Genomic DNA, 268,516 nt, shown 5'->3' with positions numbered 1-268,516 from the left:
TGATAATCCGCTGAAGCCCACGGTCATCTCTTTTGCTGGTGCATCTTCTCCTGCCACATTTTGCCCTTCCTCTAGACTTTCCATTGATATGCTTGGACACAGCACTCTGTGAACAACCAGCCTCCTTAGCTATGAACTTTTGTGGCTTACTCATCCTATGTAGGGTATCAATGATGGTCTTCTGGCCAGTTGTCATGTCTGCAGTCTTCCCCATATTGAACCGAACTGAGACAATTGAACCAAACTGAAGCAATTTAATGACACCTGGGGAAGCCTGTGCAGGTGATTTGAGTTTAGTAGATTATTAGTGTGTGACACTCAGTTTAAAACATTCATGCCCTGCAAAATTTGGGCTGATTTCTTCACAGTATTCTAATTTTTTGAATTCCTGTTTTCGTGGGTTTAATGAGCTGGAAGCCCAAATTATGTAAAAATAAACAAATACTTGAAATCGTTTAAATTGTGGGCTCTGAATCTACACTGCGTTCCAAATTATTATGCAAATTGTATTTAAGTATCATAAAGATTAAATCCTGTGTTTTTCCGTTAAACTCATGGATGGTATTGTGTCTCAGGGCTCTGTGGATCACTGAAATCAATCACATACTTCTGTGATAAGTAGTTGGCCAGGTGAGCCCAATTAAAGGAAAAACTACTTAAGAAGAATGTTCCACATTATTAAGCAGACCACCATTTTCAAGCAATATGGGAAAGAAAAAGGACCTCTCTGCTGCTGAAAAGCGTGAAATAGTTGAATGCCTTGGACAAGGTATGAAAACCTTAGATATTTCACGAAAACTTAAGCGTGATCATCGTACCATTAAGAGATTTGTGGCTGATTCAGAGTACACACGGGTTCATGCAGATAAAGGCAAAATAAGGAAGGTTTCTGCTAGACAAACACGCCGGATTATGAGAGCAGCTGCTAAAATGCCATTACATAGCAGCAAACAGGTATTTGAAGCTGCTGGTGTCGCTGAAGTCCCACGAACATCAAGGTGTCGGATCCTCCAGAGGGTTGCAGTTCTGCATAAACCTTTTATTCGACCACCCCTAAACAATGCTCACAAGCAGAAACGGCTGCAGTGGGCCCAGAAATACATGAAGACCAATTTTCAAACAGTCTTGTTCACTGATGAGCGCCGTGCAACCCTGGATGGTCCAGATGGATGGAGTAGTGGATGGTTGGTGCATGGCCACCATGTCCCAACAAGGCTGCGACGTCAGCAAGGAGGTGGTGGAGTCCTGTTTTGGGCTGGAATCATAGGGAAAGATCTGGTCGGCCCCTTTAGGGTCCCTGAAGGTGTGAAAATGACTTCTGCAAAGTATGTTGAGCTTCTGACTGACCACTTTCTTCCATGGTACAAAAGGAAGAATCGTGCTTTCCGTAACAAAATCATCTTCATGCACGACAATGCACCATCTCATGCTGCAAGGAATACCTCTGCTTCATTGGCTGCTATGGACATAAAAGGGGAGAAACTCATGGTGTGGCCCCCCTCCTCCCCTGACCTCAATCCTATTGAGAATCTCATCCTCAAGCATGAGCATCCTCAAGCAAAAGATCTATGAGGGTGGAAGGCAGTTCACTTCCAAACAGCAACTCTGGGAGGCTGTTCTGACATCCTGCAAAGACATTCAAGCAGAAACTCTCCATAAACTCACAAGTTCTATGGATGCAAGAATTGTGAAGCTGCTATCAAACAAGGGGTCCTATGTTAACATGTAACTTGACCTGTTAAGATGTATTGGATTGGAATAGCTTTTTATTTTAGTAAACATGACCTTATATTGCTGTAAATTCAACAAATTACTATTTTCAGTTCTTTACAAACTAGAAAACGTCTTTAAACTACGTTGTGCATAATAATTTGGAACAGTGCGTTTTAAGTTTTTTATTTTTTTTTAAAATACTGTTTTCATGAGGAGTTTTGTTCAATAACATTTTAAATAAAATTTGACAGCTAATTACTTGAAAATTATGCTGATCATCATTTGCATCACGTACTTTGGAAAATCAAACAAAAACATCATTTGCATAATAATTTGGAACGCAGTGTATAATCTATGAAAGTTTAACTTTTTGAATGGAATTATGGAAATTAAACAACTTTTCCATGACATTCTAATTTTTTGGAAAGTGTCTGTATTACAATTTTTTTCAATTCAACTTTTGACAAGCTTTCGGCGACCTAACTTTGGGTCCCGACCAACTAGTTGAGAATCACTGATTTAGAGATATCATGATGATGATGATGACAGGTGGCGGAACGTGCGCTCTACTACTGGAACAACGAGTACATCATGAGCTTGATCAGTGACAACACCGCCAACATTCTTCCAATCATGTTTCCCGCCCTCTACAAGAACTCCAAGAGCCACTGGAACAAGTAACACACACACACACACACACACACACACACGCAGGACCGTGCATCGACTCAGAAGAAATGAGGGAAACTTCCCTTAATTTATTTTCCCACTTTTTTGTTCTTTCTATCTGTTGGTCTTCAACAAGTGCATGGAGTGAAGCTGAACATGTGAGGTGGAAATGCCCGTGACTTACTGTTTTTAGCTAAGCCAATAAGTCATGCAGTCCATTTCTTAAAAGTAATCTGCATCAGTATTTTTTTCAGCATTCAACAGTTGGACATGTGCATCGAAAAGTTTAGACAAGGTCAAATGATCGTCACCAGCACAGGTTATACAGTCGTCCCTCGCAATATCGCGGTTCGATTATCGCTTCCTCACTACATCACGTTTTTCAGAAATTAATGAATAAATGATGGCTGTTTGGTGGTAGACTATGGCTTGGTGGCGGAAATTCATTTATCACAGTCGGGTCTGGAAACCAATCCCCCCCCCCCCCCCCCCCCCCCCCCCCCCCCCGGACAGTAAGTCATTTGTGTGTGTGTCAGAACCATCCACGGCCTCATCTACAACGCTCTCAAACTTTTCATGGAGATGAACCAAAAGCTGTTTGACGACTGCACTCAGCAGTACAAGACCGACAAACACAAGTGAGACTCCACAGCACAGCACAGCTCAGCTCCTCTTCTCCGCTGATGTGACTTTGTCAATGTTTTGTGTGCAGGGAAAAACACAAGATGAGGGAGAGAGAAGAAGTCTGGCTGAAACTGGAAGGCCTGGCAAGACACAATCCTCAGGTACACTCACCCGTTTGTTTGGCATTCTGTTTTTTTTGTATCATAGTTCTGCATGAGGGCTGCATTTTGGCCTCACAGTCAGGAGATCAAGGTTTCAAATCTCTGTTTTGGGCATTTTTGTGTGGAGTTTGCACACTGTCTTGTTGTGTGGGTTTACCAGGGTGTACCCCCATCTCTCACCCAAAGCGTGACCCTAATTACTGCATGGTCAAGCAAGTTCAAGTTGTATCAGGTAACTTATAGGAAAACTGCACTTTTTTCAAAGTTTGCCCATCATCCACAATCCTTATGTGAGACACGAACACGTCTTTCTCTTTTCTGTGCATGCTAAATATATAAGAACAGCTAAAAAGAGACTACTATTTGCATGCATAACGCACCTATTCCGCCTCTAAAAATTGCCAACGTTCGTTTACGCAATGTGACCTGCATACGTGCATTAATTACCTGCCTTTGTTGATGTTTTTATTTAGAAAGCACGGAAAAGAGAATGTGTGTTTGTCTCACATAAGGATTGTGGATGATAGCAAAATTCCAAAGAAAGTACACATTCCATTTTAACCCTTTAAGCAGCAAAGTCGCAAAATTGCGACAAGCAACATTGCAAGCCATTTCTGCAAATATGGAGCCTCATGTAGTTTACATCAGGAGATGGCGGGCATCTGTAACTTCAATCTGAGAAACATTTGTGGGCGTTCGTGTGTAAAGTTTAGAAGTAAAAGACTTTGAAGCCCCTTGTGTGTGCGGCAGCCAGTTGGCTCTCCATGACAGTCCACACGCAGCATAATTGAGCCGATGCTTTGCTAAACTGTGTTCAGCGTGGCGGGGACGTGGTGGGTTGTCAAAACACCACGAATGGTGAGGGGGGGTAGCGGGAATGTAAAAAAATGCAGCAATAGCAGCATACACGGTACGATCCGCGGGAGACTCCTCAGCAAAGAATACACTGCTGATAGATATGACCTAAGAATACAATGATGAGTGAGAATATTCACAGGCATGATCGATAGATAGATACTATCTACAGTATGTAATAATAGCCATTGAGGCAGCAGTGGTGTAGAAGATCCTGCTGTAAATGATGATGGCTGGGTTTACTTGAGAGATGAGGAAGAGTATCACAAGTGGATGAGACATTTTGGTGAGCCTATTGATGAGCTGGTATCATGGCAACAGGGATCTGACAAATTCTGAGCCTGGCTATGTCATAATATGCACATTAGATGAGTAAATTTACTCACACCCACAAACTGTGGGTCATATTGATGCTTTTTCTAATTTACAGTATGCCTTTATCTCTAACCATTTTCAAGCAACACCCTTTTGAAATAGTAATGTCAAAACTGAAAAAAACTCAAAATGTGACACAACAAATGATAAATGAACTGCTTTTGTCTCATTTTGTGGGTTGGCTTTTTCTCACAGAGCAATAAACTCCTCCCTCTCCGCCCTGGACTCCACCCACAGGAAGCGGTCAGTGCTTTTATTTTTAGTCATTGGCTGTGTTTCAAATGGAATACTTCCATCAGTACACTTCAATGAGTATACTGTGTACACTGTGCACTTTGTTTCTGACAGTGTGGTGCTGTCCCATATCTATTACTGTCAGTGTACACTTAACGAGAAATAAGTCACAATATTTGCCACCACCTTCTTATGTTCACTATTTTCCATTGCTATGTGTTGCTCCATAGCTACCATTATTTGAAGTTAGTCCCTCCCTTCTTCTACATGGCCAAGATGGCAACTATTGAGGGTGGTCAGTGACCATCACAGTACACTCACTATTTTGAGTACAACATCCAAGTACTGTCAGTGCACTGCATTTTGCAGCACTTTTCAGAGTGAAAGCATTTACGCACTTTGAGACCAAGTACACAAGTGCGCCAACTGAGACACAGCTGTTGGTTAATGTTCTGTTGTTGTAGTTCCTATGCTGAGTTGTGTGTGTGTGTGTGTGTGTAGCTGGCGTCCTGCTCAGCAAGCGTGGACGCAGATGTCCTGACACTGGAGGACATTCAGCTGCTGAAGAAGACGGTGGCAAGCCAAGCAGCGCTGGTAAATAGATTTGTCTCAACGTTGGGAGGAGCCAACGTAACAGCAGTTTGTTTGTGGTCAGGCCGTGAAGGACGCCAAGAAGGACAAGGTGGTGATGAGGAGGAAGTCGGAACTCCCGCAGGACGTTTACACAATCAAAGCTCTGGAGGCGCACAAGAGGGCTGAGGAGTACCTAACAGCCAATCAGGAGGCTCTCTGACTGAGGGAGGCGGTCCACGATGCCGCCCCCGCCCCCCTCCTGGCTTTGAGGCCGTCATGGAGGAAGTTGACCAGAGCGCCATCAGGGCGGAGCTAGTTGCAAGCAGCTGCTAAGCTCCGCCTCCTGGTGGCAGAGCCACTCGGCCTGCAACTGCTTGGCAAGCGCATGGTAGGCCACGCCCACTTGAAGCCGTCTCTACCTGGAGTCGACTTCAGGTGCTCGTGAGGCGTCAAGTATGGTCACATGATACCAACGAGTCAAATTAGCTGCGTTGGTCTTTGGATTCTTGCATCACGTGTTTTGAGATCTGGATCACTTGTGATTACTTCACCGTCACTCCACCAGGGGGCGGAGCCAGCAAACCAGCCGTCAATGCTGCTGCCCCTTGTGGTTGTGGTGTGTAACTACTACTGGCTGCGATTCATCCAATAGATGTCACATGACCTCCTTTCAACATTGTGATTGGTCTGTACATCAGTTCCATGAAACACAAAACAGCAGAGATCCTGGTTGTGGTTTGTAGACTTGTCGATGTCCACATGGAACACAGCAGCTCTAATAAACACATCCTCAATATTGTACATGCTCATGTTTGTCCCGGACATGTACTACACCAGTGGTCACCAACCTTTTTGAGACCAAGATCCCTGGTCTCAGCCGTGAACATGCGCAAGATCTACCCCCCCCCCTCCCCCCCCACTCCGTGTGTGTGTCTCTACATAAGTGGTTGGATAGCTCAGTTCGTAACGCATCCATGGGGGCTTGGGTTCGATTCCAGCAGGGGTACAATGAGGATTGTACAATAAGGCATAACATCTTCCAGTTGGGTCCTTAGGCAAGACACTACTAACTACCTCATGATGAGTGATACAGAACAGAGAGACATACCGGCTCAGACGTCGCCCGGGTCAACAAGGGGGGGGGGGATCGGTGTCCTAGTGTACCTCCGGCCGGGTTTTGGGGACTGGGCTCCTTGCTGGGGCTTGCGGGTTGCCTGGATAGTGGCGAGGCGTACGAAGTGTTCAGTGGACAAATGCGTGCCTGTTGGTCGCTCTCCGGGAGATGAGCACACGGATGTGAATACAGTCAAACCTGTCTTAGCGGCCACCTGTATAGAATGGCCACTGAAAAATCCCCCGCAGAAAATTTGCGTGTTATGGACCCTGTGTATAGCAGTTACCTGTCTAACGCGGCCACCCATTTTGTATCCCTTGGTGAATATCTGACCGCATATAGCGGCCAAAATGCCGACTCAAGCAGAAGCTTCATGCACGAAAAAGTTTCGTTTAAGCAATGAAGCCGTCGTGTGTAGACTTTAATTACTGAGTCGTAGCTCAGTCACAATCATTCACAAGATCCACACAAACTGTCAGTTGTTCCACATAAAAAAAGCCGTCTTCTTTAGAGCTTGTTGCAGACAGTGACATCGTTTATTTCTTGGTGAGACAATGTGCACTGGTCAATACTGTAATTGCCCTTGTTGTGGGGAACTCATGTCGCCGATGCACTTTAATCGCTTTATTAACAGTGGTTTATTAACCTAGTAGTTCTTTACAACTTTTATTTTAATATGTGCGCACACAAATTCAAAATGGCTGCCAACCTGCCTATAACGGCCACCTTTGCCGTTTCCCTTTAGTGGCCGCTATAGACAGGTTTGACTGTACTTTTTTTTTTTTTATTATTATGTCCTCGCCATCGACCGGCAAACTCCCAAAGATTGACTAGTAGCTCACGATCGACGGGTTGGCGACCCCTGGACTAGACAGAACATTCAATAACGCCTACAACTGCAAAACCAGTCTCTTAGAATATTGTTTATTCTTCATTTTAATAGTTAATCCTGATCACCACCCAATGTAGGACTCTTACCGGCCGTGCTCATCACACACATACACAAAAAGATAAAAATACATGTCAGACTGTCAAAAGAAGAAGAAAACTGAATTTTAGGAATGACTTGACATTTCTTGTCAGAAATCCATCACGACAAATTTGCTTCCGCGCTCTGGTACGCTGCCTTCCTGATGCAGACGTCGTGACTCACCACAGGCATACTGGTTGTGGCACTCAGGTGTTATTGCAGCGCGTACGCTGCATGGTGGCGACGCCGTGGCGGCTCTGCAGGGTGCGCTGCACGACGTCCCGCCACTGGTCGTCTGAGATCTCCCGGGCCCACGGCGGAACACCCAATGACGGCAACGCCACCGTCGCCATGGTCCTTTTCACCAGCTCCACATGAGCTAGAGGAGCACACAGGAAGTGATGTCACACATTAGCTTGGCAAGCAGTCAAACGTTGAAGCATCCCATTTGACTTTTTGAAGACAAACTCCTTACTTGTCTTAGCTAATTAGCAAAAACAAACAGACATCAATGTGACGCTTCATTAGGGTTTAATCATTAAAAACAAAACTTACCAGCATCCATGGGGATAGAGGCGTGGCTTCTCTCTGCTGCCGCCCCTTCTGGGTCCTCCTCCTCATCGCTGTCGGGGGGCGGGGCTTCAGGGAGGTGCAGACCCATCACCTGCAGGTAAAAAAAAAAAAAAAAGCCGTCATCCTTTGCAAATACCTGACCTTAATAGCACGAATGGTTAAATGGTATAAAAACATGGTCTCGCCTCCATCCTGTGCTGCAGACTCCCGCCGTGAGAAGGCGCCTCCCCCCCGTCGTCCCCGTCCTGGCTGAGAGGCTGGTACGAGTACCCACCTGCGTTGTTGGCTTCATCCTCCTCCAAATCCACCTGTCCCCCTCCCTCTTCCTCCTCGCCACCGCTCCACACTGCCCCCGCCGCCAGGCCTCCGTCGCATGGACTCTTGTCCTCGTCCTCAGCAGTTGGAAAGACTCGCTCAGGTCCCATGGCGGGGACCAGCACTGCAGACATCAGACATCGGCTGTCATACACTATTCTATGTAAGGTGAAAAGGCCAGTCATGGGCGATAATGCGCATGCGCAACTACTTCTTCGAAACAGGACAGGTAAGGAAATGTTTTCATCAACAAATAAGAACACAAGACTGGAAAAAGCAGATTCTAGTCCCTCTGGCTTCCCGCAGCCTTCCTCATCTTTGCTAACTGTTCGTGTCTTTCATCTGCTACGACGTCCACCAACTGTGATCAAGTCTTCAGAAACCCAACGCGTCGTTTGCTGACATGATTCAGAGTTATGTACTTTTAAGTTCGTGCGCCTCACCTGTCTGGAAGTCACCTGTTTGTGCGTGACGAGCTGCTGCACCAGGCTAGCATGGACGCTATAGCATCAAGTCTAGCTGGGTGGGCGGCGCGTATGGTGACGTCACTGAGCGCGTCAGCATTGACCAGCCGAAAGTCAAATCCTTTGAAGCAGAAAACGGGATCATGATGACGAAGGACAAACCGACATTATTACTATTATTGTTGTTAAATCCACGAAATATTTTAATCCAATTACAACAATCACAACAATCCGATGACCAACAAAGAAGCTGTGACACAGCAACTCTAAAGATTGTGTATTTAGCAGGATGACTTACGCCAGGACGACCTCCATATTTTGGTCTAAATCAATATAAACGATATCAATATGTGCATTTCCACTAAGAGTTATGAGAGCGTTATACACGTATATGGGTCACACAGGAAATATTGCTGGGCTTCAAGTGACGTCACATCCGTTTATCAATTCTGCCTCAAAGAGATGGGGGGCGGCAAACAAGCGTATTCTTAATTGTAAGTCATGTGAAATCAGAGCAAGAAATACCGCATAGATACACCGCCATCGCATGTGGAAATGAATCAAATGCATTTCGGAAAACGCTATTACTAAGAGTCAATCAGAACGGGGGAAAAACTTCAGGAGACGCTGAGAAGCCACCTTTTTCGGCTTTTGCTAACCAGCTGTCGCTCTAGTCGAGTGGAGCCGAGTAAACAGGCTCCAGTTTACAGTGAGCAACAAGTACAATTTATACTAAAATCACAGTTAAAATATTGTTGAGTATTCATGCACACTGACCGCAATTTGTTACAAGCATTATTTTCATTATGTCTGACACTGAAACAAGCTTTCATTGCTTTTCAGCTGTTTTCACTATTTTATGCATCGCATCATGTACACACACAATTGAAGCAAATAATTTCAACGACATGCACCGTTATTCGCTTTCATTTCCAAACTATTGCACAAACAATAGTGTGTGTGTAAGTGGCCATCGCTTATGCTTGGACCCCCACCCCCGTCTGCTCACCGGAACTGCCTCTGGGTCACGTGGTTGAAACAGCCTTAAAAACACAGTCTTAATTTTAATCCAGTTAATTAGTGTAGTGTAAACTACTACAGTTTGTGTTTGACAATCTGGTGAGTCATCTGGATGCTGGTGGTCGCTCTAGTGTCCAGTAGAACTCTGAAGGTTCAGGATCTGGTGGGAAGCGGACTCAACAAGGTCAAGAAGGATGATTTTGTATGTTTGAGCCGCTTGAGTTCTATGGCTCTGTGTCTATGGCAGACAACTTCCCGACCAGCCTGCGGCTTCTGGTTCTGACCGAGAACCACATCAACCCCAAACTGCAGCAGAGGATGGCCAACCTGCTGACTGAAGGTGACGAGAAAGACAACAGACGGGGCCCGCCTCTCCAACTACACCCCGTCTCCAGCAGCACGCCTACGCCTATCAGAGACAAGAAACCTCCCCTCCCCAAATAGAACTTTTCTGATGCTGGATCAAGTCTGGTTAGCTTCGTTCTGTCCACTTCTTTAAACTGTACAGACTTCGCCCCCCTGATGTCAGGTCTAGGCGAGAGCTCATTGGCCGAGACTGACATGTGACCTACCCTCCAACAGACAAACTTTCTGATTGTGAGACCAGCCAATCAAAAAATAAACAAATAAACAGGAAGTGTTTGATTTTTTTTTTTTTTTAAATACAAATATTTCTAATACAATCACTGATCTCTGAGCTGTGGATTGAAGGCGCAAGGAAGACGTGTGGAATGTTGCTACGTTTGAATGGCTTAAGTCCAAAATGGGGGCGGGGTGTGTCAAGCTCTTATTTTGATTACATCAGCGTTCATTAACATAACATGAAGGTCCTGTGTGGGCGGGGTCACAGTTCAACTTCCTGTCAGCTGCGTGCAGGAAGTTGATGCGAGAGTCGGCATAGTTCTGCTGCGCTCGCCGTCGCCTCCAGGGGGCGTGGCCACAGGCTCTGCAATGAGCGTGCAGCACGAAGGTGGCGGTCAACGCGACCGCGCCTGATGTCACCCCCACCAGCACCAGCAGTGAAATTATCTCCGCTCTTGACAGGCCAACGCTGCGCTCGCTGAGTGTCACCCTGAAGAGCACGTCGATGGCATCCGTGCTGTTGCTGCTTCCGCCCTTGGTCAGCTGGTGTCCTCGCCACTCACGCCCGTTGCTGGTCTGCAGCGCCACATCGCAGGTGAGACCGGCAAAGCCCGGCCGGCACACGCAGCGAAAGCTTCCGGCGAGGTCAAGGCAGCGGGCGGCATTGAGACAGGGCCGACTGGCGCAGTCATCCATGTTGACCGTGCAGAACCGTCCGGTGAAGCCGGTGGGGCAAACACACAGGAAGCGGTTGATGGCGTCCAGGCAAGTGGCACCGTTGGCACAAGGCGCCATGGCGCAGTCGTCCACGTCGGTCTCGCAACGTGGCCCGCTGAATCCGGCCAAGCAGCGACAAGTCAGCTGGGCCGCAAAGCCGTGGTCATCTTCGCACTGGCCGCCATTTTGACATGCCGACCTGCAAGAACGTGACATGACTGCTACTAAAGATGGCTGCTGGTCACATGACCAGGCAAAGTTACCTGTTCTGCAGGCATGGCCCCGCCTTCAGCTGACAGTTTGGACCGTAGAAGTCTGGTGGACACACACAGGTGAATTCGCCGCCGTCGTCCATCACACACGTGGCTCCGTTGTGACATGGCTGCCGCGAGCACGCATCAAGGTCTGCAGGAGGATGTGACTTGAGGACATGCATGCGCCAGAATGCAAATATGCAAATGAGGGCCCACCTTTGTCACAAAAACGCCCCCCCCAGCCAGGCAGGCACTCGCATTGCCAAGGCCGCCGGCAGCTTCCGTGGACGCAGCCCGGTGTCGGCACGCAGCGTTGGCAGTGCTCGCCTTCCCAGCCAGGGTCGCACCTGAAGACGGGAAAGAGGTGGGGTCAGGTCACAGGGAGAGGCAGAGCCATGCATGCGGCTGATTGGACAACCACTTTGTGACTCGCCTGCACGCTCCTGAGTCGTCACAGCGACTGTTGGACGTGTCACAGCTGCACTCGTCTCCTGAAGACAGGCCTTCAAAATGTCAACAAAGAACTTCATGAATGTGAACTAAGAACTTGAAATCAAGAAGGAAGGAAAAAGTCAAAGGATCACCTTCACCGTCACACTTGGCTGGCAGGACAAGCAGCAGCAGAATGCATGACAACATGGTGGCCTGTAACACAGAACATCAGAACCTCTAATAATCACCAGAACCTCTGAAATAATCACCAGAACATATGAAATAATCACTAGAACTTCTTCAACAATCACGAGCACCTCTGCAATCATCATTAGAATTTCTGCAACGATCATTGGAACCTCTGCAATAATCATTACAACCCCTGCAGTGATCACTAGAACATCTGCAATAATTGCAAGAACCTGTGCAACCATCATTACAACTTCTGCAACAATTACTAGAACCTCTGTAACGATCATTAAAACCTCTGCAATGATCATTAGAACCTCTAAAATGATCATTAGCACCTCTGCAGTAAACATTAGAACTCTTGCAATGATCACTAGAACATTGACAATAATCACAAGAACCTCTGCAACCATTATTACAATCTCTGCAACCATCATTAGGACATCCTCAATGATTACTAGAACCTCTGCAACCATCATTAGAACTCCTGCAAGGAAGACTAGAACCTCTGTAATGATCATTAGCACCTCTGCAGTAACCATTAGAACCCCTGCAATGATCACTAGCACATCTAATAATCACAAGAACCTCTGCAACCATCACTAGAACTTCTGCAATGATTGCTAGAACTTTTGCAGTGATCATTAGTACTTCTGCAATATTCACTGGAACCCCTGCAATGATTTATTACTAGAACCTCAGCAATGATAACTAGAATCTCTGCAATGATCATTAGCACCACTGCAGTAATCATTAGAAAATCTGCAGTGATCACAAAAAGCTCTTCAACCATCAATAGAACTTCTGCAACGATCATTAGAACCTCTGCAATAATCACGACAACCTTGCAATGATCACCAGATCCACTTCTGAAGTGATCACTAGAAACAATGTACGGTAGTCATCATCAGAACCTCTGCAATGACCACCAGAACCTCTTTAGTAAACACTAGAACCGCTGTATTTAGAGCACCTCTGCAGTTACCACTACTGTACTACCTTTGCAGCAGTAGATCAGCAGAACCTCTGAGGTGACTATTAGAACATCTGCAGCATCCACTAGAACCTCTACCTTGATTAATGGAACTTCTGAAGCTATGTAGTCATCATTAGAACCTGTGCAACTGAGAATGTTTAGTGCAACAAAGAACATTTACAACATATACACTACCAAGTTTTAGAACAATCCAATTTCTCTGGAAGAAAAGTCTACATTTTTAAGTGTAAAGATGGTCTGTCTCTCTTCCATTGTTAATTCCCTTTTTTCTTGCCATTGTTGGAGCAACAAATGACTTTCTCCAGTACAATGCTGTTCATCTGATGTTCACGAGGGTATAGTACCACAGTGTGTTCCGAACACTGTTTTTATGCAGACAAAGGAGGTAGTAAGTACTCCAGGACTTGGAACACCTGTAGAAATTAGTTGCACCGACTGCCAAGGCTTGATCAACCATGATTACTTTAAATCGTTGACCCATTTTGTGGTCACTGAAACAGACCTTTTTGCATAATTCTGAAATACACATTTTTCAGTTTTGGGTAATCTTACCTTGTTTTTAACCCCTGGCACTTAACCACTTAACTTTGTTGCATATCAAGCTATTCATTGGACTTGAACGACTTGAATTTCAATAAATAACTGGAAAATTTGGGGTGCTCTAAAACTTTTGACCGGTAGTGTATATACTGTAAGTTGTAGTGTGTGTTCGGGTGTAAAAACCCACCTGTGTGGAGCTTGTGGTCGTCAGAGGTTCTTTATGGTTTTGTGTGTTGAGGTTCTAACCTGCCAAAAGAAGCGTAGTCAGGGCAGCTGGGATGTTCCTCGTCGTCTCTGAAGTGAGCATCAACACAACACACAAACCACCTGGCAAAGCACAATGGGAGGTTCGGGGGCTGATGATCCCACCCTCAGAATGGCAGCTGAGAGCCCCCCCCCACACACATACACATTTTAACATTTAAGTGGAGGCAAACACGTCCTTCTTGGTGTCTTGGTGTAAAATTCGTAAATAATAACTAGAACCTCTGCAGTCATTATTAAAACCTCTATGGCAGTAGATCACTAGCATCCCTGCAGTCATTATTAGAACCTCTTTAGCAGTAGAACACTAGAACCTCTACAGTCATTATTCAAACTCGTTAGCACCAGAACCTCTATAGCAGTAGAACAGCAAAACGTCTGCAATGACTACCAGAACCTCGACAGTCAGTATTACATTTTAAAAGATGTATAGTATCATAATTGTAATAATAGTACATATAATATCATAATAGTACGCATAATATGAAAGTATATCATCACAATAATGCCATGGCATAATATAACAATAGCTAACGTATAGCATAATAATAGCTTGTATGATACAATAGTACATATAGTATGTATAATATAATAGTATGTAACTATAATATCATAAAAATAATCATGTGTATTGTGTGTAGTCTTCCTTCGAGTTGTCCATGTTTGGAAAAGTTCTTTAACGTCTCAGCTGACGGATGGACACTGGCTGTGACCTCTGACCCTGGCATGCTGCCATTCTAGTCTGATGACACATACTAACGTGCACGCTTAATGCTTACACACACACACACCAGTACATCTGATCAATGCATGCGTGTGCTGTGTGTGAGGAGTCCTGAAGAAAGAGTTACGTGTGCTGATTGGAAAGATTGCGTCCAAGGGAGCAGCTGCTGCCACTTGAACGAGCCAACCACCACCCCGGCCTTCAACATTCCTGCCAACGTTCCCATTCCTCGCAGGAGTGTGGCATCCGATCTGGATTGTTGTGGAGCAGCTGGGCATTGTCCTCGTCTTTCTTTTGCACGCCCATAATCTTCTCAGCAGCTGCTGTGTGTGTGTTTGTGTGTGTGCGTGTGGACATGTTTTGTCCAAAGAGAATTCCAAAGTAAAGCAACAGGAGCGAACAGACGATGAAGTGGAGGATCTTCATGACATGTTTCTTTCCATACATCTGCAGTGCACTCCTCAGCCACACAGGAAAGCTCTTTTCAAAAGATGTACTGTATTTCGTCTTGTTGAGGCATTAAATGACTTGTCAATGGCGGACCGAGACACTGCAAGGTGTCTCTCCAATCAGTTTCTCCAGTAGGAGCTTTAATTGATGAGTTCCTTCCCTCAAATTTAAGAAGGTGGTGATCACCTGCTTTAGTGACCGGCTGGAAAGAAAACCTGCAGTGTCTTGGCCCTCCATGGCACAAGTTTGACACCCCTGCATTAAATGATGACCAGGATGCTTCATAATGACTTAATGAAGTGCTCAAAAAGTAGTGCTAATAAACCAAAATATGAATAATTCTCCTACTACAACAGTTTGACTAGTTGTCTTTTTTCGTAAAAGCTTATTATTGACACGTCGTCAATTTTGAATGGGAAGCAGCAGAAGAAAAAGCAGGTTTGTAAACAAAACGTAAAATAAATAAAAACTCGACGTGTCTCAAACACTGATCTGTATTATATATCTGGATAGCTCATACAAGCCGCTGAAGCCAAAGAGACGTCATCTTACCACTCACATCCCGACTACATTGGCACAGCGTACATAGTGTACAAAGCAGAGGCTCGCAGAACATCTACTGTATATTTTACATTAAAAGCGGGGAGATTCTCCCATTCCTTCAAGTAACGCAACCATCGTCCCTTAAAAACGATTTGATACGTTATTCTCTATCTTTTGGCTATATTAAATGTACTTTTCCCCCTTCCAATTCTCATTGCCTTTGGGACAAAATTCTCCTCTGCCCCCTGGCTCAGCACTCCCCTATAGCAATGCATACTTTTACTCCTCTAGAAAGAGATTTTAATTTGAACTGCATATCCCATCCCTTTTTCCACTAAAATCCATGGTCATGATCCTTTACTTTTATTCCTACTTTCATACAATTCACTATGCTCTCGTCTGTACAAAATATGAATCATAAAAGAGAGTGACTTTGGACAAGTTTTAAAATCATTTAACATTTTTCTGATTTTTTTTGTTTGTGTTATGAAATACAAATAACATCTTTTTCTGATATAGAAATATATTTTAACAAAAAACACAGGAATAATATGTAATAACCATAATGTGTAATAACCATAAACACATACATGGCTTGCTAACTGCACTGTATACAATGCCTGGTAAGCATCATGGAAGCACTGAGATTCTCCCATTCCTTCAAGTAACGCAACCTTCGTCTCTTAAAAAAAATACATATATCATGATATAACAAAAAAGTACGTAAATTTCCTCTTAGCTATTATAGAGCTATATAAACGTATCAATTCTGGACATACATTTAATCAGAGGAATTTTACACGATCGAAAATATCTGAGAGATTAACAGTACAAAACCCTTAAATTATCAATCATAAATCTAAATTTCAATCATACTTACAGGTGAAATTTTCGTCTGCAGCCTTTGAACTGGCGATTTGTGCAGTTAATAGCTTCACATGCAGGCATCTTTAGTCAAAATTTGTGTCCAATCCGAATTAATAAAAGAAGTTCACCACAAAAGTTTGTCGAGAAGTGTTTCTTGCGAGTGGCAATATGGCGGCCGTGTGGCTTCACAAGTCATAACCCAATGAGCTATCCAGATATATAATACAGATCAGTGGTCTCAAACAAATCAAGTCTAGCGATCATGTGATCACGTGCACCGTTAGGTCCTGACGTCACGGCGAGAGGAACGTCACTACGCACAGGACGCACGGGGAGGGGAGCACGGGATTCCAGAGGAGGATTACCCATCATGCCCCGCGGGCGAAGATGGCGACAGTTAAGGCGAAGAGCACATCAACTTTCTCCGAGTGATTTTCGTCGCTTGTTCGACGTCCCTCCAGCGACTACTGGTCCTCTCGCCGCGCAACTCCGCCAGCATCTCGACGGCGGAGGATCGCTGCTCGCTTCCGGCGTCGGATCGCTGGGGAGCCCGCCGGGCCGGAGAGCGCAGCTTCGGCTAAAGTTTCCGCTGGTCCCGAGGAGCCGTAGGCGGACGACCGGGCCCAACACCGAGGTGAGCCGGTTCGGGTGTGGGCGTGGCTTTGTCTGATTGCTACTTTGCCCCAGGTGCGGCTCGGTCAGGCTTGTTGGACTTTGGTCACCGGCCTCTCGGCCTCGCCTGCTTTGGCTTGGTATCAGTTCGGCTTTAAGAAAGTGTGTGTGTGTGTGTGTGTGTGTGTGTGTGTGTGTGTGCGCGCGTGTGCGTGTGTGCGCGCGCGTGTGTATGGGGTCAGATGGAGAAGGACTGAAGGTGGTGCTGTTGCCCTTTAACCACCGAGGGAAAGCAGCCTGATGTTGGCGGGCTTGTGTTGCCATGGCAACACATTTAACCCAAACACAATAATTGTCTTTTCTTGTCACTGAAACAACCATTTTCAAGTAAAAGATGGTGTGTAGAGTGAGTGTGAAGAAAAACAGAAAACAGTGGAATCAGTTCAAAAATGGAAGCAAGGCATGCTGGGTAATTGATGTCCATAATGATTGTACATCGTGCAAAATAATTCCCACTTATTTTTTATTCTTACTATTCTAAAAGGAGGAAGCTCCTTCCAAACAGACAAGACTAGTCACTGGACACACGTGTTCTTGTAGGACACACGTGTGGTACGCTAAATCTTTTTTTTCTGTCAAATGTTGAAGCTCTCATGTTGAAGGTTAAAAGTCAGTGTGCTCTAAAGCTAATGTTAGCCACACTGAGATCAATGCAGCTGCACTTCCTGTTCTGGAAACAAGCTGAGATCAATGTGTAGCCTGAGGCACACACTCAACCACACACACATAAACACGTTTGACGCTGATAAGTTGTGACAGGCTTGGACCTGGTTAGAGTGTGTGTGTGTGTGTGTGTGTGTGTGTGTGTGTGTGTGTGTGTGTGTGTGTGTGTGAGCAAGCGAGAGCGGCGGTCCCGTCACTTGCTGCTGAGGCAGGCTGGGGCTGCGTGTGTCTGCTTGGCATCTTCTGACTCGTCTTCTCTGACAGGACTGACAGGAAGGAAGTAAGGACGGAGGCCCAGGATGACGAGTGCAGCGCCGGCCAGAAAGCCCTATCGTAAAGCTCCTCCGCAGCATCGTGAGACGCGTCAAGCCCTCCCCGCCACGCCGCCCCCTCAGATGCAGCCTCTTGATGACAGTCAGGTAAAGCAACAAACTGCAAACATGCCTTCAACTTCCCTTCCGACACTTCCTACTGCGTGTAAACTGCAGCGAAGCATCGGGTCTCCACAAGGCGTCCCTGACGCATCGCCTTCGCCGTCTGACAGTGAGCTGGACATCTCCAGCCTGTCCAGCTTGGAATTTTGTATTCCGCCCCCGCGGCGCTTCAGCTTCCACAGCCACCATGCACCGATCAGCAACCGCTTGACAAGCGGCTCCACGAGAGAGCGTTTGCACGCACAGCAAAGTGCCAGGAAACGCTGTGCGGACCAACAAAACACGAGTAGAGCGGCCGTTCCCCCAAAGAGCATCCTGAAGAAGCACAATCCGCTGGGGGTACAGCACGCGTATGATGTCATCAGGAAGTCCAAGTCAGTGGAACTGTTGGACGGCAGCACGGGGCAGGAGACCTGCTGTCTCCCAACTTGCTCTTTAGGCCGGGGGCCGTCCTCCAACGTGCGGCGCTCATCCAGCGTGCGGCGCTCGTGCAGCCCGCCTTCTCCCCGCAGCAGCAAACACTTGAAATGCAAGATGCAGTTCCTGGAAGAGAAGGTTCGCTTCTCCAGCTTTCTGGATGAAATCACCTGCCGCGTCCTGAGCCCCGCCCACCTCACAATGCTTGGCAAGGAGGCCTCCGGAGTGTGCGGAAGCCCCATGCCTCGCCACCAAGGCGATCCCCAGAAGAAGCAGCCGGCAGGGGCCAAGTCAGTGGACCGCCGGCAGCGTTGGGATGGGTGGGTGGCGGCGCTGCAGCAGTCGCAGCGTTTCAAACCCCTGGAGGACAGTGCTCTGAGGAGGGAGACCCCGGAACACCGGGAAGCTATCACAAAGGGGGCGGTGCATGTAGAGCAAGTGTTGAAGGTAAATGGAGGAGAAAAGTTGGATTGTCGACAGATAGATGATCACAAACATGGACTTCCTGTTACTAAACAGGATGTAGTGTCACGTACCAAGGTAGGTTAGGACATCGTCTTCCTCCTCCTTCCTTCCTTCCTTATTTCCTACGTTTCCCACAATGCAACTTTGTCTTCTTTTGCTGCTGCAATGTCCAATGTCCTCAGTTTCCTGACCTCTGCCTCTTTTGTTTTGTTTTTCAGGATGTTTTATCCAATTCCAACCGCATCAGGTGAGTCGTCCTTCACTTTCTACCGCCTTTTAGTACATGAAAAATAATAAATAATATATTTTATTTCTACGTGTACTCTGGCACAACTGGCACATTTGCATACTTACGCAAGTCCATATGTGTAAAGTAACTGTTGCACTTGCATACTTAAATGAGTGCATACGTCTAATGTAATTGCCGCACTTGCATATGTACACGAGTGCATACGGGTAATGTAAGTGGCACGCTTGCGTACTTACACGAGTGCATACGGGTAATGTAAGTGGCGCGCTTGCGTACTTACACGAGTGCATACGTGTAATGTAATTGGCGCACTTGCGTACTTACACAAGTGCATGTTTTCTTTCTAGGCGTACAACAGTAGAAAGAAAATTCACCTGATGTTTTAGCAATGCTGACAAGACAGAAGAAATGATAAATAAGCAAATGAGGCCATTGAGTGTTTCCCTAGCATTTTATTAGGTGTGTACTTTCTAATCCTATTAAAGTAATTACCCCCACCCAAGTGGCATTTTGTTAGGCGTGCCTTGAAGACATTATAGTCTAAATTGCATAGTTGGCCATGACACAACAAGGGTTTGTGTGTGGACGGGTGAAACGCTTTTGGGTTCGTGTCATAAGAAATGTGACACCGTCTCATGTTTTTCAAGTTTATTTAACAACAGAACATGAACTTATTGATTTACGGTTGTTGGTTGCAGTTTGTGTAGCGGTAAATGCACTTGCGTGCACCTTATACATGCATGGACGATTTATTAAAAAAAAAAAAAGTTTCCTGGGCTGTATGTAAGTGTGCTAATTTTGTGCTCATATCTCACTACTGAGTAATCCCTTGTTTATCGCAGTTAATTTGTTCCAGACCAGATCGTGATATGTGAATTTCCGCAAAGTAGGGTTCAATATTAATAAGTGGAATATTTTCATAATTATGGCATACAAAACCTGTTTACAGTTTTCTAAATAAGGTTGTTAGAGTCCTCAAGACATGAAATAACACCCCTATAACCACATTTACATTTTTATTACCCAATATAGTAGACATATTAGAAATAAATAAGATAACATGGACTCACACATTAGCAGTTCCTTGTTGTTTTTTTCTGGTCATACTTCCAGCATACTTCCTTGCAGCTTTAAATGGCTTTACACTTATAGTAACCGATATAGTAGACAGAATAAGAGTAAATAAGCCATGTAAGACATAAATAAAACTCCTGCTTGAGCAGTGTCACAGTAAATGTGTCCCCAAGGGAACCTCAGTGAGGAGTCTAGTGCCTCTCTCACTTAACACTGACACCTGGTGGCCAATGTAGAATACTACATGCACAATTAGAATGCTTTATCTGCCTTGTATTTATATTTTAGTTAATTTAGTTAGATAATTTAGCCATTTTTATGCTTGAAAATGCTTAATTTAGGCCAAGAATAAATACAGTATTCTTAAATATGCATATTTTGTTACTAACAATAGGCCGTATTCAACCACGAAAAAGTTATCATTTATGAAGTTTTGAAAAACCTTGATGTAGCAAGGGAGCAATATTCGAACCGCGATTTTGTGAGGAATTACTGTATATCGCTGAACTGATGCGTTATAATGCATGTAAGGTGACGTTTGTTAGGAAGAAGATGATGTATGATGCCATCTGCTGTACGGAGGGGGAATGACATGCTATGCAGACAGTCCCATTATAATGTGTTTGTGAGTGAACATCAAATCTATCTGTGGCGGCCCAAATGTATGAGTGGCACACATAAATGAACACTGGCAATATTTTTATGGTGAGTATTTTTATGATGAAAGTTTGTGAAATGTAACCATGGAGGAGCGATTGCAACTCGGCTGGCCATGCTGCGTGCATGTGTTTGTATTGCTGTATGGATTTTAATATTGTTATGTAATGTTCTGTATGCTATCTTGGACATGAATGTATCGGTGATTGATCGCGTCACTCCTTACAGAATCCTTCAGCAGCAGAATGAGGATCTGCGCCGACGCCTTTCTCTCTCCACTCACAAGATGGAGGCCATGGAGGCGGAGTTTGATGGTGGCCGCCATTACATGGAGGCGGAGCTAAGTCGCACCAGAGACGACCTCGACAAGATGAGGGACAAGTTTCGCCGGTGAGACTTGGATACTGGTGTCATATGATCTACTTATCATATACAGCAGGGGCAGCCAACCTGTCAATCGTGAGCTACTGATCGATCTTTGGGACTTTACCAGTCGATCACAAGAATGCTTTGAAAAAAATGTATCATCATATCGGTGCCCTCACCTCCCTGAGAGCGACCCACAGGCACGCATTTTGTCCACTGAACACGCCCGCATGCCTCGCCACTATCCAGGCAGCAATCCGTGACCCCAGCAAGGAGCCCAGTCCCCAAAACCTGGCCGGAGGAACACTAGTACACCGGCTCGCCTCCTAAACCAGTCGCCCCCTCGCGCAAGCAAAAAGGTTGAGAGAGGGAGGGAGTGACAGCGCTGCAGCGATATACCTGCACACACAACAATAGGCCTTAGGCAACCGCGAAACAGCGATCATCCACGTTTGTTCTAGAGTGAGAGCATAGCAACACTTTTCTTGAAAGTACTTAAGTTTTTGCATGTTTGTACTCGGTGCACCTCACATTTTCCCACAGGACTGCTGTCTTTGTGGCTGTGAGTTGTCAGAGGCTCACTTGCATATTCGGCCATGACGCCGTGAGTATTGAAAAATACAAATGAACTTTCTTCTGACGCTTTTTTTTTAGTTTGTATTATGTCACAAGCAAGACGGAGCCATGTGAGTGCTTCCAGGTGCCCCCAGCACCCGCTCCTCATTGAGAGCTGCAGCATGTGCTTTCATGTTAGTCTTCAGAAGTGTCCAATATTATTTAATTAGTTGCTTTTTTTGGGAAAAGACAATCTAGAGGGGGTCTGAATGGTCGCTAAATATAGTGACAAAGTCCTGCTGTGTCTTCTTGTTCTCTGGCAGACCAGGCGCATATGAGGTGGGTTAAGAAGCAGAGCTATGATGCCATCGAGCTACATTCACACACATAGTCCCGTTCTAATAAGTGAGGGCCAGCAGGTAGAGCCAAATGGAAGTGAAGACTGCAGCTTGTTCTAACAAGAGTGTTCTTTCCCTCCACAGACTCCAGAACAGCTACACGGCGTCTCAGAGGGCCAATCAGGACTTGGAGGAGAAGCTTCATGCTCTGGTAACTCCCTGACTTTGAAGACTTGCAACGGGAGAAGAGGGCATGACAGCCCATCAGCAAGCCACTATTTAGGAACATGTATTCCTGTTTTGGTGTTTAGCTCCTTTTTTTTTTTTCTTTCATACCTTTCCTTCATTTGGATGAAAGCAGTAACTATGGCAACCTCAGACCGTCTCCATAACAACAGCATTTGTGGCCAGCTCCTGATTGGTAGACAGCTGCAGAAAGGAGGAGAGGGCGGGGCTATTTATATACACACACACACACACACACACACACACACACACACTGGCGTACGTGGCACGTAACAGAGTGTGATTGATGAGTGTGCCAATAAGCGATCGATGAGTGAATGCAATCATTGATTACTAATGGTGGCAGAGGAAGTGGCCGGTTGCCAGGGGCGACAGGGTGCAGGGAGAAGAGGCTTGGTTGCCATGGTTACGAAAGCATTCTGAGCCATGCAAAGTTGCCTCAACTGTTAATCAATCAAGCAATAGAGTTGATCACTTTTGTTTTTCCACTTCCATCTTCTTTCACGCTGCTCTGTGATGGAATCATCATCATCCTCATCATCAGGCTGCCGTCAGTCAAACCTGGGTCCATGCAGTTGGGTGTACCTTCATCTTCCTCATGCCAGCCTCTTCCTCATTTCACTTTCATCTTCTCAACTTAGCCCGTTAGCGTGTTAGCGTTGTAGTTCACGTGTGTATGCTAGTTAGCTTAGCATTTAACGCATCTTGAGTTTAAGTCACTGATCTGTATAACATATCTGGATAGCTCATACGTCGCACCCGCCCGTGCAAGCCGCTGAAGCCAAAGAGACGCCATCTTACCACTCACATCTCGAATACATTGGCACAGCGTATATAGTGTACAAAGCAGATGAAGAGGCTCGCAGAACATCTACTGTATATTTTACATTAAAAAGCGGGGAGATTCTCCCATTCCTTAAAGTAACGCAACCATCGTCCCTTAAAAACGATTTGATATTCTCTATCTTTTGGCTATATTAAATGTACTTTTCCCCCTTCCAATTCTCATTGCCTTTGGGACAAAATTGTACTCTGCCCCCTGGCTCAGCACTCCCCTATAGCAATGCATACTTTTACTCCTCTAGAAAGGGATTTTAATTTGAACTGCATATCCCATCTCTTTTTCCACTAAAATCCATGGTCATGATCCTTTACTTTTATTCTTTCTTTCATACAATTCACTATGCTCTCGTCTGTACAAAATATGAGTCATAAAAGAGAGTGACTTTGGACAAGTTTTAAAATCATTTAACATTTTTCTGATTTTTTTTCTGATTTTTTTTGTTTGTGTTATGAAATACAAATAACCTCTTTTCTGATATCGAAATATATTTGAACAAAAACCACAGGAATAATATGTAATAACCATAATGTGTAATAACCATAAACACATACATTCACACACACACACAGAAAAAAACAACACTGAAACAAAACCATATGCTTTAAGTAAGACAATACGTTGTTTGCAATGTCAAACATACCGGTATGCATGTTCAGTAATATTATTTTCCAGAACATACCATATGAATGAATCCTTTTACGTCAGTCATTCAGCAGCAAAAAAAATTTGTTGTTTATCCAAATGAAGGGTCATGCCGGGTCAATTGTATGCAAACTGGCTTGCTAACTGCACTGTATACAATGCCTGGTAAGCATCACGGAAGCACTGAGATTCTCCCATTCCTTCAAGTAACGCAACCTTTGTCCCTTAAAAAAATACATATATCATGATATAACAAAAAAGTACGTAAATTTCCTCTTAGCTATTATAGAGCTATATAAACGTATCAATTCTGGACATACATTTAATCAGAGGAATTTTACACCATCGAAAATATCTGAGAGATCGACAGTGCAAAACCCTTAAATTATCAATCATAAATCGACATTTCAATCATACTTACAGGTGAAATGTTCGTCTACAGCCTTTGAACTGGCGATTTGTGCAGTTAATAGCTGCACATGCAGGCATCTTAAGGCAAAATGTGTGTACAATCCGAATTAATAAAAGAAGTTCACCACGAATGCAAAAGCTTGTCGAGAAGTGTTTTTGCGAGTGGCAATATGGCGGCCGTGTGGCTCACAGGTCAATGAGCTATCCAGATGTATAATACAAATCAGTGGTTTAAGTGTTGAAGTAGCTGTCACTTAGTTGAACCACGGACATTCGTTTGAAAGCCCGGCTCCCGATTGGCCGTCTAATCGCTAATGTACTGCCGTGACTCCTCCCACAGCTACGCAAGGTGGAGAGGGACAAAAAGACGATGGACCAGGAGATCGTGGAGCTCACCAACAAATTGCTGGAGGCCAAGAACACCATCGACCGCCTGGAGGAGTTGAATGTGAGGACACACCGCCTCTATGCTAACGTTAGCATAAGCATTTGAAGAGCTAATCCTGAAATTCTGGGGCTGCGTCTCAATTGGTGCACTTGAGTACTTATACTTAGTGTTTTGAGTACATAAGTGCACACTTATGTTTATCGTGTTTCGAGTGCACACTTGTCACTTACACTTAGTGTTTTAAGTACATAAATGCACACTTGTGTACTTACACTTATTCTTTTGAATGCACAAGTGCACTCTTGTTTACTTACACTTAATCATTTTTGTTCATCAGTGCACGCTGGTGTACTTACACTTAGTCTTTTGAATGCATACTGTAAGTGCACACTTTTCTACTTTACTGGTGTATTTACACTTAGTCTTTTGAATGCATAAGTGCACACTTGTCTATTTACACGTAGTATTTTGAGTTCATCAGTGCACGCTGGTGTACTTATAGGTAGTTATTTGAGTGCATAAGTGCACACTGGTGTACTCACAGTTAGTCTTTTGAATGCACAAGTGCACACTTGTCTACTTACATGTAGTATTATGAGTTCATCAGTGCACACTGGGGTACTTACACTTAGTCTTTTGAATGCATAAGTGCACAATGATGTACTTTCAGTTACTTTATTCAGTGAGTGTGTTCATGGGAGTACATTGTCAGTACCAGATGTTGTACTCAAAACACTCATGTGCGCAGTGATGGACAGTTACTACTCTCAATAGTCGCCATCTTGGCTTCGTAGAGGAAAAGGAAGCATTAACATGAGTGGTTGCAATTCAGCATTAAAAAGGAGAGAAGAAGGTGAGTGTACAATGACAGTAATGGGTTTGGGACTGTGCTACGCAGTAACAATTCAAACACTCATGAAATAATTTCACAGTACATGGTGTACTCACATAAGTATTCCAATTGAGACAGATAACACAAAGCTGAAGCTTAAATGCTGCCCCCTTTAGCTTAGCATTAGACGCTACGAGCTTCCAGAAGCTTCTGGCTAAGCTTGTGATTGTTGTGTCCTCCAGGAACGTTACCGGCAGGACTGCAACCTCGCCGTGCAGCTGCTGAAGTGCAACAAGTCACATTTCAGGAACCACAAGTTTGCAGATGTAAGTAGCGTGTGTGTGAAGGGGTGGAGTCAGGGCTTGTCAGCGAGGGTCCTCACTGTGCGTTGTTGTCATCCAGCTGCCGTCGGAGCTGCAGGACATGTTGAACAAACACATGAAGAGCAGCCTACCTGAGCGAAGCCCTGCCCCCTCCGGCCAGGACCCGGACACACTCAGTTTGACGCCGTCAGACGTGGTCCCCACCTCCGTCATCGCTCGCGTCCTGGAGAAACCCGAGCCGCTTCTTCTCAACTCGGCCCAGTCCAGCAGCTGCGGCTGGCCCGTGGCCGAAGATGTCTTTGTGCACGTGGACATGACGGGCCCGCAGGCGGTGCCCGCAGAGGGGAGAGGTCGTGACGAGGGCGGCGCCGAGGAGACGGCCACGCTCAACGGCTCGTGTCAGAGCCAAAGCAGTCTGGACGCGGGCGAGGAGGTGGGCAGCACGCCGTCCTTCGACAAGCTCAACCCCTACCCGCCGCCACCGCCACCCAACCCGCTGTACCCGGGTCGCAAGGTCATCGAATTTTCCTCCGACGACAAAGTGAAGATCCCCAAGAACAGCCCTCTGCCCAACTGCACGTACGCCACCCGCCAAGCCATCTCGCTCAGCCTGGTGCAGAATGACGACCCGCCTCCTGGCAGCCCCACCCTCTCACGTGGCGGCGGAGGGATCCAGCCCTCGCGGCAGGACGCTGGCGTGGAGCCGCCGTCCAACCAGTCTAGCCCCTTCAGCAGCCCCCCCCAGGTCAGTAAAGCCCCAGCCACTGGATGCAGGAAGTCAAGCTAATCAATAATTCATGTTGTCATTGATCATCGAATGTTTTATTGGATTGTGTAGCATTAAATGTAGCATTGATCAATGATGGTGATCAGCTGACTTAAACTCTGCCCACAGGCGCCCAGCGTTCTCACCAGCTCCGGCAGCTCGGAGGAGGATCTTCTGGCCAATTGGCAGCGTGTGTTTGTGGACAAGATGGCCGCTCATCCACAGCAGCCGCAGCAGGCGGCGGGCGGGGCGTCCTCGTCCGAGCGCCACCGAGCGGCGTACTCCGACGGCGAGGAGGGGTCCTCCGCACACAGTTGGACTCCAAGCCGTGGCTCAAGCCTGGACACGGACACGGACACGGAGCCACGCCCCTACGGGAGGGGCCAGTATGGAGGCAGCGGTGACTCGGTGGATGGTGGCGAGCGTCTGCTGATGAAGCTGGACGAAGATGGCGTTAGTGGGGACACGGCGGTCGCAATAACGACGCACCACGCCGACGCACGCCAGGAAGAGGAGGAGGAAGAGGAGCGGGAAGTCCCGCCGCGCCTCATGGACTTTGACTCCGCTTTTGCTGCGGCGGCGCTGCCCCGACCTCACAGGAGCCCCAAGAGGATGGGCGTGCACCACCTGCACCGCAAGGACGGCCTGAGCCACGCCCACCAGCACCTGATGGACTGAAGCCCCACCCAGCCAGGTTAGACGTCACACCCACCAAGGATACAGCCATACGTGCACACGTGTCGAAGTGAACGCGCATGCTCTCCGTGCCTAACATCTGCGCTACAACGTCAGGTCAAAGGTCAGATAGAGTCATCATCCACTGTAGGGGCGGGGCTACTGGTTTTCATCAATCACAAACAAGAAAATGGTCATTTTTATTACTTTTATTTGTGTTGTGCATTAGCATTAACATGCTAGCATGTTAGTACGCTTGTCTTCTCGTTTTCTTTGCTTGATTGAACTTTTTCTTCCTCACCAACGACACAACGTGAATGACATTGATTGATTGATTGACAGGATGTCTGTCTCCATGGGCCGCTATTGATCACCGCTGACGTTTTACGGATGCGTGAGGCGCGGTCAAATTTCAAAATAAAAGTTATTTTCTGGTTCGATGATGAGGTCACAGACTGAGCCACTGTTGCTTTGTGGGACATGTATGTGTGTGTGTGTGTGTTGAGCTAGGCTAACATTGCAGTACTACTGTTTTCCGAAATGTTCATTGCAAAACTGTTGAAAAGGGCTGCTAACAAAATAAAAGCCTCATCGGCTGCTGTAAGAGCTCCCAAAGGCAGTGGAGTCTTCCTCATCGCCATTTCAATATTTCAGAGGAAACAGTCAGAGTAAAAATAGATTTTACCTTCTACAACTTTAATGAGTCATCGCTTCTGATTGTCGTCTTGGGTTTTTATTCTTTCTCTCAAGGCACCCCCTCCTCTCCTCGGTTGTCACGGAGACGCCTTCATCTTTTAAATGTCCACATGGCCACTTGCCATCGTTTTTTTTTTAATCCCATTTTGTCATCAATATTTCTGAAAGGACAGTAAATGATATTGGCAACTTTTATTTTGAAGTGGCCTTCCATGTCCCACGATGCATCAGGACGGCTGCACACAGGAAGTGCTTGTCACACGAGAACGGCATTGTCAGTATTTTATTTATTAGTCAACATGGTTTTCAGACTCTGTGTTAGCTTCTTGTGTTTACTTAGCAAACCTGTGCTAGCACGCGTGACAACACAACATGGCCACCAGGGGAGCTCAGCAAAGTGACGGACAGGAACTTTAATGTAACTCCGCCTCCTCGCCAACAGGTGCTCTCACGGTCGCTGACCTTTACACTGCAAGCGTCCCCGGCTGAACTGTTCCCGTAATTTCATGTCCTTGTCTTTTGTTTGACGAAAGTGCTTCAAATGATGAATGAATGATTTTATTTTCTCAATTTGTAAGCTGATGTATATTTTCAAATTAAAAATGTAAAGACTTGTGGCGTCTTGCTAGCCTAACATGGTCACATGACCACGTTTGACGCTTCATTTCCAACTCCAACGTCCGTTGAATCAAGTGCATTTATTGTGAACGTGGCCAGGAAGTCACAGGTCCTCTTACATTAGAGTTGACCTTCAAAATAAAAGACTTAAGCAAGAAGTACAATTCAGAGAGGTTCGTCTGGCTTTGTTTTGAAGAACTGGTCCAGAACCTGGTCCAGGTGCTCCTCGCTGTAGTCTCTCACCACCATCAGCTCGCCATCGGCCGCCCCTCGGATCATGGCCGACAACGCTGTGAGCGGATGTCACATGATGTCATGTGATGACAAAAAGACAAGTTAGTTGCTTGTAGAGACATGTTACACTTTTTTTTGTCACGTAGCATTTTTTGTAATGTTCCACTCTTTTTGACATTACACACTTTTTGGTCATGTTACACTTTTTTGTCATTTTACATTTTTTTGGTCATGTTACACTTTTGTCATGTAGCATTTTTTGTAATGTTACACAGTTTTGCTCATGTTACACTTTTTTCTCATGTTTGTTTTTGTCATTTACACCTTTTTGTCATGTAGGATTTTTGTCATGTAGCATTTTTTGTTATTTACGCGTTTTTGTCATTAGCATTTTTTGACAAACGTTACACACTGTTACATGTTACACACTTTGTCATGTAGCATTTTGGTCATGTTACACACTTTTTTATGTAGCATTTTGGTCATGTTATGTTTTTGTCATGTAGCATTTTTGTCATGTTACACAATTTTTTACGTTTTGGTCATGTTACACTTTTTTGTCATGTTTGTTTTTTGTCATTTACACCTTTTTGTCATGTAGCATTTTTTGTTATTTACGCTTTTTTGTCTTGTAGCATTTTTGTCATGTTACACACTTTGTCGTGTAGCATTTTTGTCATGTTACTTTTTTGTCATGTAACAATTTTTGACATGTTACACTTTTTGGTCATGTTACACTTTTTGTCATGTAGCAATTTTTGTTATTTACGCTTTTTAGTCATGTTACACTTTTTTGTCATGTAACATTTTTTGTTATTTACGCTTTTTTGTCATGTAGCATTTTTGTCATGTTACACTTTTTTGTCATGTTTGTTTTTGTCATGTAGCATTTTTGTCATGGAGCATTTTTTGTCATGGAGCATTTCTTTCATTTACATTTTTGTATCGTGGAGCATTTTTTGTCATGTTGCACACGTTGTCATGTAGCACTTTTTGTCATGTGGCATTTTTTTGTCGTGACACTTTCTTTTACTATGTAGCATTTTTTTTGTTTGTCGTTACACGTTTTTATGATGAAGCATTTGTTCTTACGTTACATATTTTTTGGTCATGTTAATTTTTTTTCATGTTACACATTTTTTACTCATGGAACTCTTTTTAATGTTACACGTCGTTTATGTCTGCTACGCCAAGCCCTTACTGCGTCCTGATGAAGGTCTGAAGAGACACAGGATCCTCTTCCTCAGCACGAAGGCGTGGCCTAGCTCGTAGCCCACGCCCAGTGACGGCTGCGTCACCTCGGCAACGACCGCTGCGGACGAACAGTTAGTTAGCATCCAGCGTTTAAGGTTGCTTCGGCGTTAATGTGGAAGGAGTGTTACCGTCAGCTTGTCTCAGCCAGTCTAAGTCACGGTCATGAATGACTCGGTCTCCTGACGACCCCTCTCCTGTCCAATCACAGAGCGGCGACATCATACACAACAAACGTTGATTCTGTCTATACTAGGTCTAGCTGTCACAGCTCTGTATGGGTGAAAGAAAGGCGTGACCTCTGACCTTTGTCCGTGAGTGTGTCGCTGCTGACGTGTTCGGCCAGGACGGTTCCGAATTTTTGAAGTTTTTGCACCACTTTCTGGTAAAGTCGCACGTCGTCTCTCCCGCCACGGATACTTCCACAAAAGTAAATCTTCATGTTTCTTGTTTTTTTTTAATTCACGAAAGCTTTCCCGGTGGACAAGCGTGCTCAAATTCCCGCGTCACGTACGTCACATCCGGTGTGCTGCGCCGGAAACAGACTTGCCAATCACAGAGCAGGTCCCGCCCATCCTGTCCGAATTATTGCATGACTTGTCTTAAGAGTAGCTTTTGAAAACGCTGTTAACATGTTCATTATATCGTGTTTAACTTTTTAAAGATCTGATTAACCTATCTGGATTATGCGACTAGAAAGTATGTTCTATCGGAGCGGAGCCAGCCGTCTGCGCAGGACACAAACTTCTTTACGGTGGTAATGAAGGAACAATTATTGATTAGGAACTAGTCTTTATTCCGCACAACTTGCAAGATTGTACAGAAAATAGCAACCTTGAAGCGGTATCGGGGCACGAACAGTCTTTTCCTCCGGGCTCTCACCCACCAAGGCTAGTTCCAATCTGTAACAATATTCACCATATACACATACTGTACATGTATTGGGCTCTGTTCATGTCTGCCCTGTTTGTATGTGACGTAACAGGTCAACCGGAAAAGCCAAATATTTACCTGTGTTGACTATTTTTGGTTTGACTTATGTTAGCTTGTCATCCTGCTAGATTGTATTGTTCGTGTTTATTATGCTCTGTAAATTTCAATTAAGGTAAAGATAAAAGAAAACACCGTACAGAAAGGAGCACAACCGCCCTCTAGCGTTTGGTCGCCACACAGCGCATGACCAGTAATCGAATTAGCGTGAAACTGGTACATTATGGAATCACAGGAGTGCCAAAATTGTGCACTCTTGTGATTCCATAGCACGTCGCACTGGAATGTGAAAAATTGGGAAATTCATTTCAGTAATGCAACTGATTCACTGCATGGAAACATACGATGGTGTTTTTTGGTTAGAATCTCATTTGGGGCAGGATCAAGATGGAAGGGGATATACTTGTGGGACATCGAAAGATGAGATGGAAATGAATCGACTGTAGCACATGTCAGTGGAGGGCCGAGACACTCAGTGTACATTTTCTCTTCAACCAGTTTCTCCAGCAGGTGATTTAATTGATGAACTCCTAGCCTAAAAATCAATTTAAATAAACATATAATGTATTTTCTACATTAGTATTTTACACAATACACATAATTTGGTGATTTAAAACAAAAACATCTAAGGAGCCACTCTTTTAGTGAACTGAACCAAAAGAACCGTCTCTCTAAAAAGAGTTGAAATTTCCATCACTATCCACAGGGTCTTAAAAAACACATAACTTCTCTAGTTAGCTAACACTAGCTAACTATTACTGAATGTAGCGTTGGTTTTGCCTTGTAATAGGAAACACAGTACATGTATGATACAGGAACAAAGTTGTTCTTTAATGTCCTCATACACAACCACAGAAAAAGAAATGGAAATGTATTTGTTACAACACAAAATGACAACTTTTCATGCCTCTCACTGAGCGGGGACACCTACTGGCGGGGAGGCCAAATTAAAAAGGTGCTGTCTGTCATGGTAAGTTACTGCAATGGAGCCGCTGGCGTTCCAACACGCTACATTCCGCCCTCTTCCTGGGAGCGGTGAGTGACAGCCATTAACACCATGTCCGCTTATTGGGCAGAATGACAAATCACCTGCTAATTGTGAGGAATATAGAGTATTTTTTGCGCAATCAGTGTTGCTAACATAAGCTGGTGTTGTTCTTAACTGAAGCCAAGGAGGGATAAATATCCCCTTTCCACTTTTTAAACACCATGACAACTGGGTCGAGATGTGCTAAAGAATACAAACTGTGGCCGACGGTTCGATTCCCAGAAACCAGAAGCAGACTTTCCAACTTCAGACATCATCATAACAAAAGTTTAAAATAGACATATGTAGATGGCTGCATGGGGTCAAATGGCAAACGCCGCCACATTCGTCACGGTGGAGTTGAGCCTCACTTGGGGTACGTCTCTGGCCACCCTCTGCATGGCAGCTAAGTTGGGTCCTTCTAGGGAGTCCAGAATCCCTGTAAGCACAAGAACAAGATGTCTCACTCTGACAGAAAGTGCAAGGTTCAAATGTGACGGAGGAAGCACCTTCAACAATTTTGTGGTAGGCGAAGTGAAGGTAGAGCAGGAAGAGCATGTGGAGGAGCGACACGGTCCCGCACAGGAGGAGGCGAGGAGTCCGACCGACCGTACGAGACAGCAGTGCTGCCACCTGAAAAGATGACGCGCAGGAAACGTGTTACGGTTACAGATGGGCGAGTGACAGGTGGCTGATGGGAAAGGTCGCAGGCACCATGCGCAGCGTGGACAGTCCTCCCAGCAGCAGCCAGAGGGCGTAGAACAGGAAGTGGAAGTGCACGTTGTAGCTCACCAGGAGGACTACACAGTGGCCAAACAAGCCGTAGCCCTGAGCAGACCACAACGTGATGATGTCAGCGACAACAGCGTCTTGCTTGTGGGGGTATGGTTGCACTCTAGTCACTCACCAGCAGGGACAGCATTTGCAACATGGTGATCTGAGCGTTGACCACATATGCCAGGAAGTAGATGAAAGACGACACTCCCACCCAGTAGCCAAAACATGTTCCGATGGCGGTCCCCATCAGAGTGCCTTCTCTCTGGAACATCATGGAACACCATTTGCTTTAACACTGATGTGGAGATTTTGTGTGTGCCTGTGTGTTCGTTCTCACAATGACAGTCCCAGACGTCTTCATGCCGTGCAGCAAGATGGCCACCAGTGTGAAGACCAGCATGAGAGGTCCATACAGCTCGCCTGCAATCTTCTACGCACACAGACACACACAGACACAGAAGGTGAGGCAACAGGGAGGTTGGCATGAGAGTTTTTGACAGGAAGTGGGTGTACCTGAGGGAAGTTGATCATGCGGACGGGGATCAGTGACTCAATTAACCTGCGATCACACAACAATCAGCGTGCAGCTGACAGGAAACCAGACAGGAAGTGGCTGCGGCTCCTACCTGCTGCGCACCTGAATGGGTTCCACGTCAAAATATGGCCTCAGGATGTCGATGTTGCCGTACAGGTTGAAGGCTCGGGAAGCCTGGCGCTTCCCCGCCTGCCACACCTGAAGACAACACATGGGCATCTTTAATTAAAAGGGGTTCTATCCTGCTCATTTCAGGGCCCTTCCCAAATGATACTGGATCCCAATGCGGCACTGTAGTAAGTTTCTTTTATTAAAATACCCAAAAGGTGGTCAGTGTTTGCCATACATTCATTTATTTATTTGTAGCGGCCCCACAAATAGATTTGGTGCTACCTGTTGGCCCTCGCCCATAAACACATTATAATGGGACTGTCTCTGTGAGTGTAGCTTGTCATTCCAACTCCGCATCGTAACTCCGCTTCTTAGGGCACCTGTTCTCCCAGATAATAGGGAACATATGGCCTAAAACCCATATAGAGATATACTGTACATTGCAGTTAGGGATAATTTTCAGCCTATCAATCTGTTAACCGATAATAAAAAAAATGCTCCAATGAGCCGTATCGCGCTGTAGGTTGTGTTAGCGTGAGGAAATCAAGCGCTACTTTTCTGTGACGTGCTACAAACGGCCTGTCGTGACTTCCCCAGGGCTCACTTGTAAACAAACATGGCGTCGATCGCGTGGGTCTTCTCACTGTTTCAGAGTAAGACATTTCGCCAAATGCTCTGCGATCACCATGGAAACGATGGAGTTGGACAACCGGCCCGTCACCATCGTTTAAGACACCGGCTTTTTTTGGATAGTAAACCCTTGGGTCCACAGGTTGTGCTTCTGAGCTACAGCTATTTTTTAAAAAGTGCTTTGTTAATAGCAGTAGTGAGGTCTCGATATTTGGTTAGGACAAATCTACAGGTGAAGTTTGTCAAATCCAACTTTGGGTCGTTCTTGCCTCCAGGCGGACACAAACTACAGTTAAATCGACAAAAATAGATATTTGAAACTCTTGTCAAATATGTGCATTTCTCCCTCGCTGGTGTTAAAAAAACATCTGGGGGCTCTGCGAAGGGAGCCACAAAGGACGAACCGGCTGATATGCCGGGGAATTTCCATCCAGGGGTGCCGGGTCAGCTTATTATAAGTGACTTTGGGCTTGTTCTGCAAATTCCCAAGTTCCCTGTTGCTTTGGCCTTGTTTTCGGAGAGCTAGTTTCTCTCTTGCAGCGTCTCACAACATGGCAAGGGAGCCTGACGAGCTAGACGACCCACCCCCCAAACCTAAAAGTCTCCCGCTTGGGAACACGCTCAGTCCAACCTCCAACATCTGTGGCATTGTGCTCTGATTAAAAACTGCACAATTTGGAGTGGCCTTATACTGTATTGTGGCCAGCCTCAGTTGACACCCGTGCAACAATCACGCTGTCTAATCCGCATCTTGATATGCCCCAACCATGAGGTGGATTCATTATCTCACCAAAAGGAGAGGCGCTTGCTAGCACACATTTAGACTCATTTGTCGACAATGTTTGAGAGAAATACGCATTTTGTGCACATGGAAAAAGATTCACATCTTTTAAGTTCAGCTCATGAAAGATGGGAGTGAAAGTGTTGCATTTATATTTTTGCTTAGTGTACGAGGACTTCCTAAAGCGGTGACGTGCGAAGTTCAAAAGATCTGCGCAAAGTCTCAAGAATGTTGTCGTCCCCGGATGTTTACAAAATGTATGAGTGGCATAAAAATGAAAGCAGGGAGAAGTTTAAAACACACCACAAGCTCATGACATGGCACTTCCGCAACATGTAGAACACGGGTGTCAAACTCAAGACCAGGAGGCTGGACTCGGCCCGCTGTCTCATTTTATGTGACCCGCGAAAGCCTGGAAATGCACGTCAAAGACACTTATTTTATTTTATTTAAATATTTTTAAACATGTGTATATATACAGTAGTGTGAAAAAGTGTTTGCCCCCGTCCTGAAATTTTGTTTGCATGTTTGTCACACTTCAATGTTTCATATCATCAAACAAATTTAAATATTAGTCAGTGACAACAGAACCTAACTCAGAATGCAGTTTTTAAATTAAACTTTATTATTATTAAGGGAGGGGAAAAAAGTGACTAACCTAACAGTGTTTTATCACACATGAGTTCACATGGAAAAGGTTATAAAGCCATTTCTAAAGCTTTGGGACTCCAGCGAACCACAGTGAGAGCCATTATCCAATAGGTGGCCCTCTGAGGGTAACCATAGCTGCAAACAAGTTTGACGCCCTTGATGTATAAAAACACTTGAAGCAAAACGTCTGAAAAATTGCAAATGTAGGTTTGGGGCCCTTGAACAAAGATCTTTCCCAAAGAAAGTGTGGATGAAGACAAAAAGGGAGACTCACTTCGTCCGCCACCTGTCGTCCCAGCTGACCCTTTAAGCCCTTCATGCCCAAGAACTCGCCATCATCATCGTCGGCGTCCGCCGCCTCCGCCGCCACTTCCTCCTCTTCCTTCATTCTCTGATGCATCTCTCCCATGTCCTCAAAGCTGGAGCCTGATGTGTCGTCCATGTTCTCCATGTCGATGACTGCAGAGCCTCCGCCCTGAGCACAAAGACGGTCGCTGATCTGACACATGTACTACAAGTCCCAGAATGCACTGCAATAGCTGCTGTCTTGTCATGTTTCAGTCCAGATCACAGTACTGTCACTCACCTAGCTGGATTTAAGTGGCAGTTTTACGACACAATTTGCATGTTTTTGTATGACTGATATTGTGACAGGAGCTGAGCACCCCTAAATATAGATCAGGGGTGTCCAAACGTTTTCCACCTAGCACCACATTGCGAAAAATGAAAAGGATACACAGGCCACTTTGATATTTTGAAACACACTAAGAAGTTATATATATTTCAAGGAAAAGGGTGAAGCGTATTTTTAGTATCAACTTCGCTCTTTGTTCTTTTTTTTTATTTTCAAAATACAGTCAAACTTGTCTATAGCGGCCACTAGAGGGAGTCTGCAAAAGTGGCCGCTATAGACAGGTGGCCTCTATAGACAGGTTGGCGTCCAGTTTGAATGTTGACCAGTAGAGGAAAAAAAAAGGGCCAAAAATAATAATAATGTTGACCAGTAGAGGGCACTGCGGACTGCGGATAAAAGTTGTACAGCACTACTAGGCTTGTTATTATCATGGTTCATGGTTTTAATCCTGAACATGCATGAGTCAAACAGTAGCACATCACATAGTACAATTCACAATTTTGCATGTCCAAAAAGGAGTAGGAAGAAGCAAAGCTTATTTAATCCTACCCCTCATCAGTTTCACATCAGTTGCAATACATTTATTCACCTCTTCTTCTTCCAAGTGTACTTTGTAGGTCTACATGACAATATAGTGCAATCATAGCCAAGGTTTTTACTTACTAAAAGGAAGCTAGAGGCTTAATAATAACGGATAGAATATATCCATGACCCACAGAACAAAGCTGTGCTAGTAATGTCTTACGCTTGTTTTGAATATTTTACTTTTTATACGGCAGAGTGTCATTACAGCTTTAGTTCATCAGGAAGTGACGGGAAGTGACGGTGGGCGTCCCGAGCAGGAGAGCTAGGCTCAGTGCTAGCTGTGAGTTTCGAGAGAGTTGGGAAATGTGTTTATGTTGGCATGGATGTAAAGTCCTGCAGTGTTCTCCGCTGTTAATAAAGCCATTAAAGTGCATCGGCGACGTGAGTCTCTCCTTCCCCACAACAAGCGGCATTACAGTATTGACCATTGCACATTGTCGCACACCAGGAAATAAACGGTGTCACTTGTTACAGGCATTGCCTGGACAGCTATGTAGTGGGGCTTGTTTAACCTTTGCCTTGTGGGCAAGCAAGAAGGAGAGACGATGCTGAGAGATGTGTGTGTGTTCTGAGCTGCTGTCTGGTGGCCGCGTTCAATAAATAAAGTTGGCAGAAGTAACAGGAGAAGTTTCCTTCTTTGCTTCGGAGCTGAATAACACTGACAAGTTAACAGACTAGTCGCGAACGGAAAAAAAGACGGCTTTTTTTGTGTCGAATACAGAAGATGAGGACTCTGATGGATTTGTGGATGAGGATTGATGAAAAATAACGTGAGTACATTCTAATATACTTCAATTAAGTACAACCAAACTCAGTTTTGCTCCCGCTGCCGCATGCATGCTAGTGTATGTTTTTTTTTTTTTTTAAATTGTAGCGTCGCTGGGAGCACGTCCTGTTCCCAGTCTACTTTGCGGTAATGTTTTGGTGCAAATGCTCGTAAAGTTACATGTTTGACCAGGAAATAGCAAGCTCAAAAGAAGATGGCTTTTTTATGTGGAACAACTGACAGTTTGTGTGGATCTTGTGAATGATTGTGACTGAGCTAGGACTCAGTAATTAAAGTCTACACACGACGGCTTCATTGATTGAAAAACAAAACTTTTTAGTGCATGAAGCTTCTACTTGAGTTGGTAATTTGGCCGCTATATGCGGTCAGATATTGACCAAGGGAGACAAAATGGGTGGCCGCGTTGGACAGGTGACTGCTATACACGGGGTCTATAACATGTACATTTGCTGCGGGGGATTTTTCAGTGGCTGCTATAGGCAGGTGGCCGTTCTGTAAAGGTGGCCGCTAAGACAGGTTTGACTGTATGTCAACTTTCCTCTTAAATAATCTTTGAAAATATTCTTTTCGTAACATTCTGACTTGGTTCTTATAACATTTTGACTATATTCCCATAATATAACTTTTTCCTCCAACCTAATTTTCCAAAAATTATTTTATTTTGTTTGTTTCTCATAATATTGCAAATTTTAAGGAAAACATTTTTTCTTAATATTTCAACACTGGGCTACTAAAATGACATTACAAGTTTATTCTTGTAAAATTCTGACTATTTTTCTCGTTAGAATATGAGTTTTTTCTTAATGTTTTGACTATATTCTCGTAAAACTAGTTTTTTTGGGGTGTTTTATATTTTACTCCCTTCTTGTAAATTTTCCTCCTGTAATTATGCCTATATTCCCATGATATTTGGAGTTTATACTCGTAATATTTTAACCTTTTCTGCAACCTAACTTTATCCGTTGTTTTTGTTTCTCATAACGTTATGACTTTTAAAAATGTCTTTTTTCTTCGATATTTCAGCTTTATACTACTAAAATGACGTTATTGTTTCTCATGGTATTATGACTCATAAATTCTCATAAAATTACAACTTTAGAACTTTTTTCTCTGAATATTTGAAAGGTTCCTGTTGATTTTTCCATTTTTGCTGTTGTTTAGTTCTCTTGTTAAATTCTATTTTTAGAATGTGCCGAGGGCGACAAATGGCCCCGGGGCCGCACTTTGGACGCCAATGATTAGCTTTAAAAGGTGCTATACCTTCTGGCTCCAAATTACACATTTTTACCCACGCAAAAAAAAAGAACACCACCTTTGTTCAACCCAACATTATTTGCCCTTCCTTTGTAATTTCCATAGACAGACAGATGGCACACAGCTCGATAGATAGATCCATAGGAGTGTAAAGATTATTTTCTAATGAAGTTAGCATGTTAGCTTACCTGGACGAGGTGATCGTCGAAGCTTCCCCATGGTTCCGTGTTCGTGTGCCCGGAGTCCGCAGACATTTTGTACGCGTATCAGATTCTTCAATCACTTTACTCCGTCTTGGTGGCGTTGTTGTAATAAAACCTCCCTGTGATGTTTTACGTACCGATAACCGTTCAAGTCTGATGGTTTGTATCTGTAAAAACAGACGACATTTTCCACAGAGCGGAAACAACTGCTTGACTCCGCCCACGGCGGGGCGTTACCGTGTGACGTCTGAGAGCTATAATACGTCATGACGAGGGAAAGGCTTCTTGAGACGTCATCTGAACTTCTGTGAAGAAGGTGTCGGACGTTTCGCTCCTCATCGAAGAGCTTCGTCAGCGAACTAATAAGTGCTGGTAGCCTAGGCCTTAAATACAGTAAGAGTAAGTACAGTAAGAGCTCTGTGGGTTTCCCACAGCTCTTAGTCTTGCAAATGAGGTAGAGCCAGGGTCGAGCCAGAACAATAGATGCTAACGAGCCAGTATCAGAGTCGTTCATACCCAACTCAGGGAGCACACTTCCCTTTTATCGGAGGTGCTAATGGCGGGAGAGGATTAGACCTACTCCGCCCAGGCTTAGTGTAAGGAACCAATAGAAGGAGGGTGTTGGCACACCAATTCCGCCCACTTTTACTGTATTTAAGGCCGAGGCTACCAGCACTTATTAGTTCGCTGACGAAGCTCTTCGGATGAGGAGCGAAACGTCCGACACCTTCTTCACAGAAGTACAGATGATGTCTCAAAAAGCCTTTCCCTAGATGGACAACTCCTGTACGACTGAGAGCCTACACAGACGCAATACGTCATGACGTAACTTGCAAAGGAAAACGTCTTCCCCCCCCCCCCCCCCCCCCCATCCCCTTTTCTTAATCAAATATAGGTTTTATTTGTGTCAGACCTTTCCGACATTGCAGCTGTACCCTGTAAGAAGCCACACAGGCACATGGATAAAAAAATACAGCCACACGGAAAGGTCGGAAACCTAAAGTCAACCCATATTCATATTTTAACGTACATTGGAGTGGTTATAGCCTGTTTAATAAAATATATACACAATAAAAGTGGCCCCCGCATCATTTTAATGTTTCTGCATGTGACACACGGTAGAAAATGCTTGGACACCCTACGCAATGCTGTGGGCATGACACTTCCTTGTTGTGTTGTCAGCTGACAAATGGCAGCACGAAGAAGAAGAGGAAGGCCCGCCCCTCTTCTTACGCTTCCCTGAACGCGACCGAGCTGTTCAGAGTGTTGAAAAAAAACAAGACATTCTGACCCGCTTGCCTCGTCAAGGAGCAGTCAAACCAATCTGGATTGTTTCCGACGTTGACGTCAAGCTTCCTCAACAGAATCATCGGGTGAGTTTAATCGTCGGTCTTTAGGTGTGACAAGACCGGCGTCGACGAGTTTAGCGGCGCTAAGGCTAATGCTAATTTCAAAATGGTGTCTTGGTGTCCCCTACGCTTCCGTCAGTCTGCTTTAACCAACACCATTGATTAGAACTTCAATGCGGAGTACTGAGTGGAACACTTCTTATGTTTGCTGCGCATCGGAACACATGTTTGTAGGTCCTGTTGACAATTGATGATTGCAGTGACGTCACCGTGCGGACGTGCAAGATGACAGTCGGCGATGGCGGACACGTTGACAAAGCACAAGTTTCATTTCCACGACTAAGCACTTTCTTTTCCTGCAACAGTTGATCGTTTGTTTATATTTTTTCTCCACACGACAAGAGATCCATTTTGACTACTAATGTTAATTCCTTCGTTGTGTTGCTGAATGTTATGGACGATGTGTGGTAGTGTTATTGATCATTGACGTCTGTACATTGATTAAACCGACTGTGCATTAATAGTCTTGTCTGGAGGGCTTTACATTGTAAGATAGTACATAGTGATATCTATTAAAGTCAGCAAAACGATGAAAGTGATATTTTCCCGTGCATTGTGACGTTAAACACGTCTAAGGTCAGGCGTGTTTTTAGTGAGTGTGAATGTTATCAGCTGTGTATGTTTACAGCTGATAAGACCACGCCTTTTGCCCTGCAGGACATGCCCGCCCCTCCATGAGTGGCGATGACAACTGTACCATTGCACTTGCAAACAAATTTACAATGTCAGCAAAACACAAAACACTCCACGTGAGACGGCCTTCTGATCCAAGTCAGAGGGGTCAAGAGGCGGAACAAGATGTCAAGCATGCCTTTGGAGAAGTCCGCTCCACTTATGTGCCATTTAGTCAAAGTGATGTACAGTAAACTTTACTGTCTCAAGTGTTTTGTCTATATTTGTAATCTGGGTGTGTGCTGCAAGTCGTTTTGGACCTGACTTCAACCAGCATGTAAGATGAAATAACTTTTGTTTAGGTGTGTCTCTTCCCACCCAAACTACGAAAATTTAGGCTGTTGTCTCATTTTCTTCTCGTGGGAGGTCACGTGAGCATGTGCTGTCGCAGTGAGAATATTTCTGAGCGTGCCGTGTCATGTCTCGTTTTTCCCGTTTTCCACTTCCAGGATGCCGACAACGGGCAGCAAGCTGAAGCAGTGCCTGCTGGCTCAGGATCAGCTCGAGAGCGCCATCAATGCCGTGATGAAGACTGAGCAGCAGCTCCGGGAGAACGCCAGAGAGGTGAGCATCTTCACTACCTGTCCGTTGTCCAACGTGAGGCACATGTGCATGAGGATATTGTATGGTAATGGTACTCAAAAGTGTAATTCATCAACTTGACTCAAGTGTATTTTTAATTGATGGGAAAATCCAGAAGCTGTGTGCTTTAAGTAGTCCAAAGAGCTTTCTAGAGCAATTACAGCGTGGGTTTAAAAAAAAAAAAAAAGCTGGCATTTTACTTTTAAGTTTTTGATCAAATAAAAGCAGAAGTTGTTTGAATTTAACCAATTTGTATAGTAAAAAATGGGGCAAAATCCTCAAATTTAATTATTTGTGAAAAAGTATGAGGTTTTACTTTTAAGCCATATCATCCAGCCCTACTTGTCAATCCTGCTCACACTGCGGTAAGAGCCTAACAAGTCAAAGTCCAAAGGTTAACCACATTGATGTTTTGGTCATGTGGTGAAAGCGCCTTGTTTTTGAGTGGCCTGTGTGAATCAGTCATGTTTAGTCCAGAGCTTTCATGGTGTCTTGTACCACACATTTAAAAAAAAAACAAACAAAAAAACAAATAACTACATCAAATTTTGTACAAATGAATTTCCATTTTGGAAATATGGGCCATTATTTTATTAAAAAAAACAATATACAATCAGATATCCCAAAGTTTTTGTATGTTTTTTTGCGAGCTGCAACTCATCCCACTTGGTTCAATGGTCCTAGAACACACCACTGTGCATGTGCTAACTTTCTCTGAAACTACTATCTTGTATTTTTCTTTAATCTCATATTTGGTCCTGATACTCTGTAGGAATGGCTATAGGTAAGGTTTGATGACGTTATGGAGTGCCAATGTGCATATTTGTTTTGTTCACAACCTCAGGTTAATTCGTGCTAGCACACTGCCTGTTACCACACACATCAAACAGTAATGTATAATATAGGGGTGCAGCAATACATGTATCCTTATGGAAAAGTACAATATGCATGCTTACTGAACTGTGACCCCTGTATCGAACAATACAGAGTTTTATATTTATTTTATCAACCTCTGACGGCGCTCTGTGCTGAAAGCTCCGTGTATCTGCAATCGTCTACTCTGGTTTAGGTTGCATTGTCAAGCACAGAGCCACGAGCGCCGCCTTCCACATTCATACAATGCTGAAAATGTTTTTTTAGTATCATCTCCACTCTGAAAAACAGGCTCCTACAGGTGGATGGTGAGTCTGTATTAGTGATGTGCAGCTCGATATTGACATGTCGATACTTCCCATACCAGCTCCTCAGACTCTCAGATTCCCAAATCAAAAATATCGATCCTTCAGTCATTTGAGGTAATGTTTATCTGTAGAAACGATAACTGATTGTAAACACAGCCATGTGTGACTTGTGAATGAAGTTTTCTTTCTTATAGTCGTTCTTAAAAAGAAATAATTTATACTTCAGGGTTTAAAGGGGACCTATTATACTCCCTTTCGGGCCTTTGTATTAAGTTCTGGACTCCTACAGAGCAGCTCCACACGATAAACCGCACAGAAAGCGTTCTAGTTCTTCCAGACTCTGCACCTGTTCCTGCAGTGTTTTCTGCCTCCCACCCAAATGGCCTGTATAATTTACTCCACTCCCGACCCTCCTCCACGTACGCGTCCCGTTTGTTATTGTTACTTACAGCTTGCTCTTGTGACTCTTGAACGCGACCAAGTAACGTTGGAAATGTGTCAGACTTCAGCAACAGTTTGGCGGGCAGTCCAGCTTCGTATTGGCCCATGTTCACAAAACAGTCCCGTGTGAAGTGCCGTTGACAGATGAGCATATTTTTTCTTGCTGGCCGGGAATCAGCAACTCCAACCACTTCTGCCTGATGCTTGCCTCTTTATGCACACCCGAACAAACGTTTCCTGTGAGCCATACGTGCTAACACGGTGAACAGAGCAGAGTGAAGCAGAGAGGGGGGAGGGCAGACCGACAGCTTTTCCCTGGGTATGCCCAAAGTCAGTGGAACTCGGTGTTAAACAAAACAAAAAAAACCTCTGTAAAACACAGCATGCAGAGCCATCCAAAAATGCTTTCAGGTCTCACTTCCAAATGCGTAAACCTCATTATCTGATGCATGGACATCCTTTTAACACGAGAATACAAGAATACAACATTGTAACAACATTTATAGATCAGAAAAGAGGAAAAGCATAATAGGTCTCCTTTTTAAAATGAATAAATTAGTTTACTTATTCATTTATTTAACAAATTAATTAAATGTTTTGTATTATTTATGCTATAATTTGAAATAGACTACATTCTAAAATTTACAAAACACATTAGGTGAATTATTTAATTGATAAATTAATAAAATGCTTTGTATTATTTATGCTGTGATATGAAATATATTACATTTAAAAATTTACCAGACATTATAAGATAAATTAGACCGCTATAATGTAAAAGGTTGGGGACTACTGGTGTATAGGGCCTTTTTAATGAGTGTTTCCTGCTTGTGCTCTCCAAAACTTCGACTTTTGTGTTTGTATCAGGTGCGCTGGCAGCTGCAGAGCTGCGTGAGTCGCCAGCAGGAGGCGCTGCGCTGCAGGGAGGTGTGGCTTCTAGGTCAGATCGACCTTCTGGAGCATGTCAAGGCTGAAACGCTGCAGCAGCAGTTGCATCGTCTTCATCGGGTGATTATCTCTCTTTTGCAAACACTTCATCGCCCCTCTTCTACAATCTAGCGCTGTTCAAAGTCAAGTCTGTAGTCCTTATTCCTTAATAACTCTCAGAACTAAATTCCTGCTTCTGTTTATGTCCAAAAGGTCCGTCAAGAAACAAATACATTTTACCCTTAAGAAATAATGCAAATCCAAGGAAGAAAGGGCCAAAATTCCACTGGAGACATGCAGGAAGCTTGTGGCCATGTACAAGAATTGTCTAGAAGCAGTCATAAACAACAAAGGCATGCTATTGACTATTAAAGAATACACTGGACGCAGTAAACCTAGGATATGAATAAGTTTGAACATGACATTTAAAAAAAATTCCATGAATAAAATACCCCTGAAATTAAGAATTTCTTAAATTGTGTATTGTTATTCTTTCACTTGTTGGTCACATATTAATTATAAATTAACTTGACAAAATGCATTCATTTAATAAAAAAAAATAAAAAATCTCAAGTATTAACAAGTGTATGAATAATTTTGAGGACAACTATACAACTAATATTTATGGTGTAAATCACAATATGGGGGGGAACTATGGCGCTGGGCGGAGGTCTGCACTCTCGGAGTGCTTTTCTAGTTTGCTAGGTGTTAGGTTACCAGTGTACATTCAAAGGTTAAGTCTTTATTCTCAATTGAGACTTTACACTTGAGTTTTTATTGAGTTAGTCGTTTTGGTCTTGTTGCAGCTGCACGGTCAGCTAGATGTGATCTCACAGCAGCTGCAGAACGCCAACAGCAGCAGCGACCTGAACAACCAGTTGACCAGCTGCATGGACAAGTAAGAATTGTGTTTGCTTTTTAGCTTCATGTTCTTTTTGTATGTGGCCAGAGTATACTAGTGTTGTGTAATAATGTTGCGCAACAATTCCTGGAATGCTACAATGTTACAATTTGTGAAGCTGACTGGCGTCCAAAACTGCACTAAGCCCCAACTAGACTTACCCAGATGCTCTTAGAAGATTCCTGTCTCACAATTGCAGATGGATGGCCTCTGTCATACATTCTTCTCACTGTTTGTGTTGTCATCAGGTTGTCATCTCTGAGTCTGATGCCAGAGGAAACACCTGAGATGAGCTTTGATGCCGACTCGCGCTCCCTAAGAGACGCAATCACCTCATTTGGCAGCATCACTGCCCAGGTAACACACGCTATCACTAGTAATTGGGGTGCACAATAATTATCAGATTGGTAATTATCGGGCCGTTATGAGGGGAATTATGACATCATACCAATAAATCTGACAGCGTTTCGGACATATGCATGTTCGAAATTAATTAAACCAAACCAAACTGATAACCAATAATTAATGCTCTAATGAGGCGAGATTACCCGTACTATGCGGGTGAGCAAATCAAGCGCTCCTTTTTTTCTCCTGCCTGTGACGTTACAGTCTGTCGTAACTTCCCGAGCTCACTTATAAACAAATATTCACTTTCCGAGGAAGACATTTTGTGTGCTAGTTGCACAAAATTCTGATGAGAGGAAAAAAAACCCAAATCTTTGTCAGCCACCTAAACGCCAATGCCGCGGTGTTTGAAAAGTGCAAAAGGTTTGCCAGAGACCTCCATGGTGTCACACGGGCTGCTCGGAGCGTGTGCCCAAATATAGTGCACCTTGCTGGGACTCCAGCTCTATACTCTCTTCTGATAGTAGTGATGTGGCAGTAGTAATGCCATGATATTTGATTAGGACAAATCAACAGGTACAGTTGGTCAAATCCTAATTTGTCCGAGTCCTTCTTACGTCCAGGTGAGCACAAACTACTGTTAAATCTAAATAAAAAAAAAAAAGTAGATATAAAAAAGTAATCAGCTATCTGTACAATATCGGTCTTGAGAAACGCACAGTTATGGGTATCTGGGGGGAAGGAAAAAAAAGTTATTGTGCATCTTTTACGAGCAATCAAACAACTACACACACCAGGAAATAAGCACACGGTGTATGCGTTGGAGAGAGACACACCCCTTTGATGTACACTGATGATAAGATGAAGAATATACTTCAGTCATTACTGTTGCATTGACAGCAAAATACGATTGGAGTGATTTAACGGCCAACAGATGCTTAAGAAACCCTAACTTCTGCAATGATGACTGTTTGTGCAGAAAGTGGAGGACGGAGCTTTGGGCAACTGGCTGCTGGAAAGTCATCCTATTGGACATCAGGCCAGCAAAGATTCCCAGGATTGGCTGTCACAGAAGGATAAAGTAAGGGAGGCGGAGTCACATACACGGCATATAGTAACAACTGATGTTTTGTACCACTCATTGAAGATGAAGGTGAAATTTGCTGACTCACCGTTGTCCATGTGCAGACCCCCTGTCCTGTCCTGGAATCTGTGGATTTCCTCAAGGCCTGGGGTCAGCTGCGAGACCTGGAAACATGGCTGCTCCAGGACCAGAAGCCTGTCGACCGGCAGCACAGCGTCAGCAGCTGTAGTTCCTCCTTCTCCATCGAGAAGATTGACGAGTCTGACTTGTGTGACGGCCTTCAGGACGACGACCTGAGTGAGTGGCTGGTTACCCCTCCCGCCGACCCCATGGAGTCGGATGCTGAGCGCTGGCGCCAGCTTTTGAAGCCTTTTTCCGAGCGCTGGTCATGCAGCGACTGGCTGACTGGGTCGAGCCGTCCAATGGCCGACTGCTCATCCTGCTGCCAAACCACCAAAGCCTTGGAGATAGAGAACCTGGGAGAGCTCAAGTGCCTGAAGACCCCATCTACCACCAGCCCGTCCTCACCCACAGCCGCCATTACGACCCTGCAGGCGTGGCTGCAGCAGGCAGGGCCGGTCCAGCAGACGTGTCGGGCCAACGAGCTGTGCTCGAGCTACTCTGAGTGCGTCTGCGATGAAAACTGCGGCAAAGCAGCTCTGAACGCGTGGCTGCTGCAGCACGGCACACTGGATAAGAACGGCGTCCTCGTCACCACTGCTGCCCCGCCCACTACCGCCAAGAACACGGTGACCAAGACCTCGAATGCCCCGCCCACTAGCAAGAATGTGCCGCCCACTCTGCAGCATAGACAGCAGGAAGAGAAGGTAGAGTTGCACATGATGATGATGATGATGATGATGATGATGATGATGATACTGGAAAGTGGATTCGCTGCATCTTGCTGACAGAGCAAGGTGGTGTCTTCACAGGTTCAGGCCATCCTGGAGGTGTGGCTTCACCCCTCCAACTCCTCCTGTAGAGGTTCTTCCCTCCTCACCCCCACTTTGTTTCAAAGGCCTCTGGATCCAGAGCGTTGGGTGCTTCCAAAGAACTCATCCAGTCCTGAAGTGACTTCAGCATCGGAGCAGGACAACAAATGGCTGCTAAAGAAGAAATCTCAGGTAGCAGATTGAAAGACTTGCAGTGATGTGCCAATGAGACTCGTCTGACTGCTTCACTTCTCCCACAGGAGAATGTGGCTCTGCCGTCCGTCTGTGACTTGTTCTCCTGTATGAAAGTGGGCGGCAACAAAGAAAAATGGCTTCACAGGGCTCCCGTTCAGGTGAGAGACAACAAGGACAAGGTGATGAGACTTGTTAGCAACCATGCTAAGCTAGCTGTCGCTTTCTCGTCTTCCAGATGTGATGACGAAGATGAGGAAGAGGAGGTTTCTTCTGGCCTGTGTCACTTTATTGCTGTTTAGCTCACACGATTTATTCAATCCTGCAGCCTTCTTCCTGTGGTATCAGCATTTGCTTCCTGCAAAGGTTCTTCAACTTCTGTGAAGTGCCTGAGTCAAACAGGAAGTCAACTCTTTAATGTGCGCTGTGATCACTCCGTCAACAATTGATAGTTGTGAATCTCCTGATTGGCTGATTTTAGTTTTTCCACCATGAACAACATGGACTATAATCAGGGTGAGTGGTGCTAGCGGGGCAAAGTTCAACTTATTTTAACTCAAATATTTCTATGAAGCATATATTTTTTGCATTTGCATCGAACATTTATTCTGCCTAATTGAGGGTAATACTTCTCATGTTTCCTTTACTCTGCTGCAGAGATGTACATCCTTCTGGATGACTTTTAGCCCAATTATTTTATTTTAAAATCAACTTTTGTGTCTTGATATTAAATTTGCTCTCTTCCAAGTCCAGGATGAAAGCTCCACCAATGATTTAGAATGCACAGTGATGTCATCAGTGCTCTTTTGTTGTGATTCTCCACACTAATAAAACATTTTGACATCAGCTGTGTGAGTGACGTCACTATTCACATGACGACTTTGTATTTCAAGTGGAGTGGGCGGCACTGTCGCTGCGAGAAGACTACATTGCGTGTGTGTGTAAATATATTATTTACTAATTACAAGTACATTATGTGATTAACTTCATCGTTTTGTTGAACTGTAGGACGTGGATCTGAAATACCTTCCTTCACTGGCTCACCGAGGAGGATTTGTCCCTTTGCCTTTTCCGTCAGAACAAAGCTTCGCGATAGTTCGTGTCAGTCACCAGCCAATCAAAGGCGATGTTCGAGCAGGCTGCGCAGCAGCTGGACCAATCAGAGGCGGCGTAGCACTCCGCACGCGCCGAAGCATCTGTCCCGCCCCCGCGGTGGTGCTGCAGCGGTGACTGGATCCTTCGCTCCGGTTGATGTGGTCCAGCTTCGGCAGTCCAGCGACTTCAGTCGTTCCCGACCAGGACCGAAGCAGGAGACGCTGTACCGTTCCGGATTAAACTGTAAGGTTCCAAATAAATTCCGTCATTTGGCCAATGGCGGCGGTGGAAGTTCTGACCGCGAACATAAAGACGAGCGTAGCATTAGTTGTTCATCCAAAGAAGTTGCTGCATTAACAAAATGTAGCCTTTGTCTTCCTTCCTTCTCCTCGATGGAGGCATCCAAGGAGTTCTGTGATTGGCTGGAGATAAGCTTTATGATCTTCACGTTGACACAGTATTATATGTGTCAGGTTTATGACGCAAACATGTACAGTACATATTTCTTCTTCCTGCCCCGTCTACTTACCTTCACTTTGAGGCGGGACATCCCCAGCCAATCATAGAGCGTATAACATGGCATGCTAATTTGCATAGTTTTACCATATCCAAACTGTCACCAGGAGGCGGAAAAAATGTTTACTAATCAATAGAAGTCATCCATTGTAACTAAAACAATCGTATTCCTTCATACTATATGCCATCTATTGATATTATAATATTATTGCATTTATGTAGGCTGTTTGGTGAGAACGAACTATTTTGTGTATGTGTTCCTCGTTTTACTTTGAAGGAGCACCCTGGGCACTTCCGCTGCTCCTAACCATTTAATCCTTTCCCACAATGCTTTGTGTCCACGTCCTCTTCTTCCTGTTTATTGTGACCGTCTCCGCCGGCAACATTTAACGTTCATATTTGACGTTTTCCAGCTCGGTGAGTTCCCAAAACGCCAAAGCTTTTATCAGCACATTCGCTGTCTGCTCTTGGCGGCATTTTTGTCCACTTTACGAGCAATGAGGGGGGGGAAATGCCCCCGCTGCTTCCTCGTCACTGCCGCCGAGCCCAGCAGCCGAGCCCCGGAACTTCATTCAGAAAACGATGTTTTAACGCCCCTAGCTCTAAGAACGACTCCCGACACGTTCCAGGCACATTTTAGTATGCTTTATGAATGTGGACGCTTAGCTGCAATATTCGGCGGCGTTGTACACCTTTTACGGGTTATCAATGAGACATCTTTAATCATGGATGCACTGCTAGGCGCCTGTCGTTTTTAATCGTGACATCACCGCAGCCATTACGTTAAATGCTATGATTCCGATTGATGCTTGATTCACACCGTCATTTTTTATTTAGTCTGACCCACTGCAGTTTAAAAAGAGTGATCTAAATGACATGCTGTGTGAGGTACGCTACAGAAGGGTTCTCAGAGACTGGTAGTGCTTAAAATGATCATCATTTGATTGGAGTCCGTTTCAAGTGTTGGCTGCGGCGCCAATCCGCATAGTTGTTTATGATTGGATTCAAATTGTTTCTTCGTGTCAATACGATATTGTATTACATAATAATTATTATTACAACGCAAATGATGCATCTGCTAAGAAAACCATTAACGTCCCATTTGTTGCAATGCAAGTGCAAATATTACAATATTAGTAATCACTGATCATTGATTGACTTCTTACATCCGCCCCCCCGCTCCCGCAGCTTCAGGATGGAGGACTCCGAGGCGGAGCTGACGGTGTCAGAGGCGGATGCCCTGGGAGCGGACTTCATCACGGTGGAGTTAGACACGCAACCCATCGAGTACGTGGTCAAGTGGGCGGACGTGGGCTCCAAGTTCACCATCTCGTGCGTCAAGAAGGACTCAGATGACCCGGAGCTGAGCGGCGAGCAACTGAAGATCGAAACGGACGAGGCCTTCTTTGCGCCGTACGAGGAGGTGTACCCCTGCGAGGTGATGGAGCAGAGCGTGGAGATAAAGATGGACTCTGACGAGGAGGACCACGAGGTTCTGGTGGAAGCGGGGAGCAGCCAGCTGGACGGTGAGGCCGACTCGGACCAGGCCCCGTTTGAGCCGGACGAGCGGCAGTACCGCTGCAGCTACTGTGGGAAGTGCTATAGCCACGCCTCCAGCCTCTATCGCCACCAGCAGACACACGTCGCCAAGACGGCTAACCTGGTGCCGTCTGCTAAGCGAGCCCTGGAACCCGCTCACCAGGATGCTCGATACACCTGCCAACACTGCGGCATGAGCTTCAAGGGCAGCAGGTGCGTCGGTTGTACCAGCTAAACCTTAGCATGTGTACGCTCACCAGGGGGTGGAGTCTGATCATCTCTGACATCAGAGACAGGAAGTAAATGTCTGTGTTTGTGTGTGTGTGTGTGTGTGTGTGTGTGTGTGAATGTGCGTGTTACAGGATGTTGGGGAGTCACTTGCGGCTGCACGGAAAGAGGCGGATCCACCCGTGCAACATCTGCGGCAAAGAGTTCAACCACAGCTCCAGCCTCTCTCGCCACCGTCTCATCCACAAGAAGGGGAAGGTCCTTCCCAAGGATGCCGGCCTCGCTCACGACACGCCCTCTGTGCACCGCTCGCTAAAGGTGGGCGCAAAGAACAAGAAAGTCAAGAGGCAAAGGCAGCCGTCGGCCATGGTGCAGGTGGCGGGCAGCGGCAGCGACAAGTTCTACGCCTGCCCTCAGTGCGAGATGAGTTTCCGGACGTCCACGCAGCTGTCCAAGCATCAGGTGACACACGTGAAGGAGCTGCTGGACAATTACACGCCCGGCAAGGAGAACCTGGCCGAGACCTCGTCTGACCTCAAGATCCGCCTCAAGCTCTGCTCCCGCGACAAGCCCAACTTTTACACGCTCTGCAAGAAGAACCGGCGCCGCCGTGGAGGGCGGGTCGGCAAGCGGGGTTCCGCCCCCTCGGAGGAGGACGCGGGCGCGGCCGAGCGCCACAGCTGTAGCCAGTGTGGGAAGCACTTCAGCCACGCCTCCGGCCTGGCGCGACATCTGCAGAGCCACCGGGCGGCGGATGGCGTAGAGCGGGGGAAGGCCCGTCTTCCCGGCACCAAGACCAAGACCTTCACCTGCACCACCTGCAACAAGACCTTCATGCACTCGTCCAGCTTCTCCCGCCACAAGAAGGCGCACCTGGACGCTGCCATCGCCGCCGCCATTGCCGAGAGGGGTGTCTTAGACGAGACTGCGCCGCTCGAGACCGACTCTGAGTGATGTCACATGACTGGTGGTGGTGCTGGGGGCAGGGGGGCAGGGCCTGCTCGGGGACAAGGTGCTTCGCGATCTGGTGTAAATTGCAGCAGGATGTCCAAATACGGTCAGAAGTGACAGCGCCCCGCCTCCCTCAGCCGCACTTCATTTTCCATCAGCCAACAGGAAGTGGAACATTCCCCAGCTGCGTGGCGTTGACTTGTTTCTCCAGCCGTTAAAAGTTGCGCTAAAAGCACTTAACGTCGAAACTTTTTTCTCCAAATGTTTGATGTCTCCGCCCACTTCCTTCCCAAGTGATTTGATTGGCTGTTTCTGTTTGCATGACGGTTTCCAACCTGCAGCGGCCATCTTTGTATTTTCTGACCACGGGGGACTTTTGGGATAATGTTGTCATGTTCAAAATATACAAACGATATTTAAAACGTCACCGGCGAGGAAGGAGCCCCCTTGTTACCGTAGCAACACGTTTATTCCAAGTTCATCAGTTCCACTCATTGGTGGCGTTAAAACTGCTGGTTGGAGCGTGGCGTGTTGATGCTCGACTTTAACAATCCCACAAAGACGTTAAGTGTATATAAAAAAAAAAAAGCTTGTGTCGTTCCCCTTTAGCCTCCATGTTGTATTGCATCAGTGTCGTGTTTACTCATTAGCGCAAAGCAGTTTGATGTGTACTTTTTGTAATAAATCGTGAAAATAAGGCCTCGCTACTTTTTTTTTTGGGAACAAAAAGTGCATTGAAATGTTTTCAATTGAGTTTGTTTTTTCTTTTTGTATTACATTTGGACTGAAATTCTGTTTAAAAATGCACAAAGTAGTAAGTTAAAAAGCACACATTTTATGGTAATTATGAATGCTGCCATGTTAATATATACATTCAATATTAATGAGCTGTTTGATGTTTCATATGGATGAGGAACACGGAGGTATGACGGCTACCCTCTAGTGGTCACACTGCTCTGGTACATGAGCTGCTTTGGAGTCGGGGGGCGGGGCCTATCCGAGTTGACTAATTAGGGCGGGAGGTGGCCTCTCAATCAAAGGACCTTCACAGTGTCATGTATTTGTTGTCTCTTTATTAGGAACATTTTTCCTGAACAGACAATAAAATATATTTGCATTACTGCTAACATTTACGACAGATCTACATAATCATTTTACACTTCAGTCATCAATTCTCCTTTGGTGGCTCAGAGGTCATACCCCCAGGGAGGTGTTGGGACCAGGAGGAGACGCCCCAATACACACACATACACACACACACTGTACACGCAACACTTTTTTTAAACTAAAAGCTCTGAGTGACAATGATATTCCTAACAATAACATATCTACAGGTAAATACAATCGCCCCTTTTCCACTGCAGGAACTTTCCTATTTATCGTGGTGGACCTATTACCCCTAGCCACCCACCCTCCACCCCACACCACCCCGTTTCCCTGTTTCCACCAAAACAAAAACGACCTGTGTAAAGAGGTTTCCCTATTTCAACAGTTTCGTTGAACATGCTTCAATGTTTCTACTCAGCCGCCATGTTTTGTGTTATGTTTACCAGGAAAAGTTCCTGGACTTTTCATGGAAAAGGGACTTTACTGTGTGTGTGTGTGTGTGTGTGTTTGTGTGTGTGCACGTGTGTTCACTCCTTTGGCTTAAAAGTAAAAAAAAAAAGTTAGCTTATTGTGAGAGAAGAATGTTGATGTGTTTATTTACAGAGTGTGTGTGTGTGTGCGTGTAAGCAGCACTCTGCTAGTGGGCGGGGCTCTCAGGTGGCCGCCTCCTCGCCTTCCCCCACGTTGTTGGACTTGCCCAAAGTCTTGACCTTCGCCAGAAGATCCGTCAACGTCTCCTTGACGCTTTTCTCCAGCAGCCAGCCTTCACTCTCGCACTCGGGGTTGTCTGGGTCTGCCATGGTCTCCAGAGCCGTACTCAGGTACTTCAAGCCCGCCATGTCCAACGACTGCAGCACACACACACACACACACACATGCACACAAGGGAAGTTCAGATTTGTTTCCATCACGTGACCAAAGTGCGGCCCGCTGCACATTGTAATATTATAATTTAACAAGACCACTTCAAAGAACAGCAGAATCAGCAGTATTTTTTTTTTAAGTCAAACAATTAGGAGAAAAAAAACGTAATTTTATGAGACTAATCTTGTAATATTATGAAGAAAAAATATATTTTTTAACAGCATAAAGTTGAAATATTAAAGAAAAGTTATTTTTTACAGCTGTAACATTAGGAGAAACAAACAAAACAATGAAATTGTAATTTTTTGAAAATTGAAAATTTGAAATAAATTTTAAAAAGTAGTTGGAAAAAGTAAAAATATTATGGGAATAAATAAAGCCATAATTATGAGAAAATAATTTTTAAAAAAGTAGTTGGAAAATGTAAAAAAAACAACAACAAAACCCAGCAAAAATGGAAAAATCAGCAATAATTTTACAAGAATGAAGTCAAAATATTAAAAGAAAAAAGTTGTAATATAATGAGAAAAATTCATAATTTTTTTGTGTAATATTGTAATATGAGGAAAAATTACGTAATTTTATCAGCATAAAGTTGAAAAATTTAAGAAAAAAAGACATGAAATTTTTTAACATTTGTAATATTATGAGAAACAAACAAAATAATGAATACAGTTGTAATTTTTTGAAAATTAGGTTGCAAAAACAATATTACAATATTACGAGAAAAAAAGTAATAATTACGAGAAGAAAATTTACTACAAGAAAATTGAAATCGTTGGAAAATGTACAAAAAATACTCATCAGAAATGGAAAAAGAGCTGCTACAAGCTACAAGAATAAAGTCGTAATGTAATGAGGAAAAAGTCGTAATTTTACGATAAAAAAAACGATAAAAATTTTACGAGGAAAAACTGCATAATTTTAGTAGCGTAAAGTTGAAACAGTCCAGAAAAACCATGTTATTTTTGGGGGAAAAGTCATAATTATTAATTGAAGAAAATGTACTCACAGAAAGTTGGAATAGTTGGAAAAATCATCAGCAGATAGGGAAAAAACAGCCGTAATTTTATGAGAATAACGTCAAAATATTCAGATAAAGCAGTCGCAATTTCACAAGAGTAAACTTGTAATATTATGAGGAAAACTAATGTAAGTTTAGTAGCAGAGTTGAAATATTGAATATTGAAATATTAAAAAATATTAATTTTTAAAGTTTTAATATTATAAGAAACAAACAAAATCAAGTTGTAATGTTTGGACAATTGGGTTGGGGAAAAAGTTACATTCTGGAAATAAAGTCATAATATTTGAAGATGAAAATTTCTGGAGGTTATTTAAGAATAAAGTTGATATATTTGGAGAAAAAAAAGGGGGGGAGAACAAAGACGCAAGTTGATACTAATAATAGGCTCTAGATCAGGGGTCACCAATGTTTTTTCTTGCGAGAGCTACTTTTAGAAAATGAAAATGGCCACGAGCTACTCATTTTTGTAGAAATGATTTTCATACCTTATTTCAACCCAAACAGATCAAATATGCTTGTTTTACCAAAACATTCACAAAATGCTGGTATCCACAACTCACATTTTAAGTTTCACAATACTTTTCTTTCTAGTGTTCTCACATTATTAACTGAAAACCTGAATGAAAAGCAGGCTTGCGGGCACCTCATGTGGTCGTGGGGGGCTACCTGGTGCCCGCGGGCACCACGTTGGTGACCCCTGCTCTAGAGTATATGACAAAGATGTCACTGGTGCAGTATATATATAGAAATAAAAACTGCATTTTAACATTTATTTATATGACATTTATACAGTAACTTCTTAGCACTGCTTTACAAAATATCAAAGTTGCGTCCTTTCATTTTTCACTATGTGGCCCTCACAGGAAACCCCTGTCCTAAAGGACACTTCCTGGACTAACCCGCAGGAGGCCATCTTGCAACTTCAGGAGGAACGTGAGCCAAGGTACTGACTGCAACGGTCTTATTATCAGATCAAAGTTTCTTTCAAAAAGGGCGTAGAAAAATGAAGGAAAGAAATTTGGCCAATCAGAGCCTAGTATAACAGCAGGGGGCGGAGCTTGCGCTCGTCAAACAGATGTGAGCCGATTGAGTTCAGGATGTGACGCTCAAATCCGCCGCTGACATGGCTTGTTGTTTTGACCCACATTGGCGCCAACACAGCAACGATGATCTTCCCAGAATGCAACTCGGTGCGGGAAGTCGGATTAACCCTTCTAGAATAGTCTCTGATCCTCAGTGAGCTTCCTTAGGAGCGTCTCTTTTCAGCTGCTTCGATGTTTTCCCTGTCCGAACTCAGGAACCCTTTCTAAAATCAGAACGATGACTTTCTTTTTTGCCGAGTTGCAAGCAATGATAAAAATGTTTTTGTAAATAAACAAATTGCATTTGGCGATTCTGTCATCGGAAACATAAAGACTTTTATGTGACTCTGACGCCACATGGGACTCACGCGATCACGTCGCTCGTGCTCGTGGCTTCCATTAGCCACTGATTTCGTTTCCGATTCGATACTGAGTAAAAGCCAGGCCGGCATTGGCGATACATGCAAATTCACCTAATGTGTCTAGTAAATTGTAAAAAGTAGTGTATTTGATATCATAGCCTAAAGAATACATGACACTTAATTAATATATTAATTAAGCAAATTATTATTTCAAGTAAATTCCATCCATCCATCCATCTTCTATATCGCTTCTCCTCTTTAGGTCGCGGGGGCATGCTGGAGCCAATCCCATCTGACTTCGGGCGACAGGCGGGGTACACCCTGGACTGGTCGCCAGCCAATGGCAGGGCACATATAGACAAACATCATTCACACTCACATTCATACCTTTGGACAATTTAGAGTCACCTATTAACCTAACATGCATGTTTTTGGATGTGAATACAAATACAAACTTTTCAACAGACAAACGTTTCAGATAAACATGACCTCAAATGACTGAAGTATCGAAAGTATCGCTATTTTGATTTGAGAATAGATTTTAAGACATGAAGAGCTGGTATCGGAAGTATCAATCCGCACATCACTAACCCACGCTATTATCATACATCAAAAATGCCGATAGCATTACATGACGATATTACATGACGCATGCCAGCATGTGAGTCGCGTATGCATAAAACGCCTGTCCATGCTTGATGCTGATTGGCCGAGGCCTCCTACCTCCAGGACGATGGTGGCAATGACGAGCACGCCGATGGAGGTCATCAGGCCGCTGAAGTAGGAGAAGAGGGCCTCGCGGCAGCCCCTCGTCCAGATGTTGAGCTCCTCGGTGCGGTGGTCGTAGTCGTAGTGGGCGGAGTTATTGGTCAGGTGATGCTGTATGCAGGGCCGAGGCGACCCAGGATTACAGCAGCTGAACGGGACGCTGTCCATGAGGAACTTCCCTTCCACGTTGCTGAGGACACGACTGCCAGGCGAGAAGACAACGAGGACGTCAACCAGCGTTCAAATCTGACACCACGCCATCTTGTTATGACTCAAAAGACAATTCTGCATCATCATAATATCTTATCCTCACATGAGACCCGGCATGAGACTCCATGGTGCAGTTAAAATGAGACTTTACATGAGAATGCGTGAAGTGATACATGAAGCAGAGACATGAAGTGAGAATTCAATAGTTCAAGTGAGGCTGATTGAGACTTGACATGACACTCAAAGTGAGAGGTGAATGAGACTGAGAGCTGACATGAGACTCGAAGTGAGAGCTAAATGACATTGAGACAACATGAGACCTGCAATGAGAGCTTAATAAGATTGAGACTTGACATGAGACTCAAAGTGAGATCAGAATGAGATTGTGATGACATGAGACTCAAAGTGAGAGCTGAATGAGATTGAAACTTGACATGAGGCTTCAAATGAGATCTGAATGAGATTGAAACTTGACATGAGGCTCGAAATGAGAGTTAAAATGAGATCGAGACTTGACATGAGACTCGGAGTGAGAGCTGAATGAGATTGAGATGACATGAGACTCGAACTAAGAGTTGAAATGAGATCAAGACGTGACATGAGACTCTAAGTGAGAGTTGTAATGAGATTGGGATGACGTGAGACTCAAAGTGAGAGCTGAATGAGATTGAAACTTGACATGAGGCTCCAAATGATATCTGAATGAGATTGAAACTTGACATGAGACTCGAAATGAAAGTTGAAATGAGATCAAGACTTGACATGAGTCGAAATGAGAGCTGAATAAGATTGAGACGACATGAGACTCAAACTAAGAGTTGAAATGAAATCAAGACTTGACATGAGACTCAAAGTGAGAGTTGTAATGAGGCTGAGACTTGACATGAGACTTGAAGTGAGAGCCGAATGAGATTGAGACATGAGACTCACTCAAAATGGGGGCTGAATGAGATAGACTTGACATGACGCTCGACGTGAGAGTTTAAATGAGACTGGGACTTAACATGAAGCTTATAGTGAGACTTGAAATGAGACTGAGATTTGACATGAGACTCGAAGTGAGAGTTGACATGAGACTGAGAGCTGACATGAGACATGAAGTGAGAAGACATGAGCCTTAACTTGAGACTTGAGGTGGGCGTTGAAATGAGACTCAAAGCGAGACTTATCATGAGGTTTAAGATGAGAGCTGAGGTGCGTGAGGGTGAGTTCAGACGTCATTGACCTTGTCATGTCAGGAAAGATCACATCGTGTGAGATTAGAGACTTAGGAGAACTTTCACCCTCCTAATTCCTTCCTCATCCTCTGCTGACCTCATTCTCATTAGCTCTCTTGTGTATTCTCGCGTGCTCAAAGCTCAAGCAAGATGAGAAATAGTCATGAGCTAGTTTGTATTGTGCACGGGCGCATGTCCATGGTAACGTGAGCAGACCTCTCGCATGACAATACATCACATTTCTCTCCTCTAGCTTCTCAAAGTCTACGAGGATGATGATTTCTCAACTCTAGCGTCTCAAAATCTATGAGGATGATGAGACTCACTCTTTGATCTCGTCGTTGCTCATGTCCAGGTAGCGGTTGCTGATCCACTGGACCTCAAACCAATCCCTATAGTTGTTGTTCCCGCAGCAGCGAAATTCAATCTGTGTCAAGTCCAGAGTCCTTTTCATGAAGCAGCGCCCCGGCGTGTCGGTGTCCTTGTAGAAGCGGATGCTGTTCTTCAGACCTTCGGACAGCGTCAGGTAGACGGCGAACTGCATGAGGAAGCATAGCAGCGCCGCCAGCAGCAGCAGGACGTTGAAGCCGCAGCAAAGCAGCAGAAAGTTTCTCAGCATGGGCTTCCACTTGGAGTACTTGAGCGGGTCCAGGGAGTCGTGGCACACTTTGCCCCCGAAGGCGTTGAGACCGCAGGCCAGCAGCCCCACCAGGATGAGCAGGTTGGGCACCAGGTGGCTCTCGCTCTCGTCCATCAACTCGCTTCTCTTGCGCAGCTCCACCTTGAAGAAGAGGCCGAGGCTGAAGATGAGGATGCCCACGATGACTGAGAACCAGTAGAGCATCCACAGACCCTGGGCCAGCTTCACCCGCTTTTGCAGGTTGAACTTTACCGGCATAAACGGCATTTTCACAGCAGCACGATCCAAACGTTAGAACACAGAAGGCTTCCTCGACAACGTCGGCGACGTAACAAGAGCTTCACAATGTCATCCAGGTGGACGCGGCTAAAGCAACTCCAGCTTTTAGATCCATGGCGCCACACTGCATGTCAGGACAGTCCATGCCGGCCGGGGCCTTGCTGGGCTCCCATCGCATCCGCAGCTCCCAAACTTTCTGGAAAGTCTTCCGACTCCTGTCAGCGCGCTGGATGGAATTCCAATGGGAGCCCAAACTTGTCATCACAAGCTGATAAGCCTGATCCAATTAACACAGATCAGCTGAGCACCGCTAATCAGACTTAGCTCTAATTGGCTTCCCTGAGGGGAGGGGGTAGAGGGAGGGAGAGGGACGGGGGGTCCTTTCATGCCCTGGCATGACATTAAAATAAGGAAGTGTAACATTCTCATACTGTATGAGACATATCTATCTACCAGTGACGCGCAGTCAGGAGAAGGCTCTCATGGTGAAAAATGAATATGAATACTTGTCCTTCCAGCTGTATTGAGCTGTATTCTAAATGCATTTCCAAGGGATCCATGACTCTTAAAGTAAAAATCGCTGCCTCTTCTCAGCTTAGTGCACAAGCCCTGCACTTACCGCCTTGAGTGCACTTAGCGAGTGCGCTGAGTTGGATCGTGGCGCCTGTCAATTTCTGCTTGTCAGCGTGTCGCCAATAATACAATGACTTGGCATCCTTGACTTCCTAAAGAATGTGTAACGCCTTTAATTTAAGCGTGACGTCATTATTCTTCATAATCACACAATAAAATACGGAGAACTGTCATACGCTGATGCGTAAACGTATTAAAGATAGTTTTATGCTCTGCTGATGGAGGATTACATACTTACATACTGTATACACCTGAACTCACCAGGAGGTGGTCAGACTTTTACAACAAAGTGTCACAGAGTTTCCTGGAGAAGGATAGGATACATGTACTTCATATCTAGCTAGAAGGTAAGAACACAAATGTGTTTCAGTTAATACAATCAATAAATAAATGGGACTCAGAAGTATTTGAAACAATTTGATAACATCTTTTAACCAAAGTGAATTATTCTCTTCTTTTTCTTGTTATCCTCTTGATGAGCAACCTGTATTAACATTTCAAAAAAAACCTCTGCAGTTTGGAGTCAATGGTCCACCTATGGAAGGCCGTTTCCGCCACAGGAAGAAAAAAAAAATACCCCCATGGTAAATTGGAATTATGAGATAAAAAGTTAAAATTATGAGATAAAAAGTCCAAATTATGAGATACAAACTGTGCGGGTGCTGAGTGCCATGTGATGAAGGCTCCAGCGAAGAAGGCGACACATTTGCAGTTTGTACCTCAGAATTGTGACTTTTTATCTCATAATTATGACTTTTTATCTGTTAAAGTTGACTTTTTATCTCACAATTAGGGCTTTCCTATCTCATAATTATGACTTTTTATCTCATCTCCTAATTATGACTTTTTATCTCACGAGTTTGACTTTTTATCTCACTCTTTTCCTATCTCATAATTATGACTTTCAACTCTAATGATTATAACTTTTATCTCAGAATTATGACTTTTTTCTGTAATGATTGTGACTTTTTATCTCATAATTTTGACTTTTTATCTCATAAGTTAGACCTTTTTATCCCATAATTATGGACAAGTGGCATAAAAAAATGAATGGATGATCTCATAATTATGACTTTCTGTCTCGTAATTTTGACTTTTTATCTCATAATTATGGCTTTCCCATCTCATAATTATTACTTTACCTATTAATTTCATTTTTTAAAATCTCATAATTATGACTTTCTTCTCTCATAGTTATGACTTTTTATCTCATAATTTCGAGTTTTTTTCTCATAATTATGACTTTCTGTCTTGTAATTTCGACTTTTATCCCATAATTATGGTTTTCATATCTCATAATTGTGACTTTCTTCTCTCATAATTTCGACTTTTTATCTCATAATTATGACTTTTTTCTCTAATGATTAGGACTTTTTCTCTCGTAATTTCAACTTTTTATGTCATAATTATGACTTCTTTAACTACATAATTACAGACAAGTGGCATAGAAAATGGATAGATGGATCTCATAATTATGCCTTTCTATATTGTAATTTTGACTTTTTTTACATGATATTTATGGCTTTCCTGTCTCATAATTAGGACTTCTTATTTTGTCATTTAGACTTTTTATCCCATAATTATGGCTTTCCTATCTCATGATTATGACTTTTTATATCATAATTTTGAGCCATGAACCTCACCGCACGCCACTGAATGATAGAGGCTGACTGTGTCTAATTTAAGGGTCTGCAGCCCACAAGGCCAGCATCCTACCCAGTCAACAAAGGCCAGATGTTCGGAGGCTCCTCCTCAAGCTGCGAACCGGCCTTGTGAATTCAGACGGTCCAGCCTTCCTCACACTTCCTGGCTGTGTCACGTGTTCTCATGTTTACCCTGACATCATGACAGATACATGATATCGGCCGATTGTTCAATCACTAAAGGAGAGAAGAAAACCTAACTAAAGTGAAGGAGAACAAACAAAATGTGACATTATAGAAGCAAAGTTATTAGTTTTTTAAATGTATGTTTTATATTAATAGCTACTTATTTGTTACTCTTTGGATACTTTGTTCATTTGTACAGCACTCTGATCAGCAACAACACATTATTTATGAAATGTGTTTATATATAGATGCCAGCACTTAAGGATCATTTCAATACCTCCACCAACTTGCATGGTATTTATAAGTTTTAATGTATGTATTATTAGATCACATATATGACTTGATGTAATAAAACAATGTAGCATTCTGCACAGTTTCAAGCTGGAGGGCAGGTGAAATAATGATGAGGTGCAGGCAGCCAAAGGAGGAGAAGGTTTGGAGACCATCAGTGATGTGGACGTCTAATGTGTTGACATAAAGAGAAAAAAGTGTTTTCTTTGAAAAGGGTTGGTGACATGTGAGTGTAGCTACATCATCCTTGCACACCCACTTGATGATCAGACATCTTTGTTGATGGAACACTTATGACGTCATACTCGCATCATATTTATTTGAAATACATGTTTAATAAGTCACTGTATTTTCATTCATGTCTAAAATATAACACTTGCTGCCATTTGCTAAGCCTTTTATAAATGTCGAATATGCCTTTAAAGCATGTCGTTATGCAGCCCACAAATGCGGACTAGTAGGATGCAGACCCCGGATTTAGCTACAGCCAGAGTACATGTATATGTTTATCCATCCATCTATTTTCAGTCAAAAAAGAGAAACGTGGCTCACACGCCTATCCGTAGGGTGGCGGTATTGTGCACTAACCTCTCTTAGTGCGCAGCAAGCAGCAAGCGAGGGAAAAAAGTAGCGTTTCATATCAACAACTTTCTTCTTTGTCTATTTATTTTTTGTTTTTACATTTACACATTTGTATTACTTGGACGGGGTTATTCTCGCTTTTGCGATGATATAATAGTGTTTTTGAGCCATAGTCCTACTTCCGGTAAAGCTTTAAACATTTCCCGGGCTATTTTTTGAGACTTTTCTTAAACTTTTCGATGGTACGGACATCAAAAAGACGCCATCCGCCATCTCGTCCCAACAAGGAAAATCACATCTTATTTGAGTTCCAAACATATTTTTTATGAACCGGAGGTGAGGAAGATATATTTTTATATTCGAACTTTGATGTGACGTTTTTGACGTGATGCTTTAATGCTTTATTCGCTCATTCATTGACGTTTGGTAGCTATCTTGGCTCATATTTGCTGTTTCCGGTGAGACGTGAACAAAGTCAGCTTTCTGATTGAGCATACTTTGTAACGCTCATTAACGTCTCAAAAATACCAATCTGCAATCCGACATCTTCATCCAACAAGGAAAACAACAGATCTGCTTTACTTTTAAACCTAATTTTTATGAACCGGAGGTGAGGAAGATTGTTTGAAATTGTTTTATTCGTTAATTTGTTGACCTTTGGTAGCTAGTTGGCTCATCTTCTGTGTTTTCGGTGAGAGGTGAACAAAGTAAGCTTGATAAGTGAACATACTTTTTAACACGTAATAAGTTCTAATACATACAGATCTGCAATCCGACATCTTGATCCAACAAGGAATACAACACATTTACTTTGAAACTTAATTTGTATGAACCGGAGGTTTGACGCATTTGTTAACGTTTGGCATGTAGGTTGGTTCATGTTGGCTGTTTGCGGTGAGATGCGAATAACGTTAGCTTGATGATTGAACACATTTGTAACACCGAATGACTTCTCATACATACAATCTATTGTTGCAGATGTATTATTACCGCTATGGCAACGCTGAAGTCAACTGCTGCTACAAGTACATCATGTTCACTTACAACATCATCTTCTGGGTGAGTTTGTACTTTTCGAAGAGTGTTGCCAAACATGGAGTGTTGCCACAGACATCCTATATGGTTTAGGAGGCAGGAACTGAGACAAATGAGAGCTTACATTACTGCTTGTAAGGGCTGTGACGGTACGCCATTATCACGGTTCGGTACAGATGGTGCTTTTAAGGTCTCGGTTGGGTTCATTGTGGGTTCAGCAAGGTGAAAACATTTCATATAAAAACAGGAAGAAGCACACAGAAAATTAGACGTAAGTCATAAAAATGAAATGGGGGGAGGGGGGAACTTTGATACATTTTGAACACGCAAGTCAAAACAAAGTATTCAGCCTGTTGGTCTTTTTATATTCGGCAAGGCACGTTTATTTCTAGAGCACAATTCGTACACAAGGTAAATCAAAGTGCTTTACATGAAAAAAGGTAAAATCACTTAATAAAATCATTATATAAAAACAATTCTAAAACCATTACTTAAAACTCCATCAATAATTCCATAAAACAAAAAAATGAAGAGTGCAGATAAAATACTTTGAGTTGTCATATGCGTAGTTGAATAAGTGTTTTCCGGCCTGGATTTGAACATTGCCAAAGTTGAGGATTGTCGCACATCTTTTGGAAGACTGTTCTGTTGCAGATTTTGTCAGCATAAAACTGACACGCAGCATCACCGTGCTTATTACAATATTCGCTGGCGTTAATCAGCTTTAATACGACTTGATTTTGAATAAAAGGAAATAGTTGTCATAAAGAGAAGTCGCCACAACATCAACACTGCCACCGAGTGGTCATCACAAGGTACAGCATGTCTCGAGCACACGTCAGTCGATCTCGTAATTGTCACAGATATTGAGTATAATTCACTTCGATATGGCCATGAATAAACGGATCAGTGTTTTACGTGTGTTTTACGTATAGGGCTATGTGATGTCACTAGATGTCAAAAAGTATTGTCATTGTACACATAGTAGATTTGCATGTTCATCCCGACACAGTAAAAAAAAACATTTATAGTCTGCACACACTCAGCATTGCTTTCAATAAAACACAGAGATTAATTCTATTAGCTAAATCTGAAAACAATATAGACATCATTTAAAAATGAAAACTATTCTAAAACAGGCCACAAATTACACAATTAAGGCAAAAAACACAAACAGGTGGGTTGGGTGGCCTTGCCAGCAAGGTATCCCGTATTTTTGCACAGGTTGGCAACCCTACCAGATAATTTCCCAATTTTATTTTATTATTGAATATTTTTTGTTTCTGACAAACATCTGCTCCTCACTTCAGACCATTAGTTGACAGTAACGCGCAAATGAGATAGTTAGCCAACCCACACTAACTCCTAAGGATGTCTGAAGCTGTGGTGGTGGGCGGCATGGAAGTGTGGACTACCGCCGCTGCGTTGTGCCACTGCTGCGTCTGCAATTTTTTATTATGACAACAATTTTTGACTTACTAACTTATTTAACGTTTTTCAACAACCAGCAGAACATGAACCGAGAACATTGCATAACTGTTAATTTCATGGCAAAGTTGCTGAGAGCACTTGCGTCTAAAATGCAGAGCCTCCTTTTGTTACCTGACCTATTTAGTCAAATGGTATTATGTGACGAGTACAAAAGTACTAAATGTTGCACTATTTGAACACAAAACTAAATTTAATTTGATGCCTGTTTTAGAGTAATACTAATACATGGGAAATGAATTGTTCAATTATATATTTTTTAGCTCAAAATAACACAATTAACAAATAAAATAAATTATTTTTGTTGTAGAATTCTGTCCTGTATAAACAGTATAAATTCACAGTCCACGGTTATGATAGCACAGGTGTATCCAACTTGCATCACTACTAAAGCTACTTTGGCAAAAAGAATTAAGCTATTTGTTTTATGTGACTGCCAACTTTACATTGTACTTTATTTCCGAGCACATCTCCACGCAGTGTGCTCATTTGTAATTAAATACAGGCGTCATGTTTGAATACCACACTTGTTTAAATAGTAAGCGGTGGCGCAAATATTCTTTGGTGAACTACTCAACATCAGCTGGTGAGCTACTGCTAGCTTACGAGCTACCTGTTGGAGACCCCTGTGATAGCATCACTGTCAAAAGCTGGACACCCTACGTGTTTGTGTTTGTGAGACAACTAGTGTTTTCAAGACAAGCCGTAAGTATTATAATGATAACAAGAACGCAAGATTCTTAAGTGACTTTTTAAAAATGTAAGTTGGCATGAAGATGATAGCCACTTGTAGCTCGCCCGTGGCACGCTGGCTTACCCTGTGACAAGCTGACGTCAATTGACTACACATTTTACGGACTATTTTTCAATAGATAACAAGAAACAAAGTGAAGTGGTCACCACGCAGGCAAGTCCGGTGCATGTTAATCAAAATAAAGCACATTGAAACATTTTTTTGATATTTGAAATTGTTTTCAAATTAATTGTGGTCAATATGTGCATAAATAAGCTATTTATGTATCCGTATAGCACATACAGTGGTCCTAATTTCAAATTTTTTGCATGTTTGTCACACTTAGATGTTTCAGATCATTAAACAAATTTAAATATTAGTCAATGACAACACTACTGAAGACAAAATGCAGTTTTTAAATGGAACTTTTTATTATTGAGGGAGAAAAAAATCCAAACCTACATGGCTCTGTGTGAAAATGTGATTGCCCTCCCTATTGAAACATAAAAGAGATTGAGATCTGTCAGTGTGGAAAAGGTTATGAAACCATTTCTAAAGCTTTGGGACTCCAGTGAACCACAGTGAGAGCCATTATCCACAAATGGCGAAAACAGTGGTGAACCTTCCCAGGATGACCGGACAACCAAAATGATCCCAAGAGCACAGCTATGACTGTGACACAAAAGACCCCACAACAACATCCAAAGAACTGAAGGGCGCACTTGCCTCAGTTAAGGTCAGTGTTCATGACTCCACCATATGAAAGACATTGGGCAAAAAACGGCCTGCATGTCAGAGTTCCAATACGAAAACCACTGCTGAACAAAAAGAATAAGGTTTGTCTCAGTTTTGCCAGAAAACATCTTTGTGATCCCCTTGATGATCCCCAAGACCTTTGAGAAAATACTGTGGTCTGCCAAGTCAAAAGTTGAACTTTTTGGAAGGTGTATGTCCCATCACATCTAGTGTAGAAGTAACGCCGCATTTCAGAAAAAAAACTGATACCACCAGTATAATATGGTGGTGGTAGTGTGATGGTCTGGGGCTGTTTTGCTGCTTCAGGACATGGAAGACTTGCTGTGACAAATGGATCCATGAATTCTGCTGTTTACCAAAAAAATCCAGAAGGAGAATGTCCGGACAATTCTGCAAAGAGGAGTGGGCCAAAATTGCTCCACAGCGCTGTAAGACTCATTGCAAGTTATTGCAAACGCTTGATGGCAGTTGTTGCTGCTAAGGGTGGCCCAACCAGTTAATAGGTTTAGGGAGCAATCACTTTACACAGGCCCATGTAGGTTTGGATTTTTTTTTTTAAAGGTTTCATTTAAAAACTGCAATTTGTGTTGTGTTGTCATTGACTTTTAAATTTGCTTGGTGATCTGAAACATTTAAGTGATAAGAATGCAAAAAACATAAGAAATCATCAAACATAAGCAAAAAGGGGCCAAACGCTTTTTCACACCACTGTACAGTATATCCAGTCATACAAAATATTAACATTGTTTTCACCCAAGACGAAATCTTGTGATATTTGCATTGTGAGCCGACAGCATTTGTTTATAAGACTTGTAGAGGGATACACGACGTACACGACCGCACAAAAGTGAAATGCGATGAACCGTACCGAGACAGGGTTGCAAGATCTCCGAATTTTACAGACCGTCGTCATTTCAGAAGTTTGTTAAAGTGACGGGAGTGGCTCTGTCATCGGCTGCGTACACACACATCTACTCCGGTTCCCGCATAAGAGTCTTATCAACCACGCGGCGCATCAAGGGTGACGCTCTGTGTTTCTGCCCGCCTCATTTCACATCCATAACACTCATTTCTGGTGACAACAACAACATATAAGCGTTTGAACTTAATGTAGCATGTTCTCGGCAGCTGGAGTCCAACATAAAACACGTCACCAGGTATCCTTGCTTGCACACTTCCGTGACGTCACTGCCAACAGAGGTTTTTTTTTTTTTCCATTTTCTTTATTAAATGGTAAGGTACATGATTATTGGGTCCATCATCTGTGCCGCTTATCCTCAGTAGTCGCGGGGGTACCCTGGAGCTTATCCCAGCTGTCTTTGGGCGAGAGGCGGGGTACACCCTGGATTGGTCGTTAGCCAATCGCAGGGCACAAGCATTCAGTCACATTCATACCTATGGACAATTTAGAGTTGCCAATTAACCTAACATGCATGTTTTTGGAACGTGGGAGGAAGCTGCGGTACCTGGGGAAAACCCACACACACACGGGGAGAACATGCAAACTCCACACATGAGATGCCCAACGACGATTCGGTTAGTTTTATATATTTTCCATTTTTGCAAATTGTGAGTGCAGCAGAATGTGTTATTTTGTTAATATATATATATATTTTACAACAAAACTAGGTAAAAGTGATGTTAAATGTTCAGTTGTCCAGTCGTCGTCATTTGTAATTTTTACATCATTTTCTGGATTTAAAACAATAATTATTGTCTATTAAATGTGTTTTGTATTAACATTTTTAGCAGTCCAGAGCGGATTAATTGAATTTACATTATTTTCTGTGGCAAAATTGGCTTTGGTTCCTTTCGATTTGAGTCGGACAGTCTAGAACCGATTAATGACGTTAACCAAGGCACCACTGTTAATTATTTAAAAAAAGGGACATAGTGAGGGAGCGATATTCGAACCGCGATATACGTAGCCAGGAACGACTGCAGTCCAATTCTCCGTCTCTACTGACTGCTTTCATCTTATGTGTCTCTTGACGTATTTCCCAAAGAGGAGACATTAACCAAGGGTTAACCATGGGTTTTGAAGCTCTGGCTTCTCCTTGGAGCTATTGCTAGCCATGACTCCCGCTATCCAAAGACTGAACTGCACAGTTTGTTTACCGAGTAGACGTGTGAGACCATAAATGCTTCCTGTTCCTTACTTGAAATGTGTACCGTGTTGGAACTCTGTACACCTCTGTACCGTATTGAAAAATGTGCTTGCAAATAAATGTACCGTTACACCCCCACTGCTGTGCAGGTGGATATACGTTATTAATCTCCACCAACAAAGTCTCTGACCATCTTCATAGTAAACTAAATTGTGTGTGTGTGTGTGTGTTGCAGCTCGCTGGAGTGCTCCTCATCGCAGCCAGCTTTTGGGCGTGGAGTGAGAAGGTGAAGCAGTCATGAATCACATCACATTCGTAATCATTACAGCAAGTTACTCTTTCATAGGGAGTCTTTCAGGATCTGAGTCTGGTGACCCAGCGGCGCGGTTTTGACCCGGTCTGGTTGGTGCTGCTGGTGGGCGGAGTTACTTTTACCCTGGGCTTTGCAGGCTGCGTGGGAGCTCTGAGGGAAAACATCTGCTTGCTGAAGTTTGTGCGTATGAAAACCTCAAGTCTGCTTCCATGTCGTCCTGCTCGTGCCAAATTTGTGTTGCTGTGTCAGTTTTCCAGCTTGATTGCCTTCATACTCTTGGTGGAGCTGGGGGTCGCCGTGCTGGCGGTGCTTTTTCAGAGTCAGATGCGAGAATGGCTCAGCGAGTTCTTCCTGACAAACATCAAAGCGTATGAGGAGGACGACGACCTGAGGAACCTGATTGATACGCTGCAGCAGATGGTAAAACGTGGGCAGCATATCGTGAAATATTGCCTTTTCACGGGCTCACGGAATACACGGTCGTGCTTGTTTGTGTGACAGAGATACTGCTGTGGTGCTAAAGGACCCAAAGACTGGGACCAGAATCCTTACTATGGCTGTGACAAACCTTCTCTCAAATGTGGCGTGCCGTTCTCCTGCTGCATCGTTGACCCTGCGGTGAGTTGATCCCAAATGCCACACATTATACAGAGGTGATAAATGATACATTTGTAAACGTGACCATGTAGAGAGAAATGACGTGCTGTCTTGTTAATGAAATCAATTATTTAAGCACGAGTGGCCAATGTTTTTCCGGCGAGGACCACATTTTGTGCGTTAAAAGATGCTAATACTGGGAAGGATAAAACTAGGGATGACAATCGATTAAAATATTTCACGATTAATCACATTTTGTTCATAGTTCTCATAATTGCAGATAGAAGTAAGTTTTTAGGTATAATTAGTTGGGATGCAAATGTCTTTGTGGTAAACGATTCGATACGCAACTACAATAACTACATACAATTTTATGTAAAGGGATATCAATTTTGGAAATATGGGCCATTATTTTATTTAAAAAATACTCCACAGAAATCCCACAATTTATGAATGTTTAATGCTAGCGGTGATTTGTCCCACTTTGTTTCTTGAACGCACCTTCTAACTTTCTCCGACGCTGGGCAGATGGACTACTATATTGTACTATACGACTAGACTATACTGTATTTTTCCCCTTTTTCTTTAACCTCATATTTGGTCCCAAATGCTGATACAACATGTGAATGCATAAAAGTAAAGTTTGATGACCTTATTGAGTGCTGATGTGCTCTCTGAAAAGCAAAGTCCAGGCACGCATTTGTGGATGGTGGGTCTGTATTCATTTTGTGCTTTTAATTTGATGTTGTTCCTGTCATAGTTTACACAATACAGTCATGGAAAAAAAAAAATTACACCACCCTGGTTTCTTCAGTTTCTTGGTTCATTTTAATGCCTGATACAACTAAAGGTATCTTTGTTTGGACAAATATAACAATGACAACAAAAATAGCTCATAAGAGTTACATTTTTTGGCAGTACAATGCTATTTCGTGTAAGAGCTTAAGTGATTTTGGTTATTAAGAAAACCATGGGAGTTGCTAGAATCAGCTCTTAAATCAGACACTTATGAGCTATTTTTGTATTATATTTGTCCAAACAAATGTACCTTTACTTGTACCAGGCATTAAAACGGATCAATGACCTGAAGAAACAAAGGTGGTCTAATAAGTTTTTACTGGTTCCGTTTCACAACACACCTCTTACATAGAAGAGATCTGTGTTGACAATGTAGTGCTAAACGAGTAAAGGTGTGCATGTAAGTGTTTCATGCGTCATGCATTTATTCAGTAATTAAATCGCAGCCGTCAACAAAGGGGGAGAATGCGCTGAGCAGGCGAGCGGGAGTGAGCTCCACCTCTGTAACGCCGTCCAGCGCACTTCTGAAAGCTGTAAAAATCCCTCCACAATGCCAAGCCACTGCTAACCTGCTGCTGGCACTCAGCTAACACTCAACTCTAGCTAGCTGACGTCTTACATGTCAGCACCCATTAATATGTACAATTTGCTTAGTGTGATGTAGCGGGTGCTGCTGCGGTACCTCCCATCTAAAAGCACTCACAGGCAGCTCCGTCTTGCTTGTGACATAATAAAAACCCCAAAAAGAAGCAACAAACGAAAGTTAATTTGTATTTCTAAACATTATATATTGTATTTTCCCCGTGTTCGTAAGAATTGCACGCACATGCGTCATGGCCAGTAATGCAGAGTTAGCCACAGACAGATTGCAGCCCTATGGGAAACACTGGTGTAGACTTGTTCTATATGAACGGTGTCCGTAAGTTACTTCTGTTGTGATATGGTGCTAAATTGGGGGTGTCCAAACTTGTTCTAGCGAGGGCCACATTGAAAAATGAAAGAATGCCACATTGCCACTTTGATATTTTGTAAAGCAACACATGTAGTTAGACCAAGAATATACTTCAAGAAAAAACAGCATCTCAGCTTTGTCATATAGGTGAAAAGCCTATTCTTAGTATCAACTTCACTCTTGGCTTGTATTTTTTCGCTTCTTTTTTTCCAAATATTTACATTTTCTTGTTAATCTTCATTAATGTTCTTGAAATATTATAATGTATTCCCATATTTTGACTTTATTCTCATATTACATATATAACATTTTCCCCCAACCTAATTTTACAAAAATTACAACTTGATTTTGTTTGGTTTCTCATAATGTTACAACTTTAAAAAAAAAAAATGTAATATTTCAATTTTATGCTACTAAAATTACGTTATTTTCCCTCATATTACAACATTATTCCCATAAAATTGGGGCTTTTATCAAATATCATTTCCACGTTTCTAAAATTTACAGGAATGGGCAATTTTTCAAATTGACAATTCCTATATTTTTCTACCGATTTCAAACCATTCCACTGTGAAACCATTCCACTCATTCAACAATTTCAAAGTGACCATTTTTCCCATTCCAAAATTGAACATTTTTTATAAAATTTCCACTTTTTGATCACACTTTCCAAGATTTCTTTAAACGAGTGGTCGATTCAATCGATTCAAGCCATTCCAACATCAAACTCTTGAATACATTCAGGACATTCAGGTTACCTATATTTACACTGAACAAAAATTTAAAATTTTACCAATTACTTGCACATTTCTCAACCAATTCAAGCCATTCCAACATCAAACTGTTGAACATGTTCAGGAAGTTCAGGCTACATCTATATATACTGAAAAAACAATGAACATTTTCCAAAAAATTCACAATTTTCTGTAAAACTGCCACTACCTTACTACTTGGACATTTTTCAACCGATTCACCTCATTCCAACATCAACTCATTCAACAAAGGACAATTTTCCCCCCAGAAGTCAAAAAGCCTTTGATCTAAACAAATTCTAATGACTTCCACATTTCTCACCCGATTCAAAGCGTCAAAACATCAAACCATACAACTAATTCATGCACAAATAGTTGTACACTCTTTCTACTTTAGGAAAATTGAAAACTTACCCAAAAATCCCACTTTTCCCTAAAACTCAAGTTCTAACATCAAACCTTTCTACTAATTCAGGACATTCATGCAAAAAATATTTCTACACCTACTGGACAAAAATTTAAAACTTAATTACCTGGTACTACCACATTTCTCAACCGATTCAGCTCATTCCGACATCAACTCATTAAGCAAAGTCACGGCATTCATGAAAAAATGCTACATTCATACGCTCAACAACATTTCAGTCCAGTTTCAGCTCGTCTTCTAACCTATTCCTACTTTCATTCTACATTTGAACATTCAAACATTTCTGCAGCATTTCAGTTCAGCATTCACATGCATTTTTGACAATTGAGTTGAAACTCATCCTCTAGTTATGAATCCAATTGATAATGGCATGTTTTCATGGTCAAAGAATCAAAATATGTTGATAAAATAAATGTAGGAGTAATATTTAAGTGTAAATCACAATACAGGGAAAACTATGGCGCTTGGTGGAGGTCTGCGCTCTCCGAGTGCTTGTCTAGTTTTTCCTCATTTTACCATCATATTTCCTCATATCATATTATAAGTTTTATTCTCGTGAAATTGCAACTTTTGTCTTTCAGTGCTTTGAGGTTATTCTTGTAAAGGTACAGCTGTTTTTTTTCCATTTGTTTTTTTAAAAATTTTATTTCTCTGTTATTTCAACTTTTAGTAAATTTTCTTCTCATGATTATGACTTTATTCCAGAATATTTGGACTTTATTCTTGTAATTTTTAAAACTTCTACTGCAACCTAATTTAAAAAAAATACAACTTTATTCATTGTTAGTAAGACTTTTTTTCTTTAGTATTCAACTTTATGCTACTAAAATGACATTGCTTTCCCTCTTATTATATTCTTTTTCTTTTTAGATTACAACTTTTTTCTCTGAATATTTTTACTCTATTCGTTTAAAAAAATGTTGTCAATTTTTGCTGTTTTTTTTTCTATTTTCCAAATATTTCAACTTTCTTCTAAAATAACCTTTATAAATTGTCTCAGAATATTGTTTTTATAATATTACGCCTTTTAAAAAAATCTTTGATATTTCAACGTTATGCTGTAATAATCTAGTTTTTCCTCAATATTATGACGTTATTCTCGTAAAATTACTTTTTCTAATTGGAATACTTTTTTTTCTCTTCATATATTGACTTTATTCTTGTAAAATGACTGCTGAGTTTTCCAGTTTTGTTGCTGCTGTTTTTTTGGTTAAATTTTTCTTGTGAAATTGTATTTTTAAAAGTGCCACGAGCAAAAAAAAAAAAAAAAAAAAAAAAAAAAAACAGCCAGGGGTGGCACTTTGGACACCCCTGTGCTAAAAAAACTGCTGATGCACTTGGGTAACCTTTCATTTGGACTGCACTAATACCATTTTGTGTGTGTATGAATGTGTACACGCTCTAGGAATCTGTGGTGAACACCCAATGTGGCTACGGCGTGAGAAAACTAGAGGTGATGTCACTTCCTGTTTCCCTTAGCCTGTGTTGCCAACAGAGCAAGGGCTAAATAAAGTGTTGTTTTTTAAGACCCAGTGGGAGGAGGTCATTTACACGAAAGGTTGCATCGAAGCGCTGGAGGACTGGTTACCTGGAAATCTTTACACTGTTGCCGGTGTCTTCCTCATCATCTCTCTGCTGCAGGTGCAAACACTGTTCTCCGGTTCTTTTCCCGCCCCAGTAGTGTTTGGTCTGTATGTGACTTCCTGTGTCTCTCATCAGATGGTGGGCATCTACCTGGCCAAGGCGCTCATCTCTGACATTGAGAAGGTCACACTGACCCATTGAGCCTGGCGGGGTGCGAAGGAATCAGCTGTCTTGTTCTTGGGAGTCACCCTAGGATTCTCTCCGCTTTGTGTTGATACGATCGCTATGGTGATGAGGAGCATGGCGTTCACCACACTGGGGTTGCCTTAGCTCTGTAGCGCCTCCTTAACTGCTGACGTTTGAAGCCTTTTTGATATTTTTTGTAATATCCCTTCTTTGTCCAAAAATGTTGCTGTCACAGTCTAACTTGTGTGACCACGTGATGTCACTTAGCTTTTAAATAAAGACAGCCAGGGAGTGGAGGGGGGTCATTTGACCCATCCTTTAGTTGTTCTTACACTGGATTCCTTAAGTCGTCAGTGAGCGTTGAATAAAGTGACAGTATGTATTAAATTAAAGCAAACTTTTTTTTTTTTTATATTCACAATGTATTCTGGTTGCTTATTAAAGTCTTTTTGAAACAACTTTGTTACACCCAATCCTTTGCTTTTACACAAATAATAGTTTCAAGTTTTATTTGTCATATGAAGGTTAATACATGTGGAGTGTGATCTCTTGCCAGTCTCGGGTTGGCTGTCCACCGGCCTGCCGGGGCCCTGTTTCTGGTTGGGATTGCCGGGGGGGGGGGGGGGGGGGGGGGGGGGGGGGGGGGGGGGGGGGCTTGTGGGCTGGCTCTTGGGGGCTCGTCTTTCAGCATTCTGGGACAATTACGCGCTCACATATTTTTTAATACATGAAACTTGCACACATACCTGTACAAACATACATATGCACACCCACAGTACATATGTACTTCCCCACATTACTAAGTTAACCGGGGTGTTATGTAGGGTTTATTACAGTGATGTCGGCAATATGAATTTTACAATTGTGTGCATTATTGTCATTCTGATCACTATCAGTTATTTATTACTATACTATTACTATACTATGACTGTTTCAATGCAGTATTATTGTGGTTATTTTGTCCTTTCTGAGAGTCTTGATAGCCGAGACATTTGGTGATGTAGTCCTGTTTGTTTTGTTGTCACACTTGATGTTGTCCTTGTCTCTTTTTTGTCCCCACACTCCCCTTTGTTTTCTTTTCTCTTCTCTATCCCCTCCTGCTCTGGTCCTGCCGCTCCAAATTTGCATAACAAAGTCAAATCTGTATAACGGGGGAAGTTCTCTTACCTTTCCCTGGCAGAGCAAATCTGTGGCGCACGTAAGGGCATTTAGATCAATACTATCTGCCCTAATGGCTGGACAGGACAAAAAAAGTAAGATAAAAAATAGGTCAAGTGTAAATAAGGGAAAAAAGATTTTTTTTAAATAGGTCAAATGTAAACATTAAATATTAAGGGGAAAAGTAGAGTAAGAACTACTTCCTTGCGTAGTGACACTGCCACATCACACCTACTAACCGGCTCGCGACTAACCACCACACACTAGCTCACAAAGCCTCGAGCCACTATCGAAAGGTAACAACATATTGGAGATGCCACTTGCTCCTGAGTGTTTTTGAGTTTGGAAAAGTTAGCTGAATGAAGTTCCTTTCTTTGTTGCCCAGGAAGGAAGTTCTGGTAATGGTTAAAATGACCAAGATACTAAGTGATTACATGCTATATCATGAATGTGCCTGTTAAGACATGGTCCCAGCATGTACTACATAAAACCATAAAACCTTGTTGGAGGTGGTTTATAGGTGCGCCCCATCACGTGAATTCTTAGCTGCCTCTTTTTAGTTTTTATATCTTTTGAACGCGCAGAAAAGAGAAAGACGTGTGTTCATGTCTCACATGGATTATGTATGACGGGCAAAATCCAAACAAAGTGCAGTTTTTCACTTTCAGACGTTTTGTCGACCAAGTGTGTTGTCATTCAATAACCGCAGGGGGCGCTGCTGAACTGCACCGCCGGTCAAACCGGAAACCCCTCCCCCCTGTGCCCAGGAGAGCGCGCGCTGCCAGCGGGCGGAGTCGGAAGCAGAAGTGAGCGTCGGTCCGTCCGGTCTGTTCTTCCGCGGCTTCTTCTCCGCGTCCGTCGTCGGATCCTCCTGGAGCGACTTTTGGTCCACGTCACGGCAGAGCAGCGAGCTTTGGGAAGGACGCCACTGAAGGCGGGAAGGGATCCTGCCAGCCAGCCTGCTCGTCCGCCCGGCGAGGCTTCACAATCCGCACGGAGGCCCGCCGAGTGTCGCAGCCTGCCGCAGGCCTCCGGCGCAGAGTGGTGGAAATGGACGCCTTCAGCGGAAGTTTGGGTGAGTGGAAGCTGCTGCCTGCAAAGGTCAGCGGGTCACCTGCTGGAAAACACGCGCTTTCGGCGGCGTTACACGTGTCACTGCGCTCCTTTTTTTATTAATACTGTGCACCGCCCACCTCCCGTCGGCTGCATAACCACGAAACGAGCGCAACCCTTGGAAAGCCCTGCAGCAAAAACAGCAACTCACGTTAAAACATTCGTTGTCATAATTAACTCTTGGAATTCATCAGTGAAGACGGTTTTTTAACCAGTTAATTCAATAACGTAGCCGATCCTTCATCTAGTGCTTCCTAAACCAACTTTAAAATCTCTGGTACTCCTAAACACACCCATGCATTCACTATCTCTCATTGTGTTTTCACGCCATTACTACGTGGTGTACGTTTATTGTTGTAAAAGTTTGAAGTTATTGCACCTGACGGGGAAAACGCCAAAATGATCCAAAAACATACGCCAAACAAACGCCATGAAACACATGCAACAGGGAAATGCTGCAAATTAAAAATTCGGCAACCACATAAACGCTGCAGTATAAGAAAAACAGGAAAACTATAAAAAAAAAAACCCCAGCAGCAATAGAAATGGAAAAATCAGCAGTCATTTTACAAGAATAAAGTCAAAATATTAAGAGGAAAAAAAGTTGTAATCCAATAAGAAAAAAAATTCATTTAAAAAGAATAATGTACTGTAATATTTTGAGGAAAGATTAAATCATTTTAGTAGCATATAGTTGGAAACATTAAAGAAAAAATGTTATTTTTTTAATTTGACAAATATGAGAAACAAAACAACAAAGCTGTCTTTTTGAGAATTAGATTGCGGAAAAAATATTTACAAGAATGTCGTATATAACATTTTAGTGGCAAAGTTGAAATATTATGAAATTGTAATATTCTAAAATTGTTATGAAACTAAACAACCATTAAAGTGTATAATTGGGAAAAAAAATAGGTAGAGGAAAAAGTTATATTAAAGTCAATATTAAGAGAAAAAAAGTAGTATTTTAACGAGAAAATTTGACAAGCATAAACTATTAATATGAGGAAAAATAATGGCATTTTAGGAGAACAGAGCTGAAATATATATATTTTTTCATTTACAAAGATTTGTTTCCAGCCTGAGTAGCACACGCAGCCGCACTAGCATGCTCTGCTAAACTAAGCTAGCCCAGCTAGTTGCCATTCACGCTCCTCTTTGGAGTTTGCAAGTTTGTTTTCCTCCGTTTTGACGTGTTTAGTTTGGGAGGGGGCGGGATAGCGTTTGTGATGTGATGAGATTCCTTCATGATTGAGCGGTCCGCCGGGGAAAATACTTCCCCACACGAACGTTCCTTCTCGTCACCATGTTTAACAGTAACATGACAATTTATCGAGGCTGGCAAAATGATCAACTTCGCTTTTGTTTATTGTGCGATTAATTTATGTATTTATTATCGTGAAAGCCCTACATAAATCCAACATTTACGTCATGGAAAGGCATGGTTTATTGTGCAAGACTTGTATAAAGGTACTCACCGAAAGTTCTTTTTCTCATCTAAAAATTGTTTTTAAAGAGGTGTTAGTGTAGCAGCGCTTGTCAATGTCTCGCCACTCCTGCCTCAGACATCCGCCCACACGCTTCTTGGAAGAGACGTGGCAGCAAGTTGTCTGCTAACTGCCATAGCCAAAATTCTTGCCCTCTTTCTTCATCTCCTACACGGAATCATTTGGTTGAGAAAATATTGACCCCCTTTGCACAAAATCCTTGAAATTGCCACCAACGCGTTAAGGAGAGCATGCTAGTGATGTGTGGCTCGATGCTGAAATACCGATACTTCCGATACCTGCTCTTCATGCTCTAAAGTTGATTCTCAAATCAAAATATTGATACTTTTGATACTTAAGCTATATGATTTAGTCCGTTTGTTTTTTTCTGATGTTGTACATTAGCTTGGCCATATTGTAAATCACTCCACTACTTCAGTGTGCTTCAGGATTTAAAATAAAGCAATAAATTACGATGATGCTATGACTTGAAATACTCTACACTACTTTTTCAAATTTACCAGACACATTAGGTGTATTTGCACGTGGTATCGGATTGGTATCGCTGATAACAGCCAAAATTTTACCCAGTATTGGATTGGAAATGAAATCAGTGATATCGCACATCACTAGAGCACACACTGCAGCAATCTTTACTTCTGTGCTTTTGCGCATGCCCGTCATTTTCTGGACGCTTTGCGTTCACATTGGCAAGGCGCATTTTTTATGATAATGTGAACCACCGCAAAATTGGATATAAATGAAAAAATCCGAATTGGGCATCATACCCTGCAGTGTGAATGTAGCCTAAGTTGTGTAAGCGCCTGTTCTTGAGAAGCCGTTGAATTTGCATCGCTTCTAAATCCACCACTGATTGTCATATTTATTTCTTATGATGCTTTTTCTGCATATTGTTTCAAGCCCAAGCTGTTGAAAGCTGAATGCTTATTAGATGTAAGCGGATGTGTATTTGTGTAACGACGGAGGGTGTGTCCCAAAAGACCGCCTTATGTCAAGTGTGTGCTCGGTTATTAGGCGGCTTCTTCTCACATCAAATGGAAAAAGGAAAAAAAAATAGAAATTTGACTGACTGTAAAAAGTCACACACTTGATGAACGGTGTACATAATGAAAGTCACATAAAATTAAGGTTATTTTCTTATATCATAGACATTCCAATCTCTTTAGGTCTGAATACTTGGCATATTTTGGAGCCAGAACACTGTAGTTGTTCATTCAATAATAAAGCTACGTATTGACAACTAATGGTGCGCTCAGTGTATTGTAACCTTGTGACTTGTCATGCAGATGACAGCATGTCGGGAGTGAGCGTTTCAGATGTCAACGATCGATTGTGCGCTCTGGAGCTTCGTGTCCAGCAGCAAGAAGACGAGCTGACTGTGATGAAAGCTGCTCTCGCTGATGTTCTTCGTCGTTTGGCAGCTTCTGAAGAATCTGCTGCCTCCGCTAAGAAGCATCAGACAGGGAAAGGTGCTTTCTTATTTCCTTCAAAATATGAACATGTTATGTGCACGTGTCTTTATATATGATGATGATGATGATGATGTTATGAATATGAACACGGCGTGTCTGCTTTTTGCATGAAGCTTTCTCCAACTCGTGCATCACAAATGGAGGAACGTCTGGACGAAAGAGAGACTCCACCTCCGTCACCAGGAAGGAAACTCTGTCGTCCGCCGCCAAGAGGTAACTTTTTAAAAGCATACTTGTTGTTTTTGATCTGATTTTATACACTTGACTTTTTTTTTTACATTGTTAGTCATGAATGATTCGTGTCATTGATTTGATGAATGACTTTGTATCATCATTATTATTAATAGTATGATTATTAATGTTATTGTTTTATTGATTTCATCGGTTATTCAAGCCAGCTTTGATGTGTGCTGTGCTGAATTGAATGGAGGTCACTGAAAGTCCAATAGAACCATTATATGTTCTGTGCAAGCATTACAAGTCCATTACAGCTAGTCATGTTTCCCCTAGAGTGAGCAGAAGTCCAGTAGAACCTGTTATGCGTTCTGGGCAGGCATTAGAACCACCGCTTATGTTCTGTAGCAGTCCGGTAGAACTAGCATGTCCTTTGTGGAGTCAGTAGATGTCCAGTAAAAGCAGATATATGTTGTGATATATGTTCTGCAGAACCTGTATATGTTCTGCAGAAGTCCAGTAAAATCAGTTTTGTATTCCATAGAGTCGGTAGAATAGAAGTACCACCTGTTTTATATGGCCATAAGAAGTCCAGTACAGTTATGTTCCATAGAAGTCAAATAGAACCCTTATACCTGTTTGTTCAGTACAGTGAAGTAGAACCAGTAATATGTTCTCTCGGAATCCAGTTGAACTATTATATCCTGTAAAGTTAGTAGAAGTCCCGTAGAACCTGTTATGTGTTCTGTGCTGTCATTAGAAGTCCAGTAGGACCAATGTATGTTTTGTAGAAGACCAGTAAAACCCGTATATGATCTGTAGAAGACCAGTGGAACCACTATATGTTCTGTGGAGTTCAGTAGAGCCACTGCATGTTCCTCTGGAGTCTAGTAGAACGAGTCTTTGTAGACGACCAGTAGAACCAATATATGTTCTGTGGAGTCCAGTAGAATCATTATGTTCTGTAGAAGACCAGTGGAACCAGTATATGTTCTGTGGAGCCCAACATAACCAGTGTAATCCAGTAGAACCACTTTGTGTTCTGTGAGTCCAGTAGACCCAGTATATGTTCTGTAGGAGACCAGTAGAATCAGTGTATGTTCTGTGGAGTCCAGTAGAACCACTAAGTGTTCTGTAGAAGACCAGTGGAACCAGCATGTGTTCTGTGGAGTCCAGTAAAGCCAGTATATGTTCTGTAGAAGACCAGTGGAACCAACCTGTGTTGTGTGGAGTCCAGTAGACCCAGTGTATGTTGCGTAGGAGCAGCAGACATGAGGTTGACCCAGTAGATGTTTGTGTCCACAGTGACATGAAGAAGGAGGCCAGCAGCCAGAGGTCTCAGATGGAGGAGATTCATGAGCAGGAGGAAGCTCCGCACCCAAAGGACCAGTCCCCCTCCCCCGCCCCCCCACCCTCCCTCAACAGCACAAACTCCCCAGAGACCAACGCAGCAAACGGTGGACAGTAGTAAAGGCCAAGCTCCCCCTAAAAGGTTGCACCTTGTGTGCGTTTGTTTGACTTCCTGTTGCTTGCTGCTCTAACGCCGTGTGGTGCCGCAGTGCACTGTGGGTCCAAGGATGGTCCGCTCACCAAACAACCCAAACATTGACAAGAGTGGTCCCATTTGGACCGAAGGTGGCGACCTCCTTGGCACTCCATCCATCCTGGAGGTCCTCCTCTTCTACGTTGGCGTGTGTTTCCACTAACCTACTTCCTCTCGTTCCACTCCTCCAGCAGATCCTTCTTCTACGCTAATGCTTCCACCCAGCTTCTTCGCTTCTCTAACACCTTCTCCTCCTCCTCTTTGGCGTCTGAGATGAAGCACAAAAGAGCTGTACTCTTCTTCCTAATTGACACGTGTGTGCGTGTGTGTGTGTGTGTGTGTGTGTGTGTGTGTGTGTGTGTGTGTGTGTGTGTGTCAGGGGTCCCAGCGTGAAGCGCTCTTCAGGCATCGAACGTTCACAAAGTAGCACCTGGGACACGTCTGATGAGCACAGAAGCAAACTGGTGAAAGCTGCATCTACGTCCAAACTGCTGGCCAAGGTGGTGAAGAATGCTGACAGGTACAAACGTACACACAATTGTTACTATTATTATTATTTTTTTTTAAGTATCTGAGAATGCACAATAAAGGTTGTGCATGGCTGTGCACAGTTTGTTGCATTCAGGGACATTGTTGTTAGCTCGGGAAACAGGAAGTTCAAGTGAGTGTATGCTGTGTTTCCTCCAGCTGCCTAGAGGGCGCCAACATCCTGCTAGCATTAGTATATTGTGCCTCTTTACTGGTCAAAAGTTGAATGAGGCGGTGACTCCAAACTTTTGTTTTGTGTGTTTGTTTTTTGCCAATATCTTTGTGATGCATGAGAAATGAGACAACGTGTTTGTATGAATGGATTTTTTAAAACAGCGTTTCCTCTACCGTTACATCTGGTAAAGGTGGTCCTAGTGTTATGTACCTCTAGCAAGTCTCGTGTTTAACCACCAAAAGTAAGTTTTTAATTAATGGGAGAACATACAAATGGCAAAACCTGGAACGCTGTAACCCGAGTACCACCTGCATATAATTGGCCCCCCACCCCAGAAGGTCAGGTTAATTTCATTTAATTTTCATGTTTTTTTTTATATAGCAGCGGATGACAACAGAAGTAATTGAAGGATACTTTCATATTGAACATGTATGTACATTCCTTTGTTAAGCTAAATATTATTACCTTGTGTGTTATTGACATGACAACATGTCGTTTTTGTCTCATTTATATCGCGTCGTGTGGAGGAGTGATGCCATTCATGAAATGACACGTCTGTATTTTGACTTTGTGGATTATTTTGGAGTCTTTCCATTGCATTCTATTATGAAAGTTTGTCAAATGTAACCTGCCAGCCATAGCTGAAAAGCTATGAGAACACGCGTGAGTACACACGTTTGTTGATGATCCCCTCGCCACACTAAAGCTGCAAACACTGAACACACACACACGCACACACACACTGTGCATGTGAGCTCCCCAAATGTAACTGTGGAGGAGCGATTGCAATAGAGTTGGCGACACTGTACACGTTTGTTGTTGATGCCACCCCAAAGATGAAAACTTACGGGAAACACTGAGCACACACATGTGCACGTGTGCACTCCAGTTATAACTGTAGAGGCGTGATCACATTACTGTGCACGTTTGTGTAGTTTGTGTAGAATATCGGCCAAGATTGATTCGATATCAGCACAGATCATACATACTTTTATTACTTGTTTAGTATGGAGTATTAGAAAATGCTAGATCAAGTGACATTCCTCAAACAGACAATAATAGTCAGCAACAGCAGGTATGAGGAAAAAGTGACCCATTTACTTCTTGGTACATCTGGTATATAATTTTAAGCCTAATGTAGCGAGGCTTGACATGCTCATTGAAGCGTTTAGACCCGACATTCCTCACCACCGGCAGGGGCCGCTCTTTTGTTACAGTCAATGACCTTTTCCTGTCCCGTGGAATTTTCTCACGCTTTGCAAACGTGTCAAAGAGCGGTGGATGTTGCGAAAATTCTCGTTCAAATGCGGGATTAGATTGTCGTATTCAACTTCCCCGGTTCTGTGCCACCATCGGAAACTTGTGCATGACAAGTCTTGCACTGGGCTGCAACCTCTTTTTTGGACTTTGACGAAAAACACTCATACTCCTTGCTACGCACGCTAACACACGCTGCTGGTGTGATCACGTGGGTTCTGCACGCTGGACAGAAGTGCTGGCACAGAGTCGTGAATGGACTGCTTGTATCAGAGTGCCAATACAGTCGTCCTTGGTTTATCGCGGTTAATTTGTTCCAGACGCGACCGTGTTAAATTAATTTCCGTGATATATGATTCAATGTTAATAAATGGAATTTTAGAGCATAGGTAGAGCATAGAAAACCTGTTTTTGACTGTTTTTAACATTAGAGCCCTGTAGACTTGAAATAACATCCCTATAGTCACCTTTACACCCCTACAACACATGGCGCAACTTTTATGCTGCAGGGACTCAAGATGGTCATTAGCAAGCGAGCTAGTGAACTAACCAGTTAGCCTTGAATTTATTTCTTCTAAACTTAAGAAGCCAAAAACATACCACTTCCACACGGAATGGGAGAAGAACTTGTCATGACTTCATGCAGTGTTAAGGTAACGAAATATCAGCTTATGTCTCAATGTTTTGTGCCATTACTGCTGCCTAGTGACCAGAATACTGCATATCACTTGTATTTCCATATGTTTTGACTAATAATAGACCATAGTTTACCACCAAACAGCCATAATTTATTCATTAATTCCTGAAAAAACGTGATATAGCGAGGGAGCAATACTCGAACCGCGATATTGCGAGAGACAACTGTATGTTTTAGAGACAGGCCTATAGAATCCGATATTGTTTTGCTGATATTTGACGGGGACATCCCTACACACATGCACACACTGTGCATTTGAGATGGCAAAGTGTAACTGGGGGGGGAACCCTCACCTGCCACCCCAAAGCTGTAATGCCAGGGCAAGGGGTCGGCAACCTTTAGCATTAAAAGAGCCATTTGGGCCCATTTCCACCGAATTAAAATCCACTTGGAGCCACAAAACCTATTTAATTAAAGGTAACCCTACATATATAGTATCCTTAAGTGTATTGTCATACATTGTATCCCTGTTCTTTCTGGTGGAGGCCGTCGTGGTGAGTAAGTTGTCCATCATCCACAATCATTATGAGACATGAACACACGTCTTTCTCTTTTCTGTGCATTTTAAAGATATGAAAACAGATAAAAAGAGGCAGCTAAGAATGCATATAATGGGACACACCTATTCCGCCTATAAAGCCTTCTGAAAAAAACTCCAAAATGCTCCAACAACTCCCCATTTACATAATGTGAGCTGCATATTAACCAAGCCACAGTGACATTATCATTATTAACATTGTTACGCCTGAGAACTACATTACTGGCGTAGTGACACCTCGCCACACCACACCGGCTAACTACTAGCCGGCCAGCGACTACATTCACCACACACTCGCTCACAATGCCTCAGGCCACTAGTGAAAGGTAACGCTACATATTGGAGCTGCCACCACTGCTGATGTGTTTTTGTTTTTAAGTTTGGAAAAGATAATGCTAGGTGTAGCGTTCCTTTCTATGTTGATATGTGAAATCAATGCACCCAGAAAAGAAATTCCACTAATGCTTAAAATGACCAAAATAGGGCAAAATACTGTAAGCATTAGATGTTATCATGAATGTACCTGTTACTACATGCTCACAGCATGGATATAAAACTATAAAACCTTTATTGGATGTTTTTGGAGGTGTTGTAATAGTGGGCTTTCTAGGCGGAATAGGTGCATCCCATTATGTGCATTAATTAGCTGCCTCTTTTTTTTGCTGTTTTTATATCTTTAAAAGGCACAGAAAGGAGAAAGACGTGTTTATGTCTCACATAAGGACTGTGGATGATGGGCAAAATTCCCTCCAAAAAAGTGCTCTTTTCCTTTAAGCCTTCTCCACCAGTTTTCGATCGACAATTGCAATAAAAGCATTGAAACACATTGATAAGTTCCAGTACCACTCTCCGTGTCGCTTTAGTTGCCATTGTTTATTGGCGACAAAGGAAGCTAACAAGCTAAATAGTCGACCAGCGCCATGGTTTCTCGCCAAGTTGGCTGACCAGAAAACAATGCGTCTTGCGCTTCGGCGGCAAATTGCACGGCACACTTTAACCTCTGTGACGCAGAACTTTGAAAGGCTCATTAGGGCGTCGGACGATACGGCGTAGTGACGACACAAAAGCAGCTGACGCCATAGCAGAAGGAAGAAAATAATTGTGGGTTGCAGACCCCTGAGCTTGGGGACACTGGGCCTTTTAAGGGCATGTGTTGCACAATTTTGATTTTTTTTTTTTTTTTTTTTTGTCTGCTTTCAGGCACAAAGAGCTGGTGGTGAGTCAAGGTAAACACTTTCTCTTCTCTGGGCTCCCAAAACAAGTCAATAGAAGGCAGGAGCTATCATCATCATCATCGTCATCATGGCCACAGTCGACATGTTCATAGACAATTCATTTTCACTCGCTAACTCTCAGAGGCAGGTTGTTGTTCTTTTTTGTTTCTGTCATTTTGTTTTTGTTCAGTGATGATGTTGTTGTCTCAAACCAGCCAAAATGTCAACCCGAGAGAAAAACAGCCAAGCCGGTAAGTGCCGACGACTCACTAGAGTGAGGTAGCGGGCTAACGAGCTAACCTTCTAGCATGCTAACAGTTTCTGAGGTGGGCCAATGGCGTTTCTCTTCTCTCTCTGCTCCCACAATCAGCTTCTGTCGGCCGCCTGCTCTCTGTGATGTCACACCTGTTTGTGGCTCCGCCTCCTGCCCTCATTTGCCGACATTTTTGCTCGACCAGGTGCCCGCCCAAATGCCAGTCTGATCGATTGATCGATCCGTACACGAACTGGTTCAGCAGGTGTATCTGTCACTCGGTCCTCCACCTGCCTCACCACTTCTGTCCTTTTCGTCTGTGTGTGTGCTGGTGTGTGGCGTGAGCTTGTTTCACATGGCTCCAAACACTGACTGCTTTATTCATTTCTCACAATGATCTCAAGTCTTTGGCTGGAGCTCCAACAATCAAGCTACTAATACATATTTCACCAGCGATCCAAACAATTCTTTCACTCATTGTGTTTTTTTTTTGTCGTTTTGTTTGGACAGAGGGCAACCATATCAAGATGTTCATGCGTGGTCGTCCCATCACCATGTTCCTTCCCTCAAATGTGGAAAACTACGAGGAAGTTCGCACTGAGCTTCCCTCTGAGAAACTGAAGCTGGAATGGGTGTATCCTTGACTTGCTCCCCAACCTTTTTGCTCCCACGGTACATTAGTGCATTAGTACATTATAGCCATCTCATGCTATTTATTTTAGAGAGACACCATATCTTTTTTTTTTCCATACTTGATAACTTAATGCTTCTCAAGACTGATATGGTACCGATAACAATAACTTTTTTTTTATATCTACTTTTTAAAAATTCAGATTAAACGGTAGTTCGTGCACACCTGGAGGTAAGAAGGAAATTTGTATTTGACTCTCTGTATCTGTTGATTTGTTCTAATCAAATGTCATGACATTACTACTACCACATCACTGCTATCAGGAGAACGAGAGTATAGAGCAGAGGGAGCCACGTGGTGTGGCCCAGCAAGGTGCACTGTATTTGGGCACATGCGCCGAGGAGCTCGTTTGGCACCACGGAGGTCTCTGGCAAACCCTTTGCACTTTTCAACCGCTGCTGTGCTGGCGTTTTTTGTGTGCTTTTTTTAATGTTATCAGATTTATCTTTGACGTCATAATTCCCTCACATCGGCCCAATAATTATCAGTTGTGCATCACTAATTTATTTATTATGTATTGTGTGTAAAGACAGGAACAGCATCAAAAGAAAAAATGATAATGTGGCTGTTTGACGTGCGTGGTAACAGGCAGTGTGCTAGCACGAATTAACTTGAGGTTGTGCACCGAACAAATATGCACATCAGTACCCAATTGTAGGGGTGTCAGGAGACGAGATGCTAACATTACTTTTAAGAAAAGTACAATGAAAAAACTTTTTTAAAATGATATATTGCAATCTACTAATTTAATTTCTACTACATTACACTCTTCTGCAGTCTGTGTGTAGGGTAGCGGCCCTGCCTCCACCCACCCAGACGACTAGGCTGTATGACTGACAAAAGGGCTCACTCATGCCATTGTTCTATGGAACAAATGCGCCAAGGTGATGAAACCAATGCACAGAGCGAATCCTCATCCTGCCTCTTTGGAGGCGGGAGATGAGTAAAACAGACACTCATTCACACGGCACTATACTGAGGCCGGCAAAATGATGCAGTTCATTTTCATTTGTTGTGTAGTTAATTTATCTATTTATTATCGTCTCAGGCCAAGTGCCCACAAGAAGTTTTCTTCGGAACGAGAAATCTTGTCACATTCTAATCTCGTGTGATCTTGTGGCACGAGATCTTGCGACACCCTTACTCAGTAGTGATCTGTAGAACAATACTGAAATATCGATACTTTAGACACCAGCTCTTCATGCTCTTAAAATCTACACTCGAATCAAAATATCGATACTTTTGATACTTCAGTCATTTGGGAAAATGTTTGTCTGTTGAAACAATGACCGATCGTGCGCCATATGTGAATTGTGAGTAAAGTTTTCATATATGTTTAAAATACAATTTTCATATATTTTATCCTTTGTTTTTCTTTTGTTGCATATTAGCTTGGCTATATTGTAAATCACCCTGCTACCTCAATATACTTTTGGTTTAAAAATAATTTACTTACAATGATTATTAAATGTAAGTTTAATGTGGGTTTAATGTGTTTATAAGTGTATTATTTTATTAAAATAATAATTGAATAAAATAGTAATAACATGAATAATAATAAAATACAATATTTCCAAAATTTATAGGCATTTACATAAAATTGGATGTTATTTACTTTTTTTTTTATTGCACCTGAAATTTTTCCAGAACCTGTGTGTGGGCGGGGCCTGGTGGTTGGGGACCCCTTGTTTGACTTAATTGTCAACATGGATAAATAAAGGTTAAATAAAAATACAACAGAGCAAGCACCATATCCTGCACCCTCTTGAAGGACTCGGACTCTCCCTGACGTAGATTATTTCCAGTTTTACTCTAAGTGGTTCTGATTATTTCAACTGTGGAAGGTGGCGGCTGTCAATTACTTGCGAGAGGAGCGCTCACGTTATCTAACTATTATCCTGTTATGAATTGTGTCGTTGATAAAAGGAATTGCATTACAGTCAATCTAGGACTCTATGTTGTCCAGTTCTCACCTGTGCCTCGGGTGGACGAGAAGTAGATTAGATTAGACGAGATGTTTGATCAGATTTGGGTTTTAGAACCCTGATGTGGTCTGGGTGTAGAATAGGTGCTTCCTTGACCGTGACCCTTGCAGGTATGGCTACCGCGGCAGAGAATGTCGAGCAAACGTCTACCTGCTTCCCACCGGAGAGATCGTCTACTTCATCGCCTCGGTGGTGGTCCTGTTCAACTACGAGGAGCGGACTCAGCGACATTACATCGGTCACACCGACTGCGTCAAGTGGTGAGCTCCTGGCTTGCTTTTCTCTGTCTGTGTGTGTGTGTGTGTATTCGGGAGAGACACCGTCCAATCATCTGTTTCTCTCGCCTCAAGCCTCGCCATTCATCCCGACAAGATCCGCATTGCCACGGGCCAGATAGCGGGCGTGGACAAAGATGGACGGGTGAGCACAATCCTTAAACGCTGAGTGAACACCAGGAGAAAACCTGTCAGGAATGCTTTCATGTTTTTTCTTCTGGCTGGGTCAGGAGTTTTATCTTTGGGGATTTTGGAGTTCTTGTTCAAACCTGCCACAGCCTTCATCTTCCAAAACATTCATAGTTTTCAGTGCTTCCTGAGAACAGGGAAGTTCAAAAGGGAACACAAAAATGAGACACAAATATACAGTACGCCAGGGGGGCCTTGTACAGGACACAACTTGTTTATTGGCCAACAGCAGTATTCTCAAAACACAAACAAGAAGCTTAAAAAAAAACCAGCAAAACTTAAAAAGAAGCAACATTTTGAAATGTGAATACAGTAGAACATCGGTTGACCCAGGGGTGTCCACAATAAAAAAAAAAAAAAATGAGATACAAAACAATAATGTTGTAAATTTGTTTAATTAGGTTGCGGAAAAAGTTATAAAATTACGAGAATAAAGTAAAAAATAAATATATATATATATATATATATATATATATATATATATATACATATACATATACATATATATATATATATATATATATATATATATATATATATATATATAAACTTCTTAGCATATCTACTTACAAAATATCAAAGTGGCAAAGCCTGCGTGTTTGCGTGAGTGTATAAGATGAAACAAGTTAGTCCAGTGTTTACCGACCACAATTAAGTGAGTTGTTAATTTATGGGTGTGCACACACGCCAAGCTGAAACTCATCTCTGAACCACCGACGTCACTTCCTTTCCTCCCCCCACTCAGCTCCCCTAGCACCGGAACACATTATTTATGCCTTAAATGGCATATTTTCTCTTATGTCTACTATATTGGGTAATAGGAGTGTAAAGGTGGCAATAGGGCTGTTATTTCTTATCTAGAGAGCTCTAATAATAACTGTATTTAGAAGGTTGTAAACAGGTTTTCTATGCTTTAACTATGAAAATATTCTATTTGTAAATAAGCAATCCTACTTTCACTTAAACCCTCCACTGGGTTTGGTCTTAGGCCCTGCAGCCGCACGTGCGAGTGTGGGACAGTGTGAGTCTGTCCACTCTGCAGATCATCGGCGTTGGAACGTTTGAGCGAGGCGTCGGCTCGCTGGCCTTCTCCAAAGCAGTGAGTCACGTGGTGACCGAATGTGCAACACGGCCGCTATCTTCATTGTTGGTCAACGCAAACATGCCTTTGCAGGACTCTGGTCAGCATCTGAGTGTGATTGACGACTGCAACGACCACATGTTGACAGTTTGGGATTGGCAGAAGAAGTCAAAGATTGCAGAGATAAAGGTGAGTGCTTGTCCAACCTTAGCAGCCCCTACCATTCATTCTATTCTCTCCCGTTAATTGAATTTCTTGATGCTTTTCAGACCACCACTGAGGTGGTCCTGGATGTGGAGTTCCACCCCACTGACCCAAACACCATCATCACCTGTGGCAAGTCCCACATCTTCTTCTGGACCTGGACCGGGACTTCCCTGGCTCGTAAACAGGGCATCTTTGGGGTGAGTAGGGATGGTTAGCGGTAACCGTGCTTTTATAGGCATCGACCCAATTCAGTGTGTACTACTGGGCACCAATTCACGTGAAATCAAAAGGTACCATGTTTCACTCTGTGGAGTGTCACAACATTCAATTCACAAGCAAAGACGACGACACCAGGGGGAGGGGACTGTGTTTATACCAACAAGACAAATTAAAGCTACACAAGCTGAAATAAGTCATATTTTTAAAGTATGTGGATACAATAAAACCTACTGTTGAATGTCAGAATGTTCTCCAAGAAGACCCCTAATATGTGACATGACTGACACATCCCAGTGTGGAGAAATATATAATACCCATATACGTCAAAATTCCAAATATCGGACCTGATAATTGGTCGACCACTCATACATACTTTATTAATCTCCAAGAGAAATTCTCATTTCCAGTAGCTCTACAAAAATGTCAATGAACTTAATCACTTAATCACAAAATAACCAACAACAACCAAGGCAAGACGTGACAGATAAGGAAATAAATAAATAAATACGGAACACATTACGTCAAATTTGTAGTGCAATAATAAATAATAATACATAGTAATAATTAGGGGTCTGCATTGCCTATTATCTGGCAATTCGATTCGTATTGCGATTCATAGGTCATGATTCGATTTGATTTCGATATATCGCGATACTTAAGTGCAAGACAATTATTGCGATTTTTTAAAATATATGATTCTGGAAACAACTAATGACTAAACTAGTACACATTCAAATTTGCTTGTTCAAGAGTTAGTTGAGACGAGTCGCTTGTTTTCCCTTTACCTCCACTTTGCCGTGATGTCTGGCAACATGTGCACGGAGGTTCGTGGTGTTTCGGCAGTGTTTGATTCTCGCGTAACACATTTTGCAGATGGCGTAGCTTTTATCATAATCTGGACCCCCGTCTGTGGTGCTGTAAAAGCCAAAATGAGTCCAAATTGCAGATTTATAAATGTACTTCGGAGCATCTTGTAATTCCCTCTCCATGTTGAAAGTTTAGCTGTTCTCTAAACACCGCTAGAATATAGTGTAAAGATAACTCTTGCAAGATGCTATTATTACTCTGGCGGGCTTGGGTGGTGTGCTGCCAACGCTGCCAGTTAGTGACCGGGAGTGTAAGTGCAGGACACTGCAATGAAAACAGTACCTCCAAAATACATATGAAAACATCGATTTGAATGTCTTTTGAATCGATATGAGAATCGTGCGATGTAATATCGCGATATATCGCCAAATCGATTATTTTAAACACCCCTAGTAATAATAATACATAAGGTAACAAGTCCAGTCCAGTGCTTCCACAACATATGTGATGTTACACATATCGGTAGACATCGGAATTGGAAATTGAGAGTTGGACAATATGCATATCGACAATACCACATAAACACACACAAAACTACCGAAAATTGGTACCAGTGAGTATTGGTATCAATTCTCAGGTACTGGGTATCTGTACCGTAACGGTTCAAATGTGCCAGGTACCCATTCCTAGGGGTGAGATGCTTTTTTATCAGTGTGACATCTGACTAATCACGCTGGTGATATTTTTCAGAAATACGAGAAGCCAAAGTTCATTCAGTGTCTGGCCTTCCTCAACAATGGAGACATTCTGACCGGAGATTCTGGCGGAGTCCTCCTCGTCTGGACCAGGAACTCCGCAGAGACACCCACTGGGAAAGGACCAAGGGGTAAGGAGGAGTGGGGATTGGGTGTTCAGGCACATTGAATGTGATTTTGTACTCTTCAATGTCATACACTCCTGATCAAAATCTTAACACCAGTTGAAAAATTAGAATTTGTATTTTGCACATTTGGATCTTAACTTTTAAGTAGAACTACAATATACAAAAACAAGAAGGGGGAGTGAGACAAAAAGCATTAAAAAAAAAAATGTAATTTACTAAAAACGATTAAACTGAAATAGGTTGTTTATCACCTGATCAAAAGTTTAAGACCACAGGCTATAAAAGCCTAAATCTGCTCAAAATGTTCATTTTCTGTCAGGGATTCACACTGTCATGCCCTCCTGATGGCTAAAGCTAAGAAGCTTTCTCTTTTTGAACGTGGTCGGATTGTGGAGCTGCATAAGCAAGGCCTCTCGCAGCGTGCCATTGCTGCTGAGGTTGGGTGCAGTAAATCAGTCATTCTACATTTTTTTAAAGATCCTGAGCATTATGGAACAAAAAAGTCAAGTGGTAGACCCAAAAAAAAATCACACCTGCACTGAGCTGGAGGATCTAATTAGCTGTCCATCAAGACACAGGGCGGTCTTCCACCCACATTAAGGCCCTTACTGGTGCCGACTGCAGCGCAATAACCATCAGACGGCATCTGCAGGAAAAGGGTTTAAAAAACAAAAAAGGAAATCAAAGACCTCGTCTCCTTCAACGCCACAAAACGCCCCATTTAGACTTTGCCAGGGAGCATCAAACATGGGACATTGAAAGGTAGAAAAAAGTTTTATTCTCTGATAAGAAAAAATGTAACCTTGACTGTCCAGATGGCTTCCAACGTTAATGGCATGACAAGGAGATCCCACCTAAGATGTTTTCTACCCGGCACAGAGGAGGGGGGTCCATCATGATCTGGGGTGCTTTTTCATTCAGTGGAACACTGGAGCTTCAGGTGGTGCGGGGTCGTCAAACAGCGGCCGCTTACGTGCAGATGTTGCAGTGGGAATCCCTCATGACTGAGGGCCCTCGTCTGTGTGGTAACAGCTGGGTTTTTCAACAGGACAACGCTGCAGTTCACAATGCTCGCTTGACCAAAGACTTCTTCAGGGAGAATAACATCATTCTTTTGGACCATCCTGCATATTCCCCTCATTTAAATCCCATAAAGAACATTTGGGGATGGATGGCAAGGGAAGTTTATAAAAATGGCCATCAGTTCCAGACAGTTGATGCCCTTGGTGAAGCCATCTTCACCACATGGAGCAATGTTCCCACTAGCCTCCTGGAAACACTCGCATCAAGCATGCCCAAACCCATTTTTGAAGTGATTAACAAGAACGGTGGAGCTACTCATTACTGAGTCCTACTGAGAACATTTTTTGTTCTGGTTTGGAGAGTTTTTTGTTATTTTTTTTTGAGCGATGGTCTTCAACGTTTGATCAGCTGATAAACAGCCTCTTTCAGTTTAATTGTTGTTTTCAATAAATTACTTTTTCAAAATGTTTTTTGTCTCACTCCCCCTTCTTGTTTTTGCATATTGTAGCTCTACTTAAAACCTCATTAAGATCCAAATGTGCAAAATGCAAATTGGAGCAATTTTTCAACTGGTGTTAAGATTTTGATCAGGAGTGTATATTGAGTATTATTGAATGGAACATGTAATATGTGTTGGCACGACCGTGACTTCCTCTTACAGCAAATAAGTCATTAAAAGTATAAAAAATGTGCAAGTTATGGCAGAGTGGGTGTGTGCATGTTTGGACAAGGCAACAACACCCAATATTACTCCGAACCAACATGACAATGAGAACATAAAAAAAAAATAAAATAAAAAAGGCAAGATTTTCAGCCAAAATGTGCGAACAGGAAGTGGAGGGAAACAGATGCTTGCTCTAATATGGCCTCTGCTACTGCCTGCTGGCTACTGCTCATAAAAGGATATATTTTTATATACAGGAAGTGACCCTAAAGGCCGCACACATAGGCAAACTTGCACATTTTATACAGTTATTTACATTTGTAAAAAATATTTTTATTTATATGTAATATATAAATAAGTGTTTTCTTCTTTTATTTATTCATTGTGATATCTCCATTTATATTATGTACAATGCATATATATTTTATTGTGTAAAGGATCTAATTATTTATTTGAATTTTTAGCAAATATATACATTTAAATTATTTTCCTTATTTATTTACATTTAAATATATAAATTACATTTGATAATTAAATGTATCATTTTTTGTTAATTGTTCTTCAATTAGTATTGAATTTAATTTTTTTTATTAAAAATATAATTCATAAAAGTATGATATAAAATAATATAAAATATATTTGTTCATATAAATATAAATAAATTAATATAAATTTAGTAGAATTTTTATTAAATATATATTTATATAAATATATTTATATAAATTATATACATTTATATACCATATTTTCACGAACCACAAAGCGCACCGTATTAAAAGGTGCAGTCTCAGTTACAGGTGCTATTTTTGTATTTAACACATACACAATGCGCACCGTATTATTGGGGGCAGGTATGCACACTAAAACATACCATGTCGCTCAGAAGTCAGTGAGGAAGCGACAACGCTTTATTTCTTTAGATAAATTAAGAGCAGAACTCTCATTCAGTTTATCAAACCCACTTGAAATCGGGATGGTCATCACTCAACACAACAGTCTCAGTCATGGTGCACAACTAAAAACATCACACAGCAATGTAAAAACAGACAAGACACTACCGCTATTTTTGCAGAACAATAACTAACAACTGTGTAGCTCAAACATGTAACTTTAAGAGCATTTGCACCAAAACACTAGCGCAAAGCATGCTAGGAACAGGAAGTGCTCCCAGCGACGCTACAATATGCTAGCATGCATGCAATTGTATGTTTTTAAAAAAACAGCGAGAGGAAAACTGAGTTTGGTGGTACTTTATTGAAGTATTTAACAATGTACTCACGTTATTTTTGATCAATCCTCATCTACAAATCCATCAAAGTCCTCATCTTTTGTATCCCAAATGAACAGGGGGCAAGTTTTCCATCAAACAGGCCAGGTTCCCTGTCGTCATTGTCAGTCAGTCTCGTTGCTGTGCGGCGCCACAGAAATGATGCTGGCTTTTGTGAAAGCTCGAACAACAGTGCATCAGACACGTTAGCCCAAGCATCCATAATCCATTCGTGAAGCTGTTTGCTAGTTGTCATCCATCGCTCCCATGCCGCTTGCAACTTAACTTTGAACGCCGTGTTTACATTCATTCACAAATTGTGGCGAAACTCGCACGGCACTGCCTCCAAGTGTTAGTGAAGCTGTGTTCGCTAGCTGTCATCTATCGCTCCCATGCCGCTCACATCTTCACTTTAAACACCGTGTTTACACCGATGTCCAGCGGTTGGAGTTCATTTGTCAAGCCTCTCGGAATGATGTTAAGGTCCAAGTTAATTTGCTGCACTTGTGACGCGTGTGAAAAAAACATCCGGTCTCTTTCCGTACACGTCACTCAGCCACTCAGCAATTTTCTCCTGGTCTTTCCAGCCCCTTTGATTGGTCCGGCTGGAAACTTTTCTTTAGGCAGCGTCTTCCTCTTAAAAATCCCCACAGGTAGCAGTTTCCGTCCATTACCATGGCAACCAAGCACAACAGTAAAAGCCGACTTCTCGTGCCCCGTTGTGTGTATCACTACTGTGCTGGTCTCCTCTACAGCGTGGTTCACCAGGATGTGGAAAGTGAACGGCACGTCGTCCATGTTGGTGATGTAGTTGGGTATTATATGTCTGCAATGTTTTTACTGCAGTAGGAGCGGAAGATGGCCAGCTTTCCTTGTAATCCGCTGGATGTTGCTGCGCCACGGTAGTCCTTGCCTGGATGGTTAGATGGCGCCGTTTCATAAAATATAACTATATGTACTGTATGTATGTATGTATGTATTTACAGACCCTTTCCAAAAAATTAGAATGTCATGGAAAAGTTGTTTGATTTCCATAATTCCGTTCAAAAAGTTAAACTTTCATAGATTATAGATTCAGGGCCCACAATTTAAACAATTTCAAGTGTTTGTTTGTTTATTTTTACGTAATTTGGGCTTCCAGCTCATAAAACCCACAAAAACAGGAATTCAAAAAATTTGAATCCTAGTATACTACAATACTTCTCAGTTTTTGCAGGAAAAAAAAAGAAAGAAATTAGGATCACATCAACTCAATCAAAATATGGTACTTTCAAAACGATATGTCAGTCTTCAATACTTGGTTGGGAACCCCTTTGCCTTAATTACTGCCTCGATGCGACGTGGCATTGAAGCAATCAGCCTGTGGCATTGCCTGGGAGTTATGGAAGCCCAGATTTCCTTGATGCTTGCTGTCAGCTCTTCTTTGTTGTTGGGTCTGGTGCCCCTCATTTTCCTCTTGAGAATACCCCATAGATTCTCAATGGGGTTTAGGTCCGGTGAGTTGGCTGGCCAGTCAAGCACGGTGATGGCATGGGCATCAAACCAGGTTTTGGTGCTTCTGGCGGTATGGGCAGGGGCCAGGTCCTGCTGGAAGATGAAATCTGCATCTCCATACAGATCCTCAGCAGAAGGAATCATGAAGTCCTCTAAAACATTCTGGTAGACTGTTGCAGTGACCTTGGATTTAAGAAAGCAGAGTTTACCAACACCTGCACCGGACATTGCACCCCAAATCATGACGGACTGTGGATATTTCACACTGGACCTCAGGCAGCTTGGGCTCTGTTCCTCACCCGTCTTCCTGCAAACCCTTGGACCTGGATTCCCAAATGAAAGGTACACTTTACTTTCATCGGAAAAGAGGACCTTGGACCACTGGCCAACGGTCCAGTCCTTCTTCTCCTTGGCCCAGTGGAGACGCTTCCTACGTTGGCTCAGGTTCAGAAGTGGCTTGACCCGAGGAACCCGACAGTTGTAGCCCATCTCCCGGATGCGTCTGAATGTGGTCGTTTTTGAAGCTGTGACTCCCTCCTCATTCCACTCTTTCTGGATCTCTGCCAGATTCTTGAATCTTCCCTGTTTGATAATCCGCTGAAGCCCACGGTCATCTCTTTTGCTGGTGCATCTTCTCCTGCCACATTTTGCCCTTCCTCTAGACTTTCCATTGATATGCTTGGACACAGCACTCTGTGAACAACCAGCCTCCTTAGCTATGAACTTTTGTGGCTTACTCATCCTATGGAGGGTATCAATGATGGTCTTCTGGCCAGTTGTCATGTCTGCAGTCTTCCCCATATTGAACCGAACTGAGACAATTGAACCAAACTGAAGCAATTTAATGACACCTGGGGAAGCCTGTGCAGGTGATTTGAGTTTAGTAGATGATTAGTGTGTGACACTCAGTTTAAAACATTCATGCCCTGCAAAATTTGGGCCGATTTCTTCACAGTATTCTAATTTTTTGAATTCCTGTTTTCGTGGGTTTAATGAGCTGGAAGCCCAAATTATGTAAAAATAAACAAATAAATACTTGAAATCGTTTAAATTGTGGGCCCTGAATCTATAATCTATGAAAGTTTAACTTTTTGAATGGAATTATGGAAATTAAACAACTTTTCCATGACATTCAAATTTTTTGGAAAGGGTCTGTATGTATGTATGTATAGTACTTTATTAATAATCCCACAGCAGGGAAATTCACTTGTTATAGCAGCAAGCAAGATACGCAGGTAAAGAATACATACAATAGTGACGACAACATGGTTCAGGTGGTGCAGGTGTTGTAGAGCCTGACAGCGGTCGGTATGAAGGACCTGCGGAACCTCTCCTTCTTACACCGTGGGTGTAACAGTCTGCTGCTGAAGGAGCTGCTAAGGGAACCCACAGTGTCATGTAGCGGGTGAGAGGTGTTGTCCATGATGGATGTCAGCTTAGCCAACATCCTTCTCTCCCCCACTTCCTCCACGGAGTCCAGAGGACTGTCCAGGACAGAGCTCGCTCTCCTGATCAGCCTATTGATCCTGCTCCTGTCCCTGTCCGTGCTGCCCCCTCTCCAGCAGCCCACAGCATAGAAGATGGCTGAGGCCACCACAGAGTCATAAAAGGTCTGTAAGAGAGTCCTGCACACACCAAAGGACCTCAGTCTCCTCAGCAGTTGGAGGCGACTCTGGCCCTTCTTGTAGATGGCGTGGGTGTAGACGGACCAGTCCAATTTGTTGTTAAGGTGAACACCCAGGAATTTGTAGCTGTCTACCAACTCTATGTCCACTCCCTGGATGTTCACCGGTGTGAAGTGAGAAGTTTTCCTCTGGAAGTTAATGATCATCTCCTTTGTCTTGCTGGTGTTGAGTTGCAGCTGGTTAAGCTCACTCCAGCTGACAAAGTCCCTGATGACCGTCCTGTATTCTCAGATCATTCCCCTCTGAAACACAACCAACAATGGCTGTGTCATCGGAGAACTTCTGGATGTGACACTGTGTGAAGTTGTGTGTGAAGTCCGAGGTGTAGAGGGTGAAGAGGAAAGGGGAGAGCACCGTACCCTGAGGGGCACCTGTGCTGCAGAGTACCATGTCAGACACACAGTGACGGAGCCTCACATACTGTGGTCTGTTGGTGAGGTAGTCTATAACCCATGAAGTCAGGTGTTGGTCTACTCCCACACTCTCCAGCTTCACTCTGAGTAGTGACGGCTGGATGGTGTTAAAGGCACTGGAGAAGTCAAAAAACATGACCCTCACAGCGCTCCCGCTGTCCTCCAGGTGTAGCAGTGATCTGTGCAGCAGGTAGATTGTTCCCCGGGAAGGTGTGAAGAGGGGGCAGGGTGGGTAGGGGATATATCTATAAGGATATATATCTACTGGGGCGTGCCTTTAGCGTCCTCAGTCATGTCCACATCCCTTTCCGCTATACAAGCAGTGTGTCGGCAGGAGACGCTCCCAGTCAGTCGAGTGGAGCGCTCATCAAAGTCACACAGCAACACTTACAGATTTTGGAACTCGGTACACACATAGGGCGCTCCCCATTATAAGGTGCCCCGCCCATTTTGGACAAAATTTAAGACTTAAGTGCGCCTTATGGTCGTGAAAATACGGTAAATTACATATGAATTTTTATACATGTATTTATATAAATATATATTAAAAAAAATAAACTTCAATTCAGATAGAATTTTTATTAAATATATATTTATAAAAAATAGAAATAAACTTCAATTCAGATAGTATTTTTATTATATTTATATAAATATATAGACATTATATAAATGACTTCAATTTATATAGATTTATTTATATAAATATATTTAATAATTTTAAAAATAACTACTTTAAATAATTATATAATTTTTATAAATATATATAATATAAATATATATATATTTAATAATAGTATAAACTTTTTGTATTTATAAATTTGTGTCTAATATTACAACTGCATTCTTGTAAAATGACTTTTTTATGACTTATTCTTATATAATTAGAAGTTTAATAAATAGTAAAACTAACTAATCAGATATAAATAGAAATAAATATGTATTTATAAATATATTTAAATATTCATTTATATTAAAGATTCACTTTTTGGGGCTTTATTCTTCTTTGACTTCATTAAATTGTGTGCGTGCGTGTGGTTGTGTGTGTGTGTGTGTGTGTGTGTGTGTGTGTGTGTGCGCGTGTGTAGCATTTCAGATTAGTCGTCAGGTCAAGGGTCACGAGGGCAGTGTGTTCTGCATGTGTGAAATGAGGAGCGGCACCCTGCTGACCGGAGGAGGAAAAGACAGAAAGATTATTCTGTGGGACCATGAAATCAGAGCAGAGCGTGATATTGAGGTTACATACACACACACACACACATACACACATTTAGTACATGAAGGTCACATGACTCATGTTCATTTGCATATTTCTGTGGTAATGTAAGACATGTCAATAAATGATGCTTGTGTTGCTGAAGGTTCCGGATCAGTACGGAACCATCAGGGCCGTATCTGAAGGGAAGGGGGATGAGTTTCTGGTGGGGACGTCCCGTAATTTCATACTTCGAGGAACTTTTAACGATGGCTTCATGGTGGAGGTCCAGGTAAGGTTACGTCGTCTTTGCTGCGCCACCTCATGAGCCCCCGTTGTGTATCACTGTGTGTTCAGGGACCCGATATGTTGTAATATGTGTTCCATGCTACATTCAGGGTCACACAGATGAGCTGTGGGGGTTGGCGTCCCACCCGTCACGAGAACTGTTCTTAACGTGCGCTCAGGACCGCCTGGTGTGTCTGTGGAACTCCACCGATCACAGTCTGCAGTGGAGCAGGAGCGTGGAGGTTCGTTGGGCCTTCGACAGGTCGGTCTCTTCAAGACTGCAGACTTGTGACTTTGTGAGCTTCTTCCGCCCCGCCCACAGGAACACGGACACTGTGCAGACTTCCATCCCAGTGGAGCAGTCGTCGCCATCGGGACGCATTCAGGAAAGTCGGTATTGCCGCACTTTGTCACCTCCGTGCGCATCACTCATCATGTAACGGTGCTCCTTCTGTCCAAGGTGGTATGTTCTAGACGCCGAGACCACCGACCTGGTGGCCATTCACACCGACGGCAATGAGCAGCTGTCAGTCATGCGCTTCTCTGTCGGTGGGTGGAGTCAGTGGAGGAGATCATGCAGTGGAGAGGCGGTCTTAATGTGCAAAAAAAAAAAACAAAAAACAATCCAAATCTCCTCTTTGTGTTTGCAGATGGCGCTCTCCTGGCTGTAGGATCTCATGACAACTTTATTTACGTGTACAGCGTTTCGGAGAGAGGACGCAAGTACAGCCGCTACGGCAAATGCTCCGTGAGTTTCATCATGTTGCTTTGCTGAAAGTGTCCCTCTAAGACAGGGGGGTCCACAGTGTGGTAAAAATACAATTAAACAAGAAAATGAAAGAGTGAAAAAAAAGAAACATTTTTAAAAACAAAAAAAAACAGATTTAATTTGACAAGCATGAAGTTGAAATATTAGGAAAATAAAGTCATATTACCAGAAAAAAGTTATTAGAAAGCAATATTATGAGAAAAAACATAATTCAAATAATAAAAAAAACCAAACATAATAAATACATTAAAAATCGAGTTATTTAAAATTGAAGTTGACATGTTAAAGAAAAAAGATGTTATTTTCTAAAGTTGTAATATAAGAAAGAGAACCAAACAAAAACTAAAGTTGCAATTTTTGGAACATTAGGTTGGGAAAAAGTTCCAATATTAAAAGAAAAAATTAATTAAAAGATAATTTTATGAGAATTAAGTTGGAATTTTATGAGGAAAAACATAATTATTGGGGGAAAAAAAGAAAATAAATTAAAAATGAAACTAAAGTTGAAGTTGACATGAAAAATACTTTTTTTTTTTTCCTTTTTCTAAAGTTGTCAAAGAACACAACAAAAAACTAAAGTTGCAATTTGTGGAACATTAGGTTGGGAAAGGTTCTTATATTACAAGAAGAAAGTTATTAAAAAGTAAAGTCATTTTACAAGAATGAAGTTGTAATACTGTGAGAAAGACATTATTAAAAACTAATAAATCATTCTTCCAACCATCTTCTATGCCGCTTATCGTCATTAGGGTTGTGGGGGTATGCTGGACCCTAACCCAGCTGACTTGGGCGAGAGGTGGGGTACACCCTGGACTGGTCGCCAGCCAATCACAGGGCACCTATAGACAAACAACCATTCACCCACATGCACACGTATGGACAATTTTACAGTTGCCAATTAACCTAACATTTGGAATGTGGGAGGAAACCTAAGTACCCGGAGAAACCCCACGCACGCACGGGGAGAACATGCAAACTGCAAACAGAGATGCCAAACGGCGAAAACTAAAGCTTCGGACTCTGCATCGGTCTGTCGTGGTCAATTTACCGGTGGATCTACGTTCCTACCCTCACCAGTGCCCATGAGCTTTCGGTAGTGACCGAAAGGACAAGATAGTGGCCCAAATGAGTTTTCTGCCTTTAAAAGATGAGGTGAGAAACGCTGTCATCCGGGAGAAACTCTGAGAAGAACCGCTGCTCCTCCATAATGACAGGAGCCAATGAGGTGGCTCTGGCATCTGGTCAGGATGCCTCTCTGGGGAGGTGTTTAGGGCACGTCTGACTGGTAGGAGGCCTCAGAAGACCCAGGACACGTGTCCTGGGAACGTCTCTGGAGGAGCTGGACAAAGTGGCCGGTGAGAGGGAAGTCTGGACTTCCCTGCTTAGGCTGCTGTCCCTGTGACCCGACATCGGATAAGTGGAAGAAGATGGATGGATACATAATTTAAATTATCCCATTTATTAAAAAAAATAAAAAATAAAAATATATCAGTAAATATGTCTAAAATGAATAATTTCAATTAAAAATAAACTTTATTTGTATCATATATTAAAGTTACACTTTTTTAAAAAAATATATAAATGAATAAGTAATTGAATCATATTGAACAATCATAGAATACCTGGTGGGATGCATAGCAGTCAAGTAGTATCATTCACTGCTAGTTTTTATTGAAATGCTCACTTTGTGGTTAATTGCTCTCAGACGTGAATGTAAGATTGCTGATTTATAAACCGAATATTTTGGTAGTAAGAGCATAGAAAACCTGTTAATGATCTTCTAAATACGTTTTTTTTTTTTTTTTTTAACATTATGGGAGCCCTGTAGACATGAAATTACACTCTTATAGTCACCTTTACTCTCCTTTACCCAATACAGTAGACATAAGAGAACATAAGACATATAAGGTATGAATAAGACATAACCCATACGTTACGATTGGGAGAGTTCCTTGTTCTTTTTTTACTTCGGGTTTCTGTACAGTACTTCCCGCGGTGGCTGTTATCTCATCAATGTAAAATTACTGACACCTAGTGACCAGTGTAGAATACTACATAATCATCAGTCATTGAATGCGTCTTCTGAATGTCTTATATTTGTATGTTAGTTCAAATATTCATTTTTAGGCTTGAAAATACTTATATTAGGTAAAAATACGTAAAAAAATGTGTTGAAATATGCGTATTTTTCTTGTTTCAGTGTGTTTGGTGTTTAGCATCTCATCATTGATGTGTTCCAGGGTCACTCCAGTTACATCACACACCTGGACTGGTCACCTGACAACAACTTCATCATGTCCAACTCCGGAGACTACGAGATTCTTTACTGTGAGTCCACCAACACATCGCTGCGTGATGATGTGCATTATTAACGCGTTGTTACTTCCTTTTATCATCTTAGGGGATGTTCCCAATGGCTGCAAACTGATCAGAAATAAATCTGAGTGTAAAGACATCGACTGGGCAACTTACACCTGCGTGCTGGGATACCACGTGTTTGGTCAGTACACTTTGTGTGCCGTCGTGTGGGGGGCCTGGGATGTCATAATCCTTATTTTCCTCACAGGACTAATGATATGTCTGTGTGTGTCAGGCGTGTGGCCGGAGGGATCAGACGGGACCGACATCAACGCCCTCATCAGGTCCCATAACAGGAAGGTGATTGCGCTGGCAGATGACTTCTGTAAAGTTCACCTGTTTGCTTACCCGTGCTCTACTGCCAAGGTGAGTAAAAGCCCTTGTCCCACCAACCAGCTGATCAATAGTTTGTAGTCACCAATCCCAGTCCCAACCCTATAACCTTAACCCTAGCCCCAATCTCAACCCCAGCCTGAACCTCAACTCTTACCCTAACCTTAACTCCAGAGCCCAACTTAATCCTGGCCCCAACCCCAGCCCCAACCTTGAACCTTAGTCGGACCCAAACCTTAACCCTAGCCCGAATCCCTCCAGCCGTAACCTTAACCCCAGCCTGAGCCTTAACCCCAACCCAAGATCCAACCCTAACCCGAGCTCCAATACTTTGTCTTAATCTGTGTGTGTGTGTGTGTGTGTGTGTGTGTGTGTGTGTGTGTGTGTGTGTGTGTGTGTGTGTGTGTGTTAGGCTCCCAGCCACAAGTACAGCGCCCATAGCAGTCACGTGACCAACGTCAGCTTCCTGTTCAACGACAGTCACCTGATCTCAACAGGCGGGAAGGACACCAGCATCATGCAGTGGCGACTGGTCGAGAAGTCGGCCCTCACGCTGCCTGACAGCCTTGCCTGCCCCACACCCCCTCGGGCGGACCCCGTCTCCAGTCCCGCCAAAGACGCCACCCCTCCCCCGACGGCCAACGGGGCCCAAGAGTTGTCGTCAGAAACCCCCTCGCCCGCTGAGTTAGTACTGCCCACCGCAGAATTAACGCCGCCTCCTTCCGAGGTGACTCCGCCCCCTTCTGACAGTACGGTAAGTTTGAAGGACAGCTTGGACCCCAGCGATGACACGGCCACGCCCAGTGACGAGGGGCTGCCTCCCCTCACGCTCCCTACATAGAGAGAGAGAGTTGGACACAGTTGGAGAAGTTTTACCGAGACACGTATTCCTCTCCAATTTCAAAAGAATCGTTTTAACGGCTCAGATTCGATGAACAGGGATTTTTACAATTCTCCAACACGACTCTTAATTCATTATTTTCTTCAGCCAAAGCGAGAATGCCTTCCTGTGCATTTTTTAATTTTAAACGTCAGAAGAGTTTGTGGTTGGTCAGCGTATTTGTAAGACATTTCGTGTTTGCTCCAAAGTAATCCCTCACTGTAGACTGCAGGCTACATAAACTACCAAAACTGTGACTAACAACGTTGAGGGGAAACTGAAGTGTGTTTTCGTTCGCAGTTAAGCGTTAAAGACAGTCGGCCAATCAGGAGAGAGTATTCCTGGTGGACTCATCTGATTGGTTGAAGTTACCTCTGGACCGTTTATCTTCAAAATGTCCTTTCTGCCTTTCTAAAACTCTTTTTTGTTTGTTTGTTTGTTTTTGTACGCTGGTGTCCGAAGTGCCACACATCAAGCTGGATGTTGATGGAGGGGGTGGGGCTAGGACTGCTCTCTTGAGGGAACTTTCTGGATTCAAATGTATGTGACGTTACGTTAATGTTCAAGTGAGCCATTCTTGTCTTCTGTCATGCATTCCTGTACAAGATGGTGGACCGTGGATGCAAATAAAAACGGATGACAAATTTGACTTGATTGTGTGGCTTGTTGCTGTCCTAAGACAAATAAATGGATACAGTGCACTGGTCCGTTTGGAGACCTTCCACGCGCTCTCTGTAGCCTGTGGAAGCTTGGAAGATATTCTTTAAAAGATAACATGAAGGTCTACCATTTTAGGATTTTCAAATTCCACCGAACACTGAGCGAGTCATGACGGAAAGTTGCGTTTAAAACGATTTACGTGCTCATAGCACTGTAGAGTAGTGATGTGCGATACCACTGATTTAGTTTCCCATCTGATCGAGTAAAGTTCAGGCTGGTGTCGGCGATACCGAGTAAAATATATTAAAAAGTAGTGTATTTATGTACATACAAAGCATTTCATTAGTTTATTAATTAATGTATTTGAATAAATTAATGTTCTTTATTTTAAACCCTCAAGTATTTAGTTTAATTTAATTTGACGAACTTAATAAATTAATTTATCTTTTAAACGCTGAAGTATTTAATGTTTATTAAATTATTGTTTTGAATAAATTAATAGTTCATTTAAGTTAATTATTTTAAACCCTGAAGTATATTGAGGTAGCCAATATAGGCGGGCTAATATACAACAACAGAAAAATCATACAAAATGTGAAAATTGTATTTTAAACAAAAAAAGCAAAAAACATTAAAATGAAAGTTCACACATGGCTTCGCTGTTTTTTTTTATTAGCTGTAAACTATAATCCAGACTTTTAATACACTATTGAAATATTGCACTCTGTGTAGATATAGATAGTATGAGTGGCTTTTTGAACTGAGCTACTGAAATAAATTAAATAAAAAACTTTGCAAGGATGCGGTATTTACTGTAATTGCACCTGTACGTTTGTGTTGTTGCTGTTCCCCTCCCGTCCTGTATGGGTCGGCAGCGCGCTATTTAAAAAGTTGCTGACCGTCAAACTAATGAAGAAGACTACTTCCGATGTCTGCTTAATGATGGGAAACCGTGTGGCAAACTCGAATCATTTTATGACTCGAGTTCTAATGTGTCACTCACTGAAGTGAGTCGGCTACTTAATTCACAGAGTGCATGTGCACAAGTTGTGAATCGGTTACTCAATTCACTCAAATCACTTGGCAGAGCGCATTCACAGAAAACTGCGTCCACTCACTGGCGTCACCGATTACAGAGCGCATGGGTACACATTTCCGTCGCCTCCCCTGAGTAGTTGAACGAGTTAACAGAGACCAGTAACCGTGAAGTGAAATAATCGCGAGTACACAACGACTCGTTCAATACTCGCACACCTCTTATGTCCTGAGTCCACTGAATGCCGATGCTAATAACACCGCTAACAGCGTGTGACTCGATCCGGATAGAAAAGTCCAATAAAGGGAAGAAGGTGCACACATACACGCCTTTTAACGTCCGGCTGTTCGACCATTTGCTTTGACGGTTTGAGGGGGAAAAGGCTCTGAGATTGAGAAGTCGAAACTCTGCGTCAACTGTATGAGACAACCAAACAAAATTTACGGTAAAAAAAAAAAAAAAACTTTCGAAGTTTATGCTACTCGGGTGTGAGGTGGAAGTAGCAAACAAAATGTCGATGTGGATGATCCCATACTGATACTTATGAATGTAGTAGTCTTCAAAAAACACAAGTAGAATGTTTCTTCTGCCTGGTATTTCTATTTTAGTTTATTTAGCCATTTTTATGCTTCATACTTTTTTTTTTTTTTTACTAATAATAGGTCGTATTCAACCACAAAACAGCGATAATTTACTTATTTATTTTACGTGAGGAAGCGATATTTGAACCGCGATATAACGGGGACGGCTGCATATGTATTTATGTACGTATGTACTGTATACATGAAGGTAATACATGCATGTGTACACGGTGGGTGCTTTTTCAGCAGGCCCAGGTGGGGTGATGAGGGGTTGTGGACGAGCTTCAAGACAGAGAAAGAAGAAACACGGCAGCGTGGTCCGATCAGGTGTGAAACAAGACACGTGTCGCTGATTCACTCGCATCTTGTGACCTGGCCTTTGTGTGCTTGTCCATCCAGTCTCTCTGAGCCACCAGCACCAGTGTGTGAGGCTGCTGAGGTTTCTCCACCAGCGAGGGCTCACACCAACGCTGCTGCGGCCAGCCGTCTTCTCTGGTACTCACACACGTACGTTCAATTCAGTCGTTCACACGTGTCATGTTTGCGCATCGCTGGTGTCTCCAGACACAGGCCGAGGTCTGCAGGCCGTCAGGAATGTGAAGGTAACGATGAAGCTACGTCACCTTGATTGGACGTCATGGTAATGAAAGCTTCTTGTCTTCATCTCGCCAGCCGGGTCAGCTGCTGATTTCTCTGCCACAGTCGTGCCTCCTTACAACCTCCACTGTGATGGACAGCTACCTCGGCCAGTACATCAAGAGGTAGACATCACGTACCATGCTGTCAATCAGTGTCCCAATACTTATTTTTTTGGATCTGTCACTCCAGCTGGAAGACCCGCCCCTCACCTCTGTTGGTGCTCTGTGTCTTCCTGGTGTGTGAGCGACACAGAGGAGAGTATTCTGATTGGTTCCCCTACATGGACATCCTGCCCGCCACTTACTCATGTCCCGCCTATTTCTCCGATGATGTCATGGCGCTTCTGCCGTCCGGTGTGCAGCGGCGGGCTCTAGAGCAGAGGGAGGCAGTTCGAGAACTCCACTCCTCCAATCAGGACTTGTTTCAGTGAGTGTGACCGGAGTAAGATGTTTCGGTGATGGAGGTTTCCTTCTGATTTTTACTGTTCTTCAGGACTCTGCAGCCGCTCCTCAGTCACCCTGCGGCAGATGTGTTGACGTATGAAGCGCTCAGGTACACGCCTTCTTTGTCTTTTTGTGTCATTTGGCCGCAAAAAAAAAAAAGAAGCTGAATGTACACATCTGTGCCCCCAGGTGGGCGTGGTGCAGCGTCAACACCCGCTCTGTCTTCATGCCTCAGCCGTCCAATGAGTTTTTGCATGGACAAGATGTTTACGCCTTAGCTCCCTTCTTGGATTTCCTCAACCACCAGCCTGACGTGCAGGTAAGCTCCAATCAGGGCGGTGCACGGCGTTCAAAACCCCTCGGTAAAAGTCTCTCCTCATGTCGTAGGTCAAGGCAGGTTTCAACCCCTCCACAAAATGCTACGAAATCAGGAGCGTTTGTGGGACGCAACGCTTCCAGCAAGCCTTCATCAACTACGGTTCCCACGACAACCAGCGCCTGTTGCTGGAGTACGGCTTTGTCGCCCCGGGCAACCCGCACAGCGTAGTCTACGTGGACACAGGTGGCCAAAGTCCAACATTCTTACTGCATATTCTTAGAAATATACAGCGCTTCATACCCCATTAGTGTTTCCATGCTCTTGTGTGGATGTACAACTTTTGGAAAACGCTAAGGAAAAAAAAACGCAAAACTTTATTGTGCAGAAACCCTCCGTCAGGTTCTGAGAGGTGACAGAAGTCTGGAGCAGAAGATGAAGTTCCTCAGAGAGAAAAACTTCCATAAGTGAGATGACATTTTTGGTGTTTTGGATGGAGGTTTTGTTGACGTATGGATTCAAACCGTATCCTCCTCCCTCTCAGTAATCTGACCATATCCAGTGAAGGTCCCAGCTGGAGGCTGATGACGACTCTCAGATTGATGTCACTGCCACAAACACAATAGTAAGACACAAGCAGCTCACATGATTCATCATCTTTTCTTAAGTATGTTATATATTGTTTGTAATTATGTTCTAAATTGTTCGTTTTTTGAAAGCAAACAGTAAACTCGCAAAAATTACATTTATAGTTCATGGTGCTAGCCATGACGAACACGTAGTCGCAGCAAAATGTCATTTCCGGAAGTGACTTCAGCAGAGTAACACCTCTCAGCTAGAGCCGAGTAAACAAATGCTTCTCGAGGTAGCTCGTCGACTTCACTCGTTATATTTTTCATCAAAACAGTAGTCATACCAAAATGTTGCTTTGCTGCTGGATGTTCACAGTATCTGATATTGTAAGTTTGTTTTCTTTTCCAAAAGAGGAAGGTTTAAAACTATAATGGACGACGCAAGTACAGAGATTGAGAGACAAATGGACGCCCACCTCAAGTTCTGTTCTTTGCAGTGATCATTTCACTGTTGACTGCTATGAAGGAACACCTTTACAAGAAGCATTTGCCTTGAAAGTACGGTCTAAATGCAATTTGAATGCGGTACACAGGAAAAAACAAGAACGACCACTACGTGAAAGTTGGCACAATAGAGGAAGTCATAATGTCTTCTAAACACAACAAGGCTGCAAAGCATTGTACATGTTACATAAATGTTTTTTCACAGCGATATGTTGGTGGTGGGGGCGACGGTTGCGGCGAAATACACTAAAAGGCTATAAAGACCCCTTTACGTTCATGAAGAAGCTGATTCAAAACAATAATTAAAGGATAAACAACTCCAGAGTAATTTACACTCACCATTCTGTGTTTTGAAGGCGACCGATCTTCATCTTCGTATATTAAGGCTTTAAGTCCATGTTCTGCAAGTTCTCTATTTCATCTCCAAATGTTCCTCCCTCCATTTCTCCTTGAAAACTACTGACACATTGCTCAAGTCTTTGCTATAATCACTGTAAACATCCTCTGTCTCGTACACTGCTATATTTGTGTAGCTGAGAGGCGTCACCCTGATGACATCACTTCAGGAAATATGTATTTGTATTTGTACTTTATTTATCCCACAGCGGGGAAATTCACTTGTTATAGCAGCAAGCAAGATACGCAAGTAAAGAATACATACAATAGTGACTACAACATGGTTCAGGTGGTGCAGGTGTTGTAGAGCCTGACAGCGGTCGGTATGAAGGCCCTGCGGAACCTCTCCTTCTTACACCGTGGGTGTAACAGTCTGCTGCTGAAGGAGCTGCTAAGGGAACCCACAGTGTCATGTAGCGGGTGAGAGGTGTTGTCCATGATGGATGTCAGCTTAGCCAACATCCTTCTCTCCCCCACTTCCTCCACGGAGTCCAGAGGACTGTCCAGGACAGAGCTCGCTCTCCTGATCAGCCTATTGATCCTGCTCCTGTCCCTGTCCGTGCTGCCCCCTCTCCAGCAGCTCACAGCATAGAAGATGGCTGAGGCCACCACAGAGTCATAAGAGGTCTATAAAAGAAATGAGACTGAACAGCGAGAGCTAGCTCATCATGGCTGCCGCCATAAACTATTAATGTCATTTTTGAAAATATACAGTTCGCTTTCAAAAATTGAACAATGTAGAACATAATTACAAACAATATATAATGTATTTACGCACAGTTGATAAATTATGTCAGGGACCCTTTAAAGGAAAAGTGCCCTTTTTCTGGGGAATTTTGGCAATCATCCACAATCCTTATGTGAAACATGAGCACACATGCCTTTCCCTTTTCTGTGCGTTCTAAAGAGAGAAAAACACCTAGCAAGAGGGAGCTAACAATGCATGTAATGGGACACACCTATTTCGACTATTAGGCCCTCTAAAAACCTCCAACAATGTTTTATAACCATACTGTGATCATGCGGTAACAGGCACGTTCATGGTAACATGTAATATACTTACAGTGTTTTGCCATTTTTTGTCATTGTAAGCATTACCGGAACTTCTTTCCTGGGCGCATTGGTTTTACAGAACCCATAGCAACTTCCACCAACCGCAGCAGCATAGGAAGCGCTCGTGGCTGTTTACTAATCACGGCAGACTTTGTGAGAGCCGCCGCCAATGATGACTACTTTTGGACAAATGAGGATCCAGAACCTTATCTTTTTGAGCCTGACTATACGGAGGATCCGCTACAGGTTTTAGAAGAGAGAGTGAAACGTCGGAGCAGACGGGGGGCCGAAAGAGTCAGGACCAGGATGACTTGGTGGTGTAAATGTGGAGCTCTCCAAGCCATGCCAACAGAAATGGAGTGTTTCTGCTGCACTGAGTGGCATACAGTGTTACCATGGATGGAAAGGCTTTGTGTGTATGGTGAGGAGGACATTGCTCCGAGAAATTGCATCACAACGAACAAAGAATTGTTAGCGCTAACAACCCTGCGGTGGTAGAAATTTTTTTCCACCTACCCAAAATCAACTGGAAAAGGCGCCCCACACCAGCTGGACCAGATGGACAACTGTCCATGGAGTAAGTCACCGTGATATTGATTGTGATACATAGCACATGATATCACAACACAGTCCATCTAGCCGTGTATAAACAAAACATGGAATGTGGCATAATACTTTACACATCTTTTTGTTGTCTATTCCTAGTTGTTCATATTCATTCATTCATTCATTCAAAAAAATAGTTTTTCAACGTTAGCTCCTACAATAACATTGTCGCTGTATCTTGGTTGATATGCAGGTAAGTTATGTAAATACAACATTGTTGGTGTTTTATGGAGTTTTTTTTTCCGAAATAGGTGTGTCCCGTTATGTGCATTGTTAGCTTCCACATGCAACTGTTATTTTACTGTCGATTTTTAGAACGCACAGAGAAGGAAAGACTTGTGTTCATGTTTCACATAAGGATTGTGGATGATTGGCAAAAACCTTTTTTAAAAGTGCAATTTTCCTTTAAATGCAAACAAATTAGTTCTGAATTAGTGTTTTCTGGCAGTCACCAGTGGGGGGCAGTGTTGCGCGGCCAGGCGGTTGATGAGGAGGCCGACCTGTGGAGTGTTCGTACAGCGATGACGTTGTGTGAACGACTACTGCTCAACACACTCAGAGCTCTACATCAGGTTTGTGATGACACACACACACACACACACACACACACACACACACACACACACGCACGCTAGGGTTGTAAACGATAAACCAATGAGACCGGAAATCCAGTTTGGCAAGTGAGAGATACGGTATCCGTAGCAGCCTCCTGGATCCATAAGAATCAGCTATAACTCCTTAATTGATTGTAGAGAAATGCACCGGGTATCGCAAGACTAGCAATCAGTTGACAGTCCGTCTCTTAAACAATGTGAGAGCCTGGGCTGCTGGCAAAATGATCGTCATGCATGCTCCGTAGCTTAGCATGACAGAAGACCAGAATTGATCAAAGTAGCATTAGCAGCGCGCTAGCTATTCACTGGGAAAGATTTTCAACACATCAGCAAAACACACAGACATTGTAGCGATCTGATTTATCTTTTTTATTACAGTGGTGTGAAAAAGTGTTTGCCCCATTGCAGATTTATTTTTTTGCATGTTTGTCACACTTAAATGTTTCAAATTTAAATATTAGTCAATGACAACACAACTGAACACAAAATGCAGTTTTTAAATTAAATTTATGAAGGGAGAAAAAGAAATCCAAACCTACATGACCGTGTGTGAAAAAGTGATTGCTCCCCATTACAACGTAACTTAGATTAATTGAGATCTATCCGTGTGGAAAAGGTTATAAAGCCATTTCTAAAGCTTTGGGACTCCAGCAAACCACAGTGAGAGCCATTATCCACAAATGGCGAAAACATGGAACGGTGGTGAACCTTCCCAGGAGTGGCCGGCCAATCAAAATGACCCCAAGAGCACAGCGATGACTCATCCGAGAGCTCACAAAAGACCCCACAACAACATCCAAAGAATTGCAGGCCTCACTTGCCTCAGTTAAGGTCATTTCACTGTCTAACACTGCTAATGCACTAGGCCTCCTGCATGCCATCATTGATAAACACGAGACCAAACACCCAGACGCTGTATTTATTATATCTGGCGATTTCAACCACTGTAACCTCAGGACTGTCCTCCCCAAATATTACCAGCATGTGAGCTTTCCCACAAGGGAAAATAACATCCTGGACCAAGTCTACAGCAACATGAAAGGTGCTTTGAAGGCTGTTCCAAGACCCCACTTTGGAAAGGCTGACCACATCTCTATATTCCTTTATCCAACGTACAGACAACTTCTCAAAAAAGCTCCCCCTGTAAGTACAGCAGTTAAAGTGTGGAATGAAGAAACTGATCAAGTACTTCAGGACTGCTTTGGCTGCACAAACTGGGATGTGTTTAAAACTGCAGCGGGGAGGGAAGATTGTACTGTTGATTTGGATGAATATGCTTCTGCTGTTACTGGCTACATTAGCACATGTATAGAGACTGTTACCACCACCAAGTATTACAGAAAATACCCTAACCAAAAACAGTGGATGAACTGTGATGTAAGGGCTAAGCTACGTGCTCGTTCGACTGCATTTGTCATGGGCACCGCTGATGACTACAAAAAGGCCAGATATGACCTGAGGAGGTCCATACGGGAGGCCAAAAGACAGTACAGACAGAAGCTGGAGGGCTACTATTCCACCTCAGACCCTCGGCGCATGTGGGCGGGGCTCCAGCACATCACAGACTATCGCCAGCAGAGTAGCGTAGCCACGTCCAGCCAAACCACACTTCCAGATGAGCTGAACGAGTTCTATGCCCGCTTTGACACCCAAACTTCTGATGAGCAGAGAGGGTGGCTGAACCTGGGGAGCACACAGGACGCACCTCTCATGGTGACATCAGCTGATGTGCGCAGGGTTCTAAACAAAACAAACCCACGAAAAGCAGCAGGCCCAGACAACATCTCAGGACGTGCACTTCGGGTTTGCTCATCAGAGCTAGCTGATGTGCTTGCTGACATATTTAACCTGTCGCTTGCACAAGCATCTGTACCGACCTGCTTTAAGTCCACCACCATAGTGCCCGTACCCAAGAAGAGCAACGTGACCTGCTTGAATGACTATCGCCCTATAGCACTCACTCCTATTGTTATGAAGTGCTTTGAAAGAATAGTCATGACCCACATCAAAAAGAGCATCCCGGCGGCAACTGTGGACCCTCTACAGTTTGCATATCGCCAGAACCGGTCCACGGATGATGCAGTCAACACTGCCATCCACACAGCCCTTTCTCACCTACAGGGCCAGGACACATACGTCAGAATGCTATTTATAGACTATAGCTCTGCTTTTAATACAGTCAGCCCCCACAAACTCACAAATAAGCTCCTCACACTTGGCCTGTCTCCCTCCCTCTGTAACTGGGTGTTTAACTTTCTCACGGGCAGACCCCAGTCAGTCAGAGTCCACAACCGCACATCCAGCTCAAGAATTGTGAGCACTGGGACCCCACAGGGGTGTGTGCTGAGTCCACTCCTCTACACGCTCTTCACCTACGATTGCGTGGCCTCCCAGAACAACACCAGCATCATTAAATTTGCGGATGACACTACAGTCATCGGACTGATCACTGGTGGTGTTGAAACATCATACAGAAGAGAGGTGGCGGACCTCATAGCTTGGTGTCGTGATAACAATCTCCTTCTCAATACAGATAAGACTAAAGAGATGATCATCGACCCAAGAACAAGGGAAAAGGAGCCACATAGACCCCTGTTTATTGGTGAGACTGAGGTGGAGAGGGTGAAAACCTTCAAGTTCCTTGGCACACACATCAGCGAGGACCTCACCTGGTCTCACAACACCCAACAAATTCTGAAGAAATCCCAAAGGAGACTGTACTTCCTGAGAAGACTGAGGAAATTTGGCATGTCCACCACAATCCTGAGTTGCTTCTACAGATGCACTATCGAAAGTGTCCTTACCGCCTCCATCACTGTTTGGTACGGTAACTGTACAACACGTGATAGGAAGGCACTCCAGCGGGTGATCAAGACCTCACAGAACATTGTTGGGGCAGCCCTCCCCTCACTGCAAGACATTTATACATATAGAGTCCTACGCAGAACACACAACCTCATCAAGGACAGCACACATCCACAACACTCATTATTCACACTCCTACCGTCAGGCAGACGCTACAGGAGTTTGAAGTCCAGGACCACAAGGCTGGCAAACAGCTTTTACCCACAGGCCATCAGGCTTCTCAATGAAGCACTCAGACACGCCGCACGCAACACACACTCATAGCACTTTATTTATTTATTTATTTGTATTATTTACTTGTATTAATGTCTCTTCTGTTGTTGTTGCTTAATTTATTGGTATTTATGTATATGTGTTTATGTTTCTTATGTTCTTATTCTTTCTTGTGTTTTTCTTTCTTTTCTTGGGAGAATGAACAGAATAAGATTTTCATTGCATGGTATAACTGCTGTTTTACCATGCACATGACAATAAAACTCTCTTGAATCTTGAATCTTGAATCTTGAATTTCATGACTCCACCTTAAGAAAGACACTGGGCAAAAACGACCTGCATGGCAGAGTTCCAAGACAAAAACCACTGCTGAACAAAAAGAACATCAAGGCTTGTCTCAATATTGCCAGAAAACATCTTGATGATCCCCAAGACCTTTGTGAAAATACACTAAGTCCCCTACTAACCAACATCCGACGTGCGAACTTTCGGAGATACGAACAAAGCCGACTAGTCTATATTTTCATGTGTTTTGCCTTATAAGTCCATATTTATACTGCTACATGCTTGACCAGCAGAGGGCACTGTGACACTGCTAATGGGACCAACAGCGGGAGAACAAGAGGAGGAAGAGGGGAGGAGAGGGAAAGCTACATTGTTAGCTGTATGATACAACCCAGACAGGGCGTGTGATTAAAGTTTATGAAGAGTTAATAGGCCTGCTTAATTCTACACCACCCACAGAACACTACCTCTTTTAGAAGAGTCTAACGACGACAACCATTTGTCCTTTTTTTCAATAACTCCTCCACCACAACGATGTATGCTCGACCACTCCTCTTCAAAGGTAAATAACATTTATCATTACGTATTATTATATCATTTTTATTATTGTTTTTTTAATTAATTATCCTTGTTTAATATTACTACTGCATCCAAACTCATATTTACATACATACGCATATACTGTATATGTATACACGTACATGTACACTGCGTTCCAAATTATTATGCAAATTGTATTTAAGTATCAAAGATTAAATCCTGTGTTTTTCCGTTAAACTCATGGATGGTATTGTGTCTCAGGGCTCTGTGGATCACTGAAATCAATCACATACTTCTGTGATAAGTAGTTGGCCAGGTGAGCCCAATTAAAGGAAAAACTACTTAAGAAGAATGTTCCACATTATTAAGCAGACCACCATTTTCAAGCAATATGGGAAAGAAAAAGGACCTCTCTGCTGCTGAAAAGCGTGAAATAGTTGAATGCCTTGGACAAGGTATGAAAACCTTAGATATTTCACGAAAACTTAAGCGTGATCATCGTACCATTAAGAGATTTGTGGCTGATTCAGAGTACACACGGGTTCATGCAGATAAAGGCAAAATAAGGAAGGTTTCTGCTAGACAAACACGCCGGATTATGAGAGCAGCTGCTAAAATGCCATTACATAGCAGCAAACAGGTATTTGAAGCTGCTGGTGTCGCTGAAGTCCCACGAACATCAAGGTGTCGGATCCTCCAGAGGGTTGCAGTTCTGCATAAACCTTTTATTCGACCACCCCTAAACAATGCTCACAAGCAGAAACGGCTGCAGTGGGCCCAGAAATACATGAAGACCAATTTTCAAACAGTCTTGTTCACTGATGAGCGCCGTGCAACCCTGGATGGTCCAGATGGATGGAGTAGTGGATGGTTGGTGCATGGCCACCATGTCCCAACAAGGCTGCGACGTCAGCAAGGAGGTGGTGGAGTCCTGTTTTGGGCTGGAATCATAGGGAAAGATCTGGTCGGTCCCTGAAGGTGTGAAAATGACTTCTGCAAAGTATGTTGAGCTTCTGACTGACCACTTTCTTCCATGGTACAAAAGGAAGAATCGTGCTTTCCGTAACAAAATCATCTTCATGCACGACAATGCACCATCTCATGCTGCAAGGAATACCTCTGCTTCATTGGCTGCTATGGACATAAAAGGGGAGAAACTCATGGTGTGGCCCCCCTCCTCCCCTGACCTCAATCCTATTGAGAATCTCATCCTCAAGCATGAGCATCCTCAAGCAAAAGATCTATGAGGGTGGAAGGCAGTTCACTTCCAAACAGCAACTCTGGGAGGCTGTTCTGACATCCTGCAAAGACATTCAAGCAGAAACTCTCCATAAACTCACAAGTTCTATGGATGCAAGAATTGTGAAGCTGCTATCAAACAAGGGGTCCTATGTTAACATGTAACTTGACCTGTTAAGATGTATTGGATTGGAATAGCTTTTTATTTTAGTAAACATGACCTTATATTGCTGTAAATTCAACAAATTACTATTTTCAGTTCTTTACAAACTAGAAAACGTCTTTAAACTACGTTGTGCATAATAATTTGGGACAGTACGTTTTTTTTTTTTTTTAAATACTGTTTTCATGAGTTTTGTTCAATAACATTTTAAATAAAATTTGACAGCTAATGACTTAAATTATGCTGATCATCATTTGCATCACGTACTTTGGAAAGTCAAACAAAAACATCATTTGCATAATAATTTGGAACGCAGTGTCGTACCTATATCATTGGTAATATTACCTTTTCCCCTACGCAAGAAGAATTCGACGTAAGAACGGTCGTCTGGAGCCAATTGTGTTCGTTAGTTGGGGACTTAGTGTACTCTGTGATCTGCAGAGACAAAAGTTTAACCTTTTGGAAGGTGTGTGTCCCATTACATCTGGTGTAAAATCTGGTGCAAGTCCACCTCTGAATGGGTGAAGAAAAACAAAATGAAGACTTTGGTGTGGCCTAGTCAAAGTCCTGACCTGAATCCTGTTGAGATGCTGTGGCATGACCTTAAAAAGGCGCTTCATGCTGGAAATCCCTCCAACGTGGCTGAATTACAACAATTAAACAAGACAAACAATACAACAAAAAAGTTATCGCAAACGCTTGATTGCAGTTGTTGCTGCTAAGGGTGGCCCGACCAGTTATTAGGTTCAAAGAGCAATCACCTTTTCTCACAGGGCCATGTAGGTTTGGATTTCGTTCTCCCTTAATACAAAGTTTCATTTAAAAACTAAAACTGCATTTTGTGTTCAGTTTTTGTTGCCATTGACTAATATTTAAATTTATTTGATGATCTGAAACATGCAATGCGACAAACATGCAAAAAATAAGAAATCAGGAAGGGGACAAACACTTTTTCACACCATTGTATGTATTGTGTAAAGCTAAGACAGGAACAACATCAAATTAAAAGCACTAATGAATACAGAGGCACCAGTACGAGCCTGGGCTTTGTTTTTCAGAGAGGTTGTACACCGAATATACACATTAGCACTCAATAAGGTCATCAAATCTTACCTTTATGCATTCCCACATAGTCTCAGCATTTGGGACCACATATGAGGGGAAAGAAAAAGGGGAAAAATACAGTATAGGAGTCTCTGAGCAGCACGTGAGAAAGTGGTGCATTAAGGGCCGTCAAATAAAGTGGGACAGGTCGCAGCTCGCAGCAAACATAACCATGCAAAAGCTGGGGGATTTCTAACTTATTTTTTAATACAACAATGGCCCATATTTACAAAATTTATATCCATTTAAATACAATTTTATGTAGTCATTTACAAATGTCTTTTTTCCCCCTTTAAATCATTACGCCTGAACGTTTCTCGCGGCCCGGTGGTTGGGGACCCCTGCCTTACAGCATGCTTGGAGATACGATGTGCTCTTTTACACATTTGAAAATACTGTAAGAATGCCACTTTTATAACGTCTGATTAATGTCTACATCCACAAATGTAATCGTTGAACCGTAACCCATGTATCGAGATGCATGTTGAATCGTCTACCACAGAGATATTCACCACTAACACACACACGCTTGTCATTGTTCTATTCTTTTAGATCTCCAGGCTTCTCCAGCAAGGGGAGGAATTGAAAGAGCAGCTGCAAGTTGTCGAGTCCCTGCGGGTGGAGGAGAAATGCATCCTGGGAAGCTGCCTGGAGTCGCTACGACAGTCGCTCGGAGATGCGAGTGTGTCGTCAAACCAAAGGGATACGAACTACGCAAGCTGACATTTGACGCAGCACAGACGCATGCGGGCGTCCTGCAGCCATTCAGAAAATCCTGGACGGCCGCCAGAAAGACCGACATTGACTCTGACATGAATGACGTTGACATTCACAGAGATGAGTTTAATCAAGATGGCACCACAACATAGTTTTTATCTGTCCTTTAAATTGTCATTGTGTTGTTTTAACTCCTTGATATGATGTATCTGTGAACTTGAAGCGTACCAACATGGAATATCATTGCCTCAAATTGTGTCCTGATTAGAATGGAAAGAAAGTCCATCAATGCCAGGCATGTGTCACACACGTCGGGATATCTCTGCACCCTATCCCACCAAAAAACGACCAAAGCGTCATCTGTTCACAGTTGCACAACAGCTTTTTTCCTGTGCTGAAGCTGCACGTTCTCCATGGCAACCATGGCTTCCTGGAGAGACGCCGCCGTCTCGGGCTGAGGTCTGCGGAGACGACGGATTTCAACACGGTCAATGTCGCTGTGTTTGCAGGGCATGTTTTCTCCAAGATGCGGCTGTCATACTGTACACTCAAGAAAAATATAAACACAACACTTTTGTTTTTTTTTTCTTCCCACAAACAGCCAATTTCTCTTAAATATTGTTGACAAATCTGTGGTGGTGAGCACTTCTCCTTTGCTGAGATAATCCAGCCACCTCCACAGGTGTGGCATGCCAAGATGCTGATTAGACAGCATGGTTATTCCGCAGGTGTGCCACAATAAAAGGCTACTCCAACAAACAAAACTGTTGTTTTATATTTTTGTTGAGTCTATATACGGTATTTGATATGTTTTAAATAATGATAATCATGCTTGTGTACCTGAGCACTCCAGATGACATCTTCTCCACGATGTCCCTCAGAATGTCTGCCAGCAGGCTGTTAAAGACTCCCACACTGTGTTGGTAAAAATCCATATACACTCCTGATCCAAATTTTAAGACCTGTTGAAAAATTGCAACATTTTGCACTTTTGGATCTGAAGGAGGTTCTAAGCAGAGCTTCAAAATACAAAAAAAAAAGAAAATGACCCAAATGAAGGTTGTTACTGGTGCCGAGTGCAGTCCAATAACCATCAGATGCCATCTGCCAGAGAAGGCTTTGAAGAGGAAAAAAGTTCTTCTAAGGCCTCGTCTACTTCAACGTCATAAAATTGCCTGTTTGGAATTTGCAGTAGATCACCAAACATGGGACATTGAAAGGTGGAAGAAAGTTTTATTCTCTGATGAGAAAAAATGTAACCTTGACGGTCCTGATGGCTTCCAACGTTACTGGCATGACAAGGAGATCCCACCTGAAATGTTTTCCACACGGCACAGTGGAGGGGGCGCCATCTTCGATGGAACAATGGAGCTTCAGGTTGTGCAGGGGCGTCAAACGGCAGCTGGCTATGTGGAGATGTTGCAGGGAGCATCCCTCATGACTGAAGGCCCCCGTCTGTGTGGTAATGACTGGCTTTTTCAACAGGACAACACTGAACTTCACAAAGGACTTCTTCCAGAGAAATAAGCTCACTCTTTTGGACCATCCTGAGTGTGCTCCTGATCTAAATCCAGTGGAGAACATTTGGGGATGGATGGCAAGGGAGGTTTACAAAAATACAAAAATCAGTTCCAGACAGTGGATGCCCTTCACGAAGCCATCTTCACCGGAGCAACATTCCCACTAGCCTCCTGGAAACACTGGCATCACGCATGCCCATTTTTCAGCTGATTAACAAGAATGGCGCAGCTACCCATTACTCACTCTTTTTTAAAGCATTTTATTTCTATTTTAGGGGGTTTTCAGTTTTTTTTTTTAACGATGCTCTTAAACTTTTGATCAGGTGAAGAACAGCCTATTTCACTTCAATGCTTGTTTGCAATAAATTGCTGACTCATTTGTCTCACTCTTATTTCTTCCTTTTGCATTTTGAAGCTCTACTTAGAACCTCCTAAAGATCCAACAATGCAAAATGTACTTTCTTGCAATGTTTTAACTGGTGTAGTAATCAAATGCAGGTGCGGCTGTGTAATATTATAGGTGTGGTTTCACAGATCCAAGCAGCCCGCTGAGGGCAGCCACAAGTGCAATACAAGTTTGCCACCCCTGCGTTAGATTGATTTAAACAAACGCCGTTAGCCAAGGATACGTAGATATCGTCCCTGCTGGGCCGTCGCCGCCAACCACGCTTCAGGGTTGAGGAAAGACACGCAGGCCGACTTCAAGAACATCAGTCTGCAATCAGGAGGGTCCAACTGTGAAACGTTAAGGACACAAACATCAGCGTGTGATTAGTTCCTTCACTACTGTACTACAGTTATTTTGAAGACTCACTTGCAGGTCTTGGTGGGACGTCACCCAGTGCCCCCCCACTGCTAAAAGGCTGATGATGTCATGCTTGTGTGGGAGGAGCGTCAACTTTTCTGGCTCCTCCTGCAAAAGTACTAAGACAACATGAATAAAGATCATCGCTTTATTGAAGGTGGCCTTATACGCTTTCACTTTCATCTGCGTTTCTACCTCCAGAGTCGACGACAATGTCCACTCCCAGTCCCCCGGTTTCCTCCAGGACCGCAGGAAGGAGGTCTGATGGGTTTTTATAGACTGGAATCACCCTGGCTACCGTGGGAGGGCAGAAACACTATTAATGTGGAATTACAGTCATAATGTAATATAAGAAAGGAATGGCGTGATGTGCTTTTATGGCCCCAGAGAGCTTAAAGCGTAGAAGGGAGAAATCAAGCAAGGAATAAGACAGAAAAGGTCTCACCCACAAGAGGGTCTTGAACACCTGAAGAATAGAAAAAAGGAGGAAGGGAAGAAATATATATATTTTTTAAAAAGACACACAAAGATTTCATTTTTCTCCCAAGCTGCTTTGTTCCAAAACTACCATCTGTCCTTGTTAGACCACTTTGTGTGTCCGGGTCGCCCTCAGTCCTACCTGGTGAAGAAGTGGCGCCGCTTCCAGTCCAACAAATGGCAACACATTAACTGCACTGAAATCGTTACAATGGAGCCCCGTTATTCACGGGCATTACGTTCCGAGACGCCTAGTGAATAGGACCCATTGTAGGCGCCATATAGTAGGGGTGCTCAAACTTTTCCCCAGCGAGGGCCACATAGTGAAAAATGCCATTTTGATATTCTGTGAAAGGTGAGAAGAAGAAGGTAAAAAGGAGGTAAGAAGGTGGTGAAAAAGCATATTATTACTGTAGTATGAACATCGGTCTTTGCTCTTCTTTTTGCCATATTTGCTTTTGTTGTTGTTGGTGGTTTTTTCAAATATTTAAACTTACTTCTGAAATAATCTTCTTTCAGCAATATTTTTTTATTCCTATATTTCGACTTTATTCCCATATTACAACTTTTTCCCCCAACCTTCCATTTTCTATACCTCATTAGGTATAGAAATATACGTGATATACGGGGGCATGCTGGAGCCTATCCCAGCTGACTTCGGGCGACAGGTGGGGTACACCCTGGACTGGTCGCCAGCCAATGGCAGGGCACATATAGACAAACAACCAATCACACTCACATTCATACCTATGGACAATTTAGAGCCTCCCATTAACCTAACATGCATGTTTTTGGAATGTGGGAGGAAGCCGGAGTACCCGGAGAAAACCCACACACGCACGGGGAGAACATGCAAACTCCACACAGAAATGCCCAGGGGAGAATTGAACCCAGGTCTTCCTGATCTCCAAGCTGTTACTGTGTTGGCCAACGTGCTAACCACTAGACCACCGTGCGGCCCTTCCCCCCAACCTAATTTTCCCCCCCCAAAAAAACAAAAAAAAACCCAAAACTTTTTTAATAACATGTTTTCTTTAATATGCTACTAAAATGACATTTTTCCTCATAACATTACCAGTTTATTCTCATAAAATTGCAACAATTTTTCTCATTAGAATATGACTTTTTCCTGTTAATATTTTGACTTTATTCTCGTAAAATTACGTCTGTTTCTTTTCCATTTCTGTTTTTTTTTTTTCAACTATTTCAACTTTCTTCTTGCAAATTTCCTTCTCAAAATTCAGATTTTATTCCCATAATATTTTGCCTTTATTCCCATAATATTAAAACTTTTCCCCCTGGCTAATTTTCCAAAAATGACAACTTTTTTTTCATAATATTCTGACTTTTTAATCTTGAATATTTACACTCTATGCTACTAAAGTTACATTATTTTTCCTCATAATATTACCAGTTTATTCTTTTGCAACAATATTTCTCATTGGAGTACGACTTTTTTCTCTTAATATTTTTTTTTCCATTTCATATCAGAGCCCAGCAGACATGAAATAACACCCGTATAATTGGACATAAAAAACTTAACACGTCCACACGGGATTAAAGGGAACTTGTTTCCACTCGTGTGGCACGTGCCATGGCTGCCTTCATGCAGTCTTAAAGGGGATCTACTATGCTTTTCCTCTTTTCTGACCTATAAATGTTGTTACAATGTTGTATTCTCATGTTTCGTTTGTTTCTCATAACTTACATTACAACTTAAAAAATATTGTCTTGTCCATGTAGCCTTCACCATGTATTTTGATTCAGAGATATGTTGAATGATAGAAATATTTGTATATTACGGGTAATTTACTCCAAGAAGAGTGATAAATTCGGTTCATAATAGGTGCCTGTCCCTTTAAGATGTTTTGGTTTCATTGCTGCACAGGTGCTGAATGAAGTACATTGGCTTGTTGAGCACAATGGTGTGGAGTCTCAGTTTTCTGACTGTACTACGTGTACTACGTGTACTGTGTGTACTTGTGGACCGTGTACCGCGAGCGGAGTGTTTTGTGCAGTACTACTTGCCAAAGCCAAGTGCAGTATGGATTTTTATGCATTTAATATTTTTTTGTCTTTTGTTAAAATAAATGGTCAGCAACAATTTTTGGAACTTAACTTCATTGGACAAGAACACGCGTCAGCCAACAGACCCCTAATTAGAAAATACATCTTTTTTTTTTGTGTGGAAAAACCCAACACCAGGGGTGTCCCAAGTGTTTGTTTTATTGGCCTGTGGTACTTTGTAGGAATAAAAGTCAACCAAAAAAACTCAGCAAAAATATAAAAAATAGAGGAAAAAGGCAAAATGTAAAGAGTAGAAGCTGAAACTTTGTTAACTTTTTTTAGGCTTTTTACAAAATTAAAAAGTCAATTAAAATGTCAAAGTGGCCCCCCACAATCTTTGACTTTCAATATGCGGCCCTCGGTGGAGAAAGTTTAGATACCCCAACCCTCCACCCATAAAAAGCCCTAAAGTGTCTATTTTTGCACTCTAAACCAGGGTAGGGAACCTATGGCTTGGGAGCCAGATGTAGCTCTTCTGATGACTGCATCTGGCTCTCATGTCTTAACACAACAAAATGGATTTATTTTAATACTTGTTCTGTGACATTTTAAAGTAAATCATTACAGAAATCCCAGTGTTAAAAGACATCAAAACTCGATTATTACTGGATAATGCGGCAGCCTACCCGGGTCATTGAGATGTCAAGAAGTAAACCTCCCTCCCGTAATCAAATAGTCAGCTAGCTAACTCTGCAGAGCCAAGCCTTTTGACAAAGAAGATGGTGAAAAGAAAGAAAGATACGGAGTACGGTGCAAAACCATGCAGCACCAGAAGTCGCATTCATGGTATGAAGTATTTTATTTATTATTGGATAGCTTCAGTATAACAATGTTCATCAAAATAAGAACTTCAAAGACTTAATTTATTCTAAAATTGTTGGTCTTGCTTAAAAATTCACACATTTAATTCTACTCAATGTTAAGAAAATATGATATGGCTCTCAAGTAAATACATTTTAAAATATGTGGCTTTCATGGCTCTCTTAGCCAAAAAAGGTTCGCAAAATGTGCCTCTCACAGTTATTAAACACATTTTAAATTCAATTGCATACACTAAGAAACAATTCCAGGCACGCAGTACACAGTATTGTGCTTACAAAGTGAGTCGTCCCTTGTTTATAGCGGTAAATTGGTTCCAGACCCGACTGCGTTAAATGAATTTCTGCGATAAAGGATTCAATGTTAACAAATGGAATATTTTCGTAGTTAGAGCATAGAAAACTTATGACTTTCTAAATGTGGTTTTTAACATTATCAGAGCCCAGCAGACATGAAATAACACCCCTATAGTTGCCTTTACACTCCTATTATTCATTGTCTACGCCACATTGTGGCAGGGACTCGAGCTGGCCGCTAGCTAGCGATCTAACTAGTAAAGCTTAAATTCATTTCTTCTAAACTAAAGAAACCAAAAACTTACCACGTCCACACGGGATGGGAGGAGGACATTATTTCCACTCTATCATGTGGGACATGCCATGGCTGACTTCATGCAGTGTTAAGGTAATGTAATGTAATGTTGTGTCATTACTGCTGCCTAGTGGCCGGAATACTACACATCCTTTGTATTTACATATGTTTTGACTAAAAATAGACCATAGTCTACCACCAAACAGCCTTCATTTAGTCATTAATTCATTTCTGAAAAACTGCACGGGGGGGACGACTGCACACAACATCACACCTTGTCGAAGCATTTTCCTGCTGGTAAATGTTGACTGAATTGACTTGTGAGACAGTGCCATCTGCTGGAATCATAGCTACAGAATTTTTTTTCCTCCCTCTGCAGAGAGCGCCATCAACCCACATTTTCTTCAAGTTACCATTTAAATAAACAAATAATTTACAATAATGAGCAAAATAGTGAAATTGTATATTCTAACTGGTAATGCTATTTAATGAGTACCTAAACCAAATGTGTACATTACCTGCACTGGGCCTTAGCTGCTCCAAGAACGTGTGCTGCTGCTGCGAGTGTGACGTGGTCAGAACCTTCACACCGTGGTAACACGCCAGCTGGATGCACATCAAGCCAAAAGACTAAAGGGGGAGGGGGGTGGACAGACGGTCTCAATGAAAGTTTGTTTGTGATATCTGCAGTATTGTTGTGACACACAGGATGCACATACGCTGGCACCGTCCATGACCAGGAGCGTGTGTCCGGCCGCCATGCGAGCGTGAGTGTGAAGGGCGCTGTATGCACGGAGACCGTCCTGCAGCGCTCCGGCAGCATTTACGTAGCCGAGCTTCTCTGGCTTCTCAACTGATGAACACACTCACAGGTTTGTACATGTTTGTCAGCATATTACAAACACTTGACTGAACATTGTGTTGTTGCAAATGAAGAAACTTCCACTTGTTCTCCATTCCTCATGACGTGAACTTTGCACACTGTTCCATGACAACATCTGCTGATTAGACAACGTACACTGCTCACAAAAAGCTGGGCTGTAAATCTACAGAAACATTCAGCTGTTGTACACGTGCATTCAAAAGTTTAGACAATGTCATATGAAGGCCACCTGTAAAGGTCATCGTGCATTTTGGCTTCATCCTCAAATGTCACTCCAAAGTCCAGCATCCCTCACCTTTTGTGAGTAGTGTATGAGGGAAAAACAAGAAACAAAAATGTTGTTACCGAGATACTGTTCATCTACGTCGATGATGTCACACAGGCCAGAGCAGGTGGAGTCCAGAGGGAGAATGCCTGGTGAGAAAGGTGAAGACAAAACATCAGTCGATGGTACAGCGCATGGTGCATCATGAGTAAGAGTCCCCTACCGACAACCTCATCGTCTGGCTGGAAGAAGGAGACCTTCGAACCCACTGCAGAGACAAACAACCAGGAAATTAAAGGAGAAATGCACTTTTTTTAAAAATGTTGCCCATCATTCACAATCCTTAAGTGAGACATGAACACACGTCTTTCTCTTTTCTGTGCGTTCAAAAGATATAAAAACAGCTAAAAAGAAGCCGCAGAGAATGCACGTAATGGGACGCACTTGTGGAGGTGTGTCAGATAAGTTCCAGGACTGGTGTCACAAAAGGTTCCTTTCAAATCCGCTTCAAAGTAATACCTCTGGAGTATGTAACTGATGATCTTAGCTCTTTGCAGCCATCAAACCTTTTTCCACATGACTTTATATACCGTACATATCCTCAGTTTCAGGTTGTCAAGCAATGAGCACAGAGCAACGAACAAACTTCAAGTTTCTGGTACGGTTGGGGATTGCTGCAGCAAGTGTACCGAGATGAGACGATGTCCCGCTCCCGTGTTTTTGAGTGGTGCAAAAGGGTTTAAAGAAGGACAAGAGGACGTGGAAGACGACCCCAGGAGCGGAAGGCCCTCAACAACCAGGACTGAGGTCAACGTTGAGCGCGTCAGGCAGATGGTGCGTAGCGATCCTCGGCTGACTGTTCGACTGACCGCAAATGAGCTGGGCATAAATTACAACAGCGTCTGGAAGATTAACACTCAAGATTGCTGAGTCTGCGCAAAGACGGTGCCACAACTGGTAAATGATGATCAACGCATGCAAATGTGTCATCCTCGAGCGTCTTGAAACCAAACCAGATTTGATCTTCAAGGGGACCTGTTTTGAATACGTGGACGACACCAAAAAGGCCGTGACGATGCCGCTGTGGAGGATCCCGGAAGAATCCTTTCAGGAGTGCATGCAGGCGTGGCAGAAAAGGATGGGAAAGTGTGTTAAGACTCCAGGGGGATTACTTCGAAAAAAACTTTTAGTTTAGATTCTAAATAAATCTTGAGTGACACCAGTGCTGGAACTTTTCTGACACACCTTGTTTTCCGCCGATAAAGCCTTTTGAAAAAAACCTCCAAAAACTTGCATATTAACCAGGCTACAGCGACATTGTCATTATTATGGTTATTGACATTGTTACGCCCGACAACTACGTTACTGGCGTAGTGACACCTCGCCACAACATACTGGCTAGCTACTAGCTGGCCAGTGACTAGCTTCACCACACACTCCCTCGCAATGCCTCAGGCCACTAGCGAAAGGTAACGCTACATATTGGAGCTGCCGCCACTGCTGCTGTGTTTTTGTTTTGGAGTTTGGAAAAGTTAACGCTAGGTGTACTTCATTTCTATGTTGCTATCTGAAAGGCGCCCAGAAAGTAAGCTCCGCTAATGCTTAAAATGACCGAAATAGCGGAAAATACTGTAAGTATGACATGTTATCATGAATGTGCCTGTTACTACATTCCTACAGCATGGATAGAAAACCATAAAACCTTGTTGGAGGTTTTTGGAGGTGTTTTCTAGGCGGAATAGGTGTGTCCCATTACGTGCATTAAGTAGCTGCCTCTTTTTAGCTGTCTTTATATCTTTAGAACACACAGAAAAGAAAAAGACATATTCCTGTCTCACGTAAGGATTGTGGATGATGGGCAAAATTCCATAAAAAGTGCACTTTTCCTTTAAGAGAACAGCATGAGCGCCCACAGTGATCATCGTTGAGCTTCTAACCTTGTCGTACGACGCCGGCCACCTCCCTGCCCACGGGCATAAAATCCCTCCGCATGCCCACATCTTGGAGAAACTGCAGCACGCAACAAAAGCAAAGAGGACTTCAAGCCAATGCACCAGTTGCGTGACAACTTTAAACACATAGTGACACAGCAGAAGTGATGTTGGCAGTATTAAAAGATTGTACTACATATGTTAGTGGTAGTGAACATTATAAGACATGATTTATTTCTCAGTGTTAGTGTTGTCGGTTGTTACCTTGAGGTCCAGAGGGCTGAGTCCACACGCCTTCACTTGAACTCTGACCTCATGTCTGCCTAAGACCTCTGGGAGAGACTAGGGGGGGGATCATCACATCAAGAGATGATGCTTTAATTGTTACACCTATAAATAACATTGTATGCATCAATGTGTGCTGTTCGTAGCTTGGGTGTCGTGGCTCGAGACTGACGCAACGCTGAATTTGGCTTCCGATTCGGCACTTAAGGAGAAATTTAAGGTGGAATTGACATACATAATGAGCAGTGCGAGTGTTTGTCCTGATGGTCTGTGTTATGTGACACTTCTTAATGTGCAAACACTTTAGACCAGGGGTCACCAACGTTTTTTCTTGCGAGAGCTACTTTTAGAAAATGAAAATGGCCACGAGCTACTCATTTTTGTAGAAATGATTTTAATACCTTATTTCAACCCAAACAGATCAAATATGCTTGTTTTATCAAAACATTCACAAAATGCTGGTATCCACAACTCACATTTTAAGTTTCACAATACTTTTCTTTCTAGTGTTCTCACATTATTAACTGAAAACCTGAATGAAAAGCAGGCTTGCGGGCACCTCATGTGGTCGTGGGGGGCTACCTGGTGCCTGTGGGCACCACGTTGGTGACCCCTGCTTGAGACCTTTCGAGTAAGACATTGCCTTTGCCTGACACTCACCACTGTATTTCTGAAAATGCAATAAAGGAACGTTTAGATGGTTTTTTTTAGCACCTAGTCCATATTTGACCTGGTGCTGTTTGAAAACAACTAAATTTAGACTTTTCAAATCTGGGCTGGATTAGGCTACATATGCTAAATATTCATGAGAGCACAGTTAGTGATTTGTGAAACTTTTATTCTACTTGTGAAAATGCAAAAAAAACCAACCAAAAAACATTTCTCTATGTTTTCACCCTCTCGTCTATATTAGACCTGGTACGCTTTGAAAACCACCACACCTAGACCTCTCAAATCTGAACTGGGTTAATCTACAGACCTTGGAGGTTCATGAAAACACAGTTTATGATTTGTGAAACCTTTATTCTATTTGTGAAAATGCAATAAAGGTACATTTCTCTATGTTTTCACCCTCTAACCCATATTAGACCTGGTCCACTTTGAAAACCAGTAGACATAGACCTCTCAAGTCTGGACTGAATTAATCTACAGAACACAATGGTTCCTAAAAACACAGTTTGTGATTTGTGAAACTTTTATTCTATTTCTGAAAATGCAATAAAGGTACTGTGGTATCCTTTTAAATATTTCTTTAAAATATTTGTATTATTACCACTGTGTCACCTCCTCTAATAATGTCTGTTGAAACTTCCAGGAGATCCAATAACTCAATTATGTCCCCAAGACTCTGTGATTGGAGTGTCAGTCTCAGTCACTAACTTAGTCAGTACCCTTTTTTGTGACATCGTCAGACAAACACATGTCATCAGTTGTAGCTTTTAGATGAGAAGTATTAATTAATGTCTTGCATGCATGACCCAACAAGACGAGAGCCTTACCTCAAAAGACAAGCTTAAACATGACTCACCGTCTCCTGAGTGACGAATTTGAACTCGCCTCCATTCGTTCGGCAAAATAAGCCTTTCATGCTATTTCACTTTAAGTGCTTGTTAGCTGAATCTCTAAATTTAGTTATTCGTGTATAATTTATAATAGTAATGCAGTTATAAATGGATAGATGGATAGTTAACTATCATTCCTCTGTTTGGTTTACTTCCTGTATCATGTGACTTCTTCTTCTTCCCTCAGCAGTAATGGCTGTAGCGTCATCTGTCGACAGATCTTGTGAATACAATATTTTGCACACGTCACAAAAACATCTGATCCCAAACTATTTGCTTTCACTTTAAACATGTAAACACTGTACAACGAGTAATGCAATTTTACTGGTATATTAATATTATGTTAACATCGACATAAGTCGTTCATTGTAAACATACATGTTGCTTATTTTATTTTTCTACCTTTTATGGCTTGGGTGAAGATTTTTACTCAACATATTTTGTTTGCCTAACGTGGCCTCAGGATGTTTTAACCGTTTTAAAGTAATTAAAATGTACATGTCAGTACATCTCGACAAGTGGTGTCTTTTATGAGCCTCTTGTAATTGAATTATGCACTGTTAAAGAAAAGTAAAACTGCCCCTTTTTATTTTAATAAGTAGTAAGTGCATCTCGAAAGCAATAATCCCCAAAGGTCTCATAAAGCCTTCACGCAAATCCATCGCGAGATCACGTCATTGCCGTTTTGATTAACGTCAAGTCTCGCGATACTTTGTAGACGTTACCCCATTTTCCAACTGTCGGTTCAATCAGTCGGGATTTCGGTACCGCTGGAGCGTCTCAGGGAAGCTGCTTTGGAATTAAAACTATACGAGCAGGGGGCGCGTACGCCATTAAGTGTCGACGGAGACGCAGCGGGGGCTACTCTATGCAGTATTTGACAATGGGAGTGTTACTATGAGGTGAGTTTTTGTGAGGATGCGAAAGAAGAATGTCCCTGAGCGGGATGACGTTAGCCTCCACTTTAGCCTCGATGCAAGCTGTGTTTATGCCTTCATTAGCTCCTCTGCGCTGTCATTCGGAGGTTTGTTGTGATCAAAGTGTTTTGTTTGCATTCCATCAGGCGTCTAAATCTGCTCAGCGCGATGAGATGACAAGAAATTATTCGCCACAGCCATGCATTCCCAGCCCACTGTTAGCCGCTATGCTAACGTTCAATCACTGCATCTGCACTGCGTGGCGTTCACGTTCCGTGAGCACTTGGTGTCATTTAGTATCGATATCGTTGGTTGATCGAGCAAACGGCGATCAGTCAGGAAGATGAATACTTATTAGTAGTGTGTGTGATTGTTTTTATTTTATTTTTTTTAGCTTAGCGCTCGTTAAACACCAGCAGGATGCTAAGCTGGTCAAAGCTGCCCAACACTGTCAAGTGTTTTCTATTAAAAAAAACAAAAACAAAGGCCAGACAGGCATCTTGTGAGTGAAAATGCCACAGGAAATGAAGATTAAACATGCATATGATGTTAACTTCACATGCCTGCATCAGCGTTTTGCAAAGCTTTTGCCCGTGTGGAGCGGTTCCTATGGTAACGATCGTCCGCCCAAGGTTTGGAGGATTGCGCAACCACGAAACTCAACCTGGGCATTTCGATACTTGTCTTATGATGACATCTGTAGATCTTTTGGTGGAGGATTCCTGGCTGTTGTTAGGATTATGCATCAGGAGTTAGGAATGGATGGATGGCTGGATGAGAGGGGGTCACCTCTAAGACCTCTTCACTTTACAGCAGTGTGATAAGAATGGTGTGCAGTGGGGAGGAGAGAGACATGTCAGGAGAGTGTGTCATGGCGTAGTGTGTGCTAAGCAGGGTGCGGTGTGTAAAGAGATAATATGGTCATGGGGGCGGCACGCTGTACTTACTGGAACAAACATCAGCACATCGACCACATGCATCCCCTTGTGCACAATTTAGGGCTGTCATACTGTTCTTGAGAACAGACTTCCAAAAATGACCTCACTTTTGGAACAAATATCAGCATTCGCTGTCGGGAAAATGCTCTCTGCTTCCTCTTTTTGTAGCTTTTAAATCTGTAGAGGTGTCACAAGACGAGACGACACACAATATTGGCTCTACTAAGGCCTGTCACGATAATCAATATATCAATTAACCACACAATAAATAAAAACAAACTTTTTGCCGGTCTCAATAAAGTCACATGTGCATGCGTGTTTGTTTTCCTCCTCTCTCTCCACAAAGAGGCTGGATGACAAGAGGATTCACTCTGTGCATCTATCTCAACACCTGGGCATGTTGGTTCTATAGCAGAATGAACGGCCTCTTTACTATATACTGTACACTAGCAAGTGCACAACTTGCTAGCTGTGTGTGTTGTATGCTACGCGATCGAATACTTTCTTCGTGCCTGTTGTGTATAAAACACCATCTGATGTCAATTTCCTGTTTGTGCATCGTCGTTTTGTGATATCAAAAAGTTTGTGAAAGAGACAGTCACAAACAGTCATAAATAATACAAAACCCATTATCATGCCATATATATTATCATGACATTAATGAAAAGATGGTCTCAAAATAATGTGGCAATAATATTGTTTATCGGCAATAATTTGTGGGACACTATCGTCCAGCAAATTTGTTATCGTGACAGGCCTACACATGCACATGTCAATATATCGAGGCCGGCAAAATTATTGAGTTTGTTTTCATTTATCTTGCCGTTAATTGATTTATTGATTATGGTGACGGGACAGGCCTAGCCATTGTTCTAGGGAAGAAATGCGCCAAGGTGCTGAAACCAATGCACAGTCAACTCCTCTTCCTGTCTGTTTGAGGCAGGAGACGAGGAAAACAGACACGCATGCACATGACAATATATTGAGGCTGGCAAAATTATGTACTTCATTTTTATTTATTGTGTGATTCCTTAATGAATTTGTGATCGTCCCAAGCTTAGTGCCCATGAGACAGTTGTTTTTCCTGAACACAAAATCTTGTCACGTTTTATTCTCGCGAGATCTTGTGACACCCCTAAATCAGTGTGGATTGATGAGCTTGATGTTTATGCTGCAGTGACTGCGCCGGGCACTTTGTACGTAGATGCATAAACATTTGACTGTAAGAGGGGTCATCAGGGCATAAAAGACGGGGGGAGAGAAAGTCTAAACCTTAATCTGTATCAGGTTGAATCTATGTGTGTGTGCATGCGTGTGTGTGTGTCATTGGTTTAAACAGGCATCTGCCACAAGCCCCGATAACAGACCATCATTCCAGTTACATCCCAGTGCTCTAATTATGACGACTAATCCCATCAAAACAAATCGTCCACCCTGGGAGTCGACACACAAAAGAAATACGGCTCACACAAAGAACTAAGCCTTAGTTGTGTATGAATCATTAACTCTGACACACGATTAAAGTTTGAGAAAAGTGGCGCTGTTGATTGTGTACTCAACAAAATACAGTGGAACCCGTTGAAGTCGGCCCTGCTTATGTCAACAAAGAAAAATGGGTCAGTTTATGTCAGCATGTTGTCCCTGCGTCACTTCACGGTTGGTTTGAATTTTGCGGCTTCACTTTATTACAGTTTTTCAAAAATATATTAATCGACAAATCATGCTGTTTTGTATTATTGGTCAAAACTAGGGGTGTCACAAGATCTCACGTGATTAAAACATTCTCATTCTGAAAAAAAGGGCTCGTGGGCACTAAGCCTGGGACGCTAAAAATATATTAATCACACAATAAATGAAAATGAAGTGCCATGTGCATGAGTGTCTGGTATCCTCGTCTCCCACCTCCAAACAGAAGCAGGAGGAGAGTTCACTCTGTGCATTGGTTTCAGTATCTTGGCACATTTGTTCCTTAGAACAACGGCATGAACGGAGTGGGCCTTTTGTCATATAGTGTCTTTGCTTTGGTGGGTGGAGGACGTGAACATACACTGCATGTTCTGTATGTTCTGCACTGTGTGTAACATAGTAGATAAATGAGTAGATAGCAATATATCGTCATATCTTTTTTTAATTTTTAAATTTTACTTTTAATGTTAAAATGCTATGTCTTGTCTTGTTCTTAGACCCAAACTTGTGTATAATCTTGTATCGTGAACTGAGTGTCTCATGACACCCCATTCATTGAAAAATCATGCTCTTTATGGTTGAATAGGCCTATTATTAGTCAAAACATATGCATATTTAAGCAAATGTTAGATATATTTTATTCTAAATGAAGCATGTTCAAGTATAAAATGACTAAATGGACTAAAATACAAATAGAAGGCGTTCTAAGGACACATTCAAAGATGTTGCGATTATATTTAGTATTCTACACTGGGCACTAGGTGTCAGTAATGTTACTGTCATGTTGTGTGAGACACACAAGCACCAGACTTGACCACTGGAAAAACAGGCTTTTATTGCAGATTTGAATGAGCTCACAACAGGCACAGTATTGAATAATAATAATAAAGACAGGCCAACGTTTAGGCCATAACCTACACGAAGCTGAAACTCATTTCTGAACCCCGACCTCACTTCCTGTCCTCCCTTCACTCATCTCCCTTAGGGAACATACTTATTGCGACACACACAACCACAAGTCCTATTTATGTTTTAAATGGCTTATTTACTGTTATTATGTCTCCTATATTGGGTAATGTGAATGTAAAGGTGACAATAGGGGTGTTTCATGACTACATAGTTAGAAGGTCGTAAACAGTTTTTTTTGCTCTAACTACGAAAATATTCCACGTATGAAAAGGGAATCCTGCTTCACTTATCGCATTTGGGCCTGGAAACAATTAACCCGCGATAAATGAGGGGTTGCTGTATTGCAGTGTCAAAAACCACAAAACAACTGGACACTTATATCAGACAGATGTCACCCAGGGCACCACCTCTTGAGGAACAGTTTTTGTCTGTTTATCAGTTTATTTATTTTGATGCTAAGCCACCGGAAGAAAGATTTTTAATTTTCATTGTAGTCAATCTGTTTGATGCTGCTGTTTCAATATTCATTTTAAAGCAGAACACCAGAGAACCACTCTTTCACAACTGTAAACGTGCGTGCGTGCGCGTGGGTGTGGGTGTGTGCGTGCGTGCGTGTGTGTATGCGTGCGTGCGTGCGTGCGTGCGTGTGTGTGTGTGCTCGTGCTTTGTCCTCCTGACCCACTTAAGCTGGTTACTTTGTGCTCCAGCTCTGATGATAAAGGGACTGACACAATGACACCAAGCTTCGTATGCCAAGAACACTTCTCTACTGAAAACAGATGTCTTCTGAGTTGGTAGGAAGTTGTTTCTAGAAAGTGCGTGTCAAGCATTTTAGATATCATTGTCACTGAGTGTTGGGTGAATAGTGTTTTAAACGCTTGTACTAAGTTTTAGTGGGTTAGATTTGCTTGCTTGGGGGCTGGGTGGGCGCTGCCAGGTCTGAATCTGATTAACATACCTACAAGTGCTGAGTTATGCCACACACTCACATGCAAGGCTGTATTATGGTAGCAGGCAGGCTGCTATGTGAGACTCACCAACAAACTTACATTGAAGTCAGGGTGCCAAGTGCAAATTTGAGTATACACAACTATTGTATAAGAACTTTTCTGTCAAACTTGACAACAAATACGCTTAGCAAGAAAGAGTATCTTTTTGATTATACATTTTTAAAATTATTATAATTTTTTTTTTACTTCATATAATTATAAATATATTTAAATAAGTTAAAGAATTAAAATATCTAGTTATATCTATTTAAAAAAGTAGAAAAAATATGTATTTATATTTTTATTATACAGACCCTTTCCAAAAAATTAGAATGTCATGGAAAATTTGTTTAATTTCCATAATTCCATTCAAAAAGTTAAACTTTCATAGATTATAGATTCAGGGCCCACAATTTAAACGATTTCAAGTGTTTATTTGTTTATTTTTACATAATTTGGGCTTCTAGCTCATTAAACACATGAAAACAGGAATTCAAAAAATTTGAATACTGTGAAGAAATCAGCCCAAATTTTGCAGGGCATGAATGTTTTAAACTGAGTGTCACACACTAATCATCTACGAAACTCAAATCACCTGCACATGCTTCCCCAGGTGTCATTAAATTGGTTCAGTTTGGTTCAATTGTCTCAGTTCGGTTCAATATGGGGAAGACTGCAGACATGACAACTGGCCAGAAGACCATCATTGATACCCTCCATAGGATGGATAAGCCACAAAAGTTCATAGCTAAGGAGGCTGGTTGTTCACAGAGTGCTGTGTCCAAGCATATCAATGGAAAGTCTAGAGGAAGGGCAAAATGTGGCAGGAGAAGATGCACCAGCAAAAGAGATGACCGTGGGCTTCAGCGGATTATCAAACAGGGAAGATTCAAGAATCTGGCAGAGATCCAGAAAGAGTGGAATGAGGAGGGAGTCACAGCTTCAAAAACGACCACATTCAGACGCATCCGGGAGATGGGCTACAACTGTCGGGTTCCTCGGGTCAAGCCACTTCTGAACCTGAGCCAACGTAGGAAGCGTCTCCACTGGGCCAAGGAGAAGAAGGACTGGACCGTTGGCCAGTGGTCCAAGGTCCTCTTTTCCGATGAAAGTAAAGTGTACCTTTCATTTGGGAATCCAGGTCCAAGGGTTTGCAGGAAGACGGGTGAGGAACAGAGCCCAAGCTGCCTGAGGTCCAGTGTGAAATATCCACAGTCCGTCATGATTTGGGGTGCAATGTCCGGTGCAGGTGTTGGTAAACTCTGCTTTCTTAAATCCAAGGTCACTGCAACAGTCTACCAGAATGTTTTAGAGGACTTCATGATTCCTTCTGCTGAGGATCTGTATGGAGATGCAGATTTCATCTTCCAGCAGGACCTGGCCCCTGCCCATACCGCCAGAAGCACCAAAACCTGGTTTGATGCCCATGCCATCACAGTGCTTGACTGCCCAGCCAACTCACCGGACCTAAACCCCATTGAGAATTATGGGGTATTCTCAAGAGGAAAATGAGGGGCACCAGACCCAACAACAAAGAAGAGCTGACAGCAAGCATCAAGGAAATCTGGGCTTCCATAACTCCCAGGCAATGCCACAGGCTGATTGCTTCAATGCCACGTCGCATCGAGGCAGTGTTTAAGGCAAAGGGATTCCCAACCAAGTATTGAAGATTGACATATCGTTTTGAAAGTACCATATTTTGATTGATTTGATGTGATCCTAATTTCTTTCTTTTTTTCCTGCAAAAACTGAGAAGTAAATGGTGATTTCTTCACAGTATTCTAATTTTTTGAATTCCTGTTTTCATGGGTTTTATGAGCTGGAAGCCCAAATTACGTAAAAATAAACAAATAAATACTTGAAATCGTTTCAATTGTGGGCCCTGAATCTATAATCTATGAAAGTTTAACTTTTTGAATGGAATTATGGAAATTAAACAACTTTTTTATGACATTCAAATTTTTTAGAAAGGGTCTGTATGTATTTTGTATGTGTATATGTGTGTGTGTGTGTGTGTATCCATCCATCCATCCATTTTCTATGCCGCTTATCCTCATTAGGGTCGCGGGGCTATGCTGGAGCCTATCCCAGCTGACTTCGGACGAGAGGCGGGGTACACCCGGACTGGTCGCCAGCCAATCGCAGGGCACAAACAATCATTCATGCTCACATTCATACCTATGGACAATTTAGAATCGCCCATTAAACTATCATGCATGTTTTTGGAATGTGGGAGGATATGGGTACTCCACACAGAAATGCATAAAAGTGCAAAATATTCCATACCTAACAGCAGCAAAATTTACAAACAACATTTGATTATTGGTTTGATTATCGCTCCCTCACTAAATCACGTTTTTTAAGAAATTAATGAATAAATGATGGCTGTTTGCTGGTAAACTATGGTCTATTATTAGTCAAAACATATTCAAATAGTGATATGTAGTATTTTGGTCACTAGGCAGCAGTAATGACACAAAACATTGATGAGATTACATTACCTTAACACTGCATGAGGTCATGAAGTCAACCATGGCATGTCCGACATGAAAAAAAGTTCTCCTCCCATTCTGTGTGGAAGTGGTAAGTTTTTGGCTTCTTAAGTTTAGAAGAAATAAATAAAAAATAATAAGAGGCTAACATGTTAGTTCGCTAGCTTGTTAACTCGCTTACTCGCAAACCAGCAGCCGTCTCGAGTCTCTGCAGCATAAGAGTTGTGCACTGCATTGTAAACAATGAATAAAAGGAGCGTAATGGTAGGTCTGCTTTCATGTATGACTAAGGAAATTAAAAAAAAGAGTCACATTTGAGAGGCTCAAATCAGTATATTTACAGTACATTTTTAAATGAAATGATTAATCGATTACCAAAATAGTTGTCGATTGATTGGATAATCGATTAATAATCGATTCATCGATTAATCGTTGTAGCTCTAAAATCAACATTTCTCTTACTGGGTACACTTTTCTCAGCGGGCTCAGGGAGGGTGGTGGTTAGAGAGGTGACTGAGCATATTTGTCGTACCATCCGAGTAGTGAATTGCATTTTGTACAACACTTCGTACGTACTGCAAAGTCCTTATCCAGCTACGTCTCTACGTCCACGCTATAAAAGCTAAAGTAAGTCCACACTTTGGCGGCTTCTTTCCGTTTAACTTCACGGCTCACGTCCGCCATGGCGCTGTTGTTTGTTTTTTCTTCTTCTGTGACTTTTGCCCAATTTTCTGCCACTCTCGCAAGGAGGGCCACCTGGATGACGTGTAAAATGGTGACTCCACTCACTGAAGAGGAGCGGTGAAAGAAGTTTATAGCGGTTACATAGATATAGCGCATCACTAATCCATCATAAGCTTAAATATTACGATAGTTTGATGTATTGATATATTGTTATACTCCCTACTGAATTAAGTTGTTTTGTTGCATTTTAGCATTTTTAAACTTGAATTGCATGCCTATCCTGGCAAATAAAAGTGACTTGTGTTATGATGTTTGTCAGACCAAATCTGACCTGCTACAAAAGCTTTTTTTTTCTCCTTTGAATATTTCCAGGTGTTGTTTGTGAAGACGACTGAGTGAACCATGGCACAGTTCCACACCACATTCACGGGTCAGTAAACTCTGTCATACGCCACTCTTTATGGTCACTCCAAAGGAATCCCCTCAAAAGGAAGTGAAACTCATGACTAACACATTCTCCACGTCTTCCTTTTCTACTCTGCTGTCGCTCTGCGTCTTGCCTTACTTTTATGTGGTTGTATCCGTTAGGTCCAGACATGTTCCTGATCTCGGTGGATGAGCGAGCCAAACATGACCAGCAGTTTCACAGCCTCTCCCCCACAGCAGGGGGTTACATCACGGGTAAAAGATGGCATATGTTTGGTTGTCTATTCTAAAGTGGTACCACTGTCTTCTGGTAGTCAAGGTTGTCAGTTGTCTGATGGCGCGTCCTGTGAGCTCACTTCCTGTGTCTGTTGACCTTGTTAGGAGATCAGGCTAAAAACTTCTTCCTCCAGTCTGGACTGCCGCCGCCCATCCTGGCCCAAATCTGGTGAGTCAGCTGATTGATCACCGGCATGTTTGCTGTTGCAGCCATGTGGCATGCACGTACATTCCTGATCAAAATGTTAAGACCAGTTGAAAAATTGCAATAATTTACATTTTGGAACTTGAGGAGGTTCTAAGTAGAGCATCAAAATGCAAAAAGGAGAAATTGGAAACAAAAAACGTTTTGAGTAAACAATTTATTGCAAACAAACATTAAAGTGAAATAGGCTGTTCATCAGTTGATCAAATGTTTAAGAGCACAGCCTTTAAAAGCAAAAATGCGGCTTGAATGTGATTTAGTGTCAGGTATTCACAATGTCATAATTTCTTGATGGCAAAGGCAAAAAAGCTTTCTCTCTTAGAATGCGGTGGGATTGTTGAGCTGCATAAGCAAGGCCTCTCACAGCGTGCCATTCCTGCTGAGGTTGGACGTGGTAAGACAGTCATTTGAAACTTGTTCAAACATCTTGAGGGTTATGAAACAAAAAATTCAAGTGGTAGACCCAAAAAAATGTCACCGGGGGATCCCACTGGCTGTCAAGACACGGGACCATCCTCCGCCCAAATGAAGGTTGTTACTGGTGCCGAGTGCAGTCCAATAACCATCAAACGCCATCTGCCGAGAAGGCTTTTAAGAAGAAAAAAGATCTTCAAAGGCTTCATCTCCTTCAACGCCACAAAGTTGGTCGTTTGGAATTTGCAGGAAAACACCAAACATGAGACACTGAAAGGTGGAAGAAAGTTTTGCTCTGTGATGAGGAAAAATATAACCTTGACGGTCCTGATGGTTTCCAACCTTACTGGCATGACAAGGAGATCCCACCTAAAATGTTTTCCACACGGCACAGTGGAGGGGGCGCCATCATGATCCTTCAGTGGAACAATGGAACTTCAGGTTGTGCAGGGGCATCAAACGGCAGCTGGCTATGTGGAAATGTTGCAGGGGGCATCCCTCATGACTGAAGGCCCTCGTCTGTGTGGTAATGACTGGCTTTTTCAACAGGACAACGCTGCACTTCACAATGCCCACCTGACAAAGAACTTCTTCCAGAGGAATAAGCTCACTCTTTTGGGCCATCCCACATGTTCCCCTGATCTAAATCCATTTGGGGATGGATGCCAAGGGAAGTTTACAAAAATGGACATCAGTTCCAGACAGTGGATGCCATCTTCACCACCTGGAGCAACATTCCCACTAGCCTCCTGGAAACACTGGCATCAAGCATGCCCAAACCCATTTTTTTAGCTGATTAACAAGAATGGCACAGCTACTCATTACTGACTCCTTTTTTCAACATTTAATTTTAATTTTATTTTATTTGTAACTTTTGATCAACTAAACAGGGTATTTCACTTTAATGCTTGTTTGTAATATATTGCGTACTCAAAATTTCCCATTTCTTTTTTTGTGCATTTTGAAGCTCTACATAGAACCTCCTAGATCCATCAATGCAAAATGTTAACTGGTCTTAAGACTTTGACCGGGAGTGTATTAGGCCATGGTCACCTGAAAATTTTGAAATGATTACCGTAACTCACGGTGTATAAACCGCACCTGTGTATTAACCGCACCCCCATTTTCAGGCTCACGGCGGGGGGAAAAAAAAAGTTTAGTTCATAAATGCTTGCCAACTCTTTCATCTCAAATCAACATGCATAAAGGTACTAAGCAATTTCAAAAAGAAGAAGAAAGGAGAAATCTGCCGTCCATCAATTCATCTGCAATGGAATTCATGAAGCCCATTTGGGAATAGCCGTGTGTGGGTCAGACAGTTGCTTTGACTTTAGCGCCCTCTTCTGTACAGTTACCGAAAATGCTTGTGTATGCAATTTCTTTCTAACTTATCTGACGGCTGCTGTCTTTATTTTCACACAGAAGCTAACCTAAGCTTCCATTAAAACATTGCAGATGATGTAAAATACAATACAACGTTGGAGTTTATTCAAATTCACACTGAAGCAATGCAGCATTATGTGTTATGTACAATACATGGATAACTGATACGCATGCTCAGAATGCCGCTCTGTCACCGCTTGCGTCACCGCTAAACCAACGTTTGCTACCGTTAAAGGCTAAAGCAACGCCTGCTTCAGCGGTGCACCGCTAGGACAACGCCAGTGTTTTCTATTTTTTGATGAGCGTCGTCGAAATTCGGCCCCCTCTTCCTACCGTTCAAGGGACGCTACAGCAAAGTTCAGGCGTTGTGACCGGGCTTGTAGTACGAGTGATCTTCCGCTGAAGCGTTGTAGAAGCGTTGTCTGATATTATTTTTCAGTCCGAGTCTGGTCACAGACCTGTCATCGTGTATAAACCCCGATTTTTTGCTTCTTACCAGTGGAAAAAAGGTGCGGTTTATACACCGTGATTTATGGTATTGGATCCAATGTGGAGAGAGTTTTTATCCCTATTTTTAAAAATGTGTTTTTTTGTGTTAAATTTCAAAGTGCTCCTTCCTATCACATGATTATTTTTTTTGTCTTTGTGCGTTTCAGGGCTCTGGCCGATATGAACAGTGACGGCCGTATGGACATCCACGAGTTCTCCATTGCCATGAAACTCATCAAACTTAAACTCCAGGGTCACCCTCTGCCCCCCACGTTACCCCCCAGTATGAAACAGCCCCCACTGCCTTTACCCCCGCAGAGCGGCTTTGGTAAGATTGTGCGGATATAGATCATAGTGCATAGATCTGCTTCTGTGTGTCCACTCTTGTCGGTTTGCTTCTCTCCAGGCATGCCCCCCCTGGCACCCATTGCCCCTCCTATGCCCGGCGTGCCCCCGCTCCCGCTCCCTCCTCTACCTGTTGGGGTTTCTCCGCCTCTCGTCTCGGCGGCACCGCCGCCCCTCCCCCAGCCCATGGCCAACGGAGCCCCTCCCACAGGCATGATGCAACCCATGTCAGGCTTCTCCCACCCAGGTAAGAAAGGTGTGATCACAATAATACGCACGTAATTTTTGCATTCTAAACACGCCGCTGATATTTTCATGCTAGCACCCCAAGGTGTAGCTGCGTCATGCTCAACTTTATAGATGAAAGATGACATGACTACAATTTGTTGTTTTACACCCGCAGCTTCCTCTGTCAACAAGGCCTCCTTTAACCGTTCAAGCACCAAGTTGCAGAAGGGGCCGTCATTTGATGCTGCTGGGTAGGTACCAGGAGATGGCACATTGCCCGTAAAAGCTGCCTTTTTCCCCGTGTTGCAGGTTACATCAAAGGTGCATTTGATCAGATGTGTCTTAGTTCTGTCCTTCTTGTTTTAGCGGTCAGCCTCCTTCATCACAACCTGACTGGGCCGTTCCTCAGTCGTCAAGGCTCAAGTACAGGCAGCTTTTTAACTCCCATGACAAGATGATGAGCGGTCACCTCACAGGTACACACACCCACACCTACATGTTGTTATTCGGGACAAACAAAAATCCTGTGCTTCCACCAGGTGGTGCGTGGGGGGTATCGACAAAAAAAAAAAAATCACACACACGTGCACGTGTGCAGCACAGCCTACTCTAATGCCGTCACTCCTCTACCATTACATTTGGGATGCACATGTGCACGTGCATAGTGTGTGCATGCATACGTACATGTGTGTGAGTTCCGAGGAAGTGGGCTGATGAAAACCACACAATCCCACACACACATGGACGCGTATAGCCGACTATAGCAGCATAGTCGACTTTATTGCAATTGCTCTTCCACAGTTGGTCGTATGCAAAAGTTTGGGCACCCCTAACAATTTCCATTATTTTCATTAATAAATCAATTGATATTTGGATCTGTTATTTCAGTATGGTATATCACATAACTGATGGACATAGTAGTATTTCAGGAGTGAAATGTTAATTGGTTTAACACAAGATATGCAATATGCATCAAAACACAATTAGACAGGTGCATTTGGGCACCCCTGTCATTTTGTTGATTTGAATACCTCTATCTACCTAGCACTGGTTAATTGGAACACAAAATAGGTTTTGTCAGCTCATTAACCCTTGAATGTCATATATCCATCCAGTCATCTAATCAAAGGTATTTAAGGCATCCATTTGCTAGTTGTTTTTCCCTTTGAATCTCCTGTGAAGACAGGCTACATAGGTTCCTCCAAACAGTTCAGCTATCAGTTTCCATTGTGAGGAAATGGAAAAACCACAAACACAGTTATTGTTAAGGCCAGAAGTGGTAGGCCAGGAAAACTATCAGAAAGGCAAAGCGAAGGATGGTGAGAGCTGTCAAAGACAATCCACAGACCACTTCCACAGAGCTAAAACATCAACTTGTAGTTCATAGACTGAGGTATGCAAAAGAACATTTAGACAAACAAGCTTCATATTGGAGTAAAGTGCTGCGGTGATGCATACTGCAAATTTCTGTTAATCAAATAAGCCTCATTTCACTGCTGAAATATTGCCCTGACCATCAGTTATTTGATATATTAAAATGAAATTGTGGATTTGTAAACACCAAATGATTTATGAATGAAAATAATGTAAATTGTCAAGGGTGCCCAAACCTTTGCATACCATTGTACATTCCACAAACTAGTTCAATTAAAGAATTGTACAGACCGGATCTATGTGCAAGTTATCCTTAAACTACTTCTGTTGTGAATTGGTATTATGCAGAAAATGACATAAAATGGACTTAAAAAATGGACATAAATGATCTTATATCTATTATACCCTTGATATAATGGTAGGGAAAATACTGATTGTAAGGGTGTTATGAGACGAACCAATACACGAGATTGGGTCTACAAGACGAGGTGAGCTTTTAACATTAGTTTTAAGAAATGTACACCGAAAAAATATAATTGCAAGATATTCAATTTACTGATTTAATTGCTACTACGTTATTTGTACGATGTGAGAGACTGGGACTGACAGAAGGGCTCACTTCGTTCATGCCATTGTTCTATGGAACAAACGCGGCAAAGTGCTCAACAATGTGAACCCTCTTCCTGCCTGTTTGGAGGCGAGACACAAGGAAAACAGACACGCATGCACATGGCAATATATTGAGGCCGGCAAAATTATCCAGTTATTTTTCATTTATTGTGTGATTAGTTAGTAAATTTCTTAGAGTCGCAGGCCGAGTGCCCAAAAAACTTTTTTTTTTTAATGAGAAATTTGTCACGTTATAATCTCGTGAGATCTTGTGACACCCCTAACTAAATTGCCTTTTGTGTTTTAGGTCCTCAGGCGCGCACTATCCTTATGCAGTCCAGTCTTCCTCAAGGCCAGCTAGCCTCAATATGGTGACTGCTATGAATTTCAGCTATTCAACTGCACGTCCCACTTAAGTCACTCGTAACGCCAGCATTAAATATGTTCTGTCTCCTCTTGTCCAACAGGAGTCTGTCAGATATTGACCAGGATGGGAAGTTGACTGCGGAGGAGTTTATCTTGGCTATGCACCTCATAGACATGGCCATGTCTGGCCTGCCCCTTCCACCGGTGCTACCATCAGATTACCTCCCACCTACATTCAGGTGCATATTATTTTTTAAATGTCACATTTCTTCTTCTCTATCATCATCATCCTCACCATGTGATCTTTACTTTTGGTATCTCTGGACACATAAAGTGTCATGTAACAACACTAAGGTACTGTTTGTTTTTTCCAATGCGTGTTCCAGGCGCGTGCGAAGTGACAGCGTTCAGTCGGACCAGAAGAGCGTCCCGGAGGAGGCAGAGGAAGAGGCGGAGAGTAGCCAGGAAAAGAAGCTCCCAGGTGAGGGGCATCAACTGTTGTGCTGGCAAGCAACATGCCATTGCAGTAATCCCTTGTTTGTCACGATTAATTTGTTCCAGACCCGACGGTGATAAGCAAATTTCCGCGAAATAGGATTCCTTTTTTATAAATCCAATATTTTCGTAGTTTAGATTATGGAAAACTACCTTGTAAATACGGTTTTAACATTATTAGAGCCCCCTAGACATGAAATAACACCCGTGTAGTCAGTTACATTGACACTCCTATTAAGCAATGTAGTAGATATAATAAGAGAAAATAAGACATATTAGACATAAATAGGACTGGTAGAGTTCCTTCGAGTACACAAAAAACCTTATCAGCCACCTGAAACACCAGTGCCGTGGCATTTTGAAAAGTGCAAAAGGTTTGCCAGAGACCTCTGTGGCGTCACACTGGCTGCTCGGAGCGTGTACCCGAATACAGTGTACCTTGCTGGGCCACGCCAGGTGGCTCCTCCCACTCTATACTCCGGTTCTCCTGACCTCCTTAGCGGCACACCGGCTGCTCGGAGAAGTATCCGAATACAGTGCACTTTGCTCTACAGCAGGTGGCTCCCTCCGCTCTATACTGTGGTTCTCCTGATAGTAGTGATGTGATAGTAGTAATGTCATATTTGATTAGGACAAATCAACAGGTACAGTTGGTCAAATCCTAATTTGTTTGCGTCCTTCTTACCTCCAGGTGTACACAAACTACAGTTAACTCTAAATAATAAAAAAAGTACTTTAAAAAGTTATTGGTTATCAGTGCCATATTGGTCTTGAGAAGCAGAAAGCTATCGGTATTGGTGTAAAAAAAAATATTGTGCATCTCTATTATTTAGGCAAAACAATATATATTATTTGCTTACATAAGCATTTGATTTTTTTTTTTTACTAATAATAGACCATATTCAACCATTTTTGAAAAACTGTGATAGAGTGAAGCAGTGAAATTCTAACCGCAAAGTGGTGAGGGATTACTGTACCATGAATTCCAGACTATAAGCCACTACTTTTTCACACGCTTTGAATACTGTGGCTTAAACAATGATGCAGCTCCTGTATGGCTAAAAGAACCACAGTTCCCATGATGCTTAGAGTGCAGCTTCAGGAATTTGTGAATTGGAGTAGTGAAGTTGATGCTAGTATCACATTTTGAAGTTTTATGCAGTGTTTGTGTTTTGATCTGACAAATCCTAAGTAAGTTTGATCTCACGTCTCACTCATCGGCGGTAAAGAGTGACGCTGGGAACACCGAGTGTGTAGGATTGCAAGGTTTATAGTGTGTGTCCTGTGTAAGTATCAAGTCACAACGTTGGACACCTGCGACTTATAGACAAGTGCGGCCTATTATGTACGTATTTTTTTTCTCTTTGAATTTGGTGGGTGCGCTCAATATTTGGGAATTTACGGTACTTAATTTGTTTGCCAACCCCGACTATTAATGCACTCCCCCACAATAATAATGTTTGTATGTACTTGTTTTTGCTCCCCTGCAGTGACATTTGAGGATAAAAAACGGGAGAATTTTGAGCGAGGAAACCTGGAGTTGGAGAAGCGACGTCAGGCTCTCCAGGAGCAGCAGAGGAAAGAACAGGAGAGGCTGGCTGCACTGGAGAGGGAAGAACAGGAGAGAAAGGTCAGTCACAGGCCTCCACACAGAAGCTTTATGTAATTATTTGTTCATTTCTTGGGGACAATGCATATTAATGAACATCTGTAACCAATGTAGATGTAAATATGCCAGACTATAGCACAACACTATTTTCCCTCTGTAGTAATTAATTCAACAAGATGACAACAATGACGTCATACTGATAAATCCGACATTAAAAATAGCTAAGACAAGTACAAAATAATTTAAAAAAAACACTCCAAAACATTCAAATGAGGCAAGATTACCCATACTTTGTAGCTGAGCAAATCAAGCGCTCCTTATTTCCCTCCTGCCTGTGACCTTAATGGCCTGTCGTAACTTGCCCTGAGCTCACTTGTCAACAAACATTCACTTTCGGAGGCAGAAATTTTGCGTGCTATTTGTGCCAAATGCTTCGCGATGAGGGGGAAAAAAAACATTGAGCACACAAAGAACCAGCCACCTGAAACGCCAGCAAAAGTGCAAAAGGTTTGCCAGAGACCTTCGTGGCGTCGCACCGACTGCTCGGAGCTTGTGCCCCAATACAGTGCACCTTGCGGGGCCACAGCAGGTGGCTCCCTCCGCTCTATACTCTGGTTCTCCTGATAGTAGTGATGTGGTAGTAGTAATGCCATGATATTTGATTAGGACAAATCAACCTCACACTCTGTCGGTCCGCTTAGAAGGAGATGAAACGCGAAAAGAAACTGCAATTTGTATACACCGTTTACACTATTATACCGTTTTAAAGTGAAATAAAGATATATGCAGACATACACAGCGTCTCACTTAACTTCATATTTTCATGCAGGATTTCCAGGGGCTCATACATTCACACATTCATGTCTTCATGAAAATCATTTTGAAAATGTTCAGAGTCATGTATTTAGTTGTCATTTGATATATTGCATGTTTTGAAAGTAGCTACATTGTAACATAAAATGTAGTTTAGTCCCTTGTATTAAATCTGGTAATGTGATGCATGTTTTGATTATTTTGTTTGTAGTCAACTTTTTTCACTTTTTAATGTTTGCTTCAGCATTTGTTTTTCAGCTGTTTGCAAATACTAAGTGGCTGCAGATAGAACTTTTCAAAAGCTAATAAATATGACTAATTGATATTGGTAAGATGTTTTTGTGAATATCCATCTATTCATCCATTTTCTATGCACTAAGCCGTTTATAAACACATCATGTATTAGTTGAAAAACACCTGACATTAGCCTATGTATTATCACCTTCTGCCAAATGCAGCCATTTGTATTTATTTTAAAATGCTTGTCTATAGTATCAAATTCTAGGCTAATTACCGAAATGCACTCAATGTATACATTTTCATTTGACAGGCAGAAGGGAAGAGTAAAGTGTGGAGGCGTTGCATTAGATGCAACATATGCAGTGTGCTAGTTAGCCAGGGCTCCAGTACCAGCAAAGCAAAGAACATTGCTAATTTGTGGCAACACCTAAAAGTAAATCACAAAGAGGCACGTCCTTATGTTGACGGTCTTACTAATTAAAGTTCCTTATATTAATTTGGTTGCCTTCTGCTTCTTTGCACTGAATTGTATTTTGGGTGTTATAACAGTATATGTACAGGATATATCCTGTGTAGATCAATGCTCTTTTTTCATATATTGGCCGATACATCGGTTGTAGGCCAATATATCGGATATCGGGCTTTCTTTTAGCCCCCAATATCGGTATCGGCATCAGCCCCAAAAATCGCATATCGGTCTTGCTCTAATCGGTATCATATCGGTCTTGAGAGAAGTTATCAGAAAGTTCAGAAAGTTGTCAGTATCGGTTTGGAAAAAAGATATTGTGCATCTCTAATGTAAAGTGATGCAGTGAATCGAAAAGAAGTTGTTTGCTGCACCACCTCACGGCTCTGGTGTTTGTGTGACAGGAGCGTGAGAGGCTGGAGCAAGAGAGGAGGCGACAACAGGAGTTGGAGAAGCAGCTGGAGAAACAGAGGGAGCTGGAAAGGCAGAGAGAGGAGGAGAGACGCAAAGAAATCGAGAGGAGAGAGGTAAGAAGAGGAAAAAAACCTATAAAACATGTCAAGGAAGGGTTGGTTATGAGGCACACACAATAAACTAATTAGTGAGCTGTATCAAATAAAGCAGTGAACTGTGAACTCTGTGTTGTCTAGGCTGCTAAGCGGGAGTTGGAGCGGCAGAGGCAGTTAGAGTGGGAGCGCCAGCGTCGCCAAGAGCTTCTGACTCAGAGGAACAGAGAGCAGGAGAGCATAGTTTTGCTAAAAGCCCGCAAGAAGACCCTGGAGTTTGAACTGGAGGCCCTGGTAATTAAACTTGCGCAACCAAAAACACACACGTAAAAGCGGCGTTTTACGCATTTTGCCGTGGCAGAAAAGGTTGAAGACTAGTTTACGCTATGTTGGCGCATTTGGAACGCAAGTAATGACCAAAAATCGTGCGCATGGGCACGAAATGCCATCCACTTTGCGCATCCGTGAAGCAGTTGTGGCATTATTTGGTCCCGGTTGTTCCCACTTGATGCCACACTGATCACAATCCACCAGTCAATCTTTGGGACTTTGCCGATTGATTGCGAGAATATTACAAAAAAATGTATTATCACATCATTGTTCTCCCCTCTCGGAGAGTGACCAACAGGCATGCATTTTATGCACTGTACATGCCTGTTACGCCTCACCGCTCACCGGGCACGCAACCCGCAAGCCACAGCCGGAGCTACCAGCGCACGCACACAGGCTCGCCTCGCCTCGCAAGCAACAAGCGTTGATCTTGTGTAGGTTAACAGATGAGACCAGGGATCTTGGCCTCAAAAAGCTTGGTCATTGCTGTTGTATATTATGAATGCAGAAAGAGCGGGAAGGAGGCATAAACTAGAAAAAAGGAGGCACAGACAGTGTGGGAGAGGGAATTGCTGACTATAAGACATCGCTTTGGGCATTTGTTACTAACAGAAATTCACAAGGAAGATCTAAGAGGCTACAGAAATTACTCGAGAATTTCCCCCGAAGAGATGGTGGAAAAGTTAACCCATTCATGTACCACCCGCATTGTTTGCACTTTGGTTGGACATCTTGCCACAATTTACACATACTTCACATCCGTTTACGACCAATTTACTGATAGTCACGTCATTAGTATGCAAAATTGCGTACCACTGCGGGGAAAAACGCGTGCAAGTGTAAACAGAACAACCAAGAGATAGCATCCTTGAAAAACACAAACTGCTCACCAGGAATAACAGTGCAGCTAATTGCTTTTAAATCAATGAATGTAATGATGTGCTTCCTCCCATTGGACAGAATGACAAGAAGACCCAGTTGGAGGGCAAACTGAAGGATGTCAGGTTCCGTCTGTCTGCTCAGCGGAGAGAGATGGAGCAGACCAACCAGACAAGAGAAACACGCATTGCCGAGATCACCCTGTTGCAACAGCAGCTGCAAGTATGCACCAAGATGTCCTCACAGCTCTGTCTTCATTATGATGTGTGATCTCACACTTGTGCTTGTTATTGCAGGACTCCCAGCAGTGGCTGGGGAGGCTTATTCCTGACAAACAAAGCCTCAGTGACCAGCTGAAACAGGTTCAACAGAACAGTCTGCATCGTGAGTACTACTCACATCCATTCCATCCTTCCCACTTTTATTTGGATCCATTTATTGTGCCTTGGTGGTCCAGGCAGAATGCCTGACACATACTAACCCTGACTATTTGTCCGTGTGCACGCACAGGTGACAATCTGTCATCCCTGCAGAAGGCTGTGGAGCAGAAAGAATCCAGTAGACAGCTACTTAAAGAGCAGCTTGACACGGTGGAGAGAGAAACTCGGGCCAAACTGCTGGAGATAGATGCTTTCAACACGCAGCTCAAGGTAAACAAGTAATGACCACACTGATGAGATGGCACACAATGCCACCTTCCGCTTCTTAGCCCAGTGACAGCGGTGACAACAGTTTCCCCTAGTTTTGCTGCTTTGGGTGGGGCAGGGGGTGAGGGGCATAAACACGTACGCAGCATAGCCGACTGTAATGTGATTTCTTCTCTGTAGTTACACTTTGTGTGTGCATGTGTGCAGCGTGTACAGTATGTATGGGTTGAAGGGATTGCATTGACAACTGATACACAGAGAATAACATGAGCACACATGCACGCAAGCAGCATTGCCAACTGTATTGCAATTGCTCCTCCACAGCTACATTTAACAAACTTTCATCATAGGTGCAGGGCAGGGCACACCCCCGAATATAATGGTAGGGGGAACACTGGACAAACACAATGTACATGCATTATTTGTAGCTTTTGAGTCATTCAAAAACAGCACCTTGGCTTACCATGCATCATATGTCAAATCTTCATTACTGCATTGTCCTAAAGCAGGGATCTCAAACTCAATTTACCGAGGGGCCGCTGGAGGTAGGGTCTGGGTGAGGCTGGGCCGCAAGTATTTGGAGTAGGGCTGGGCATCTCAGGGTACCTCACGATATATTACAAAACGCGATGCATAGCTCACAATAACGATAATATCTTGATATGGTGAACCAAAAAATTAAATAAAATTTCATAGTTTATATTTTAAGGGTGCATCGATTCCATGAATAATTAGAGTACTTAGATTACAAAAAAATAGTAGAGGATTTTTTTCTGGTTTGAGGAATTGCTTATGTAACCAATGCGCTTATGTCACCGACGAAGAAGGAAGCGGATGTTAGAAAGCACGGGAAGATTGAAAAGGCGTGAGAAAGCGACAAGGCAACAAAAGAGAAGCAAAGCAAAATGTAAAAAACAGACAGAAAATGTGGCTAAACAGCAAGTTGAACACCGTGACGTGTATCCGTGGTAATGTGCATTTACATACCACAACAGCACATCTTATATGTTGCATCATCTCCTCCCAAATAGAGCAAAAGATCCAAGACAAGGTAAAATTAGCGTAGCGCAAATTAGTGAGATTAAGGTATCTTGTGGAGGGCTAGCTTTCTCTTAATTATGACTACTGTCCAATGTGTGGCAGTTTATTATGATCGTAACATCACTTCATACAGGGTTCATTTCATCTGTAAAAAGTTAAAAAGATGGAACATAAAAACATTTTAGCTCACTAATCAATAGCAGCTCATTTGTAGCAGACAAAACTGTGTAATGGAACAAGGCAGTGTGTGTCTCACTCACTTAGTTGAGAGTAGTCTATTCCACTACAGAAGGTGTCTTCATTTTACTTTACCGATCTCTGCAAAAACTCAATATCTTCTAAAGAACATTTGTCTTATTTTGAGTCAGCCTGCACAGCCAATGTAGTATGTAATTTAGTATTCGTAATGTCTTAGTAAAGTAATTATTATTTCTCTCCTTCTCCAGTAAATAGTTACAGTCTGGGATGGATACATTTATTTTCAAAAGCACCATCATGTAGTCCATCAGACCCAAGAAAATGCAGTTTGCTGCTATGCACAGTGTGAATTTAAGAAATAAAACGGTTGATTATCTAAAAAATGAAACCAATTGGCCGTTCATTAATTAGTGAAATATTTTATTTCCTCTTGTGTATTTAAAATTGCTCTTTAACCAAGCAAAAATGTTTTTTTTTGGATTACTTGATTAATCAAAAACATTTTCAGTAGAACTAAAATATTTGATAGCTGCATCCCTATTGTATTTTGCTGGGTAGGCTCCAGCTTACCCGTGACCCATATAAAGACAAGCAGTATAGAAAATGGTTGGAATTTTTGCAGCATATTTTACCAGAATACAAGCAGCAAGTGTGCAAAAAAATGACTTTCAGTGCAACATAAGTGTAAACTTTTAGTTAGATTAGATTTTAGTTTAGGTGTGTGACAAACCGTAAAGCTATTTTAAACTCATTTGCATGTCTCTCAAGCAGATCAACTCTAAAAAGTAGAAACATAATAGAAAATAAATATTTTGTGTGACTTGGTATTGAAGCACAGTAGTGGAAATTGGAAAATTAACACGTCTCTTGATTGAGCAACACAAAAACTAGCATTTGAATTAAAAAATTAACATTTCTCTTACTAGACACAGTGAGCGTGGTGACCAAAGAGGTTGTTGTGCATGTCATGACACCCGTGTGTCGTATTTTCTTCAGGTATTCCAGGTGACAAGCTTACTGTTACTTCAGTGATGGCGTAAACTTATTTTTTATGAGTAACAGTCGCCTAGCTTAGACATCGCGGGTCGCATTAATACTATTCTTCCATGTCAAGTTGAGTTTGAGACTTCTGCCGTAAAGCAACCAAACTGTGTGAAAGTAAAATATCAAATACACTCACAAAAATGTAAATGTAAACACTTTTGTTTTTGCTCCCGTTTTTCATGAGCTGAACGCAAAAGATGTAATTTTTTTCTGTACACAAAAGGCCTCTCTCTCTCTCTCAAATTATGACAAAAATCTGTCTTAGTGATCACTTCTCCTTGCTCAAATAATACGTCCACCTCATAGGTGTGGCATATGAGGATGCTGGTAGACAGCATAGTTATTGTACTGTACAGGTGTAGCCATAATAAAAGGTCACTCCAAAATGTGCAGTTGCATCACACAGAACAATGCCACAGATGTGGCAAGTGTTGAGGGAGCGTGCAATAGGAAAGCTGACTACAGGAATGCCCACCAGAACTAGTTTGTCTACCATAAGTCATCTCCAAAGGCGTTTCAGAGAATTTGGCAGTACACCCAACCGGCCCCACAACCGCAGCCTAACTACGCGTAACGACATCAGCCCAGGACCTCCATCTCCACGACGGGCTCGCAATTGTTGCAGCAGCTGCCAGGGTGGCTGCTCCCAGACCATCTTGGAGGTGATGATGCTAGATGTGGAGGTCCCGGGCTGGTGTGGTTATACGTGGTCTGCGGTTGTGAGGCCGGTTGGATGTATAGTCGTCCCTCACAATATCGCGGTTCGATTATCGCTCCCTCACTATATCACGTTTTTCAGAAATTAATGGGTAAATGATGGCTGTTGGTGGTAGACTATTATCTATTATTAGTCAAAACATATTGAAATGCAAGTGATATGTCATATTCTGGGCACTAGGAAGGAGTAATGACACAACATTGATGAGGTTTCCTTACCTTAACACTGCACGAAGTCACGGCATGGCAACAAGGTTTTATGGTTTTATATCCATGTTGTGAGCATGTAGTAAGAGGTACATTCATGATAACATGTAATACTTACCGTATTTTGCCATATTTTGGACATTATTTTAGGCATTAGTGTAACTTCCTTCCTGGGTGCACTGTTTTCACATAGCAACATAGAAGGAACGCTACACCTAGCGTTAACTTTTCCAAACTCAAAAACAGAAACACAGCAGCAGTGGCGGCAGCTCCAATATGTAACGTTACTTTTCAGTAGTGGCCTGAGGCATTGTGAGCTAGCCGGTGTGATGTGGCGAGGCGTCAATATGCCAGTAACCTGGTTGTTGGGCGTAACAATGTTAATAACAATAATAATGCAGCTGTAGTTTGGTTAATATGCAGGGCACATTATGTAAATGGCGCCTTGTTGTCGTCGCTTTTTGGAGGTGGTTTCAGAAGGCTTTATATGCGTAATACTGTAGGTGCGTACCATTACGTGCATTCTTAGCTGCCTCTTTTTAATTGTTTTTATCTTTTTAGAATGCAGAGAAAAGAGAAAGACGTTTGTTCATGTCTCAGATAAGGATTGTGGATGATGGGCAAAATAGTTTAGAAGAAATAAATAATAGGAGTGGAAAGGTGATCATAGGCTTGTTATTTCATGTCTACAGGGCTCTAATAATGTTTTAAGACCATATTCAGAAAGTCATAAACAGGTTTTTCATGCTCTAACTACAAAAATAATCCATTTATTAACATTGAATCCTGTATCGTTGAAATTAATTTATCGCGGTCGGGTCTGGAACCAATAAACCGAATTCTCTGCAAAGCCTTTTGAGATGGCTTATGGGATTCAACTGCACATTTTTGAGTGGCCTTTTATTGTGGCCAGCCTAAGACACACTTGTGCAATAATGCTGTCTCAGCAGCAATCTTGATATGTCACACCTGAGAGGTGGATGGATTATGTGGGCACAGAAGTGCTCACTGACAGTTTTAGACAGATTTGCAGCAATATTTTGGAGAGAGAGAGAGAGAGAGAGGCCTTTTGTGCACATTGAAAAAGTTTTAAATTTTTGAGTTCAGCTCATGAAAGATGGGAGCAAAAACAATAGTGTTTTGCTGAGTGTATGATAACAGGTATTCTTTGCATGTTGGGTACTATGAGCCAAACATAGCTGAAAGTACATGAATATGCTAAAATTGGGCTAATGTGCATGTCATGTTGCCAGGGTGCCGGTTGACCACATTCAACCTCCTTACAGTGCATATTTAACTCACTGTTCTTCTTCTTATACTTAACATAACAAATGTACATAGGTAATAGCAGAGCAGCTGGCACATACAGTGACTGATATGTTGAATTGTTTCTCATTCATGTCGATATTTCTGTGTGCACTGTGCAGTATACTCATGCTCGTTGCTGGAGAATTCAGGTCTCTTTCAATTTCACCAACAATGGTCTACTTTGGCAGAAGATGAAGTCTTTGTGATAGCTGTGTTCCCTCTGACCAGGGGTCTCATCTATAAAGCTTGCACACACACAGAACAGGGCCGAAAAGTTGCAGACGTCGTTTCCACGCAAAGTATGTGATCTATTAAAAACACAACCTGATTTGAGACTGTGTGCACCGGTACGGCACGTTTTGTAGCTGGTGTAGGGACTTTTTGGAGACATGGCAAAAAGGCGACGCACATGTGAAATCATTTTCGACATAAACATGCAATGGAAGCCAATAAAGGTTTAAATGCATCATTTAATGAAAACATCACGCCGTTATTGACTTAAATATTTGTGGAAAGCGTTGCTATTTTACAGGACACTGACAGATAGCATTTGTCAATCAAATGTAATATCTAGGTCTGTCACGATAACAAATTTTGTTGGGTGATAATTGTCCTACAAATTATTGCAGATAAACGATCTTATTGTTAACATTATTTTGAGACAATTTTTTTAGGAATGTAATGATAATATATGGCATAATAATTGGAGTACACAGTGTCAAAAGCAATAAACTTTAATTTCTTAAGTGTATTTAACATTGTAATTGGAACGTCAACAGCTTTTAAATAAAAATAATTATACAAACAAAAAAACAAACAACAAACAACATCATAAAATAAACAACCAAAAAAGACACCACCCCAATAAAAATAAAACTGCCTTTTTTTAAAGCAAAAATTGCACTTAAATAAAAAACAGAATCAATCTGATTTTGGATCAGTATCACTTTCGTGATTGTGGACAAATAACCCGGAAATACTGTGAAGTTCACATTGCATGTCAATGCAGACGTCAGCTCATTTGCATATTCACTTCTGTGTGGAATACTTGGTTTACGTTTAGTGAGGTGTAACGTTTTGTCGGAATTTGGTCAAGTACATGTTTTGGATGCAGCAAAATGCGTTTGGTACACAATGCTGTGTTATACTTTGGGAATGACAGCAGCTGTGATTGTATTATTTATTTCATTGTCACAAACTTTTCATGTCACAAAATGACGATGCGCCAACGGGCTGAAATTGACACCAGATGTTGTTTTATACACAACAGGCATAACAGAAATATTCCACACTGTTTCCTCTGTTTATTCAATGTTTGCAATATATTTTCACATAGCTGTGGCTTCAAATCACTGTAGTCTGTGCGTCGTGACCCTCGAAAGTCACTGCACTGTCGCTAGTACTCCTGTGAATACTCTCATTTGCCGGTAGCCCTTTCAGGAGAATCACCCATTTGTGTTTGCTTGCTTCTTACTCCTCGTGACACTCACTTGCAGCACTCTGTGTGTACACTCGCTAGTGCCAACAAAGCAGCACGCACATGTCAATTTATCGCAGCCGGTAAAATTATCGAGTTTGTTTTTATTTATCGTGCGGTTAATCAATTTATTGATTATCGTGCCAGGCCTAGTAATGTCCTATATTGTATGTGCTGGTCAACATATGGTGACTGGAAATAGACTGATAGTCATGGTAGCGGTCCTAAAGTATCATAAACACCATTACGCACCAGTGTAGTATCTGGACTAAAAGATACATGAAAAACACAAGGCAGCGCTTGAATATTTCACCATTTTATTTGATCTGGATGTCTTAAAAAATAGCATACATGAATAAAACGATTGCAATTGCATCTGCAACTACGTCTCCTTTAACCACAAGCACGGCTATGATTGTTTGTTGAGGATTTTGTAGCAATGAACAGTTTGAAAAATACTGGGCAAAATTGTCCAATGGTGTATTGCATCCATAAATGTAAGGATTTTTGCATTTATTTATTTATTGTTTGCATTTTATTCACTGACACAAGAAAACACACAATCTATGGTGATAAAGTAAGTGTAAAAAGAAAAAAATTGAATTAAAAAAAGAAAACGGAAAACCCTGAATTTTAAGAAATAATGTTTCTTACCACGGCCTTTATTTGTGAATAGTGTCAGGGCCGTGTGTGTAAACATACTATTTTTAGTTCCCTTTTCCACAAATGTGGGGGATTTCTTTTGTTGTGCTTTGAATTAATACACAAAAATACACATTCCAGTCTTCCCCAAGGCCTCCTACCGGCTGGGCATGCCCAGAACACCTCACCAGGGAGGCGGCCAGGAGGCATCTGGACTAAATGTCCGCGCTACCTCAACTGGCTCCTCATCTCGTTCTTTCGTTCACGACCCAAAGCTCATGATCATAAGTGAGAGTGGGAACATAGATTGCCCGCTAAATTGAGAACTTGGCCTTCCGGCTCAGCTCCCTCTTCACGACGACGGTCTGGTACAGAGACCACATTACTGCAGACGCTGCTCCGATCCGCTGATCAACCTCACACTCCAACCTTCCCTCACTAGTGAACAAGACCCCGAGATACTTGAATTCCTTTACCTGGGGCAAGACCTTTCTCCCAACCCGGGGGGTGCAATCCACCCATTTCCAACTGAGAACCATGGCCTCAGATTTGGAGGTGCTGAGTCTCATCCCAGACGCTTCAAACTCGGCTGCGAACCGCCCCAGTAAACGCTGAAGGTCACATGAGGCCATCAGAACCACATTATCTGCGAAAAGCAGAGACAAGATCGTATGGCCCCCCCCAACTGGACCTACTTGATGCCTTAGCTGCTGCTAGAAATTCTGTCCAGGACACCGCGAGGGACATGGTCGAATGCCTTTTACAAATCCACAAAGCACATGTAGGCACGTTGGGCAAACCCCCATGTACCTTCCAGTACCCTTGTGACGGTTTACAGCTGGTCCAGTGTTTAGTGACCAGGAAGAAAACCACATTTCACCTCCTGTAGTTGAGTTTTGACGGTCGTACCCTTCTCTCCAGCACTCCGGAATAGACTTTCCCTACGAGACTGAGGAGTGTGATCTCCCTATAGTTGGAACACACCTTCCAGTCACCGTTCTCGAAAAGGGGGACCACCACCCTGGTCTGCCAATCCAGAGGTACTGTTGCCGACTGTTCCCACGCAATGTTGAAGAGACGTGTCAACCAACAATTCAGGGTGAAACTTGTCCACCCCCGGAATTTTGCCACTGAGGAGTTTTTTTGACTACCTCAGATACCTCAGCCACGGTGATGGACCTGTCTGCGTTCCTTTCCTCAGACTCTATGTCCTCTGTGGAAGGTAGGTCAGTAGGATGGAGAAAAAATTATTTCTTCATAAAATAGTAATATACCTATATATATTTTGATGGTGGTAATGTCATCATAACGTTTAAATATCCGTCTGGAATGAAAGTAATTAATTTTCAACATAACTTCTTCCCTGTTTTGTCTTTTTGCATCCACTTTTACATAAAACAGACTTCACTAAGGTTACGGTATATTCATCTAAAATGTGATGATTATCGGGCCGATATGAGGGAATTGGGACGTCATATAGATAAATCCACTAACATCAAAAATAGCTTGGATAAAAGATCATTTAAAAAAATGCTCCAATGAGGCGATATTACTCCATCAATGGATGGATTAATGTCCATCAATCCATCCATCCATTTTCTGTGCCACTTCTCCTCATTAGGGTTGCGGGGGTATGCTGGAGCCTATCCCAGCTGACTTCGGGTGACAGGCGGGGTACATCCTGGACTGGTCGCCAGCCAATCACAGGGCACAAACAACCATTCACACTCACATTCATACCTATGGACAATTTAGAGTCAGCAGTTAACCTAACATGCATGTTTTTGGAATGTGGGAGTACCCGGAGAAAACCCACACACGCACGGGGAGAACATGCAAACTCCACACAGAAATGCCCAACGGAGATTCGAGCCCAGGGCTTCCCGATGTGCTGATTGTGTAGTAGTAATGTCATTTCATGATTTTGCATTAGGACAAATCAACTGGTACAGTCGGTCAAATCCAAATTAGTTTGAGTTCGAGCCCGACCAATAAGGGATTTTTGGGGCCAATATCTGAAAAAGGAGCATTGATCTGCACAGGATATATCATGTACATGAACATAAATTCTTATAATACTCAAACTACGCATCAGCGCAAAGAAGCAGAAGACTATCAAATCAGTGTAAGGAAGTTTAATTAGTAAGACTGTCAACATGCATTCCTGATCAAAATCTTAAAAAGACCAGTTGAAAAATTGCTAGAATTAGCATTTTGCACATTTATGAGGTTGTAAGTAGAGCTACAATATGCAAAAGCAAGAAGGGGGAGTGAGACAAAAAGCACTTTGAAAAAGTAATTTATTGAAAACAACAATTAAACTGAAATAGGCTGTTATCAGCTGATCAAAAGTTTAAGACCATCGCTCAAAAAATAACAAAAAACTCTACAAACCACAAAAAAAAATGTTCTCAGTAGGACTCAATAATGAGTAGCTCCACCGTTCTTGTTAATCACTTCAAAAATGGGTTTGGGCATGCTTGATGCGAGTGTTTCCAGGAGGCTAGTGGGAACATTGCTCCAAGTGGTGAAGATGGCTTCACGAAGCTCATCAACCGTCTGGAACTGATGGCCATTTTTATAAACGTCCCTTGCCATCCATCCCCAAATGTTCTCTATGGTATTTAAATGAGGGGAACATGTAGGATGGTCCAAAAGAATGATGTTATTCTCCCTGAAGAAGTCTTTGGTCAAGCGAGCATTGTGAACTGCAGCGTTGTCCTGTTGAAAAACCCAGCTGTTACCACACAGACGAGGGCCCTCAGTCATGAGGGATTCCCACTGCAACATCTGCACGTAAACGACCGCCGTTTGACGACCCCGCACCACCTGAAGCTCCGGGTGTTTCACTGAATGAAAAAGCACCCCAGATCGTGATGGACCCCCCTCCACTGTGCCGGGTAGAAAACATCTCCGGTGGGATCTCCTTGTCATGCCAGTAACGTTGGAAGCCATCTGGACCATCAAGGTTACATTTTTTCTCATCAGAGAATAAAACTTTTTTTCCACCTTTCAATGTCCCATGTTTGATGCTCCCTGGCAAAGTCTAAACGGGCAGTTTTGTGGCATTGAAAGAGACGAGGTCTTTGAATTTGTTTTTGTTTTTTAAACCCTTTTCCCGCAGATGCTGTCTGATGGTTATTGTGCTGCAGTCGGCACCAGTAAGGATCTTAATTTGGGTCGAAGACCGCCCTGTGTCTTGATGGACAGCCAAGCACATCCTCTCTCTGTCTCAGCGCAGGTGTGATATTTTTTTTTGGGTCTACCACTTGACTTTATTGTTCCATAATGCTCAGGATCTTTCAAAAAATCCTACCGTCAGGCAGACGCTACAGGAGTTTGAAGTCCAGGACCACAAGGCTGGCAAACAGCTTTTACCCACAGGCCATCAGGCTTCTCAACGAAGCACTCACACACGCCGCACGCAACAAACGCACACACCCATAGCACTTTATTTATTCATTCATTCATATTAATGTCTCTTCTGTTCTTGTTGCTTAATTTATTGGTATTTATGTTTATGTTCTTATTCATTTTCTTGTGTTTTCTTTCTTTTCGTGGGAGAATGAACAGAACAAGAATTTCATTGCATAGCAGAACTACCTGTTTTACTGTGCATATGACAATAAAAACTCCTGAAAATGTAGAATGACTGATTTACTGCACCCAACCTCAGCAGCAATGGCACGCAGCGAGAGGCCTTGCTTATGCAGCTCGACAATCCGACCATGTTCAAAAAGAGAAAGCTTCTTAGCTTTAGCCATCAGGAGGGCATGACAGTGTGAATGCCTGACAGAAAATGAAAATTTTGAGTAGATTTGGGCTTTTATAGCCTGTGGTCTTAAACTTTTGATCAGATGATAAACAACCTATTTAATTTTTTTTGTTGTTTAAATTATAAGGTCCAAATGTTTTTTTTGTCTCACTCCCCCTTCTTGCTTTTGCATATTGTAGCTCTACATAAAACCTCATTAGTTCCAAGTTTCAAAATTTTTCAACTGGTCTTAAGATTTTGATCAGGTCTGTATTTGTAGTGTTCTTTGCTTTGCTGGTGCTGGAAACCCTGGCAAGCCTTGCACACTGCACATGTTGCATCTAATGTAACGCCTCCACACCTTCTGCCTGTCAAATGAAAATACAGTGGCTTGAAAAAGTATTCATACCCCTTGAACTTTCCCACATTTTGTCACGTTACGACCACAAACATAAATATATTTTATTGGCATTTTAGATGAAAGATCAACACAAAGCGACACACAATTGTGAAGTAGAAGGAAAATTGTACATGGCTTTCAAATTAAAAAAAAAAAAAAAAAGAAAAATGTGGCGTGCAAAAGTATTCAGCCCCCTTTTCTCTGAGTGCAACCGAGTTGCCTTCAGAGGTTGCCTGATGATTGCTGAATGATCAGCTGTTGACCTAATGATCAAATGGAGTCCACCTGTGTGTAATCTAACCTTAGTATAAGTACAGCTGTTCTGTGACGGCCTCAGAGGTTTGCTAAGAGGACACTGGTCAGTGAACAGTGTCATGAAATCCAAGGAACACACTAAACAGGTCAGGGATAAAGTTGTGGAGAAGTTTAAAGCAGGGTTAGGTTATAAAAAGATTTCCCAAGCTTTGAACATCTCACGGAGCACTGTTCAATCCATCATCAAGAAATGGAAAGGGTATGGCACAGCTGCAAACCTACCAAGACATGGCCATCCACCGAAACTTACATGCCAAAGAAGGAGAGCACTGATCAGAGACGCAGCCAAGACGGCTATGGTAACTCTGGAGGAGCTGCAGAGATCCACAGCTCAGGTGGGGGAGTATGTCCATAGGACAACAATTAGTTGTGCACTGCACAAATCTGGCCTTTATGGAAGAGTGGCAAGAAGAAAGCCATTATTGAAAGAAAACCATAAGAAGTCTCGCTTGCAGTTTGCCAGAAGCCATGTGAGGGACACAGCAAACATGTGGAAGAAGGTGCTCTGGTCAGATGAGACCGAAGTGGAACTTTTTGGCCTAAATGCAAAACATTATGTGTGACGGAAACCTAACACTGCACATCACTCTCAACACACCATCCCCACTGTCAAACATGGTGGTGGCAGCATCATGTTGTTGGGCTGCTTTTCTTCAGCAGGGACAGGGAAGCTGGTCAGAGTTGATGGGAAGATGGATGGAGCCAAATACAGGACAATCTTGGAAGAAAACCTGCTGGAATCTGCAAAAGACGTGAGAATGGGGCGGAGGTTCACTTTTCAGCAGGACAACGACCCTAAACATAAAGCCAGAGATACAATGGAATGGTTTAAAACAAAACATATTCCTGTGTTAGAATGGCCCAGTCAAAGTCCAGACATAAATCCAATCGATAATCTGTGGCAAGATCTGAAAACTGCTGTTCACAAACACTTTCCATCTAATCTTGCTGAGCTTGAGCTGTTCTGCAAAGAAGAATGGGCAAAAATTCCAGTCTCTAGATGTGCAAAGCTGGTAGAGACATACCCCAAAAGACTTGCAGCTGTAATTTCAGCGAGAGGTGGTTCCACCAAGTATTGACACGGGGGCTGAATACTTTTCCACGCCACATTTTTCAGTTTTTTATTTTTTTTTTTAAATTTGAAAGTCATGTACAATTTTCCTTCTACTTCACAATTGTGTGTCGCTTTGTGTTGATCTTTCATCTAAAATGCTAATAAAATATATTTGTTTGTGGTCGGAACGTGACTAAATGTGGGAAAGTTCAAGGGGTATGAATACTTTTTCAAGCCACTGTATATACTTTACATTTGCTGAATTTTGGTCATTAGCTTAGAATTTGATACCACTGTATAGTTGAGCATTTTAAAATAAAAACAAGTGGCTGCATTGGGCTGACAGTGCTAATACATGGGCTAATGTAAGGTGCTTTTCAACAAATACATGATGTGCTTATAAAAGGCTTAGTGCGTAGAAGATGGATGGATGGATATTCACAAAAACATCTTACCAATATCTATTAGTCATACTAGCTTTACTAGCTGTTGAAAAGTTCTGCAGCCACTGATATTTGCAAACAGCTGCTGAAAACATATGCTGGAGCAAACACTAAAGAGTGAAAAAAAAAGTTGTCTGCAAACAAAATAAGAAATAATCTAAACATTCATCACGTTACAAGAGTTAAAAAGGGACTAAAAAATGTATGCGACAGTTTTGCTGCTTTCAAAACATGTAATATATCAAATGACAACTAAATACATTACTTGGAACATTTTCAAAATGATTTGAATGATTTGAATCAACTTGTGACTGTATGATCCCCTGGAAATTTTGCATGAAAGTATGAAGTGGGACCTTGTGCACAGTATGTCTGCATTTCACTTTAAAATGCTGTGTAGTCTTAGATAATGGTGGACATGTGAATTAGCAGCAACTTATACGACGTTAAAGCGCTGTAATACGCTCTCTAAAACTTGTGTGAAAACTGGAATGTTCTCCTTGACGGGCCCTGACATCCTGGCACTAAAGTGTAATTTTACAAAGTCACAGCTTACCACAGTGTACAAAAATTCAGTTTCTATTCGCACTTAAGTCGTCTCTTTCTACAGCGGACTGAGTTAGGCAGAGCAGCAGAGGGAGAGCGCTTCTCCGTGTGTTTTAGGGGGAGGGGCCAGGTACAAGGAGCAGGCAGACAGAGAGAGACACTGGGAGGGAGCGACTGAATCGCTGTTATATCAGCTACATTTTCACCGATATTGATTAATTTGATATAATTAATCTTTGATATGTCATAATCGGCCCGATATCTCGGGCTCTAGTTTGCGTCCTTCTTACCTCCTGGTGTTCACAAACATATAATTATTTACTTGGTTATAGTTAAATCTGAATAAAAGAAGTTGATAGTTATTGGTTACCAGTACCATATCGGCCTTGATAAGCAGAAAGTTATCGATATCAGTTGCATCTCTTGGGAATATGAGTATAAAGGTGACTCTAGGGGTGTTATTTCATGTCTGGAGGGCTCTAATAATGATAAACAATGGTATTGAGACGTACAAAGTTATGGGTATCGGTTTGGGGAAATAAATTTTGTGATATCTACTATAAACCACAAATTGTGTGAATGTGTGTGAACGCACATACATTTGTCCATACACACATTTTGGGTTTCTTGTGTACGGAGACTTTTATTCAGATTTCTGCCCACATATTTATAGATGAGGCCCCAAAGCATTGCATTTACCAACAAATGCTGAGCCAGGTCAGAGAGATGCAGACTCGTGGAGACGTGCGATGTCTTGCTTACAGCAAGAATGGAGGAAAGCATCACTATATATTTTTCCATTTTTAAATTCCTAATGTTGTTGCCTGAATATATTTTGCATCTACACGCGTGAATGTGGATAAATGTTAAGCGCAAACAGCAGACCTAGAGCGTAACATGCATGCTGCTGTAAGCGCAGAGGATGAAAACACTGTTTGACTCGCTGCCCTCCGTCTTCTTTTTGACTCCACTGCCCCCTCAAACTCGCCACTGCTGTGTGTTCTTCTCTTGCCCCGTAACCCTTCACCATCTTGTGCAACACGACACTCCATTCCCTACCATACTTTGTGAGATTTGCAAAATGAACCCTTCCTTCTGTTTTCTACTCCTTTATTTATTCCCCGACACTGTCCCTTTTGCTCCATTGCCCATGCCAGTCTCTGTGTGAGTTCTATGCCAGCCACTGTGCCAGGATAGAAGCCCTGCGACGCCAGCTTGAGGAGGAGCAGAGAGGGAGACAGGTAGAGCACACTGCCACTGGTGGACTGGGGTGGTACTACAAGTGGGATGCAGCCTGATTGAAGAAAAAACACACTTAAATGACTGTACCAGAACATGAAACAGTTTGGCAGGTAGTTTGAAGTAGGTACAGTATACATCACTACACTTTTAAAGTATTTTGCTTTGAAACAGGGAAACAAAAGCAAACAAAAGCAGGCAGAGCATATCAGTCACAAAAGACAAAGTGGGGGATTACCGTAATTTCCGGTGTATAAGCCGCTACTTTTTTCTCACGCTTTGACCCATGCATCTTATGCGGTGATGCGGCTAATTTGTGATCATGTTCTGGTCTCGGGACACCTCGTGTGCACCAGAGCAGTCGTTCTGTCCTTTGTCATCATTAGTGATGTGCAATACCACCAATTTGTTTTCTGATTCGATGCTGAGTGAAATTCAGGCTGGTATCAGTGATACTGTTGCAATACCAATACTTATCATTATGTCATAACGATAAATCCGATAACATTTAAATAGCTCAGATAGATGATAATTTAAAAAAAATGCTCCAATTAGGCAAAGATTAACTGTACTGTGCGGGTGAGCAAATCAAGCGCTCCTTTTTTCTCCTGCCTGTGACGTTAATGGCCTGTCGTAACTTCCCCTGAGGTCAATAAATAAACATTTCATTTTAAGAGAAAGACATTTCACGCGCTAGCTGTACGCCAGCATCATTACGGTGACTGGGGCTTATTGTCCCACGGCATTTGAAAAGTGCAAAAGGTTTGCCAGAGACCTCCGTGGCGTCACACCAGCTGCTTGGAGCGTGTGTCAGAATACAGTACACCTTGCTGGGCCATGCCAGGTAGCTCCTCCCACACCGTACTCTGGTTCTCCTGATAGTAGTGATGTAGTAGTAATATCATGATATTTGAATAGGACAAATCAACAGGTACAGTTGGTCTAATCCAAATTTGTTCCAGTCCTTCTTACCTCCAGGTGTGCACAAACTACAGTTAAATGTAAATTGAAAAAGTAGATATAAAAGTTATTGTTATCATATTGGCCTTGAGAAACAGAAAGTTATCGGTATCGGTTTGAAAAAAAAAAAAGATATCCATACACCGACTGCATCGGGTAAAGCATAGCTGGTAAAATAAAGGCTATAAGACATCAGAGTAATTCATTTATTTAAAACAACTGCATAACATTCAGACAAGGTCTCAATAATTAAGTTACTTTCCACTGCATTCATGTTAATGATATACGTCATATCAAATGACTGAAGCATCAAAGTATCGGTATTTTGATTTGAGAATCCATTTTAGAGCCCAAAGATCTAGTATCTGAGGTATCAATATTTCAGTATCGATCTGCACATCACTACTCATCATCAACGCGTGGAGAGGTGCAAGTGATGCGACTTTCAGTTTGAAGGCGAGTGATCTAGCAGCTTCTTATCGGGTCTGCTGGTAGATCTTATGTCGTGAGGTCCACTGCCACCGGTAAGTTTTGGTGGGCTGGACTGCTGCGTGCTGGGGAGGACAGCACGGGCTGATTTGCCTTAGGGCAGGGGTGAGGCTGGTAGCGACAACAAAAGGAGAGAGATCGGCGGGGTGTGTGCTGAGGGAATTGTGAGATTGTTCGCTTCCAACAGGCTTTGGGTTTTTTTGAGCTATTGTCTTAAACTTTTGATCAGCTGATGAACAGCCTATTTCACTTTAATGCTTGTTTGCAATGAATTACTTACTCAAAATGGTTTTTTTCTCACTCCTATTTCTTCTTTTGCATTTTGAAGCTTTACCTCTTAAGATCCAACAGTGCAAAATGTACATTCTTGCAATTTTTCCAACTGGTCCTAAAATTTTGATCGGGGTGTATGTACAAGTCTTTTTTTTCTCTTTCGGCTTGTGTGCTTTATAGTCCGGAAATTACGGTACTCATTACAGCAGAAAGGCAGAGTGACAGCATGAACATGTAATGGTCCCGTTTTGTTGGTGTTTGCCGTTGCTGACTGCTTGACATGCATGCACTGATCCTCGTGTGCTGTTTGTTTGTCGCCTGTCCGTAAAACATTAGTTGATCCAGGACAAACGAGTGTTGATAAAGTCAATAAAGCTGTGGTTGATATTTCTTATTAAAAAAAAAAAGAGACATGTGACATCTTCCCTCCCCAATACCTCCACCATCACCTCCCTACGTTAACTTTGTTTTCTGCTTCTTAGTCCTGTCACCTTCTGCTCCACCTCCTCTAATATTACTCATCATCTCTCATGTGTGACACTGATCAAGCAGTCATAAGGTGTTAGCTGCGTTATCAGATGAAGTGTGGCTTAAGCCGCATCTCTTCACCTATTATGTCCTTATTGTGCTATCATGTGTGCCCTGAGAGGTTTAGTAGATCTGATCACACGGAATCGGACGGAGAAAGTTTTAATGTGCTTCAGTGTGTGCTTGTCAAGTGTATTTAGGAATGTATGCATGGCACATTGTGTCCATCACTTCCTGTTTCGGATGACTTGGAGTCTCGATGGCCTCAGTCTGTATATTAGATCAGTTTAGTCTGCTCCTATTGGTTGTTTGGCCACGACACAACCGATGACAGAGTTTTCTAACGGCACAGTTGGTTGTCATAACTTCACATTGATCCCCTAACTAACACATTTTGCTGTTGTTACTGATGCCGTTGTTGCTGATGCTGCTGTTGCTGCTGCTGTTGTTGTTATTGTTGTCAATGGTAACCCATAGCAACCAGCCATCCGATCCCAATCCCCTCCTTACCAGTGTGCGTTCCTGTATCCCATGTTGCTTTGCAGGAGCTGAGGGAAATCCACAGCCGGCAGCAGAGACAGAAACAGAAGGAGCTGGAAGGAGACGCACATGCCCTAATGCACGCTCACATGCACGCCCCGAGTGACAGGAAGTCTGCTGAGCTTCAGGAAAGCAGGTGCGATTGAAATGTGCTCACACTTCTCTCCCACATCAGGAGCGTCAGCGTTGTGCTCTGTCAGGTTGTCCTCGGACGAAGGCTTGACTTGGAGGGAAGATGCGGCGAGTTCTGCCCTGAAGGCGCCAAGCCCCGCCTCTGCGTCCCACGCCTGGCTCAACAGAGTGACCCAAGAAGAGGAGGAGCGGAAAAGGAGAGGGCTGGAGGAGGATGAAGAGGGTCGAAAGGCTGCAGTATCAGTGGAGGAGAAGGACGACGAGGCCAGAAGCAAGAAAGACATGCAGGAGAAACTGAGCAAGTTGTTCAGCCAGCCTGCCGACCCCTGGGCTTCCACAGGTAGTTGACATTTGCACACTTAATGTTTGGTTTTGGTGGCTGATGCACATCGTCTTCATTAGCAGAAAAGGCTCCAGTAGCAAGTCTGTTTGAGCAGCAGCAGCAGCAGCAGCCAGTGAAGGTGGTCTACTATAGAGCTCTGTACCCATTTGACGCTCGCAGCCATGATGAGATCAGCATCGCCCCCGGTGATGTCATCATGGTATGGATGCATATATTACCCACAACACTGTGTGTGCGTGCGTGTTTTCTCTTTTGACCTGTGTCTCTCTTCTTGGAATGTGTGGCATGCATTAACCCTTTGCTCTCTTCTGTGCTGTGCTGGCTGAAGGTGAAGGGGGAATGGGTAAGTTCTTGGCTCAGCCCTGTGTTGTGCTTCCACCAGTCACAAGACCACAGACTTCATCTTCACGTTCACTTATGAGCCATTTGAATGAATCTTAATCAGACGTGGTGTTGTGCTTGACTAATTTGGACCGTTTGTGCTATGCGGTACACTTCACACACTAACTATACTACAAAAAAAGATTAGTTGCGATAATCCCTAATGCCGCTTATAGAGAACATACCAACCCTTGATTTTTAAAATGACATTTATTAACATTTGTTGACGTGGTAAACTTTCAAACAGCTAAAATTGTGCATGAAGAAAAAAATAACCTGCTACCCAAAATCATCGAGAGATATGACCTTCGGAAAAAATTCAACTTAAAACACTTGTATGCACCAACAACTCTAAAAACCTTCATCGTATCTGTGTGTGGAATCAAATTATGGAACGGATTGCGTAAAGAACTCCAACAGTGCACTAAAATGAGCCATTTCAAGAAACAGTACAAGCAGTTGATGTTTACAAAGTATAAGGAAGAAGAGGTCCTGAATATTACATTGTTTATACTCCCTCATCATCCAACAATGTATGTGTCAACTTTGTTTATTATTGTATTTATTTTTTTAATGAGTGTTATACAATTTACTTATATTGATTTACAAACCTCAACTTCATTGTCACACATTGTTGTGTTGCTTGGGGATTTTTGCCTCTTATCTGTTGTGAACCCAACCACTAATTGTAGGTGTTTGCTTCATATTAATTTGGTCCATCTATGGCCTTACCAATTACTCCATTAATTGAAACACCAATCTCCAGATTAATCGACTAAGAAAATGATTATGATTGTATTTTTGTGTGCATTTGTTTTACTGAAGGTATTTGACAAACATTTTGATTTTTTTTTGTTGTTTAACATTATTTTAACAGAATATTCAAGCAACCTGGTGTTTGTGCACTTATTTGCTCTGTCAGTCAAAATCTTTTATTTCTGAATAAAGAGGCGGACATTAACAGTGTGTTTTAAAAAAAAATCTGGTTAATCGATTAATTGAAAAAATAATCAACCCATTAATCGGTTATTAAAATAATCGTTAGTTGCAGCCCTAGTTAAACTATTATGCAAAAAAATTGTCCAAAGGTAAGTCTCCAAAAGATGGCTTTTTAAAGGTGTCTTGTGTAGAAATGTGATCTCTAAACCTTACTGGTTTTGAAGCATCATATTAGCAGAAAGTTAGCATCTTCACATGCTACCAGTTAACGTAATAAGTAATGATGTAAATATCTTTGTGGGGGACGATTCAATGCGCATCTAGAGACACAGGTTAAGATACGATTCAAAAATGATGAATTTTAAACACAGAACAGTTTGATATGATTTGATAGTGTAAAAAGGATTTGATTCGATTCAACGGTTACATTTGTTGATGTAGACATTAATCTTACATTATAAAGTAAAGAAGCCCATTCTATAAAAGTGTCATTCTTACACTATTTTCAAATTTGTAAAAGAGCACATCATATTCCCAAGCATGCAGGAAACATTCAGGCGCAATGATAAAAAAAAAAAAAAAGTACCTAAAATAATTTGTAAATACTGTGTAAAATTTTATGAAAAGGAATGTCAATTTTGGAAATATGTGCCATTATTTTTATTTAAAAAAAACTATACAGCAAGAAATCCCCCAGTTTTTGCATGTTTAATGCAAGCGGCGACTTGTCCCACTTTATTCAACGGTCCTTGAACGCACCTTCTAACTTTCTCCCACGCTGCACAGATAGACGACTATACTGTGTTTTTCCCCTTTTTCTTTCACCTCATATTTAGTCCCAAATGCTGATATTATGTGGGAATGCATCAAGGTAAGATTTGATGACCTTATTGACTGCTAATGTGCATGTTTGTATGGTGGACATCCTTTCTGAAAAACCAACTCCATGGATATCCGTGGATAGTGGCTCTGTATTCATTTATTGCTTTTAATTTGATGTTGTTACTGTCTGAGATTTACACAATACCTAATAAATAAGAATAATTAAATGGCTATAATGTACATATGTTTTGCTGATGTGTTGAAAATCTTTCCAGGTGACTCGCTAGCGCGCTGCTAATGCTATTTAGAGCCATTCTCGTCTTCAGTCATGCTAAGCAACGGAACATGCGCGACAATCCTTTCGCCGGCAGCCCAGTTTCTCACGTTGTTTAAGAGAACCAGCTGTTAGTCTTGCGACACCCGGTGCATGTCTTTACAATCGATTAAGCTTAAGGATTTATAGCTGATTCCTATCAATCCAGGAGGCTGACATCAATGCAGCCGCATCTCTCGCTTGGCAAACCGGATATCCGGTCGTGTAGGTTTATCGTTCACAACCCTAGTAATACTTATTTTTGCTCAGGACACTAAAAGTATGATGAAGGTCTCACGTCATACTTGACAGTTTGACTAACTATTTCCCGGTGGAGTTGAAACTCCTATTACACTCCTATTATGGTGCCTTTCTAAAGGTTCTGTCCCTCTTTGGCGCCAGATTTTTCACCCAAAAAATATAAGAGGATCACCACCGGCTAGCATATGTTGCCAATAGTGGTTTCAGAGAAAAGATGGTGCAGAAATGTATATATATTCTGCTGAATGAAATTTCTCATTCGGCCCAAAAAGGGGTAGTGGCGTTCATGGCTGTCACTCACTCACTCACGGCTCATGCACACACACATGCCTGAAAAATGGCAAGAATGTACATTTTGTACTGTTGGATGATAATGAGGTAGATAAGTTTGATAGAGGTATGATAAGTAGAGATGCAAAATGCAAAAAGAAGAAATGGGAATGAGAACAAAAAAAAACATTTCAGTAAGCAATTTATTGCAAACAAGCATTAGAGTGAAATAGGCTGTTCATCAGCGGATCAAAAGTTTAAGACCATAGCTAGAAACAAAAACAAACTCCCCCTAAAATGGGAATAAAATATTGAAAAAAGGAGTGAGTAATGAGTATCTGTTGCATTCATTAATCAGCTGAAAAATGGGTTTGGGCATGCTTGATGCTAGTGTGTCCAGGGAGACAGTGGGAATGTTGTTCCAGGTGGTGAAGATGGCTCACGGAGGGCATCCACTGTCTGGAATTGATGTCCATTTTTGTAAACTTCCCTTGCCATCCATCCCCAAATGTTCTCCATTGGATTCAGATCAGGAGAACATGTACGATGGTCCAAAAGAGTGAGCTTATTCCTCTGGAAGAAGTCCTTTGTAAGGTGGGCATTGTGAAGTGCAGCGTTATCCTGTTGAAAAAGCCAGTCATTACCACACAGACGAGGGCCTTCAGTCATGAGGGATGCCCTCTGCAACATCTCCACATAGCCAGCTGCCGTTTGATGCCCTGCACAACCTGACCCCTGCTCCATTGTTCCATTGAAGGATCATGATGGCGCCCCCTCCACTGTGCTGTGTGGAAAACATCTCAGGTGGGATCTCCTTGTCATGCCAGTAAGGTTGGAAACCATCAGGACCGTCAAGGTTATATTTTTCCTCATCACAGAGCAAAACTTTCTTCCACCTTTCAGTGTCCCATGTTTGGTGCTCTACTGCAAATTCCAAAACCAATTTTGTGGCGTTGAAGGAGACGAGGCTTGTGAAGATCTTTTTTCTTCTTAAAAGCCTTCTCTGACAGAAGCCGTCTGATGGTTATTGGGCCGAGGATGATCCCGTGTCTTGACGTACAGCCAATGGCATCCTCCGGCTCACGGCCTCTGACATTTTTGTGGATGTTTGAAGAACTTTCAAATGACTGTCTTACTGCAACCAACCACAGCAGCAATGGCGCACTACGAGAGGCCTTGCTTATGCAGCTCAACAATTCCACTGCATTCAAAGAGAGAAAGCTTTTTTCCCCTTTGCCCTCAAGAGATCATAACAGTGTGAATACCTGACACTAAATCACATACAGTCCACATTTTTGCCAAGATTTTGCCTTTTCAAAGCTGTGCTTTTAAAGTTTTGATCAGCTGATGAACAGCCTATTTCACCTTAATGCTTGTTTGCAATAAATTGGTTAAAACATTTTTTGCCTCACTCCCATTTCTTCTTTTTGCATTTTGAAGCTCTACATAGAACCTCCTTAACATCCAACAGTGCAATTTTTCAGCTGGTCTTATTTGGATCAGGAGTGTACGCGCACTCTCAGAGCAGGTATGGATAATTAGCAGTCATGACAGAGCAGGAAGAGGGCGAGATAAAGTGCTCTGAAACGCTAGCGTCCCCATTTTTAGTACCTAACCGTGATGGACAGCACCTTATATTGTCTGCATATAACACCTTTTAAAAACCTGACATTAATCCACCATGCAGGGCTGGTACCAGTACCACCTCTCTTAATTGCAAACATGTGCTCCTGCTTCTATGTTGATGCTAATGTGCCCACTAACTGTCTCCTCTGCCCTGATAGGTGGATGAGTCTCAAACGGGTGAGCCCGGTTGGCTGGGAGGAGAGCTCAGAGGTCGGACAGGGTGGTTTCCAGCTAATTATGCCGAACGAATACCAGACAGTGAAGCACCCATCAGCCTGCGTGCAGCCGTCTCAGCAACCCCCACCTCAGCCCAGCAGCAGCAGCCCATCAGCACGCCACCTCCAGCGCCTGGGCCGACCTCCTCGTCCACATCATCCACTAACAGTAACTGGGCCGACTTCAGCACCACGTGAGTTTTTCTTGCTCCATGCATTATTGATGTTTCGTTGTTTTGACAGACATTATCTTGCGTTACCTTTGATGAATGCGCCATGTGTCACTAAAATATTCCCAGCTGGCCCTCAAATACGAGTAGCCAGATAGATAGCGAGGGATGGGACGCGTGGCCTACCTCCTCGGCCGCTCAGAATCCGTCCCTCAGCGTCCCCTCAGCACAGCTGCGACAGCGCTCCGCCTTCACCCCAGCCACCATGACAACAGGCTCCTCCCCTTCTCCCGTGCTTGGACAGGGGGAGAAGGTGGAGGGTCTGCAGGCACAGGCCTTGTACCCCTGGAGAGCCAAGAAGGACAACCACCTGAACTTCAACAAGAACGAGGTCACGATAATGCAATTTATCCTGGGAAACTTTTTGTTCAATATTGCATAATAATCTGGCATCTTGTGTGTTGTCGTCTCACAGATTATAACAGTGTTGGAGCAGCAGGATATGTGGTGGTTGGGAGAACTCCAGACTGGACAGAGAGGCTGGTTCCCCAAAAGCTACGTGAAGCTCATCTCTGCCGCCATGGCGCCACCAATCATAGCCTCGGCACGCAGTAAAAACACCAGGTACAGGTCAAAGGGCAACCTTTTACTTAAAACTCGGGGTGCACAATAATTAATGGACAGATATGAGGGGAATTATGACGTCATACTGATACATTCATTAACATTAAAAATAACTCTGATAACTGATAATAAAAAAAAGGCCCAATGAGGCGACATTGCCTTTACTGTGTGGGTGAGCAAATCAAGCGCTGCTTTTTTCTCTTTTTTTTTTCTTCATTCGATGTGGGGGCGGGGTCTCATTGAGCTCACAAAAAAAACGTATCCGCCACCTGAAACACTGCATCGCTACGACGCTTGGTGCATGTTGAAAAGAGAAAAGATTTGCCAGAGACCTCCGTGGCATCCCACCGGCTGCTCTGAGCGTGTACCCGAATACAGTGCACCTTGGTGGGCCACAGCAGGTGGCTCCCTCCGCTCTATACTCTGGTTCTTCTGATAGTACTGTAGTTATGTGATAGAAGTCACCTCATGATATTTGATTAGGACAAATCAACAGGTACAGTTGGTCAAATCCAACTTTTTTCAAGTCCGTCTTACCTTCAGGTGTGCACAAACTACAGTTAAATCAAAATAAATTAAAAAAAAGTTATTGGTAACATATCGGTCTTGAGAAGCAGAGAGTTATCGGTATCGTTTTGAAAAACTTTGTGAAAGCTGATAATGTTTTATTCAGTAAATGCTCAACAGATGACAAAATGAGGTAATATTAAAGTGCTTTTTGTTTCATCAGTGAGACTACGGTGTCAGAAAGCCCCCCGAATGGAAAACGCCCCTCCCCCACTCCAGTCAAGCCCACAGAGTCTGGAGAAGGTAACCTCTGCATTACATTCATTTCTGTTGTGTATGTGCCACTCACCTTGTCCTCTTGGCGTTTTTGCACAGAGTATGTCGCCATGTACACCTACGAGAGCAGCGAGCAGGGCGACCTGAGTTTCCAGCAAGGGGATGTGGTCATGGTGACCAGGAAGGAGGGAGACTGGTGGACAGGCATGGTCGGGGGCAAGACCGGAGTCTTCCCGTCCAACTATGTCAAACCACGCGACTCCAACTCAGAGGTGAGGTGCCCCTCAGACACAAATGAAGATCAACATGAGCACTTGTGATGTGTAGATTCTCAGTCATCCAGGTCATGGTAATCCACAATCGAGGCGGCTGGACTCGTTTGTCGGAGATGTTTCACCTTTCGTCCAGTTCTAAAATTTTAGGTGCGGAGTTTCTTTACTTATGTCCCCTGTGAGTGGTCACAATAAGGTTGCTGTTGTTGAAGCAATTGACAGGATTCTGCAATCTGACAAGGTGCAGTCTAATCCTCAACATTAGGTCTACAGAAAACCCACAGGACCAGTACCTGCTTTTTGACTCCCACCACCCCGTAGAACACAAGCTCGGGGTTATCAGAAAATTCGAGGGCGGAGCAGAGAAGATCCCCACCACGGACAACGGAAGGCAGAAGAGGACACACATCAGGGGAGGCTCTTTAAAAAAAAAAAAAAACTCAAGAAAGTCAGCGTTTAGTTTGCAAGTCTCAAGACAAGATAAGACAGGTCGCGTCAAGCCTGACATCAGAGGCTTGAAATTTTCTAGAGATGCACGATATCTTTTTTTTTCCTCAAACCGAGACCGATAACTTTAAGCTTGTCAAGACTGCTATGATGCCGATAACTGATAAGTTTTTTATATCTACTTTTTTCAAATCTAGATTTAACTGTAGTTTGTGCGCACCTGGAGGTAAGAAGGACTCAAACAAATTTGGATTTAATCAGCTGTACCTGTTGATCTGTCTGAATCAAATATCATGACATGACTACTACCACATCACTACTATCAGGAGAACCAGAGTATAGAGTGGAGGGAGCCACCTGGCGTGGACCAGCAAGGTACACTGTATTCAGACACATTCTCCGAGCAGCCAGTGTAACGCCACGGAAGTCCCTGGCAAACCTTTTGCACTTTTCAAACGCTGCAGCACAATAATCCTCAGGTGTTGTAGCGATTCTGGCGTTTCAGGTGGCTGATGAGGTTTTTTGTGTGCTCAGTGGGTTTTTATTTCCCCTCATTGCGGAGCATTTGGTACAGCTAGCACGCAAAATGTCTTCCCCTGAAAGTGAATGTTTGTTTACAAGTGAGCTAAGGGGAAGTTTCGACAGGCCATTAAGGTCACAGGCAGGAGAAAAAAGGAGCGCTTGATTTACTCACCCTCACAGTATGGGTAATCTTGCCTCATTGGAGTGTTTTGTTTTTTTTAAATTTTTGGTTATTGGAGCTATTTGTAATGTTATCGGATTTATCGGTATGATGTCATAATTCCCTTATATCGTCCCGATAATTATCGGTCTGACAATTATTGTGTACCCCTAAAATTTTTGCACTGTTCAGTGTTTACCAAATAAAATACCATTACTTTGTAATGTGAAAATGTTAATTAAATTCTCCTCAGTAGCATGTTGACACATCCCATCTGGTGTTAAGCACTGCCCCTCTTCTGCAGCCTGGCGCATCCTTGTTGTTTGTTCTTCAACCTGATTGGACGTGAATAGATGCGAGTCGAGTCAAACCCACCAATACCAAAAGCTGGTTCACCCCAAGAACAAAATCTTGAGACGCAAACTCAGCAATGTTGTTTATGCAGTGCAGTGTAGTGAGGAGTACAATGCAATGACCTCTACATTGGAGAGACCAAGCAGCCCTTTTGCAAACGCATGGCACAACATCGTAGAGCAGTTTCTTTGGGCCCCAGAGTCAGCAGTACATTTCCATCTCAAAAAGAAGGGACATTCCTTTAAGGACAATGATGTCCAATTTCTGGACAGAACACCGCTCCTGTGAAAGAAGGTAAATGTCCAATTGGAAAGGCCCTCTCTAAACAGAGGAGGTTTGTGCCATCACATTTCATCTGCTTACAACAATGTCCTGACATCCTTACCCCAAAGATTGTCTCATTCGACTTGAAGAATGACCACTAACTTGTTTTACCGCTAGACAGGCGAACTACACATTGTAACGCAGGAGGGTCATTCACCAGCCACGCTGGGCCACAGCAATCCACCCTAGTGTGAGCACCCCTGGGGGACACACCCACCAGACATACAGTAAATAGGGAAACTCCACACCTAAAATTTGAGAACTCAAGAAGCCTTTTGGACAAAGGTGAAATGTAACTAACAGGAAAGCTAACATAACATAGTAATCAATTAAAGGCAATTGTATGTATTGAATTGATTTCAATCAAAAAATGCCCACAAAATGATAAATGATTGGCTGCTGTGGTATGCTTCAGAGTACTCTCATTTGACTCTTTCTGTCTCCAGTCTTTAGGATCAGCAGGGAAGACAGGCAGCCTAGGAAAGAAACCAGGTACAGGGTTTGGGGAGTGGGTGGAGTGTGTGTGGGGCGTTTCAAATACGTGCATGTGTAGCATAGTCGACTGTAATGTGATCGCTCCTCTAGAGTTACACTTGGGGTGTGCATGTGTTCACCGTGTGTGTGCGGGTTTTGAGGGAGGGATTGGGCTAAATCCATCCATCCACCCACTCACCCATCCATCCATCTTCCGCTTATCCGAGGTCGGGTTGTGGGGGCAGCAGTCTTAGCAGGGAAGACCAGACTTCCCTTTCCCCGGATACTTCGTTCAGCTACTGCCGGCAGATAACGGGGTGCTCCCAGGCCAGTTGGACACACAGTCTCTCTCTGGGTCTTCCCTGAGGCCTCCTGCCGGTCGGACCTGCCCCATGGAGGCGTCAGGGAGGCATCCTGACCAGATACATGCCTGAGCCACCTCATCTGGCCCCTCTCAATGTGGAGGAGCAGCAAGTTTCTACCAGACGACAGTGCTTTTTTAATTGATACACCGATACAAACGTGTGCACACATGCACGTGTGCAGTGGACTGCATTGCAATTGCTCCTCCACAGTTATAATTCACAAACTTTCATAATAGAAAGCACTAGAAAGACTTCAAATTAGTCCACAAAGTCAAAACCAAGATGTGTCATTTAACAAATATATGGTAAGGCAATTTAGTTTAATAAAAGAAAAATGACCTTGATGCTGTTTTGTCAAAATATGATCACTGAATCCACACCCTCTTGCGCTCCTGTCCTTTCATCAGAGATTGCCCAGGTCATCGCCCCCTACTCTGCGACAGGTGCGGAGCAGCTGACATTAGCGCCGGGCCAGCTCATCCTCATCAGGAAGAAGAACCCTGGGGGCTGGTGGGAAGGGGAGCTTCAGGTACTCAGCTCATATGATGACTACAGTTCGTCTCTCGCAATATCGCGGTTCCCTTACCGCTCCCTCGCTACATCGTTTTTCCAGAAATTATTTATATGATGGCAATTTTGTCGTAGACTATGGTCTATTATTAGTCAAAACAAACTGAAATACAAGTGACAGGTAGCATTCTGGCCACAAGGTGGCAGTAACGACACAAAACATTGAGACGTTACCTTACATTACATTATGTTACCTTGACACTACATGAAGTCAGCCATGGCATGTCCGACATGATAGAGTGGAAAAAAGTTCTCCTCCCATTCTGTGTAGAAGTGGTAAATTTTGGTCTTCTTAACTTGAGAAGAAACTACCAAAATATTCCATTGAATGCTGTAGTTGCGGAATTGCGGAAATTCATTGTGTCTCGGCCGGGTCTCGAACCACTTAACCACTATAAACGAGGGACGACACTATTCTAAATATTTTACTGTGTATTCTGAGGACATTCTGTGCTTTTATTGGTCCAGGCCCGAGGGAAAAAACGACAAATTGGATGGTTTCCGGCCAATTATGTAAAGCTACTCAGCCCCAGTACCAGCAAGACCACGCCCACTGAGCCCACCCCGCCTAAACTGGCCCCTGCCAGCACAGGTACACACACGCACGCACCCACCCACACGCACACTTTTCACATCAGCAGTGTAAAACACCTGGAATGTTCTTTGCGCAGCTGTGTGCCAGGTGATTGGCATGTACGACTACGTGGCTCAGAATGATGACGAACTGGCCTTCCAGAAGGGTCAGGTGATAACTGTGCTCAGTAAGGACGACTGTGATTGGTGGAAAGGCGAGCTCAACGGTCGGGAGGGTCTGTTTCCTAGCAACTATGTCAAGCTCACGACAGACACAGACCCCAGCACGCAGTGTGAGTGCACGCACGCACACACACACGTCACATGTAGACCTGCTTCACAAACACACATTGACGTCCTCTTGGTGTGATACAAAGTTCTCTAACACAAGTACATGATACACACACACACACACACACACACACACACACACACACGCGCACACACACACACCAGTGTCAGGTGTGGAGACGCTGTCCCTCTGTCACCATCTAATCCAAGGTTTCTGACCCTGACTTTCCTTTGGGCCTCCTTCATAACATCTACACACACGCACACACACACACACACACACACACCATGTTCGTGTGTTCATGCATGTGTTTTATTAGTTAGCATTAGTGTTTCCGCTCTTCCTGCTTGTCCCCTGGCATGATCCACCATAGATGTAGAGTTTCTAGAGCAATGCATTGAACAAAGCATGTAGAAGCTTAGCGTTATTTAAATGACATTCCAACTAGTGAGATATTTGTGTCTTGCCTGCTATCACCTGCTCTGGATGCTCTACTTCTACCCATATGCCGGCTATGTCTCCACTGCATGCTCCACCCACCTAGCACCCAATTTGTTGTTGTTGTTGTTGTTGTTGTTTTGTTTAGTTGTTTTTTGTTGATGTTGTTGTTGTCGTCCTCTCTCTAGGATCATATCATTACCCAGAACCCCCCTCTCCTCAAAGCCCTCAAAGAGACCCACTAGGCCACGCCCACTAGGCCACTCAAGCAATGGGACAGCAGCAAGAGGTCACATGACCCGGAAATGGCGAACCTCCACCAATAGAAGCCAAGAGAGACAGACAGACTTTAAAGTTAAGAGCGCCCACTGGTGGCGAGACGTCTGTCTTGTCTGCTCGCCTCGCCGCCATCTTTCCTCCTCCTGTTTTGAACAAACAGTGAGAGGCGAGGCAAACGAGGAGGCGTGACTCCCTGATTGGACTCATTTACATGTAGTTGTTTTAACTGTGACTGTATACACGCACACATACATACACGCGCGCGCACACACGCACACACACACACACACACACACACACACACACACACACACACACAGACCGTGACACGGCCCAAAGCTAGCGTGGTGAAGTGGATAGTGGGTCGTTTTGTGGCTTTAAGGGAGATTCTGTCACTGTTAGAACCAGTAGCTCAGCTCTCATCCCTTCTTGCTTCAACTTTTATTTTAACCTTGCTCTGGTTCAGCAGCTTTGTTCACCTGTCAGCCAAAAGTGCTGGCTCCACCCCCTTGCCCACTAACCCCTCCCCTCCCTGCAGCTTCACAGAAAGACCCACTATCTGCTGGAGGGACGACTTTCAGTGCTAAACTTTTAAGGCAAAGACCCGTCCCCCACTCCTTCCCTCATTGCCTCTCCTCTCCGGAGGAGGAGGGGGTGGGGCAGGCAGTATCGAGATAAGTCCCGCAGCAGCTAATGTCACACGGTGCAAGGAGGGCGGGCGAGGGAGTGAGCGGCCGGAGCGGAAGGCAGCGAGTCGTTACCACTAAACAAACCAGCAGCAAACACAACATGGTACAAAGTTTGGGACTTTTAACAGCACACAAACACAAAGTAGTTTTAACATTTTAATAATGACGTATTTACTCTATGTTCTCTCTATATTTTTTTTTATGTTTTATGTGTTTATTGCCTTGACTGTTGCTATGACGATCACACACACATTCGGTACTAGTGAATCATTCCAGCTCAGACCATTTTAAAGGAAAACTGCACCTCTTTTTGGAATTTTGCCCATCTTCCACAGTCTTTAGTGAGACATAAACACATGTCTTTGGCTTTGTTGTGCTCCAAAAACCTCCAAAAATGTTTTATGGTTTTATATTAGGGTGTCACGAGACACTCTGTTCACGAGACAAGACGATACAGGAGACTGGGTGAACGGTGCGAGACGCGATTTTAACATTACTTTTAAGGAAAGTACAATGAAAAAATATATGACAATATATTGCAGTGTACAAATATAATTTCTACTACATTACTCTCTTCTGCGCTGAGTGTATGCTTCCAGGCCCACCTTCACCCACCGAGACAAAGAGACTGTGACTGACAAAAGGGCTCACTCTGTTCATTCCATTGCTTTGTAGAACAAACATGCCAAGCTGCTGAAACCAATGCACAGAGTCAAACCTGCTTCCAGCTTGTTTGGAGGCAAGAGACGAGTAAAACAGACACGCATGCGCATGGCAATATATTGTGGCCAGTAAAATGATGTTTATTTTCATTTTTTGTGTGATTAAATAATTATTTTAATAACATCCCAGGCCAATACATTTTTTTTCTGAACGAGAAATCATTTTTGAATCTCGCGAGATCCTGTGACACAAGATTTTGTGACACCCATGCTCTGAGCGTGTAGTAACAGGCACATTCATGATAACATGCAATACTTACAGTATTTTGCTGTATTTTGGTCATTATTTTAAGCATTAGCGTAACTTGCGCTTGTTCCATATAACAATGGCATGAATGGAGTGAGCCCTTTTGTCAGTCTTACAGTCAGTCGGTGGGTGACTAGCATACAGAGTGCAGAAGAGTTTAACGTAGTAGAAATTAGGAGATTGCAATATAATATTTTTTTTATTGTACTTTTCTTAAAAGTAAAGTTAAAATCTTGTCTCATAGACTCCATCTCGTGTATCATAACGTCTCGTGAACTTGCGTGCCTTATAAAGCTTTATAGGTGGAATAGGTGTGTCCCATTACATGAAAGACGCGTGTTACATATATCTCACTTCAGGATTTTGGATGATGGGCAAAATTCCAGAAAAAGTGCACTTTTGCTTTAACGCTTGCTGCAAATGTGTGTGGCTGACCTGGAGCGTGCTCAGACGGAGCTTAGCTGGTGTAGCTCATCAAGTTCATTCATTTTCACTTCAAAAACTCAAATCAGGTTTCAAACGCATACACACACGCACACACACACACACACAAAGACAAAACTGTCGGCAGCCTTCATGCACTGAAACTTTTGAGAATTTGCCTCCGTTGGCCATGACAACAAACCCCACCGGGAAACAGTCACATTGCACGGTTTTTTAATCAAACATAAAGTTAATTTGAAAAGGTATAATACTGACGGACAGGAAGAGAGCACAGTTACAACACCGCCCATTTCTCACAGCGACAAGACTCCCCCCCCTTCCATTTGTTCCCGTATCAACAGACACTTATTGTAGCAGTTGCCATATTGTGTGTATTTGTTTAACCAGATGACAGTATTGTGATTTTAATGTTTACGCTCGCAAAGGCAATGAAATGATGATTATTAACATTTCTTTAATTTTATTAACCCGCTCACATCCCGTTGGTGAAGGCTGAAGATGACGCTCACGTGTTACAAGCGGAACACGAGCGTTCTTCTCAGCTTGTCATGGAGCAAGGTGATCGGGGCCGACTGTATTTTATTTAGCCTCGAAACAAACCATTTTTAGTAAAATTGCACCATGGAGTTGGCGGGCTTTTTAACGACTAGCAAACCCGATGAACCAATGAATGGATTAACAGCCAAATGTAACCAGACTGCACTTGTCAGTGCGTGTGAAAATGAGGCGTGATTGAGCTGTTTTATCAAAGATTTTATTTGCATACAGGATGAATGCAATGTACCGAATGTAAGCACGGCGCTCATTACTCCCAATGTGCTCACATTTTATGGGTGGAGATTGGAGTGAAGCGGTGAATCTGATCGGTCGTGATGATTAAACGCTCTGAGACACACTGGCGTCCGCTGTCCTCGTTACTCAGACACACACACACACACACACACACACACACACTGAGCAGCCACACTACAAGTTCCATTCAAAACTGACAACTGTCTTCTCTGTTTAACAAAATCATATGAATATGTACAGTCGTTCCTCGTTTACACGGTTAGTTGGTTGCAGACGCGTCCGTGTTAAGTGAGTTTAGGATTCATTGTTAATAAACGGATAAACGGAGTTGGAGCATAGAAAACCTGTTTGTGACTTTCTACATACAACTTTAACATTATTACAGCCCTGTCGACATGCAATAACACCTTTATAGTCATCTTTTACACTTCTAATATTCATTGTTTACGCCACATTGCAACTCATGTGCTGCAGGGACTCGAGACCAGCGTTGCCAATGTGGTAATTTTGTCAGTAAATCTGGCGACTTTTCCAAACCCTCTTGGTGACATATTTTCTCAAAAGCTGGCATCGTTGGAGATTTTTCTGGCACATTATACACTCAAGCCTTATTCAGACTCTGTCACTTACCTGCCAGTGTGTCAGAACATGTAATGGTAGAATAATGTGTGATAAATTAAACAAGATAATGCGTGTGTAGGCTGGAGGCGAGTTTGGATGTAATTATTACGCTGTCTAGACTTTGAGAGGAGCTGGTTGAGATAAAATGTTAATGTTATTTTAATTTGATAAAGTGATGGCCAATTTTAAATGAACACACCATCAATCAAGTTTATTTGTAGCTCTGAACATAATTTACTCACTTTTTTGTCTGTCCGACGAGGTTATGCTTTTTTCCTCGCAGTATCTCTTACCACATGATATGCAAAGAAGACGCAAATTAGGATGTCATCTAGCAACCTCTAGGACAGACAGTGGCTACTTTTGTTACTGAGAAATTGGTGCTCAAGACTTATCAGTTAGCCTAGAATAACTTAGGAAGCCGAAAACGTACCACTTCCACACGGGATGAGAGGAGAACTTTGTTTTTCCCTCTATCATGTGGGACATACCATGGCTGACTTCATGTGTTAAGGTAATGTCTCATCAATGTTTTGTCATTACTGGTACCTAGTGGCTAGAATACTACATATCACTTGTATTTCAATAGGTTTTGACTAATAATAGACTGTAGACTACCACCAAACTTAATTCATAAATTTCTGAAGAAACGAATTATAGAGGGACGACTGTACCACAAAAAGATCCAAGCTCATCAGAAAATCATAGCGCTTACAACCACAAGGTGGTATATTTGCAGCATATTGTGATTGTACTGTCTTGAAGTACGCTGCAAGTAACCATCTCGCAGTATGAATTGCTTATTGTCGGTTCTGACTTGAGGTATGTATATCATGACCTCTCTTCTGCATTGTTTGCTGGTGTGTGTCATACTGCTGCTCCTGTGTGTGTGTCGTGTGTTTGCAGGGTGCGCTGACCTGCATCTGCTGGACATGCTGAGTCCCATGGAGAGGAAGCGGCAGGGGTACATCCACGAGCTCATTGTCACCGAGGAGAACTACGTCAACGACCTGCAGCTTGTCACCGAGGTGAGAACACACTCAAACCAGTAACACCAGTACAAGATGAAGGATCAGAATATGGGAGAGGTTTGAATGGACAGTGTTTGTGTGTATTTTACCCACATAATGAGTGGAGATTTACAGTGGAACCTTGGTTATCATCATTAATTAGTTCCATAAGGGGCGTCTCAAACCGAAACGAACGTTAACCCAGTCAATTTTTCCCATAAGAACGAATGTAAATCCAATTAATCTGTTCCAGAAAGCCAAAAATGTTAACACAAAACACACATTTTTATAGTTTTACTTGAAGGAAACAATTGGAAATGCATAATAAATGATAAATGAAAGGGACAAATGAAGATTTCAAGTGCTCATGACACCAAAAAAGATTGATAAATAACAAAATGGAAGTACTTACTTCAACAAACATTTTTGACATACAGCTGCCATAGATAACTATGAAATAGGAGTGAAATGATGGCGCAGCTGTACTACAAGTTATTGTCTCCATGGGGAAACTCATAGTGGCACACGTGTTCCACATTATTGTCAGGCTTAATATGAAATGACTGAGAATATTTACTTATCATCTTGTTTTTTTTCCTCAGGTTTTTTAGTTAATTGTTTCGCATTCTGTCACTCTCTGTTGAAGTAAAACTGCAGTAAAATTATGTTCATATCTTTGAAAGAGTAAACGTACAAAATCCAATACTGTAGGCGGCTCTTCTGCTTCATAGTGAGACATGTGGGGTCACCTTTGAGCGACTGTTTGGATAAAGCGAGAAGTAGCATCTGCAAAGAATGCATTTTGTATGCTGAGTTGAATTAGACGCAAATGTAGTTTCCAACCGGACGCGTCTATTGATTCACATCCTGTGCATGTTGAAATTAATCTCCATCCTGCATGCACATTTGGACTTCTCGTGCAGATCTTCCACAAGCCTCTGCTGGAGTGCGAGCTGCTGAGCGAGAAGGAGGTGGCCATGATCTTCGTCAACTGGAAGGAGCTCATCATGTGCAACATCAAGCTGCTCAAGTAAACGATTATGATGCGTATGACAGTAATTAACATGCTGTACTTTGACAAAAATGTCACCCAAGCAAACGTGATGTCCTCAGGGCTCTGAGGGTGAGGAAGAAGATGTCAGGTGACCGCATGCCGGTGAAGATGATTGGTGACATCCTGACCAATCAGCTGCCGCACATGCAGCCGTACATCAGGTGATCTCAAGCATAGTCTTTTCTGACGGCATACTCAAACACTAGGCCAGGGGTGTCCAAAGTGCGGCCCGAGGGCCATTTTTGGACCCAAAAATGGGTTGTTGAACTGTTTTGAGTCCCAATGTTGGTGAATGCACCTCGCGTTCTCGTCTGTGCCATGCCACCACGAGGTGCGTGCCAAGTCGGCCCTTTGCAACGACTCCAAATAAGAATGGAAATAATCCACAAAGTCCGAGATTCACTCTGTAAAATGAATGATCGGTGTGAAGGAGAGGCAATGGCACCCATGTCTGTCACGTCACATCACATCACGAATGTCCTAGTGCAGGATTCTCAAATGGTGGGTCGGGGCCCAAAAGTGTGTCGCGGAACTATTTTCAGTAGGTTGTGGGTCAAACCCCCCCCCAAAAAAACACAAACAGACAACTTTAATGATGGTGAATGCACCTCGGAATCTTGTCATTGCTATTCGCTTGCTACGCCACCGCGAGGTGCATGCCATGTTTTCTGGGCGACTTTGTCAAGCTTGAAGAAGGGAGAGGAAGGAAATTGAGTGGGGACTTAACATGCCGTACGTCCAACACACAGCTGTCAGATAACCGCTGGAGAAGAGCACCGGAGAGAGGACAGTAACTCACCGCTGCATCCCATGTTGTTACAAACAGTCCCTTCAAATTAGGGGTGTCCAAAGTGCGGCCCGGGGGCGTTTGTGTGTTTTTGTTTGTTTTTTTTTTTATTGGCCATTGGCACATTCTCATAAAAATAATACATTAAACAAGAAAAGTAAAAAAAAACAAAAAAAAAACAGCGAAAATGGAAAAAGAGCAGAATACAGGCAAAACATTAGGAGCACGAGAGATGCACTTGGAGAGCGCAGACCTCTGCCAAGCGGCATACTTCCCCCCCATATTGTGATTCACACCAAAATAATAATCCTACATTTTTTGGATCAGTCTTTGATATTTCGTAGAACCTGTTGGAAACTTGTCCCGTTTTTTTTTCCCAAGTGCTCTGACCCTTTTTTGTGGAGTTGTTTGCACAAATTCCAAAAATGGTCGTATCTCGCAATGTTAAAGAATCCCTTAAAAAAATTTTGGATCCAGACAGTGATCCGAATCCAAGTTGCAATTTTAGAAAACTTAGGTTTGGTAAAAGTTCTAATAAGATAAAGACATAATATTTAGAGGAAAAAAATGTACGAGAAGAAAGTTTCAATATAAAAATAGGGCTGTCAAAAATTAACGTGTTCACCACGGTAACCAATTTACTTAATTACGTTAACATTTTTAGGGTAATTAATGCATGCGCACCTTGTCAAGCAACCCCTCTCTGTTATGACGACAGACAGGAGCACAATACTGTCCCCCCACAGTCTGACGCTCTTTTAAAACTTTATTTTGACCAGAGCACATACATGTATCTCCAACTCACACACACACACACACACATCTCTACTCCTCCTCGGGATCACACTACCTCATTGTCACTAGACGACAGTGAGGTGGTGCATTCAGGGACACTCGGAACATCACAATAACATCTTTATTATGCGTGTATGTTTGGTCTAAATAAACAGAAATACAAAGAAAAACAGTATGTGGACATTCTTAACACTAGCGTAACTTACTCAAGAAGTACATTTTGCTGCATTTAAGTATGTTCGGAAAGCCCAGAAAATACAATCTACACTCAAAACAGGGCATTCAACTTTAAAAATTATTTGGTCTTTGAACGCAACCAGTCACAGATCATAACAACATAGTTAATGTTAGGCTCGGCGAGTGCCGCAGATTGGATCCCGAGATGAACCAAAAAAGTGAAAAGCACAAAACAGGATACAAAGTACAACTGAGGAATAAATACAAACGCAAGGTCACCCGGAAGTATCACAGGGAAAAAGGACAAAGAACTGAAAGAGCTACCGAAAAGTGGGTAGAGTAACACTTACACAAAAAGCTCTGCTGAAAACCAAGCAGGCACAGTAGCAAAAGAATTGCTTACGCTGCCAGAGTAAGCCGGGCAGGGAACAAAGAATAGCAAGTAGGCAGAGATACACTACAAGTAGCAAAACTGTAGGTTAGCTGCTGACAAGGAGAGCCTGAGTCGAAGATCAAGTGGCAACAATCTGGCAGCAGGTGGAGGAGCACTTGCGTCTTAAGTAGGCTCCTGATGTTCTCCAGGTGCTGCCAATTAGCTCTCCATGAGGGTGTGCTGCAACGAGGAGCAAAATGAGGGCAGCATTGCAGCACACAGCACACCACAGTTAAAGTGTGATGAAAATTTTATGCTAATATTTAAGAGACTGGTGTTTTAGATTTTCAGACATGCGTGCTATCTTTTAGCATAATTTAAAGTTTCAGTTCATTTGGAGCTGTTAATACTTGCAAATACAGTATGTCATTTATCGTTTTGTTCATAAAACACAGTAAAGAAAAAAAAGGCATATTTCACACATAGTTGCAAATGGTGGTTAATCATTAATTCATTTGAATACCGATTAATTTGATTACATGTTTTAATCGTTTGAAATCCCTTAAAAAAACAGCAAAAATGGAAAAACTAGCAAACAAGTGTACCATAAGCACAAAAAGTGATAACACTTTAAAATAAGGTACTCAAAATTACAGTAGTTAATGAGGAACAAACCTACCTAACCCTAACCACTACCCATTAGTTACTCATTAGTTCTTCATTAGTTCCTCAGTAACTAGTCTAAATTCATGTGTCTTCGTCATTAGTTCCTCAGTAACTGCTGTATTTGTGTGTACCTTATTGTAAAGCGTGACCCAAAAAGTTTATTCATATTAACAATATGTTTGTCACTGATAACACAAAGCTGAGATGCAGACTGTTTTTTCTTTTTAAATATAAAAATAGGTTGGTTTACAAAATGTAAAAGTGGCATCCTTAGATTTTTCAGTATGTGCCCCTAGTTGGAAAAGGTTTGGACACCCCTTCTTTAAATTGAACAAATATGATAAGGTTGAGTTGAAAAAAATGGATCAATTGGGGTCGCCGCTTGTCATTGAGGAGTGATGGTGCCAGTCCAGTTGAGGACCACTGGTCTTGTGTAAGTGCGCACCTTACTGGTGTCAATGTGGCTTTAGGTTCTGCTCGTGTCAGCTGAACGGTGCCACGCTGATTCAGCAGAAAACGGACGACAACCCCGAAATCAAAGACTTCCTCAAGGTATCGGTCCATTTCTCTCTCTCTATCTCATCTGTCCAATAAGTTGATGAAAAGTTGTCCAGTAGGCTCTAAGAAGCCATGTTGTCCGTTGATGTGTCTCTTGGCAGAGGTTAGCCATGGACCCTCGCTGTAAGGGCATGCCTCTGTCCAGCTTCCTGCTCAAACCCATGCAAAGAGTCACGCGCTACCCACTAATCATCAAGAATGTACGTATGAATGGCTTGCACACACACACACACACACACACACACACACAATAGTTGATTTCCATCTGCTCTCCTTTGCCGCCAACAGATATTGGAAAACACTCCAGAGTCTCATCCTGACCACAGTCACCTGAAAGCTGCTCTGGAGAAGGCTGAGGAGCTGTGCTCTCAGGTGAGGGTGACAACAAGTCATTGTGGGCAAACCTTGAATTGGCGACTGACTTTTATTTGCTTTGAGTGGCTAGCACTTCACCTTGGAGCCACAGCAGAATGTTCTCCTGCTTTTTCTTCCCATACTTTCCTTGTAAATGTGAAGCAGTGATACACGTTTGTTGTGTTTAGGTGAACGAGGGCGTGAGGGAGAAGGAGAACTCTGATCGTCTTGAGTGGATCCAGGCTCATGTTCAGTGCGAAGGCCTTTCTGAGGTTGTTTATCTTCTTGTTCTTTGCTGGGTTTCCGTTTGGCGCCACACTCGTCCAACAGAAAGAAGAAGCGAAAGAAATATTGATTAGCTATGTGTTCTCTTTCAGCAACTGGTCTTCAACTCAGTCACCAACTGTTTGGGTCCCAGGAAGTTCCTTCACAGCGGCAAACTTTTCAAAGCCAAGAGCAGCAAGGAGCTCTACGGTTTCCTCTTCAACGACTTCCTGCTGCTCACACAGGTGAAGACCCTCGCACTCTGACACATTAAGAGTCGTGCTGGACATCGAGTTGATAGTCTAGGCTTTTAGCTCAATGGCTAGTGTTCTTGATTCTCATTCTGCATGGCAAAGTCAAGAAAGCTTTCTCTCTTTGAACGTGGTGGGATTGTTGAGCTGCATAAGCAAGGCCTCTCGCAGCGCACCATTGCTGCTGAGGTTGGACGCAGTAAGACAGTCTTTGAAACTTCTTCAAACATCCTGACGGTTATGGGACTAAAAAGTCAAGTGGTCGACCCAAAAAATGTCACTGGTCCTGAGCCGGAGGACACGGGACCATCCTCGGCCCAAATGAAGGTTGTTACTGGTGCCGAGTGCAGTCCAATACCCATCAGATGCCATCTGTCTGAGAAGGCTTTTGAGAAGAAAAAAAGGTATTCAAAGGCCTTGTCTCCTTCACAACACCACAAAACTGGCCGTTTGGAATTTGTAGGAGAGCACCAAACATGGGACATTGAAAGGTGGAAGGAAGTTTTATTCTCGATGAGAAAAAACCTTGACGGTCCTGATGGCTTCCAATGTTACTGGCATGGCAAGACACCTCATGATCTCATGACACCTGAGATGTTTTCCACACGGCACAGTGGAGGGGGCGCCTTCATGATCCTTCAGTGGAACAATGGAGCTTCAGGTTGTGCAGGGGTGTCAAACGGCAGCTGGCTATGTGGAGATGTTGCATGTTCCCCTGATCTGAATCCAGTTGAGAACATTTGTGGTCGGATATCAAGGAAAGATTACAAAAATGGACATCAGTTCCAGACAGTGGATGCCCTCCATGAAGCCATCTTCACCATCTGGAGCAACATTCCCACTAGCCATATGGCCAATCCCTGTGTACTTTGTTCCTGAGTGTGCAACCTTTGACAATGGTGGCTATTCTTCCTCTCATTTTTCTCTTCATCCTTGTTCTCATGCTTCTCATCCTTCTCCTCCTCCTCTTCCGTGCTATATGTTTGTCTCTTCCTTCTCCTCCTCCTCCTCCTGCTCCTTCTCCTCCTTCACCACCACCTCCTGCTGCTTCTTCTATCTCCTCTCTCCGCCCTCCTCCTCTGTCGTCTTCTCCTCCATCCTCCTCCTCCTTAAACTACTGTAAGTATGCAAGTGCACATACTGAAAAGCAGGTTGGGTCACCACATGTGACTGAACGCTCCTTCCTTTCATTTCATCCATTAGGTGACCAAGCCTTTGGGTTCTTCTGGCTCTGACAAAGTCTTCTCATCCAAAACACACCTGCAGTACCGCATGTACAAGACGGTGAGACAACACCACAAACATATTTTTACCATTGTGTTTGTGACTTCCTGGCTCTTTCAATATACAGTATAAACCTTTTTTTAAATACACTTTTCTTCTAAAGATGTTCCTGTTAAATTCGATTTTGATGAGGAAAATGCTACCTGCAATTTGAATTAATGCTCCTATTTGTGTGTGTGCAAGTCATGTGATGCACACACGCATGAAAGCTGACATCACTAACCATTTTTAGCTGTAGTCGTCCCTCGTTTATAGCGGTTAAGTGGTTCCAGACCCAACCGTGTTAGGTGAATTTCCGCTATATAGGATTCAATGTTAATAAATGGAATATTTTTGTAGTTAATAGAAAACCTGTTTATGACTTTCTAGATACAGGTTTTGACATTATTAGATGTCATCAAGCGAACTGTTCATTCTTAAAGAAGTGAATAATTTTTTTAATGGTTTTATTATTTTACTTATTTTCTTTTTTTATTGTTTGAAATACAATTTTCACATATTTATCTGATTTTGTCTTGTTTTTTTCTTGTATATGAGCTTGGCTATGTTGTAAATCACCCTCAACATACGTCAAAGTTTAAAATAAACAAATACAAAAATAAATGACTTCAATTAATTATTAAATTATTCATTTATTTTAATTAATAAACAAATTGAATGTCTTGTACAGTATTCTTTATCCTATGACATAAAATACACTACTTAAAAAAAAAAAAAAATTTCACTTTAGGTGAATTTGCAAAGTATCAGATTGGTTTCACTGATACCAGCCTGAATTTTACTCTGTATCAGATCTGAAAACGAAAACGTCACTAATGTTTTGTGTCATTACTGCCACCTAGTGACCAGAATACTACTGCATACACTTGTATTGCAATATGTTTTGACTCATAATAGACCAGAGTCTACCACCAAACAGCCATCATTTATTCTTTAATTCATTCCTGAAAAAATGCGATATTGCGAGGGCGACTGTATTGGTGCTCTAGATAGCGATTCAATCATTCACTTCACACGTTTAGGACGCAAAGTGTGTATCTTGCCTCCAGTAACGGATCTGTGTGGTGTCCTCCAGCCCATCTTCCTCAATGAAGTATTGGTGAAGCTTCCGACGGACCCTTCGGGAGACGAGCCTCTCTTCCACATCTCTCACATCGACAGGGTTTACACGCTGAGAGCCGAGAGCATCAATGAGCGGTAACCGGCGCCACAACTGCTGCTGACATTTGTTGGACTGTCACGTGACTGCGTTCACTATGTGTGCAGGACGGCGTGGGTCCAGAAGATAAAGGCGGCCTCGGAGCTCTTCATTGAGACGGAGAAGAAGAAGCGAGAGAAAGCCTATCTTGGTATTCCTTTTGTTGCGCCCTTTTATGGTCATTTTTGTGTCTAACTCTTAACTCCGCCCCCTCGCTCAGTGCGTTCCCAGAGGGCGACAGGTATCGGAAGGCTGATGGTGAACATCGTGGAGGGAATCGAGCTGAAACCGTGTCGCTCGCACGGTAACAAGCACTTGTTGTGTGTCGCTTTAATGTAGCATACCAAGATTTTGATGAGGGTTTTGTGTGTTGCAGGCAAAAGCAACCCCTACTGTGAGGTGACCATGGGCTCCCAATGCCATATCACTAAAACACTGCAGGTAGGTCTTTTCCCACATTCCATGTTTTCCTTTAAGGCAGTTGTCCCCAACCCCCGGGGCCGTGGGTCTTTTGGTACCAGGCCGCACAGAAAGAAAAAATAATTTCCATTATTTCATTTTTTTTTATGTTTTATTTTGAAAAGTAGCCGGATTCTGTCTGTTACATCCGTCTCACTTGACGCATGTCCATTGTGCGTGTGCTAACTTTCTCTCATGCCGCACAGATAGACTACTACTGTATATTTACCATTTTTCTTTCACCTCATTTTTGGTCTCAAATGCTGATACTATGTAGGAATGCATAAAGGTAAGTTTTGATGACTTATTCAGTGCTAATGTGCACATTTGTCTCAAGTTAATTCATGCTAGCGCACTGCCTTTTCCCACACACGTCAAACGGCGATGTAATAATCTCTCTGGAAAAACTTGGCTGGAATGTGAACTGTTGGATGGTGGGTCGGCATTCGTTTTGTGCTTTTAATTTGATGTTATTCATGTCTTAGTTTTACAATACATTATAATACAATACATAATAAATAAGATAAATTAGATCGCTATAATGGCTGTAATGTACTTTTTTTAAAATGTTGCCCATCATCCCCAATCCTTATGGGAGACATGAACACACAAAACAGATCAAAGTAGGCAGCTAATTAATGCGCGTAATGGGACACACCTATTCCGCCTGCAGAGGCCGCTATTAAAACACTTCCAAAAACCTCCAACAAGGTTTTATGGTTTTCTATCCATGCTGTGAGCATGTAGTGACAGGTACATTCATGATAACATGTCATACTTACAGTAGAAATGCACAATATCATTTTTTTCAAAGAAATACCAATAACTTTCTACTTCTCAAGACCGATATGGTACGGATAACCGATAACCAAATCAACCAATTGTATCTCCTTTTTAAATGTTGTTTTAACTGTAGTTTGTGCACACCTGGAGGTAAGAAGGACTGGAACAAATTAGGATTTGACCAACTGTACCTGTTGATTTGTCCTAATCAAATAGCATGACATTACTACTACCACATCACTACTATCAGGAGAACCAGAGTATATAGGGGAAGGAGTCACCTGCTGTGGCCCAGCAAGGTGCACTATATTCGGGCACACGCTCCAAGTAGCTGGCGCGGCGGTGCTGACGTTTCAGGTTCTTTGTGTGTCTGATGTTTAGGGAGTGGTTAGCATGTTGGCCACACAGTCACAGTCCGGAGATCAGGAAGACTTGGGTTCGAATCTTCGTTGGGCATCTCTGTGTGGAGTGTGCATGTTCTCCCCTTGTGTACGTGGGTTTTCTCCGGGTACTCCAGTTTCCTCCCACATTCCAAAAACATGCATGTTAGTTTAATTGGAGACTCGAAATTGTCCATAGGTGTGAATGTGAGTGTGAATGGTTGTTTGTCTATATCAGGGGTCACCAATGTTTTTCCTTGTGAGAGCTACTTTTACAAAATGAAAATGGCCAAGAGCTACTCATTTTTGTAACATTTATTTTCAGAGCTTATTTTAAACCCAAACAAAGCGAATATGCTTGTTTTACCAGAACATTAACAAAATGCTGGTGTCCACAACTCACATTTTGTATTTCAGAATGCATTTCTTTCTACTGTTCTTTCATTATTAACTGAAAACCTGAATGAAAAGCAGGCCCACGGGCACCACGTTGGTGACCCCCGGTCTATATGCTGGCAACCAGTCCAGGGTGTACCCCGCCTGCCAGCATACCTCCACGACCCTAATGAGGAGAAGCGGCATAGAAAATTGATGGATGTCCTAATGCCCTCATATCCGCCCCATAATTATCGAGCACCCATTTTAGGCATTAGTGGAACTTCCTTCCTGGGTGCATTGATTGCACATAGCAACATAGAAAGGAAGGCTACAGCTAGCGTTAACTTTTCCAAACTCCAAAACAAAAACACAGCAGCAGTGGCGGCAGCTCCAATATGTAGCGTTACCTTTTGGTAGTGGCCTGAGGCATTGTGAGCGAGTGTGTGGTGAAGCTAGCTGGCTAGTAGCTAGCCAGTGTGGTGTGGCGAGGTGTCACTACACCAGTAACGTAGTTCTTTGGCGTAACAATGTTAATAACAATAATAATAACAATGTCGCTGTAGCTTGTTTAATATGCAGGACACATTATGTAAATTGGGTGTTATTGGCGCTTTTTGGAGGGTTTTTCAGAAGGCTTTATAAGCAGAATAGGTGTGTCCCATAACATGCATTCTTTTTTAGCTGTTTTTCTATCTTTAGAACGCACAGAAAAGAAAAAGACATGTGTCCATGTCTCACATAACGATTGTGGCTGATGGACAAAATTCCCCAAAATTCCTTTAGCACAAATTCCCCGTGATCCTGACCATTCTTACTACTTGCACATTTCTTCCGGGCCACCTATTGACATGTCGCACACAATTCCCCACATGTTCCTGATTCCGCATTTTCCACAACACATTGCAAACAATTTCCACAAGTTCCACATTTCTCAAAGGATTCAAACCATTCCAACATGAAAACATTCATGGAGATTGGAACAATTTCAACAGTATGAGGAAAAACTCATCAATTTACTTCTTTATACATGTGGGGTACAGTTTCATCCACAACGTAGTGGCAGCTAGGCATAATATCGCGAGTGTGGAGTTGCTCAATGAAACGTTTAAACCCGACATTACCCAACACCGACAGGGGCTTGCTCTTTTCTGGTATGGCTAATGACTTTTGCCATCCTCTGGGAGTTTGCCGTGAGATGCGGCTTCATATTCGTGATGAGGTTGGTTGTTTTTCCTACTCTGGGATCGGCTGCTTGTATTGGAGTGCCAATATCAGAGATTTGAAAACAGTCGCCCCTCACTATATCATGGTTTTTCAAAAAATAATGAAGAAATTATTGTTGTTTCATGGTTTCCTATGACCTATTATTAGTTTTTAAAAATGCAGATTTAAGCAAAATCGTATTTTTGGTCCACATTAAGTATTTTCAAACATAAAAATGGCTAAATGATCTAACTAAATAAACTAAAGTACAAATACAAGGCAGAAGAAATGTCTTACTTGTGAATGTACGATTCTACTGTACATTGGCCACGAGGCCAGAACAGGCAGTTATTGTAGGTTTAAATTATCTCACACAATAATACTAATCATAATTCTAATAATAAAATGGGCTACTGTCGGGGCCATAACCCACAACAAGCTAAAACTTAACTCGGAACCTCCGACGTCACTTCCTGTTCGCCTGGCGCTAAGGGAACACTAAGGGAGTAATACGAGCGTAAAGCCATTTAAAGCCGCCATTACAATACATTGATGAGACAATAGCCACCGCAGGAAGTACGCTGTCCAGAAAAAAGCAACATGGAACTGCTAACGTGTGAGTCTGTAATCTTATTTATGTCTAATATGTCTAACTTTCTCTGTTTCTATCTATTATATTGTGTAATTGGAATGTAAAGTTGAGTTGTCTAGATGGCTCTAATAATGTTAAAAACCTTTATTTCGAAGGTCGTAAGCACGTTTTTTATCTTATTTTCTCTTATTGCCACTATATTGGGTAATAGGAATGTAAAGGTGACTATAGGGGTGTTATTTCATGTCTGGCGGGCTCTAGTAATGTTACAAATTTGTATTTCAAATGTTGTAAACGAGTGTTCTATGTCTTAGATGGCAGTAATAGTATTAAAAACTGTATTTAGAAGATTGTAAATAGGTTTTCTAAAATATTCCGTTTATTAATATCGAATCCTATTTCACGGAAATTCACTTACGGCGTCCGGGTCTGGAGCCAATGAATCACGATAAACGAGGGGTTATTGAAATTTTTTTTTTTCCCATATCGACTCGCTATTTGATATCAATATCAGATTGGGACATCGCTATACCATATGTCTACGTGTTTACCACTTCCACATTTCTCAACTGATGCTAACCATTCTAATGTCAAAAATGTTCCATGCTTTTTTTTTTTTTTTTTTTTTACACAATCCCCAAATCCTTAATCCATCATTTCCATAATTCCATATTATACATGAACAAGTTCCCACAATTCTTACTCCTTGCACACCGATTCCAATGTCAAAATCTTCAGCGTATTGAAGACATTTTAGTTATTGACTTTCACAGTCTTAAAAATGACCAATTTTTCCATTATTTTACAAAATTCTATTGAGCTTCAGCTCTTTAGGAGCCACACTCAGTTTTTGCACAAATGTCTTTCTCTGTTAGCACTTATTGTCATTGTTTATTTGTATGGATGTGCTAAAAAAAAGAAAAAGCTAAGATGTGAATGTTGTTGTTGCAGGACACATTGAATCCCAAGTGGAACTCCAACTGTCAGTTTTTCATTAAGGATTTGGAGCAGGACGTCCTGTGTGTGACTGTCTTCGAGCGGGACCAGTTCTCACCTGACGGTCAGTGCTCATATCTTAATGGGTGTAAAGCAGGGGTGTCCAAAATGCGGCCCGCAGCAGTGTATTGGCCTGTGGCACATTGTAAAAATATCATTTAACGAAAAGACTTAAAAAAAAAAAGCAGCAAAAATGGTAAAATCAGCAATAAATTTACAGGAATAAAATGTATTTTAAAAATATTAGGGGAAAAAAAGTTTTTATCTAATAAAAATAAAAAAATAAAAAAATAAAAATAAAATTAATATAGTTGGAAAATTAGGTTGTGGAAAAAGTTATAATTTTATGAGAATAAAGTCAAAATATTCTGGGAATAAAGTCATAATTATAAGAAGAGCATTTACAACAAGGAAGTTTAAATAGTTGGAAAAAAAAAACATCTGTAATTTTATGAGAATTATGTCAAAGTATTATAAGAAAAAAGTTGTATTCCAATGAGGAAAAAGTTGCAATTTTACAGCAATAAACTTGTAATATTGTGAGAAAAAATAATGTTGTTTTAGTAGCATAGATTTGAAAATCTTAAAGAAATCTTGTATTATTTTTTTTAAGTCATAAATTAAAAAAATATATTTTTGGAAAATTAGATTGGGGGGAAAAAGTCAGAATATTACAAGAATAAAGTCAAAATATTATGGGAGTGAAGTCATAATTACAAGAACAAAATGTACAATTTGAAATAGTTGGAAAGGTAAAACAAAACAGCTGTAATTTTGTGAGAATAAAGTCAGAAGTATTACAACAAAGAAGTTGTATTCCAATGAGGAAAAAAAGTTGCAATTTTACAGCAATAAACTTTTAATATTATGAGGAAAAATAATGTCATTTTAGCAGCATAGAGTTTAAATAGTAAAGAAATAATGTTATTTTTTTAAGTCATAAATATTACAAAAGTTGTAATTTTTGAAACATTTGATTGGGAGAAAAAGTCAAAATATTATACGAATAAAATAAAAATATGGGAATAAAGTCAAAGTTACAAGAAGGAAGTTGAAATATTGGGAAAATTTAAAAAAAACAGCTTTTATTTTATGAGAATAAAATCAAAATATTAAAAGAAAAAAGTTGTATTCTAATGAGAATAAACTTGTAATATTATAAGGAAAAATAACCCTGGCTGGAGGAAGAAGTATAATTAAAAAATAAATAGATAAATAAATAAAGGTCGTCCATGTTTTTTGTCCCCTCAGACTTCCTGGGCAGGACGGAGATCCGACTGGCAGAAATCAAGAAGGACCAGGGCTCCAAAGGACCGATCACCAAGCGCTTGCTGCTCCACGAGGTTCCCACTGGCGAGATCGTGGTCAGACTGGACCTCCAGCTCTTTGAGGAGCCGTGAAAGCTGGACCACACGGCACTACCATATCGGGAAGAAACGGGAATGTCCGGCTCGAGGCTGTGCTACTTTTATTCCATTATTTATTGACTGCAAAGCAAATGAATTGGAATGAAGACTCAGACCAAGTATTTCATTTGCTGCTGAGTTGGATCATTTGGCAGCTTGCAAACCTTCACCGTCTGTTTTGGACCAAAACATAACTGCAATATTTCATTCGACTGATGTTCCTTTTTCAAAGAAAGCTGCAACAAATTTGATGTTTGAGAGGACATGCTGGAAAGACTGTCTGGTCCTGCTTAGTCCCTTTGCTGGTTTTCTTTCTCCAGTGACAATCCCAGTCCTCATTTGTTTGTTTGTGTGTGTGTGTGCGTGTGCGTGTGCGTGTGCGTGTGGGTGTGTGTATTACGTTGTGGTCTGGACATGAACAGACCTTTTAAATGAGTTTCTTTCCTCCAAACACTGGTCATGTGATTTCCTTAAAGTGCCACACATGTACAAGTTTAATGACGCTATGCTAACAGCGCTACTAGAAGACAAGCGTTAAAAAAAAAAAACACATTGTGGCTGAACTTTGGTCACCCAGGGAACATTTTGGTATGTTTTTTTTTTAATCCCATTTTTGACATCCTACATGTGACCTCTGACCTTATGTTGTTGCTGAGAGCTGCCAGGGTGGACGTCACACTGCAAGGGCGGCGCTAACCCTGACAAGTTTGAACAGGAAGGTTGTGCAACACGTGTCCCCCCCCCCAACACACACACTCAACCTTAATTGTGGCATCAGCAGAGTGACACAACCAACCGTTACCTTAGCGACCAGCCACTGTCCAATCAGACGTCTGTGCGTGCGCGTGTGAGAGATGGTGCAGACTGAAACCAATCAAAAAGCTGTCTTAACCCATTCCCCCCTCCCCTCTTCTTCCTCCTTACACTGTACTAAAAAGTCATCTAATTAACTTTGGACCCGTTCTTACTGTCATGCCTCCTGGCTTGTGTATAAATACTACTGAGAGTTAATATATGAGCGCTATGATGTACCTGTACTGTCTTTTCAGTGTTAATAAACTCCAGTTGGACCAACACACAGGACTACTTTGCCTTTGAATAAACAATAAAATAAATAAGACGTTCCCTCCTACCCACATTTATTCAAGCTGTGAATATTCCACCTTTAAAGTGCATGTTTGTGCTGCTTTTGTATGTTTTTAACAGGCATGAGCGCACAGGAAACTGTCAACGTGCCTTCAAAATATTAGCATTCTCGTCACGTAACATTAAGAACTGGTAAATTCCTTAAATACTGAGCCCTTGTGGGATTATTGATTATGATTTCTCATCTATTTTTCAGTATTCATCTGGTTTGTGTAAGAGGATTCGCGAGTGAGGCTGTTATTTTTACTCTTGGGGGGCCACGGCAGGACCCAGAGATGGCAAAAAAAACCACCACTTTTCCGACAGGTCAGTTTCCGGCCGTTTATTCAGGTCCCGCCTGTCGCGAAATCGCATTTTTTTCAGGGCTGGGAGGTGGGGGAAACCTAGCACACATGCATCAGGGGGTCTGGCAGGACCCAAAGATGGCAAAAAACACCATTTTTCCGATGGGTCCATTTTTCGCCTTTTTTTCATTACCGCGGGTCTCACGAAAGCGCATTTTTCAAGTTGCTGAAACTAACTTTTCTTGTCCAGGAGCTGGACGAAACCTACCAAACATTCATGGGGGAGCCGGCAGGACCCAAAGATGGCAAAACCCCCACTTTTCCGACGGGTCAATTTTCAGCCGTTTTTTGAGGTGCGCTTAATCAAAATGAAGGAAATGGATGGTACTACAACATGACATCATAGTTACCATTACCAGGGTACATACTGTACATACTATCATTTGCTTTGCAAGTGCCACCATTTTTGCAATTGAAAGCGGCAGCATTCTTTTTCCCCAGCAGATAGCGCCATCAACCAACTTTTTATTCAAGTTACCATTTAAAAAAAAACCGTCATCATTTACTATTTAAAGCAGAGAAAAGTGATTGCTGGACTGCGATTAATTTGACTTCATGCATTATGCACGCAGTTCTTCCTAATTTCCTTGACAAAACGCCTTAACAAATTCATCCAAAATGAAGTTTGGTCATGTTATGTTATGTGAATTCATCTTTCAAAAGATGACAGGTGATTTGAAATAAAATTGTGCATTTGCTTGGTTTGCGATGCCGCTCTGGAGATCAGGAGAACCAGGGTGGAGAGGGGCCAGGCACATTTCGTCTGTCCCCCTTTGAGTCCTCATGGGGCGGCAGGGGTAGAGAGGCAGGCCGAGGCGCGTGGAGCCCCCCGGCGGATGCACGTACGTACAAAATGTGTCAACAACGCCATCGTGTCATAACTTCAAGGTGCAGACTTTTCCCCCTCTTTAGTTTTATATGTTACTTTTCACGTTGATTTTCTTGCAACAGAGCAGGCTTTGTCATTTTAGCAGTATATTTATGGTGTTTATTGAATAATTAAAAATCGCTTGATGAAGACGCTAGCATCTTCCGCTGTGGAACAGACGTAAACAAGATGGCCGCGGCGCTCCGTCGCGGATGAAGATGCGAGCGCATACACACGAATAGAGAGGCGACAGTGCGCAGGGACACGGCGGGAGACAAATATAACACCAAGGGATTTGTGAGGTCAGATTTTTTTGAGGAGGCATTTGTATGATGCAAATGTATTACTCTTTTGAACGCATACTGTTTTGAGAAGCCAAACACTTTACTTAAATGACCCAGCAAGTAAGCGGAACTACGTTCCTCGTCACGGAAAACCGACCAGAACTGGACTCGCGGGACCCAATGAGGGGTAAGTCAGTGTTGAAATAGTCCATTGCTGATGGGGATGTCAATCAACTTCATGTCAAAAAATCCCAACTATCCCTTTAAGACTTTTTCCTTGTTAGAGTACAACTTTTTTTCCCTGCAATATTTCATGTAAAATTACTGCTGATTTTTCTGTTTGCTGTTGTGTGTGTGTTTATTTAGATTTCCTATTAAATTATACTTTTAGAATGTATAAAATATGTATAAAAGTATAAAAAATGTATAAAAAAAACAGCCGTGGGTTGCAAATGGCCCCCGGACCGCACTTTGTACATCCCTGATTTAGTTGAAGCGGTGTGAGGAAAGAACAAATCTATAGTTTTCTGAGAACACATCTCTTAATCCCTCCCATTTCTGCAGTTTTGTTTTTAATTTATCTACTTTTTTCTTGTACATTTTCTTTATATAATTTTGACTATTCTCATAACATAACTTTTTCCATAACCTACTTTTCCATCTTGGGCTCAAACAGGTCGGTGACCACTGCTGTCAGGCATGTCCGAAAAGGGGGTTACACTTGGCTTTGCTGTGAGTTCACGGCCGCATGTGTTTGAATCTGGTTCCCGGAACGTGTTCTGGTCGTGACGTCACAACCAAGATGGCGTCGGTAAAAATCCTGTCAAAACCATCACTTAGTTTCACTCCTTTTTCATAGTTGTGGATTTATCTACGACAGCAGGATGACAGAAATATTTTATTAAGTGAGTACTTTAATTTTGTGATTTTCAAAGGTTTTTTTTGGGTGTCATGCGATTGGCTGGCGACCAGTCCAGGGTGTACCCCGCCTCTCGGCCGAAGTCAGCTGGGATAGACTCCAGCATACCCCCGCGACCCTAATTAGGATAAGTGGCATAGAAAATACATGGATGGATGAGTACTTCAAGTATTGGTTATTAATGATTCCTGGATGTGACGCACTGAAGTAAAAACCACCTTCATGGAATTGATGTGGTGATACTCTGATTTAACCACTAGGGGGAGGCAGTGTAAAAGAATGCAAGGTCATCCAGTCAGACTTCACGTTTAACTAGGAAAAGTATTTCACAATTAATGTTAATAAAATTACTATTGTATGAACATAGATTTTGTTTTTCACGTGCCGTAGCAAAGATATAATTAAGTTTTCCTGCGCATATGTGATCACTTATGTCAGTGTTTTTGCCATTTACACACTTGGATCTTTTTGATTTGTCTCATCATTGGCTGAAGTGCAGCTTCAAGCTTTTTGATAAAAATCTTGTTACGGTGCGTAATGCACAACATATTCAAACAAAAGCCTCCAAAGACATCTGCCAGTCGTCATCTGAGTTCATGACTTTTTTTCTTTTTTCTTTTTTTGCTGCACAAGTAGCGTGTCATGTCTTTTGGGATTTGCTTGGAGTCATGACTCTGTGTATATTCACTGTGCAGCCACTCTCTGCAGGTTTATTAAATGAAAAGGCTGCTATAGTACACTACTCTGCATGGGCAGATTAAAGGAGTGACCTAGTTTTTATTGGAGTGGACCAGGACTAAAAGCGAACCTCTGCCCTTGGCAAACCACACTGGAGATTATCAATAATAATCCAAAATGGCAAGAGTTGAATTGGGTATCTTGACAACAGGTGCTCGGACAGACAGCGTGAACTCTGTGCTGCACGCTGCAAAATAAACAGAAAACTTTTCTTAAGTGTTTCCGAATGCAGATGTCTGTAATAACTCTGATCGCTTGACATGACGGGACATGTGCGCTATTTGCGGGTAATTTGGCGCACTTTGGATTGCAGTAATCTGAAATGTTCCTGGCATGTGACGGTATTTGCTCTCAACATGTTCCCCTGATATTTTTATGGAGCACTCCAGAGACATGTCAGCAGGGCGCGAGCCAAACTCGTTCTCCGTTTTAACATCGCTCCTGGACGAGAGGCCAAAAAAAACACGCGCGACAAAACATGTTTCCTCATGTAATCCCTGCGTGTCGTGTATACGTCGAGTCACTGCGAAAATGCTGTTTGACTGTACAAATATCCTTGCATAAATACTAGTGGTGCACGATAATTATTGGGAATTATGATGTCATACCGAGAAATCAGATTCAAATCCGAACATTAAAAATAACTCCAATAATTTTAAAAAATGCTCCAATGAGGCGAGATTACCCGTACCGTGTTCCTTTTTTCTCCTGCCTGTGACGTTAACGGCCTGTCGTAACTTCCCCTGAGATCACTTGTAAACAAAGGAAGACTAGTTGTGTGCTAGTTGTACCAAATGCTCCGGGATGAGGGGAAAAAAAACCCCATCGAGCACACAAAAAACCTCATCAGCCACCTGGAAGGCCAGCACCACGGTGTTTGAAAAGTGCAAAAGGTTTGCCTGAGACCTCCGTGCTGACACATCAGCTCCTCGGGACATGTGTCCGAATACAGTACACCTTTCTGGGCCACAGAAGGTGGCTCCCTCCGCTCTATACTCTGGTTCTCCTGATAGTAGTGATGTGGTAGTAGTGATGTCATGATATTTGATTAGGACAAATCAACAGGTACAGTTGGTCAAATCCTAATTTGTTCAAGTCCTTCTTACCTCCAACTGGGCACAAACTGAGAAGTGCTTTGTGAAGTGCAGCGTTGTCCTGTTGAAAAAGCCAGTCATTACCACACAGACGAGGGCCTTCAGTCATGAGGGATGCCCCCTGCAACATCTTCACATAGCCAGCTGCCGTTTGATTCCCCTGCACAATCGAGAGCTCCATCGTTCCATTGAAGGATCATGATGGCGCCCCCTCCACTGTGCCGTGTGGAAAACATGTCAGGTGGGATCTCCTTGTCATGCCAGTAACACTGGAAGCCATCAGGACCGTCAAGGTTACATTTTTCCTCATCAGAGAATAAAACTTTCTGCCACCTTTCAATGTCCCATGTTTTGGGCTCTCCTGCAAAGTCCAAATGGGCAATTTTGTGGCGGTGAAGGAGATGAGGCACCATTAATAACCTTCACCTATTTCAGGCTGTTCGCTCCCTGTATGACTGGTGTCAGAGCTTGGTCTGCATTGCCGGCAATAAGTCTCGTTTCCAGTGAGGGTTGGACACTGCCAGCACTGCCCTTTGTCACCGATTCTGTTCATCATTTTGATGGACAGAATTTCTAGGTGCATTCAGGGTGTTGAGGGGATCTGGTTTGATGGGTGCAGCATTATGTCTCTGCTTTTTGCAGATGATGTGGTCCTGCTGGCTTCATCGAGCTGTGAACTTCAACTCTCACTGGCTCGGTTCGCAGCCGAGTGTGAAGCGGCTAGGATGAGAATCAGCACCTCTAAGTCCAAGTCCATGGTTCTCACTCGGGTCAGGGATGAGATTCTGCCCCAAGTGGAGGAGTTTAAGTACCTCGGGGTCTTGTTCACAAGTGAGGGAAGGATGGAACACAAGGCGGATCTCACGAAAGGCGGGTTGGTACGGCGCCTGCAGAGATGCAAACTACTCTACATCGATCCATTGTGGTGAAGAGAGATCTGAGCCAAAAGGCAAAGCCCTCAATTATCCGGGCGATTCCTACTCTCACCTATGGTCATGAGCTTTGGGTAGTGATCGAAAGGACAAGATCACAGGTACAAGTGGCCCAAATGAGTTTTCTCCATAGGGTGGCCCGGCTCTCCCTTAGAGATAAGGTGAGAAGCACTGTCATCCGGGAGAAACTCTGAGTAGAACCGCTGCTCCTCCACATTGAGAGGAGCCAGATGAGGTGGCTCGAGCATCTGGTCAGGATGCCTCCCAGATGCCTCTTAGGAGGTGTTCAGGGCACGTCCGACTGGGAGGACACTTTGGAGAAACTAAGTCTCTCAACTGGCCTGGGAACGCCTTTCCCTGCTTAGGCAACCTTGGATAAGTGGAAGAACATGAATGTATATTATGACATATTATGACAAGCTTTTTTTTTTCTTTACAAACAATACATTTTTTTACAAACATATCTTTTTTTTGTAAATTATTATTATTTTTATTATTATTATTATTATTATTATTTAGGGCTGCGCGGTGGTCTAGTGGTTAGCACGTTGGCCAATACAGGAACAGCCTGGCGATCGGGAAGACCTGGGTTCGATTCTCCCCTGGGCATTTCTGTGTGGAGTTTGCATGTTCTCCCCGTGTGCGCGTGGGTTTTCTCCGGGCACTCCGGCTTCCTCCCACATTCCCAAAAACATGCAGGTGAGGTTAATTGGCGACTCTAAATTGTCCATAGGTATGAATGTGAGTGTGAATGGTTGTTTGTCTATATGTGCCCTGCGATTGGCTGGCGACCAGTCCAGGGTGTACCCCGCCTGTCGCCCGAAGTCAGCTGGGATAGGCTTCAACATGCCCCCGCGACCCTAATGAGGAAGAAGCGGTATAGAAAATGGATGGATTATTATTTATTTTATTTTTTTTACAAAATCATTTTAAAAACATGTAAAAATATCAACGTGGCCAACCTGCATCTTTTGATTTTTCAGTATACGGCCCTCGGTGGAAACAGTTTGGACACCCGGGCCTAACTAAGGTGTTCCTCTGCACCCGCTGACTCATATTCACCAGTTGCACCTACAACGTGTCTATTGTGATTTCCATTGATGTCTGATGTGCACAGACACAGGCTGTACATCACAAGATGAGGCGGGATTAGATCACAGTGGGTTAATCTTTAGGCCCACCATCTGGCAACGCCAGGAGAATTAAACTTGAAGCCACTGAGGCCTTGGCCGTACAGTAACATGTACACAAGTTAGCAGACAGACCACCTTTTCCAGCGGGATTTTGCAGACGTGTATGTGCCTTTAAGACTACCACATCTAGACATGTGCCGGTGCCTTTCACTTTGCATGAGCGTACTAGTGCATTATGCACTTGGACAGTACTTGACAACATGCGCTTTGCAACAAAGCTTATGTTGTTGTGTACGTTCATCCAGTGCTGCTAAGATTATAAAGTATACTTCATCACCAGAATGGACAGTGGAAGGTTTACTCATGTTGGTAAATCCTTATTGCGTGCCTCGTGTTTCAGTAGCATGAAGCAACAAATGGAAATGGCCAAAATACTACAAATGCTTTGTTTTGTTTGTGTTGATCACACCTACTGTGAGATAGTGGTTGGAGTTGATGACCCTTTGTTTTTTCTGTGGGTGAATGTTTGCTAAGCTGCCATCAGCAAATAAAAGAGCACTTCATTCAAGCCTGACCGTTTTCTGTGCGACTCAAGCTCGCCACATGCGGTTATTGATTAGCAGATATTTCTAAATTATGACCCGTTTAGGGTGAGTGAGATGGGCTTTCTACCAAAAAAAAAGCCTATTTTGGGGAGAAAAATGCACACATAAGCGGTCTTTCCCACACACACAAAAAAAATGTTAAAATAATCAAACTGACAAATAAAAACACAATTAAAAATGTTGTTTAAAAATGTATTTTAAAAAATTAATAAAAATACTACTACTAATAAAATACAATGAACAATACAATATTTAATAAAATATAATAAGAAAATAAAAATAAATAACATGCATACTTTGGGAGAAAAAAATGCACACATAAGTGGGCTTTCCCACAAAAAAAAGTATTAAAAAAGTGAAAGTATTAAAATAACCAAATTGACAAATAAAAATACAATTAAAAACATTTTAATGAATAAAAAATTACAATAATGCAATATTTAGTAAAATATAATACAACAATCATTCATAATAATAATAATAATAATATGCCCTGCGATTGGCTGGCGACCAGTCCAGGGTGTACCCCTCCTGTCGCCCGAAGTCAGCTGGGATAGGCTCCAGCATGCCCCCGTGACCCTAATGAGGATGAAGCGGTATAGAAAATGGATGGATGGATAATAATAATAATAACAATAATACAATATTTAATAAAATATAATAAAATAATAATACAAATAGATAATAATAAAATACATAAACACATGAATAAAAAAATACAATACTTAATAAAATATAATACTAATAGTAATAAATAATAATCCAAAATAAATAAACACATAAAAATGCCTCCTTACCGCCACCTTGTGGAGTTGGTTTCTTTAAAAAGACCATCATGAGGTTGCCTACTGCCAAAGCTGGCAATGTTCTAATTTGAGACCCCGGAAGAGACTTAATTGAATAGTGCCGTAAATTGGAGAACTTATGGTATTTGTTAGCTGCCCCAGAGTGTTGCTGCCTAAATGTATTGTATGCTTTAGCACTGATGATGTAATGAAGTGAATTAAATGAGGATTTTTGTTCATTTAAGAGACTACCGCCTACTTTTTCCTGGTTTTGTCATGACATAAAATAGAATAAAATGCAACAAAAATGCAGAGAGATGGCATGATTTTCACTGAGTAGCCACTAAATCAATATTATATTATTATTGTTGAATATTTTGCTCTCCAATCATCCTCACATTTCAGAATGTGCAATGCATGGAAGAGGTCACAGGTCCTGACACGACATTCCAACCGGAGCAATATAATCCCATCAGATCATTCGCTGCTTTCATCTGCATCATCCTCTGTTTTATGATTCTACTAATTGTAGCAAATAGTGACTTTTTTTTCCCCGTAACGCAACAGATGGTTGCCGAGTGCACAGCAGATGGTGCGGCGCACACAACATCAAGTAGCTACTGGCACAGAATATACGCCGCTTGCTTCAAATCCCGCTCTTCAACAACTGACCAAGCATCATACCGCACACAGAATCTTCATTTCAAGAGATAATTGGTCTTCCCCTGCCCAAGAATCAAACATGGTATGGTCCATGTCGTCCTCCACCACAAAGTTTACTGCTAACAAGGAAATAGAGTTGCCAACTCCATTCAAAATAAATAAGGGACACCTGGTTTCCACGGCCATCCGACCTGGCTGTTATTTATTTTTGCACACAACTAGTGCTTTGAGGATAACACGTTATTAGAATTAGTGATGTGCGATACCACCGATTTAGCTTCCCATCCCAAACTTAGTAAAATCCCGGCTGGTATCGGCAGTACCGATCCGATATCAATGCTTTGTGCAAATTCACCTAATGTGTCTGGTAAATTTGACAAAATAGTGCATTTCATAGCATAGCATAAGGAATACAATTTAATTAATTTATTAATTAAATACATGAATTTTAATGAATTAATTCGTTTAAAATATTATTTAAAATCAATTAATAATTTAATAATGAAGCAATTCATTCATTTCTTTTAAATCCTGAAGTATATTGAGCGATTTACAATATAGCCAAGCTAATATACAACAACAGAAAAAACAGGAAAAAATCATATGAAATATGTGAAAATTGTATTCTAAACAATTAAAAAAAGAAAATAAGTAAAATAATAAAACCATTAAAATAAAGAATTGATTGTTAAGAAGTACTTTAAGAATGAAAACTTTATTCACAAGTCACACACGGCTCCGTTTACAAATCTGTCATCCTTTCAACAAACGTTTCAGACAAACATGATCACGTATCTAAAGTATCAAATCGATTTTAGGGCATAAAGAGCTGATATCGGAAGTATCGATATTTCAGTATTGATCTGCACATCACTAATTATAATGATAACAAGAGAGCAAAGTTGTTTAAACGACAGTCTAAAAAAGTAAGTTAGACCGTACCTCATAAACCTGATAGCCACTTGTAGCTTCCCCGTGGGACAAAAATGAGATTCAAACTCACGGCGTTGCTTGTTTGTTTTATAAACAAAATATCACTGTGGTAAAAAGACACCAGACCAGAAGTTAGGCAGATAGCGCTAGCTAGCTAGCAATATGAGCCAAAAGTCACAGCCAGGCAAAGTGTGTGAACAAATATGAACAGAAAAGACGAACGGCGATGAGAATGATAGGCAAGCGATCAGACACACTGGCATCGATTGGCTTGGCCTGTGACAAGCTGTCGTCAACAAACTCCACATTTGACTGACTTCACAGTAATGAGTGTGTCCCTTGTTTATTCAATACGGGACACATACTTTTATTTGTAAATACGGGACGATTCTATTTTCCAAGGGCCAATTGGCAACACTGTACATAAATGTTGTAAGTATTCTTAAACACAAATACAAAACACTCTTTTTTTCTTTTCTTTTTTACAGATGCACAATATCTTTTTTTTCAAAGTGATACCGATAACCTTCTGCTTCTCAAGACCGAAATGGTAACTTTTTTATATCTACTATTTACATTTAGATTTAACTGTAGTTTGTGCACACCTGGAGGTAAGAAGGACTGGAACAAATTAGGATTTGACCAAGTGTACCTGTTGATTTGTCCTAATCAAATATCATGATATCACTACTACCACATCACTACTATCAGGAGTATAGAGAGGAGGAGCCACCTGCTGTGGCCCAGAAAAGTGCACTATATTTGGACACATGCTCCGAGCAGCTGGTGTACCACTACGGAAGTCAGGAGAACCGGAGTATAGAGCGGCAGGAGCCACCTGGCGTGGCCCAGCAAGGTGCACTGTATTCGGGGACACACTCCGAGCAGTCGGTGTGACGCCATGGAGGTCTCTGGCAAACCGTTTGCACCTTTCAAACACTGCGGCGCTGGCTTTTCAGGTGGCTGATAAGGTTTTTTGTATGCTCGATGTTCCCCCCCCCCCTCGCGGAGCATTTGGTAAAACTAGCACACGAAACGTCTTCCTTGGAAAGTGAATGTTTGTTTACAAGTGAGCTCAGGGGAAGTTACGACAGGCCGTTAACGTCACAGGCAGGAGAAAAAAGGAGTGCTTGATTTGCTCACCCGCACACTACGGGTGAGTAATCTCGCCTCATTGGAGCGTTTTTAAAAATGATCGGTTAGCTGAGCTATTTTTAATGTTATTGTATTTATTGGTACGATGTCATAATTCCCTCATATCAGTCCGATAACTATCGGCCTTATAATTATCATGCACCGCTAGTTTTTTGCGCTTTTGTGAGAGAAACAATTCCCTTTTGTCACACAACAGAATTGTCCTCCCATGCCCGAGAATCACAAATGACCCTGTGGTCTTATGTCACTCCCCATTGTCACGGCCTGAACCAGAAAGTAGTCATTTGGCTAACAAAAAAGACGGAAGAACATATATATATATATATATATATATATACGACACACTTGCTTTTTACTTTTTTTTTTAGAGAAATGTTTCTCTTTCTGTTGTTTGATCCACCTTGTAATTTCTCTCTCCCTCCCCAGAATAAAAAATGCTATGGCCCTGAACCATGAAGTGGCCTTCTCACTAGCAAACGCGCAAACAAACACAAATACAGCACTCCGCTTTTAGTCTGTTTCTTTTTTCGTAACTTTTTATTATACAATATTTGCTATTTTGTTGTTTCAGCCACTATAGAATTGGTGTGAGCCTGTCAACATTCAGAATTTTGGAAGAACCAGGAAGTCAGCACCTAGTTAGCAAACAGATGAACAAAAAAATACACGTTTCGAGATATGTTTATTGAGAAATTGTTCTTTTTTTTTGTGCTTTCATTCACAATGGAATGGCTTCCCTCTTCCCCATAATCAAGAATGGTATGGTCCTGTCTAGTGATGAATCCTACTGAACCGGGACTCATGGGGATTCGTTTCTGTTAACTTGTTCACTTACCCTGCTGCTGCTAGCTAAATTAAAAAGGAAAGCGGGGAACATGGCATTAAATGCGCAACTGCTACTGTAACGGCACTTGTAGAAATGTATTAACCCTGTGGAAAAATCAACACATCTACTCCTCGCCTCAAATCAATTATTCTTTCTACTTCCTGTTCCGGTCTGAGCTGCTCGCTCGCTAACGCCGAGTCGAGCACACGAACCCCGGAACTCGCGAACCTAGACTAACTAGACTAACTAGACTGACTTCCCTGACGGCGCATGAGGATGCCGACAAGTGAATCGAGAACCTGACGTGGTCAGGTGGTAGTGAGTCAGGTAGGTGGACTTGTTGCGCATGTGCGAGTTTCTCGGGTGACGTAAACGCGGTCTTGGAACTCTGCCATGCGGGCCCAGTGTCTTTTCTATGGTGGAGTCATGAACACTGACCTTAACTGAGGCAAGTGAGGCCTGCAGTTCTTTGGATGTTGTTGTGGGGTCTTTTGTGACCTCTTGGACGAGTCATTGCTGTGCTCTTGGGGTCATTTTGGTTGGCCGGCCACTCCTGGGAAGGTTCACCACTGTTTCATTGTTTTCGCCATTTGTGGATAATGGCTCTCACTGTGTTTTGCTGGAGGCCCAAAGCTTTAGAAAATGGGAGGCAATCACTTCTTCACACACGGCCATGTCGGTTTGGATTTTTTTCCTCCCTTAATAATAAAAAGTTTCATTTAAAAACTGCATTTTGTGTTCAGTTGTGTTCTCATTGGGTAATATTTACATTTTTTTGTAAGTGTGACAAACATGCAAAAAAAAAAAGAAATCAGGAAGGGGGGAAACAGTTTTTCACACCGCTTTATAGTGTATTATTTGCCCGTTGTAAATGTCTGATGTGAAAAATGGATGTCTATTGCGCTGTACTCTAAAGAGCCTTGCAGCTCCAGGCCGTCCTGTGTTGGTTTTTCTAGAAGCTTTACTTGGACTGTGCGGCACCAGGAGGGACTCTTAAGAAGTGTCATCGGATTAGCGAGCCAGCACCTGCCTTCAGTCGGCCGGCAAACGCCTTCAGAGGCGCATCATCTCATGCGTGTGCACACCTTTATCATTTCATTTTTTAAAGGATGAAGCATGTGCATTTTGTACATTTGCCACTGGTCTTTGCTTTGCTGCGCATCTGCTTTGGTAAGTTGGAATCTTTCACATCAAATCGTGTGTACTAGCGGACGGGGTGTCCAAAGTACGACCTGGGAACCATTTGCCGTACTTCCCCTCGGCACATTTAAAAAATACAATTAAACAAGAAAACAATATAAAAAATTGAACAATCAGCAGTAATTTTACAGGAATAAAAGTAAAAAATATTATGAGTCATAATGTCATAATTTTAGTAGCATAAAGTTGAAATATTAAAGAAAAAAGACATTATTTTTTGACGTAGACATTATTTCTTGAAGTTGTAATATTATGGGAAACAGACCAAACAACAAAATAAGGTTGTCATTTTTTGAAAATTAGGTTGCGGAAAAAGTTATCATATTATGAGAATAAAGTCAAAATATAATGGGAATAAAGTCATAATTGCAAGAAGAAATAGTTGAAAAAAAACCAAAACAACAGCAGAAAAGGCAAAAACAGCTGTGATTTTAAGAGAATAAAGTCAAAATATTAAGGGGAAAAAAGTTTATTCTAACAAAAAAATTTGCAATTTTATGGGAATACAGTTTTAAAATAATCACAAATAATGTTTAAATATTTGTACATTTTATTTAAATAAATAGTTGGAAAATGTAAAAAAAGAAAAACAACAACAAACAAAAAAATGAAAAGAAAACAAAAACAGCAGTAATTTTACGGGATTACATTAGAAACATTGGAATATTGAAACAAAATTTAGACTAAAGTTGCAATTTTGGGAAAATGACGTTGCAGAAAAAGTTGTAATGTATAATATGATGGGAATAAAGTTATAATTACAACATCTCAGGTTTATGTAAAAGGTTTTTCTCAGGAGGCTGTGACGTAACTCACCTGTAATCCCAAAGTGACCGAGAAAGGGAGCGTATCAGCGTCTGTTTGTTGACAACCGTGACTTATATCACTCTTGTTTGCTTTGCTTCCCCAGCACAAGCAGACTTTGCCCCTTACTTCTTTGACAACGGACCGTACAGCCACAATGGGAACATGGCACTGTTCAGCCTCTCGGAGGACACGCCTGTTGGTGAGGATGACCAACACCACAAAATGACATGTTCGATGCCAGCGTGTCTATCTTTATTACTTTATCATAGCTAATGAGAATGCTCAGGCTTTTTGAATCAGAATCAGTATCAGAATCCGCTTTATTCGCCATGTATGTTACCACACTAGGAATTGGACTCCAGTCTATAACAGTAAATAATGTTTACATACAGTATAAAGGAGAAGAAATAGAATAGTACTTGTACTATACATACAGTACTTACTTAGAATATTGCAGATAATTATAATTATGGTATTTACAGGTTACAAATGGGCAGTACTTCCAGAACAGTATGTAGTGCAAATTAGCTGGCGAGCGAGGAGACTACTGTGATAGTATCACCATCATAAGGCTGGACACACTATGTGTTTATGTTCATTAAACAACCACACACAAATAGTGTTTGGAGGACAAAACATAATTACGAAAATGACAACAGCAGAGCAAAATTGTTCAGTGCTACTTGAAAAAGTTAGTATGTACCCCATGAACGTGATATCCACAGGCTGGTCCTGATGGTTTTTCCGGGACTATGGTGTTAAAAGCAGAACTGAAGTGTTTTTTTGGATAACAGGATGTGAATACGGTAAATGAATTTCCTTGCAGGTACACAAATCTATTGCCTTAACGGCACCGACCCAGAGGGCCAGGAGGTGAGCTACGGCATTTCGTTTGACCCCGGCTCCAAGGAGTACTTCAGGATCAACCCCAAGACAGGAAACGTCACCTTAGTGGAGAAGCTAGACCGAGAGGTATGTGAGATAGAACACTAAAATGATCAATAAATACACATTGTTTTCTATGTTCTGTACAGCGGATGCCTGCACATTCACCATTCAGCATTCATGGACCGTCAAATTTACCGATTTTTGCGCTTTTCTTTTTCTCGCAGAAAACACATCTCATTCACCATAAGCCTGTTTTCATTATCAATTTGATCCAAATGGTCAGAAGTAAACTCGAAGCAAATTTTCCCATAGGAAATAATGTAAATCTTAATAACATATTAGGGGGAAAAAATTGTATCCCCACGAGAAAAAAGTCACAATTTTACGAGAATAAATAAAAATAAGTAAAAAATGAAAAATAAAGTCATTTTAGTCACATGGAGTTGAAATATTTTTTTCTAAATTTCTTTTTTTTTTTAAAGTCCTGATATTATGGAAAAAGAAAAATAACACTAAGGCTATCATTTTTGGAAAATTAGGTTGCGGAAAAAGTTACAATGTTCCGGGAATAAAGTAAAAATATTATGGCAATAACGTCATAATTACAAGAAAATCGACAAGAAGAAAGTTGAAATAGTTTAGTTTAAAAAAACAAAAAAACAACAACAGCAGAAATGAAAAAAACAGATGTAATTTTACGAGAATGAAGTCGTATTCTCATGAAAAAAGCCATAAATGTACATTTGCGGCCTGCGGCTCATTAAAAAAATATCATTTAACAAGAAAACTTAAAAAAAAGGAAAAATTATGCAATTTTAGTAGCATAAAGTTGGAATATTAAAGAAAAAAAAAAATTTTCTTTTTCCATCCATCCATCCATTTTCCTCCACGTATCCGGGTCCAGCTCGAGGGGGCAGCCGTCTCAGTAGGGAAGCCAGACTTCCCGGTCCCCAGCCACGTCCTCCAGCTCCACCGGGAGGACACCAAGGCGTTCCCAGGCCAGCTGTGAGACATAATCTCTCCAGCGTGTCCTAGGTCTTCTCTCGGCCGGGCATGCCCGGAACACCTCACCAGGGAGGTGTCTGGGAGGCATCCAGACTAGATGCCCGAGCCACCTCATCTGGCTCCTCTCGATGTGAAGGAGCAGCGGCTCTACTCTGAGTTCCTCCCGGAAGACCGAGCTCCTCACCCTATCTCTCCTTCTTCAGCCTGACAGCAGCCCTGACCTCTGGTGACCACCATCGGGTTCGGGGACTGCCACCACAACTGGCACCGACCACCTTGCGCCCGCAGCTCCAATCAAATGCCTCAGCAATGGAGGCACGGAATAGAGCCCATTCGGACTTAATATCCTCGTCCTCCCCCGGGATGCAGGCGAAGCTCTGCCGGAGGTGAGAGCTGAAGACTCGACAAACAGGAGACTGCCAAACGTTCCCAGCACACCCTCACTACACGTTTGGGTCTCCCGGGTGTGTCCTGCATCCTCCCCCGCCATCTAATCCAACTCATCACCAGGTGGTGATCAGTTGACAGCTCAGCCCCTTTCTTTACCCGTGTGTCCAAAACATGCGGACGCAGGTCTGATGATACGACTACAAAGTCGATCATAGACCAGCGGCCTAGAGTGTCCTGGTGCCATGTGCACTTGTGGACATCCTTATGTTCGAGCATGATTTTCGAACGCCCGAGTTCAGAACGGGGAGGCCGTTCCTCCCAATCACGCCCCTCCAGGTCACACTGTCATCGCCCACATGGGCGTTGAAATCTCCCAGCAAAAAAACAGAGTCACCAGTCTCCAGCACCCCTCTGATGGACTCCAGGAAGGCTGGGTACTCTGAACTTCCGTTCGGCGCGTACGCACAAACGACAGTCAGGACTCTTTCCCCAACCCGAAGGCGTAGGGAAATGACCCTCTCGTTAACCGGGATGACTCCAACACAGAGGCACCGAGCCAGGGGGCTATTAATAAGCCCACACCAGCTCGCCGCCTCTCGCCTGCAGCAACTCCAGAGTAGAACAAGGTCCAGCCCCTCTCGAGGAGTTTGGTTCCAGAACCCAAACTGTGGGTCGAGGTGAGTCCGACTATATCTAGTCGGAATGTCTCAACCTCCCTCACAAGTTCGGGCTCCTTCCCCACTAGAAAAGGGACATTCCATGTCCCAAGAACCAGATATGGCCACCGAAGACCAGGTCGCCCAGGCGCCCGCCATTGATCGCCACCCAAAGCGCAATGCATCGGACCCTTATGCTTGCTCCCACAGGTGGTTGGTCTACAGGGGGGAAATCCCGTGTGGCTTGTTTGGGCTGGCCCGGCCGGCTCGCAGTGCTCGCCGGCTCACCGGGAAGCCCCTCCCCCAGACCTGGCTCCAGGGTGAGGCCCCAGTATGCCATGTCCAGGCGAGGTGTGGCCCCTCCTGTTGTGTTTATTCATAAGGTCTCCTGAATCATTCTTGGTCTGGCCCGTCACCTAGGACCTGTTTGCCTTGGGAGACCCTACCAGGGGCATATAGCCCCAGACAACATAGCTCCTACCCCTCCACCACGATAAGGTGGTGATTCACGGAGGAGATTTTTTCTATTTAAAAAAAAAAAAGAAAAAAAAATATTTTTAAAAAGCGATAATGTTATAAAAAAACAAAAAAAACCAAACCCAAAACAATAAATAAAGTTGTAATTTTTGGAAAATTAGGTTGCGGAAAAAGTTATGTTACCAGAATAAATTCAAAATATTATGGAAATAAAGTTGTATCCTCATGAGAAAAACAGTGGCAATTTTACAGGAATAAATTTGTAATATTATTAGGAAAAATAATGACACTTTAGTCACATAGAGATGAAATGTTAAAGAAAAAATAACTTCTTTTTTAAAAGTCATAATGCTCCGAAAAACAAACAAAGTAACAAATAAAGTTGTATTTTTTTTTTTTAATTAGTCTGCATAAATAGTTATATTATGAGAATAAAGTTAAAATATTATGGAAAGGCATAGTTACAAGAAGAAAATTTACAAGAACAAAAATGAAATAGTTGGAAAATTGAGCAGAAATGGAAAAAGCAGCTGAAATTTTACGAGAATGAAGTTAAAACATCAAGAGAAAATGAAACTAACAAGAAAAAGAAGTTGCAATTTTATGGGAATAAACTCGTAATATTATGATGAAAAATCATTTTAATTGCAAAGCTAGACCGAGACGCGTGACATAGAACACTAAAATGATTAATATGTATCTATTTTTTCCCAGAAAACACATCTCATTCAGCATAAGTCGAATTTCATTCGTAATTTGTTCCAAATAGTCTGAAGACAACTGAAACATACATTTTCCACAGGAAATGATGTAAATCAAATTAATTCCTATTCATCTGTCCCAGACAACCCAAGCCATGAACAAAAAAATACATTTTAGAGACAATAGTTATAATTTTACATGCAGAAACCTTTGTTACGGGCAATATTATATAAATATTATGACTTTATTCCCATAATATTGTAGCTTTTTCCCATCCTAATTTTCCAAAAATGACAACTTTATTGTTTGGCTTGTTTTTTATAATATTATGACTTAAAAAAAAAGTATTTTTTTCTTTAATACTTCAACTCTATGCTACTAGAATGAAGTTATTTTTCCTCGTAATATTACAACGTTAATATCATAAAATTTTGACTTTTTCTTGTTAGATTCCAACTTTTTTCCTATTCATATTTTGACTTGAGTACGGTGAGATTTTGCACTTTGTTCGGCGGTCCTTCAGCGCACCATTGTTGTGTGCTGTGAGGCCCACAAGTAAGGCGGGGATCTATCTCATATGTTATATGGCGTTGTGCTTCATCTTTGTTCTCAGAAACAAGATTCTTTTGATGTTCTGGTCAGCATCACAGACGGGAAAAGCCAGGTAACACTCTAGCAGAATCTGTTTTCAGTATTGTGACACCATCACATATAATGAGAATGTCCCTCGGCAGAGTGTAGACCTCCACCAAGGCCAAACTGTTAACAAAAGTTACAAAAATGCAATATTCATGTTGGATTGTGAGCTAGTAAGCTACTTCCTGGTTCATGGAGGCGCAACAAAAGGCGTTGGCTGCTAAAGTGAGCTGCTAACCACAAGCTAACAACTCGATAGTTAGGGTATACATTAGTTAATTTGAGCTTTAGGACTTTCTAACACCGTCTACATTAAAGATGACCCTTGCACCTTTATCCAGATCCTCACCAAACTGTAATGAGTTCTTCCTTGGCCTGTGCACCACCCTGCTACAACCTTGAAAGGAAAGTTGTTTATGTAATTCTGCTAATTATCCTACCGAAAAGTCATAAAAAAACAATTGAAGTGATGGCCTAACACTAATGGTTAGGGGTGTCACAAGAACTCGTGTCACACGATCTCGCGACAAGATTTCTTGTTTTGACAAAAACGGGCACTAAAGCCTAATTAATCCCACAATAAATGAAAATGAGCTGGATAATATTTCAGTATATTTCCATGTGCATACGTGTTTGTTTTACTCAGCTCCCGCCTCCAAACAGGCAGAAAGAGAGATCACTCTGTGCCTTGGTTTCAGTACCTTGGCACATTTGTTCAACAACAACGGCATGAACGGAGTGAGTCCTTTTTCAGTCACACAGTCTCTTTGCCTTGGTGGGTGGAGGCGGGGCCGCTAGCATACACACACACACACACGTAGTGTAACGTAGTACAAATTATATTTGTATATTGCATTATATTGTCATGTATTTTTTATATTTTTTTCATGAAGTAATGTTAAAATCTCATCTCGTTTGCGTAGACCCAATCCCACGTGTCGTCTCATCTCGTGAACTGATTGTCTCGTGACACCCCGACTAAAAATACAGTATGTGTACATGTCTGAAGATGCTTTGATTCACGGCACTTCTCCCTTTTAGGTTGTGGAAAGAGTGACCATATTTGTGATGGACGCAAACGATGAGAAACCCCAATTCCAAAACATGCCTGCAATCATTGATGTCCTGGAGGTCTGTGAAGGTGTCTGTCAAACCAATATGTTACAAAAAGTGATGTGCAAACATTGAAACGAAATGTGTACGCTCATTGTAGACGACAGAATCCGGACACAGCATCTTCAAAGCGGAAGCCGTGGACAGGGACACGGGCTCGGGGGGCTCGGTCACCTACTACCTCCTGGTAATTGGCTGCTCCCTCCCTTTCTCACAGCGCCACTAAATGTTTGCACGAATGTTGAATCTGTGAATCTAACAAAGCGCCATGCGTGTTCTTTAGAGATTAAAAAGTGATGAGATTTCTCGTTTGGATAAAAGCTGGACTTGTATTACGAGAACAGGGCAGCCAGAAGCCAATCAGACTGTGAACATTGGGAGGGCTACTATGAATGATAATACAGTAATATGGAAGTGGCAGTGTGCAAGACATTATTGGAAGCGCACATTAAGTGCTTTATGCACACCTTGCAACCCAACTTACCTGTTCACAGCGTCAGCCAGTGACGTGTGGCTTTTTTTTTTCCATCGGAGTTGAACTTGTTTGATGTCCGAGCAGAGGCTGTAATTCTACATTTGATCAATTTTACTTAAGATTTGTCAGATCAACCCACGTAGATGTTCTGACTTGTCTGCAACCTTAATCAATAATTGACACTCATTGCATTTGGCTCAGCGCCAACTTTCAGGCACCAGCGATCACCGGTTCCGTTTCATAACACACCTCAAGCATAGAAGAGATCCATGTTGACAATTTAGAGACATGGTTGCTATATTTAGTGAGTAACGGTGGACATTTAAGTGTTTCTTGCATCATGCATTTATTCGGTAATTAAATACAAGCCATCAACAAAGGTGAAGAATCGCTGAGCTGGCGAGCTGGAATGAGTGCCATCTCCATAACGCTGTGCAATGCATGTTTGAAAGCTGTTAAAAACCCTCCTTAATGCAACCCAGCGCCTGACCCTAGAGTTTGGATGCAGTCCTCCGTCGACTTTCCTGGCAAAACATGCATGGGTGTCCAAAGTGTGGCGCAGGGGCCACTCGTGGAGGATGGCTCATTGCAGAAATAAAATAAACAAAAACCCAGCAAAAATGGAAAAATAGAGCAAAAAGGTGTAATGTAACTAGAAAAAGCTAATATGTACTAATAAATAATAAAAACAAAGATTTGTTAATATATATGTATGTACATATATATATATATATATATATATATAAAATTATAAATATCAAAGGACAGCTGGACAGCCCTGACGTAAATAGACAAAGACAAGTAGATAAGAGAAAAACAGTGAGCTGTATTATTATTATTGGGGTGCACAATAATTATCGGGCCGATATGAGGGAATTATGACATCATACCGATAAATCAGATAACATACCGATAAATCAGAAAACCGATCAAAAACGATCAAAAAAATGCTCCAGTGAGGCAAGATTACCCGTACTGTGCGGGTGATCAAATCAAGCACTCCTTTTTTCTCCTGCCTGTGACGTTAACGGCCTGTCGTAACTTCCCCTGAGCTCACTTGTAAGCAAACATTCACTTTCCGTGGAAGACATTTCACATGCTAGTTGTACCAAATGCTCCATGATGGGGAGGAAAAAAAAAATATTGAGCACACAAAAAACCTTAGCAGCCACCTGAAACGCCAGCGCCATGGTGTTTGAAAAGTGCAAGAGGTTTGCCAGAGACCTCCGTGGCGTCAAACCGACTGCTCGGAGCGTGTGCCCGAACACAGTGCACCTTGCTGGGCCACACCAGGTGGCTCCCTCTGCTCCATACTCTGGTTCTCCTGATAGTAGTGATGTGGTAGTAGTGATGTCATGATATTGGATTAGGACAAATCAACAAGTACAGTTCAAATCAAAATTTGTTCGAGTCCTTCTTATCTCCTGGTGTGCACAGTTAAATCTAAATGAAAAAGTTAATATAAAATATAAATATGAAAAACTTATCGGTCGTTGGTATGATGAAAAAGATATTGTTCATCTATAATTATTGTTATTTATTATTATACAGTATGTTATAACAGTGGTTTATTTGGTCTCAAAAAATGCTGACAATAATATCTTGGAGCGTCAATTTGTGGGAAAATAAACATTTCAAAACGCACTTACATTGTTTTGTAACTCGGTTAAATTATTTTGTTAAATAATTACATTTGTGGGCCGCACGGTGGTCTAATGGTTAGCATGTTGGCCAACACAGTAACAGCTTGGAGATCGGGAAGACCTGGGTTCGATTCTCCCCTGGGTATCTCTGTGTGGAGTTTGCATGTTCTCCCCGTGTGTGCGTGGGTTTTCTCCGGGTACTGCGGCTTCCTCCAACATTCCAAAAACATGCATGTTAGGTTAATGGGAGGCTCTAAATTGTCCATAGGTATGAATGTGAGTGTGAATGGTTGTTTGTCTATATGTGCCCTGCCATTGGCTGGCGACCAGTCCAGGGTATACCCCGCCTGTCGCCCGAAGTCAGCTGGGATAGGCTCCAGCATGCCCCCGTGACCCTAATGAGGAAGAAGCGGTATAGAAAATTACATTTGTCCGGTAATTTTTTTTTTCATTGTACTTTTCTTAAAAGGAACGTCAAATCTCATCTCGTCTCGTCTGGTGAGTTGGGTGTCTCGTGATACCCCTAGTGTTCATGCATTAGGGCGGCGTAGTTGCACGGATTAACATCACAATTACATTTATGCATGTGTGGCTGATTTGTTAGTGCGCACTTTGGGGCTTTTAAGAGCATCTGGCCCCGTGGCGGTGAGGACGATTGAGGCGGCGCACATCTGTAGCGGGCAGCTTTCACCTACCTGCACTGTGAGCGCCCAGCATATGGGCTCCTTCCATCCAGATGGACAAAGAGATATGCACTATGTGGCCTAATTCAAGTGAGTGTTTCCATGCAGCCATCTGACCACTCTGGGCGCCATCTCACGTGAGAGCCTCTAATGGGGTTTCAATCGGGATGCTTTTACTCATGTGACCTTGTTTGAGCATCGAGTGTTTTTTTCTTTTTGTAAATCCTGCTTTTATTGTGCTTTGTGTTGCAGAACGCACAGTCGAGCTTGTTTGCCATTGACAGACACAGCGGAGTCATTCGCATCAAGCCCGAGGAGATGCTGGACTACGAGAAAACAAAGACACATTTTCTCACAGTCGTTGCAAAGGTGAAACAATTGGACAATTACAGATGAAGCTGCCAATTTAAGCATAGACCTTGTGCAGGTTTAGTCTATTTCTGCCAAAAAATAAATAAAACAACAGATTACACAGGTGGAACGCACAACGTAGCTGAACCAAACGGCCTATGTGGGCCTAGGCACTAATATACATGCAAAACAATACTGGCATTTGTCACCCACAATGCATGCTGGGTAACTTCTAGGGATGTAAAAATCTTTGTGGTGGAATATTCCATACACATCTAGATGCATGCGTTACGATACGATTTTAAAAACAGAACAAGTAGAAACGATACGATTCCATTCATTTGATACGATTCAACGGTTATATTTGTTGATGTAGACGTTAATCTTCTATACAATTATACAATTCCCTAAAAGTGGCATATTGTCTTATATTGTATAGTCATGTATTAATATTTATATTATGTAATTATTATTTATAGTTACTATAAAATGTATTTGTTTTTATAAACTTGTAATTATTTCATTTAACATTAACATTTAACATTGCTTGTTTAATATTTATCCAACATATTGCATATATATTACATTATTTATTTTATTTTACAAACCTGAAAGCCTGAAAGAACATGGCAGGAATCAGTATTGGATTTTTTTTTTTAAATAAATAATACATATTTAATAATCCTAAAAAGAAATCACTTTTTTTTACAGGACGGAGGTGGCACGTTCAACGGCAAGGAGCAGTTTTTGTCCTCCTCTTCTACCCTCACAATTAATGTGATCGATGTGCAAGACACGCCACCATCTTTTATCGGGACGCCGTACTTTGGCTACGTTTACGAAGTGTCAACGCCGGTGAGTGACCAGCTATTTCGCCTTTGCATGTACTCGTATTTTATGTTGAATATCTTGTCTGTGTTTTGCCAGGGGTCTGAGATATTCACAGTTGTGGCCAAAGATGGCGACGTGGGAAACCCAAATCCAATTCGTTATTCTTTTGACGAGGGTAAGCGTGTCATTCACAGGTTGAGGCAATATGAAAATGTTGACTTCACATATACCGTGCACTCTTGCTGCTTCTCTTTATAGGTGATGATGGAGTTTTTAGCATCAATGAGACCACTGGTCTCATCACCCTGCTGACAAGTCCCGTTTATCTAAAGAGAGAAGTCTTTAACATTAAAGTCAAAGCAAGTACTCACACTGCACGTACTGGAAGGATAACATAGCGTGATGTTCAATGACACATTTTTGTACTAACCGTCAAGGCAGTGAGTGATAAAAATGTTGCCTTTTTCCAGGCGTCTGAAGTGAGTCCAAGAGGCCGACTCCTGGACTACGGGGTGACCATGCTGGTGATCCGGGTGGTGGACCTGAATAATAACCCGCCAACCTTCTACGGCGAGAACGGCACCCAAAGCATGTTTGAGCTGACCATGTACGAGCACCCTCCGGAAGGGGAGATCCTGCGGGGGCTGAAAATCACAGTGAGAGACTCCGATCAGGTGAGCGAGACACAAAAGTGAGACTGATGTTACGTAACGCTCCGCGTGCCCGCGTTTGACCACTTTAACTAATGAGAAATGGATTGGTCGCGTTAAACGTGGCTACCTTTCAGGCTACGAGAGGACTTTGAACCTGCCGTACTCACCGCCGATCTTTATACAACACGAATAAAGCACACAAATTAAATGATGATGCAATAATTTAATTACTTAAATAACTGTTGTTTACTTAATTTAATTGAATACAAAACAACTCACTTTGTGATATATGACGCTTTTAGAGTGATTGGATTAAATTAAATTGGATTAATCACAGTTTTCAAATTAATTAATGATTAATCACCAATTATGTGTGAAATATGTCAATTTTCATGGTATTTTATTGAAAGAAAGATAAATGACAGGACAGGATTATATCTATTTGTGTGTATTAACAGCTCCAAAAGAACTGAAAATGTAAATCACGCTTAGAAATACCACACATCAGCCACAATTTGATGGCTGATAGGATTTTTTTATGTGCTTGATGGGTTTTTTTTCCCCTCAGCGCGAAGCATTTGGTACAACTAACATGCAAAATGTCTTCCTGGAAAAGTGAATGTTTGTTTACAAGTGAGCTCAGGGGAAGTTAACATCACTGGCAGTAGAAAAAAGGAGCGCTTCATTTGCAGTACGGGTAATCTCGCTTCATTGAACCATTTTTTTAAATTATTGGTTATAGGCGCTATTTTTAATGTGATGGGATTTATCAGTATGATGTCATAATTCCCTCATTATTACTAAATACTTCAGTGATGTTTAGTAGTTTGTGATTGTACTGCAGCAAATGACTTAGATATAGTTATACATGACAACACAATAGCTCCAACAGCCTTAAGCCTATTTTTAGTCTTTGTCAAGTCATTTTCACTCATACGTGTGCTGCTTATTTGTAGGGCGCCAATGCAAAATTCAACCTGAGGCTGATCGGGCCTGGCAGGATGCTGCGAGTGGTCCCGCAAACGGTACTGAACGAGGCCCAGGTCACAATATTGGTGGAAGACTCTGCAGCCATGGACTACGAGAGACAACACTTCCTCACGTACAAGGTGTGTGCATTTGAATAATAACACTTCCCATCAGAAGCTAAAAGAGTTGCGCTTGCTTTAGCTACTTGCCGTTGAGATCGACACGCCAGAGAGGTTCAGCTCCACAGCCGATATCGTCATCCATCTCCTGGACACCAACGACAACGCGCCTAAGTTCTCCTCGGATTACTACATAGCCAGAATTCCGGAGAATTCACCTGGTGGCTGCAATGTTGTGTCAGTCCTGGTGAGTTGCTCGTCATCCTGTCTAAAAATATAACAATCCCCTACCCCTACCCACACCCACACACACATTAGTCTACGTCACTGTGAGCTCAAGAGGAATGCTCGATTTGAACAAAATGCCAGAAAGAGGCTTTAATTCTCTAAATGTAGACTTTTGGTGCTGAGGTAGGGATAATACGTGAAAACATGTAGATAAAAGCTAGGCTAGGGAAGCTGCCAGATGGCTATCACTTTCATTTTGTTGTGTAACACCAAATTCCCCTCTGTTTTTTCCCCTCTTTTTTTAAGCTGTGCGAAATATGTGCAGACGTACTTTACTGCGTTACAAAGAAATATCATGTTATGTTAGGTGTGCATCAGTGTCATGGCAATGCACCTGAGCTGCGATGGGAGCAATTTTGTGACTTTTTCGTCCCGTGTCCTTCATACAAACACAGTATGGGCTCAAAGCAGCAGCGAGGCTCATAAATCCTCCCATTGCGTGAACACCAGCAAGGCTCGCTGCCTTGATCCCAGGCAATTTCAATCAGATAAAAGAACAGCCGACAAGTGACCTTGCACACATGGAGACAGTGAACAGGCCTCCCTGATGCAGCAGATTAGCCGATGACACGATGATGTGACGATGACATCAAACAGATCTTCTTTTTATAGCTTTACCTTCATGTTCTTGACATGTCCGCACCACTTCATTTCCCAATAACCAAAATATTCCCTGCTTTATTTGATGCTTTGGACACCAGTGTTTTAGTAGGACTCTTATTTTCTTCCATTTTCTTCATGTCGTGAGTAGGGCGTCACAAGATCTCACGAGATTCACATGTACAGGATTCCTCATTCAGAAAGAAAACTGTCTTGTGGGCACTAGGCCTGGGACGAGAATAAATTATTTAATAATCGAACAATAAATCAAAATGAAATGGATCATTTTGCCGGGATCAATATATTGCCTTTTCCTCGTCTCCCGCCTCCAAACAGGCAGGAAGAGAGTTCACGAGTAGTGAACCACACAAACCTGAGTACTTCATGATGAAAATGTCTCAATTTCAATATCATTGCAGCTGTCAAGTAGACTAAACATGTCACAAAAAAGTAAATATATTCCTGATCAAAATGTTGAGACCAGTTGAAAAATTGCAAGAATTTACATTTTGCACTGTTTGATCTTAAGGAGGTTCTAAGTAGAGCTTCAAAATGCAAAAAGAAGAAATGGGACTGAGACAAAAACATTTTTGAATCAGCAATTTATTGCAAACAAGCATCGGTGATGAATGAATGAAATAGGCTATTTCTTTGGAATTTTGCCAATCATCCTTTCGGTTCGTTCTAAAGATATAAAAACAGCTAAGAGGCAACTAAAAATGCACGGAACGCTCCATTTACATAATGTGACCTGCATATCAACCAAGCTACAGCAACATTGTTATTATTATTGTTAATAACATTGTTACGTCCAAGAACTACGTTATTTGCGGAGTGACACCTCGCCACACCACACCACACCGGCTGGCGTGTTTTTGTTTTTGAGTTTGGAAAAGTTAACGCTAGGTGTAGCGTTCCTTTCTTTGTTGCTATGTGAAATCAACGTTCCCAGGAAGGAAGTTCCATTAATGCTTAAAATGACCAAAATACGGCAAAATTCTGTAAGTAGTAAATGTTATCATGAATGTACCTGTTACTACATGCTCACAGCATGGATAGAAAACCATAAAACCTTGTTGGAGGTTTTTGGAGGTGTTTTAATTGCAGTCTTTCTAAGCGGAATAGGTGTGTCCCATTATGTGAATTAATTGGCTGCCTCTTTTTAGCTGTTTTTATATCTTTAGAATGCACAGAAAAGAGTAAGACATGTGCTCATATCTTACATAAGGATTGTGGATGATGGGCAAAATTGGCAGAGATGGGCAAAAAAAGTGCTTTTGCTTTAAGGCCATTGCATTTAAAAGCCAAAATGTTGGCAAAAGTGTGGATTGAATGTGATTTAGTGTCAGGTATTCACACTGTCATGATCTCTTGATGGCAAAGGCAAAAAAGCTTTCTCTCTCTCTCTGGGATTGTTGAGCTGCATAAGCAAGGCCTCTCGCAGCGCACCATTGCTGCTGAGGTTGGACGCGGTAAGACAGTCATTTGAAACTTCTTCAAACATCCTGAGGGTTATGGAACACAAAAGTAATGTGGGAGAGCCAAAAAATTTCACCGGCCCTGAGCCCGAGGATTCCAATTCGCTGTCCGTCGAGACACGGGACCATCCTCGGCCCAAATGAAGGTTGTTACTGGTGCCGGGTGCAGTCCAATAACCATCAGATGACATCTGCCAGAGAAGGCTTTTAAGAAAAAAAAAGATCTTCAAAAGGCCTCGTCTCCTTTAACGCCACAAGATTGCCCGTTTGGAATTTGCAGGAGATCACCAAACATGGGACATTGAAAGGTGGAAGAAAGTTTTATTCTCTGATGATGAAAAAATGTAACCTTGACGGTCCTGATGGCTTCCAACGTTACTGGCATGACAAGGAGATCCCACCTCAGATGTTTTCTACACGGCACAGTGGAGGGGCACAATCATGATGCTTCAATGGCGCTTCAGGTTGTCCAGGGGTGTCAAATGGCAGCTGGCTATGTGGAGATGTTGCAGGGGGCATCCCTCATGACTGAAGGCCCTCGTCTGTGTGGTAATGACTGGCTTTTTCAACAGGATAACGCTGCACTTCACAAAGGACTTCTTCCAGAGGAATAAGCTCACTCTTTTGGACCATCCTGCGTGTTCCCCTGATCTAAATCCACTTGAGAACATTTTGGGATGGATGGCAAGGGAAGTTTACAAAAATGGACATCAGTTCCAGACAATGGATGCCCTCCATGAAGCCATCTTCACCACCTGGAGCAACATTCCCACTAGCCTCCTGGAAACACTGGCATCAAGCATGCCCAAACCCATTTTTCAGCTGATTAACAACAACTCTAGTAGGTCGAACAAAAAATACTTTATTTAGATTTGCATGATCTCGTTTTTTTCCTTGAAGAAATATACGTATTTATTTTTGGTGGATTAAGACTTTTTTCTTTGGAAAAAATGATTTTATTATGGTATATTGGTTTTCTTAAAAAAAATGTTTTATTAAAAAAAAAATCTGACTTGTTTTATTGTAGTATAATGTTTTTATTCTGAAATATTGGCTGTGGCCTTCATCAACTGAATTACACTATTCTACACTATAAGGATTATTGAATTAAATTCATTTCCACACATGACTTGTTCTTTAGGCAATAGACCCAGACTCAGGACCATGGGGTGAAGTGAAGTACTCGATCTATGGCTCTGGGGCTGACTTGTGAGTATATTCATTCCTTGATTTGCCAGTGTTTTTGTGTTGCAGGTGAAATATCGTGAAATAACATGAGTTCAATGAAAGAGAGACAGAAATGTCAAAGAATATTGGTTGTTATTTGGCGTTATTGCAGCAGCACTGCAACAAAGTCTGCCTCAAAAAAATCACAGCAGATTTTGTTTCATATCAGAACTCGTCCCCTGAAGATTTCCTGGTATTTTCCCTTATTTCGACTTTTATGAGATTTCCAGTAGACATGGAGTGTACATATACTCCTGATCAAAATCTTAATAGCAGTTGAAGAACGGCAAAAATTGATGTTTTGCACTGTTGGATCGCAAGGAGGGTCTAAGCAGAGCTTCAAAATGAGAGCGAGACAAAAGAAAATTTAATAAGCAATTTATTGCAAACAAGCATTGCAGTGAAATAGGCTGTTCATCAGCTGATCAAAAGTTTAAGAGCGCAGCCTTTAAAAGCCAAAATCTTGCCAAAAAATGTGGATTGAATGTGATTTAGTGTCAGGTATTCACAGTGGCGGCATAAGCAATTTTGGGGCCTAAGGCGAACGTAGCCAGGGGCCCTCTTCATATGTTCTTTTAACACAAAAAAGCAGTTATATGTCAAAATGCCAGAGATTTATTTCTGAACAAAAACAACCCAGGCATCATCACAACAGATGTGTGTGTGTGTGTGTGTGTGTGTGTGTGTTTCACAGAGAGAGAGACGGTGTGTATGTATTCAGGGAGAAGATGAACAATTACAATGTAACAAAAGCAATGACTAAACAATATATGCCAACAGTCATAACTATACAGAGTGTCAGGAGGAAGGCATTGAAATGGGGAGAAATCAGTTGTTCGCAAAGATGACTTATGTTTATGTGTGTGAGATAGAGTTTGTGTTCAACGAGAGCGGGGGTGTCATGTATGTGTCAGAGCGAGAGAGAGAGAAAGAAAGAGACAGAGAGATCATTTAGACGTGAATACTGTGAAGCAACTGTAGAGTGCTTCAAAATATGTATATCTAAATAAGATAAATAATAGCTTAGAAGAAGAAGTAATACAATCTCACTCACTCAGTGCGCCATTGCTGCTGAGGTTGGACGCAGTAAGACAGTCACTTTAAACTTCTTCAAACGTCCCGAGGGTTATAGAACAAAAAAGTCATGTGATAGACCCGAAAATATGTCACCGGCAAGGGAAGGGCAAGGGAAGTGTATAAAAATGGACATCAGTTCCAGACATTGAATGCCCTCCGTGAGGCCATCTTCACCACCTGGAGCAACATTCCCACCAGCCTCCTGGAAACACTGGCATCAAGCATGCCCAAACCCATTTTTCATCTGATTAACAAGAATGGCACAGCTACTGATTAATAACTCCTTTTTTTCAACACTTTATTTCTATTTTTTTTCAGCTATGGTCTTAAACTTTTGATCAGCTGATGAACAGCCTATTTCACTTTAATGCTTGTTTGCAACAAATTGCTTACTCAAAAAATGTTTTTGTCTCACTCCCATTTATTCTTTTTGCATTTTGAAGCTCTACTTAGAACCTCTTTATAAGATCCAACAGTGCAAAATGTACATGATTGCAATTTTAACATTTAACATCTGAACATTTTGATCAGGAGTGTATCAACTCCAGAAAATAAAGGCTCAGTGGGTTGCTTTTTCCTTTTCATGCCAGTCTGTAATCCCAGACTTCAGTTTCTTAATCTTGGAGAGACAATAACGAGTTGTGTTAAATGTGTTTAAGTCATAACGCAGAATAATTTCACACTGATCACAATTCAGGATCCTCTGAAAAAAATGGGGAAAAAAATGATCTGTTTTATCAGTGTCACTCTTAATAATCACGCCAAAATAACAGCTTTTTTGGTACTACTTCACTGTCTTATGAAAAGTCCTAAGCAAGGATGAGATCATGAAGTCTTTGGTCTTTCGCTTGCCCTTGTTAATCCCCTAATGGGATTCGTGTGTGGGGAGTGAAAATAGACTGTTGTTTGCCTCTAACCAGCGTGAACTCTATCAAAGTCACCACAGAGTCACCAAACAAATCTGCCTTGATTTAAATTATCAAGGGAAAATCTGCTGTTGGCTCCTAAATACATTGCTAAAATGCGAAAATGTTAGCTAATATAGAAAACCACATATGCGAGGGGATAGGTGATCTCCTCCTGCGAGGGACAGCGACCATGAAGGGCAGACTCACATGCCTAGACACCCAAGGTGATAAGCATGTGGAGGACTTGTTTTGCTGACAAGTGGCCTCTAGCCTTGAGCAGATAGCAAGTCAGGGTGGCATTAATACAGGGGTGTCCAAACCTGTTCCAGCCACGCCCATATAGTGAAATATGAAAGGATGCAACTTTGCCACTTGGATAGTTCGTACAGCAACACATGTACTGTAGAAATGCTAAGAAGTTATATACTGTATAGTTCAAGAAAAAAATGCATCTCAGCTTTGTCATATAGCTGAAAAAGCCTATTATTAATATCAACCCCATTCTGTTTTTTTCAGAATATTTCAACATTTTTCTCATCTTTGTTCATTTTTTTGTAATAGTATGACTTTATTTCCATAATATTTTGACTTTATTCCCATAATATTATAACTTGTTCCCCATCGTAATTTTCCAAAAATGACAACTTGTTTTTTTTTTTTTCTCATATAATGACTTAAAAATAAAAATAACATATTTTTTCTTTAATATTTCAACTCTGTGTTACTAAAATGACATTATTGGTCATCATACTATTATGAATTTATTGTCTTAAAATTGGGATTTTTTTTTCTTGTTTGAATAGAATTTTTTTTCCATTCCATTTTCTTCCGCTTATCCGGGTCTGGGTCGCGGGGGCAGCAGTCTCAGTAGGGAAGCCCAGACTTCCCAGTCCCCGACCACCTCTTCCAGCTCCACCGGGAGGACACCAAGGCGTTCCCAGGCCAGCTGTGAGACATAATCCCTCCAGCGTGTCCTAGGTCTGCCCCGGGGCCTTTCCCGGCTGGGCATGCCCGAAACACCTCACCAGGGAGGCGTCCGGGAGGCATCCGGACTAGATGCCCGAGCCACCTCAGCTGGCTCCTCTCGATGTGAAGGAGCAGCGGCTCTACTCTGAGCTCCTCCCAGATAACTGAGCTCCTCACCCTGTCTCTTAGGGTGAGTCCCGCTACCCTACGAAGAAAACTCATTTCAGCCGCTTGTATCCGCGATCTCGTTCTTTCGGTCATGACCCAAAGCTCATGACCATAGGTGAGGGTGGGAACATAGATCGAACGGTAAATTGAGAGCTTTGCCTTCCAGCTCAGCTCTCTCTTCACCACGACGGTCCGGTACAGCGACCGCATTACTGCAGACGCTGCGCCGATCCGCCTATCGACCTCACGCTCCAACCTTCCCTCACTCGTGAACAAGACCCCGAGATACTTGAAATCCTCCACCTGGGGCAGGACCTCATTCCCAACCCGGAGGGAGCAATCCACCCTTTTCCGACTGAGAACCATGGCCTCGGATTTGGAGGTGCTGAGTCTCATCCCAGAAGCTTCACACTCAGATGCAAACCGTCCCAGTAAACGCTGCAGGTCACAGCCCGATGAGGCCATCAGGACCACATCGTCTGCAAATAGCAGAGATGAGATCCTAGTGCCCCCGAACTGGACTCCCTCGACACCTTGGCTGCGCCTAGAAATTCTGTCCATGAAAATTATGAACAGAATCGGTGACAAAGGGCAGCCTTGGCGGAGGCCAACGTTCACCGGAAACAGGCTTGACTTACTACTGGCAATGCGAACCAGGCTCCTGCTCCGGTTGTACAAGGACTGAATGGCACGTAGTAGCGCGCCACCAATCCCATACTCCCGGAGCACCCCCCACAGGACACCGCGAGGGACACGGTCGAATGCCTTTTCCAGGTCCACAAAGCACATGTAGACCGGTTGGGAAAACTCCCAAGTACCCTCCAGGACCCTTGCAAGGGTGTAGAGCTGGTCCAGTGTTCCGCGACCAGGACGAAAACCACATTGCACCTCCTGTAGCCGAGGTTCGATTAACGGTCGTACCCTTCTCTCCAGCACCCTGGAATGGACTTTCCCAGGGAGGCTGAGGAGTGTGATCCCCCTATAGTTGGAACACACCCTCCGGTCACCCTTCTTGAAAAGGGGGACCACCACCCTAGTCTGCCAATCCAGAGGTACTGTTCCCGACTTCCACGCAATGTTGAAGAGACGTGTCAGCCAAGACAGTCCCGCAACATCCAAAGCCTTGAGGAATTCAGGGCGAAACTCGTCCACCCCCGGAGCTTTGCCACCGGGGAGCATTTTGACTACCCCAGATACCTCAGCCACGGTGATGGAACTGTCCGCGTTCATATCCTCAGTCTCTGCTTCCTCTATGGAAGGTATGTCAGTGGGATTGAGAAGGGCCTCAAAGTATTCCTTCCACCGCCCAACTATATCCTCAGTCGAGGTCAGCAGGCTCCCGTCCCCACTGTAAACAGTGTGGACCGGGCACTGCTTCCCCTTTCTGAGGCGCCGGACGGTTTGCCAGAACCTCTTCGAGGCCGACCGAAAGTCGTGTTCCATGGCCTCACCGAACTCCTCCCACACCCGAGTTTTTGCCTCGACCACCGCCGAAGCCGCGTGCCGCTTGGCCTGCCGGTACCCGTCAGCTGCTTCAGGAGTCCCACAAGCCATCCATGCTCGATAGGACTCCTTCTTCAGCTTGACGGCAGCCCTGACCTCTGGTGTCCACCATCGGGTTCGGGGCTTTCCGCCACGACTGGTACCGACCACCTTGCGGCCGCAGCTCCGATCGGCTGCCTCAGCAATGGAGGCACGGAATAGAGCCCATTCGGACTCGATATCCTCGTCCTCCCCCGGGATGCAGGAGAAGCTCTGCCGGAGGTGAGAGCTGAAGACTCGACGAACAGGAGACTCTGCCAAACGTTTCCAGCACACCCTCACTACACGTTTGGGTCTCCCGGGTCTGTCCGGCATCCTCCCCTGCCATCTAATCCAACTCATCACCAGGTGGTGATCAGTTGACAGCTCAGCCCCTCTCTTTACCCGTGTGTCCAAAACATGCGGACGCAGGTCTGATGATACGACTACAAAGTCGATCATAGACCTGCGGCCTAGGGTGTCCTGGTGCCATGTGCACTTATGGACATCCTTATGCTGGAACATGGTGTTTGTGATGGACAAACTGTGGTTCGCACAGAAGTCCAACAACATCACACCGCACGGGTTCAGATCGGGGAGGCCGTTCCTCCCAATCACGCCCCTCCAGGTCACACTGTCATTGCCCACATGGGCGTTGAAGTCTCCCAGCAAAACGACAGAGTCACCAGTTGGGGTGCTCTCCAGCACCCTTCTGATGGACTTCAGGAAGGCTGGGTACTCTGAACTGCCGTTTGGCGCGTACACACAAACGACAGTCAGGACCCTTTCCCCAACCCGAAGGCGTAGGGAAATGACCCTCTCGTTTACCGGGGATGACTCCAACACAGAGGCACCGAGCCGGGGGGCTATTAATGAGCCCACACCAGCTCGCCGCCTCTCCCCTGCAGCAACTCCAGAGTAGAACAAGGTCCAGCCCCTCTCGAGGAGTTTGGATCCAGAACCCAAACTGTGGGTCGAGGTGAGTCCGACTATATCTAGTCGGAATGTCTCAACCTCTCTCACAAGTTCGGGCTCCTTCCCCGCCAGAGAAGTGACGTTCCATGTCCCAAGAACCAGATTTGGCCGCCGAAGACCAGGTCGCCTAGATGCCCGCCCTCGACCGCCACCTAAAACGCAATGCACTGGACCCTTATGCTTGCCCCCGCAGGTGGTGGGTCTACGGGGGGGAGATCCCGTGTGGCTTCTTCGGGCTGAGCCCGGCCAGGTCCCACGGGTGAAAGCCCGACCACCAGACGCTCGCCTGCGAGCCCCTCCCCCAGGCCTGGCTCCAGGGTGAGGCCCCGGTATCCCACTTCCGGGCGAGGTGCGGCCTCTCCTCGTGTGTTTATTCATAGGGGTCTTCTGAATCACTCTTGGTCTGGCCCGTCACCCAGGACCTGTTTGCCTTGGGAGACCCTACCAGGGGCATATAGCATATGTATTAGTAACAAAATGATGCCACATCATTTGATAGAAATGAAAATGATCACCCTATAGAGGGGGGAAATCAAAGACACCCCAAAAATGAAAGTGAAAACATGATGCAGCACACTGGTCCATTTTGCTAAAATGTCATTGTAGCAACTCAAAATGATTCTCAGTAGTTTGTGTGGCCCCCACGTGCTTGTACGCATGCCTGACAACGTCGGGGCATGCTCTTAATGAGACTACGGATGGTGTCCTGGGGGATCTCCTCCCAGATCTGGACCAGAGCATCACTGCGGTACCTGGATGCATGGAGGAGATTCCAGGAGACAGGTAGTTACTCCAGGAGAGCTGGACAGGGCCGTAGAAGGTCCTTCAACCCTCAGCAGGATCGGTATCTGCTCCTTTGTGCAAGGAGGAACAGGATGAGCACTGCCAGAGCCCTACAAAATGACCTCCAGCACGCCACTGGTGTGAATGTTTCTGACCAAACAATCAGAAACAGGCTCCATGAGGGTGGCCTGAGGGCCCGACGTCCTGTAGTGGGCCTTGTGGTCACTGCCCAGCACCGTAGAGCTCGATTGGCATTTGCCATAGACCACCAGAGTTGGCAACTACACCACTGGTGCCCTGTGCTCTTCACTGGTGAGAGCAAGTTCAACCTGAGCACATGCGACAGACGTGAAAGGGTCTGGAGATGCCGTGGAGAACATTATGCTGCCTGCAACATCATTCAGCATGACCGGTTTGGTGGTGGGTCAGTGATGGTCTGGGGAGGCATATCCCTGGAAGGACGCACAGACCTCTACAGGTTAGATAATGGCACCCTGACTGCTATTAGGTATCGGGATGAAATCCTTGGACCCATTGCCAGAACCTACGCTGGTGTAGTGGGACCTGGGTTCCTCCTGGTCCACGACAATGCCCAACCTCATGTGGCTAGTGTATGCAGGTAGTTCCTGGTGGATGAAGGAATTGATACCATTGACTGGCCCCCACGTTCACCTGACCTAAACCCAATAGAACACCTCTGGGACATTATGTTTAGGTCCCTCCGGCACCGCCAGGTTGCTCCTTAGACTGTCCAGGAGCTCATGGATGCCCTGGTCCGCGTCTGGGAGGAGATCCCCCAGGACACCATCCGTAGTCTCATTAGGAGCATGCCCCGACATTGTCAGGCATGCGTACAAGCACGTGGGGGCCACACAAACTACTGAGAATCATTTTGAGTTGCTACAATGACATTTTAGCAAAATGGACCAGCCAATTCGACTCTGTGCTACTAAAATGACATTATTTTTCTATCGTAATGTTTGGAGTTTATTTTCTTAAAATTGAAACTTTTTTCTCATTAGAGTAGAGTTTTTTTCTCTTAATATTTCAACGTTCTCCTTTTTACTTTCTTCTATGTTATGACTTTATTCCCATAATATTATAGGCTTTTCCCCATTCTAATTTTCCCCCAAAATATTTGTTATATATTATTTTGTTTCTCATAATAATATGCCTTTTTAAAAATAGCGTATTTTTCTTTAATATTTCAACTCTGTGCTACTAAAATTATGTTCTGTTATGTTATTTTTCATCATAATATTATGAGTTTATTCTCTTACAATTTCAACTTTTTTTCTTGTTAAAATACAACTTTTTTCTTGTAATATTTAAACTTTTTTCCGAAATAATGTTTGTACATTTTCTTTTCATGATATTAATACTTTATTCCCATAATATTCAAACTTTTTTTCCGTCATCATTTTCGAAAAATTACAACTTTATATTGTTTGGTTTGTTTCTCATAATATTATGACCCCCCCCCCCCCCAAAATAAAAAAAAACAACGGATTTTTTCTTTAATATTTAAAGGCTGTTCTACGAAAATGACATTATTTTCCTCCAAATTTTTTACTCTTAACATCTCTTAATATTTCAACTTTCTCCTATTTTAATTTCTTCTATATTATGACTTTATTCCCATAATATTATAGCCTATTTCCCATCCTAATTTTCCAAAAATTACAACTTTATTTTGTATGTTGGTAATAATATTATGACTTTTTTTAAATAAACTTTTTTTTATATTTAAAATCTGTGCTACTAAAATTATGTTTTTTTTAATGATAATATTAAAGCACAACTTTTACTATGTTAACATTTCTACTTTATTCTTGTAAAATTACTGCTGATTTTTTTAGTTTTCTTGCTAAATTATATTTAGAATGTGCGACAGGGCAATAAAAAAGCCGCAGGCTGCAAATGGCCCCCGAGTCACACTTTGGACATGCCTGCATTAATGTGTATCTTAACAAAATGTACATGTGTATGTTAAGCCATAATTAGCTAACCTCATTCTCCTAACAACAACGTAACGTCCTCATTTGGCAGGTTCTTGATCCAGCCGTCTACTGGCATCATCTACACGCAGCCGTGGGCCAGCCTGGACGCAGAGGTGAGGTCCAAGTATAACTTCTACGTCAAGGCAGAGGACTCTGAGGGCAAGTACAGCCTGGCCGAGATCTTTGTCACCGTGCTGGACCTGAACGACCACCCGCCCGCCTTCAATGATAACTTCCTGGAGAAGACCATGGTGATTGGAGCTCCAGTTAAAATAGAGGTAATTGTTGATTGGGTGATGTAAAGCCTGAAAAGCCACGCGAGGATGTAAGTTTGCTTCACCGTAATCCCCGACAGGCTGTAGACGACGACGCAGAGGTGCCCAACAACGTGATACAGTACGCCATCATGAAAGCTGAGCCTGACAACAACATCTTTGACATCGACTGCGACACGGGCGAGATCAACCTGAAGTCTTACATCAAGTCCATGGCCATCATTCAGAACATCACCAAGAAGAGGGACTGCACCTGGTCGCTTGTGGTGCAGGCCCGGGACCGAGGACAGCCGTCGTTCAGCACCACCGCCGTGGTCAAGATTGACATCACCGAAGCTGTGAGTACATCGCCATCCTTCTTTTTGTCTTTTTGTCAGTGAAGGAGTTTGAAAATTCTTGGAAAATGTCCAGAAATTCAGTTTCAAGTTGGAGACTTTATGCTGCTTGGTTTATATGTGAGGATGGTACATCGAAAAACATATGATACATTATTTATTACATTTAGTGAATGCATTCTGGACCACACGGTGGTCTACTGGTTAGCATGTTGGCCACACAGTCATAGTCAGGAGATCAGTAAGACCTGGGTTCGAATCTCTGTGTGGAGTTTGCATGTTCTTCCCGTGCGTGTGTGGGTTTTCCCCGGGTACTCCGGTTTCCTCCCACATTCCAAAAACATGCATGTTAGGTTAATTGGCAATGAATGTGAGTGTGAATGGTTGTTTGTCAACCAAAATGTGCCCTGCAATTGGCTGGTGACCAGTCCAGGGTGTACCCCGCCTGTCGCCCGAAGTCAGCTGGGATAGGCTCCAGCTGACTCCTCATTAGGGTTGCGACCCTAATGAGCATAGAAGCATAGAAGATGGATGAATGCATTCTTATTAAAGATGCTGCATATTGGGTTCTTACCAATATACCGATATTGTCCAGCACTTCATTACCGATACCGATATTGGCAGCAGCTCTTCCCTCAAACTAACACATGATGCTTTTTTAACAGTGATGCCACAAAGAAACACAGTCTTTTTTATATTATATAATATTATGTTATTACATTTTTCTATGTTCTTTTATTTTATTTTTTTATACATTTATTTACCTTTTGTCTCAACAGAATGGTCACAAAACGCAACAGTCTAACTAAAATAACATGTTCCCCTACTACCAACAATTAGGACAGGTTAGTCTTAAATTCACAAATAAGAATCCAATGAAATGATACTGGCAGTGATACACAATTGGAAAGCTGCACATTCGTATGTGGCACAAACATCCGTATAAGATCAAAGTGCAAAATATGACAGTCTGGACTAATGCAGCAAGGGGAATTATAAACTGGGCTCATTCCACACATGACGTTTAAATGCAAGGTTTTGCAAAGAACTAAATGCAAATGCATCCTCATTGCATTTGCTAGTTCAGGGGTGTCCAAACTTTTCCCAGCATACAGTAAAAGCAAAGGATACGGGGACCACTTTGATATTTTCAAACCAACTCAACAAGTTCTATTTCCTTAAAGGGTCCCTGACATGATAAATCAACTTTACTTAACTATGTTATATATTGTTTGTAATTATGTTCTACATTGTTTGTTTTTGTAAGGCGAACAGTAAATTTGTAAAAATGTAATTTATAGTTGATGGCGCCACCCATGACAAACTAGCTCGCAGCCCAGCTTCATTTCCGGAACTGACGTCATTGGGGTGACACCTCGCAGCTAAAGCAGTGTAAACAAAGGCTTCTTGAGGGAGATTGTCGACTTGGTTCAGTATATTTTTCATCAAAATAGTAGTCATGCCAAAATGCTGTGTTGCTGCTGGATGTTTACTATATTTGAGTGATACTGTAAGTTTATTTTCTTTTCCAAAAGAGGAATGCTTAAGGCAACAATGGACGAAGAAAGTGCAGAAAACAAGAGACAGATGGAAGCCCACCTCGAGTTCTGTTCTTTGCAGTGGTCATTTCACTGATGACTGCTTTGAAGGAACACCTTTTATAAGAAGCATTTGCCTTGAAAGTATGGTATAAACGCATTTGGAAAAAGGATGCTATTTCGGTACCCTGGAAAAAAACAAGACAAGAATGACCACTATGTCAAAGTAGTCATGTCTTGTTTACATAATGTCGGTCACACTTTACAATAAGGTACACAAACATACTGTACAGTAGTTACCGAGGAACTAATGCAGAACTAATGAAGAACTAATGAGGAACTAAAGAAGAACTAATGAGGAACTAATGTGTGGAGTAGTTACTGAGGAACTAATGAAGAACTAATGCGTAGTGGTTAGGGTTAGGTAGGTTCGTTATTGTAAAGTGTTACCTAATGTCTTCTAAACACTAACGCTGAAGCATTGTACATCTTATATAAACATATTTTCACAGCAGTTTGTTTACTGTGCAGCGCCGGCAAACATTCATCCTCGACATGTGGCCACAATTACAATGAAACAGGCTATAAAGACCCCTTTACGTTCATTAAGAAGCTGATTTAAAACCATAATTGAAGGATTAACAACTCCAGAGTGATTTACACTCACCATTCTGTGTTTTGAAGGCGACCAATCTTCATCTCCATGTCTTAAGGATTACGTCCATGTTCTGCAAGTTCTCTATTTCATCTCCAAATGTTTCTTCCTCCTCAAAAACCACTGACACATCTTGGTTTGGATTAATTTTCGAACATGCATATGTCCGAAAAGGAGTAGGAAGAAGCAGAGCTTATTTAATCCTACCCCCTTTTCGTAGCACATCAATTGCTAATACATACATGTGTTTACATCCAAACGCGCTCATCTTCACTATAATCCTGTAAACATTCTAGTACACCGCCATGTTTGTTTACCTGAGCAATATTACTCCGATGACATCACTTGTGGAAATGAGGCTGAGCTGCGAGCGAGTTCAACTGTGAACTATAAATGTAATTTTTGCAAATTTACCGTTTGCTTTAAAAAATCGAACAATGTAGAACATAAAACATTTGCATCATAAAGATGCCTCCTCGAAAAAATCTGACCTCACAATCGCTCTGTGTTACTTTCTGTCTGGTCACATGACTGCGCCATGCGTTCCACAGTGTTTACATGTGTGGATGAAGACGTTGCAGGGGTGCAGTCATCTTCATCATAATGCTGAGTGATTTTCCCAAATTTATGTTATGTTTTGTTGATAATGTTCCGGAAATTATTGTGAAATTATTATTTTTTCCTCATAGTGTTACGACGTTATGCTCGTAAAATGCTTTGTCATAATGTTACAATTTTTTACATCAATATTTTGACTTCCATATATTACATATTTCTACTTTAATCTCCTAAAATTGCTGCTTTTTAAAAAATTTTCCCGTTTGTTTTCGGTTTTGTATTTCATTTTTTTGTCCTTTTTTGCATTTTTTCTGTTGTTTTTCTTTGTAAAATTTTCCAACTATTCTATTCAACTTTCTTCCTGCAAATTTTCTTGTCATAATTCTGACTTTATTCACATCATATTTTGACTTTATTCTCGTAACATTACAACTTTTTCCGCAACCTGATTTTCAAAAAATGACAACCTTGTTTGTTGTTCTGTGTGTTTATCATAACATCACAACTTTAAAAAATGATGTATTTTTTTCTTGAATATTTCAACTTTATCCTACTAAAATGACATTATTTTGCCACATAATATTTCAGTGTTATATATATGACTTTTCTTGCTAGTTTGCAACTGTTTTATCATAATATTTAGTTTATATTTGTTGTTGGTGTTTTTAGTTTTCTTGTTTAATCGTATTTTTTAAATGTGTGGTAAAAATGGCCTCCAGGCCGTACTTTGGACACCCCTCGAGTTCTCTGCAAAACCTTGCGTTAATACTGATTGTATGTGTTTGCATGTTACCACTATGTTACCGTTATTTTATCCAGAATTTGGATAATAAAGATGAAAAATGCAGTTTTGCTCGCCACAGCAGGAGCCGCTGATTGCTTCCGCCTGGGGGGATTTCATCGTTGCCGCGAAGGAGCGGAGGGAGACTTTGATGTCGGCTGACTGATGTCATGCGATGTTATCCACTGGGGTTACAGTGTCATTGGATTAATAGCGGCTTCGAAACGAGACCGCTGTATCAAACTGTTAGGAATGGAATATTCTCCGCTCTATTTTGAAAAAGTGCAGCAACATGGTTACGCTTATCTAACACAGAGACGGAACACACTCACAAGACCTTTCACGCGGAACAACAGGCGACCCTAGTTTGGCTCGAGCCAGTTTAAACTAATATGACAGCAAGTTTACACCCTTTACACCACCTCTGAGTTAAATAAGTGAATTACGTATGATTAATTTAAGTTATTTACTTATTTTGCTGTTGTTTTTCAGTTTCTTGTCATAATTGTATATATTATTCCTGTATATCCATCCATCCGTTTTCTATGCCACTTATCCTCATAAGGGTCGCGGGGGTATGCAGGGCAGGCAGACATAGACAAACGTTTAGAGTCGCCAATTAACCTAACATGCATGTTTTTTTTGGACTGTGGGAGGAAACCGGAGTACCCGGAGAAAACCCACGCATGTATGGGGAGAACATGCAAACTCCACAAAGAGATTCAAACCCAGGTCTTCCTGATCGCCTGACTGTGTGGCCAACATGCTAACCACTCGGCCACAGTGCGGCCTAATCCTATGATATTTTGACTTTATTCTTGATTTTCAAGAAATGACAACCTTATTTGTTGTTTGGTCTATTTCTGATAATATTACAAAATTTTTTTTTTCTTTAATATTTAAACTTTATGCTACTAAAATGAATTTTTTTTCCCATGTAATATTCCGTGTAATATTATTCTCGTAAAGTTATGACTTTTTCCCGTTAGATTACTTTTTAGTCATAAGGAAGAGGGGTGATTTACAATATAGCCATGCTAATATACAACAACAGAAAAAACTGAGGACAAAATCATATAAAATAAGTGAAAATAGTATTTTAAACAACAAAAAAAGAAAATAACTAAATGAATAAAACCATTAAAACAAACGATTAATTGTTAAGAACTACTGTAAGAATGAAAACTTTATTCGCAATGTACACATGGCTCCGTTTACGATCGGTCACCCTTTCAACAGACAAACGTTTCAAACATTACCTCAAATGACTGAAGCGTCATAACAATCGGACGCCCTGTTGTTCCAGGTGAAAGGTCCTGTGAGTGTCTTACGTCTCTGTGTTAGGTAAGCGCAAACATGTTGCTGTACTTATTCAAAACAGAGAGGAAAATATTCCATTCCTAACAAAATGGTTGAATACGGATACATGTGTTGTTGCGCCCCTAATAATAAGCATAAAATAAATACAGCCAGGCTCAGCGAGAGACAGGTGTGGCACATTCAATATCTAACTGGCAGTAGACTACTAACGTCGGGTTTTAAATAACCCATTGCAACCCACCAGCTGAGAATCACTGATTAAGAGTGCATGAGTGCATAGCTGTTACTTTGACCCCCCACCAGAAGTCAGTCTTTCCTTCCTTAGCTCACATTTAAAGCCTTAAAGGAAAGTGCACTTTTTTTGGACATTCACAATCCTTATGTGAGCCATGAGCATACATGTCTTTCTCTTTTCTGTGCGTTCTAAAGATATAAAAACACTGAAAAAGAGCCAGCTAAGGATGCACCTATTCCGCCTGTCAATGTCGATCACAAAAGCCGATCACCTGTGGCTTGTACAGCCTGCAGCCTGCAGCAACCCTTATGTGCAGTGTAGTGTCTTGCACTGACGTCGTGTGTAGCTCTATAGCTCCGCAGAGGTAGCTTTAATTTAATACAGAATTTCAAAAACAAACACTTGACGGAGTATGGTGAGTTTTTGAGGTTCACGGTGTGATCATCAGTCAAATGGCAGCTAATGCAGCCAAAAAACTGGACAACACTCCACCGTATATGTGCATATGTGCGTGACAGTCAGAAGACTCAGCCATCATGAAAAATAATTGAGTTCATCGGACGAGATGACAAACCTTTGTCACTCTGTCAGCGGTGGAAGACACCGGGTTCGCTGTCTGCTCTCTCACTTGAAGCCCACCTATGTGCTACCTGGAAGTCCTGCTCGAGCTCCATCAGACAGACTTAAAGAAGTTGTCTCATCCTCTGTAAGTTTCACCACTGATATAGTATGTTCTCTAATTAATATTTATGCTTGTTCTGACTTTTCCTCTTAATACGGCACCGCTGGCCAATAGCACTCATCATAAATACATTGAAACATTTCTAATTAATCCATGCGATCTGTATCAGCCCATTTAGCGCTTGGATGATCAGTATCAGAATCGGCAGGACAAAACCCTGATCGGAGCATCCCTACTATAAAGCATTCTGAAAAAACCTGCAAAAAGCGCCAACAACGCTCCATTTACATCATGTGACCAGCATATTAACCAAGCTAATGCAACATTGTTATTATTATTAACATTGTTACACCGAAGAACTATGTCACTGGTGTCGTGACACCTCGCCACACCACACCGGCTAACTACTAGCCGACTAGCCACTAGCTTCACCACACAAAATGCCTTCACAATGCCTCAGGCCACTAGCGAAAGGTAATGCTGTTTTTGAGTTTGGAAAAGTTAATGCTAGCTGCAGCGTTCCTTTCGATGTGTCAAATCAATGCACCCAGGAAGGAAGTTTCAGTAATGCTTAAAATGGCCAACATACGGCAAAATACTGCAAGTATGACATGTTACCATGATTGTACCTGTTACTACATGCTCACAGCATGGATAGAAAACCATAAAACCTTGCTGGAGGTTTTTGGGGGTGTTTTAATAGCGGGCTTTCTAGGCGGAATGAGCTGTGTCCCATTACGTGCATTAATTAGCTGCCTCTTTTACCTGTTTTTATATCTTTAGAACACACAGAATAGAGAAAGACATACTTTATGTTTTCATGTCTCACTTAAGGATTGTGGATGATGGGCAAAAAAAGTGCAGTTCTCCTTTAAATTCAACTTGGAATGCTTGGAATGCTGCAAATTCCCCACCCATAATTACCATCCTCCACCACAGCAGTTTGTACGCGGCGGTGTCTTACAGGCTCTCTTGTCTCACCTTGTCCTGTTTTCAGGTCAAGTCCAGATTTGTCTCGTACTTCCTGGGCCTCAGGAAACGGCCGAGGGCCGTGTTTGGGATTTTTATGACGGCCGCCACCTTCACCATTTCACTGACAGTCCTCATTTCCACACTGATTTACTGGAACTCTGTGAAAAAGTCTCGTGTCACACCTCAGGGCAAGATCAGAAAGATTATCAGGAGGCCGTAAGCGAAGCTTCTTGCCTTGAGATCATCAGCGCCTCCTTGCCTGATTGGAACGTTTGTTTCTTCTCATGCGGCTGCGTCTGTAAAGGAGCACAACATGACTCAAAATGTCTCCTCTGGACAACCTCTCTGATCTTGTCTTGAAAAAATAAAGTGTTGAAATTGCAGCTACAATAACAATGCAGTATTTTATTCTTCATAGCTCAATTTTTTTTTTAGATTTTTGCCGCCAAACGGGGGAACAGCAGCTTTAAAAGTTAAGAAATGTGTGACAGACTGTGACTTCAGTCCCATGGATGTCAATTCTCCTTGTGCTCTTTTACAGACCCAACTCAAGGGGGGGCCGTTGGGATCTTTTTTAGTGCATGATAGAAACAAGCCCTTGCAAATCGTAGGCATGCTGGCAGGCGGCATTAGTTTCATGGTCATAGTCACGGTCGTCATCTCCACCGTCACCTTTGTACGCAACAAAAAGTCCAACCGGGTCCTGCCCAACCGCCGCGTGAGGAGGAGACCCCGCAACCAGAACCCCTGGACCTTCAAGAACCCCTTCAGGACACCGAGGAACCCCGAGGAGAAGTTCCAGGTGCAGGAGGAGGAAGAGCAGGAAGCCGGGGAAACGGCGGAGAACGTCAACCACAACAACAACGTCACCAACGTTGTCAGGCACTGGCCTCCGCCACCCTGCGCCCCCATGCTCCCGCCCCCGCCACCACCTTACATGCCGGGGGAGAGGAGGTGGGCGGTGCCCACGGTCTCAGCCGCTGTGGCGGCCCGGCCGAAGAAGAAGTCGATGGTGTCGGGTCAGGACATGATCAACAAGGCGCTGGTGTCAGAACTCAAAATGAAACTGGAGCAGAAGAGGATGCGCAATCATTTATAGTGAGTGTGTGTGTGTGTGTGTGTGTGTGTGTGTGTGTGTGTGTGTGTGTGTGAGTGTACGTGTGCATGTGGGTGAGTGTGCATGTGGACAGTGCTTTGCAAAAGTCTTGGGCCACCACAAGCGTTGTTGTTTTGAAATTTGACAAAATTTCATTGATCTACTGCGGAGGACGCTATCATTTCTTCAAGAGGTATTTTTCCATTACAAGTAATCCCTCGTTTATGGGGGGTTCATTGGTTCCAGACCTGACGATAAGTGAAGTCCTTATTTATAAATTGAATATTTTCGTATTTAGAGCATAGAAAACCTGTTTCCGACCTTTTTTTAACATTATTAGAGCCCTCTAGACATGAAATAACACTCCATAGTCACATTTACGCTCCTATTACTCAATATAGTAGACATAATAAGAGAAAATAAGACATAAAACATTGAAAACTTGTTTACGACCTTCTAAATAGTGTTTTTAACATTGTTAGAGCCATATAGACATGGAATAAGACCTTTATAGACACATTTGCACTCCTATTACCCAATATACAGTAGTAGACATAATAAGAGAAAATAGGGCATAAGACATGATGTAGACTGGCATGTTAGCGTTGGGAGAGTTACTTATTCCTATTTTTTACTTGGGTTTCTGTGCAGTACTTCCTGCTGCTCATCAGTGTATCATTACTGACATCCTTCGACAACTACGAATGCGTCTTCTGAATACCTTATATTTGTACTGTACTTTAGTTCGTGAAGCCATTTTTGTGTTTGAAAATGCTTCATTTAGGCAAAGAAATGCATAAAATTTGCTTAAATGTGCATTTCCCCCCCCCCCCAATAATAGGCTGTATTCAACCACAAAACTGAACACAGATTTATTCATTCATAATTTTTTTGTTGAAATGATTTGCTCCAATTGTGTGAGTGTCCATGGTGTGATGCATGAAGACATGAAATAATACAATACATGAAAACAAGAAGTGGAAAAGCAGTGAACGCTTATCTCAGCGTCAGACATAATGAAAATAATACTTGCAACATGTCAGTTTGCGTTCTTACACCCAATCAGTGTGCATGAATACATTCTTGTATTTGTCCTTCATTGTTTCGCTGCACTGTTTGAGCTCCATAGGCAATTTTCAGCTGGATTTTACGTACTATTTTGGGGCTGCTAGAGCTAGCTAGCTAGCTAGCAAGCCTCACTTCCAAGCCCACCGTTGAGCATTACTGGACATTCTTCCAGAAGGCTACATTTCACATATTTGAGGCAAAAAGGTGGCCTTTCAGGTGTTTTTTGGTTGTTTCCTGAACTTTTTCCCTGTTATGATGGACTATCTCAGTAATAGTAGAAACGTTTACGTTCGTTTATCCCGAGAAGAGATGAGTTGAACAGACTTTTCTATATTTTCAAGATGTCACAAAGCTTAGAGATGGGGCTTCAGGCCATCCACTGTCAGAGTCGGAGGAAGAAGCCTCAACTAGGAAGTAACTGCTCTATATCCTATTCTCGGGATCGCTCCCCTACGTGTATCAGTGGTGTGGCTATGTGTCTGCTTCTAACTGGTTCCGGCTCGTGTCAGTCTCGGGTGTGTGTGTGTGTGTCTTCTAAGTGAAGATAAGGTTGTCAAGCAACCTGTCTGTCTGTCCGAAATACATATTTAAATGATTTCCACATGCAAGAACGGCGCATCTGAGCGGTATTTTTGCTCTGATTTTACATGACTTCTGGTTACGAATACACTTGTTTGCGCTTCATCAGCAATTGCTGAGGTCTGCTTCCCGTTTTTCCTCAAAGGTTGCTTCCGATGTTCCCGAGTGGACCATAAACTAATGGAGAGGGGGCGGCAAAGAAGGGAAACCTACGGGAGTTTCCCGGGGGAAACGAGAGGGTATCCTCTCTAGGAGGGGTGCACAATAATTATTGGACCGATACTTATCTGGCCGATATGAGGGAATTATGACGTCATCCCGATAAATCCAATAAGATTAAAAGTAGCTCTGATAACCGATAATTTAAAAAACGCTCTAATGAGTCGATATTACCCGTACTATTCTGGTGAGCAAATCAAGCGCTTCTTTTTTCTCCTGTCAGTCTGCCTGTAACTTCCCTTGAACTCACTTGTAAACATTAACTTGGAAAAAAATGGATGGAAAAAAACACACAAAAAAACCTTATCAGCCACCTGAAGCATCGCTATGACAACTGCAGCATTTGAAGAGTGCAAAAGGTTTGCCAGAGACCTCCGTGGCGTAACACTGGCTGCTCGGAGCGGGTGCTTGAATACAGTGCACCTTGCTGGGCCACGCCAGGTGGCTTCTCCTGCTCTATACTCTGGTTCTCCTGACCTCCGTAGCGGCACACCGGCTGCTCGGAGCATGTGTCCGAATACAGTGCACCTTGCTGGGCCACGCCAGGTGGCTCCTCCGCTCTATACTCTGGTTCTCCTGATAGTAGTGATGTAGTAGTAATGTCATGATATTTGATTAGGACAAATCAACAGGTACACTTGGTCTAATCCTAATTTGTTTGAGTTCTTCTTATCTCCAGGTGTGCACAAACTACAGTTAAATCTAAATTTAAAAGGTAGACATATCGGTACCATATTGGTCTTGAGAAGCACAAAGTTATCACTATCGGTTTGAAAAAAAGATATCATGCATCTCTACTCTGTAGTTCTTCACGGTAAGACAACAAATCTAATGTTGGCCTAAGGTTTTTGCAGAGTCAAGTGTGTGTGGCCATTTTCATCCTGATTCCAGCCTCTAACTTTTGTTGAAGTCCAATGTTTCTTGTCGAGGTTCCGCAAAATCTCCTTACAGCAGATTTCACGCCACTCGGACCGGCTAAAGAGATCAGCCTGAGCTGGTCCCAAAAGGAAGGAAAGCAGAATGATCCGGTTAAGACGAGGTTTAATCCCTGCTCACAGGTGGACACTTCTCCAAACAAGTCAACATGTTTCTTCATTTAAAGAAATATATTCACGCCTCTCATTTTTTTTTGTCAATAAAGTTGTCTTTAAAAGTCTGATTTATTATCAGGTCTTCTTTTAAAAAAACAAATCATTTAAACATGCTTTATTTTAGTGCTAAATTCAGAGGCTTACGGTTCAAAGCTTGGACTGGAATTACAGACTGCAGCCTTAAATAGAACACTTGGATAATTAGCTTGTTAACGAGCTCCAGCGCCCCCTACTGAAAATGTAGAAGAACCTACTTGACCACTGAAGTTAAAAGTTGCAATGCACAGACTGGGACGGTGCACGGTGGTCTAGTGGTTAGCACGTTGGCCACACAGTCACAGTCTGGAGATCGGGGTGGAGTTTTCCTACGTTCAAAAACATGCAAGTTAGGTTAATTGGTGGCTCTAAATTGTCCATAGGTATGAATGTGAGTGTGAATGATGTTTGTCTGTATGTGCCCTGTGATTGGCTGGTGACCAGTCCAGGGTGTACCCCGCCTGTCGCCCAAAGTCAGCTGGGATAGGCTCCAGCATACCCGCGACCCTAATTAGGAGAAGCGGTATAGAAAATGGATGGATGTTCTTGGGATGAAAAATTTGACAAACATTCCAAATATACTTATTTAAAAAATTTGTTATGTATTTTAAGAATACAACTAATACATATTCGCATATAAATCCCAATAATAATACATATTTACAATTTATTATCATTTAAATTCCGTTAAATATACATACAATTAAATCAGCTGAGCACAAAAATAATAATAATTAAATATATCAATATAATGAGTCAGTTATGTCAATTTGTAAATTATAAAAAAGTTGTTTTAATGAATTACATCTATATAGTATATATAATTAATAAGCTGAGTATGATGCACTAGTTGATAAATTATACAATAACAATAATAATATATAATCAGCATCATTTCAATGTGCCAATTTCTATACAAATATATAAAATATACAAAATAATATTCATTAAATATAAACATATTATCAGCTGCATCAATTTATATATATATGTATAAATATGTTTTTTTTAAAATGAATTACATATGCAAATATAATCAGCTGAGGATGATGCATCGATGTATAAAGTATACGAAAATAACAATAATAACACAAATAATCAGCTGAGTGTGATGTGTCAAATCTAAGTTATACAAAAGTAGTAACAATTAAATCTATAAATAGAATTATCACTTAAATAATGAAAAGGTAATTTCAATTCATTACACATATAAATATAATATAATGAATCAGCTGAGTATGATGCACCAATTTATAAATGATACAAAAACAATCCTTATAATAGTAACATACACTGAATCGGCTCAGTCAATTTGCAAATGATACAAAAATAATAAATGGAAATGTGAATCAAATCTACAGGAATCTCAGTGTAATGCATCGATTTCACAAGTAGAATCAGGTTGAACAGGTACAACTAGATCTATAATGTAATCCTTACACAGGAATGTTTGGTGCCGGATTTTTGTGTTTTTTTAAAACCTGAGCAGATGTTGTGCAAAGATGTCACATTTTGACTGGCCAACGCAATCCCCTTTTGCTCCCTATCCGCGTGAGCAGTACACCAATTATGAAGTTACACACAAAGCGCCCTCCGAGCATTCGGAGCCAAACATGTAGCGTATTTCCAAATTACATAAAACACGAAATGTGCAGATTACCCTCGCTAATCCAAGGGCCAACTTGTTCATCTTTCTACAATATTGCAGCGTTGGCGACACACCAATCCGCCCCCGTCTATGTTTGGGCATGACAAGATGGTGATCATCAACTTTTTATGCTGCTTCTTCACCAAAGAGGCCATCAAAAGCATTATAAAAAATACAATTTTATAAGAGAATAGCGATAGACATTTAGGTAGCTGTTAGAATAGAAATGCAAATGTAAAAATAATAAAAATAATAAAAATAATAATAATAATAATGATACTGTAATACGTGGAGCAGCCCAAATGACCGTGCATTATGCCATGTAAGAGGCAGCCAGGATTACTGTTGCACAGAGGATTACACAGTGGGAAGTTGCAAAAAGCACTGATGCGACGCACACACACACGCTCGCACACACACACACACACACACACACACATACTATGCATGCCTGGACACAACATTAGGCACACCTTCATGAGATCCATCAAAAAAGATAATAATAACACTCAGTTTTTCATCTCTCATCAAAACTAAGCCTTATGCTCCAGACTGGCTTTTTTTTTAACCCCTAACTTAAATTTTAGAAGCGCAAGGAGAAAATTTAAAGGCGCACACTGAAATCAACTTGCAAAGTAAGTATTCACATTTCCTTTAGAGATGCACGATTTTTTTTTCCCAAACTGAGAACTTTTTAAAATGTAGATTTAACTGTAGTTTGTGCACACCAGGAGGTAAGAAGGACTGGAACAAATTAGGATTTGACCAAATGTACCTGTTGATTTGTCCTAATCAAATATCATGACATTACTACCACATCGCTACTATCAGGAGAACCAGAGTATAGAGCGGAGGAGCCACCTGGCGTAGCCCAGCTAGGTGCACTGTATTCGGGCACACGCTCAGAGCAGCCGCTGTGACGCCACGGAGGTCTCTGGCCAGTGGCGGAGCTACGTGGCCACTCTCCGGCCACCCCACTGGCCGTCTAGACATTTCATTTTCTCACATTTTAAACGCTCTCAAAGTTCAAATGTCGTTTGAACTTGAATGGTCAAAATACTATGTTGGACACAAGAAACGATGAAGTGACTCACATGTATTCACTCCTCTGACCGTGCCTTTTTGTCCTGACACAGTTCGGCTGTAGTGTTTTTTGTATCCTTGTTAAAAACATATTGCTCCTGCCGTTGTCCTCCTCCTTCTCCTCCTTCTCCTTTAACCGAAGATTACATAAACACCCTCTACTAGTAGCAGTAGTAAATACAATAACAGACACGTACAACAGATCAATCTAAGATGCCACAAGGACGCAGAAGACAATGTACGCTCATACGCTGTTCAAAAATGAAGCAAAACAGCGAATCCTCGGAAGGTAAACCGCAATGTAGAGAGGGAAGACTGTAATCAACTTTCAAATTTTTTAATTATTCTAATAATAAAATTTAAATACATTTCTCGTCTTGAAGTACAGCATCATTGCTTCTTTGACGACCTCCCCGTCTCAAAAGGCCTTCTTTGTCTCAATCAAGAGTTGCGTAGTCAGCATGTTAGCTTGTTTGCCGCTTTGTTGTTGCCGCAGTCGCCCCGCAAATGAGACACACTCAGGCTCCTTTCACAGTGGTTAAAAAAAACACACACACAAAAAAACTCACATTCATTGTGAAAATGACATGTTTTCTATCTTTGGGGGGGATCGGTCATCTCATTTTTGCTGCGCCATGTTTGAATGATCTCCACAAATGCTATGTTTTGGTCATGCGCACAATACTGACCTTTGAACTATACTAGGTTCATTTATATTACACATGTTTTGAAGTGTTTTTTTAATATACAGTGTTCTCTCGCTCCATCGCGGATCACCTTTCGCCCACTCGCTGTTTTGCGGATTTGTTTTGGTGCAATTTTTGTGCTTTTTTAATTTTAAACAGCGTATGAACACTTACAGGCTGAGCCTGGCTCTTTAAGAAGAACTGCATTGTGGAAAGTTGAGTGTTGTAGTTCTGTTGAGGTTGAGGTTGCTGTGTCTCTCTCTCTTCCCTCTCTTCTGTCTGCACCGCCCTTTGTCTTCGGTGTCCTGATTGGCTGTAGACCACTGTCAATCAATCTCTTTCGTGCTGTGCGAGCTGCTTGCCAATAAACATTAGACGAAGAAGAAGACGCTAACAGGCTGTAAATGAATCTTTGGTTCAAGGAGGACATTTTTTTGTTAAATATAACATAATTAACAGAATAAAATAACAATTTAAACATCTTTCTTTTACAAATCTGTCCTGCTTAAACAGTATAAACTGAGTCATAGTGTTGTGCTAAACAAACAAAATAAAGTTGTAATTTTTTGAAAATTTGTTTGTGGAAAACGTTAAAATGTTCCAAAAATAAAGTCAAAATGTTATGGAAACAAAAATCGAACAAGTACGAGGAGAAAATCAGCAGTTCAGCAGAATTGATGAATCAAAGAAAAATTCCCCCAAAAAGTGCAGTTTTCCTTTAAGATTGCAGGCAAAAAACTCCATCAATCCTTGACCCTTAAATCATTGAAAAGAAAAGTGCACTTCTTTGGAATTTGCCCATCATCCACAATCTTTATGTGAAACACACATGTCGATCCCTTTTCTGTGCGTTCCAAAGAGAGAAAAACAGCTAGCATGAGCGAGCTAACAATGCACGTCGCCCTCTAACAAACCTCCAGCAAGGTTTTATGGTTTCATGTCCGTGCTGTGAGCATGTAGTAACAGGCACATTCATGATAACATTTAACACTTACAGAATTTTGCCGTATTTTGATCGTTGTAATCATTATTGGAACTTCTTTCAAACAGCAACAAAGAAAGGAACTAACGTTACTTCCGTCAACAACAGCAGCACAGAAAGCACCTGTCAGTTTGCAACTACTAATCACGGCAGACTTTGTGAGAGCCTCCGCCGACGACTACTTTTGGACAAATGAGGATCCAGAACCTTATCTTTTTGAGCCTGAATATACGGAGGATGCGCTACAGGTTTTAGAAGAAGAGAGAGTGAAACGTCGGATAAGACGGGGGGCCGAAAGAGTCAGGACCAGGATGACTTGGTGGTGTAAATGTGGAGCTCTCCAAGCCATGCCAACAGAAATGGAGCGTTTCTGCTGATGGAAAGGCTTTTGTCACGGGACGTCAGGCACGAGTGGAAGCTGTCGAGTGCTTGACCCCCAATATGCAGAGACGAAGCTTGGAGTGCAAAAGTAAGGGTTCTTTCATGATATAAACAGGAGAAAACAAAAGGCGACAGAGAAAAGGCTCTCGTTCTCGATCGTTTAAGTTACAGCACAGACCAGGAGATGAGAAACATGAGCCACGAAGACAATGAACCAGCACCGCACATACGACGGCGCTGGCCTTTTAACTGCCGCTAATGAAAATTGTCCGCAGCTGTGCGGCCACCAGGCGTGAAGCGGCTGTCTCATCCACCACGCCGGAAGTATAGATCGCCAAAATAAGGGCGCTGGACAGGAAGCACCCGCTCCTGTCCTGCGGAACATGGCAGCTTAGTGTGTATGGCGAGGAGGACATTGCTCCAAGAGACTGCATACGAATGAAGAATTGTTAGCGCTAACAAACCCTGTGGGGATAGAAACTTTTCTCCACCTACCCAAAATCAACTGGAAAAGACGCCCCAGACCAGCTGGACCAGACGGACAACTGTCCATGGAGTAAGTCACCGTGATATTGATTGTGATAGGCTGGCGAGGGTGTACCCCGTCTCTCACCTGAAGTCAGCTGGGATAGGCTCTCCCGTGACCCTAATGAGGTTAGCGGCATAGACAATGGATGGATGGATTGGTATGTCCCTTTACGTGCACTGATAGCTCATGCTAGCTGTCTTAGAATGCACAGAAAAGGGAAGATGTCTTTTCTTGTCTCACATAAGAATTGTGGTTGATGGGCAAAATTCCAAAAGCACTTGTTAGCGCGGAACGTTGTCATTGCCAAAACAGAACTCACCAAGCATCGGCCAATTTCAGATTCACCATTTTAGGATTTTTCTACACTGTGAATGATTGAAGGCGGCCGTCCCGAAAAGGGAGACAACCCAACTTCTCATGACTCCTTCCAAAGATGTCTGCCCACTTCCAGCCTGGAATCATCCTTATACTGTCCACATCCCCCTCGGTCCAGGGAATTGATATCTCCATTTGGCCTGGGTCAGCATGGCAACACAACCTGTCCTGGCTCCACCGATGCTGTTCTGCATGTAGAGACCACCTAGCCACCCTAGCGCAACGTTGACTTTATGTGTGATTGTGTGCGACACTTTAAAGACGACCATCTACACTTGTATCCTATGATTCAATACAATAGTGATACAACAGTTAGCATACAGAAATATAGTGGTAAAAAAAATCAATATATTTATTTTATGTGTGCTAGCAAGAGGGTGTTTATTTACAATATAACAAATGTATCCTTTCAAAGTGCACTTTTCCTTTAGGCTAGCAAGAGAGCAGGCTTGACAGACATAAAAATGATGTGATGATGGCAGGAGGATGCTCGCAGTGTTTTGGTCTTACGTCAAATGAACAATGGCTGTGGGAGGATGCATATCCGTGGTGCCATCTGTCTGCTTATACTCAGCACAGATCATGTTTTGGCGCATGCCCGCTTGCGGGGAGTCAAACCGTGACGTACAAGTGTAGTGACGCAGGCGGGATTACGGCTCAACTGATGGAACTTTGCAGCCACGACTCCAATATGCAAGTTCACTCGCTGAGTAGATAAATGTTATTATCTCATAAAGTGCATCAAGTGGACGTCATAGCGGTCTTCACATGCTAGGTTGTTGTTTTTGTACTTTAGTGGACATTTGGAAGCTGCTGGCACAGCATCAGTAAAATTCATGCTCCACACATACACGCACGTTTATTGAATCGCAGGAAGCAGAATGCATGTTGAGATGCACACTGACTCGACATACATGTAACAGCACAGCCTCTGCACAAACAGCACGCAAAAGACTTTAGGAGAACTGAGTAATATTTTGGAGAAAAAGTAACACATTGTAAACAGTACAAAAATGACAGACAGAGCTTTCTTTATTCACAAAGAAAATGAACGACCGAGCAATCAATTAAATGAAATTACTTTGTTACTGAGTTATTTTCACAATTTTATTTACATTAGCTTTCAGAATTAGAAATTTAAATCAGAAAATTAAAACAAATGGTTAATATGTCATATATTATAGGTATATGTCTTATATAAATACTGTATATAAGACCCGTATCAAAAATGTCCAAATACACAAAAACAGTAACGCTCAGATTGGTTAATTTAAGGATATGTATCATGATAACAGGTACGTGTTTGTAACATTTTTGGTTGCCTAATTTGTTTTCCCATTTTAACATTTGTTGTTCAATACTTCTTGAGATATTTAGATACAACTTCGCTGGGCCACGTGCTCCTCCCGCTCTATACTCTGGTTCTCCTGATAGTAAGTAACTACTAGTAGGGGAGTAACGATTCATTTGAATAGCGATTCGATTCGTGTCATGATTTGTGGTTGCCGATATGATTGAAGGACAATATTGGTTCATTTAGAACAATACAATCCGAAACAATTCAGTAACTTTATATCGATTCAGTAACTTTTTAGCCACAAATTCAACCAGTGTGGCTGTGAAATAAATCCCTGGATAGTGCAGGTGAGGTTTCCTAGATTCCCACTGTTTTTTGGAAGGAATCAGGTAAAATTAATTAATTAATTATGGATATAAACAAACAAGTAAACAACAATCAATGCCTACGTTTATGCCTACACATTTTATTTGAATAAAGTGCAACCAACACTTCAGGTTGAATTAACAGGACGTTAACCTTTTCTGCTCTCATTTTCAATACTCAATACTTTTTCAATAAAAGTACAGCAAGTGCAATCAACATTTCAACAGTAGTTTTACCTGCTACTTTGGCTGTTTTTATGTTTTTCAACATAAAAATAATACAAATAAAACATTAATATAAATAATTAGGTGCAACCAACATCTCTTCAGGTTGAATCAACAGTATGTTTACCTGCTACTTGCTACTGCAAGAGGTGCCTGGACGGTCAGCGTTGTGTGAAATCCCATGGCGCCTTAGTAGGGCACGGTGGTTGGAGAGATTTGTCGTGTTGCTGCGGTATTTTACTTGAACTTAACAGTTCCTTCAAAAAGCGAGCGACTTATTTAGAACATCTCCCTCTTTGCAAAAGCCAAAGTGTTTCCACACATTGGACAGCAATGGTGGCTTAATTATTTCTCACTCACTTGTCCTCCTGCCATCTGCCATGCTACGTTTTGTTGTCTGCTGGCGCGGGGAGATGATGTCATAGACAGGCAGACTGGATCGAGTAACGTTTAATGTCTTTATCATTAAAAGTGCTAAAAAAACACACACATCCATATAAAGCCTGCTTTATTTCCTAGTATCGATGCAATCCATTGATTACCTTTTAGATGATGTTAGATTGATATATGTTGTCCGGAATGGCAACTTGCCAAACACAAATCGATGTGGATGAATCATAGGAACATAAATCGATCTATCATTGTAGTAAGTGAATCGTTACACCCCTAGGTAGTAATAATGTCATGATATTTGATTAGGGCAAATCATACCTCCAGGTGTGCACAAACTACAGTTAAATCTAAATAAAAAAGTAGATATAAAAAAAGTTATCAGTACCATATCAGTATTGAGAAGCAGAAAGTTATTGGTATCGCTTTGAAAAAAACCCACATCATGCATTTCTAATACCTACAATAAGTGATGGCCACCGAGGCAGTGCAACAATGTCGAGGTGCTAACACAAAGTTGTGTACTCGTCATTAAAGCAGCAACCAACGAAAAATGCAAAGTAACAAGAGAATTATGAAAATTGAGAGAGAAAAAGTGGCGTGCAAGGTGCAATCCCTTGAACAAAAATCTTGACAAAAAAGGAGAGCAATCACATCTTTGCAACAAACCTCCCGCCCTGGAAACAGAGGAGAGAGCAGAGAGTATCCAAGTCAGCATTGCACACATGAAGAAAGGAGTGTGTATTGTATGTTTAGTAAAGTTCTGCAGTGATTCTGCTGTGGTCAGCCTTGCTCTTATGCAGTCTGTCATCTGACCTCCGCCTCACCTTCCTGTCTTCACTGGACTCTCTACGAACCAAGCCCTCGTCGCTGGCCGCCTGCAGGCTGTCGAAGGTGCCTTGCCGCTCGTGCTCCAACCCGGCCGAGCTTCTCTCGCTTCGCCGGTTTTTCCAGAACGCCATCATCCCCTCCAGACAGGTGAACCTGGCGTCGGTGGTGCAGGCGTACATGCCGATGGGCACGGCCAGCACCATGGCCAGGACGATCACCACGATGTGAATCAGCTTCTCCCTCTGCTCCATCTCAGTGATGTCACTCCCTGTCACGAACACGACGCACTGGCCCGGACGCGGCGCTTGGTTCTTCAGGGTGACGCAGATTTCGTATTTGGTGGCGGGCATCAGGTCAGAGACGGAGTAGGAGTGGATACCAGGACCGATGTAGATGGTCTCCTTCTTGTCTGCATCTGCTCTTCCAAAATGGATGGTGAACCATGTCTGATCCGGGCGGTCCAAGGCGGCGAACCACTCGATGGCGATGCCACGCACTGTCTGCTTGGCAATGCGAATGTCGATGTAGACGTTCTCATCGGCCGCCGCCGGCGGGAAACCGGGATGGGACGACGACTGGGAGCCGCCGGGAGAGATGATGTCCACCTGGATGTTGGCGGAGGAGTTTCCGATGAAGTTGACGGCGCTGCAGGTATAGACGCCACGGTCGGCTCCGTGGAGGGACGGGATGACCAGGAGGGATCGGATGGTGTCTTCATCCACTCTCTCCTGGGACTCTGGAGGAACATAAGAATGTCTTACGTCATGTGACAACTGAAGAACCAAAACGGGTGTTACTTTATGGACACACCCATCTGTGAACTAGTTAACACTGGCAGACATTTTGGACAATTGTATGCTTCCAACTTTGTCTGGGGATGAACTACAAATGTTCTTCTGAATGAATGGACCCAATGTTCCCACAGGCATACTCCAAATATTGGGAATTGCCATTGGGAAAAGACACTTCCTGTTTGGTTCCTCCCAAAACCAAAAACATTTGACCTAAAAACGTACACATTTGAACTTGCGGCCTTTCAGATATACGCTAGAGGTGTTCTGGCCGGTCCACTCTTGTCCACTCTTCTCATTTCAAGCTGCTGTTCTCATTAACAAGATTTTGGATGCGCTTCTTACACGGTGTGCCTTTAAACTCCTTTTTCTGTTCCTATTTAGACTGTAACCAGCCAGAATCAGGACTGTTGTGACATTATGCTGTTATTTCAAGGTAAAAAAAAAAAATCATAACAAATGATTAAAATTGATGTGATCAACCTGGAAAATAACCTTTTTTTAATTCATTGATAATGTATGGAGGTCGTTTTTTATTCAACTGTCTTGTAAAAGAGAGTGAAAAAGATTTTTAATTGATTAAATACAGGAATAATGAAAGGAAAAAAATAACAACAGTAGTAATTATCATATGACAATTAATAATACGACTTTAGTAATCACTTTGTTATCAGTGACTTTAGTTGACTTTAGTCAGTGGACTTGAATTTTTACAGTGTTAGATTTCTGGCAAACATTTTTATGTATTTTATTATTTATTTATTTGTTATTTGTATTGCCCCTTTGTATTATTTGAATTGTCCCTGTAAATGTAGCTTAAAAATATTTATAGTACAACCTTTTACAAGTGTTGCACAAGTATTATTTACAATGAAATAGCTTTTATTTATTTTTATTTTTATTATTATTGAATTGTATTTATTTGTGTTCAGTTATTGGTTACTATTTAATTATTGTTTAATGTTATTTCTTTACATTAAATTTAACAAAAAATATATATAAAAATTAATAAAAATGTATATATATTTACAATTAATTATTTCTAAAGTATGTTTTAATGTTGGATTACTATTTTCTTCATTCATTTATTTATATGTAAGTATGATTTGCTTAGTCATTATTGAATTGTATTTATTTATATGTATTCACGTCTATATATTTATTTATATTAATTTTTAAAATATTTCTTTTTATTTGTATTCATGTATTTATATAGAATTATTTTACAAAACTGAGTTGTTTTTAAAATTGTACTCATTTATATTGAATTATTATTTGATATTGCACTGTTTTTTATTCATTTACCATAATATTATCATTACATATTATATTTATTATATTATTTTTTGTTTGTTATTGTTACAACAGTTTTTAGTTTCTGATGGCGAGTTGAAGCAGTTCACCTTCAAAAAGGTGAAGTGTGACAAGGAGGGAGGTTTTGCTCGTGCAGTCCCAACAGGGCGGACACCGGCTGTCCGGGCCACGCAGCAGCACACGATAATCTGCAACACCGATGGTGTGCAGCTTGACAGCGTCAGCAGCCAACATCCAGATTGACTCCTCTTAAAGGAAGCTTTATAGAAGTCTGTGATTAAAATGTGAGCATAAGTATCTAATTTAGCTGAAGATATCAGGCCATGTGCCCGCGTGGATGTCACACTGAGGATATCACACTCTTACCATGAAATCCTCTGATTATCTTCAGACCATATGTCCACCACACCGCAGGGTCCGGCCGGGCCTTGGCGAGGCAGCGTAGCGTAACGTTGGCGCCCAGCGACAGGCTGACGTTGGGCGACGGGGTGGTGACCACGGGCTTCATGCAAGCCTGGAGCTCGACCTCGTGGAAGAACTTGCCCGCTCTAAAGTCCGGCCCGGAGCAGGTCAAGTAGGAGTTCATCAGAATAATCGGGGGACTTAGAGACCTGATGAACTCCACAAAGCCCTTGAGTCGACAGTCGCACAGCCAGGCGTTGTCGTGGAGCGCCAAGACCACATTCGGTCTGGAAGCGCTCAACTCCCGCTCCTCCACGCTCTGCAGCTTTTGGTACAGGGGCCAGTTTTGGAAGACCTCCTTGGATATGACCGTAAGCCGATTGAAGGATAAGTCTAAGTAAGTCAGATCGGGCAAATATTTTAACGCGTGCTCCGGCAGCACGTCCAGCTGGTTGTGTTTCAGGTCCAGGATCTTCAGGCTCGGAGTGTCCTCGAACGCCGTCCATGGCACAGAGCGCAGCTTGTTCCCTTGCAGGCGGAGCTCAGTCAGGTTCCTCACACCTTCCAGAGCCTTGGAGTTGATCAAGGTGATGTCGTTGAAGTTCAACCACAGGTTCTCCAAGGCGGGCGTTCTTGAGAATGCGCCACGTCCGATTTCAGTAAATTTTGATTTTTCTATTCTGATTTTGGTCATATCATGTGGAATGTTCTCTGGTATGGCCCCAAAGACGCTTTCCTCCATGCATATGAGCGACCTGTGAATTAATTCCAGCATGAATGTAAAGTTCACACCCACTGGAATAAAACTACAATGCTTTTGTTGCCACACACAGACACAGAAACAAGGTTAAATCCTGCCGAGTGAAGATTAGTCTTACCTTCCATGACGGTCCTCTATACAGCTGCACCCTCGCAAACACTGAGAAAAGCTCTCGTACCCTCGCACGTGAAGCAAAACACTAACCAGCAAATAAATTCCATCCATAGTCTGGCAAAAAATGCCCAAATGGCGGATGACATTCGTGCTCAGGACATGTCCGGTGAGGCAGACGAGGGAAGCTTATTAGGACTAATCCTGTCCCGAGCACACAACACCTAATTCTTGATGGAGTCAGCAGGTCTGACCCACTATTTGTTTAAGCAGGTGCCGCCTACTGATAAGTTGTCTTTTAATAAGGATTGGAAGGTGCTGCCATGCTGAAGGTGCTGCTGGCTGATACTGCTGTTTAACATTCATGTTGACAATTATCACAAGTATCATTGACTAGTTTTGTATTTGTACATTTTAAGTCATTTGTTTTCTTTGTACTTTGCTACATTATTATATGTTACTGAGTAGACTAGGGTTAGAGGTTTAGGATGGAGTTAGATTAAAATCAGGAATAGGGTTAGAGGGTTGGGTTCAGGAAAAGGGTTAGGGATACGAACAGCGACACGAAGCTCCTCCTGGTTAAACTTAGGAGTAGGAATAGGGTTAGATGATCCCCTGGAGTTAGGGTTTTGGTAACAGTTGGGGTCATGTCTAAACTTAAGGTTGGGGGTTAGGATCAGGAATAGGGTTAGGTTAGTATCCCTAACCCCTTTGGGTTAAGGATACAAACAGCGACAGGAAGTTCCTCCTGTTTAGGGTCAGGAGTAGGAATAGGGATAGATGATCCCTTGGGGTTTTGGTTGCGGTTGGGGTCATGTTTAGACTTAGAGTTAGGATTGGGGTTTGGCTCAAGAATAGGGTTAGGCGACCACCTAGGGTTAGGGTTTTAGTTACGGTTGGAGTCATGTGTAGTGTTAGGGTTAAATGTAAGGTTAGGGTTTGAGTTAGGATTAAGTTCAGGAATAGGATTATGGATACAAACAGGGACAAGAAGTTCCTCCTGGTTAGGGTAAGGAGTAGGAATAGGGTTAGATGAGCCCCCATAGACTTAGGGTTATGGTTAGGCTCAGGAATAGGGTCAGATGATCCCCGAGGGTTTGGGTTTTGGTTACAGTTGGAGTTATGTTTGGATTTACGGTTAGGATTAGGGTTAGGATTAGGGGTTAGGGCTAGAGTTAGGCTAGAGTTAGACTCAGGAATAGGGTCAGACGATCCCCTAGGTTTAGGGTTTTGGTTACGGTTGGATCAAGGTTTATGTTTGGGCTGGGGTTAGATGGTGTAGTGTTAGGGTTAAGTTTAAGGTTAGGGTTAAATAAAAAAAAAGACATTGGACAAAGACACATATCTAGCAGACATGTTTATAGATATAGAAAAGTTTATTTAACTGTATTCAAATAAATACATTTACTGGGGATAGTGATGCCTCTAGATGGCGCAAATGAACAAATACATGGAGATAGCTGTGGGAATAGAAATAGATCCACATCTTTATTTACACGGCGTCATAGTTCAGTCCGTTCTGTACTTCTCTCCAGCTCCAGCTTGTCTGCGTTCACCAGAGTGTTGAGCCATGCCTGTGTGTATATACTGTATCCTCTGAGAACATATGACAGATATATACAGAGGCACAGACTTGACTGTATATATGTAAGTGTACACTGTCCATAAAAGTATTTACAAATCATACACATACATATAAACAATGTGAGTATTTAGTTCCCTTTAAATCGGATCAGGCTACAGAGGTTTCTTCGCTGGGCCATGCAGGTGACAATGATTATTATGATTTTTGTAAAAATGGAGCATCTTTGTTCTAGAAATATTCCCTAAACTGATATTTCCATGATGGTGCAGCGTGCAAAGGTCCTTTGATAGAAGTTGCCTCTGGGTGGAGGCGGAGTTGGAGGTGTGATCCAGCGAGGAGGAACAGGAGGGGGGGAATCCCATGGCATGTGTGGGCGGTGGCCCTGAGGTGGGCTTACGTCAGGATGCCGCTGCGGGTGAGGATACGTGTGGTGCTGGGGGTACTGATGCGGGTGGAAGTGGGGCTGCAGATGAGGATGTGAGCGGCCATGATGGCTGGGACTGGGACATGGAGGAGGAGGAGGAGGGTGAGAGCGAGGGAGGTGACGCGGCGGAGGAGCCGGAGCTGGAGCATGACGTCAGCAGAAGTACTCGTTAGGCTGTCCCTCTATTTTAGCCGTGGCCTCAGAGTCCAGGCTGGAGCGAGCCGACAGCAGCCTGTTGGACTCTTCAGGGTTGAGTCTGTTCAAATATTCCCCCTCCAGCCCTTTTGCTTTGGTCCCGGGCGACAATGTCTCAAAGGTCACATAGGAATCCTGGATGTCCTTAGATTTTTTCCCCCAGTACTTCTGGATGCGTCTCTTCAAGGCCCCGCAACAGACAATGACGGTGAGGGGCACTGCGATGATGCAAGCTACCGTGATGACAATCACGTTGATGAGCTTCTGTGTGCCAGTCGCACTCGCTGCCTCATCTGTGGAAAAAATGACACACTGTTCCTTCTTGGGGATGAGCCCCCTCACACACACGCAGGCGATGTACTTGGTCCTAGGCACAAGCCCTTCGATGGTCACTCGGTTCTGGCCCGCCCCCACATTGATCTTCCTCATATCTCTCTCTCCGAACACGGCGTACAACACACTAAAGGCTGTCGTGTTCTTCGCTTTGGGAGCCCGCCAGTTGAGAGAGATGGTATTGTCTGTGTCCCCCACCACCTTGACTGAGCGGACCACTCTGTCTGGATCCTGCTGCAAGGAAGAGGTGTTTGCCGCCAGGTTGCTGAGGTTGGTCTTCTCCAGATCCAGGAGGGTGTCAGTGGCCGGGTCAGGGGACGGTCGGTCAGAAAGGCTGTAACTGTCCAAACTGGGGTCAGGAAGTTCAGGTGGGAGGCCAGGATCCCTGATGGGTGCGGATGCAGGGGTAGATGTTGGAGCAACGTATCTGGCCACAAGCTTCTCTTGGTAGGCAGCTTTTCCCACTGTGTTGGATTTTTTGGTTTTGGCTTTCTTTTCATTGCTGGTTTGGTTGCCTTCAGATTTTGGTGAATTCGACACGATTAAAGAAATGACTGCCTCTGCATTCCCGGCGTAGTTAGTAGCCTTGCAGATATACTTCCCAGAATCACGGTAAGACACGGCCGGGACACTGAGGATGGACCAGGTGATGCCATCTTTAGACGTTTCCTGCTGGACTGTGAGAGAAATGCAAGGTTTAGTTCCAGTTCTTCCAGGATCAAGTAGAAAAACCATCTGCAGACTCACCTGTTCCGTTAAGGACCCGCTTATCCGCCCTACGCCATGTCAAATCAGGAATGGGGACCCCGATCGTCCCACAGCGGAGCAGCACGTTATTCCCTACGGCGCTTCGGACCCGCGCCACTGCCGTGTGGATCTGCGGCAGCTGGCAGCGCCTCAGCTCCGCGTCGCTAAACAAAACCCCCGACACGCTCTCCGGGGCGGAGCAGCGCAGCCTGGTGTCAATGAACGCCACTGAGACAGTGGGAGACTTCTGGAACTGGATCAGGTCATAGAGGCGGCAGTCGCACACCCAGGGGTTGTCATGGAGACCTGAGGGCAAAGTTTCCAGGTGAGGAAGGGAGGAAGGGATGGCACGGCTTGCAGATGGCCAGTGTGGAGGATGTTAATCTTGTAAGAGGATTAACGTTTAATTCATAAACTACATCATGACAACGGCAATGATGATGATGATAGTCAAGGTCAGGTTGTGCTGTCAGTTAACCGTCATGTCCTTCATCAAAGACCAGCTTTTATATTTGAAACCAACAGCTGTTCTCAGTATCCAGGATTTTGTCAATGCACTTTTTTAGTGTTTCAGACTATGATTGGATTTTAACACGTGACAGAAGGAACACTTTACATGCAAAAACATGCAGACTAAGAAAATTGCTGCTCAAGCATGAGGCCTTTTCAAAGTGTGAAAACATCAATCGAGAAAAATTAAGAAAAAGCACCCTTTTGAACCTGCTGAGTTCATTTCAAAGGCAAAATGAATTGACTTTCAGTTTCTAAGGTCAGAGAGAAAACAACAGTCTGGGGTGAGCAGAAAACTCTGCAAAATGTGCTCCAGAAAATCTGTTTTTCAGAGAATAGGTGAGGTTCCAACTGGATTATAGTAAATTACATATCATACAGCTGGACTTGCTGAAAAAGTCTCCTAATTGAGTAAGGGGCCTGTGTGGTGTGTGGATCGATACTTGCATCAATCATTTTGATACTTTAGTCATTTGAGGTAATGTTTGTCTGAAACGTTTGTCTGTTGAAACACAATCGCAAACGGAGCCATGTGTGACTTGAGAATAATTACATCATTTGTTTGATGTATTTCTTTTTTTATTGTTTAAAATACCATTTTCACATATTTTATATGATTTTGCCCTCTGTTTTTGGCTATATTGTAAATCACCCCGCTACCTCAATATACTTAAGGTTTTAAAATTAATAAATAATTACAATAATTATTAAATTATTTTTTTGTTTAAATTGAGAATTGATTTAAATTAATAATTTATCTTATTAACAAATTAAATAAATCTATTATATTATTTTTGTTACGATATAAAATAGAATTGAATTTAAAACAAAGTATCGGTATCGAATCAGTATTGCCGATACCAGCCTGAATTTGACTCAGTATCTGATGGGAAATCAGTGGTATCGCACATCACTACTGTGTGGGTCGTTATTGTTTACATTTGTTGCATTAATGGGCCTGTGTGATCCTTATGCTTTCTTTTTTGTTTGCATTCATTATGTTGCTGTTTTTCCGCATTGAATTTCTTACTATGTACATGTTACATGCATCAAACCAAAATGTGGGCCCACCTGTGCTGTAAATAATTTTATAATAACACATAATATTAAGATAATAATACTCAGTTAATGTGATGTTTATTGTTTTAGTTGGTGTACAACTGCACTGGATTATACTGGCAGCTGTTTCTAATATTTTGGTTATGTTTTTTGCATTTTTTGATATGCTCTTTAGTTGGATTGCGCATGTATGTCCGTCTGCTGAAGGAAGGTTGTAAATGGACATAATTACCCAGGATCATCTTGGAGCTCTCTGGGCCTTGCGCCGGCTTCACCGCCAGCCAGTTGGAAAGCACAGCGGCGGGCAAGGTGAGCAGGCTGTTGCTGGACAGGTCCAGGTAGGTAAGGTTCCTGATGTGCGTGTTGGCCTCCGCGGGAAGCGAGGTGAGCTGGTTGTTGTGCAAATCCAGAAGTCTCAGACTGGGCATGTCCGTCAGTGACTCCCAGGGGAAGGCGGCGAGCGCGTTCCCGTCCAGGCGGAGCTCCTCGAGGTTGAAGAGTCCCCGGAAGCTGTCCGCGCTGAGGGCAGACAGTGTGTTGAAGGACATCCACAGGAACTCCAGACTTGAGAGGTAGTTGAAGGCTTCACTCGGTATCCGCTGGATGGCCGTCTTCTCGATGCGGAGCTTGGACGTGTCCACTGGGAACCCGACAGGCACTAAGGATATCTCTGGATCGTTGCAAATCACACTCCTGGAATAATAAATACGAGGGGTGTCACAAGATCTCGTGTCACAAGATCTCGCATGATTAAAACGTGACGTTCAGAAAAAAAATGTCTCGTGGGCACTCAGCCTGGGACGGTAATAAATTACGAATTAATCACACAAGAAATGAATATGAACTCAATAATTTTGCCGGCCTTAATATATTGCCATGTCTGTTTTCCTCATTTTTCGCCTCCAAACAGGCAGGAAGAGGATTCACTGTGTGCATTGGTTTCAGCACCTTGGCATGTTTGTTCCATAGAACAACGGCATGAACAGAACGAGTCCTTTTGTCAGTCATACTGTGTCTTTTTTTTTGGTGGGTAGAGGCGGGGCTGCTAGCATACACACAGAGAGCAGAACAGTGTAACGCAGTAGAACTTAAATTAGTAGACTGCAATATATTGTCATATATTTTTTATATTTTTCCTTTGTACTTTTCTTAAAAGTAATGTTAAAATCACATCTCGTCTCGTCTCGTACAACCAATCGCATGTATTGTCTCGTCTCATGAACCGAGTGTCTCCTGACACCCCGAATAGATACAGATAAATAAGCAAACAATACGACATTAGGTACACATGCTTAATGCAATACAGGACTTGCATCAAAAATCCTGCCTTTATGAAGACCATAATGGCTAGTTTTGGGAAGTATTCATTTAACAGTGTGCCTATTGTTGTAGCAACGTATTTACGAAAGTCGATGCAATGCACATTTACACCATTGCAAACTGCAACCACGATAACCAACATATTGGATTAACAGAGTACCTTTCTGACAGTATCTAACAAAAATAATCATTTTCAAGGCAAGGATTGTATTAGATGTGGTGAGATGGTGCATGTAATGCTGTGGCCTGCAAAGCAAAAATAACCTCTGACAAAATCATTGATATGAGAATGTTTGTGCAATACTGTCATTTTTATTATGTTATTTTTTTATGTGGATTTTCATTTGGCTCTGCAGCTGTACGTAATGCTGTGGCCTCACATGAGCCACCAAAATAATAATGAGGCTATTGGTGCACAAAGTTAATATTTGCAAATGAACTGTTACATGCCTGTGACATTCATTTTGGCCTTGGTGACAAAAATATTCGAAATAGCATTCCAGTATGATGCAATCATGTACATTTCAACTACAAATCTATCCATCCATCTATCCATTTTCTATACCGCTTCTTCCTCATTAGGGTCGCGGGGGCAAGCTGGAGCCTATCCCAGCTTCAACCAAAAATCTAAAATAGTTAAAAGAATACACCTCTGGTTATCATTGGATAGTGCCAGCGGTCTTAATTGTAGTCCATACTTTTTGTTTGCCACGAACTGTCCTTTCCTAAACCAGCCAAATTCAGCTAAAACCCCACTGCGAGCGTGAAAGTGCCTTTGAGAGATAATCCTGCATTAAATAAAATTGGACCAACATGCACTCACTGATAAATCATTGCTGCACGTGTCAACATCTACCCAAACTCCAAATAACTGCGCGTAAAAACGCACAGAGCTCCCAAGGTCTGTGCGTGCGCCCTTCTTACCTGGCCTTGGATCCATCACTCAGGTTGTGGTAAAAACAGCTGCACTGAGACGGGCAGCAGCTCACCGTGGAGAAAAGTCCACCCGTGGCCGCATAGAGCCCCACGACCAGGACGAGGAACATTTTGGCCCACTTTTACGCAGCGCGCCTACATGCATGCGTGGACACTCTGCAGCCGCTGGAGCCAGACCACTTTCCCTCCACCTCCTCTGTCATTTACTGGACTGTCATCCGCATGGCTTGTCTCCACCACTCCGCTGTCCCATAGTGATCAGACTGCAATGAGTCCCCAGATAAAAAGGATAGACTAGGATTAGTGCGAGGACTGGCGTTCTTTTCATTTGGATGCGTATTGCATCCCAGAATCCGATAGGCTGCGCAGAGACGTCCCCTATTTATCATCACAGAAAAAAACACTTCCGAAATAGTCATAATCCTCTGTGATGTTTGGATGTTTTCCCCCTTTCCCTCAAATGTAGTTTGTTCATTTGAGCCGTGCCGTGACTGTTAATCTGCAAGTGGGCGCCACTATGTTCCGCCACAAGGTGGCCCCTGCATATCATAGCCAGTGGCGCCAAGCCGCGAGCCTGTGCAGATGTTCATTTGACTTTTTTTTTTTTATCAATGTACCCTTCATCTGTCATTGACCCATCAACTGTATTAAAAGCAAAACATGCACCATTCCAAAGACAGAAAAACAGAAGCATCTGGATTTCTAACAAACAAAAATTGTTTTTACATATTGTTTAACAGCTGTAGTAATATGAATATGCA

The 268,516-nt window shown here is 42.4% G+C and overlaps 18 protein-coding genes across 47 annotated transcripts in view; 10 read left to right on the top strand and 8 right to left on the bottom strand.

Moving 5' to 3' along the window:
- ppp2r5d (protein phosphatase 2, regulatory subunit B', delta) overlaps positions 1-6,003 on the top strand; it is a 14,206-nt gene extending 8,203 nt beyond the window's left edge. For both annotated transcript variants that reach the window (XM_054797879.1, XM_054797878.1), the window contains exons 12-17: positions 2,263-2,390; positions 2,919-3,020; positions 3,095-3,167; positions 4,593-4,640; positions 5,133-5,225; positions 5,287-6,003. In XM_054797879.1, coding sequence (XP_054653854.1) covers positions 2,263-2,390; positions 2,919-3,020; positions 3,095-3,167; positions 4,593-4,640; positions 5,133-5,225; positions 5,287-5,424 — 582 coding nt within the window. In that variant the 3' untranslated portion in view covers positions 5,425-6,003. The remainder of the gene's footprint in view (positions 1-2,262; positions 2,391-2,918; positions 3,021-3,094; positions 3,168-4,592; positions 4,641-5,132; positions 5,226-5,286) is intronic.
- Positions 6,004-6,154: 151 nt separating this feature from the next.
- lrrc73 (leucine rich repeat containing 73) lies at positions 6,155-10,268 on the top strand. The gene is made up of 2 exons (XM_054797885.1): positions 6,155-8,405; positions 9,908-10,268. Exons 1-2 carry the CDS (start codon positions 8,285-8,287, stop codon positions 10,102-10,104), a joined length of 318 nt encoding a protein of 105 aa, XP_054653860.1. The 5' UTR covers positions 6,155-8,284; the 3' UTR covers positions 10,105-10,268.
- On the bottom strand, positions 6,833-8,749 carry mea1 (male-enhanced antigen 1). 2 transcript variants are annotated; one of them, XM_054797884.1, is made up of 4 exons: positions 8,620-8,749; positions 8,047-8,300; positions 7,844-7,952; positions 6,833-7,667 (listed from the first exon to the last, which is right to left on the bottom strand). In XM_054797884.1, the coding sequence occupies exons 2-4, from the start codon at positions 8,284-8,286 to the stop codon at positions 7,495-7,497; spliced, it is 522 nt and encodes a 173-aa protein (XP_054653859.1). In that variant the 5' UTR covers positions 8,287-8,300; positions 8,620-8,749; the 3' UTR covers positions 6,833-7,494. The 2 variants fall into 2 exon arrangements, with proteins under 2 accessions (XP_054653859.1, XP_054653858.1); XM_054797883.1 differs by lacking the exon at positions 8,620-8,749 and having other exon boundaries at positions 8,047-8,310.
- Positions 9,513-16,342, bottom strand: dlk2 (delta-like 2 homolog (Drosophila)). 2 transcript variants are annotated; one of them, XM_054797880.1, is made up of 7 exons: positions 16,233-16,342; positions 13,559-13,617; positions 11,798-11,858; positions 11,647-11,716; positions 11,430-11,560; positions 11,223-11,364; positions 9,513-11,158 (listed from the first exon to the last, which is right to left on the bottom strand). In XM_054797880.1, exons 3-7 carry the CDS (start codon positions 11,850-11,852, stop codon positions 10,462-10,464), a joined length of 1,095 nt encoding a protein of 364 aa, XP_054653855.1. In that variant the 5' UTR covers positions 11,853-11,858; positions 13,559-13,617; positions 16,233-16,342; the 3' UTR covers positions 9,513-10,461. The 2 variants fall into 2 exon arrangements, with proteins under 2 accessions (XP_054653855.1, XP_054653856.1); XM_054797881.1 differs by lacking the exon at positions 16,233-16,342 and having other exon boundaries at positions 11,647-11,704; positions 13,559-16,175.
- Positions 16,343-16,576: 234 nt separating this feature from the next.
- tjap1 (tight junction associated protein 1 (peripheral)) lies at positions 16,577-28,547 on the top strand. 4 transcript variants are annotated; one of them, XM_054799376.1, is made up of 10 exons: positions 16,577-16,853; positions 17,819-17,973; positions 19,089-19,117; positions 21,080-21,241; positions 22,255-22,321; positions 22,901-22,930; positions 24,594-24,701; positions 25,716-25,799; positions 25,876-26,541; positions 26,692-28,547. In XM_054799376.1, the coding sequence occupies exons 2-10, from the start codon at positions 17,854-17,856 to the stop codon at positions 27,238-27,240; spliced, it is 1,815 nt and encodes a 604-aa protein (XP_054655351.1). In that variant the 5' UTR covers positions 16,577-16,853; positions 17,819-17,853; the 3' UTR covers positions 27,241-28,547. The 4 variants fall into 4 exon arrangements, with proteins under 4 accessions (XP_054655351.1, XP_054655352.1, XP_054655349.1 ...); XM_054799377.1 differs by lacking the exon at positions 22,901-22,930 and having other exon boundaries at positions 16,578-16,853; XM_054799374.1 differs by lacking the exons at positions 16,577-16,853; positions 17,819-17,973 and adding an exon at positions 17,983-18,945.
- A 69-nt stretch (positions 28,548-28,616) lies between these two features.
- Positions 28,617-30,547, bottom strand: dnph1 (2'-deoxynucleoside 5'-phosphate N-hydrolase 1). Its single transcript, XM_054799378.1, has 4 exons — positions 30,343-30,547; positions 30,168-30,233; positions 29,987-30,097; positions 28,617-28,841 (listed from the first exon to the last, which is right to left on the bottom strand). The coding sequence occupies exons 1-4, from the start codon at positions 30,476-30,478 to the stop codon at positions 28,717-28,719; spliced, it is 438 nt and encodes a 145-aa protein (XP_054655353.1). The 5' UTR covers positions 30,479-30,547; the 3' UTR covers positions 28,617-28,716.
- A 1,289-nt stretch (positions 30,548-31,836) lies between these two features.
- On the bottom strand, positions 31,837-39,440 carry yipf3 (Yip1 domain family, member 3). Its single transcript, XM_054799700.1, has 9 exons — positions 38,987-39,440; positions 35,813-36,013; positions 33,457-33,563; positions 33,344-33,389; positions 33,168-33,260; positions 32,961-33,092; positions 32,768-32,881; positions 32,563-32,686; positions 31,837-32,492 (listed from the first exon to the last, which is right to left on the bottom strand). The coding sequence occupies exons 1-9, from the start codon at positions 39,050-39,052 to the stop codon at positions 32,377-32,379; spliced, it is 999 nt and encodes a 332-aa protein (XP_054655675.1). The 5' UTR covers positions 39,053-39,440; the 3' UTR covers positions 31,837-32,376.
- A 756-nt stretch (positions 39,441-40,196) lies between these two features.
- On the top strand, positions 40,197-48,513 carry ncoa4 (nuclear receptor coactivator 4). Of its 2 annotated transcripts, none has more exons than XM_054798993.1 (10): positions 40,197-40,374; positions 41,532-41,646; positions 44,154-44,294; positions 45,020-45,111; positions 45,363-45,471; positions 46,439-46,540; positions 46,648-47,370; positions 47,455-47,667; positions 47,736-47,828; positions 47,906-48,513. In XM_054798993.1, exons 2-10 carry the CDS (start codon positions 41,533-41,535, stop codon positions 47,909-47,911), a joined length of 1,593 nt encoding a protein of 530 aa, XP_054654968.1. In that variant the 5' UTR covers positions 40,197-40,374; position 41,532; the 3' UTR covers positions 47,912-48,513. The 2 variants fall into 2 exon arrangements, with proteins under 2 accessions (XP_054654968.1, XP_054654969.1); XM_054798994.1 differs by having other exon boundaries at positions 40,199-40,374; positions 47,476-47,667.
- A 326-nt stretch (positions 48,514-48,839) lies between these two features.
- Positions 48,840-52,693, top strand: LOC129194081 (zinc finger protein 420). Of its 2 annotated transcripts, none has more exons than XM_054798995.1 (3): positions 48,840-49,005; positions 50,467-51,030; positions 51,180-52,693. In XM_054798995.1, exons 2-3 carry the CDS (start codon positions 50,474-50,476, stop codon positions 51,997-51,999), a joined length of 1,377 nt encoding a protein of 458 aa, XP_054654970.1. In that variant the 5' UTR covers positions 48,840-49,005; positions 50,467-50,473; the 3' UTR covers positions 52,000-52,693. The 2 variants fall into 2 exon arrangements, with proteins under 2 accessions (XP_054654970.1, XP_054654971.1); XM_054798996.1 differs by lacking the exon at positions 48,840-49,005 and adding an exon at positions 49,588-49,695.
- A 359-nt stretch (positions 52,694-53,052) lies between these two features.
- Positions 53,053-59,789, bottom strand: prph2b (peripherin 2b (retinal degeneration, slow)). The gene is made up of 3 exons (XM_054798998.1): positions 58,960-59,789; positions 57,162-57,408; positions 53,053-53,951 (listed from the first exon to the last, which is right to left on the bottom strand). The coding sequence occupies exons 1-3, from the start codon at positions 59,538-59,540 to the stop codon at positions 53,757-53,759; spliced, it is 1,023 nt and encodes a 340-aa protein (XP_054654973.1). The 5' UTR covers positions 59,541-59,789; the 3' UTR covers positions 53,053-53,756.
- A 3,132-nt stretch (positions 59,790-62,921) lies between these two features.
- Positions 62,922-75,068, top strand: tspan14 (tetraspanin 14). 4 transcript variants are annotated; one of them, XM_054799464.1, is made up of 9 exons: positions 62,922-63,223; positions 63,866-63,946; positions 69,243-69,293; positions 69,354-69,500; positions 69,570-69,740; positions 69,822-69,938; positions 74,252-74,299; positions 74,380-74,487; positions 74,566-75,068. In XM_054799464.1, exons 2-9 carry the CDS (start codon positions 63,866-63,868, stop codon positions 74,629-74,631), a joined length of 789 nt encoding a protein of 262 aa, XP_054655439.1. In that variant the 5' UTR covers positions 62,922-63,223; the 3' UTR covers positions 74,632-75,068. The 4 variants fall into 4 exon arrangements, with proteins under 4 accessions (XP_054655439.1, XP_054655435.1, XP_054655436.1 ...); XM_054799460.1 differs by having other exon boundaries at positions 74,374-74,487; XM_054799461.1 differs by lacking the exon at positions 62,922-63,223 and adding an exon at positions 63,285-63,497 and having other exon boundaries at positions 74,374-74,487.
- A 1,486-nt stretch (positions 75,069-76,554) lies between these two features.
- LOC129193835 (echinoderm microtubule-associated protein-like 4) lies at positions 76,555-105,598 on the top strand. Its single transcript, XM_054798547.1, is given in 25 exon segments — positions 76,555-76,849; positions 79,682-79,864; positions 79,981-80,080; positions 81,347-81,431; positions 81,433-81,533; positions 81,964-82,104; positions 85,980-86,005; positions 86,209-86,244; positions 86,757-86,880; positions 89,033-89,182; positions 89,273-89,342; positions 90,375-90,485; positions 90,561-90,656; positions 90,737-90,871; positions 92,451-92,586; positions 100,215-100,363; positions 100,488-100,613; positions 100,720-100,851; positions 100,932-100,999; positions 101,070-101,158; positions 101,260-101,357; positions 103,619-103,706; positions 103,780-103,878; positions 103,972-104,102; positions 104,482-105,598. Coding segments are annotated over 25 exon segments (2,928 nt in total). The 5' UTR covers positions 76,555-76,824; the 3' UTR covers positions 104,911-105,598.
- A 1,244-nt stretch (positions 105,599-106,842) lies between these two features.
- setd4 (SET domain containing 4) lies at positions 106,843-120,367 on the top strand. Of its 6 annotated transcripts, XM_054798813.1 has the most exons (13): positions 106,844-107,090; positions 107,473-107,553; positions 107,626-107,721; positions 107,791-107,828; positions 107,899-107,987; positions 108,055-108,291; positions 108,358-108,417; positions 108,498-108,627; positions 108,696-108,870; positions 109,013-109,091; positions 109,169-109,249; positions 112,204-112,327; positions 119,331-120,363. In XM_054798813.1, the coding sequence occupies exons 1-13, from the start codon at positions 107,066-107,068 to the stop codon at positions 119,499-119,501; spliced, it is 1,386 nt and encodes a 461-aa protein (XP_054654788.1). In that variant the 5' UTR covers positions 106,844-107,065; the 3' UTR covers positions 119,502-120,363. The 6 variants fall into 6 exon arrangements, with proteins under 6 accessions (XP_054654786.1, XP_054654789.1, XP_054654788.1 ...); XM_054798811.1 differs by having other exon boundaries at positions 106,843-107,090; positions 107,476-107,553; positions 107,626-107,828; positions 119,331-120,367; XM_054798814.1 differs by lacking the exon at positions 119,331-120,363 and adding an exon at positions 112,986-114,867 and having other exon boundaries at positions 106,843-107,090; positions 107,626-107,828.
- Positions 113,757-130,874, bottom strand: cryzl1 (crystallin, zeta (quinone reductase)-like 1). Of its 2 annotated transcripts, XM_054798816.1 has the most exons (13): positions 130,667-130,874; positions 129,118-129,195; positions 128,860-128,932; positions 127,146-127,190; positions 127,003-127,071; positions 126,494-126,627; positions 126,293-126,404; positions 122,266-122,286; positions 122,016-122,114; positions 121,830-121,939; positions 121,645-121,750; positions 120,336-120,381; positions 113,757-119,956 (listed from the first exon to the last, which is right to left on the bottom strand). In XM_054798816.1, exons 1-13 carry the CDS (start codon positions 130,724-130,726, stop codon positions 119,860-119,862), a joined length of 1,050 nt encoding a protein of 349 aa, XP_054654791.1. In that variant the 5' UTR covers positions 130,727-130,874; the 3' UTR covers positions 113,757-119,859. The 2 variants fall into 2 exon arrangements, with proteins under 2 accessions (XP_054654791.1, XP_054654792.1); XM_054798817.1 differs by lacking the exon at positions 122,266-122,286.
- A 558-nt stretch (positions 130,875-131,432) lies between these two features.
- Positions 131,433-200,114, top strand: itsn1 (intersectin 1 (SH3 domain protein)). Of its 10 annotated transcripts, none has more exons than XM_054797994.1 (46): positions 131,433-131,602; positions 139,688-139,745; positions 139,904-139,996; positions 140,123-140,186; positions 142,676-142,836; positions 142,915-143,109; positions 143,257-143,332; positions 143,448-143,557; positions 145,372-145,435; positions 145,532-145,669; positions 145,817-145,911; positions 147,416-147,555; positions 149,458-149,580; positions 149,704-149,853; positions 150,850-150,990; positions 151,065-151,152; positions 151,279-151,418; positions 165,719-165,802; positions 168,596-168,726; positions 168,791-169,062; positions 169,128-169,264; positions 169,394-169,408; positions 173,836-174,086; positions 174,192-174,453; positions 174,538-174,686; positions 175,417-175,496; positions 175,569-175,741; positions 177,995-178,040; positions 178,795-178,916; positions 179,426-179,549; positions 179,629-179,823; positions 184,961-185,082; positions 185,988-186,094; positions 186,178-186,279; positions 189,387-189,468; positions 189,576-189,674; positions 189,763-189,846; positions 190,017-190,100; positions 190,206-190,337; positions 191,547-191,627; positions 192,703-192,824; positions 192,894-192,976; positions 193,046-193,129; positions 193,202-193,266; positions 197,572-197,680; positions 198,868-200,114. In XM_054797994.1, exons 2-46 carry the CDS (start codon positions 139,718-139,720, stop codon positions 199,014-199,016), a joined length of 5,352 nt encoding a protein of 1,783 aa, XP_054653969.1. In that variant the 5' UTR covers positions 131,433-131,602; positions 139,688-139,717; the 3' UTR covers positions 199,017-200,114. The 10 variants fall into 10 exon arrangements, with proteins under 10 accessions (XP_054653969.1, XP_054653967.1, XP_054653970.1 ...); XM_054797992.1 differs by having other exon boundaries at positions 169,125-169,264; XM_054797995.1 differs by having other exon boundaries at positions 142,915-143,100; positions 169,125-169,264; positions 198,868-200,113.
- Positions 200,115-201,593: 1,479 nt separating this feature from the next.
- On the top strand, positions 201,594-249,233 carry cdhr1a (cadherin-related family member 1a). 3 transcript variants are annotated; one of them, XM_054798308.1, is made up of 17 exons: positions 201,594-201,851; positions 213,558-213,653; positions 214,281-214,426; positions 218,186-218,236; positions 219,250-219,339; positions 219,422-219,508; positions 222,375-222,491; positions 223,185-223,328; positions 223,401-223,479; positions 223,563-223,663; positions 223,775-223,978; positions 224,914-225,066; positions 225,128-225,292; positions 228,553-228,620; positions 237,086-237,314; positions 237,392-237,649; positions 244,413-244,921. In XM_054798308.1, exons 1-17 carry the CDS (start codon positions 201,773-201,775, stop codon positions 244,605-244,607), a joined length of 2,262 nt encoding a protein of 753 aa, XP_054654283.1. In that variant the 5' UTR covers positions 201,594-201,772; the 3' UTR covers positions 244,608-244,921. The 3 variants fall into 3 exon arrangements, with proteins under 3 accessions (XP_054654283.1, XP_054654281.1, XP_054654282.1); XM_054798306.1 differs by lacking the exon at positions 244,413-244,921 and adding an exon at positions 244,929-249,233 and having other exon boundaries at positions 201,598-201,851; XM_054798307.1 differs by lacking the exons at positions 201,594-201,851; positions 244,413-244,921 and adding exons at positions 212,313-212,617; positions 244,929-249,231.
- A 5,767-nt stretch (positions 249,234-255,000) lies between these two features.
- lrit2 (leucine-rich repeat, immunoglobulin-like and transmembrane domains 2) lies at positions 255,001-260,892 on the bottom strand. Of its 2 annotated transcripts, XM_054798311.1 has the most exons (4): positions 260,654-260,892; positions 259,740-260,530; positions 257,265-258,004; positions 255,001-257,114 (listed from the first exon to the last, which is right to left on the bottom strand). In XM_054798311.1, exons 1-4 carry the CDS (start codon positions 260,758-260,760, stop codon positions 257,088-257,090), a joined length of 1,665 nt encoding a protein of 554 aa, XP_054654286.1. In that variant the 5' UTR covers positions 260,761-260,892; the 3' UTR covers positions 255,001-257,087. The 2 variants fall into 2 exon arrangements, with proteins under 2 accessions (XP_054654286.1, XP_054654285.1); XM_054798310.1 differs by having other exon boundaries at positions 255,001-258,004.
- A 1,152-nt stretch (positions 260,893-262,044) lies between these two features.
- On the bottom strand, positions 262,045-268,141 carry lrit1a (leucine-rich repeat, immunoglobulin-like and transmembrane domains 1a). The gene is made up of 4 exons (XM_054798309.1): positions 267,744-268,141; positions 265,732-266,192; positions 263,931-264,236; positions 262,045-263,860 (listed from the first exon to the last, which is right to left on the bottom strand). Exons 1-4 carry the CDS (start codon positions 267,863-267,865, stop codon positions 262,809-262,811), a joined length of 1,941 nt encoding a protein of 646 aa, XP_054654284.1. The 5' UTR covers positions 267,866-268,141; the 3' UTR covers positions 262,045-262,808.
- Between the last annotated feature and the right edge of the window lie 375 nt (positions 268,142-268,516).

Source organism: Dunckerocampus dactyliophorus, chromosome 14 (genome assembly GCF_027744805.1).
Source record: "Dunckerocampus dactyliophorus isolate RoL2022-P2 chromosome 14, RoL_Ddac_1.1, whole genome shotgun sequence".
Taxonomy (NCBI): domain Eukaryota; kingdom Metazoa; phylum Chordata; class Actinopteri; order Syngnathiformes; family Syngnathidae; genus Dunckerocampus; species Dunckerocampus dactyliophorus.
Note: the sequence above shows the minus strand (reverse complement) of the source record. Positions and strands in the feature narration are given on the sequence as shown.

Bases quoted from the DNA above. Each gene is read 5' to 3' on its own strand.
- lrrc73 (XM_054797885.1), top strand. From the start codon at position 8,285: ATGGCGGGGACCAGCACTGCAGACATCAGACATCGGCTGTCATACACT. The intron at 8,406-9,907 runs GTAAGGAAATGT...TGTCTATGGCAG, and splicing joins ACTTCTTCGAAACAGGACAG to ACAACTTCCCGACCAGCCTG.
- mea1 (XM_054797883.1), bottom strand. From the start codon at position 8,310: ATGTCTGCAGTGCTGGTCCCCGCCATGGGACCTGAGCGAGTCTTTCCA. The intron at 7,953-8,046 runs GCGAGACCATGT...TTTTACCTGCAG, and splicing joins GTCTGCAGCACAGGATGGAG to GTGATGGGTCTGCACCTCCC. The intron at 7,668-7,843 runs GTAAGTTTTGTT...GTGCTCCTCTAG, and splicing joins CTCTATCCCCATGGATGCTG to CTCATGTGGAGCTGGTGAAA.
- dlk2 (XM_054797880.1), bottom strand. From the start codon at position 11,852: ATGTTGTCATGCATTCTGCTGCTGCTTGTCCTGCCAGCCAAGTGTGAC. The intron at 11,365-11,429 runs GTGGGCCCTCAT...ATCCTCCTGCAG, and splicing joins GGGGCGTTTTTGTGACAAAG to ACCTTGATGCGTGCTCGCGG. The intron at 11,159-11,222 runs GTAACTTTGCCT...ACGTTCTTGCAG, and splicing joins GGGCCATGCCTGCAGAACAG to GTCGGCATGTCAAAATGGCG.
- tjap1 (XM_054799374.1), top strand. From the start codon at position 17,995: ATGCCTTCAACTTCCCTTCCGACACTTCCTACTGCGTGTAAACTGCAG. The intron at 19,118-21,079 runs GTGAGTCGTCCT...CACTCCTTACAG, and splicing joins TCCAATTCCAACCGCATCAG to AATCCTTCAGCAGCAGAATG. The intron at 25,800-25,875 runs GTAAGTAGCGTG...GTTGTCATCCAG, and splicing joins GGAACCACAAGTTTGCAGAT to CTGCCGTCGGAGCTGCAGGA.
- dnph1 (XM_054799378.1), bottom strand. From the start codon at position 30,478: ATGAAGATTTACTTTTGTGGAAGTATCCGTGGCGGGAGAGACGACGTG. The intron at 30,098-30,167 runs GTAACACTCCTT...GTTCGTCCGCAG, and splicing joins CTGGCTGAGACAAGCTGACG to CGGTCGTTGCCGAGGTGACG. The intron at 28,842-29,986 runs GTAAGGGCTTGG...ATCCGCTCACAG, and splicing joins CAGACCTTCATCAGGACGCA to CGTTGTCGGCCATGATCCGA.
- yipf3 (XM_054799700.1), bottom strand. From the start codon at position 39,052: ATGTCTGCGGACTCCGGGCACACGAACACGGAACCATGGGGAAGCTTC. The intron at 33,261-33,343 runs GTACACCCACTT...CTGTGTGCGTAG, and splicing joins GCATGATCAACTTCCCTCAG to AAGATTGCAGGCGAGCTGTA. The intron at 32,882-32,960 runs GTGAGTGACTAG...TGGTCTGCTCAG, and splicing joins TGCAAATGCTGTCCCTGCTG to GGCTACGGCTTGTTTGGCCA.
- ncoa4 (XM_054798993.1), top strand. From the start codon at position 41,533: ATGCCGACAACGGGCAGCAAGCTGAAGCAGTGCCTGCTGGCTCAGGAT. The intron at 46,541-46,647 runs GTAAGGGAGGCG...GTCCATGTGCAG, and splicing joins GGCTGTCACAGAAGGATAAA to ACCCCCTGTCCTGTCCTGGA. The intron at 47,668-47,735 runs GTAGCAGATTGA...CTTCTCCCACAG, and splicing joins TGCTAAAGAAGAAATCTCAG to GAGAATGTGGCTCTGCCGTC.
- LOC129194081 (XM_054798995.1), top strand. From the start codon at position 50,474: ATGGAGGACTCCGAGGCGGAGCTGACGGTGTCAGAGGCGGATGCCCTG. The intron at 51,031-51,179 runs GTGCGTCGGTTG...TGCGTGTTACAG, and splicing joins ATGAGCTTCAAGGGCAGCAG to GATGTTGGGGAGTCACTTGC.
- prph2b (XM_054798998.1), bottom strand. From the start codon at position 59,540: ATGCCGTTTATGCCGGTAAAGTTCAACCTGCAAAAGCGGGTGAAGCTG. The intron at 57,409-58,959 runs GTGAGTCTCATC...CTCGCCTGGCAG, and splicing joins AGCAACGACGAGATCAAAGA to TCGTGTCCTCAGCAACGTGG. The intron at 53,952-57,161 runs GTAGGAGGCCTC...TGTGTGCTGCAG, and splicing joins TTGCCACCATCGTCCTGGAG to TCGTTGGACATGGCGGGCTT.
- tspan14 (XM_054799460.1), top strand. From the start codon at position 63,866: ATGTATTATTACCGCTATGGCAACGCTGAAGTCAACTGCTGCTACAAG. The intron at 69,501-69,569 runs GTGCGTATGAAA...TTGCTGTGTCAG, and splicing joins ACATCTGCTTGCTGAAGTTT to TTTTCCAGCTTGATTGCCTT. The intron at 74,300-74,373 runs GTGATGTCACTT...TTGTTTTTTAAG, and splicing joins ACGGCGTGAGAAAACTAGAG to ACCCAGTGGGAGGAGGTCAT.
- setd4 (XM_054798810.1), top strand. From the start codon at position 107,066: ATGAGACAACCAAACAAAATTTACG. The intron at 107,091-107,472 runs GTAAAAAAAAAA...GTGCTTTTTCAG, and splicing joins ACAACCAAACAAAATTTACG to CAGGCCCAGGTGGGGTGATG. The intron at 107,988-108,054 runs GTAGACATCACG...CTGTCACTCCAG, and splicing joins CTCGGCCAGTACATCAAGAG to CTGGAAGACCCGCCCCTCAC.
- cryzl1 (XM_054798816.1), bottom strand. From the start codon at position 130,726: ATGAAAGGCTTATTTTGCCGAACGAATGGAGGCGAGTTCAAATTCGTC. The intron at 128,933-129,117 runs GTAACAACCGAC...TGCGTGCTGCAG, and splicing joins TCAGCCCTCTGGACCTCAAG to TTTCTCCAAGATGTGGGCAT. The intron at 127,191-128,859 runs GTTAGAAGCTCA...TTGTCTCTGCAG, and splicing joins GGCCGGCGTCGTACGACAAG to TGGGTTCGAAGGTCTCCTTC.
- itsn1 (XM_054797992.1), top strand. From the start codon at position 139,718: ATGGCACAGTTCCACACCACATTCACGG. The intron at 186,095-186,177 runs GTAAACGATTAT...TGATGTCCTCAG, and splicing joins TGCAACATCAAGCTGCTCAA to GGCTCTGAGGGTGAGGAAGA. The intron at 190,101-190,205 runs GTTGTTTATCTT...GTTCTCTTTCAG, and splicing joins AGTGCGAAGGCCTTTCTGAG to CAACTGGTCTTCAACTCAGT.
- cdhr1a (XM_054798306.1), top strand. From the start codon at position 201,773: ATGACCCAGCAAGTAAGCGGAACTACGTTCCTCGTCACGGAAAACCGA. The intron at 225,067-225,127 runs GTGTGTGCATTT...CGCTTGCTTTAG, and splicing joins AACACTTCCTCACGTACAAG to CTACTTGCCGTTGAGATCGA. The intron at 237,315-237,391 runs GTAATTGTTGAT...AATCCCCGACAG, and splicing joins GAGCTCCAGTTAAAATAGAG to GCTGTAGACGACGACGCAGA.
- lrit2 (XM_054798310.1), bottom strand. From the start codon at position 260,760: ATGGATGGAATTTATTTGCTGGTTAGTGTTTTGCTTCACGTGCGAGGG. The intron at 260,531-260,653 runs GTAAGACTAATC...ATTAATTCACAG, and splicing joins ATAGAGGACCGTCATGGAAG to GTCGCTCATATGCATGGAGG. The intron at 258,005-259,739 runs GTAAGAGTGTGA...ATGTTCCTCCAG, and splicing joins GATAATCAGAGGATTTCATG to AGTCCCAGGAGAGAGTGGAT.
- lrit1a (XM_054798309.1), bottom strand. From the start codon at position 267,865: ATGTTCCTCGTCCTGGTCGTGGGGCTCTATGCGGCCACGGGTGGACTT. The intron at 266,193-267,743 runs GTAAGAAGGGCG...TTATTATTCCAG, and splicing joins AGTGATGGATCCAAGGCCAG to GAGTGTGATTTGCAACGATC. The intron at 264,237-265,731 runs GTAATTATGTCC...CTTTGCCCTCAG, and splicing joins GAGCTCCAAGATGATCCTGG to GTCTCCATGACAACCCCTGG.